Source organism: Bombus pyrosoma, linkage group LG3 (genome assembly GCF_014825855.1).
Source record: "Bombus pyrosoma isolate SC7728 linkage group LG3, ASM1482585v1, whole genome shotgun sequence".
Lineage (NCBI taxonomy): Eukaryota > Metazoa > Arthropoda > Insecta > Hymenoptera > Apidae > Bombus > Bombus pyrosoma.
Window position 1 is genome coordinate 11,134,509 of NC_057772.1, and position 288,358 is coordinate 11,422,866.

General features: G+C 37.5%; 4 protein-coding genes and 1 long non-coding RNA gene across 16 annotated transcripts in view; 2 read left to right on the forward strand and 3 right to left on the reverse strand.

Annotated features, from left to right (window-relative positions):
• Positions 1 to 20,101, forward strand: part of LOC122565799 (ras-related protein Rab-37) — a 150,762-nt gene extending 130,661 nt beyond the window's left edge. For 3 of the 5 annotated variants that reach the window (XM_043722150.1, XM_043722152.1, XM_043722151.1), the window contains exons 5-9: positions 12,466 to 12,576; positions 12,742 to 12,850; positions 15,894 to 16,004; positions 17,689 to 17,830; positions 18,507 to 20,101. In XM_043722150.1, coding sequence (XP_043578085.1) covers positions 12,466 to 12,576; positions 12,742 to 12,850; positions 15,894 to 16,004; positions 17,689 to 17,830; positions 18,507 to 18,624 — 591 coding nt within the window. In that variant the 3' untranslated portion in view covers positions 18,625 to 20,101. Of the gene's footprint in view, positions 1 to 9,913; positions 10,449 to 12,465; positions 12,577 to 12,741; positions 12,851 to 15,893; positions 16,005 to 17,688; positions 17,831 to 18,506 lie in introns of those variants that run through there. The other 2 variants (XM_043722154.1, XM_043722153.1) reach the window with 2 other exon arrangements.
• Positions 20,102 to 20,426: 325 nt separating this feature from the next.
• Positions 20,427 to 30,201, forward strand: LOC122565613 (zinc finger protein 62 homolog). Its single transcript, XM_043721738.1, has 4 exons — positions 20,427 to 20,682; positions 21,015 to 21,161; positions 21,245 to 21,334; positions 21,404 to 30,201. Exons 1-4 carry the CDS (start codon positions 20,539 to 20,541, stop codon positions 24,740 to 24,742), a joined length of 3,720 nt encoding a protein of 1,239 aa, XP_043577673.1. The 5' UTR covers positions 20,427 to 20,538; the 3' UTR covers positions 24,743 to 30,201.
• An 18,356-nt stretch (positions 30,202 to 48,557) lies between these two features.
• On the reverse strand, positions 48,558 to 165,949 carry LOC122566160 (protein Tob1-like). 5 transcript variants are annotated; one of them, XM_043723001.1, is made up of 5 exons: positions 165,357 to 165,949; positions 137,872 to 137,920; positions 104,099 to 104,256; positions 57,498 to 58,439; positions 48,558 to 57,243 (listed from the first exon to the last, which is right to left on the reverse strand). In XM_043723001.1, exons 4-5 carry the CDS (start codon positions 58,226 to 58,228, stop codon positions 56,613 to 56,615), a joined length of 1,362 nt encoding a protein of 453 aa, XP_043578936.1. In that variant the 5' UTR covers positions 58,229 to 58,439; positions 104,099 to 104,256; positions 137,872 to 137,920; positions 165,357 to 165,949; the 3' UTR covers positions 48,558 to 56,612. The 5 variants fall into 5 exon arrangements, with proteins under 5 accessions (XP_043578936.1, XP_043578937.1, XP_043578938.1 ...); XM_043723002.1 differs by lacking the exon at positions 165,357 to 165,949 and adding an exon at positions 165,201 to 165,312; XM_043723003.1 differs by lacking the exon at positions 104,099 to 104,256 and having other exon boundaries at positions 165,357 to 165,558.
• A 773-nt stretch (positions 165,950 to 166,722) lies between these two features.
• LOC122566161 lies at positions 166,723 to 194,144 on the reverse strand. Of its 2 annotated transcripts, XM_043723006.1 has the most exons (3): positions 193,834 to 194,144; positions 168,991 to 169,281; positions 166,723 to 168,902 (listed from the first exon to the last, which is right to left on the reverse strand). In XM_043723006.1, exons 1-3 carry the CDS (start codon positions 193,882 to 193,884, stop codon positions 168,864 to 168,866), a joined length of 381 nt encoding a protein of 126 aa, XP_043578941.1. In that variant the 5' UTR covers positions 193,885 to 194,144; the 3' UTR covers positions 166,723 to 168,863. The 2 variants fall into 2 exon arrangements, with proteins under 2 accessions (XP_043578941.1, XP_043578940.1); XM_043723005.1 differs by having other exon boundaries at positions 166,723 to 169,281.
• Positions 194,145 to 269,708: 75,564 nt separating this feature from the next.
• On the reverse strand, positions 269,709 to 275,429 carry LOC122565964. 3 transcript variants are annotated; one of them, XR_006316354.1, is made up of 4 exons: positions 275,101 to 275,429; positions 274,905 to 275,003; positions 274,315 to 274,761; positions 269,709 to 270,609 (listed from the first exon to the last, which is right to left on the reverse strand). It is a non-coding gene; the product is annotated as an uncharacterized LOC122565964 (long non-coding RNA). The 3 variants fall into 3 exon arrangements; XR_006316353.1 differs by having other exon boundaries at positions 269,709 to 274,241; XR_006316351.1 differs by having other exon boundaries at positions 269,709 to 274,761; positions 275,101 to 275,413.
• Between the last annotated feature and the right edge of the window lie 12,929 nt (positions 275,430 to 288,358).

Genomic DNA, 288,358 nt, shown 5'->3' on the forward strand with positions numbered 1-288,358 from the left:
GAAAGAAATTGTTAGAATCTGAAACTTCTGCGAATTCTTCTTGGATGTAATTTTACAAAATTACTAATTAATAATCACGAACAAACAAATTAGAACACGCGTTAAATTTGACATTATTTCTTCCCGATCATTTTTTTCACCATACTGACGATGTTTCGTACCATGTACAATGCCTGTTTATGCAATATTTCACTTGTTATTTGAAATATCACGGAACAGACGATGCGTCTCTAAAATTCAAAACTCGTTATATGAGTGAAGGAAAGGGGTGGTTACACACAATCCCGGAAATAGGTCGGTCCGCGGTCAGCCAGCAATCACCACGTTAATTACTATGTTAATTAGTGAACAGCATCAGAATGTTCTGTCAGTCAACGCCTCTTTGCTGACCTTACCAGGCTATTCCTTTCTCCTCTTCGAGCTACCAGGAAAACACATTAACCAGCCGTTTTCATCACCAACCAATACGCTTATAATATCCAATAGCACGTTGCCAAAAGGGCGTGATTAGTTTTCATAATGGCTGCTGGAACTTAACAAGCACTTTCTCATCTTCAACATCAAAAACATGAATCCGTAATATTTTGAGGGAGAAAGAAAAATGAGGGAAAAATGCGAGTGGAAAATTTCGAAAATCTCCTTCAGTTTTGACGAAAGAATTTACTCAACACGTACATAACATCTTTGTAATTTGATAAATATTGGAATTTTAGAGAAATTAATTAAAATACGGCAAATAGCTCGTTACCTCTCGAACAAATTTCACATACACTACCAGTTTAAATGTACCGGGAGACTCGTTTATTTCTCATAGAATGTAATTTAACTACGATATCACAAATAATATCCAATTGATAAATAATATTCATATTCTGTTTAGTATCTTTTTATTCCATTCTTTATTATTTTATCATTACGATGCATTACTAATTTGTCCAAAACCTTTTCCAAAATATAATTCACGAGATCATGGAAATGGATAAGTGCAGAATTAATATTATAAGACCTTCGTACAAATTATTTTACCGAAGCTCGGAAAATTTCTTCAGCACTTGAACGGAGACATTGAACACATGGAACACAGGCAAAGTATAATTATTGTAACTCAATTTGCAAATTACAAACACAGAGAAACTGAAAATTAATTTCAGAGCAAACACACGCAACTAAATTATCGAAGCAGCGTACCGTAGAAGATATAATCTCTTATATTTTTGTTATCTTCTTGAAAACCATACATTGGAGAATAAAAAATATTTATCTATTTGCTCGTACCTTTTTAATGTATTCGTGCACTGATCTCTAAATAGATCCTCGTTCGAAAGTCTTGGAAGAGTTATTATCATAATTGCCTCAGAATTGAAGCAAATCATGAACGGACTATGTTGCAACATTTTACTTAATTTGATACATTTTTGATAATTTTTATTTAATTTACTCTATACATTATTAATGTATTAACAACTTTACTAAAAGATGTATGTAATTTAAAATTCATAATCTGCATTAAACATCCTCCCTGTGTTAAAAATAGACGTCCTAAGATTCTTCAGTTGGACTATACATGCTAGTTATTAATTTTTACGTTAATTTATACATTTGATAAAGTTCATGAAGATATGAAAAAACTTGCAAAGTGTCGGAATACTTATGGACGGTAGTGTACGTCTGGAAAAAACAACCGACAACCCGTTCGAAAGTATGCCAGGCTTTATTAACCTCGTTAGGTTCGAAGCACGATGGTCGAATGATATTTCGTCGGCTAGCAGCTTGAAAACGCGGAATCAAAAGGAAGTAACAAGGGCGGAGTTCCTTTTGTGACAACAAGGTTACCTCTTCACCTTGCCTCCACTTCCTTCTTTTAATCTTCGTTTCGCAACTCTGACACTCTCCACGATTCTCTTCGCCTAAGTCTCTTTTTCTGGAGCGTGCCACAACTGTGGTTACGCTTCGAATGATCGACTGTAAATAGGAGGAAGAAAAAAGGAAATCGTTGCGCTCATGCTTGGATTTATGGCTCCTTTTTTCAAAGCTCCTGGAATTTTTCTCTCCGTTCTGCCGCGAGCTCCGCAACTTTTTATCCAGCGTATTATTTCTCGTATTAACTCGGTTCTGACAGCTTCGCGTGAAACAAATTGCCTTGATACAGGTTTCAAAGTAACTTGAAACAAGGTGGAAGACAGCAACTCGGAAGAAGATATTTTTCTCTTACGGAGGACTGAAAATTAGCAGGATAATCGCTTGTAAATGGACTGCTGATCTTTGCGCAAATTCGTGTTCTTGACAATTTAATTAAGAGAGTAAACCCTTGATAGAAGAGTAGATATTACGTACAAAGTATCGTAACAAGCACCAAAATCTGGATACTTTTCTACAATGTTTCATACTACGAGCATTTTGTGCATCGTGCAATTTCGAATTTTCAAATTTCTCACAAATGCATGAACATTCACGGTAACGCTAATTCCCTAACGTCTAATTTTTCGTTCCTATAATTATTTATATTATTTTGCGCCTCGTGTGTATTCTGTGCATTTTTGTATCTTCGAATTTTCCACAAATTCCACAATTTGATCATCACGCGAGCTATTCGAGGGACAAGAACTGTCTTTTAATATGACAAATTGTGCGAATAGTGAATTCGCTAGTCTAAATCTGACATTTGGAACAGTTCGAGTTACTTGATCCTTGGTCTTCTATCCTACGCATGTAAGAAAAAATCGAGCCCGTGCAGCCGGATGTCTTTATGTAATCGGGACAAAAACCTCTTGCGCAGGTGAAAGAAGGACGTTCAACTCAACCGATTTTGGTTGAGCCGCGTAATCCTTTCGACTACGAGCGATTTACACGTTCTTTTTGGCACGTGTACGTTCGTCTAGCAGATGTTAGATGGAAACTTTATTGGAAAATCAGAAATAATCGAATATAGAATAATTTTATACAGGTAAACAGAAAATTAATTTCATCCACGGAATATTCTTGCACAATTGTTTTCTGTACGAGCAGTACAGAGAAAGTTACACGTTCGTACAATTATCATTTAACTTTTATAACAATTAACGTATCAATTTATATTCCAGGAATTAAGTTTGCAATAACTTTGGAATATTTCACAACTTTATTAGCATATCGAAGGTAAAAGTTAAAACCAAATAGATGGACTACCTACAATATGGATTATCAGATTATCTCTTAATCGAACATCGCCAAATGGAAAATTAACGTTAGTTAAAATGTTACTCACAATTTAAATTCTCTCTAGTTTAAATATTCTTTATTTTAAATTTAAACTCATATGAATTTCATACATGTTTTTACCTACGTAAATTAAACTTCGACCTGACTAACTGAAAATATTATACTAATTAAATGACTACACTTTATACTGACTTATTAAACACAAAAATATTGAATTGGTTATCGCTGGAAACTATTTAAAGCTACACATATCCGAAATATAGGTAAAAAATCGGAGCAATAAAACCTAGTTGAAGCTGACCAAAAAATAGATTCCACAATTCAAAAGAAACAAATCCTTTACTCCATCGCTACGATCTATCAAATTCAATGTATTTAATTTTCTAATTTATCATTTTTGAACAACTAGCACGCGATTTCTCGTGGTCATAAACGTCCAACAGCTGCGACATCGTCGTTAACAACGTCACGTGCGAGCTTCGTCACGGATTCGTCGAATTGATTAATTGCAAACCAGCCGCATATCTGTAAGGATTCATCGTGTGCTTTTAAGTGCAACACCGTGATACCTCTGTTTGTCCAATGTTCTAAGCGTCCGATGCATCCGATGTGTCCGATGCATCCGATGCATTAATTAATTACGCATCCCCGAATTAACGATCGATCGAACGTACGGGCCCGATCAATAATTAATCTCGCGTACAGGTGTGCGTGCTGGTATTCGACGTCTCCGTCAGTTCAGATAGCTGCAGTAATAACAGACAATAAGACAATACAAAACGAGTGACATCGTCGAATGGCATTGCCGTGTGTGTTATTTGAAAGATGAAATCTCGTTTTGTTTCCGTCATTTTCTTGTTTCCTGTCGGTGTAATTTGAATCTTTCGAAATAGAATACGACGATTATAGGCAGTCTCTTCTAAATAAGAATACATATTTCTGATTTTCTTTACTTTGGTTTAGATTTAAAATTACCTTTAACAAATGAAACGATTTTGATCACTGCGTGAATTCGATAGTAATAGTTCGCATTATCGAATATGGATTGGATGTTGTCCAACAAAGTTTATTTCAATTCGTTCTCTCTTCAAAATTAAATAACGATTTACGAACGTCAGTGGAAATCGGAAGAAGAAAACAGAGAAGATGTCTTTGAAAGACGATCTAAATGAATGTGGAAAAGGCAACGAATTTGAAAAAAGAACGAAGTTAAAGAATACCAATCTAAGTTCTCCTCGTCTATTTTCTAAATTTCGCAACAATATTTTGCCTCACATGGTTAGAATGTAGAATCTCCCTCGTAAAATTTGGCGAACACTCGACGCTTAATGCTCGTCATATAAAGCTCCGAAGCTTCCTAAAAATCCCTAAGACAAAAATACCTAAAACTGAACGTCAAATTAATCCATAAAACCGACGAGAACTAAACTGAAGATAAATACGCACTAAGCTAAACGATTCGTTTAATTATTCGGCTTTAATTATTAGTCGTGCGGTGCCGGCGAAAAATCTACATTTTTACCACGTCACGCAAAACCTTCGTTCGAAATATTACCGCACGCGAAGATCTCAGATGGCTTAGATAACAAGCGCAGAGGAATCTGAACACACGATATTCCGCGCTGACACCGGAACGAGGGGTGAAAATAAAGCTGGCTTGGAGAAGAGAGAGGCTGAAACATCGGCAGTGACATGGAAAAAGGACTTCTTCGGAGGTAACCGATGCGAAAGAAGGAAATCGCTGGCGTGTGACGCGATGACGCAACGGGGACAGGTCATCCGTGTCTGGACAGAAGATAATGTCCGAGCGCAAAGCCAAGGGCGCTTGCACAATAGCCAGAATCCACGGAGAAACGAGACCGTGTTACCATCGATGAAAACGCCTATGAAACACGCTCTCCTTCCTCGACTTTACATTCCATTAAAACAACCGCCGTTCTTAAAATGGTAAAAACGTGGAACCGAAATCATCATTGCGAGAGAGAAGAGTCTCTTTAGATTTGTGTACTATAAAAACGATATAAAAACGGGGGAAACGATTGAATCGTAATTATGGATTTAATACGAAGCAATGGATCGTACCTGTCGTTTGTCAGTTTGGTCAAATCGATCTAATCGCTTGTAACGATCATGGGAGAAATCTCGTTTGGTTTGTGTTCTACGAAAGCGGGAAGAAAGTGATCGAAATCGTAAAACTTCTTGATTTAATGCAACAATTTTGCAGATCGTACGTGAATTTCGTTAAGTTGATGTAACCGTTTATGACAATTACATGGGAAGAGTCTTTGAGACTGTTGTTTTATAAGACGAATAAATCGTAAAATTTCTTGATTTAATGTAAAAATCTCGGAGTTATTGTACGTATGAATTTGGTTAAATCGGTCTATTCATCTACGACGATTATAAGAAAAATCTGGTTTGATTTGTGTCCTATGAAAACGATATGAAAGCGGCGATTAAATCGTAAAATCACTTGATTCAATGCAAAAATGGTGGAGTTTGTATGTGGACCGTGTCCATTGTGATTTAAGTTGATCTCGTATGGGTGTAAATCTGATACATTTAGAAAGATTGCAATGAAGACATAAAATTTCATAAAGATTTAAAGGCACTGTGCAATTGAAATTAAAATACTAATTGTCGGTAATAAGAACTTAATTATTGGTAACGGTTGGTCGCTGATAACGAAGACTTTTAATCAGAGAAAGTGTATTATCCAGATGAAATGCAGGTGTTAATGAATGATTAGTACTTGGCAACGGTTATTCAGGACACATTTTCATTAAGGAGATTACGATTGCGCGTCTTGATTGAATACCGTTGTATCTAGATTTTGCAATTAGCGAATTGCAACAACGAAATGGAGACCTTGGTAAATGGAAATGTCGAAGAAAGGATCGATAGATTTAAAAATAGAAGGAATCTATATAAAAAGACTACTAAAGATCCAATAGAAGACCTTTGAAAAACTGTCGACATTCAAGTTGTCGAAAACCTTCAAAGCTATGCTAAGAATATCTCGAAAAATCAATTGAAAGATAACTCGCAATAATAAAAAAGAACAAACAAACAATATTCTTCGAATATGGAAAAGATCTAAAAATGGTAAAACTTCACGGTGGATTTTACTCTTTTGGCAATTTCAATGACTCTTTGTATTTCCTTGATACAAGTTTAGTCGTTCGAAGTATTAGCGTTAATTTACTATTTTTATTAATTATAACTGTCGAAACGAACGAATAGTATTAAAGAGAAATAATTCTATTAGGAATGGCAAAATGAAATTATCTTGCAATTGTTCTTCTCAAAGTATAATAGACCCGTCTATTGTAGCTTAATTATAAAATATTCTTGAAATTTTGATTTCATTAGGTGCTCGTGTAATGGAATGCTTCTGCTGCTTCCAACTCTTCGGGTCGTACAAAGCAAAGTGTAGGAAAGGGCGCCACCAGTCGGGTAGAGTCCGCCGGCAACAGGGCCTGTTCCGTTGTAACCTGCAGGGTTTTTTTGACGCTAGGTACGGCGTGGGTGGGCCCAAAGCGGTAGGCTGGACCAGCCAGCCTCGTATCTGCATCAGGATTCGGTTTTTGTAACGAAATCGCCCCGGGAATCCCCGACAGACTCGACTTCTAACTCGTTAATTCCATTGATCTTCGTTTAATTTCAAATTTCCAATCGAATGGTTTTCTTTCTTAATCGCATTTTGTGCAACAAACGAGGGCAAACAAATAAATATAAGATTGTTATTTACTACGAGATAGATTTAACTTACCCCCATTAGTTCCAATTTGAAGAACTAAAAACAAGATTATCTTGAACCTGTCACTGTCGCAATTATTTTCATCGATTAATGGAAAGGAAAACTTGGAAAAGTTGAGCACAAGAATCAAAAATGAAACTTGAAGCGGCTGTAGAAAAACAATAACGAACAATAATCGACGAAAAGCTGCAACATCCTCCCTTTCGCAATTCTTTTTTCCCCGGCACCACCGGTAATCAATCTTTAACTACCGTGATTGGGTCGAACCGAACATCAAACAGAAAAAGAGCGGCGTTCGAAGCGGTACAATTTCAACTTCCCTTTCAATCTTCCACGCCCAACGAAACGGGACGTAATAGGAACGCGTTTCAACAGCGTCGTTTCATGAACGCACGTCGAAAAATATCAAGGGAGGGAACCAGCCTGTGGTAATTCGACGAAATCGTGGATATTCGAGACGGAACTACTTTTAACATCGACACCATCAAGCTAGTCAAAATGATCGAGTTACGATTTTTAGTGGGAGTGGGAAACGAGAAATTTTACTGCGAGTTCGTTAAATTATTTCGATGCATCGCGAATTTTATTGAATATTTATGAGAAGTATTATTCTTTAGTTAATTAATAATATTATAAAAACATGTTTCCCGATGTATTCAAGGCATAACACGTTAAAATTTAATATTATACAGTTCTACCGATGACAAATATAATAGATCTATCATTTAGTTAATTAATAATTTATTACAGTATACGAAAGTGCAGTACTGTGACCAAAGGGTTGAGATGGTAACACGGCGGATACAAAATTAGCCAAAACATCCAGCCAGTTACTAGGAAAATCCAATAAAATAAGGAACGCAATGAGACTGGCAATCAACCTAAGTATCAAGTAGATTTGTCAAAATCTAATTTAATTCGCGATCGTCTCTTCCCAGTGCCAATATTCGCGTCGATTATCCGCGCCACTAACCGTACCCCAATTAGCCATTGAAACAAAACACCCAAAAGTCGGAATCTACTCTGCTAAATATTAAGGAGTGGTCGTTAAATTTGAACGATATAACGATGGGGATCGATGTTTCGCGGATTAATTGAAACACCCGGACGCTGTTTATGTAAGCGGACGCGTAACGCGCGAGTGCTGAAATCGACATAGGTGTCGACCCGTTATATAATCCATCGCGTAACAAGCCAAGCAATTACGAAGCTTTCAAGTTGCCGCGAATTATGCCCGTCCGTCGTTCCATGTACGGGTTGTTGATGGAACCAGCCCGTTTTCCCGGGTTTATCGATTATCCGGCCTCGAACGAGGAACAATGATCCTCCGACACGCGATGCCAACCTTCATTTTCCCGTTGCTTCAATCGTGGCACGTCTTCGACGTTGAAAAGTTACACGATAGACACTAACAGACAGCTTTAATGAATATATTATTATACATGTTACACGAAACATTTTGCAATTTTGTTAATATTGATACGAGAGTCGAGCATTATCAAATCATTTCAAATCGGAAAATATAATACAATACAAATATTATTTCACGGCGATTACAAAAATATTTAAACAGTCGGTTTAGTATAGATAAAGCAAAATTTTCTGATTTTTCTTTTTTTTTAGTAAATTTAACCAATTGGTGTATCGATACATATGGCAGTGTAGATTTTGCATCTGTGAAATGCTTGTTGTACATGTTATACGTTTATTCGATATTCATGGCGAAAAGCGTGTTTCGAATATTCTGCTATTCGAATATCTGTATACATAGATTGATTGCTGCTTGTTCTGTCGAGTCCTGGCCAGATTACAAGATCCTGGTAATTCGTGCGATTGTAGATACATTTATTAGGTTGCAAGCTTTCAATGGGATATTGATTAGCAAACCATGCAGAATATCTGTTTACAATGTAATCTGACATCTTCTACTGTGTGTGCAACGCTGTACTGCACTGTTTCGAAACTTCAAACGTAAAGCCTCTTCATTACATATGACAATATAGATATAGCAAATGTAGGCAATGGGATTGATATACCCAATCGGAAACATTACACAAGGATCATCGTAAACTACTTTATTCGTATTCGTTTCAAGTAATCTATTAGATCAAACCGTTGAAACTTGTCCTCTCGAACCATGTACAATATAAAAGCCATTCTTCCGAAATCTTTAAAAAGCAGACACAGCAATAGTATTCATCCCCTAATTTATAATTATATCCATAACCAGAAACGTTAAATGAACGAATCCCTGAAATTGAACCTGAACTAAACCTTCCTGAACCAAACCTCCCAAACTTTCTTTCTTGAGTTATGTCTGAGAGTCATACTTTTTGAATTGCACCATGTCTGAAGGTAATCCTTCTTGAACTGAATTATGTCTAAAAGTCATTCTTCCTGAATCTTTCTCCGAAAAAGCAGACTTAGCAACATCCGCTAGGTTCTTCTAAGGCCATAGGTGAGCGATAGAGATAAAGCGCCGAAGCATTAACATTGGCATTAACAGTGTTGCAGTTGCTGCACAGTCTATTTTATTCAAATTTATAAGTTGTATCTGTTTCGTGCTGCTTTGGCGCTCTATCGCTTACCACTCTTCATGTGCTCACAGCCTAATCTCTAACCATGTTCATATATAACTTGAAATATTACATGGATCAACCCCCACAAACTTTATGCATTAGCATCTGCCAGTCCATTAGACCAAGAAAAAAAATTTATCCAATAAGATACGTTCTTTCTAAACTCAACCATTCCCAAAAACCTTGAATCATCCCTGAAAAAGCAGCCTCATCAATAGTACTCATGAGGTTCCTTTAATCCAGGTGTCTCTTAAGAACCGCGCACAGCGTACGGCCAGCTCTCGCGAGCCTAGCGCGTCACTGATCGGCCTGTCGATCCAATCGGTCGCGCAGCTCTTCTCGCTGAGCGGACTTTCACTCAGCGTTCGTTGATCAGCGGCGGCCGAACGAGCGGGCAAAGCGGAAGGCAGAAGAGACGCAAGGTGAAACATCGTCCCCTGTGTCCCTCTTCGTCTCTGGTCCCGGGTTGACTGACCTCGATAACGAAAGACAGGAGATAGGCCGCGATCCGCGCGAAGTGAAGGAAGGAGCGAGTCGACGACGACGACGACAACCACGACGACGACGAGCGCGACGAGGAGTGGCCGAGAAGAAGAAGAGCAAATTGGTGCTCCCGGTAGCAGGGGCCCATAAACACCATGGAGGAGAAGTTGCGTAGCGTGACGAAACGCGCCAGCAGACACGGTCCGCGTGGAACGGGCCCAGTTGCTTCCGATTGGTCGACCAGCTCTGGGTCCGCTGGTGGAGCCAGGGGCCCGGCCCCAGCTACTCCTTCCACCTTTCAGGCTGGCGGTTCTACGTTCAACCGGCCCCAGGAGACGACGGGTTCGACCAAGCGGCAGTCCTCGCGCGACAGCATCGGCTCGACCGGCCAACAGGCCCCACCCGAACACGGCGACCTCCTTTTCAAGGTCCTGCCCTCTCTCCTGATACTATAGCGAACCGGTTCTTATACGAGAAAGAGACAATCGATGGAACAGGGTTGCCTTTTGCGGTCCGATCGAACTTGAGCATGGACGCTTTAGGCTGTTGACGGTTTAGAGTCTTTAGATCTTAGGGCTTAGGCTATGACTGTAGTGGATGCGTATTTTGAAGGTGCGCTTTAGCGTGTTTAGACCAAGCAAACGATCGCTGGCTTTTGTAAAATTTAGTAAAATGAAAGTGCAAGCGAACATTTGTTTGCCGTTTGGCGATTGCTCGCCGAATCAAAAATCAAACATCCAAGTGCCTTAAAAATGCTGCGAGAATGTTCGATTGCTGCAAATTAGTTTACGAACAATTGTCAGAATTTGTCAGAGGGCCAATTGGCCAAAGTGAATTTTAGGTCCACTGCAATCATAGCCTTATGAGGGAGGAATTTCAGATCCACGCAATATATGTATAATTTATTACAATGTTATAAATACATAGCTTTCATGGACAGAGAGTTATCGTACACGTTAAAACACGGTCTTTGGTGTCGCAAAATTGAATTTTGTTAGTAGTGTTTGAAATTATGAAGTGTTGCTTAAGAAGGCCGAAAAACTAAAATTAATTGATGCATTGTTATCTTCATTTAAGTACTATTGCAAACTTGCTCTCTTACAAAATCGTAGAATCTAGAATACATATACGTAATAATAAATAATAAATCCAATATTGTATCGGGATGTAAAAATTACAAGCTGACGGAAATACCTTACAAAAAGACTGTTTAATTGTCTTACTTAATTAATATACTTCTATAGAGAATTGGCGCGACTCGGAGACTTTGATAATTTACAACGTTCCAATTTACAAACGGTCTTTCAATTAGTTTTCGATCAATAATAAAGCAATAATCAAATTTCTCCGTTTCCAAGCGCATCAACAAGCTATGGAAAGACTAAAAACCACAGTAATTCGATCAGCAAAAACGAACTTTTCCAATCAGAGTTGTGCCTCTAACTTCAACATTCAGAATAGAACTTTTCGCTTTCGTTATCCTTTTAGCAGCATAATTTTCCGAAAGAGCAATCTCCTAATTTCAACCTTACAATTTCAATTTCTCTTTAAAAGGAAATTTAATTTCAGAATTACTTTGACAGCGGCCAGTAGCCATGTTCTAAAATTCATCACGAACCAACCCTATTTCTAATGCTTGTTCGTGGCTACCACTAATTTTACCACTTCTTATCACGTGACCTTTTACACGCTAATTGAGGCATAACGCAAATAGTACACATTTTTCCAGCGTAATTTACGACTGATAGGGAACGATGATTTGCGGTTATTAATCTCCGTTAGACGGTTCATCGGTATGTTCAGAATACTTTGCGTTCGGTTCAATCGCAGATCAATCTCAATCTGTCGACCATGATATCGCTGGAATCTAGTTAATTACACATTTCTGCGTTTACTGAGTTTTCTACAAATAAGATAACTATGTGAATGCGTTTGGACACGGACTCGTTGCGTGATACACTTTGATCTGATTAACTGGTTTTCGTTAAGTAGAATAAAAGTTTCATTGGAATTACTAATTAAAAATACCTTTTTTTTATCTTCTGCTATATTTCCGTTTATCCTAAAGAAATAAATATGAATATGATATTTAAAATTGATTGAGAGGATTAGGTAAACTATTTCGTTCGTCTTTGGCGATTAGGTAAACTATTTCGCTCGTCGTGTTTTCTTTTCTATTACAGAATATCAGTGCTAAACGTATAAATCGTGGAATGTTTACCCGTGAACTCAATTAAACGTATTGCAAAGAAGTTTTATTTCCAATTTTTTCTGTAATAAATCTTTTCTATTTTTTTTTTTTTTCAAATAGATTTTTATATAATTCTAGGTTTTAAAAGTACGACTGCTGTGCTTTTAAATATTTTAAACGTAGAATAGCTTTCGAATATTTTGCAAAGAGTTTCCTTCTAGGACATTTTCACAGAAAATTTTCACGTAACGTAGGTGATGCTACTTGGTGACAGTGGTGTCGGGAAAACCTGCCTCCTAACACGATTTAGAGATGGCAGATTCCTGTCTGGCAACTATATCACCACCGTGGGCATTGATTTTAGGGTGAGATATTCTAAATTCTTCCTAGAAATGCCACAAACAGAAATGAATTCATTTTAAAATACGAAGAAACAATTTACTAAGAAAAACCAAGTGACCGTTAGAATGTTAATATAGGTGAGAGAATCATTTATCAAATGAAATATATAAATGCTTTCTGTGTTTCAGAATAAAGTAGTCGTCGTCGACGATACGTCTATCAAGCTTCAAATATGGGACACGGCCGGGCAAGAAAGATTTCGAAGCGTGACGCATGCTTATTACAGAGACGCTCATGGTAATTATACCCTTATCGCAGATTTATACACGAAGTTGATAAAGTTGTTGATTATTTATCGTAAGAAAAGTAAAAATGGTCTGCGAACCTCATTGGATAATGAAATTTTCAAGGACAAATATATGAACATTGTAATATATAGGTAGGAAAATTTACCAAATGTCCAGCTGGACAAATTGTAAAGTACAAATTAAATAATAAAAAAGAAAATATTGTAATATTATACAAATTTCTAAAGAAATAGGAACTAAAGTGTGATAGTTTAATTACTTGGTCGACTTATCTTAAATTTTGTATAATTAATTTTAACATATATTATTCGTTACATATAAAATCCTCTAATTTATATATTACTTACACTCTCTAATTGTAATTAGGATCATCTTAAGTAATATATATTATAAAACCAGACTAAATGTTTGAAATGTTAAATTTAGTGTGCGGAAGAGCAGCTTTCTTGCAATTTCATCCGAAATATAGTTAAAACAACGAAAATTAAGTAAAGATCTGTTTATATATTTTACTTTTAATATTTTATACGTCTTTTTACGCGTTATACACGTTCTATACGTTTCATTTATACACCTTTAAATTTCTCATAAATGCATAAACGTGCGCAGTCCATTAATATGTATTTTCTTCGTCTGTATATAGCTTCTAATTGCAGCTAAAAAAAAGACAGCTAAAAAAATGTTTGTGACACAATTACATATGTTAAAGGACACGTTTCAAATAATTCATGATAGAGAAGTTTTCGTTGCCAGCGTGCAATCAGCCTTCCATTTACAAACAGCATCGCATCCAGTAATCATGACACAAGGCGATAGCATAATTAGGTACTAGTTGGACAGACTTGTTTGAGACAAGAATAAAGGACAATAACTGACAATTGATCGCAAGGCATAAATTAGCAGTTTCTCTGCTGTGTTTATGATTTCATTACAATAATAATGCTTGGCGGGTGTCTCTATTGAAACTTCAATTTTAACTACGTGTGCCATGAGAATGATTCTAATCAAATATTACCAATCAAATTTAATTATATTCCTGTATTAGTTTACTAAAAAGTAATTTCGTTAGAGTTAATTCTAGAATAAGTTTATAATGATATCATGAATATTTATCAGTATAACGTTTCTAGTAAATTTACATTAATTTTCTCACTCTAGAAAAAAAAAAAAAAAAAAGAAAGAAAAAATAAATAGCTGACTTATTTCTCTCGATGAATTGTCGCCAATTGCCAGGTTTGTGCTAAACCAACGACCGCTGAGAAAAAGAACGTGTCCCAGATAATCGAAATGCTGATGAAGTTTTTCACGTAACCGGCTAAGTAGAAGGCCAAAACGCTGAGAACTCTGAACTGACTGGATATTATGTAAATTGCGTTATACAATGTGACATTACATATAACTGCATTCCAAGTATGTGGAAATATGGTTTCTTTACTGGAAAATACGAGACGAAAGTCCGCCTCTGATTTCTCTGTAAAACGTTCTGTTTCAATTTAACAAGTACTTATAACTCTGCTCGCTACTCTATCATCCTGTTCGCAAGTCTTTTACGACGTCTCTTATTTTTAATAAAACTTTCATGATCTAAAAATGATAAAAAATACAGATTATTCTGTAAGCACCAATAACATTTTAACAACAAACTATTTCACTATCGGTCAAGTAAAACGAAGTTCGATGAACGCGTTTTCGAGCAATAACGGTTTAGCGGGTATAGTGGTGTTAAAACAGGCCATGAAACGTTTCAAAATTCAAGGAGAGCCTTAATTTTGGGGAGCTACTTTAAGCGAATTCGAGGGTAAAGGAGCGGAGGAGGAAACGCGTTGTCCGCCGTCGGGGGTCGACCATTGTTTGCATGGAGAAACCCTCTTTCAGCAGTGGCGCGACAATAGTCGGACGTTTCAAAGGCGTGGATAACAATTACGCCTCGGAGACACTTCGACAATAGTGTCTCCATCGTCAGATATTACTGGAACGGCCAAGCTTTACTCCTGTGAACTTTAACCCACCGTGGTATACTGGTGAGAAAACAAGCTTTCGAATGGAAAAACACTTCCACTTCTTGCGTAAATAATTGATGAAAATTCAAAGTAGGACGAGCACGAATGAAAAGTATTTATTTATTGATTTATCTACTGGTTAATAGAACGGGTATAAACCCGATATATACATACAATTATATATAAGTAAAAAAATAAACAAAAATAGAAAGGACAGGAAGAAGAACAGCAACGGCTAAAATTATAAAATTAAAAAATTAAATATAAATGGAATTACAAAAAATCCGCGGTTAAAACATAATCTAAACAGTACGTATAGCTGTGTATAAAGATTCCTCGAAACAATTAGCAGAGCTACAAAAAAGGAATTAATTATATCCGTAAGCGTATTGGCTAGTTTTAGTATTCGATTAATTGGATACGCTCGAACCATATTTAATTTTTACGGTAGCATCTCGAAATGTGTGAGTTTGTTTGAAAAGTTTTTGAAGGAGCGTACAAATAAATAAGCTGTGATAATTGGGGATATATGAAATCGAGTGCTGTAGCAAAATTGTAATTCTTTAGTAAAATTATCTTAATAAATATTTTAAATGCCAATACGCAAGAAGAAGAGACGAACGTTCGAAAGGATATTTTTCTGAAAAAAAATCATATCGAACAAAGCATGTATATCGCATATAACAAAGCAACCGTTTCAGAAACTTCCAACCGAATAATATTCCCAGAGACACTCTCAAGTACAAAGGCGCACTTCATTTTCTTGCGCATAAAAACACACTTCATTTTCTCGCATCTCAATTTGCCAGGCCGTGAAAACGTCGTTTGACACAACGCGATGTTTATAAAAGAACGACGAAACAGACGCGTGTAAATTTCTCTGACCAATGAAAAAGGGGAGAACAAACGAGCTGTAGCATTTTACGGACACGTAATAACATGGACAGCGTCACGTGGAAACTTTTGTTTCCGCGTGTGTCTATCAATTACTAGGATCACGGCCGGTTGCACAACGATCATTATTGGTTTCAGCTCTTTTATTGCTGTACGACGTGACGAACAAGACGAGTTACGACAACATCAGAGCCTGGCTGAGCGAAATCCGGGAACACGCGAACGAGGACGTGGTCATCATGCTGTTGGGTGAGTTTCGATTATTATTTGACGATCACAGTACAAAACTTCGTAAATCAAATCCTTCGTTTTTTTTTTAGCGAAGCACAACTTTAAAATTCAATGCACTGTCAAATAATCTTGTCTTATTAACCCTCTGTAAGCAAGCATGTTTTCATACTATCCAACAAGCTTGTTTAACAACAACAACAACCTTGTTTGTTTGTTTTTTATGTCCACATCCGCATACGATCCCACTAAGTTATTATGTTTGCTTTAAAATTGAAAAAGAAAGGATGGATAAATTTTATCGTCATTAAACCTGACTTTAGAAGTCATTAAACCTGACCTTATAAATCATTAAACCTGACCCGATAAAGAGAGCATATTTTTAGATATAACGAATTATTCTTCTTTTCAACTGTGCCATATTTACCATGCTATCTTTTAGTTGTTATAACTATCCTTTTAGCAAATGCATAACATAAAAAAAGAAGGAAAATCAACAAAAATTAAAATGAACATGTCTCTTATCTAGTCTTTATTTGCATTCGTCTAAAGAGACTAAGGAAGGAAAACAGAGGAAAGGAAAAGAGCCGTGATTGCTTTCTTTGTCGTCTCGTTTGCGAGAAAGTTGCCAAGATGATCGATACGTTAGCTGGTTTTTGCATAGTTTCGACGGGTTTCTTACTTTCGTAGAAAGTCGAGAAAGACGTTCTAGGAAGAGCAGAGCGTTGGTTGAGAGAATCGTTAAAATCAAGAACTGTTCGCTAGCTTGATTGGATGATTGGTTAGCCGTGTCTTGACAGATGATCAATATCTAAATATAAATATCATAAGTCGTAAAACATTGAATGAAAGAATGTCAAATATTTATAACAATTTTTAATAAATTTCAATTCTTCCTTTTTAGAATTCTAAATAGTTATTCAATTTTTATGAATGGAATATTCGACTTAAGACCACTTATATTGAAATAGTTCGGTCGAGGATATTTTAGTATTGAGTAAGGAGATTTATGGCTACGTAATTATTTGCCGTAATCTTGGTGTGGGCAAGCAGGTACCTATCTCTATATTTGCTTTAACACTTTTTGCTTCCTACTGAAAACACCACGAAACCGCTTAGTTTTAGATATAAATAATTTTATATTTTTGAATAGTACTTTTAGTACTAATCAGCAGTAGTAGCTGAGATACTTTCGAAATTTTGTATTAAAATTGATGTACTTGTTAATAATAACTGCAACAGTTTGGTTCTCTATATAAGAGTTAAATAACGTTTGAATGATCTGTTTGGTAGCTTTTCATGAACTTTATCACAAGAGAATAAAACTAGCTCTATACCTCTATAAGTAACATGTATTCTAACTATGGATCTGAAACTTCTAATTGAAACGACAGCTCCAAGAAGTGATTCACGAGAAAGCACCGATTACCAGCTTATTTTTCTAAAATAAGATAAATAGAACATGATAGATTTTATAGTCAGATCAGGACATCGACTTCGCAGCAAATGATATGTTTAATAGCGTGCAGATTTACTTTTAACGACAAGTAAAAATAAATCTAGACTAGACATAGATAAAATCACTTTCAATGTCAACTTATTAATTCCATTCTATCATTCTAGCTCACGTTAAACAAACATTTCCACTTATTAAACATTATGTTTACTTCACCAAAGTCTAATAAATTAAAACAAATAATTTTAGGCAACAAGTCTGACTGTGGACCGGAACGAGTAGTGAAGAAAGAACACGGAGAACGATTGGCGCAAGAGTACAAAGTTCCCTTTATGGAAACCTCAGCTAAAACTGGCCTGAACGTCGAATTGGCCTTCTTGGCCGTTGCTAGGTATTTCCATTAATCATCACCAACCTATCATCTGTCAATCTTAAACAGATTAAATTTTAAGGCAGCACTGTACAAATACCAAGGTGTAATGCAGACGAACGTTTTAGTGATGCAATCATAACACGATTAAGCATATTGCAAACAAATTCGGACCTGATTCTAACCTATATAACATGAGTTCAAACACTTTAGTACAACTTTACTGTAATATTCCGAGTTCCGAGTATTTCCGGTTCCGAGCTCAGTAAAGCCTAGTCTACACTGACAGATAATTGTATACAGTAGTCTACAACCTACATATATTTTTCTGCGGATTTTTCCCTGGAAAATGTATACGAATTGACTGCGGACAATTATCTGCCAGTGTAAACTAGGCTTTCACTATGATCCAAGTAACGCTACAATATACTTTGCAAATACCAAAAGATCACCATTTCTTATGAATACTAGATAAATCCCATAAAGTGAAACTTATTGGAATTGATTTAGATTCGTGGAAATATATTGAAATTCATCCCGTCTCTACGTGCAATCCTCATGAGTGTTCAATCCTACTATTGCATTAGAAGCATGAACGTTGCGAAATCGCAACAAAGTCAAGTGACTGGTTTTCATCAGACTTAAGCAGCTGGGGAACACTTGATAAGATAAAAAGCCAAGTTCTATTTGATTTCAGAGACTTGAAGGCGAGGAAAAGCAACGACCCGGATGACACAAAATTCAACGTACAAGACTACGTCCGTCAGCAGTCGCAACGGAATTCCTGCTTCAATTCCAGTTGCCTGACTACCTGAATTGCGCAGTAATCCTGCGCACACACCTCTCTGCGATAGATTTAGACGAATGGTGGAACATGGACCGGAACTGGTTGGCCATAAAAATGGCGCGAAACTATCGTGGGCGTTCAACAATTCGTCCCTTATGATTCATAACAAATAATCATTGAAACGTTACCTCGTTGCAGATGTCATTCGTAAAACGAGACGAATTTTTGTAACATTGCACAATTCGTTCACGAGAGCTTGTTGTTCGAACGAATTGACTCTCAAACGAGATCGAGCAAAATTGAAAGAAATCGAAAGAAAACGCACTAATGAGATCGAAAATAGAATTTTTTATTTTTACTGAAAAGAGATTCCAAGAAATGTCGAAACAACGTTTCTGTTCCACCAGAAGAGTACCTTTATCGAGGCATAAACGAAAAAAATGTAGATGGATAGAAAGCTGATATTTTTCAAAGAGACCGAATAGGAAACTCTTGTTAACGATACGTGTATAGAAATTTATTTATCGATGGTTAATCCTATACTGTACATTAATGTGAATAGCTGATTCGGGACAAAGGTCCGCGAGATACATAGATTTAGGGAATCTCTTGATGGTTCTAATTTGTGCACTGTATATGATCGTTGCGGTATTAATAGAAGGAGGGGGAAGAAAGAGAAAAAAAAATATTTAAAATGAAATTGTATTCAAAACGTGGTATCGATAAATTAATGAGATGTTCACGTGGAAGCTCACCATGTACCAAGTAGATTTGCGGTTTTAGAGTGGCCGTCGTGTAGAAGAGCTTTTCGAAATATGCCATAGCTGCCATATATACAACACGTTTTAGAAAAGAACGCTCAATAATTTTTTGTTCGAAAGCGTATTCTCGTAGTTTTCAGGTATGAGTGATTGAAGCTTTTCAATCGATGCTACATGTGTATGTAGAGACATATTCATAAGTCTTTTAATCTTTACAATCATTTAGATTGATGAAACTCTTTAGAAAATTTTGCATAATTGTATTTTGTTTTCAAACTTTATCCTGTATCTATTCGTTTTGCAATTAAATAAAGCTCGTGTGTGTATAATCGTGTAGTTTGTGATAACGGTTGCATTAGTTACGTGACCATATCTGATTTCTAACCTTTTGTATGTAATAGTCCTATATACGACAGGATATTTTCGATCAGCCCAATTTGTATTGTGAATTTTTGGATTTTATACACTGTATTACTTTTATAACCGCATGATGATAATTTGCTACTGAGACTTCGAAATTGAAAAAAAAAAAAAAAAATGTTAAAATATTTGATTTCGTTAATTCGCGGTTACCGAGTGATTCGTTGCGAATGATAAAGGTAAATGAAACGAAATGTAACCGTGTACGTTACCTGTAGTATATGTACAATGTATCTTATCAGCGTGTACAAACGACAAACAGTTACATGTCAAGTGTATATTAACAAATAATATATATAAAATAAACGACCACTCGACCAACTATATAACCATTGCTTTGTAATTTACCACTACTGCCCTTGTTTTCCTATTTTAGTAACGTCATCATTTTTGTAAAAACTTTTGGAACCATTTGACATCATACATTCGTTATCCAGATCAAAATATTTGGTTTTTATCACTGAATATACATTCCACATATTTGTCACTACATATTGTCACGCGAAACGTGATAATATTCGGCCGATAAATAAATATCGCGTTAAAAAGCAGCGTGCTTTTACCTAGCGCGCGCTCGTTGTCTAATTTTTCCTTTGAACGCCAGGAACGTATCGAAATGGACCGCTCGGGCTCAGTTTCAAATGTCGACGTACAAACAAAACGCTGCGTCCCTAACCTGCTTCTGAGGAGCACGCATTATTGGCAGGCAGAACACCTGCCTGATATTCAGTGAAGAAGAGCCACGAACATCTACGTCCACGATGGACGAGGTGGTGGAGTTGCAGAATATGGAAGATGTGTGTAGACTCTGCCTGTCCACCGATGAGCCAAAATTGTCGGTGTTCGAAACAGGAGACTCTCCGGTGTCCATAGCCAGCAAGATACATGGTTGTCTATCGATTCAGGTGCGTGCGTAAAATATTATTATTTAATACTTTTGTGTCCGTCATCTTCCTGAATGTTTATTTCTCTTCGTATACTCTTATACGCTTCGCGTTTTGTTACTGCGTTGAAACGAGTACATTGAGGTTAGGTCTATACGGATCATGTTTGAGATGGGATCATTGGCAATGGTGATTATGGGTATTTCATTGATGTTTATTCTTATTGGTAAAGGTTAGATAGACGAATATCAAATGAAACGTGTTTCCATAGTAATATTATCTTTAGAGAAACCTAACTTTTGTTCAAAGTTTGGTACATACTTATATCTTTATTGGGTTTATGTACTTTCTAGATTTTAATAACGGATAGATTATCAACGAAAATATGTGCACAATGTATTAAAAATGTGAATGAGTGGCATAATTACAAGGAAACATGTTTGCGTTCACAAGACAAGTTGCATCGGTGGTTGGAGCAACATATGCAACCAAATCCAGTGGTAAATATATGTGTTCTATTAATTTTGTGAGTATAATATAATATATGAACTTGTAAACAATGTATTATTGTCATGTGTCATAGGTTGTAACTATTAAGAATGAACCTGTTGATTTGGACTTTTGTGAGGACAATGTCGAGGTTATTTCTGAATCTACAAATGATTCGGATTTGGTAAGTATGATATGCATCAAAACAAACTGTCAAAAAATAAAAGTACATTAAAATTGGTTTATTTTGTAGGAGGCCACTAATCTTGAAGAAAATAATCCTTTAGAAAATAATGATCAAGATCAGCAATTACCTGATGATGAAGTAGCTTTAGAAAAAGATCAACCAGCCTTAACGAAAGATATGGATATTTGTATAAAATCTGAATCACAAGATGATTATGACACAGATTGTACTATAGAAATTGAATCTGTTACTGGTAGTGAACTTGTTTTGAATCCCCTTTCAAGCTCAGAGGATAGGATTATGGAAGCTGATTCCACTCAGAAATCCAATGCATCCACATCAGCAAGCAAGAAAAAAGTTAGAAGAGGCCCACACACCCATTTTAGGGGTGCACGTGTTTTTAAACAGAAATGTGTACATTGTCAAATTAATTTGCATTCTAAGTATTCTTATGCAAAGCATATGGAAAGATTTCATAGTGACAAACAAAATGGTAGTGTTAATCAATTGGAATTGGATGATGAGGAAGAGCTTGTTGAAGATTTGGAAGATGAATTAATGAGCATGGAGAAGGATGCTCCATTGACACAAGTGCAGCAAAATATTATAAGTCAATTGAAGACATATTCATGTTACTCTTGTGAACAAAGTTTTAGCGATCGTAGAAGTACTCTTTTCCACATTCGTCAGCACATGCCCGATCTAAGACCGCACACGTGTATCGCGTGTTTGACGGAGTTTCCAGATCGATCAATGTATAAAGTACATTGTAGAGCATCGTTCGAGTGTGCAATGAAGATTGCTCTTGTTATACCCAAACAAGGCTTAGAGAAATGCTTTACGTGTAATATGTGTTTACGTTCTCTGCCGGACAGAAAGCAGCTGCTTACTCATCTATCGAAACATTCAGATAAACAGTACGAGGAACTGGTATCTCCAACACGATCTCCTCCTAAATTAAAACCAGTAACTCCTCTGCCATCTTTGAGACAGGAGTCACCGAAAAAATCGTTCAAAGGAAATCGTCCTCTGAACATACCCAACCCTTACAAAAATGGTGATCCTGCGCACAATCATGTATGCGACCTGTGTGGTATGATTTACAGGTACAAACCAAACATGCTGAAGCATAGAGACTTGTGTCAACGTTTATCACCCGACGTCAGAACATCCTATAGATGTGTCCATTGTGGCATGACATATTTGGTGTTCAAAAAGTTTCATTCTCATCTAACGCTGGACCACAAAAAGAGTGATTTCATATGTGCTGAATGCGGCAGCAAATTAAAATCTCCTAGTGATTATCTGGAACATCACCAAGAGCACTATAATGATCTTAACAAGGAAGGACCTTCTGAATTGAAAAACGATAAAGTAAAGGCTACGCAGAACATTTCAAAGCCCATCAAGGATTGGGATACGTTTGAAGCTGAAGTGAATGCTGGTAAACTATCAGACAGTAATCAGTATAGCTGTGCCCTTTGTAATTTGGAATTCACTACTAGATCTGAACTAATGGAACACAGGAATCTTCATCTGAAAGTGAAAATTTATTCTTGTGTCATTTGTCGTAGTATGTTCAGCAGCGCAGGTGCTTTGGAAATTCACATGAAAGATCATGGTATAGAAGATCCGAATGAAAGAAATGCAAACATCTCTTGTGTGGAGTATGGTACGGTACAAGAAGATTCACAGGACTCAAATTCAGTAAATGTCAGCGCCACCTCGGATCCTGGCGATAAAAAGAACGAGTGCGACCTGTGCGGCAAGGTATTCTCGAATAGCGCTAATCTTAAGAGGCATATCAGAAATATTCACAATGTTATCAGAGGCAACGTCATCTGCGCCCATTGTCGACGAACGTTCAAGAGTAAAGAGTCGCATGACCGACACTTAGCAACTGATCACCCAAAGATTACGAAGTCCATACATCAGTGTTCTAAATGTCGAAAGACTTTCTTCTTCAGAGCTAACCTAAATCTTCACTTCGAAACTGCCCACGCTCAGGAATTAGGTGGTCACGAATGCGACATTTGCGGTAAGATGTTCATGGAAGAATCATCTTTAAAGATACACAGGAGCTGGCACAATCGAGCAAACTCTAGATTGAGTTTACGATTTATGAAGAAAGATGTCCAAAAGCCATTGAGTCAAACTAAGCAAGAGGAATCTTTCAATTCCAGTATGACCCGACCAGCTAGAGCACGAAAATCTTACCCAAATTTACCTCCAACAAAGCCAAATGGTAATTTCCAATGCCAAGTTTGCAGTGACAAGTTCAACGATGTAACAGAATTGAGGACACACTTATGGGATGTGCACTGTGCTCGCAATAAAGCTGAGAAGAGCTTTTCAGGTGACGAATTTCAATGTGAGCTTTGCACAAATGTTTTCCCTGACAAGGAGACATTAGACATGCATACGCAATGGCACAAAGCTCAACCCATTCTTGATGATGTAAAGAAATCTGATCACATTTGTGACATTTGTGGGAAACTATACAGCTCTAAAAAGATACTGTCGAGACATAAGAAGCTTCACAAATCCACAGTCGTAGCTGTTACAAAGCTACAGTCAGCTGGCAAAAACTTAGCAAGTAGTCCACTTGTATGCACTCTCTGTCACAAGGTGTTCAATAGTACTCGGTCGCTTCATCGTCATAGGCTCAACCTACATGCTAACATATTTAACCAACAATCCGAACATGTATACAACAACGCGAGAAGACTATCTCAAGAAGAGTCGAGATCTAAGAAAATAAAATTAGAAGAAGAGGATAAAAAAGCACCTCTCCCCATGGATGCCATGAGCGCGGGCAGGAAGTCAGTTATGTGCCACGTCTGTAGAAAGTTCTTTGCAAACATGAGCGTATTGTACAAGCACAAACAATTGGTGCACAATAAGACTCACATGAATCTGTTACAGAATCTAGCCAAGTCATATAATATCGAATGTATACCATTACCCAGCAATGATGGTAAAGTCCTTTGCAACATTTGCTATAAAAAGTTTTCTGGTGTGTCGAATCTGCGCCAGCATTTTACCATAAAACATAAAAATGCTCCTCCCAAATTTGCTTGTTCTGTAGACGGTTGCAAGCTCACGTTCCCAACGCCGACAATCGTAAAGAACCATGAATTGTCGCATAACAGCATTATCTACAGTTGCACCTTATGCGACAGACACGTATTCAACAAGACAGCAATGTCAGATCACTTGCTGACGACACACAACACTATCTACAATGCTGAGAACAGCAAGAACTTCCACAGAGAGATGGATTTGACCAAATATGTGGTGGAGGGTGCAGTAGACGCGACTTGTCCTCAATGCAAGATCAAGTATCCCAACAATAGGGCTATGAAGATTCACTACTTCAAGTTCCACGATGGTACAAACCAGTAGAATCGTGTATTTTTTCATGTCTGAAATAATTTGCAAAAATACCAACGAAATGTATAGGTGGTTAAGAAGAATCGAATGTGACAAGTACTTGGTCCTACGGGCGGAGAAACTCTTCGAGTTGACTAAATGCTGCCTTACACACATTTTTTTACCAAATCCTCGATTCACAACTAATTGTCTGATACATTGATGATAACGTTCATAAGAGTTCAAAGGGCACGTAATATCTCCTGACGTTCTTTTATTTCAGAGTAGATGGTTGAAATATACTTTGGCTGGTTTTGTTTCTCTTTGGCTATCACAGGAGATGACCTGTTCCTTAATCAGGATCAGGGCATATTAGCCTGATCTTTCATGAGCTTTGTAAATAAAGCACTACATATTATTGTAGAAGAATGAAGATACTACACGCGAGAAAGAGAGAGGGAGAGAGAGAGAGTCTTTATATTTCTTCATTTAATGTTATTCCCTGAGTTACAGTTTTCAGGTCTATTTCTGTATTGATCGCAATGTTAGTTATTTTCCGCTGAGCGCTAATCACTCAAAAGACATCGCGAAAATAAAAATAGCACTTATTGACACGTGTTGAATCAACTGGTCAGACTTCGTAGAAAATTAAGCGATCGACGTGTCTAGAAGATAATTGAGCTTGATTGATTGGAACTCTCGATGAATCTATTACTGAATATTTGAAGAAATTTTTTGGTTCGTTGAGGTATAACTTTATTTGTGGAATTGGAACGTGTCAACCTGAATGTGTTTGTATTCAGGAAAGAATGAAACATACTGCGAGACCTCTATTGTACGAGGTACATTTACAACAATATATCTTATCTTTTTTCTGTCTTATTTTTCTTTTTGTTATGGAACAACAGCTATTCTTTCCATTGCAATTTGGCTGAACGCGTTCACTTCACTAGTGGAAAACAGTGCGTCCCTAAATGTTGGACTCTAATGTAAATGAAGGATTGACATTTTCTAACGGTGCGGTTACATATAGGAGGGTATGATGAACGGTGAAGAGATATGATCGACAAACGAGGTTCAGTTTTTGCACATTAATTTATCAGAAGTGCTGTTTTCTGAATGCTAAAATGGAAAGCGATTTTTAAAATGTTGTTCTAGATTTTATTATTAATACGCATACTTGTATTGTATAAGCTGTAGCGTTTTTGCATATAGTGAACAAATAAAGGGAGAAGTAATAAGCACAGATCCTCGATTTTCCAAGAATCACTTGACGTTGTTCTTGTTCATCGACTAACGTCGCAAGGATAGTATTGTACAAGTTCTTAGATCGTTATTTTCTGTTTTTAAACTGTTCATAATAATTAGGCGATCATGTTTGTGAGCAATTTACCTCGTGTCTGTGATGATAGTTCTCGTGATGGCCATCAGAGGGCTACCATCGCTCATGATCCTATAAGTTTTTAACCTCTAGTTCTTCCATATGGATTATCGATCAGTTAGATTTACAGATGAAATATCTTACATTATCGAATGACCAAAGCCTTTATCAATATGTGTCTCTAGGAGTTGTTATATCGGTTAGGTATATCCTTATATATGGTTAGCCAAAACCTTTGTCTGATGGTACTGTCGATGGCAGCCATCTTAAAGAGCAGACCTAAAGAGGAAGAGTCTGAACGGACAATGACCAAACGTGGACAGCTCGATCGGTTAGAACAGACAACTCGCGGATGAGAACAATCCGATTTAGAATCATGGTTCAGCAATTTGATTCTTCTATTTGTACTAAAACGGGAGAGGGATTTGACTCCTTGGACTGATTTTAGATCAGACTGATATAGATCTTCTGTTCTAGCGTATTCACGACACGTGTTCATTAAGTAGCTCCTTTGATAAGATCATCAGTAAATATAGGAGATGTACATAATGATTTGTCTGGTTTACTAAACTCTTTGATTGTTGGTTAAGTTATATTCGAAGTCTTGGTTAGTGATAAGGCTATCTGAGCAGGCAAACTTTGTAATTGTTCTGAGCAGTATCTACACGCGTGGATAGGTGCTAAATGTGAATTTTATCTTTAACCGTTTTGTAATTAGAGAAACTAAATGAGGGAAATTGAAGTGCTATTCGGAGAAATCTGCAGGTTCAACCATTCCATCTACGTTAAGTTTCTTACAGCAGATGTTTGAGACGATGATTACACTCTCGTAGTTATCGTTCTACTCTAACTACAATAGTTCCGAACTTCTCAGACGTAATTGTAATATTCGTAATCATTTATCGGTAATGAAGATACATAGAAGCTATATTTCTGTACATTGAATGTTTTTATATAGTGTCTTTTTATGTGCATTTTGAAAAGAAAAGACTGAGAAAATAGGAATGTTTTATCGAATATTCTTAAACGATTCAGGTTTTAGAGATGCCGCAACGTGCTGAAAAATATTTCTCCTTTTAATTACGATTGCACGAAACATATTTCATTAGCTGAAAGAGATGAGACAATATGAACATTTTAATGCCTAACTGATAATAATGTGAAAATCTGAAATATTATATACATGTATATATGCGGATACATACATGTTGTATTTTAACTTCTTGCAGATGATTATGAATAAATAAATGTATGTATATTACATTAGTATAGTTAGCTCTCTTGCTTTCTCTATTTCTTTGTCTTTCATATCTTTTCTTCTCTATTTTTAATAATGAAATGTTAAGCGAGAAACTTCTACGAAGCACGTAGTTACGTATTAAATTTAAGAATTTTTAAGAAATCAGATCTCACAAGTACAAGATGAAAATATTATTTCTTCTCTGGAAAGGAATATTTTCGAAATTACTTTGGATGAAAAATCGAAAATTTTCAAATGGTCTTTTAGTTATAAGATGCAGTATATAGCAACGATAAAATGTGAAGATGAAAGATATTGAATCAAAATTGCATCTGTCTCGAGGTTGGAGGTGCCTTGTTGTTTGTCCTATTTTCACGTTCACGTTCGCGAACTTGCCCCGACACGATCATAACGTTATCAATGATCGTTGACAATGGTACCAGCCGTAGAACTATATTTTACTTGCAATGTTTCGCGTCCAGCGGCACTTATAGTATCCTAGACGAGCGAATAGCCGCTAAATTACACACCATGTGGATCGAGTATGTTATGTGCGTTCCTTATGTGGCTTTGAACGCAGCCATCCACGTCGAAAGAAGCTATGCACGTGTGGACACTGAATGCACATGTGCAACCAGTGCCTTTAAATTGTTGCAAGACTTTTTGCACAGACCACCTGCACGTACAATGTACATTTTGAAAGAGGATGCGTTGATTGAATGTCTTACATGTTCGAAACTGGGATTGCTATTTGTATGAAATCAGACCGACATGGATAACAGACATTATCCAAAACGTTTTAGTTTTACAATAATGCTCTTCTTCCAAAATATCAGGCAATGGTAAAATGATATTTTTCTTTAAAATATCATAGATGTAAAATTACAAAGATATTTAATTACAGCTTTAAATCTAGATCCATCATATTTAATGGTACCAATAGTGTTTAACTTTGGAAGAAGCGCAGGAACTTTATTTAACCAATATTTTTTATACGTCGTTATGTATACTTTTATGTCAATATCAAAGTTAATGTTAGGCGAAGTAAAAGAACAGAGATGTCTTAGTATCTCAGTATCTAACCAAGATCAATTTTAACTATTTGGATGCGTTCTTTTAATTAGTAAAGTAATTTGTACTAGATTGGAATATCGAACCCTAGGAGCGTAAAATTAATACGTATTGCATATCAAATTAAGTGTGTTACGCCATATGACGCGATATTGATTACTCCAAAAGAACACATGTCGAATGTCATAATCTCTTCATCTCTAGCCGATTCGAAGGTTTACATTGTTTAGGTATGTACATAAGAACTTGTTACTTTACTCATAGCGTGGAGTATTTTTGAGATATTAAATGCGTTAATGAAACTAATTGCGCTAAATGAAAATTCGACGATTTTATTATTTATCTTGGTCGGTTTTTGTGACGAAATTTCCTGCGTCGCGGCTGAATGAGAAATTAGGTCGCTAAGTAGAAATGAATGACATCGAAGCAGACTAGAAGGTCACGTGGGCTGCTCCATTTCAGTGTTGCAACATAATCACGCACACGTTTCGAGCCTAAACATACACGAGTTGTTTAATAGTCTCACGATGGCGTAAGACACGTGTTAGATACGTAGCGCAGATTAGACCAAAGATTTTTGTTAATTATTTTTGCTTTTACAGTTGTTGTTTCTTGGAAATCTTTAGAACTGAAGCATTTAAGCAGAGTTTCATATTCGATCTTTTAGAAGCAATCCTACGTCTTCTTTTATCATTTTAAACTTTATTCTTTGTGATAGACCAGCTTGGAGTCGTTTGTTTAAGTTATAAAACTGATTTCCTTATCAAGTGTTGTATAAATACTGTATTAATTCTATAGAAATTAAAAGAGTTTCAGATTCGCGTTTAAATAAAATCTTCTTCATTCTTTTTTTTCTGAAATAAACGGAATTTTGTCATTATAAACTTTGCGTTAGTCTTTAACAAACGTTAGAGTTCGAACGAATTGCGATCAGATTTTGTACAGAAAAATTATACGCGTGATTATAACTTTATAGTTATAACTTTTTGTTTGATGATAAATCGTGTCGCCAAGTGTCCTTTACTTTGACTGCGTTGTTCACAGTGACGCTATACACGGCTGACTTAGATTTTTTAATCAAAGACACTGGTATCTGTAACGCTGTTAATTATTCAGTGCGCGAAAGTTAGGTCACCGGGTGTTTATCGATTAGATTTTTAACTAGCTCGCTCGTCGTATACACGTCAAGTTTCTAATCGCGTTCTAACGTGTCTCGTCCATCGCGCTATAGGGATTATAGTTTCCTTTTTAGTGGATCTACCTACTGAAGTAAATACATATTTTCCTGTAAATATTGGAATGACCGCTTTTCCGTTAAAAGTGGCTTTCATATATATATATATATATATATGAAATATTGAAATTTTCTATGTATTTTGCAAAGACGAAACTTTCTTTCTTTCTTATGCTTAAAGTAATTGGAGAGTGCTCGTAGAAAACTGTGTAAATACAAAAATTGAAAGATTCTGATTTTTCAATGCGAAATGTTCTACATAGCAATAAGAATACCGTGATATGGAATTAAAGTGCAATTTACCTTCCTGAATAATTATTAATAATGTGTTTTCTACAAGCACTCTTCAATTGTGTATAACATTTATCTATAAAATACTATTATTTCATAATACGTTGTGGTGTTATAAAATAAGTTAATGTATCGCAATGTGTATGTGCGTGTATTGGTTGTATGCATGAACGTTTATACATATGTACGATACATTTAGTGGATATCAATAATCTTCCTTGTAACAGCTGTGAGTCTGAAATACAAATAAACATTCTATTCTCTATTTTAATCTATAACAGCTCGTTGTTAGTTTATTTAGTATAAAATAATTAATTATTTGCCAGAAGATCTCTCCCTTTCGCAATAATAGTATCCTTTTAAATAAGAATTGTAGGAATTAATCTTCCTTTGACATCGACAGGAATATCTTAAACGTGAAAATTTATTCCGCGCATTTAAATTTATCCATTTGCGTTCTGATCGTTTCAAATAACAGCTCGGTATTTTAAACGACGAGTAGAAATGCAGAAGACCGTGTACAGGAAAGGAAACGAAAATTGCTTCACGTCGACCCACGGTCCCATGTCGAAAAGGTTAGAAAGGAGGGAATTTTTAACCTTGGTTAAAAAGTATTGCCACACCCAGCGTATTCTCCAAACTTGATTCCAACTAATTTTTACTCATTTCGTTCTCTACAACTTGGTTCGCATGATCACGTGTTTCAATACAATCGAAGAAACAGAAAACATGTTGCACAACGTGAATTCATCGAATTCAAACCGCTATAATATCTCTTTTCACGATTGAATTCGACATTCCATACAATTGCAGAAAATATCGCGCGCTGTTTTAACAATCATAAATAATTCATTTCGTTTGATCCATAGATAAAATTGCACTTTGTTTTAGTTTACTTTACAGGGGGCATTTTGTTCAATTCATTGTACAAATTATCATCAGTCATTATAATAAACGAGTGTTTGATTCCAAGAGATATACTTGCGTCGGACATGTGTTTGACTACTATGCAAATTGTACAAATTTCTTCATCGACATTTTGCACGTACACATACGTACCCGCATTTTTATAAGCAAAAATTATTATAAAAATTAACGCAGATATCTGACAGAATAAGAAAAGAAGTGGAACGCCAAAGTCTTGCCTATGAAGAACCTTGAAGAGAAGGTTGTAGAACTATTATCATCCTGTTCAGGCAACAAAAGATTGTCGAGGTATTATATATATATATATATGTATAGTTAGTTATAGGAACTTGGAATTCAATGAACCACGTTCCATGCAGATATTGAATTGGACTGACTCACGACTGGAACGCAGGCGTCCCATAAAAGGCTGAAGTTCCAACACACTGATTTGATCGTGATAATGTTGCAGACGAGGCATTGACACGCATTGGTTTGTCCGAACAATTTGACCTTGACCGTATCACGATGGAAACGCCTCTATAAATCTGATCTATCAAAGTTGTAAGTGCGACTAAACTCCATGGTATCGTGTCTACCCTACTTTTGTATCCTCGTACGAATCAATTATAAACATTCTTTCAGTAGTTTGGGTCAATTATGCGATTCGACTATTTAATAAGAGGAAGATTTTATAAGAATTGATTCTGTTTCTTGATTGTGCTTCGTTTAATTGGCATCCAGCTTATGTAACATGTGACACTATGTATATATACTGGCGGTCATAAGTATTAGGGCATCTACTGATATTCACTGTAAATTAAATTTTCTAATTAATCTACTATCGACTATAGTAGTGTAATCTGAAATGTTATATCGTTACCAGTTAAATGTAACCAGTAAGCTTTAACACTTGTGGCTGACAAATTATTCATCTTGCACTGCAACAAATTTTCCGTTGCTAGATGAGATCTACGAAAGATTATTTAAAAATGTGAAAAGGACAAAGTTCTTTAAGAGCCATTTGTCATTCATCAATTCAAACACGCCTAATATTAAAAATCTGAAATTAAAACTTTCATTTTGCCTCGCAATCCTTTTCCCAGGAAACTTCTCAATTACAAAGAACAAGATTCAATACGATCCATACTAGATATCATTTCCCAATGAAAATTAAAAATTTGTAAAAAAAAAAAGAGAAATTACCAAAAGCCCAGTTACGTACTTTGAAACCGTACTGTAACGACTTTCTACGGTTCTTTCCACTAGTTTCATTCAAATCCCCTTCCTTTCTTCTCCAAAAGCCTCGAGACAGAGCAAAATAGCGTGAACCAACCTCTACAACTACCATATCCTTGATTCCGAACCGTAGATCCTAAATAACGAGTAATTATTCAGTGACCATGATTCGACACCGGATGACAAACGGACGTTGAAATTGCGATCGAAGGCGTTCCTTGACGCCAGTTCGATCGAAATCGAGATCAAACGCGCGTTCCTCGATTCGGGAAACGTTGACCGCTCGTTCACCGCGATTACGTCACCGTCGATCGTATCCAGCCGAGGCTGAATGGAAACGGGGCGTCACTCGATCGATGATCCATCGATCAATGTCACACTTTGACACGGATCTACCGTGACTGGACCGACACGAAGCGTTCGTTTGTTGGCTAGCCTTAACCGTTGCCTGTGGTACAATGCTCGGTACTTTACTCGGTAAGATGGTGTAGCTGCGCTGTTCGAGACTGCTCGATTAATTAGGCACCCTCGAGTGACACGCCGTTGCCTCGCCGTTTAATTAATCGATCACGAATGTCCTGCACCCTCGTGGATCGGCAACTGCGACCCTTAGAGAATTAGGGAACGATGGCGACTGCTGGGGGAAAAATTAGATTGGAAGTGTCTGGAGATTGGTTTGGTAGCTTGGAGAAGTTATGATGGCAATGGAATATTTGGAAATTGTTTGGGAAATTGTGGGACAGCACAAGCGCAATACGATATATCGAACAGAAACGTCTTTAACTAATAATTTTAGGTTTTAAACTTTCAGGATGATTAGACGAGCATATCTATCGGATGATCATATCTGACACTCTTTGGGTTTTGATCGTGTTCTTATTAGCGCGCTTCGTTTCAACGTTTGCAGTGAACGCTGCAGTTCATTTGTTCAAGACAGAGCCGAAGAGAGGATGATGATCGATAAGTGCCAAATTAGGCAGTTGAAATTCTAACAAGACATCATACATTGCATACTTTGTCGTTGATGATTTATTGAAAAGCTGTCATCTGAAGAGGAAGAGGATGAGATGTAACAACAATACATTTGATATATAACATCTTGTTTTAGAAATAAGTAGTAACAAACGTATTCCATATGATATTTGCATCGTGACATCTTACCTCAATTTGTTTCGTGTTACCGTTATCAATTCACAATTTGAGCAATATATTTCTGCATACTATATATATCAAGGCTATCCTTTACAAAATAGCGTTTGAATTTCTGCATTCCACGCTTTCAGTTTCAAGTTATCATCGTCCGAAGTCACGAAGCTCCAAGCTTCACCTTTCAGGACACTGTCAGTTCATCTACATTTTTTACGACTTTCCCATCGCACTTGCCAAAAGTGATTGCGCTCTTATGGTACCTTAGAATCTATCGAATCTATAGGATTCATATCTATAGAATTGTTGAGAATTTTGGATCTTTGAAGCCGAAATAATGTTATGGGAACACAAAATTTACACTCTTAATTAATGTTTGAATAGTTATACATTTATTTAATGGACGATCTCTATTATATTTATCGATACATATCTGCACGCGTCTCAGCACTTTCTTCTTTACCTGACTGTTAACTGACGACCCTTCCAGATGCTTCTAACGACTGACCAGTTTACGGTCATCTGTTTTTGAGACACTGCGCACACAAATGCTCCCATACACTAATATTCGCATACAAGTATTCTTACTGCACGTTTAACCTAGTCCAGCACAGAAAATTATACATATCTCAAGAAGAATATAAAAATATAGGAATCTATAGATATAGAATTAGATCTATGGGAGTATGACAGCATATTAAAATTTTAGATGCCTGAACGAGCATATAAATTTGCTACTTTTCGATCGCCCTTCTTCCATCAAGACAAAAAATGAGCAATTTAATTGAAATTTCGCGAAACTCAAAGTATCACAAGTATGTCATCTTCAATTACCACTGTTATTATCAATTCGCCACTACGACACTTTCTCACTATTGCAAAGAGGCTCGATCCGAACGAAACTCGATTATCCTCGGCATGCAAAGAAAGCTGCTCCAAATCAGCTTTTCTCCATGGTAATTACAATGTGATTCGTCCTCGAAGCAAATCGAGTTAGCGTCTCTGCCGAGACATGCGAATCACCTCCACTCGTAGATTTTCTGACACTCGATAATGCGATCGGCAATTATAACACACCCGGTAAACCTGGTCACGGTCGACACAGCTTCTAATCGAATTATCTTCGTTCCAGCTTGGAAATCGATCGTAATATATATATATATATCGCTTCCTCAACTATTTTCTGTCGAGCTGACATTGAGCCGCGAGCAACGGATGGAAGAGCGTTCTCGATTTCCTTCGGACGTAGCTGTACACTACATTCCTATTCTATTGCGAGGCGTTTCCTTCCCCGAAGGAAATGAATAGGCGGATTTGTTATTCATGACGTGTCGTTGATCTTGTTGGCACGGTATTTAGAATACCAGCTATTTCTTGAGATCAGTATTGGTAATAATAGGTTTATCATATTACTCAATTTTATGAGCAAACGAGAAAGTTTGGAGCTGTCGTGTGAAGCTTGTTGCTCTGTATGTAATATGTGTTAGGTCAATGCATATGAAATGTCGCTTTCTTCTAACAAAATTTTAATCGAACATAGATTTTTCAAAATGACAAACGCGTAATTGAATCTTAATCGAATTTTTATATCACCCTTCTAATTCATGTAGGTTCTCTAGAACATGACACGTTTAATCAGAGTAATTTCCACATTATTCGATCTAGCATAATCTTCCAATGACAGAATAGTTTTATTATCTCAGGTGAATAAGAATTATCGGTTTCAAAATAAGACATTTTTGTTAGATTCTTTTAAAATAATCTACACGTACTAAGAGTTAAACGTTTGTTGGAATGAAACTGTTACAGTCTCTTTTAAAAATATTTAACATATTAGCATTTAGAAAGTTCAGTTACACGCACATAGCTGCATGTTGTTTGTCAAGTCATTCGAATTTTGTCAACATCGTGCACAATTCAATTGTCGCTTCTTCGATTGTCGATTTTTCTAACAAACGGGCAAGAAGATAAAAAGTGAACCATTAAAACGGCTCACGTTGAGCCAGTTTCGTGTCTGTTGATCGACACTTCAACGACCTCGCTCTCAATGCATCACCGCGTGATGCACATGCACTTCAGTCTCCTGGCAATTGCATGATCATTTCCCATTGGTCGTTGCGGCGTACTCGATTTATGGTGTACTATTATTCCCGTTGATCGTTTCTATTGACGACCTGTTCTTTTATTTTTACGCTACATTATTCTGACATTTTTCTCACAAAAATAACACTCTCGCTTTTTTCTGCACACCGAAGATTATTCATGGACGTCATTCTCAAAATATTCGTCGAATTTTTCAAAACGACTCTTCTGCTTTATAGATTATAAATAGAACGAGCCTGAAGCCTCGAGTTATTCAAAATTGTTCGACGTTTCTTTAAAAGCTCATACGTGGTGAATTTTTAAGGCAAGTATGGTAAATCGATATAGTTGATGAAAATATCGAGCACGTGTGGCCTACGTCTCGCGTTCGCTTTTCGAAATCGTTAATCCACCGGTCGAAAACGATCGAAGGGGCTGTAAAGCGAGACGCTGCACCTAATATCATTTTACGACATCTACGTGCCACTGATTTCTGTAACGTTTCGCAACATAGTGTTTATGAAGTAGGTAAATTTGTGATTGCAGCTAACGCCTACAGTTGCTGGCGAAAGTATTCCTATACTTACCGTAAAAAACTTCTACAAACTCTTTTGTACGTATCGTACGAAATATTTTGATATTTCATTAGCACCATAATGAAACGCGACTGCCACGATTACATATATTGAACATGTATTGAACTCAAATCTGAAAATATATATAGAAGTTGCAACATGTTTGCTGCAAACTTGTATTCAGTCAAACGCTAATATACTTGCAGTGTGAGTGTCACCTTAAAGGTAGCGCTGCTGAATACCGAGACTTAGTGATAATTAGCTGTTTAGATATTCTTGTAATCTCTGCAAAATATTATATCGATGGTCCACTGCATAAATACTGTGTGTCCACTCTTAGCATCTAAGGAAAAAACAGTTTTAAAAATTAAAGGATAATTTAAAATGAAGCTCGACTTTGAGTTACAATTAAAGTGTGAAAGTTACCTTAAAGGTAGTGCCGCTGAATACCGAGTCTTATCGATATTGTGTGATAATTAGCTATTTAGATATTCTTGTAATCTCTGCAAAATATTATATCGATGGTCCACTGCATAAATACTGTGTGTCCACTTTTATTGTTCAGAGAAAGAACAGTTTTAAAAATTAAAGGATAATTGAAAATGAAGCTTGACTTTAAGTTATAATTAAATTTGAACTAAACTTTATAATAAAACTTTGTGTATCGTACTTATCTTTGCTATTGTATTTATCAATGCTGTCATAAAATTGATTGTAAACTGTGCACCGATCTCTTTAAGGATGGATTTAGATGGATCATAATCCTTAAGAATATCTTACACCAGATACGATAAACATTTCTGACAAATTTAGATTTATTTAATTAAATTTAGATTGAATGTGATTTTTATATAACATAAAGAAATAGTCAACAACTGTTTATTGCATACGAAAGCATAAATTTCACAAAGAGTGGACATACAGTATTTGCAGAGTAAGCCATCGATATATTCTGATATAATCGACATTTCTGACAAATTTAGATTTATTTAATTAAATTTAGATTGAATGTGATTTTTATATAACATAAAGAAATAGTCAACAACTATTTGTTGTATACGAAAGCATAAATTTCACAAAGAGTGGACATACAGTATTTGCAGAGTAAGCCATCGATATATTCTGATATAATCGACATTTCTGACAAATTTAGATTTATTTAATTAAATTTAGATTGAATGTGATTTTTATATAACATAAAGAAATAGTCAACAACTATTTGTTGCATACGAAAGCATAAATTTCACAAAGAGTGNGACATACAGTATTTGCAGAGTAAGCCATTGATATATTCTGATATAATCGACATTTCTGACAAATTTAGATTTATTTAATTAAATTTAGATTGAATGTGATTTTTATATAACATAAAGAAATAGTTAACAACTGTTTGTTACATACGAAAGCATAAATTTCACAAAGAGTGGACACACAGTATTTGCAGAGTAAGCCATCGATATATTCGTTCCGAATATCCTGCGGCTTCTATATACATTTTTAGAATCGTTTCAAATCTTATAAATACGATCATCATGGTTGGGTGTCATCACAACGTTAACGAAATTTTGAAATGTTTCGCTTGACACACGTAATATATTCATAAAAGTATCGGCAAGCGTACGAATACTTGCGACCCATCAACCATTCATCTGATCCAGAAAAATTATTTGAATTGAACTATGACAGAGATCCTTGAGAAGCTTTCTAAACATCGAAGAAAGGAAAAAATGCGGCAAAGAAGACAATCTTGAAGATTATTCTCGACGTACCAAACTTTGAGGGCATCCGCAAACCGGTCACAAGAATCCAATTGCGACGGAATCGGATTTACGTAACGCGGCGATCACGCGAAACCATATACGCGGCCATCGACGAGTAGCAGCGTTCGCTCGTTCGCATCTGGTCGGTTCTCCAATTTCAAGGCCGTGCGTACGCGTTACATAAAAGAGTTTACTCGATGCAGAGGCCGCAGAATCTCGGAGGACGCGAATTGTTCGAGAATCGCGACACTCGATCCAACGAGGCGAGGCTGTCGTTCGCGTTACGAACAGGCGGCAACGCGAGGACCATTTGAAAAGCTTACGAATTACAAACTTACAGATTAACATTATCGTAGATCGATATTAACTTAACTTAGCTTATGTTACGTGTAGATTAATATTAATGTAACAGTAGTGATATATCATTTTTGTACCAATTCTATTTCACGATTTGTTTTATAATTACTGAGAATGTAGGATACAGGATGCTAAACAGAAAAATCAATTTAGGTGTATATGTAATTGAAATATTTAAAATAAAGGAGCAATTACGCACAGTGGCGGGTAAAAGAAAGTTTATAAAATAAGAAGTATAAAAAGGCATGATTTTACAAAATGCATTTATATCTAACGATTTTGAAAATGTACCGCCTACTTGTGTGTTGACTGTGATCTTTAAATTCACACAATTGCATTGTATTTCATTTAATATGCCTTAATATATCGAGATTGATCAAAGAAGTATACAACAACTGACTGTGTATTTTGTATTTGCTTCGTAAAATATGTTTCCTTAACCCCTTCCCGTGCCATTTAGTACGACGAAACTCGGGCCCAAGCGGTGGACATCGACGCGCGTTAAACAGGCTGATGCTCGTAAACAGTCGCAACACGAACCGAAATGTAGATGTATCTGGTCGCGAGTCAGACTCGTGATATTCATGTTTGGGCCAAAATCTTCATCGCGAGTCTGACTCGCAATTTTGCGTCATATTGAATATTTAATGTATATATTGTAACTCGAATATTTAACTAGTCGTATTGCACGCATTATCTGGTCGCGAAATTTTCAAATCGCCCTCGTAAATCGATGACTGTATCGTTGGCACACGACACTACTTATTATCATTATCGGTGCTGTTATGCACGTCGATATGTTGCTTAATTTACGGCAGAACGTATTCGGATCTTGTAAAACGCTGAATAATTTCTACGGTTTCTTTGTATTTTTACCATTCGGCAGTGAGCTTTTATAGTTTTGTGACAAATGCAGATTCGTGAAATTCGAAACATATCAAGAGAATTGTAGGGGATGGTGTCGATATATGTCATGCAGGATATAGTAAGAAATTTATCTGCTGTTATTATATAACAGCGCTTTATAAGACAGTTAATTATAAAGAAGGGTGGCATATAGAGACTAACGTGCACGAAATCGAAACTTGGTAAGTTTGTAAGAAGAAAAAGTTAGGCTGGAAAAAAATAGACTGAAAAATTGAAACTTAACTAAAAGTTCCAACGAAAATATTCGGACACTAGCATAACTTTGACTCCTATGTTATATCCTATGTTATATGTAATGTTGTTTTTTAAACCAACATTACCAAGGCTGGATTGGTCGTGCTGGAACAATAGCTTGGCCACCACTGACTTAACTCCGCTTGACTTTTATTTATGGAGCCATATTAAATCAATTGTCTATTCTGAAGAAATCGCAAGTTGCGAGCAATTGAAAGAAAAGATTATTGTAGCCTTTCATACTTTAAAACAATCAAATAAGTTAGAAAGTGTTCATAGAAATTTAATTAGAAGAGCAGAACTATGTGTTCGGCAGAATGGGCAACATTTTCAGCAATTTTTGTAGTAATAAACTTTATGATTACTTCATATTATTTCATTATGTATTCCTAACCTTCCGTTACGGCAAAAACAAACTTAAACTGCCATAATATTCACCGAGACAACGATCTACAGTGAGATCCGTTATAACGTGTGCACGTTAAGTGCACGTTAATAAAGTGCACACGTATCGAGCGAAAATTCAAAGTCGATTTTCTCGAAAACAAAGCCTCAAACGAAAAATTTTTATTCTTTATTTTCGGCTTCTTTTTTCGCGTAGAATCACCCCCTTTCCGTTTGTATCACCAGTTACAAACCACCCTGTATATCTGAAATAAATATAGATAAAATAACAAAGATGTTTCGCAGTATATTGAAATATAGTATTAGGTCGTCCGAAAAGTTTCTTTCGTTTTATAGGGAAGTAATGGACGCACAACATTTTCCGTTTTATATTATTTTATCGAATTACGTATGATCCATTTTGTTCTATCAAGATAAAAATTACAACGCTCTACAGATTAGGTTTCATGTTTGTATAAAGATGCGTTGTTGTAAAAGTCTGTAAAAGAAAGACACTTTTCGGACAACCTAATATGTAGATGTCAGGAAGTAAGTAACTGTTGATTTAAAACAAACCGTTGTTTAAATATGGAAAAAAATATTGTTTTTTATATCGATGGATTTATACTGATCTTTATACACCAAAAAATCTAAAATGGTGACTTCTTTTCTAAAAGTTTAATATTTTGTCCGATGATTTAATATTTTGTTCCGTAACACGTTTAACTGTTCGTCATCTTTTTACCGTCGTTTTTCTATTGTTATATTTTACTAATTTTACGGTCCAGTTCCTAAACATTAGTTTACGTTTCTACTTCTGCAAACAACCCGTTGTTTCAGTTTGATAAATTAAATTTATAACGTATCGGAGTGTTCTCGCAAATTCTAAATTTATTTTTCTTCGGTTCTATTCTTTTACTGTCAGTTCGAATATTTTCGAAACACGAAGATTCACTTTATTACGTTTCTTTTAATATCAAAACAACGATTCGTTTTCAGTCAAAAGTTCCTTACTTTCTGACATCTATGTACTATACTCCAGTATACTACAAAACACCCTTGCTATTTTATATGTATTTATTTCAGATATAGAAGATAGAAGTCAAAGTTACGTTAGCGTGCGAATATTTTCGAGACCGACCGTATACGTATTTCCTAAATAAAGCTCGTAATATTAACATTTATTTTCGACCTCCATTCGAATACACCTCCGTGATGCCAAAGAGACGTTAAATACGCCTCAGCAAGCATAACGTCACTGAATTAACAAATAAAACGAAACGTCCATTTTCATGAAATACCAGACGATCTAAATAATTTTCCTCTTGTTAGCATTTAATAAATAATTCAACAGGAAGGCAAAGTAACGGAGATAAATCATTCTCTCGCATTGAAAAAGAGTGAAAGCCAAAACAAAACGGAATCGCTGCCATTAATAAACCATAGCGAGGTATCGAAGTGAAAAGGAAAAAAGAAAGGCATATCGATCGACCAACGAAATCGAACGCGTTTCATCTCGATACGATGGAAAATAAATATTTTTTCCTGCCCGTTTCCACGCGTTTCGTATGAAATTCCACCTTTCACAGCCAGACAGCAACGAGTAAACAGCGAACGGAAAATATTTCGACGAACGTACATATATCACGGTCGAACGGTCGTGTTCTAACGAAATATCATTTTGCAAACGTATCACACGGCGATCTTCGCTGAATTAATGCGACAAGTATGCCAGCTCGCGACCGTACGATATCGCATCGCGAGAATTTCAAAACGGATGCAAATAAATTTCTCGATACGTTTTCCGCTGGCTCTGATCGAAACGCCAACGATTCGTTCGTCAGATAATCGTCGTATTCGCAATTTTGTCCATTGTGAAAACGATAATTTCTAGGACGACGACGAGAAACTGCGATGAATTTAAAGCTTGGAAAACGTAGGAGGCAGTTCGAGGAGGAGTTGCAAAATCATAGGAATTTTATCGAAGTGTAGAACACATTGTAGATGAAACGTTGAAGTCTTAGTTTTCGTCTCATTTTTAAGGGCTGTTGCATGTTTGGTTTCTTGATTAGATTCTGATCGAAGCCGTTTTAAAAATAATGATTTTATCGCTCAACTACTTCCTTCCTCGAATCGGTAAATTTCAATAATGACAAAGAAACAAAAATGATAGCTGTGTCTTAATCAGTATGTGATAGTTTTAATCAAAGTTTTAAGGGAGGATTAAGACATTAACCATCTATCGATTAAAACGAGTCAAAGAATTTAACTAATATGTGAACACTCGGAGAATTCGAAGTTTACAATTTAAATTTCGATTGTAAATTTGGAACCTTTACGAAAGTTTCAAGCTCCAAAGGTTTCGAATTTGAGCCTGAAATTAGCTTCAGTTTTGCATTTAAACACTATCTCGACTCTCTTCAAGTTACTTAAGTTCAGGTTACATAAATGAATTATTTATTTTCGACCGCCCACTCCAATCATCCCGAGCAATTGGATTATATTTAAATTAACCATTCCGGCTCCGAATATCATATTCGATTCGGTTAGTGAATCAGCATTTTTCTACCAATTGAAAATAAAAAAACATCGCTCATCTTTTTATTCAGCAGCTTTTTTATTGTTTTAATTATAAAGAAGTAACAAAGAATAATAATTTCATGATATTACCATACTTTCTCTCTCTTCGTCGTTCGCGCTCGCACACTCTCCCTTACACGCTCTCTCTACGAGCTCTCTCTCGCTCTCTCCCTTTCATTCTTCCACGCTTTCTCTCTCTCGCTGTCTCTATGTATTTATATCAATATTATTTTAATAGATATACTCATTCACGTATTGAATATCGTGGCAAATATATAGATAAAGGTTTCATCTAACGTTCACACGTCGCGGATTAGCGACCGTGCAACAGAGACGCGTCTCTATCTCCTCCCTTCCATTTCCAATCGTCAAACCCGCAACCCCAAGGACTTCACTTTGCGCAAAATTTCTCTGACCTTCGATCCTTAACACGTTTGGCTATGCGCCAGGTCAACGCGTATTTTTAAGTTATACGAGCAAATGAGAATAAAAATGAATTATCTAGTGGAATAATCATGAACAAATGCACAAAAATCCACAGTCCACCAATGTAGTCCACGTGCTGTAATACTAAAACAAAGGAATTTTCAAACAGTGGAATTAGTAAGTAAGTAACAATATCGCGGCCCAGTAATGAACGTTTCGATAAACATTTTACACTTCTCTTTTGCTTAACAGTCTCTTTTTAAACAATTCATTCTTCTCATCTCTCTTTCCAACTGAAAACGGATAAACAGAAAAAGAAAAGACAGCTGTTGTTAAGGAAATACGGGGAAGGCAGACAACCGGAAGTCCGTTGATTCGCGGGTTTAAGATTGATGGTCGCGTGTCGAAGGAGGCGCTGCACGGAAGTGTCCGTCCCAGTCAAGAAATTTCCTCTTGACTCGTCGCGACACTTCGAACGGACCTAATGACTGGGTATTCGTCGCGACTTAACCATACATCGATTCGCGGAGACGAGTCGCTGGGTCTCGAAGGAAACCGGAAATCGGACCGGAGAACAGGATCTGCCCGGTCGTTTCTTCAAGGTTCGATTCATTTTTTCCTATCACTTTTCTTTGTCTCTTCGACAAGCATTTTCTATTCAACTCTTGAATTTAATTTCGTTATTCGGTTATTAATTCAAGATTCGTTTCATTCCTCCCTTGCCCATTCAATAGAAATATGAAAATAGCTTCTTAACCTTGAACGTTGCGAAAATTTCGTCAGTTTTGTTTGCTTATTTCTTTTTTTTTCTTTTTGCTAGGGAACTTCTTCTTTGTTCTCCTTCTTCTTTTTCGAGGAAGATGCTTTTGGACTGTTCATTTGCAACGATTCGGAACATGTTGATGGAGATGGACGAAACTCGCAACGAGATAACAAAAGAATTTTCCCAAACTTCCTCTAAACTTTCAAGGTCCGCAAGGCTTTCGTGTCGCTTGGATCGCTAGGTAGTTGGAGGATACTGATACTGTGTCGAGGTGTGTATAAAATTTCTATAAAAGTCGAGGAAAACTAGTCAAATCTATTCTGCGTTGTTGTATCAAAATCAATATCAACGAATAATGTCCTTCCAACTGGTATTTAAAGCGTCCTCATACATATATTTCACGATCCTCTCGTCGAATCGGATACTAAAGTCGTACAGATCCTGCCATTGAAAATTCCTAGCTTCTTTTTTTCACCCATTCCCTGCTATTTACATTGATCGTAAATCGAAATTAAATTCGACGAGAATTAATTCATCAATTCGGTTCCATTCGATGAGAAGCAAACCTCACCGAAATTTGGTTATTTTCTCTTTTTTTTAAAAAAATATAAGAAGAACTTTAAATTTCTGCTATCATATAGAATCGACTCCTGCAATTTTCAAGCTCGGTTTTAGAGAAACAAGCGCGTTCTGCAAGACGTACGATGATAAAACACGTGCCTCGGTTTCCCCAGAACAGAGGACGAGGCTACGTTTACGTAAATCCATCGAACGCATTATCTTCTCCAAAAATGTCGATCAAAACTAGAAGACACTACCAACGAATTGGCTTCGGTCAATCGTTCGATGATCATTTGCGTACGTTCCCGTGGTTTTGCTTCGTTCTAGAAAGCTCGTAATGCTTCAACTAATTATCTCAAAATATACTTTACTAAAATCTTACATTTTCTCGTCTTTGTCTCTCAAGAATAGAAAACTGGCTTGGCTTCTTCTTTTCTTCATAGAACGTAATGCTTTTATTCGAAAAACCATTGAGCTAAAGATCGATCTTAAAGCGTGTTACAGCAAAGTACGATCATCTTTCGTTATCGTTCATCGATTTTTCAAACGAATATTAGGAACAAACATCGGCTTAATTCGCGAGAAAAAACGCACACTCGATTATCAAGCGATACGTCGACTCGAAGCACGTCGTTGTCATAGATCGTTTTGAACACGTGACTGACCGGAAGCACTGTTGAAATCCCCTGGCTCGTTCCGGTTTCCGACGACAATCGTGCGCGTTCGCTCGCTCAACTAATAGAAACTCGACAACATTGAACTATATCGAGAATTATCGCCTAGACTACAAAATTCCAACAACTAATTGGGCGCCTCCTATCGAAGAAACTAATGTGTACTAATACCAGGCGCCCTCCCCTTGACCTCACCGACGCCATCCTGGATCTTCTCCCTTCGATCGTTTTTTTTTTTTTTTTTTTTTTAATAATAAAGAGATCTGCCACGAAACTGCCCCCTCTCGATCGGGTTAATTGTCTATTTATTCCTGGGCAGAGTACCAATTGTTTCTGCCGTCCATTCCAATCGATAATTAAAATATTGCCGACTGAACCTCTTTCTATTAAACTTTATAAAACAGTAACAAACTTTAACTAAATAATATTTTAATATTCTATCGGAGTCAATAACTGAAACGTCCTCGAGCGAATATTCTTACATTGAATATGGTAAAATAGTGGAATATGGAATATCATGAAATCTTATTGAAAATCTAAAAGGAATTTCAGCAAAGTGGATCTAATATCAAATTTACAAGTTTCTGCACGAAGTTCGCTTTTCCTAAAATTCACATAAAAATCTGTAGTGTCGCTGTTTTACTGAGAAAAATAGATTCATAAATCAAGTCAGCAATGGTTTTTATAACGAAACTGTATCCAGCGATTCTAAAGGTTCAGAGATATTTTATTTTATTCCAAAACTAAGGTTCACCAGAGGATTGGACTCTGCCCAAAATTGGCGAGAGAGAGAGAGAGAGAGAGAGAAAGAGAGAGAGAGAGTCGCGGCACGAGTTGCAATTCAAATCGATTAATGGAGGTCCGAGCGACATGGGCGGGGATTCGATCCAGGAAGCGAGATTGATCGGCACCACCCTCGTCCGCCGTATTTGCACGAGAAACTATATGTAAGAAAGAACACTCTCTCGCGAAAAACGAAAAGTTTCCTCCATTACCGCATGCACGCTCGCATATACGCTCATGCAGGCAAACAATCAGGAAACGTTCTCTCTTATTCTTTCCGCCATTTCCTCTTCGCCTTATTAAACTCATTCGCTCGTTCTTGTACGCGTGAAACGAAATTTTCTTGAAACTTTTCCCGGCGGATCTCCGCAGCCAAATACAAGAAAAGCCACTGAACGATAGAGACACGAAACAACATCGCGAAATTAACAGCGCACCTTCGATCGTTCGAATCGATAAATAATGACACACGTTGATCGATCTACATTGATCGAGGAGGGTGATCGTTTGCTTGCGAAAAGTCGCCATTTGTAATGTAATGTATAATTATTAGCGACTTTTAAACGCGTGTGAAGCTCGATCGAAGCTTTCGTAAAAGAATCTGCGATCTAATTTCTCGTTTTTTTTTTTTCTAGGATTCCATGAACATCGAGCTTGCCCGGAATCGACGGTGTATCTTTTTTTCTATAAAATTATAAAACATCTGGATCCGTTTTCATCATTTTCCCGCTCGTTTCTCCTCCTCGATCCTTTGCTGATTTTCTTTCGAAGCGTTCACCACCCTCGACCGGTGTTCGCGCTCCACGAATTCGTGTCTCGGCCGGAAGCTCATGTCGCTTCCGTTCGCCAAGCGGCTCTAGCGCACAATATTCTTAATTAATAAAATGAACAGCACGTCGCTGCTACTAAATACGACTAAACTGGTTGTTGCGAGGTTTCCACTGCTGTCGCATAAGTCGTTCTCTTTGGAAGCGATCGCGCTACGTCTTTCTCGTTTCTTTGCTAATTTCTTAAAAATGTTTTCTCCTTTTCTTCTGTTTTAAAGAAAAGAAACACGTGACTGCGCGCCGGTGTTTCGATGGACGTGCGACAAAAGAGTGGCATTTATACGGAAACAAGGTCGACGAATACGGTACAATATCTAAAAAATTGATAGCAGTAGAGTAGCAATAATATTAATAAGAATAATCATTTTTATATAAGAGTAATAAGAATAACGAGATAATAGTAGTAGTAATAGTAGTAATAAACAAAGCATTTGACAAGCTGCAGAATACAATACAAAGGTACAAATAATAGGGAACAAAAATCCATTATCATTATTCTCGGGACATTGGTCGTGTCACGAAATTAACATAAACAATATGTATTTTGTGAAATTGTGTGTATGTCTGTGTGTCTGTGTTCACGAACAGGCTGCATACAGGCGCATTGTATCAACGCACGCGTCTTTTACGCTTTTTCTCTTAATTTTTTAAACGAACAGCATCTTTCTTGGCGCCCCTCTCGATCAACGAAAGGACGATTTTTCCTACTTTTTTTTTAAATCAACGATCGATTTAAATATCGTCAGTGTTTTATCAATGCGTCACGAGCTTTTTCGTATTCTTTCTCTCTTTTACACATATTCTCTCTCTCTCTCTCTCTCTCTCTTTCTCTCTCACGCTTTCACCGTGTTCCCTACATGACACTCTCCCATTTCGTTTACTTTCCAAACATTTCAAGCAATCACTCAGAATTTTATTCCCTTTTCCTTTCCACCTGTTCTTCCACTCGTCCTTTCTCTCTTTCTCTTCGTACGCACAAACACTGTTCCGCTTTTTGTGTCGTATGCTTCGATATTTATATATATGTATATATATATATATATAAAAATACAAAAAATAATTTACAAAATGATATTATAAGTATATTACACGCGAGTTTCATTTTTGTCTCACACTTGTTTATTTTTTGGTTTTCTCTTTCTACCTTCGTTCGCTCACGTCCCTAGATTTCAGCCGGTGTGTTACTTGTCGATAGTTCGTGTCTTCTATGCGTATGTGTACGTGTGTGTACGTGTATGTATGTATATGTAATGTGTACTTTCATCCCTCTCTCCTTTTCTCCTGTATTTCGTTCCGAAATTCGCTAACTTTTTCTCTCTTCCTTCTGAAAGAACGGCTCGAAAACGCTCGAAAAATTTCAAGAAACGCTTCTGTCAATTTGTTCTCTCTCACTCTTCCATTTCGCCCTTCTCAACCTGATGTTTAATTCAGAACAAGCAACACGCCGAAAACTCTGATTCTCTCTTCTTCTCTTCCTCTCTCTCTCTCTCTCTCTCCCTCTCTTATATCTCGTTCCCATTTTTTTTTCTTAGATTTTTCGTTTTTTATTTTGCTCTTTTGGTTTGTCTCCTCGTTAAACAAAATATAATGTAGCAGTGTATGTATATGTATATAATATATATATGTATATATAATCGATATTTTCTCATATAAGTATGTATAATGCTCTATACATATATATTTATACTTTTATATATATGCACGTGTCCTCTATTTGTATACATATATATATCTACATATATATATATGTATATATATATGTATTTGTATATTAATAACGCATTTGTGGGATTCGTAAAGAGATATAGAAAACAAATCCGTTACAACAGAATAAATTACCGTAGTTATATCAAACCACTGTATTATTAACAAAAATATATATATATGTATATATATATAGCAGTATGTAATATATTATTTGGAGGAGCGAAGCACGCTGGTATAATCAAATATATCATACAAAAAAAGGACAAAAAGAAACAACAATAACAAACTATCAAAAAGAAGAAAAAAAAGATTAAAATAAACGGTAAAAGAACAAAAAGAAAAAAGAAAGTGATTCGTGAAAAGAGTCACCTTAAAAACTAAGAATATTCGCGGACGTCGCTGATCGTTTCGCGAAATCGTTGAACAACATCATTGTTCCAACAAACGACCATTGTCAACGATCAGCATCGTGCGCGCGATCGATAGATCCACCATAGATAGATCCTTAAATCGATACAACGGTAAGAAAAAAAGTGTTCGTGTATATAAATATATATATAGATACATACGTACATATATTTAAATGTATATATGTATATGTATACATATTTATAGCTTATATAATGCACACGTAGTAAAGGTAAAACGGTTTTCGTACAAAAATAAAGGAACAAAATCTAAAGCCAACAGAAAATACATCTCGATTACAATAATTCTATATATAATCAATATTAATAATAATAATAATAATAATAGTAATAAAAAAAGGATAAGAAGTAGTATAAAGGAAACAGCGGTAGCGGTTGAAAAAGGTACCTATATACAGATATACATATATAGGCGCACAGTGTCTCGCTGTTTGTCTCGCTTGCAGACATCCTCATGCTCTCCCACTTGCACCATTTATTCTTTCTCTCTGTTTCTCTATCTCACACACGCATTCATTTTCATTCACATTCGTACGTACACGTATCATTAAATCGTCTCTCGTTCTTCCTTTCGATACGAGTGATAACAAGTGTAACACGTCCATAAAAAAGTGGTAAAACGACGATACGGTGGAAAGAACATAGGCGCGCACATATGTAAACCGCCAGCGAACAGAACGAAAAGGAAAACGCGTCGCGTTACGCAAGGGGTTGAGAAACAAGGGATCTGCACCTGAACCGAGAACCGAGAAATTTTCTCGCGCGGTCCTCAGCCACCGGAAATTTCGTTTCACCGCGTTGATCTTTCGCATACTCTGGTTATGCGGTGCCTCGAACGATCGTCGATGCACCGTTCGCGACTAAATTCATCGAAAATTCACGCGATTCGCATCCTTTTATTCGCACACGACGCATACACATGTGTATTCTATCTTTCTCTCATTTCACGCTCTCATCTGCCATTATTCTCACACTATTATCTCTTCCTTCTTCTTGTTTCTTTTTTTTTTTCATTTTCTCCGGCCTCTCTGCCGCTTGTTTCATCCCTCTCTTGCTACGTACGAAACGATGAAGACTGGGGCCTGGGGTGGGGCTTCGGAGAAGGGGCATTTCGTAACAGTTACATTTAGGATGCACTTACACGAGTAACATAGTTGCTTGTTTTTTTGGTTTTTCTTTACCGTTTCGACACCGAGAGTGTGACTTGGGTGGGGTACAAAAAGGTTTCTTTCTTTCTCTCGTTCCTCGTAGATCTCTTTCTGCCCGGAGGGCGTAGCTTTAGAGTCAACATGGCGCGCCGCCCTCCGGTCCCGCAATCGAGGGCTGATCCGTCCATTTCCGGTTCTCCACGAACGTCCAAACGATATTTTCTTCTACATCGATCGAGTCTTGTTTCCATGTTTAGCTCTCGTGTTTGATAGGTATAGGTATGTTTTCGTTACCGGGTCAGTTGCGACCCCGTGCAGAACCGGTAGTCGACAGGCCAACCCTCTTCGCCACGCTGTAATCGAGGTACAGCTCTACGCGGTATGTGTGTGTATATATAATATATATATAATATATATAATATATAATTATATGTATATAGTTTACATTCAGCAAGTAGTTAAAGTATTGAAAAATATATATGTAATTAATTACAAATCTAATGATCATCCTCTTGTTAATTCATTACTTGGTAGAATAATCGATAGGTTTTTTTTTTGGGTCTTCCTTTGTGTTACTCTGTGTGCATGTGTGTGTGTGTAAGAGTGGGTCTGTGTTTCTGTGTATATGCTCGTGGGTGTATGTGTACGTGTGTGTACGTGTGTGTATGTGTGCATGTGCGTGTGCGCGTGTTGTAGCTTCGAGTGTGTCCGATACACAAAACGCATATTTAATATTGTTTTCTTCCATTCAGCTTTTCGTTTTGCTCTATTCTCGCTGTTTTAGCATGAAACGGCTTTCTCTTTTCAACTGTGCCTGGAGATCGTACCACGTTTGCTCACTTCCGCACTGACACGCGTGTGCTAGGCGCCACTGCTGTTCACATCGCTCTCTCTCGCTGTGTGTGTTATTATTCTCCTTTTGTTACTTTTTCCTTTTTCCCCTTTTTTATATTTAGCTTTCGACAGAGAAGAAAAGCCAGAACGAATCGATGATATACCGTTTCGAGTTGCTTTGAATTTTTTTCTGTTCCACTTTTTTCTATTTTTCTCTTTTTTTTTGAGTGATCCTTTTTTTTTTTTTAATTACGCGTGTCAGAGCCACGCACAATTTTCCTATTTTCTTTCTCTCCTTCTGTGTCTCCTCTAGCCAACCTTCCATCGCTTCTCCACTCTATAAATGTATGAATATATATTATATCTAATATTGCAGTGTTCGGTTATCGCTATGACATTAGTTACGTTACCACGATTACTTGTTTCTCCATTTACGGTTAAAAAGACAATATCAATCGCTATAGTTTATAGACACATGATACTTTAAAGAGACAGATTTACCGTTTGTTACGTCTCTCTCGCTCGCGCTCGCTCTCTCGCTCTCTCTCGTTACTTCGTGTTATTAATTAATAGTTTACTTTTTTTTATTCTTTTTCGTTTACTTCTTGTGTGTCGTGTACCCGAGTTGCTTCGAACGGTTATTCAGCTGTGTCCTGTGTGTGTACGTGTGTATGTTACGTGTCTGTATGTGTGTGCGTGTGTGTGTGTGTATGTACGTGTTTAACCTTAACCACTCGTCGTCATTATTTTTTTTTTCTTTTTTTTTGTTAACGAATACATCCATTACAGATTATGGAAAACTATGCATAATTTTTTTTTTTTGTTTCCTTGCTTACAAAGTGTTTCATTACAATCGTATTGTAATCGTATAATACTATATGTTTATCTTTTGTGTATCTCAATGTATGCTCTATATCAATATCCCGTTCTTTTCTCTGCCCTTCTCTTCCTCCTCCCTCTCTACTCATTTTCTTTCACATATCGCGCGTCACATTAACCGTTCCATCTCTCCATTCGTCCGCCGTTTCGATTCGATTCAGTATCTCTCTCTCTCTCTCTCTCTCTCTCTCTCTCTCTTTCTCACTCCCTTCCGATTCGTTCTTTTTCCCTTTTTTTTTTTTTGGTTTTACTAGAAGAGTATACATCGTGTACGTGTGTTTGATTCTTCGCTGAGCTGAGCCTCTCGTCTCAAGCCGAGATCCGCATTTGATTCGCAACTTATTGCAACGCTTGCTTCAACACCTTTCCTACCCTTTTAAATCCTTCTCGCCACTCCACTCTCTTTCTTTTGATCGTTGAAAAAGGATCGCGACGCCCCGAGACGCAAAGATCGACGACGAAAAAGCGCGACGAATTTGTCTCTCTGGGATCTCCTTTCTTCGGTCGAATCGAAGATATTCTCGCGGGTTTCATGGCGAACCCAATTCGTTCGATTACAAAGATTAGAAAAATAATCGGCGCGAGAAGCTCTCTGCGGCTATCTCTCCGCGTCTCGAGGCTAAATCGTCGATCCATCGATCTTCACGTTCCATCAAAGTTGTTTCTCTCCGCGGAAAACCAACGATCCACATAGTAATCGGACCTACAATTAGATCCGAATACGAAGATGACTTGCGTCTTCCGCAACGAACCAAACCTCGAAAATCGCGATTCTTCACTTCTCTTCCACCTCTTCACTCTTTCAATCGATTTCTCTCGCTCGTTCTCTCTTGCTCTCTCCAATCTCTCTCTCTTTAACAATAGCAGGTACTAGCATAGCTACCACAGTCGTACGTATCGTTAATAGTTACAATTAAGTTTAGATATTACTAAAGGGTACTGATCTCCCGCCTTATCCCCTCACGCCTCTGTTCCCCGCGCTTTCTCACCTCCTCCTTACCCTTGTTAGTTCCGCGGTTAAAAACTTGTTTTTAGCACCCCTCGCGTGGCCGGAAACCTGCCGACTCGCTCGCCGTTTCCATCTTTCGTTCGATATTTCTTCAAATCCCAAAATTTTCAATTGTTCCTAACGCGAAGCTTCAATTTAGCTTCGATCTTGCCATCGATCCTTTTTTGTACATCTTTCCTAGATCTTCTGAGCGACGTGTTACTAAGAAAGAACCACGACTCTTCGATGACACACGTTATCTATCGAAGAATTCTTCCTCTCTCGTGGGATATCTCGTGTGATTCTCGATGTAACACGCGACTCGATTGTTAAAGCATCGGATGAAGGTGAACGAAGACATCGATTCGTTTTTAGAGCCGGTCGATCGCTACGATATTCGGTCCAAGACGGAACGACCGCGGTACAGGAAGCTGCTGCTTGGCGTCGGTCATACAAAACTGGCTATATAAAAATTCGTACGAAAGAACGACGAAAGTTACGCCTAAAAATTATGCTACTTATACACTTACACGATACAAAGTCACGCTAAGGTTTCGAAACTAGTCTAAGAGAGGACTCGGTTGGACCGAGCTGATCGACCAACGCAAACGTCATCTATCCTCCATCGTTTTATGCTGTTAAGAAAAAAAAAAAGAAAGAAAAAAAAACAGCACACGAGCTAGTCGACAATCTCTGGCCGCGCGTATTCCGTACGTTTGTCCCACGACGACAAGATTAAACACTTTTTAATACTTTTAGCACCTAGTGCCCGGCCCGCGGCTCGCGACACCTCCGCCATCGTTGCTGTCGTGCTTTTTCTACGCTGCTCGACGGACGAGAACGACCATGACCCGATCTGACAAGCGATCGAATAAAAAGAAATTATGATTCACCAGGTTAATCTCGAACGCTGACTTTTGGCTCTGTAGTTTGCGGTCTTGCGTTAAGCTATTGGACATTTTTTGATACTTCTTCGCTAGACTTGTTTTATACTGTAGGATTTTAGGTGTCTTATCGATCAAATGATTTGATACTGTCGCTATCCGTCTTTAAATATTTCAGATCATTTATACAAGTGGAATGATGATTCGAGAGTACCATAAATATGGTTTTTATTGAGTAATCAACTTATCTTCTACTGGACGTTTTTAGTTATCTCAGATGGTTTGTAAGAGTAGAAGGTCGATTAATCAACTTGTCTTATACTGGACGCTTTTCGATATTTCAAATGGCTTGTAGAAATAGAGCAGTGAGTTCGAGATATTATTTGCTTCTTTAACATGGAATAATCGATTTGCCTTATACTGTGCGCTTTTACATATCTCAGGTTGGTTTGTAGTAAGTACTTCTACTTATTCATTATGCTGTTCAGCAAGCTAAAAGTATTATTAATTTTCTTTAAATCGAATAATCAATTTGCCTTCTACATTTAGATATCCAGAAACAGAATTGAAATAATTTCATACATGATCGATCTCTTAAAGATAAACGTATAAAACAGTCTAGCCACGCTTCCTCAATCGCTAGATTTTATCAACTTTTATCGGTAAACTTATTCGTCAAACAGACAATATAGCGATTTGAAAAGGTGCGAAATCTATCATACATCGATGAAAACAGTGACTATCCTAGAAAATTGAACTTGTCCCGTATAACGCTCATCGCAAAAAGTCCGCAAGCGTATGAACGCCGTGAGGTGTGTTCGGGGTCACGAGCACGGTCGTGGCACGGCCGTCGAGGACAGTAACAGTGGCCTTTAATAACGTAATCACCTAATTAATCTCGCGAACGCGAACCGGCTGGTTGCTCGCTGCTCCAACCCCTTCACCGCCGTGGCTTTGTTTCCCTTCCGATGCGTCCTTTGTCCTCGATCTTCCAACATCGTCAAACCGGAGGCGACTAACGGAAGTTCGAATAATCGTTTTGCCTCCGCCAGTAGGATCGATATAAGGTATATATATATCATATGAATCGAAGGAGAGCCAGATGCTCGATAGCGGTGGAATTAAGAAAGTTTACAGAAGTTTACAGACGTTTGCTGATGTATCGCGAAGTTTGCTCGCGATCGGATGCTGTTGTTCCGTTTCGAGAATCTCAGCGATGTCCGGTTGAACGTCATAGGTGCATAGGATGGGGGAGAGGACGTCACGTTGAAAGGAAATCGCGCCCGGAGAGATTAAACTCGGGACCGGAAGCGGTACGGTTTCATAAGCGGGGCAGCGACGCAACGCGGCCATATTCCCGTTCGTGCGAACACGCCGCCACTCTCTATCTCTTTTTCCCTTTCTACCTCTTCCGCTCTCTTCTCTCTCCTTTGCTTTTTTCACTTTTTTTTCTTCTCCTACGCTCTACTGCATTTATTATAAAAATAAAATGTAAAATCGTACCGAGGACGAGTTCTCCGAACGGTATTGGAACCGCGAGCACCATCTGCGTCTCGATCGAGAAAGAATCCCACGGCAGCCGTCTTCGCGTTCTTCGTCGTATTTTAAACCGCTTCTAACAACTTTCCTCTTCGTCTTCCTTTTGTCCTCCTTCTTTTCCCCTATTTGCTCGTTCGCGTATATTTTCTGTTCGATCGTTCTTCGGATCGAACAAGAGGAATAAACGGGAAATGCGTGTACGACTACGACCGGGGGTGTTCGTTCGTCGATGGTTCGACAGAGCGGATACAGGCCGTCCCTATACCGTTTCACGAAAACCCGCGAAGTGAGTGCATATTTTGAATATAATACATAGGCTCTACAGATATATTCAATATCAATTCTTCGACTATACCAGTGAAAAAATAAATTATTACACGTTGGTAATATCTGTGTGTACGTGTTGGTGAAGTCGTGCGCGATATTAAGTGTCCGCACACCCCGCCCTCCTGTGTCTTTTGCACGGACGCGTGATGCACGCGTGTGTGTATCCTGTGTCTCTGTGTAATATGTGTGTATGCGATCGTGAGTGTCGCCAGCACGCCATCAGCCAGGCGGGGCGTTCCGTGTGGTTGAATGTAGACGTTATGTGTTGTGTAAGTGTGTAGATCGCCAGGTAAAATGTTTCGGGATTGAGTGTGTCCATTGCGTGTGAATCTGGCCCGTGTGAAATTTTACGCACGCTGTTGCACTTCTGTTTCTGTGTGTGTGTGTGTGTGTGTGTGTCTCTTGGCTCTTTCGCTGTCCCAGGTATGGGCGCTTGGCGCATCGTTCGACATTTTATATTTTTCTCTTTCTTCTTCTCTACTTCTCTGAAACCCCGAACAAAAATCACGAATTAGTCTCTCTGTGTGATCTATATAGAGTTACGTGTACATTCTGTTCTCGACAATTTTATTTTTCCAGCTTGTTTCAAAATGGCCCGCCCAGTAGATTAAACGAGACACACAGGGAGCAGCCATTCATCGAACGGGCGCCCAGCGCCATCTCAATCGGGGTCCATGGTGTCCGTATTGTTGTTTTACAGTTACAGAATATTAGATACACGCGGTTTTCTATTACGTTAGTCGGTTGCAAAGTTCGCGTTCGCGAGTCCCATCGCTTCGAACAGTCCCTCCTCCTCTTCGTTCCTCCACCATTCCTCTCCTATGAACGTCTTGCACGCACGCCTCAGCACACAGGCGCACCGAATACGAATCCCTCTATACATGCTCTGTATAATCTCACTCTCACTCTCTCGCACGTTCTCTCTTTCCTCTTTCTCTCTTCCTTCCTCTCTTTCTCTCTCTCTCTCTCTCTCTCTTTTTCGCACACTCCCGCTTTCGTTCTCTCGTTCTCATTATCTCTCTATCACGCGAATAGTCTCGTCGTCTTGACCCGCGCGCGCGTCGACCCGGTGCCTCTTCTTCAGTGCTGATTGCGTCCTCTCTGCCGAAGGTATCTCTTTTCTTCCGCTCCCTGTCTCCCTGCCTTAATCTACACGTTGTTCATACATATACTATTGGCTGTCCATCGTACGAGAGAGTATCACTTAAGAATCCTCTCTCGGCCATCCGGAATAGGATCGAATGAGAAAACAGAAGTCGATGAGCTTTGGATGCTTCCTCGATGAAAAATTCATCACCGTCAGAGTATCACGACGAAGATGTTTAAGAGGACCGATCCGTTAAGGGTTTGGCTATGTAGAGGTAACATGGCGGCTTCCGGTTGGATGCTCCTTTTGCCAGACAGAGACAGAGTGGGAACTATTTAGTGGGTGAGCAGGAATCTCGACGGCATCGTCCGCTGCGTGCGCGAGAAGCCCTCCAATCAGATGGTGCAAGCGAAATCGGGTTTGTGTATGTGTGTTAGGGTTACGGAACCTAGACTCTGGACGACGTCTCGACGCATGAGGGAGAGACTGGAACGTTGTCATGATGACCAGGAACGGTTACAATCGATCAACCGGTCTCTCAGATGATCCTCCGACTGTCCTCCTGCCTGTCCGGCGAAGCAACAGAGGAGCAGGCGCGAATCGAGTCGCGCCAGTCGCTCGGTCCTCACTTGCGCGGGGTATTAGTTAGCTACGAGGAGATGCTGGTATTGGCTGGCCGGATACGGCGCCACGGAGCCGAGACCAAAGTTGTTCAGACCCTCGACAAGCGCTGTTTTATCCTGTTGCTGGCCAGAACCGTTCACGTTGCTGTTCGTCGCGGCTGAGCCAACCGGGCCGAGATTTCCGGCGCTCTGCGAGTTCCCATTGCTGCCTGCAGCGTTGCTGGTTCCGTTCACGCTGCCACCGTAGAACTGGTGGCCAGCGATCGTCGTTGGATCGAGGTAAGATGACGGGAAGTTCACGCCTGTGTATAGATCAGCGGAGAGGTAGCCACCGTGGCTGGACGAATCGAAGATGTTGCGGTGAGGAAATTGAGGATGATACGCGGCTGGACCGTGCTGGAAGAAATACGCGCTTGGATCTGCATGTTGTTGACCGGCACCAGTCACTAAGCTTCCTGGTGACAGGCTGCGACTCCGAGGAGAACTCTGCGACACTGGCAAGCCACCAGCACCAGCCTGCTGCTGTTGTTGCTGTTGTTGTTGCTGTTGTTGCTGCTGCTGTTGGTGCTGTTGGTGATGATGATGATGATGGATCTGTTGCTGCATGGCACGTTGCTTGATGTAATTCGAGAACTCGGTGGGGGACATTCTGAAAATATACGATTACACATAGTTCAGTTGTACGATCGGTAGGTTGGTTACGCGGTTGTGGCTAGGGTTCCTGTCGGGATGCTGATCTTTGGCTTGAACGATACACGGAGACACTGAGACTGTGACTGTGAATTCTCATCATACATGTCAAAATTTAAAGTTAAAAAGGGAGTCAAATAGAATGTCAAATTCACTTCAACATCCACAACATCCAACTCAATCCCCCAAAAAATACACCAGTAATCAACCAACCTGTTCGCCCGTTTGCTGCTGGTTTTCAGTTTGGTGCTACCGAACTTGGTCTGCGCGAATGTGGCGGTGGTGAATGTGAGCGGTGCGGTAGTTCGTGGGATGAAAGCCGGGACGGGACTAGGCGAACCCTTGAACGAGCTGGTGATAGGCGTCGGCGAAGGTGCCGACGAGGAACCGGACCCATGACCACTTTGTTGATTATTTGACGATCCATTGCTCGCATTGCTTCCGAGCGAGCTTGGGAAGGGCGACGTGGACTTGGGGCTGAGACTGAGCCCACCCAAGGAAGTGCCTACGGCTTCGATAGGCCTGAAGCACTGAGCCTCGGGATTGAAGGTCTTGGTAACTTCTCGATCGGCCGAGCTCTCGTCGTGTGGATCTCCGGTTTCAGAGTAGAGGATCTTCACCGCGTTCATTTCGCCAATTCGATAGCTCACCTCTCCGGGATCGACCCAGATGGCCAGCTCGGCTGGTAGGTTCTCCAGGATATCCTGAATAGGCACGCCGCTCTCCTTGGCTGCCCGTTCCAGAACCGGATCCACTGGGTCGCCAGTCTTCAGACATCTGAACGCGGATCCCTTGAACGGTTTCTCCGGGTACCAGTGACCCTTGAACTTGTCCTTCAGCGCCTTTTCCAGCTCCTCGCCGAAGATATTGACTCGCCTTCGCGGCAGCTTATTGTAGAGGTACGATATCACGAAGTTGAGCGCCACCTGCACCTCCATGTGCATCTTGCCCTTTGCTGGGAGAATCTTCGGGCTGTTGCTGGTACTCGCAGCCGCGGAATAGTACTCAGCACGTCCGCACGATCGGCCGTTTTGCCGCCGACGCCTCGCGACTCCTTGATGATGCGCCACTGGACGACAGCAACGTCGACAGTGGCGTTGAAGATTTAGATCTGGTGTTGGGTGATCGTTCGACGATTCTCTCGGATTCACGAGACTGTAAAGAGAAATGTTTCCTTTTTAAAAAATTGTCTATGTATCACAAGAAAAGAACTTTTGTATTATTAATTTCGACTTTAAGTTTTTAATTCTTTCAATCGACGGACAACTCGTTTTTCGACAGTGACAATGATGTTAAAAAATATTTGATAGTAATGGTTTGTAGAAAAGCTGAGACGCTAATTTCTAGAGACACGAGTTAACAAGTTCGCTGCAGGTAAAATATTTTTAGCAATGTTTTTTAACAATTTTTATAGTTCCGAAGCAGTCGATGATACGAGATAATTTACAGCAAAATTAATTAAAATTCTAGTAATTTCTCCCAGAAACAAAACATTTCGTTTCTTGCATAATAATTCAATACGTTTATCAATCTTATCAATCATGTCCTAAATTCTTGAGCTTGTTTCTAAACAAATATCCCAATAATTATTCATCGTACTGCGATCTATCATCTCTGACAGCATCGCAAACAATTCCAAAAGCGTAACAGCCTGTAACGAGCTTTCAGGAAGAAAAAGTAACGTATAAAAATTCACGACTCACGCACAAAGGAACTCTTTCTATCGAGCATTCGAGTGATTTTCAATAAGTGCAAAATCAAATTAAAAGAGTGCCGGGACGAGTATCTTCGAAAGGTGGTCGCTTTTACCACGGCTGGGCCTGGGTTATCGGCTCCTTTTCACGATCGCGCATTGATACGGAACGCCGCTTCCGGTTACTCGGCCCGCTCTTTCATCCTCTCAACAGAACGTCGAACGAGAGCCAATCGTTCCCGTATTCGCATAATGCCCTTCCAGGCTCTCTTCGCTTCGCGACAAAGCCCTCTTTTATCTGAATTCTCACCCTTTCTCGCTTTATCTGCTCGGTAATTTGGAACTCGTTTACGTGCCAAGAGAATCTTAATCATTGGCTTGGATAGAGTAAAAACGTCTTTCTCGTGAGTGATTTTGAAGAATTCTAACTAGTTTGATCGAAGACGATGATAAGTTAGAAATTCGCAGATGGTGTTGCAAAGATATTTATGCGTTTATGGGAAACTTGAAATGGGAAATTCACATAATGCATATATCTAAAATGAGAAAATATGTAAAATATCTAAACCGGTATCACTAGTTCCAATACTTGCCAATTGAAGCAAATCTTCACAAAATGAATTTCCAAGAGCTATCTAAGGGTAACGACACGAGTACGCGTACATTCCGCCAACTCAGCACCGATTCATTACCCTAAAACTTCGCCTTCGATTATCTTAGTTTTCCCCTGCCAACGTCTATCTACGACATTGAACGTATCCACCAAAAACCCATCCACTCGGCGAAGTTCCGTCTAGTCACCATCAGTTCCGTGTCTACATCCGACAAAAATGCTCGAGAACAGAGACACTCAGACAGCGTAACTTCCTCAAGATCCTCATTTCCGCTCGGGCTGTCAGGCTAAAAGTCGCCCGAGAAACTCGCCAAGACCCGAAGAAGAGGCAAACTGTCCCTTCGAGAGGCCGATTCGAAACGCGTCCACTCTCCTGCAACTCTCGTGAACGCTCGACATCGTATCGAGAGGAATATTCAGCTTGGCCGCCCGATTACCGTGAAACGAACGCCGATAAAAAGGGTTGTCCTTACTGCCGTGGCCGAGTGGCCATCTTCCATGGTAGCATCTCGTCGCAATTGCGGAAGTTGTTCTCTGAACCTGAACGACATCGAGAGGGAAAGCCTTTCCTTTTGCTGCCTGCCCTCTTTGTCCTCCTTTTCCCTCACTTCTAGCCACTTCCTGCGTTTCTTTCCCCTCTTTCCACCCTTTGTATCCATTCCGCTTCCTTTGTTTCCCGTTATAAGTCAGTCTGTTCTTTCTTCACTCTGCTCTTCACCGTTTCATCACGAGCATCGTCTAGGAGTCGCGCTCCTATTCGCTTCTTGAGAATCGCTGGACGACCATCGGGGATCTTCTACGGTATGTCTTTCGGGTCTGTCTCTAGAAACTCGATTCCGACACGCCGATGTTCCTCCTTCTTTCATGATATAAGGAAGAAGGGGAGAGAGCAAGCAGGAGTTTCTAAGGAATTCACTGGACCGCCAGCCATTTTGTTGCAGTGGACGACGGAACGTTCGTCGCATTGGTACTTTTACGTTTTCTCTTCTTTCTCGTTTTCTTTTTATTCTTCTTCAGCTCTTTTCGGATTCAGAATCGCGAAGCATAGGTATGATAGGTACTTTGCTTAGAAACTGATCGTAGAATTACAGTTCTCTTTTTTTTTTAATTAATCATGAAGCGGCACGTTACTCTCGTGAAAAACTGACATAACATATATTATTTTTATCCTGATCTTCGTACGTCTGTCGATCACCATGGAAACTTTTTCCAACGCACCGTACGCGTTCCTAAACGTAAAAGCGTTTCTCAACGTTGGAAAATCGAAATTTATAAGCGTAAATTCTTATTTGCCTCGATGTATTCGCTTAGTATATTACAGTAATATTACCAGGGAGTGTTTATGTCTATAAAATGTAATTTAAGGATGAAAGGATAAACTGATTTTTTTTTTACTTTGTTTCTACCCTCTCATAACAGCACCAGAGAGGTACAGGGGCGAATTTTGTCCCTTCTAGCCGAAACGCAGCTGCAGACAACGCGGGACCATGGGTATTTTTTCAATTACGCGACTACAGACCGTCTTTGTGGTTAGTGCGCGGCTAGTTCGCACTCCCTGTTTGCGGTCTAAGCGTGAAAAAATACCCAGCCACCGAGGGCGTTTTATCAGCGAATAAATAACCGGCGCTGTTTAAATTTTCCGCCGGAAGTCGCGAACACTCGCGTTGCGGCGAGGGGAATGAAAATGTTCAAGAGCAGACAAATTTCTTCATCTATCAAAGGCGAATTTCGCATTAACACGATATTCTATTTACAATCCCCTTTTTAGTCAATGCAATTTATTAAATTTTAGCTTTTAAAACTGTAAAAGGGAATTTCAATATCTTTGACTTATATCTTTTTTCGTCGTTGTTTTCCATCTACAATGGATGGACGATGTTAAAATTTCCAGCCAAATTGTAGTCGTATTTCAGCATAACTTGTAAATATATTAATAAAGTTTTTACCAAGTTTTTACAACATTATAATTTATATAATGCACTACATGCTATGTACTTGTACGGTAGATTTTTATTCCAGGAAATTTTTTGCTCCAACTACGTAATAAAATTACAGTTTGGCACAACTTTCCCTTGGTAATTATTATAATATACACCGTAAACCAGCAGGTTTTCAAAATAATTCTATTCGAGTATGAATTTCTGCGATAAATTGATATATGTATTTAATTTAATTGCTTCTAAGGAATAAGAAACGTGTATGCAATTTTCAAGTCTATATTCTGCTCTATAGAGGATTAATAGCGCGTGGATCAGTATGCGGACGAATCAAAGTTGAATAGGATGTGAATGAATTGAACACATACACTTCATTCTCGTTTGGCATTGACGTTACAATTTAGGGTTTGTGCAACCTTTACACACGACTACTTGCACAAATTAGCCGGCTTGATTTATGTAACTCGTTCACAATGCGCTGGACCATGTTTGTTTCCGTTCTCATGCACGTTACTTTTAATTTCCATCGATGCTTTCTTTCCATTCAACGTAACAAACAATCGTATAATTCCATCATAAATTTTTAGTTTGGAACTGAAATATATAAAACATTGAAATACTAAAAAAAAAAAAAAAAGAGAAACAAAGGCTTCGAAATGTTTCATCAATTTTCATGTAAATGTACAATTTTAGTTCCGATACTAAAAAATTTAATATACAAAAATATTAAATACCATCCACTTCAAAACACTATATCAATTTTCTTGCGCTACTATACGATATAATATCATTTTCTTTTAGTATATATACAAACAACCAAATAATTCCATAATAAACTGACTTTTCTTCCAAAACTAAAACACCGAAAGTATACAGATATTTGAAAGCATTACACTTTAAAGCATTACATCGATCTTTCTGATCTCCTAACTCGTTCAGCATTGACAACAAACCAAATACACAAACTTCCGTAATAATTCGTGACAATCTAATTTTTCTTCCAAAACTAAAACACCGAAAGTGCAAAAACATTCTAAAATCAGCCACTTGAAACAGCTACATCGCTCGTTACACCTCTGCGTTGTACAATTTCCAACTCTTTCTCACCATCAGCTCTCTTCCAGGCGAGCGCGCAACAAAATTACCAAAACCATCTCCGGCAAGTAGCCCCCATGTTTCTCGCGGCGCGTATCTTTCGAAACGCGACAGAGCTCATTCCTCAAGAGCCGTCGATACTTGCCAAGAAACGGAAGTGGAGTCTGAAACGCCTCTACCTATACACCTTCTCTCCCCTCTCGTTTCCAACCCCCACCGCGGCCGAGTCACCGTCCGAAGGGAAAATGTTTTCGTTTCAGCCAGCTCCTCTGGCAGCCAGTGGCTGGATATGTAGGTTAACCCCGCTGCACCCTTTCTGCCTTCAGTAGTACTACACGACGACAGGGTTGCCGGTGGTATTGATCCCGACCAGGGTTGCCGGAAGGTTCTCAAGTTAAAAATACACGGCCTTGCGAGTCGTTCGGCTACCAGGCGTTTTCGTGGACTCCCTTTCGCCGTTGGATATTTTTCTCCTTCCCCGATGGAGGTACAAGGGGTGAGAGAGGGCGCGTTGAAGGTTTGGGACGATTAAGGGTAGCCGATAATTATCACGGAGGCAAGATCGCGGTGGACCAAGTTCAGCCGACCTCGAACGCTTTACGACGCGGTCTCAACAACTATCAAACAACTGCACCACAGAGTAACTACTAATTAAGAGGCAAGGCACTTGGGTCCACCTCGACTGGCTGTAATTAAAAACGAATCGCGGTGACGAGCTACTGCGGACGTGTGAAACGTGATTTCTGAAAGCGACGTGGATAATTTTGCAGCCACTTTTGGAAGGAATTTGTGGATAGAGAAGAGGCTCGAAGAGCGTCGATGGTCTTTATGAAAAGGTTTAGGCGATGGTAAATGATTCTGGTTAGGTTTGGATTCGTCAACTATTTTTATAACAGAACAGATTTGTTGGTAGAGAACGGAGAAGTGAAAAGTGTTATGATGTTTGAGTATGTTAGAGGGGCGTTGATAGTCTCTGTCAGAGGATTTAGGTTATAGTAAATGATTTAGGTTAGGTTTGGATTCGATCCTAGAGTTATAAATATAGAGAATTTTCGAGACACTTTTAAAAGAGTTTTATATTTTCAGGAGAAAGAAGTCGGAAGAAGCAGGGTGGCGATGTTGGCGTATGTTGGATGACTTTCATAGCTTTTGTTAGTGGGTTTACGTGGTAGTAAATGATTTGGAAGAGGTTAGGATTTGGTCACGATACTACGAATACAAAAAATTTTCAAATCACTTCGTAATGAAAAGGTTGTACGTTTAGAATACGAGGAAAGGAAAAGAGGTTATGCTGCTTGTGTATGTTTCACGGCGTTGATAGCCTCTGTTATCGGATTTAGGTAGTAGCAAATTGTTTCTAAGAAAAGTTCGATGTACAGAAAGGTACGTAGAGTAAACGGAACGAAATGGAACTGGGCTAGATCGAAAGTAGGTTCGAACTAGGCCTGATGCGAACACGAGAGCTGCGAGAGTAAGTTGAAAATAAGATGCAAATAGGGTAGAAGTTGGCTGAAAGGCCCAAAGGGGACTCGAAGTGTGTCGTGTCGATTGGAATCGAAAGGAAGGTCGAAGTGGGCCAATGATGCCAATGATAATCAGAAAGTGTCTAAAAAATTGGGAGCGAGATTTTAATTATTTCTTCCGCGCGACGAGGGTACTCGTCGAACATTGGGACGAGTAGATCTTTTAATTCAAACAGATCTACGAATTGCTTGAAAAGAAGAAATAGCAATCCTTAATTTCCAAGTTTAAATAGAATTATTCCTTTAAGCCTTACATTTCGAACATTTAATATCGAATAATACTAAATATTTTGTATAATATATAAGCGATTATAATTATTATAATTATTGTCACAACGCGAGTAAATAGTTAATTATCTTCCAACAAACTATCTAACAAAACATCAACATTGAAGTCAAAAGCATCTCTATATTTTTTGGCAAGTGAAAAAGGAAAAGTTCGTCATTTTGATGATTTTATCTATATTAAGATAACATGCACAGTTTCTTCAAGTATCCTATCGTAATATTTAGACGCAAAGATATAACTATTACATCCCCAAGAATTTACTCTCGAGAGCTCTTGACTTCGCAGAAACAATTCAAACAAAACAGGTGTCGATTATTACACGCAACCCTATGGACGCGTTCCCCATCTGTCAACTAGTCGACTGCAGAAGCCACGTTGAAGGGTGACGTGATTCAAAGGACAGCCTTTTTTTCCGGCCTTCATGAAACCTTGGGGGATGAGAACTCCGGGGTTGGTTGCAGGTGCGCGTAAAGACCTACGAGTACGCCCTTTCCCGTCTGCTGAATGGAGGCCACGTGGCTCAAGGGGCACTGAATGTGGGCCAGAGAAGTGTTCTTCAGCAAACCAAGTCAATGGAGCACAGATCCATCTGATTTTATCACTCCTTTCCTTAGCTTGTTTCCCATATTTTTTTTTCGTTTCTCCGCCTTCTTACAACGTTACAGAGGGACGAATGCAAGAGACCAAGAAGTCTGACGATAATTATGTCACTTGATACGTCGCACGTTGAGTGCTCGCTTCGATCGAGAACTTGGTGGCGTCGTTTCGATGAACGACGCGTAATTGCGCATCCGTGCATGGGGGAACTGTGCTGAGCGCTCCACGTGGAGATTGCCAGCGATAGAATCGATTTTGGGAAGGCGAGGCTCCGTTTTTCGTTTTGCTTCGTTCGTTCATTTCTCCGCAGCATAACTGGCAGATATTTATGCAATGTTTTTTCCAATATATCGTTTGGAAATTGTGGTTATAATGAAATACGGAAGGTTGATTTTTGGTGATCTTTTATGTTGATGTTATTTAGCGGTTCAAAAGGAACATTTTCAAAGTACAAGGATCGTGTTAAAACCAAAGATACGAGTTCTATAGAAAACCATTTTTGGCAATTTTTTGATTATTCTTCCATATCAAATATATAGACGAGAAAATATTCAAGTTGCTATATTTGTTTAAAAGCAAAACTTTGCTTTCTTCGTTAAAGATGTTATTCGCGGAAGATATAAGTTTACAAGAACAGTGGAAATGAAATTGTTGACATAATTCTTCTTCCATCTATTGCGAGTAATTTGATTTGTAACTTGGAGAAGGATTTAATGAATATCTTAACTGTAATTATCACGAGATACTAACGATGACAATTCTTTCGCGCATTTTTTCCACCAACGCAGAGGGCACGGAAGGGAAGGTTACGAATTCCGAGGGAAAAGTATTCGTCGAATGAAGAGAGAAGTATGCAGCCGGGAAGCGGTGGAAAGTGGATTTAATTACAGCTCGACCTAAATAGGGTCAAGACACGGGTGCTCGACCCGACCTGGTCGCCCCTGCCTTCTGTAGCTCGAGTGGAAAGGTGTTTAAATTGCTTCCTCGTCAAACGAGGAAACTAACAGTTCTCGTAAAAATACTACCGTAGTTAAAGGCACAACCCGTGAAAAACTCGAACAGTCGTAATCAAATAATCAAATAATTTTTTAAACGAACATAGAAAATTGAATTTTGAAATTAGCTGGTGCGAAAGAATATCGAAGATCCAGGGAAACATCAACATCCTACTTTAAACTACTGTTACGATTAAAAAATTATTGCAATTCATAAATTCTACGATAAAACTGCCTAACTGTTATAAATTCCCTTTATTAGTAAAACTATGCACCTCACAAAGTTACCAAGAATTTAGAATCACCAATGAAATACTATCTACCAGTCACCAATTCACGAATCATCAAAATTCCTATCCAAATTTCCACTAACATCCGCAATTCGATTGAACTACACATTTCGTAAAGACACCAAGGATTTAGAATCACCGATGAAATGTTATATACTAATATCATAAATCGTGTAATAAAAATTCCCAATAAAAATCCCAACAGCATGCACAATCCAATAAAACTACGAGTCTCATAATGTCACGTAAAACGTTGAATTCTTCGCTGAATTAATCTCGACTGCATTCGCCTCATCTTGTTCCTCGTATCTCTGCAACAACCCCAAAATATCCCGAAACTATCCCCCTAAATCGTGGTGTATTTCACCACGAGGCGAACAACATGACACAACAAGTTAAAATTAGGTGCTGGAAGGAGATCCGACTCCTGCCCGAGTTGCTGCACACCAGTTTACGAAGTTACAGTTTGGCCTGTCGTCTTGCTACTCGTCTTTCGGAAAATTCAAGGCTGGCAACCTAATGACGGGATCTTCGAGGGTCGATTCATCGAGGCGAAGCTCGTTCGTGAAGGACAGTTGTTGAATAGAGAGACGACGTGGCATGTTCTCTCTCGGCTGCCACTGGCAACTCTCCGATTACTCTATTCTGACAATGAATAGATGGCGGACGGGAGGAAACCGTGCGGAATCGACGTTACGTAACGACCGGTTATACAACGAATCGCTGCGCTCACGTGTGCGAACCAGCCGTCATGGCGATATTTTAAAGGTCGTCCTGACGTCGCATAAACAAATCGCATCAGGTACATGCCGGTAGGCAAATATCGATTCGCGGACTCCGCTGCCACAACGACCTTATGCCACCCTTTGACGCATCCAGACGCCTGGTCTGCGCCACCCGATTTCGCCGCGGATCGATCGATCGCCTCTCGTATCTCGCATGTTCTTGCACTTTGCAAATTGATGGAATAAGCGAACGTTTTATCGCGTTTGTAGAAGAATCGTTTCATACAAATGTCCTGGCGATCGTGGTATTAGGCAAGAGAGCGATTCTATGTGAAAAAGTAAATTGGACATTGTTGTAGATATCACGTTTCTATCTGGTAACAGGCACAGACGTTTTCGATGGTGGTTTGTGTTATCATACGACAATTATTTCGTTTGATAGTCGCATAGGTTGATAGGCCGCTTACTTGACGTTTAACTTGCTGCTCAGTTCTAATTGTTGGGCACGTGGCTGGGCGTTTTTAAAGTTGAAACGTCCCAAGATTAATTGCCGTTTATTTGTTTTAATATGTTATCATTTACGTTAAAATTGTGTAACAAAATGGATTATGCCCAGACACGAATTGTTGACTTAAATAAAGCTTAAGGCATATTTTCCAGTTTAAAATAATACTGTGTGATTGTTGTATTTTAATATAAACTAAAGAAAAATATAAAATAAAATTGTTTCACATATAGACTGCAGATTTCTATGGGAATATTATTAAAAAAATAAAATACCGATAGAATATTGATTTACCTACTAAAAATAAGTATTATAGAAAGCACTATACTTTGGATATTTACATATCTTTCCATATTGTGCGCATTTTGTGGAATTTTACACTTTCAAATTTCCTATAAATGGATAGCAATCCGCAGGCTGTTCATACGTCAGTTTGTTTTCGAGGAAATCGCGTTTAAAAGTTTGTATTTGGATAGGAATGAATAAATAAAATGATTGATAAGATTAATTTGTGCTACATATAGAAAATTAATTGAATATGAAACGACAGATTCCTTTTAGTTTCCTTCTAGCCATTCCAGAATTGAAAAGACGTCACTTCGAGGAAAACAATAATCGGAATAGAAGAAATGATGAATATAAAGTAGAATATTAATCGAATGTAAAGCGTCAGATTACTTTGGTTTTTCTATTTTCCATAAAAGACGTTACTATGTAATAACAAATAATAGTCATAATATCGTGTTTGATACGATGTCGATAGTTGGTAAAACGTTTTTAATTTTCCTGTTTTCTTATGTTAAGAGGATTTACCGATCGAGTTACCAGAGGTTTGTTCAAGGAAATGAAACCTTTCAGCAAAGCTTCGTGCAATTACGGAACCTTGACATCTATCGATAAAATCTTTTGCGATAGTGGTTACCTTTCGAAGAATACTCTAAAGCGCCGAATACTATTTTCAGGATGAAGTTTCTTGCGTTCGTCTCGCCGAGGGAAATCTTTTTTGCTGTGCAAGCGCGATTCCTTTCAAATTCTTCGACAAATTTGTACGTAGATGCGAACGTCAACTCTGTTAGTTATTCCTTCTTAATAGAAACCTGTTTCTTCGGTAACAATAATAATAGGAAGAGATAATACTGTAGTTTGCTCTATGATTTTATGGCCGCAAAGCAATCGTCAAAGCAACTTTACGACCAACGGAATATTGTAGAATATGTAAAGCAATTTTTTGTACCTTTGTTTCTTTGCTACCTTAACGTGGAAAGTTTTTTTACTTTAGATACGAATTCTCACATTTGTTATCTTTCATTTCGTAAATAATTCTGTTTCTGTTATGTTTGCCGTGAATCCAACGAGAATTGACATAATTCTGCTTCAAAAGCACGACAAAGTAAGATAATACTAAAGTAAACGTAAATTCTCACACCCGTACTTACTTTGTGATTGTTTATTTTATTTCCAGTTCGAGTAGAATAAATTTCGAATAGAATAAATAGAAGAAAATTTACTTTGGAAGCAAGGATAATATTCAAGATATTATATATAAGATAAAAGAATATTGAAGTAGTCACGAATTTTCGTATTTGTTATTCTTTACGTTACGAATAATTCCATTTCTCTTACATTTTACTATATAATGCTATACTATATAATAAATAATAAATTATATACGCAATAATGTATAATAACGCTATATAATATAATACAACGATCAAAGACATATTAAAAACAAAAGTTCCTGTAAAAATGCAGCTATATCTGTACTTTCCATAATTTCTGTCTTATCCAACTAAGAGTACGCTTTGACGCATCACGATCAACATTCCTCGCGTCAACCCTGACATTAGATGAGAGACACGTGCGAAACGAGTCGCATGACGTGGTGGCGTGCCCCGACAATCTCGTTTTCAGTATTTCAGTCCACTTTTGGAAAACGAGTCGACGACTCCTTCGTCGGTTGCTGAATGCGCCACGTAATTAATAATTTCTGCGCGCGTGCCTCGACGACGCGACGCACGTGACAGCGTGTCGCGCGACCGAAAACTCGTCGACGTCCACATTTTTGCTCGTTAACGTTTACTTTATCAGCTTGTCCACGTTTATTATTACAATCACAAAGTCTTTCGATTCTGTCGCGTTAAATCGCTTTACCAATTTGGTAGCATATGTTCGAGTATGGTGAATAATATAAACTACCCAATTTGCAGAGTCGCTATACGAACCCTCTCGGAATTCATCGGCGCATTATTTGCCACATTGTAGCCGGATCGAGACTTGCTCAATCGTTACAATCGCGTCGCCCTTGAATTTTGATGAGTTCGAACTGAGGACGATGAACCGAGCGAAATGGTATCGATCATCGATGACGAAATCGTGGAATTATTCGCTATGGGTCCTGTTGTATTTAGGATTTATTATGGTGTAGGTGTATTTTAACTACTTTATGTACCGTTTTAATGTGAAGTATATTAAAGTGACAGGAAATTTTTCGTATACCTTAAATCGAAGCCATATAGAGCTTCTGGAAAAAATGTTACCTCTCAAACGAAATAATTTAACGAAATATGTATATCATATGTATATACGAAATGATCTTGTTATTGTAACATCTCAAATCAATGGCATTTGTTATTATCTCTCCCTGGTCGTCTCGATGTTATAAATAAATATAATAAATATTAATAAATTACCCTACAAAACACACGCTGTTAAACTACTTTTACAATTAGAACCCATAAGCTACATCATGAACATTCACATCATTGCAAAGTACAACATCAAGATTCTAAACTGTTGCTAACAGAAGAGAACTATAGCTCGATATACAATGAGAGAAAAAGGGAAAATTAGAGCTGAAACTAAACACTTCCTATTCCTGTAACCAGAACCCATAATTTAAATTCTACTCATCATCGTCACTCGGAGATGCTACAATGCTAAATACAACATATTTTCCATCAGCGAATAAATCACATAGATAGATAATGAAAGAGAAAGTTGCAGCCAAAGGCATACTTAATTCATAGAAAAGTTCCAACCCGCATATCAAAAATCCATGAACAATATCCCAGTCATGAGAATCCGAACCACTGCAAAATACATACTAAACGCAAAATCTGGCCAACAGAGAACAATATAGATATTCATATATATGTACAGAGAGAAAGCTGGAGCTTTGGAGCGGCGTTTCATCTCGCGCCTCCAATTAATCGTCAGTCGAGCTTTTCAGTCGGATCGATCGCGCGTGACCGAATTATCGGTTCCAAAAGGGAGGGAAAGAGAGAGAATGAGAGACACACAGAGAGAGAGAGAGAGAGAGAGAGAGGGAGGGAGGGAGGAAGAGAGAGAAAGAGAGGCAGGCGTCACTGCGCGTCTTCGATCGGATCTGTTCGCGGAGGCGTCGCGCTCGAATCATCTCGCTGCCGTTGGCTCGCGATAAATTACCGAGACTCTCCGCTTTTCCCTCTCTTTCTCCGCGCTGCCGAGCGACCGACCGAGCGACAGATCAATACGACACAGCCTCCGCAGACACGGTCGCTGCTGCTCCAGATAACAAGAGGCGAAAGAGAGACAGAGTAAGAGAAATAAAGTCACTGAGAACGCAAAAGAGAGAGAGAGAGACAAAGAGAAACAGAAGCTGCCCTATAAGCCTCTACTTAAATAGCGCCCTAAATCCAACAGGGAGGACGCCCTCTCGTGAGATACAGAGAGGGGCAGAGGGTGGAGAAAAGCCCTCGAAACGAAGGAACAGACCCGACCTGGGTCAATCCGTTCGACTTCGGCCTCTTCCGGAAATTACTGTGCCACCGATGCGATGGGGATTCCGTTTGCCGGATTGAATATCGACGAGCTGGAACGCGTTCCCTTTTTTCGCGAGAGCCTGGATTTTATACATAGTGTTTGCGCGGTGGAAAATGATCGCGTGGAGTTGGTGGAAAAATGGAGCTCGCATTCTTTGGGATTGGTTGGAGTTTACAGACGATATTAGATTGCGACTGAATATAATTTCGGTCTATGAGTTTTCGAAATCTTCTTCTCTTTTATCGTCATCTCATGCTTATCTTGCTATATCGTTTTAATCTGAATTTAATCGAGGATTTTCTATTATATTCTATATATGATCAACATTTCTTAATATTCAGATACGTAAAGGCAACTCTGCTAGAATTCACTGAGATATAGATAGATCGTTTAGGATTATGTATTTCATAATTATATAATTTAGTAATTTGGCGTTGGTCATTGATAATATCGGACATTTTCTCTTTCATGTATGATTTGAGTTGTTTGACGTTCGCATACATAAATCCCTGTTAGGATTCCGTGATCGTTCGGAATTAGGTATTTCGTACGTTACTATTTAATAAGCTGTTGTTAGTTATTGATAGTATAGGAAAGTTGGTTTTCCGTTTGAGACAAAATTAAGGTGTCTTTTTATTGGAAATATGTTATAATTTGTGCAATTATAATTCGTTTCTTCATTTGAATGATTAAGTAAGATGAACTTTCTCATGCAGCACACAGAGACTGTATAGCTATCTTCAACTGAGACTTTCTGGTTTAGATCAAGGAAGATCGATTTAACGTAGTGAAAAAGTTAAAAGAAACAGGGGTAGCCTTTAAGTATACAATCTATCAACCCAGACCTTCCAATTTAAACAATAAACTAATCTGATCCCGGAAGATAAAAGTAAACGCATAAAAACTGTTTAAAATTGGGCGGCGAAGCAGAATTATAAATACATTTTAATAATAACTGCTTTATTAAATGGAGGCTGAAACTTACGATATCCAACGCTGTATTAGTAATCAACATCTTTTTTCATTAAAAGAATGTTAACGTTCTTAAGCAAATATAAAATAGTCATAATATTGTGACATATTCGATTAATGATGAACCTACGCTTTCTAAAATCCAACGCATATGGATCGAAACGGTCAATATTCAGTTCTAGTTTTAAGCTCAATTATAATTTCAACAATCAAGTCCTTTCATCATTGAAAGAAATTAATCTTCGTAAAAAGATATCCGACAAAGAACCTATTTCTTTTACGCCGAATCCTACATATAATCTGAATTATTCAATTCCACAAAATAACCAACAAACTCAATCCAAAAAAAACCTGGCAATCACAAAACAACATCCTTCACGTTTAACGACCAATCAACGCTAGAACTGACTAAAATCCGGTGGAAAAAAAGCTTGTAGGAAAAACGAGTAAAAGGTCGAGTCCTTGAAAGATCATCGAGCCTCGTTGACGGACGCGGAAGCAAAAGTAACGACGACGCGATGGTCGCTCGATAATTTGGTCGTCTGCAGCGAACGTTTGAATCGGTGGCTGCAAACTTAATAGCTAAAAAGAGAGTATCGGTGCTTGGGCGAGGCAGAGAGGAATAAAGGAGGAAAGACGAAGAAGAAAGGCAAGGCCATTATCCCTGGAAAATACGGCTGGTTGTCATCTTCAGGACTCGGCTCCAGACGATCCAAGATTCGCCTGTTATTTCGTACTGTCCGCGCTTGCACGATTTCACGGACGATCCTAGATTTTCTAAACGATCGAAAAGGAACGACGATCCAACGATCGTGAAAGAGTTGCTTTCCCTACCTATTGATCTTTCGACACGTGGCGCGTTAAACTTTTCGCCGGTCGTCTGTTTTCTCTGTTCATCGACGAAATTCGCGCCGGTTTGCGCGCGTTTCTTGGTGCGGAACGATGAATCGAGGGTAATGAAAATGTTCTCGTCGGCGTGGATAAATATTGTGCCGATATTCGACAGATGAACGGGTCTATGGAGTTATTTATGGCAAGTTTGCGTTGCTGGAAAGGAATCGGCAATGAATTTATAAGAAGATGATCGATGAATTAAGAAATATTTAGAGGGCTGGTTTTCTTCCACATGATTGGTTTTGCAAAGTATTTAGAGAACTGGTTTTCCTTTTGATTTTAGTTTCGTGCTCTGATGATGGGGATTATAATTGGAAAATCTTTGTATCGCGAATTAGCTGATATCATTAAACTGTTGGCTTCTCAGTGGCTAAGAGAGCGTATCAATGTAACACAATTAAAAAGAGCAACAACCTATTCGGTTCAAAGATATAAACCTTCTAGCAACAGACGCCAGATTCATAAATTTTCTGGAAAAAATCTAGCGGTATATCTAGTATCTAAGATACGATAACCAATACTTTGAAAGAAATGGTACCCTTTAGTCTTCGGTAGTTTTAGCGTTCGAAGCACAGCTTACGAGGTTCTTCGATCGGTGCCTGATATTCTCTTCTTTCCGTTCCACGAAAATCAATTGTTTCGCCTCAATGTTATCTGACAATTATCGAGCGAACGGCGCCGTTTCTCAACTACTTCCTGCAATAACCAGGAACGATAAGGTGAAGCAATTCTCCCCGGGATTTCCCAAGTGTCCTGTCTCTGCACTGTTCTCCCGATTGCGGTCGCTCTGTTCCTCGTTTCGCGGGCCAGTTTCAAAGGATGATAATGCTCGCTGGCTTAATTGATAATATTTTAGGACAGGCCTCGTCTGCTGCGATGGAAAGATCGCTTCTCGTTATGCGGATTCGTGAAATTACGAAGAATATCGGAAAGGAAGGCGTATTAACCGATTAAATGAGTTAGACGAATTAACTCGTCGCTATTGCACTTTCAATCTCTTGCACGTAATGATATCTTTATTTAAGGATCCTTCAGTCTTTCATATATCGTTTTATCTTCATTCAAGATGAATCGCAGTAAAATTTCGTTTATCTGAACTCATATCGGATTTAATCGGCAGGATGGGCATCGGCTAAGATTTCGTTTCAATAAATCGAATTTTATGGTAAATCATATCGACAGCTGTAAAAAATATTTAGGACTCCATTACTTTTTTATCTGTTATTTCAATTTTGTTAATCTAATCGAAATGAATCTATCTTCGTTAAGTTTTAATTATGGAAGTTGGAGAGATGAACTGGTTAAGAAGTTAGAATTTTGAAATTTGGAAAGCAAATTTCCAGACATCGATTGTTATATCATTGTTTATAATACTGTTCAAAAAAATTTAAATTTTATTGTTAAATTAGATAAATTCTGTTCTTGAAATAAAATTGCTACCAAATATGATTTGATATGATAAATAGAAATTTAATGAAAAATCATTAAAATTTAAAAAAATGCTAACTGTTATAAGCTGCAAATGTAGGAACTTTCTATGAGAAATTATAAATTGATTATTTTGTTTGCTTACTCTTATAATCGTTTCTCGTTTACGAGAATAAAGCGTGAAAAGTTAATAATACTTATTTACATATAAAAACAAACAACACAACTACTATTAAAACTACAACGAGATACGATATAAAACGATTTTTTGATAGTAGAAAAAGATTCAAGGAATATATATTCGAGAAAAGAACATGTGTATACGTATTAAAAAAAAGAAAATACATTATTGATATTAATGGGAATCCAGTTTATGCTTTTAAATTGTGACCTTAACGCAGCCTTTCTAACATTATCCTTTACACTTTACGTCAATAGGTACACTCTTATTGATCCATGTTGATCATGGATGAGACAAAAACGTTTCATCTTTGTTAATTCTCAATTAGTCACCAACCGGTCTGAGAGAATGTCCGTTCACGGAATCTTGATTAAAGGCTTCCAGTCGCCGATTGACATCGCTTCGCGATCACTCAACTGAGATGTTGGATTTTTCTTTCGAGAAGCGTTCGAGGAAATATGGAAAAAAAGAGTTCTGTGAAATGTTTTCCATTTACGTTCCAGTAATTGAGAGAGGAATTTATTGGAATTTGTTTTGTGAAACCGATTAGAGAAAAAGAGGTCGGCTAGAAATAATTAATGAGTGTCTTCTCCAGGCTATAGTAAAAAGTTTTTAAACTCTTTGATCTATGTGGAAAGAGAGCAGAGAAGGAACAGAATGTTTCCATACCTGAAGGCATATAGGAAGAAAGAACGTTCAGTCTAACATTTTAATCTTCTTCCAGTTCAATTTCTTCATACTTCAAATGCTTCTGGAATACTTGCAAGATTAATTATTGGTAGACATGTACGTCAGAGAAACACTTGTTCATTATCGCATAACAGCAAGTTGCTATACAACGCGTCGATAAAAAGATTACAATACAAAGTTACAAGAAAAGAAACGGTATTTGTAGTATAAATTCTTGGAGAATAAATATCCACTGTGCTAAAAAGTATGAAATATTTCCCGAAAGATCATTTTTCTGATTGTACTTAACTTTATATAAAGGTAGACAATTCTTTGTGAATATCATAGAAAAATGAAATATAAACAAGAGTAGAATATTCTTCAGAAATATTTTACAAAATGGAAAGCAAGGGAATATTGTTCGTATGAATGTCGCAAGTGATTTCGGCTTATATCTCAAACAATCGTATGCCGAATTCCGAAAGAAATCAGTAAACGAGTTGTAGCTCGACGAAATTCCCGTGAACGTGATTTTCCACGGTTCGCGAGGTGAAATCTCGTTCACGACCGTTTCTCGCGATCCTACGCCGGAACGATCGACGAAAGCGTCGAACCGCGTCGTCTTAGCGGTGGAACGGCGCGTCTCGCAGGATTTTCGAGACGAGCTCGAAAGCAAAGGTAGCTCCTTGCCAGGGAACAGAGAAATTCTTCGTTCATCCGTGCGGAAACCGCGCGTTCACGGAAATCCTATCGCTGTTTGCTCTTCCGTATCGTGGTTTCGGATACTGCCGTTGTTTCGACAATCATCTCGAACGCATGCGTATCTCCGCGGTAAACGAGTCACACCTTTCTCATCGAACTCTGTCGAAACATTTTCATTTCGTCTGACTGGAGGAAAATTAAGAAGAAGTTGATAAATTATTTGAATTACTCGTGTTGCTTAAGAGAGAGAGAGAGAGAGAGAGATTCTGGATGAACCGTTTTGGAACATCGTTTGAGAATTAGAAATTATTCGCAGTAACATTAAAGTCATATGATTTTATTGAAGATTCAGTGGTTATCAAGAGAATTATTCAACAGATTTCCTTTTTCAAACAACATTATATTTTTATGTTTCTTTCATCTTCGGGAAACCTACATCCTCTGCACAGATCTACTAAAAAAAGTACAGAATTGCATTAATTTACAGTGTCTAAAAAAGCTTTAAAATCCACCTTCAAATTACTTAAAACCTGCAACATAATTCACTGGTAGACAGAAAAGAGTCCTCGTCGCTTTAAACGAGCAGCGACGACCAACCGCCAAAAACAAACCAATCGAAAGAAGACAGCGAAAGAAGGAGGGACAAAAAGAAAGAAAGAAAAGAGAAGAATAAAGAGTAAAAGGAGAAGCGCCCAGTGTAATTTCAATTACCACGTTAAAGGGAGCCGCAGAGTTCCTCTCAAGTAGCTGACACGGGTTGCATAAAAGAAAAGGCCGCCCCTAACGAGGCTTGGCCTGGACGATGAAAGCCGGTCAAAGGGTTGTTGGTGCGGGTCTGACAGTTTTCCGCAGGTTTTCCACGAAAACTGGCTGCTTTGATCGGTGTATCCAATCAAAGGAGGGAGTCCTTTTTGGATTGGCCGCGATTTCCATCGCGAAAAGCGGAAGGAAAAGGATGTGGGCGGGATGATCGATCGGAAGCCGCGCCCGCGGCACTCCAACGACCACCAGGGTCGATCGAGAAAACGAGAAAGGGCTTTTCTCTTCGCTGAAGACTCACGGAACTTTCCCGGGACAAACTTCTGCTAGATAGACCGAGAATGGAGGCGAAAAAGTGATTTGCGGACGAAAAAAGCGACGATTCTGTTCCACGTGGAACGCCCGAGGGTTAGTCGCGAGTTTTAGAACGCCTTCGAGGTAGATTCTTCGCGCACGCCACTCGGTATGCTCTCCAAACGGCTTTATTACGCTTCGGAAATCGATAACTGCCGCGCTGCGTACCGAATGTACGATTCGAAATCGGTGACCTTTCGGACCTGTGCATCAGAGGTTCTTAGTTAGGTTTGGAGGAATTTGCGAGAAAGGAAGCTCGATGGAATGATAAAGAGTTAGATTGTATTACGTGATAAACAGCCCAGGATGTTTATGCAAATTTGTTGAATTAACGAAGAAATAAGGAAGAATGCTGTAATTTTGATATTAAAGGTAAGAAATATTCTCCTATACTTTTAGGTAATTCTAGAATTTAGATATAAAAGTATTTACTATCGCTACTATAGATCCTCGATTTATTCTTTAGAAAACAAATTCTTTCTTCACCACCCTCACCAGACAGGGTGTTACGAGTTATCGAAAAAAATATAGGTTATCATTAAACGGAAACGAAAAGCTACGGAAATGGCAGAGAGATTCGGATATCTCACCGATACCTAGATCCTGAGCTCGTAAATCGAGATTTGTGGCTAGCAGGACGCAATAACTCTGACACCAGGCTGCACTAACCCCGATTACTTTCGTAGAAATATTTCAGCCGAAAGTTCATTGACTGAGGCTCTAAAAAACCGTTCAGGTCAGAGGAAAGAAATAACGAGGACCTTAACCTGTCACGAAATCGAAATTTTTTTAATTAAGAAACCTAAGGAAATAATTCGACTCACAGTATGCTTTCAACACCTCTATTGTTATTTATAGTAACGACAATTTCTGATCTCTACAATCTCACAGATATATAAGATATTCGATTATCGTTTTAATTATTATATCCTTGGCCTATTTGCTGTATCCATAATATGAAATAATATTAAAGAATATGAGTAATCATGAATCAGTAATCGAAAGGTTGTACACATCGTCGAGTTGTTAGAAAAGTGACACCTACGTGAAATTACCGATTTAAAAATATCTAGAAAAATTAAATTCAAAAATGAATTATATATTTCCTAGAAGAGTCAATTTTTTACTTAAAAAATTTAACGCATTTAACGAGAAGAATGTTACAAACCAAAAGCTATTTTAACATCGTTCTCGAGGCTAAGAAATATATATAAACAATATTTTATTAAAGGTAGTCAGAGCCCAGAGGCTATTACCTAAAGCGTAAAAACAGGAAATCTGTCCGTTACGAAAGTTCAAACGAATAATAATTACCTATTTTAAACTTTCTACAATATTTCAAGTCGATTTCCTAGAAAAGATCACCGTTTCTAACTATGTCATTCTTCTAGAGTCTGATTTTTCCAATTTCTGTTTAAAAGTTTATTCTTAGCGTGGTAGAGAAATAGTTAAAAAAATCGCTGCTAAATATTTTCGCTACTTTCGCTCGCTAAACCATAGGAAATACGCGAGTCTCTCCGCGGCACGATACTCCAGAGAAATAAACCGTCGACTACGGAGTTTTAACTCTAGATAAAAATGGAATAAGAAACAAGTAATAGTCGGGGAATTAATCCCGGACTCTCCAGCCAGCCAGCACAGGGAATGGCACACGAGTCGAACGCGAACGAGAACGGAAACGAAAAATAAAACGTTTCCAAGACACGGACCGATCGATAGCTTCTTCCCGTGCAACGAACGCAGCCCTGCATCGACGATAGTCGAAGCGAATACCGTAGCCAGCTTTTGACCTGTTCCATGTTCCTTCGCGATATACCGAACGTATTAAAATTTTCTATTGGCGAGGTGCGGCGCGGGTCTCGTTCCTTAAAAGCTTCCGCCATCCGTCGGTTATCCTCTTGTCGATGGGTGGCACATACCGGCAGTTTCCTGTCATAAAAACTGTCTGATCGTACGACGAATTTTTGCAGGCTGCGTTGTTGTGTCTCGAAGAGACTGCTTCCTGTTTAAGTTCACTAGTTGCTGTATAATTGCGACTGGATAATTTTGGACGATTTGATTTCGAGGATTCTAATTTCCGATAAATTGCCTCGGATTTTAACTCTTGGTTGTAACTTCGAATGTTATTATCGTTTAAAATATTTCATACGAAGTAATTTTGTAAGACGCGTGCTTCATTTATACAAACAGTGTAGCTTTAATAAAGATATCTGTTGGTAAATTCGTTTGCATTCAGATTTTGGACTTTGCCTGTTCCACGTAGCTTTGAATCCGCTACTGTAAGAAAATTAGCGCAAGGTAATTTCGTAACACGCGTGCTTGATTTATACGAACGATGTAGTTTTAATAAAAATACCTGTCGTAAAAATTGTTTCTTTCAAGACGCATTTTTAGGATAGTTTTTAGAATTCTACGGATCGACATGTACATATAAGTTGTATTATATGTATATGTCACTATAAACAAACATTTCATGAACGATGCGCCTATTAATAAGCGCCTTTGATACGATAATAGAAATGAAAGGTGACTCGTCAATCTCAATTCACCCCCTCACGAATTCCCTCTTCGAGGCATCCGCGACCAAATCGAACGTTCGATTCTAAGAAGGAGCGCCTCGAGTCGCGCAACCTTTTCCTAGCGTAACCACACAAGAGACGAGGCTCACCTAAAACGCGACGCGCTCACAAGACCTGTTTACGTAAGTGTGAATAAGACGTGCCGCATTCTAACGGTGATCTATTTACGTCCCTTGCTCTTCGAGATCCCAGCGCCCGCGGCTCGAACAGACCTAATTTTATATTCGGAGCAAAAACTCCGGCACCATTGCCAAGTGGAGCTCTAACAATCGCCACCACCGCGTTGCTCGCGGCCTCTTCTAATTCTTGTGTGTTAACGCCGGCTCCTCTAACCCGGATACCCGTCACTATATCGCGAATAATCGTACTAGGTTACGAGTAAAGCTTCTGTATCGTGTCGTTTAATGACAATTTTTACCATTACAGATGCGAACTTTTCTGCTTTTTTCGAAGTGAAGTGTATTGTTAATGTGCTTGGTGGTAGAAGATATTCTTTGGGCGACTGAGCTACTTCAGTTTGAATTAGACTCGAAGTGTTCGCAAAATTATATTTGGTCCGAGTGTTCTGTTCATTGTAGAGAATAAAATGTATTCATATTTTATCGGAAACGTCATTTTTTAATTAGCAAGTTATGTTTGTCCTTGCCCAACGCATTGCGATTGTGCTGATTATCTTCTTAATTTTAATTAAGAATATCTTCCTTTCTTTGGTTGCAAGCTTCTTACTCCAGTCTTCTATTTTACATTAGAATTCACATTAAATTCATTAAGTTCATTTTACATCCAGTTACATTCATTCAGGTGAAATCGTATCAAATAGTTCTGCGTAATTTTATTACCCGTATAAATGGAAAAATGAAATTCTCTTAAATGCCAGTATCATTTAAAATGCTTCGCAAGTATAATGCAAAAATAAGGTTAAAAATATAACAGCGTAACGAGCAAGTGAACAAAATAAATAGGTATTTCAACTTTTCTATGTGTAATTTTCGAACGAAAGTTTGCACGCATATTCAAATAGGATACTCGAGGCGATCCCGAGCGAACAATTTTAAATCAGAATATACGGAACTTTCGTGGAAAATGCCAGGACGGAAGTCACGAAAATCGCGGGCCGACTGCGCGGAAACCGTGGAAATAACAGAATTGTCGTTTTTCTATGGCTTCTGATCGCGCTTTCGGCCTTAAGCTTCCTTTCCCTTTTGTAACAGGATCGGTGAAACAAAAGAACGAGGGTAAAGTTTGGCGGTAGAGACAGGATTAATGCCCACCGCGAGGGAAGCTTTCGAAAGCTCCGGATCCGGAATGGAAACGGCGACAACGAGCTACCGGGGATTTACTCTGTGAAAGCAGAGGGAAATGGACGAACAACGAGCCCATCTGCTGATACAATTCCAATTGACCGTTGTTGTCTGCGTAAAAACATATTTGAAACATATAAATTTCCGCTCGTTAAATACAATCTCCTAATAAATTTATATTACAAAGTGTCTTTCGTGATCCAATGTTATTTCGATATCTGAAGAATTTAATTTAATCAGAAATATATCAGCGCAATTAAACATATTTTGAAAAGGAAATTTATATTATAAATGTTCGTTCTTAAAACGAATTTATAACATAAATTGCTTTTTGCGATCCGACGGTATTTTGATATTGGAGAAATTAATTTAATAGAAATATATTGGAAGAATTTACGTCCTACATCCTTTTACCTCGAATTTAATATATCTGTCGTTAAATGAACAAGAACTCAGTTGATTTATCGGCGTTCATCGATAACGTTATCGTCATCGATAGCTCCTGCCACGGCACTTGGCAAGACACAGCGGCTGTTACGCATCCAAATGCAATTATTTATCGGCCCGTGAAAATAGAATGCTCGCGGTCGTGCTATATATAATAGGTGCACGTAGCTGACAAATACGAGCCAGTAACACGAATTCGATGTAGCAATTAATAATGACGAACGAGCGTGCCGACCTCTTAGTCATCGTTCGAGTACCAGCTAATACCAACCAAGGGTCACCGTGTCGAAGCGACATAGAACTGCAATAACCGAGTAATTAACAGCCGAGGAGCCAGACATCGCATAAACATTAATCACTTCGACGTGGTATTTAAAATCTCACGCGCTAATAAACTAGAGTAGAATCTTGTAACTTCTGTAACAGGATAACCTAGCTACTAAATAATGAAATCAAAGTCAGGAACAAAATATTCTGTCCAATGGAAAATTGAATTAAATTATGGGAGTAAATGTTGGATGCAATATTTCTTGGGAATCGATTAACCTCGAGGAAATGAATTTTCCAGACCTTTACGACCTTGCATCGTCGAAACGATTTATAACTTGACCGATAATGTAATTTTACCAAAATTTGTCTTAAAGTTGGCAATAGTCGAATGGAGTTAAAAGATATTTACAAATTGATCACCTTTGAGAAAATAAAATTAATAAGAATATTTTGGAATTATTTATAAATTGGTCTATTACGTAATTTTATCAAAAGGTGTCTTAAAACCGATATAACCAATTTCCTATATTGTTACAGTCGATCTTATCGATCTATGCATTTAGATTTAGCCAGTTGTAAGTTTAAAGGAATCTTCTCTCGATCTCGCAATGTCCAAAGAAATGTAACGATGCTAATAAGATAGAAGTTGTGCACGTAGAAGTTTAAGCAAGAAGTTTCTTGCATGTTTCATTCTCGTGTCGTCGGTCAACACGGAAGTGAACCGAACCCTTGGATGTGCAAACACTGAGAAAGAGAGAGAGAGAGAGAAAGAAGGACGTGATGTACGCTATAAAACACAGCGAATTCTTGCTGGAGACGAGATACGTCGTGCATCTCTATGTATACGTCGATTAGCCACGGCAATAAAGCATTTTCATGACGCGACACGCTGTAAAATTTATCAGGCGGGATCTTAGTCGTAATAACGTCTCTTTGGCACGCCAATTAACCGGTGCAATAAATTGCTTTTTCCCTGTTCCTGCTGGCGAATGCGCACTTCAAATTGCGAGGGAGCTTCGGGGATGACCTACATTTTTCGAATAAATTAGAAAATCCATGCTGCACCAAGAATTCAAACGTTTCATCCGACTTCTGATGGCATTTGAATTATTTAATTATGCTGCTTGTTAAACTGATAGTCGACTAGATATCGTTATTGGATTAATAAGAGAGAGGTTACGTTCGAAAAACATTTCTTCAAGCAGTTGGGAAGAATACGAAACTATTGATTGAAGAATAAAAAGTTTGTTCTAGAATTTATAAAAGTCATAAAAATAATCTAGTTGACTAAATATTCTGTATACGATGACTAATATACTAATATACGATGACTAATTTCTCGCTAGTCATTCTATTTTATTTTCAAAGCATCGCGTTGATAGTACAATCTGGAATAATAAACATTTGCTAAAAATACGTTTCGAGTTATTGCCCCGTTTCCTCGTTAATGTCTATTTTCAGATGAAATATTTTGGACATTTTTAATGACGATCGAATACATTGGTATAATATTAGAAAAATGTCATTTTCAAATGGCGCGATTTATATCTCAAAAAAAAAATGATAATATCAACACTCCATGATGTCAGAGATCGAGATTTCTAGCTTCTGAATAATTCAATGAAATTAGAGAAACGAATTGAAAAAGAAAGAATGATCTTTTGTGCTTCCATTCAGAATCGAATTTTCCATGACATGCATTCCGAGATATCAGAAACGCGTGATGTCACGACGAGAAAGATTTTATGCCGCGAGATTAATGTTAACAGACAGCAAGACCGAGATCTATTCCGGTCGAGGCCGACTATGTTTAGAGAATTCGAGAACGTTTACCTAATATAGAGCTAAGTAATCGTCGTGCTATCGATTGCACGAATTTTGGCCAGACTTTCTGTAAGCTTAGGTTCTTTATTCCCTCGTAATTGCGGCGCGATTTACTTGGCAATCGACTTGCTTGGCCAGTGCTCAGGCTTTTAGGCGACCACAGCCGATGCAACGCACCCCTCGAACGACCCCGCGAAAAATAAATCTATAACATCCTCTAATCACATTTAAAAAATTGAATTGTAAAACGAGTGAAAACTGTTATACCTCTCCTAAACTTTATAACAAGCAAGACTATAAGAAATTCCAATAAGAAGTTTCCTATAGCACTGTCCCTCGCATCAGCCATATCTACACGCAAAAGAATTGCTGATTGATCTTAAAAAAGATTAAAAAGCTATTATAGCGTTATAATGTAAATCTTCGTGACCATTTGTCAATATTATAAGGAACTTCTAATATATAATTAAAATCGTTCTCAAGAGTGCCCCGATTGCAAACATCCAGTGCATCGGCACGTTTTTCCCAAAACCAAGAAATAAGGCAACGTGAAAGAAATTGCGCGATAACGATCGTTTTCTCATAACGCAGCGTTCGAGGAGAAAAAAGAAAGAAAAAGGAGGGCACTTATCGAGGTTGGATAATGTTTCCAAGTAACGCGGAATGTCACGTTGGAAAACGTCTTTCCTTGTTATCGCTGAGCGACGAATTTTTATCAAGCACAGCGCGATAACGTGCAACACTTTGCCAACGAAACTCGCTCGACACCGTAGTCTCTTCTGTAAAAACCGATCGCAAAATCGCTGCTCGCTTCGTTAATTAACGATCGTCAGACGCTGCGTGGCCGCGGTTTCAAGAGACTCGAGCACGCTCGTAAGCCGACCTTTGCAACGTTTGCAAAAATCCTGGCAGGAATTACGCTCGACCATATATCAGCGTGTCCAACGTGGAAAATAATTACGTGGCATGCAGCCACGTTGAACCGCGGTTGCTTCGTTCGAGGGTTACGCTTCGTGTTCGACGTTGAATGATCGATACGATCGGTTATCGCGACGTTACACACACGATGCTTGGGAATTTCTGACGAGAGAGATGAGAAACAGGATCATTTCACGAGCGATCCAGGATCTTCGACTCGTGGAAGAGTTCACTGACAGCCGATGGTTCATATTTAAGTTTTTTTATTAAGCTACCTTAAAAAGAGATTAATAAAGAGTACAAGTATTTCCATTTCATAGGTAACGAATATTGTTAATAAAAATTTATGACGCACGAAAGTAACCAAGAAAATGTTTCGTCATCGATAACTGTTATTGGTAATTAATGAAATGTTTCTTCATAGATAACGGCTATCGGTAGTAACATAAGACAATTTCTATCGCCGATATTGATCGCCAGTAACAAAAAAAAAAGAAAAAAAAATTTCAACGGTTATAATGATTGTTCGCAAACAGGATTGTCGAAACTAAAATATGAATTCTTGTACTATAACAATGGGAAATTTGGATTACAAGGTAATTTTCTATTGCTTGGTAAGATAGTAGGAAAAAGTACAACTTGTTAGATTCAAAGATATAAATAGACGATAAATCTATAAAATTCCATGAACAATCAAGGATATACTTAATATTACAACAATCGGTATTTATGAAATGCTCAATTCGATGGAAAAATTCATATTTAATCCCACGATCAAACAAAAGAACATTTAACATGGAACTGATTATCGAATTTTTAAATTCATCAGCATTGTTATTACGTTCTCTCGTTCTATGATCTTCAATTCTAATTGGGTTTATCCTAACCATCGTTATCTTAATAAGTATCAAATCGATACCTTTACATACATCCACATACAGTTATATAGATTTTACATACACGTGGCTTTGGAATGTTTGAAGAGAAAAATAAGAGGATTGTTTCATGAGAGATTCAAGACCTTCGATCAACGGAAGCGTGTTCGCTTATAGTCGAAGGTTCAACGATCGTCTATCGATCGAAGATCCTTGGCTTCGCGTGTTTGTTCTGCTTTGTTTGCCGGACGAGAACGCGGAATGCCTGAAACACGAGAGGTCTTCGCGTTGGCCCGTCCACGACATACGTTGGCCCGAGTTCGATAGAGTTCATCCAAGCTGGCGTTTTATGTGCTCGACGTTGATATCGAGTCGCATGATCTAGGTCAGCGGGTCGGGAATCGATAGATGGGACAGAGATGAGAACGAGGCCTAAATTAGAGCTCGAGGGAGTCGATAGGGTGGACTATCGTTCCTTTGGACTTTTACAACTCCTTGTGAATTGGAAGCTACCTGTGTCTCTATATTTTCAGAGCTTTGTTTCTGTAGGCTTATCATTGTGCCATTGTATCGTCTACAGGATGGTTCATTCATGTTATAGTAATTATTGGTTCTTCTTTTGTTATATCTAGAATGAGAATTTTTGTTTGTAATTTTTGCAATCCGCGAATTTTTACGTTCCAATTTCACTTTAATTTCAAGAAGAATTTCAAGTAAGAACTTCTAATGGTTCGAAATACAATACCAGTGCGACATTGAAATGAGAAATTATTCCTATCGATAATTAATCCATCGTATTTTTGTCAAACTTGAACAATATATTAAGAATAGAAAAACAAGGTAGCGCGTGGATCGAGAAAGGAACGCAGCAACGTTAATCTGTAATTTTTACTCTGATTTGGTTTTCGGTATGGCATGTACTTTGTGTTATACAGAGTTATGCGCGTAATTTGAGTTAAAGTATAGTAAATTTTGACTTTAGACTTTTCATGAAATTGCTATTGAAACTGAACTTTATTCCACTAGGAACTGTATTTCCTACATAATTGATGCACTTACATACACCTTTTCGTATGCAAATGCACTGATGCAATACGAACGTCATCCACGTGTAATTATTCGTAATAAATTATCAATTGCACAACGCGTGTCTGCAGAAAACAATTTGGCACACGTATTTGTACTTTAGATGTTAGCGAAAAACAGTTGCTGCAGTTACTCAATGATCTCAGATGTTCTAAAGCGGAACTATCAGCGTGACCAAAGTGTAATAGTTTCGTGCAAGACAATCAGGAAAAATTGTTTACACGCGTATTTCGTGAATTTTAGAGAAGATAAGGTTCGTGAGTAAGATTCGAAATTTACTATACGTTGCGTAGCACCGTGTAGTGACAGGAGATTAGCTTGAAAAATTGCACAGTGCTTACGAAATAACAGAAAGATTTGTAGTCACTAAGGTTTTGAAATATTTCTGTTATATCAAACGTTTTAACGAAATTTTGCGAAACAAAAAAGCTATTGAAGTTTTATGAAGATAAAAATTATTCTAAAAAAGAAAAGAGATTAGAAAAAGAAATAAATATGAAGGATAGAATTACTGAAAAGAGAAAGGAATAAAGAAATTGTTTTTCAAATGATTGGACCTTCAGAAATCAATTTTTCCCCATATTTTCATATTTAAAAATTATATTCTCGCCAAATAGCAATCTACAAGATATAAATAAAAATTCGGGGATTCCATAGCGAGGTTCAAAGTTAATCTGTCTGAAGCTCGATGGAAATCGTGCAGTTTTAAATATTACTGGCAGTCTGCGTGATAACGTCCAACGAGCAGAGAGGAGACAAGTTGCGACAGATGTCAATTTCCACGATGGCGTGAGTTTTGTCGATAACGACGCTAACAGGAACAACAATTATTCCGCTCCCTCGCTCCACATTTTTGTTCCCTTGTTTCAATTAATTCCTAGATGTGTATGAATTAAACACATCTGACAAACTTAATTCTCTTTAATAAAATATGAACGCGTCGCTTTTTAACAGAAACATATTACACGTTACGTAACGTTGCCTTACTACGGTTTTAATAAAATTTTAACGTTGCCAATGTATATCTAAGTATCAATTAACAAAGTTAAAAATAATATTCAATTGTTGTACAATGAAATTAAATTTTATAAATTTCGCCAATCATTTTATGATGCATTATAAATCACTAACTACAATAATTCATACTAGAAAGCAGATGCTATCCTTATATGAGAATATCTTCGAAGTTACTTGTGGTAAAGTATACCTAACGAGCAAATTTAACATCTCTCATCCAACATCAGGTTTTACGACTTCGAGGTTTATACTATAGAAATTGCAGTACTCTCCAGGATACTAAAACTTTTTCTCACAGTGATTCGTGATTGCTTCTAAAATTTTAATCCGCCCCGGTGGTGTTGAACGCGTCGCGATACCGTAAAAGGAGAGACAAGCTGGCCAAAAAAAATTAATTATCCCGCTGTACAGTGCTTCGTTTGCACGCTGAAAATGGAGTAAATAAAATGTTACTCATAAACGAGTAGCATTCTCCCTTCACTCACGGCACTAAGAACAATGAAACAAAAATTAATTTTTTAATTCCTCTGTATATGTATATAATCTATTCACGTTCGTAAATTCTGTTACCAACCATTACATAATTCCATAGTACAGTATCGTCCTAATATCACCATAAGTTACTCTACATATCACAACGAAACGCTATTCGAAACTCGTCTCCAAAAAGAAAAGAGAGAGAAGAACGATAATAAAGGAGAAGAAAAAAAAACAGGCAAAGAGTACTCGAGGAAGAAGGGAGTCGTTCGATCGTGGCATGTGAACTTTCGACGAAATCGCAACAGAAGGAACACGGCATGCTCAATCGAGGGAGATAACCCCCGCAGGTTAAGGGTTGCGATTCTCGATCGATGTTATCACGAAATTGGGATCGTGGGCGCACGATACCGTCTCCATGATAACGTTTCGCCGCCCCTCTTCCTCATTATGATATCAGTATGAGTTCGTCCTTCTCCGATGCGGCGGATCTCGGGCTACGTAATATCGCGCGACCACGTTCATCGCGATGGAGCTGTTACATCGCGATAACCGGTGCGTGCACGCGCGCAAAGTACTTCTGATAAGCGTACGCTCGACCGAATCGTTTCCATGAGCCCAACCAGATTGTGGATTACGTTCTCGCGTGGAAACACCACTGATATTTGGCAATTGAGTACTTTTTCATTTTCGGCTGGATTTCGAAAGATTATTTGATACGGATCCTGCTCCATGAGCATCGAGTCATTCTTGATACAAAGCATCTTTAATTTTAAAGGAGAACAAATTTTTGAAAATTTGTCTAACTTCGTAGAAGAGGGAAAATTCTCGTAGATTTTCTTCATTTTCTAGGGAACACAATCGTTTGCATTTTGTGGGAAGAAAAAGAGTCAAGGAAGCGAAGGTTCGTTTTCTTTCAAACTTAAAAGTATTTTTTCTAATAAGAAAAAAACTAATATTAAATTTTGGAAGAGTCACAGAAAGACTTTTGGTTATTCGATATATTGGGAATTTAAAGGTTTGAACATTACTCAGAATTTCGGCCTTTTCGTTGCTACATCGCGACTAATCGTCTTTTAAGTGGACCACAAATATATCGCGTTGAATTTAAATTCAACGAATATATGAAACTGAATATTTACAATTATTTAATCGTAATGAGATTACACCGAATATGTTATGCGAACAGACAATGTAATTTGTCGGAGTAGACCTTAATTTTATTAATGTGAATCGTAACAACAGCGTCAATTATGTAATAAACATCGAGTCGTTGTTAATTGTAGCATTGATTCGAATAAAGATAACAAGAAAATCGATACGTCAGTTATCGTACGAACGTAAACCAGAAAAGAAAGGAAAAATATTACGGACGTTATCAGCGTTAATAAATCGAGCAATTGTATTATATTCTCGTTTATCTACAAGCACGAGGTAGATGGAATAAAATATAGGTATTTTTATCCGTCGTGTTCAGAAGAAAATAAAAGTTGATTATCGCTAATACACAATGCATTCCAATAAAATTAATCGACGATATTTCGTCGAATACTACAGATAAGCAACGTAGTAAGAACAGAAATCTAATTTTACACGTTTCGAAAATATTACCAACAAGATACATATACATATGTATATTATACTTGAAGAAATTATCAAACTGTTGTTAATTATTATCACGTAAGATCGTCATAATCTTTTTGATAATTCTACGAGATTAATTTAACTTAAACGCAAAACTCGATAACGATGGACAGCTACTGTTCGCCGAAATTTTCTCTACTAGAAAATACGAATTTTTGTTCATCATCAAAGACTTCGTTATAAAATATTCGAGTAGCAGATTTAAGAAACTTTTTCGTACAGATTCGATTAAGACGCGAGTTTTGCATAACCTGAAAGTACGAAATTCAAAGCACTAAGAATACGTCGAAACGAAAAGAGCTCTAACTGATACGCATCAAATTCGTAAAACTCCAAAGTACTAGAGAAAACGACGTCAAGGACGCTAAGAAATCACTGAATCTCCAAGCCACGACTCTCAAAGTGCATCGCATACATTCCACTTATCCTAGGCGTAATCTCGGCACATTGTTCGCGTTTCATTACGGTTCCTTTACGACACTCGTTCCTTCGATCGCGACCATAAAACGACGCTTACGGAAAACAACGGATCTCGTCGCGTCGGTTTCCTGGAGTAGCGATACAGGTGCAAAAGTACGTTTCCTTTATGAAGTAGAAAATTAAATCGAAGCTGAAAGTGCGGAATTGAAAATTATAAACTATTCAACTATTTAACAAGAATAAGCTGTTTGTTTTACAATTGAGCTAACAGCTTTTAGATTTTCAGACTTTCGCTCAGACTCGATACAGAGTCAATGAAATATCGTTTATAGCAAACAGTTATTTTGAGGGATCTCAACAAATGGATTTTTGAAGAGGTATGAAAGTACTCTGAATCATCATTGAATGCGTCATAATAAAATTGTGAAAGACATATAGTCGAAAAAAGAAAAGGAATTCGAAAGCTATAGATTTCCATACTTTGGTTTCTTCAAATTTCTCAAATATTCCTCCTAGTATAATATCATTAAATGACCATGGTCTTGGTCCCATTAAATGGCTCACATTTAGAATTAGTCTTTACAGACATATGTCAAAATTGCAAATTTTTCTTTCAGCAATAAAAAAGGTTGACATAACCTTGTACTCATTGCGCCATTAAATTATGACATGCTATCACAGAAAATGGCAATTTTAAAGGTAATTTTTGTGGACACGTCGGTAGTAACGATTTCTCAAATGTGTCACTATTCTAGCAAACCGATGAAACAGACCTATTAACTTTTACGTCGTTTAACTTTAATGTCGCCTCCTATTATCTACGAGCAAATCAGACGGACGGTTCGCGGAGGATTACGTAGCGCTGCAATGATAATGCGAATCCACGAAATTCCATCAATAAATTTACCAACTGCGCAATTCGCCGCGTTTCCCGAGACCCGGTGATAATGCTCTTCGCGTTTAATATCCGTCCGCTTCCCTTTTTACGACCGTTTTAATTTCATCCTCGGCCGTAACTCGCTTCTGCTCCGCGAAACGAACGGCGCTCATTCAACTCGCAAGTTGCTATCGTGACGCGTGTCCTCAGTAAAAAGGTACGAACGATAAGATTCGACTGTTCTTGATAAAGTTTTTTGGTAAACCAATTGGGCAAAAGGAAGGGAGTGGGAACTATGTATGACGAAAGCTGATCGAACCGACGAGATATTCGAACGAATTGCGAAATTTTATGAAATAGCCGATGAAAATTCGATAAGACTGTATGTATTTTATTCTTGCGGAATTTTTAATCTCGAGATATTTGTTCAAAGTAGATGAGCAATTTTTGGAAGATTTTTGTGACTAATATTAGTGGAATTTGTAGATAGAATATAGAGATATATGATACAGTGGATTTTTATATCGCCAGCTGCCAAATCTGGCTATTATCTTGGCGAACTGACAAAACACTTTTCCAAAATGTCAACTGTGAAAGAGAATACCTATATAATGTCTACTATATAAAAGACGACTACCCTTTTTTCGTTGCTAAAAATACATTTGACTAAGGAATGTTCCATATATTCTTTAATTTTATTTTACAATGTTATATTTCCTACCAATATGTATTTTTTAAGATTTGCACGATAATATATTGTATATGTGTCCCTTCATCTGAAAACGCGCAAATATCTTGAGCATTATGAGCGATACGGAAAAATGTTCCGAACAAATGTTACGCGATGTACATGTCATACCAATATTTATTTGATATTGGAAAGCTCTATGAAGGCTATATTTTTGGACGAAAATTATATCTTTCACATGAACCACTATCGAGATATTAAATTTCAACTTTGATATGATCCGGCATTGGCGTCATCCAATGTACATCACGAGAAAATTGCTTTGACAAACTTTGTGCATCATAGTGGTTGTAAAAAGAGCCGATTGTGTGTATACGCATTGTGTGTGTACTAAATACTATCTATACTTAAAACAGTTAGTCGCTTCTTTTCTACGTATTTATCATAAAATAATATGACTTTTTATCCTTCTTCAGAATTAATATTTCGATAGTGCGGTTTATGCGAAAGATACAAGTAAAGCGTTTTTAAAATGTTCCAGTGTCGACTGCGAGAACACAGGAAAAGAAGATGTAGTCCCCATTTAAAAATATAAACGTGACATTTATAGAGCTTTTCAAAGTCATTGTTTGATAAATTAAATATCGGTACGACATGTCCTCCTAGACATCGTACAACATTTGTTCCAAACATTTTTGTTTTCGAGATATTTACATCACGAGATATTTCCCAGACAAATGGCACACGTCTTACGATATTTAATTCTGAAACCTAAAATCCCAATCTGAACAGTACTTGATCGAGTATATGAAAAAAAGGATGACTTGTACATTTATTAACAAAAATCTAGATCCTTAATACCAAAGCAAATATTTACTCTAGAAATTATTATATAAAATTTTCAAATAATTTCCAACTAGTTCCAAAGGAAATTTTAACTTTCTAGAAAGTTTTTTTCGGCTTTTACTCTGTCAGGTAGATTCACAAAATATTATGCCTCAAGGTGGCACACGAATTCCTAAAATAACACTCGTGCTCCGCAAAAATTCATGCCAACGAGAATCTTAACGCGTTTATGTGGAACGTAAATCCGTAATTATCGAAACTTTTTTAACGATCTTCTTTGTAAGTTGTCCAAGCCCGTGACGAGGCTGTCAGGGCAGCGAAAGGCTTCGTTTTAAACTCGACGCGAAGCACCTGGCTGGTTATAGTCGATAATGCTTATGCACGACTTGCTTCAACCACTTTGAACTTGGAGGGTCGTGTAAATCGCATGGAAAACGGGCTAGTAGGTCACCCTACTTTCGTCCGTTACATTCCACGATACACGTTAAACATACCGTAGAAATTTCCTTTGTTTATCCACTTTTACTTTTACATTTATAGCTGGCAGTTCGATGGCGCCGCTATCGTTTCGTTCGCGTTTACACTCGATATCTGGCGACGTTGATGATTCAGGATTTAATGGTACTCGCATGACATGTGTATATGAAATTTTTATTTTTAAAACGAATACTGGGAACGGGATCTTTTTCTTTCGACATCCCTGTAAGCTTATTTTTCGGGTATCTTATCGTATATATTTGCGAGGATAAACTTCGTGAAACATAAAGTTGATATGTACGGAGAGAGAGAGAGAGAGAGAGAGAGAGAGAGAGAGAGAGAGAGAGAGAGGATGTTACCTGATAACGTATTGTGTTGTAAATTCGAAGATCGATTACATCAGAAATTCTCACGTTCGTTAAGAACTCATTTAAATTTCATCTAAAATTCTAATTCCTCACTCGGCCGGCAAAAGATAATTCAACGTTCCGCTATAGTTAACAAAACGAGCGGAAACTATGTTAACATCTACTGACGAATTCAAATCGTTTCCAATAAAAAAGCTTCCATTTCGTGTGAATGTTACGTTTCATTGTTTGTATTCATAAAGCAGTTGGTTTATAAGAGTTGGTTTCGAACTTCAAGATCAGTGATTGTGGAGTTCAAAAATATATTTATGAGAACTTTGACATTTGAAAAAATCGAAGCTCATAAAAGTAGTACTGGAACCTTGAAAGATTAGAAACTATACCACGGATATATCACACTATACGACATGCACTATGTTCGCTACAATTCAATACCGTAAACAGAAATCTATCTTAAGCCTCTGATTAAAATGTTTAAAAAATATATCATGTATGTAATTATCGAAGTACTTATAAACATCTAAAACCTTACCGCGTCTAGCTCTAAGATTACATAATTAAATTTCGCATTGTTTAGTAGCACTTTCTTTAGTATGAGCGAACAAATTTGATATTACGAACATGAAATACAGAACCTGATAAAAAGAGGCTTCGTTGGAAAATAAGGGCAATATAAATAATACGCAAATGCTGTTTGTAGCCACTGTACTTGATCCCATTCTTAGTCAATAAACATTCGAACATGAACATTCTTACAATCTTATCGTTGTGGCATATGGTGAGACTTACCTGACCCACAAAGCTAAAAGCTCAGTACACCGATCAATCTCCATAAATGTTCCAATTCGAAATGCGACTAGCTTCCTAAATAGGCGGCTATAAACTTAATCGGACTGCATATTTACCAATATCGCTGGAAAGCGTTTCGTGTCGCATGAAAGCGAAAATAAAGACGCTCGTCACGTAACCACAACGAAAATGTTCCACTGTATGTATGTATACACGACGTACATATATATATGCAAGACCGTTTTAAGCACGAAACGTCGCGAAGTCTCATAATTTTGATCGCACGAGCTACGACGATAAAACAGGGCGAAATTGCCAAAGCAAACACATACAGTCGGTCGACATACGCGCGTACCACCTAGCTGAGGGTTAAAATTACGCTCTGACTACAGGTCAGGCTCGAGATTCGTTTGGCAACCCTGTCATTTTCCTCGAGAGCCCTTAACGAGTCCCGGCCCTACCTTCCTCTTCATCCCTGTCACCCTCGAAAAAAAGCAACCCCTCTTCTCGAGCCAAGGTGAAATAAAAGCTGTTACACTCGGTAACGAGCTCGGAACAAGCAATAACGTCGCATGGAAATTTATTACGGTAAACACAGACGCATCCCGAGGCCTCGTTGCTCATCGCGATCGCGCAGTAAAACGCGTTCGAAATAATTGCCCTGCTTGCCCCTTCGTACTTCTTTGCTCCCGCTGGGAAAAGACAAGAAGTACATTTCTCTTGAAAACCTTTTCAAACTCTTTCCATACAGATTTCCTCTTCAGGATTCATTTAGGTCTTTTTTCAGGTTTCATTACGTACTCTTTTCATACTATTTTTACAATTAAGGGATTTATTAGATTTGGATTGAATGGAAAGCTTATGTGTTTTCGGAATATTAGATAGAGTTGTATGACCACAGAATTGATATATTGTAATCAATAACGTATGACCCCTGTTACTATCTGCCAATATTCTAGATTGCATAGAAAGAATAATATAATAATAGCAATATAATCCTTTTCCCATTTCCAATATTCTAAATAATAAATCAACTAACGACCATAACTATTACAATATATTCTATATTAATCAACATTGTGTTCCTTAAAGTTCTACTTTTCCCAACTCAATACCGAAACGACAACCAAGCATTATCAATTTTTTAAACAATACATAATACAATTTATCTTTGTTACAATTCTACGCATAGTAAAATCGACATAACAGCCAACGATAAATCAATAAATCCAACTAACAGTCCCCCATAGCTCGACCTATCCACTGATTATCAACTGTCCCAAGTTTCAAGTAGAAAACTACCGCCACTGATCAGACCGAGAGTTACGCGACACCGTGGTACTTCTAGTTCTACCGAAGCACTTCATAACGCATTAAGAGGCAGTTTTCTTCGTTTCATAATCGATTACGTGAAGCAACGACGAACAGTTATGGTTCCGTTTTTGCAGGGAATATTTCGTGTTCGTAGGAGGCTCGAGAGGAAATGGGTCGACGAAGTCCGTGGAAGCTGTCGAATCTCAGGTATGCTCGAAATCGATCGTTAAAAGCGAGCTCAGACGATTTTTGCCAACAATACGAGCGGCCTATAAAACCACAGCAGATACCTCTCTCCCCCGCGTTTGGCTTCGTTATATTGGATTCTGCGAATCAATAAACCTCGCTTGCGTCACGACCATGCTGATCCTAATGCAACGAGCTTGCAACGCGTGTTTCAACGCTTCTGCACAGAACAGAGGAATCTTCGATTCGTTTGTTGATTGCACACGCTGTAAAGAATGCGTTGCCTTTATTCGTTTTTCACATAGAATACTCGTGGTTTATTATTTCAGGTATTAATTGTAATTCTTCCATCATCGTGCTTCTTTCTATCGAATTTGAGTATTGCGTTGAACAAAATATTTTTAAGTATATTCTGAAATGTTTCTAAGAGAATAGCCCTCATTGTGTATAAGTTGTTAATAACAGTAGCAATGTCACCCGTTAAAACGAATCATGATGCACGTGCAAATTAAGATAATACATATCGTACTTGTTACTAAACAGGGAACAAAATGTTTACTTATATTGGGAACAAAATAACTTTTATCGTATTATAGTTATGTTTAAAATGTATTAGTGTAGATAGTGTAACAGTGGCCAATGACGTATTAAATAAAAATGTGCAATTTTCGACCGTTTTACGTTTTAAACTTTGAGGAATTTCTTAGGAAATGTTTTTTTGGGGATTATTTATAATTATCCGGAAATTTTCATATTTCCCTTAACGATTTTCTTATTAGAAGAATCGATGAGAAAGCAACGCGTAAACATAACTTTCTATTTTTAAATCGCGTGTTGTTTCAGACGTTTGGTTGAATTTGTTCAGTCATCCCCGTCATAGGAATAATATTTGTTGATTTCGTGCGAAAACGTTCAAGTTTCCATGAAATAAACAGGCGTTTGTAAAAAAATTTGAACTGTTATCCCAACGATGAAGAGTTAAACGGTGATTACCGTGGCAAAAATTAAGTCTCTGCTCCTGTACGACATCAGGAAATTTCAACTGTGAACAAAGTTCACAACGAGCCACAGGCAATATTTAAGGACTGCAACCTTTCGTCGTGAGGAAGCAAAGCTGAGAAAAACGATATGTCAAACAGAGTTCACGGATGATCACTAAAAAGAGTACACTTGTTAAATGTCACTGCTTTCACCGTCAGCTTTATAATCATACTTGATGATCCGATGAATAATGACTTTCCTCTTACCATTTTCCCTACGTTACCTATAAAAAGATCACTACTCTTACTATATCATCTTAAGAATTAAAATTCTACAACTACACATCAATCTCTATCATCGTGTTCCTTGGAAATTACGTACACGTGTATCTATACTTTTTTTCATCTATATTTTTACATCCTGTTCTATATCTTATTCGTGTATTCTAATAATTTAGTGGCATATAAACGAATGAAAGGCGAAATTTAAACGGTCAAAAGGAATTTGCAGCTCTGCTATCGAATAATCTGGGTGTTTCCATTCCAGAAATTTACCAGGAATCTCACAAACAACAAAGCGCTACCTATCTCAATCGAAAAAAGAGTAACACAGAACACTGTAAATATCTTCCCGGGATTAAAGATCTAAAGTTTCTAAATCTTTACGTGTATTTACTTCCTCGATTTCCATTCTTTCCAAAATTCTCAGAAACTACTAACAATCACAGAATCTTTCAAAGAAACTCAAGAGATGTTTACGTAAGTACTTGGAATTTGTCATTCGTAATCCTTTCATGCAGCTAGTTTTGCCTAAAAGGGAGAGCAAAGTTACCCAAAACTGGTAGAATCTTCGAAACATATTTCCAGAGATGTTTACCTACGTCTAATTTCCTATTCAGAGTCCATTCACGTTTCGGTTTTTTTCATAAAAACGGAAACCAACGAGGCCTTCATGGACCAACCGAAAAAGCGATTTATTAGCAGAACGGCGTTACGCGTTCGGAATGGAACAACGACCAACAATGGCGCGTCTCGCATTGGGCTTTCAGCGCTATTCTTGGCCAACCCGGGAGGCGATCCTGAAGTTGATGGATCGGTTGGTGACGCGCGAAAAGCGATCGTGCTTCCGCGAACTTCGTTCTTCTTCGACGTTCAAAGCAAGACGTATCGCGGCTGGAAGGGAGTGATTGCCGGAACTCTTCGTGAATTAACAAATCCACGCTTGTAGATCAGATTAACGGCTCGAAAAGCTCGAGATTTCTCTTTTTTTTCTTGCTGGAACGTCGTGGAAAATCGCTTACTACTTCTTGTTTGATTTTATTAAACAGAGAATCGCAAGTTTCCAATTTTGACGTGCCGAAAAAAAGTATACCGTCGAATTGGATAAATTGTAGAAAAATCTCTTTTTCTTTCTCTATTTTCATCTTAGAATTTGAGATTATTTCAGTCGTGTTCTTCGAAAATTATTAATGAAAACGACAAGACATATAAATGATTATAAATTATTCATTTAGAATACACTAGAGATTTAATATCACGTTACTATTCTAGTCACGATGTATTGCATACATAAATCGTGTTAATTACAAACCATTAATTTTTTCCTTCTGAAATTTTCCTCATGAGATTTCCCTTCCGAGTTCCCCTTCGGCCTATGACGGATAAAAGAAATACATTTACATTGTATAACGTCCTTTTGCATATGTAGAAGTAGCATCGAAAAAAAAAAAAAAACAAAATAGGCAAGGTATAATATACAATAAGTAGGTACCTACATTATATTATAAATGCCTACGAATATTTTATATTATCATGTATTACATGACAGTATACTTTTCAAGTCGTATCACTTGTTTGAATTTAGCAAAGCAAAATTAAAAAGAACAATTTGAAACAGCCCCTAATTTCTACATTATTCGCGAAGTACAAATAATCTATTACATTCTATTATATCTATATACACCTAACTAACATTATAGAAAAACACATTACAACAGAAAATAACTTTACTCGTTTCTTCTATCCATCACATTATTTTCTTAAGACTTTTTCACTCCGTTCCTCGAAACAAAAAAAGGAAGAATGCAGGAATAATTATCAGACTTTCGTTTGTGGATTCAACATAGAAAATCAGTTTCCTCCTTACAGGGATCCAGGCTTTTTACATGGAGCAAGAAACGTGAGAAATTGCACCGGAGCGTGCAAATAGTAGTCGATTCTCAGCTTGGACTAAAAGCAGACGCTGATTTACAAGGTCAATAGCGTTTATCGCGTCTAGCAAAGTCTGTAAAACAAAGCGGAGGTCCGAGACCCTTTTAAGGGACGATAGACACGCTGTTTCTCACCCTATTTCGTTCAGAAGGGAATGCGAAAGAAGCGAGAGCGATGAAAATTCGACTTTTCTCTCACTCCGTAGTAAAATGTGTCTACACGCGTTGCTTGATGGCCTAGTAAAGGCCGAATGTGTCAGAAAAATTTATTTCGATCACGAGGGTGGATGAATTGTAGCGTCAGCGAGAACTCGTCTCGTTTTTCTCCCTTCTCTGCCTGTAGAATTTGTGTTCCACGTTTCCAGCTTTCTCCGCGTTCGTTTTTCCGCGAATTTTCCGATGAATATACATATATACACGCATGGCCTCTATAGTGCAAAAAGAGCTCGTCGAGATTGAATTCGCATTATAGTGGAGATCGGTCGAAAGCGTAAAATGCAATTTCCCTGAAAGTGCTTCATAAATGTTGCAATTTATTTCTGTTAATTGGTACGGGAATGAGAACGCGTGAATCAATGGGATAAAAGGGACTAAGGTTGAAATACTGAATCTCTAAATCTGGAACCTAACATTCCACAATTCAAGCCCTAATTCAATCGCTTCTATATTTTCTCAGAATCATGTCATATTCAAATCTCAAAATCTTATATATACATGCTTACAATAATATATTATATATACCTATATAAACTTCTACTTCGAACACCTAATCCATCAGTCATTCAAAAAATTGTCAAAGTAATACTATTGTACATATCGCGATTACAACAAAACGAATTAATTTTCAATAATCGCTGTTTCAACACTGTGGTAATGAAGAGACGACGAATCGTCACGTAATAATTGGCAGAGGACACTAATTCCGAGGACAAGCACGATTGATTTTATACTCAACTAAACTCATCTACGCTCCGTGTGCGCACCTGACCAATCTTCTTTTTTCATCATGGCGACGTTTAATCTCGTCTTTTCCCGTCGAAGAGAAACGTAGCTGCCGGAATTTATTGCCAGTACGAATTCTCAGCCTTCAATATCGGCATATTAATTTTCGGCTGGCGCACGAGAGACGTTCGATCGCTTCGTTAATTATTAGCCGATTTTTCACCGTCTCGAGGCTAACACCTGCAGAAATTTGTGCCGACATAACTGTAAGAGTTTTAGAAATATTGCGATAATCCACGCAAAATTCTCATTAGATAAATGGTTTACGCTAATTACACGTACTTAAGAATATGTCAAACGATCGATATTTCGTTCGACCTCGTCGTAGTCCTAGAACTTGTATGTTCCAATCTCGCTCTTCTCTCAATACATGGAAACACTTAACTTTTTAAAGAAAAACCTTATCGTAAAATTTAAAAGAGGTGGTCGCGCGTGTTAACAACGATGCTATCAGCAACGATAAGATTGAAAGTGCAAAATTCAAGTATCACGCAGTCATTGATTCTTTCAGAAACGAACTGCTTTTAACCTGCGAGAAAAATTATCTTTTTTGCGAATTATTAAGAAAGGCATAATGTAGTAAAATTTCAAACTAGTATTATCAAAGATCGATAGGTGTATTTACCGTTTAGTTGATGAATAATTTACTAGAGTACAATGATGCGTATATACAGTTAACAAGAAATAAACTTGATTTTTAACCTTTAACGAAAAGTTTTTCTCGAAAGGGTGACAACAATATTCGAGCGAGCTTTTGTTTTTTTTTGTGGATACAAACGAGAGAGAAGGAAGAGAGATAGAGATAGGGATGAGATGAGAGTTCCGGTGACCAGGTCTGACTAACATGTTTTTACGTGGACCTCGAAAGCTTTATTTGCCGAGCGAGATTTTCCAATTAAACCGTGATTAATCCGCGCGACGAATGCTTAGGGCCGAATGTTTACGGCTCAGGGGAAATAAGTTGCTGGTATACAGAGCGTGGAAAATCGATACACACAGTGAGGGCAGGGTGTAGCGGGTAGGGTTTGGGTGCAGAGGAATCGACGATAATCCGATTTCGATGGACGGCACGAGTTGGATAATTCGTTTGCCTCGTGCCACTCCAAATAGAGAAAGAGAGGTAGAGAAATAGAAAGAGAGGAGAAAGATGAGTGTGTTCTATCTTCGTCTCCATCCCGCTTTTCTGTATTTCTATCTCTGTTATCGATGGAACTATTGAATTCCGTTTTCCTCGACTCGCGTGACTCGAATCGCGAAAAAATTCTAACTGCGTAGAGAGGAAAAGCGTTTCGCGATCGTTCGAAATGACTTTACATTCCACGAAATAGTTCGAGGATAAAATTCTTCGATCGAATGGTTTCGTCGTTGCAATTTTTATTAGTTACTTCTTATTGGGTCTTCCGATTATCTTAACTTTGGGATTTACTTAGTCGCGATAGTTGGGAAAATAGAGAAATTGTGTTTGCGGGGAAACTGATATACGATCATAGGTATTGTATAAAAACATGATTCTAAAGGAGATATATGTAATGAATGATGTTAATCGATGGATAGAGTACTAGAATTACACATATATCAAAATGTAACATGTGGAACAGTGTTGCTAAATTAAAAACAGTCATTTGTATGTGCTATATAACATCGTCAAACTGGTTGCCTCGTTTGCATAATGTATAAAACATTTCGCAGCGTATTTTACGAGCGAATAAAGATGTTTAAGTGGATGATTCTTTAATTATTAAACAGTGTCTCCAAGAACTAGAAATTATTTTGCAATGTTTTCCTTGCGTAAAGAAAGAAGCGAAAGATCACCTATACCCAAACGATGTTATCACTCTCACAAACTTGATACATTCAATGCTTCATTCATGGATCATTCAAAGTAATAATTTCATTATATGAGAATAATATATTATACTAATAATAATACTAATAATACTAATAATAATACTAATAATACTAATAATAATAATGAGAATTATATATATCCTAATTTACAAATTATATTCTATGATTTAGTCATTTTGAGTATCAACCTTACAAATACAATGAGTAGTAAAAATTTAAGAAACGATTATAATGTACTTATAAATAACTGGATTATTACTGAAATTACACCTTCCATTATAATAATAAGAGTCTAATAGAAGCCATCACTTAAACGTAAACAAAAGCTTTCTGGTTTTACGTTTCATTATAATCCAACACGCAATTTCAATCAATTAATTCGTCAAACGCGAGTCTCTGACGCGATACGCCATCTCGTATAGCCAGCGGCGACCTTGCTATTATTGTCACACTATTTTCATAAGCAGCTCGGGCAAATCTGAGGTAAATAAATGCGTAAATACCTTTATATGGCATTTTGACCCATTAATTAATTAACGTACCTAATCTGCTAATTCGTTTGACACACACATACACACAGGATTCCTAAGCGCGAATGGAAATCGCCATTTCCGCAGTAGGAAAAGCATGTTCCAGACAGCGTTACGACCTCAACGTAATTTGTCGTAATAGGCATGTTTGTTTGATGTAATACCAAGAGACTGAGTCACTGCGATCGTTCCAGATCGCGAGCGACCTTGAAGAAAAGCGAAACGCCTCGCATCGACTGGCAACGAATACAATTTCTAGATCGATCCGTCAAACCAATGTTATTATTTACCTTTTAAACGAAGCTGCATTGCAACGGACGATTCGGGTTGTCCTCGCGATATTCTCACACCATAACTCTACTTTTAGAGTAGAAGCACAACTTTGGTATCTAGTCGATCGATAATCTTATTTGTCAATATACCAATAAACTAAATATCCTACTCTCCAGTGGCATATGAATGACATTTTTAAAACAATTTTACAGTCAGTTAGAGAAGTCTTAATGAATTCTTTGTACATGTATTATTTACCGAAAGAAATTAGAAACGTATTTTGCATCAGGATCATTAAAACTCACAAGCAGTGCCTTATTAAAATATTTGGACACTTACAGAAATCTTTTACTAATACATATTGTGCGTCTTATATAAAACATTTTTAAATTTCAGTAGCATTATGTATAATGCAACACGTTTATTACATTAATAAAATTTGAAACAAATGGAAAATATACGTACGTAAACATAGAAGAATATAACCATAGTATTTGAACGGTTAGTTATTTGTTATACTAGTAAATTAAAAAATATTTACTGAGATCGCTCTTAGCACTAATCATACACTGAAGACCGTTATGCATGTTGCACAGTACGTTTTAACTAAATATATATTTACAGCAAATATTTTGCAACTTTTATATACACTTCTAGATTCGTTTCAAATTTTGCAAATAGAATCATGATAGTCATGTCTCATTATAGTATTAATGAAACTTTCTATAGTTTCGTATGACGCATGTAATATATTCGTAAAAATTTTCTATGTTAATATTTTTTGTATTTCGAATATTTTCATGTGTCACTGTACGTATAGCCTATACGAGTTCCTTAAATATCAAATTGATCAACTCTTTCTTACTTCTTTAATTTCACTACATAAATACACGATTAATATACAGTTCTTGAGAAACAAATGGCTAATTTTCACAAGTTGAGATAAATTTGAAAAGCAATGTTTGCAAGTTCATCAATATGTCTTCCGAACGGCTCATGTAACATATAACAAAGTCTCTAAGTTCGATTAATATAAAATATGATTTTAGATTTTTAGAACTAACCTCCTAATTGAAGGAGTGTAGGCAGGCTTTTCTAAGACACTACACACCACTGTCACCTTTTTTATTAATTTAAGAAATAAAGACTGAAACGTAGATCGTAAAACCGAAACGAAACATACATATATTTTAGTGTCATCTTAAACGGTGATTGGTCAAAGTAGTTAGTTCGATATATCGAGCGTCGTGGTGGTTGCGATAATCGAAGGATCAAAGGCGCGATTACTGCGCCACAGACGCGGCAGAAATGCTCTTGAACCGTTACGAAGTGGAATCGTGCTCCGATCGCGTGACACATTACGGAATTCGCACCGTGACGGGTTCCGCGCATAAATTATCTGACCGTGTGACGCGTGTGTACACAGAGAGTGGAAAAAAGAAAAAAGAAGCAGAGTGGCGAGCTCACGCGAGCTACGGTTCCGTTTCGCGATCATGATCAAGAAACGTCTAGAGTTGTCTCGAATGAAGAAGAGTTCGATACTCACGTGTCTTTGTCGGGTCAGCGAACACTATTCTCGTCCCTCGAATGAAGCACGAAAGTACGAAATGACGTCAGTGGAAGATCACTAGTTCCGTAATACCCTCGGAATATCCTCCTCGTTGCGTATCCACAGTCCTCTTCTCACCGTGCTCCTGCGTTCTCCTACAAGGTACGATCACGAAATATTCCTTGCTGTCACACTGCTTTACAGATCGTGTAGCTCCAAAAGATAGAACAAGCTGTCACTCGCGCAATCGATTCTCACTTTTGGTGAAACGATGTTACGTTGGGAAATAAGGTTATGGTACACGACCGTTTCGTATCGCTACACGGGTTACGTATAAAAGTAAAAAAAAGAAAGACGCGGAGATTATGGGAAGAAAGGAAAACGATCGGAGCAGTGACGATGTTACCGTACTGCTTCCCCTTTCTTCACTATCTTTTCTATCGATATTCGGTCGTGTTACTCGCTGCAACGACGTTCGCGGTGTGTGTCGTGTCAGTTCTCGAACGCAGCACTGAGGAAAGAACTCGTCCTTTGCGCGCGCGCGTTACTGTACACGCGTATATCTATATACATATATGTATATAGAGACAGATATAGATATTATAGACAACACGCGTGTCCCTGTAATGTCCTTCGTTCCGTTTTTCTTTTCCTTCTTTTCTTCGATCAGAGCAGTTATCGTTCCGCGAATCCACACGAACAGTCACTCGCGAGTGCCGCTGCGAGACTGGAACGCGGGGAAACATGTGCGGCCTCTTACATACCGTTGTGGACGAAGGGGGGTCGGGGAGGGGAGTAGGGGGAGCCACCAACGAACGAGACGAGCAGTGGGGGACGATCCCACTCCTCGAACAACGAGTGGGGTAACTGGCAAGGACGCGAGACCTCGACATGTCGCGGTCGCTCGACGTACTACTTTTTTCCTAACACTCGTGCTTGCTTTCCTCCCGATCACATTGATAAGGGAAGTTATCAGGTGCCGCTCTCTTCTCGCGAGACCTGAAATTGGATGACCGAAAAAAAAAAGAAGGTTATCCCATTTGGGCCGCGTTTCTGATCTGTGTAAACGTATACGAAAATCATTGCAAACGCTAAAGATAGTAAAAGAAGTAAGGTGAGAGCTTGTTCCTTTTGGAGCTGGCTAACTATATTTAGAGCCCCGGTTTCTATCCGTTGTTGAAATTTATCGAGCAAAATAGTGTAATACCTGTGTATAATGTCTACTATTACATGAAAATGAGCTTTTTTGTTATCTGCTCGTAAATATAAATTATTAGCAATTTTTAATTAACGCCACTGCCTTTCGTACTTAAACCTTTTTGCAATCTCTTCATTATCCATGGATCTATTACACGAGCTCTAAACGAGGCTGGTTTACTTATCAGTCATTAACGATGCACGGGATCACGACAGATTTAAGAGGTTAATGTCATTTAAGCAATTTATTTTTACTAAACTCCTCGTGAAGATAAGGGACTTAAATCTTCCAAATTTCCTCACGTATATGAGATATTAAATATATCGCTCGGCCAAAGAGAGATGTTCACGAAGGAACACCTCGATCTCGGAGTATCATTTAATCGTGTCTAGATAGGAAGACCTTGATTCACTTACGCGTAAGCACGAACCGACAAACCGAACGTGCAGGAAGCCCGCTATCTAAAGACAATCGCGACAAATCGCAAGGTAGATTTGTATCGCAACTTCCGCGATGAGGTAAGACCGGCGAGACGTAATCGCGATTATAAAGTCGTGTCGGCCGTCGGCCATGGCTCGGGGAGGAATCCATTTTTCTCTCCGCGTAACGCAGAAGAGAAGTTTCCCCGGATGATTGCGATGCAAGTTACTGTAAATCGCTCATAAGGATTGGACAATCGCTTCTCGATTCGACACGTTCGCTTGCATGGTCATTGTTGCGAGCGTTTGAACTTTTATTCATTTTAGTTTTACACTTTATTACAATTATCTGATGGAATGTTCGATAGCAAGTAAATAGTATTTTGAATTAATTATCTGAAATCAGTATCCGTTGTTTGCGACAACTGCGTCGTCTTTCACGTATAGATGTTATTGAATTGATTAACGGTTCAGGTAGATTTAAGACAAGTGGAGTCTAATTTAGTCACAATACTCTGAAGATTACAATCGGTAGATCGTAAAGGTATTGAGGCGATAGATATTCGATATGTGGGTCAGAGAAGAATATTTGAAGTCAAAGCAACAGGTTACATAATGAATAAATTCAAGAAAGTAGTGGTAGAATAGGTTACATAAGTTTGCAATAAAAATATCAAAGTTGCATGTTAAGGTAGCGAAAAAGAAAGTGTGAGTTTCCAGAAACATTCATAAAACCGGTAGTTGGTAATATGTAACAGTAAAAGTAGCAAATCTCCTTCAGAAATAGGACACATAATTTGGTTACTCCATTGAATGAATCACACTTGACTCATAAAAATGGTGACTCCCCTACAACTGAGGATATTTGACTCATTCTTCAGAATCTTCTAGAAACTCTACTCTCCATTTAAATACTATATCGCATCACTTTTACCTCAAACTGTTTTACACAAATTGTGACAAATTATTGCAACAAAACGATACACAAAGATTCAACAGTGAAGTTGTACGTAATCCCGAAATCTGATAATTCACTTTCGCCAGTGCCAAATTTGAACATTCTGAACGACGAGAAGATATTTGCTACTCGCAACGTGTATTTATATCAAAAGCACAGCGTAACGTTTTTAAAGAATGCCCCCTTTGTATTTGCCATTCGTGGTATAGAATAAAATGTGTCACGCATACACGAACAGGGATGATAGAAGGAGCACGCACGAGCGCACCCTTCGTACAAGGCTCGGGCACGTGGAAAGTTCAACAGGAAGGAAACATCAGAAACGCACACCACACACACACCCTTCATCTCTCCATTTCACTTTTCCTTTCACGCGTGCCTTTTAAAGGTCCCATGGAAAGCAGCTCAGTAAATAAAGGCCAGGGCACATTGCACTGTTCGTCGACTCGTTTCTGCAGCGTTTAAGGACTCCCCATGGCTATCTGCGGCGTTATCTGCGGTTTCTACTGCCTTCTCGCCCTCCCATCAGCTAGACACCCCTTACGTCTTCCTCTTTCTTCTACCAGGTTACCCCTCAACCATCCTTTCCCAGTTCCGTGCTCCATTGAATTCGATTTAGTTTCTTCTCCGGCACTATCGATCGGTGCCGCATATTTGTTCTTTTTTCTTATCGTTTGTCCCGTTTCTCTTATCAATTTTTCTCTAGAAACTCGTTCTTCCACCCGGCGTACCGTTGACTGCGAAAGGCACCCCCGCTCGATCCAGTTACACCCTCGTTTGCACATCCGTACGGTCCTAGCCCCTGTTGACTTTCCTTTTAGCCGTATTTACGGATCCCTTACTTGTTTCTCCCGCTGCTCGATATAATTTTATTTGCAACCACTCTCACCGTGTTTGCGATCCCTGCCTTGCCAAGTATCTGGTGCGAATCACCGGTATCCTCCAAATCACTCTCCTTCCACGTTTCTTCCTTCGCTACAAGATTCGTTTCATTTGCTAGCGTTTGAAAGATCGAAAAGGTGAGAACCGTATTGGGGAGAATGCTTTTTCAGTTTCAATGTCAGAGCCAGTGTAGTAAAACACGGTTTATAATTTTGGGAATGGAGGATTCCATTTGTAGCTTTTCCGACAAATAATTCGTATATAGAGGGTAAGGTACTATATATGTTACGTATGTAGTATTGTTTGTTATTGAGATAAGTTATACGGACGCACTTCTCAATCAAAGTCATCGCCAAAATAATAATATTATTATGAACGAATCATTGATAGAGCTTGGCGGTGGCTTATCAAAAGCGATGCTCGTATAATCCATCAATTTTAGTTTAGAAAGAAAATAGTAGAGAGAAGATTTACACAAGCGATTAAAGTATCCAATTGTTAACATATCAGACGTGAATTTTAGTCTATCATCATTTTCCACTTGAAACAGTGATTTCAGAACGATTGACTTTTTCAGGTCCACTTGAAGAAATATTTTTCTTCATACATTTGTCCCTAATTACTTACTTTAACGTTTGATTGAATAGATCTCTTAAACATTAACCACAAAGATCCATTGTACAGAAATGGCCAAAGAAAAAGAGAGAAGAACAGAATTAGAAAATATATTAATCAGATATTCTGCCTTGTACCAGTTGCATATCTACTCACTGAAACTTGAATATCCCTGCCCTTTAATCACTAACCCCTGTATTAGGACATAATTCTCACCGATTTTCTCTTATGAGGTAAACCAGTGATTCAACCACCATCAAAATTGATCCACCATTCCCCAAGCGGACGTAGTTAAATATACGACAGCCTGGCTGTCTTTTATAGCTTCATATTTTAACCTTTCCCCGGGCATATTCCCCCTTCCCTGTGTGCCTTCCTTCCGGTTTCTACGGCAGTTCCACGCTCGGGACGCTCTCGCTCGGTTTTCCTTTCCTTTGTTGCATCAGTAAACAGGTTAGCCAATTTTTCTGACGCAGGAAGCAGGAACGTGAGAGAAGCACTGGTATAAGAATGTATAGCAGGAGGAGAGAAGGCGAGCAGTTGCTTTAGATGTGCAACATTTTACGTACTACACGCTCTAGCGTGCACCGGCGTACAATACACATGTACGTGTCGCGCATATTGTTCGAGCAGGTTTTTCGACCGAGATTAAGAGCGAGCATGTAGCTCGCGACTCTGTCCGGCCTAAGTATGCCAAGGATTACCGGTATGAACTTTTACGTTACAGCCCGCGAACGCAATAATCCGATAATACGTGCCGCGAGCAGGAAACCAACCGTGCCGTCTTACGCTGATACTACCCATGGTGATAGATTAACAGGGAGCAGTCCGAAAGTCACCTCAGAACTTGGCTTCCTGGTAACGGGAAATGTATAGTGTTTCAAGAATTATAGGCTCGTTTTTTTCTCAACTAATTCGACTTTGGAACAATTTTTGGGATTATCGGGTGTTTCGTCAAATTTTTGACCAGCCTACTGGTATTGTGGACGTAATGAAAGATTTTGGAGGATTATTTGAAATAATTTGATATTATTCGTTAGTATGCGGATAATTTAAGGAAATAAGAAAGAGATTCGTATATTTACTTTCTTATTATAAACTGCAACAATAGAAGCATTTTCAGCAAGGAGATATTCATACAATTTTATAAATATTCGTACGAATTTTAATTTACATCCGTGTAGAATATACATGTTTAGCAGGATGTTTGGAGGAAAATAACTTTAACAGTTTTGAATAAAATCCCTTCGGTTTGCCAATCAGTTGTGGTAAAATGATTGAATAACCAGATTAGTTGATTACGATTGTAAATGAATTAATTGAAAATAACATACATAATTGCATTAACATTTCCTACAGATGTAACTGCGGACCACCGGTTTGAGTAACGTATAGCATCGCGATACGATCTGAGCAAACATTAGCTGGTTGCGAGACGAGCAACGGAAAAGTTCGTTTCCTTGATGCAACCGCGTTGTGCGTGAAAGAAACGGAAATAATTCGTTCTCCGATTGCCACGATTATTTTCACCTTGAACACGTCCAGCAATTAATCTGCGAGCGTTACAAGCACTTAACTTGCGATTACGTAGAAATCGATCCACTGATGAATAAATACGAACGAGATAGCTATTAAGCATCATAATCAAGCAATAGTTTATCATAATTTCTTGAGGTTTCATATAATTGTAGAGCCTATCGTAGATGGGAGAATTAATAATGGAAGAATAAAAAAATGAATCCTTCGAATTATTTTCCATAGCCGCGATCTTAAAAAGTGAATTAAGGTGGAATGTTAATTAATAGATGTAATTTAATGACATAAGTTGATGGTAAATGACGAGTCAACTATTCTCATCACTCGTCGTAAGAAGGAGAGAAAATAATTAACGAATTAATTGACAATGTTGCAACTCGATAAAGAAGGAGGAAAGAGAGAGAAACAAAGAAGAGATAGAAAAAGACAAAAAGCAGGAAGAACAGTTGTACGCTTCCGCGTAACTAAGGAAATTAGAGGAAATTAATCGTTCGTAGACGTATGTTATCGTTCGCGTAAAAATTTATGCAACTTCAGTACGCCGGTAAATCGTGACTTGATTAATAGCCACCGATAACCGGGCCGATAATCGTGTTTGTCTTTTATACGAAGGCGCCAGGCTGCTAGCCAGTTTCTATTTTCCAGAGGTAAGCTTTTCGTGGTCACGGCCAACCAGTTGAAAACACTCGTATTAGTATTCGCTCGCTTGTTCGCTCGTTCGTCGTTATTTTGCGTAACAAGCTAACGTTCTTCCAGCACCGTTTTACGACTGACCTCGTGGCATGTGTATGAAGAGAATTGAACTATGTAGTGAGATATTGCGATCGAGCCGTAAAACTTCCTACCAAGCGATACGAATTCTATTTTCCATCTTAATTTCCGTTTTCTACATACGGTTATCTGGCTTAATCGAGATTAATGGACTTATCGAAGCAGTTCATTTATTATGTATTATAATTTCATTTTGTGAAATACGGTTACAGGAGAAATGATACAAAATTTTATGATAATCCGCGGTGATGATTTGTGACCATTTCTCCTTAGCAAAGTTTTATTTGCGAGGTTTTCTAGATTTATGAATGAAATATTTCTCGAAGAGAGATAAGATTTATCTTACGTTCTTTCAAAGAAATCAAAAATATTGGAAAATGTTTTGCAGAAGTCTCTTCATTCATTTACAATATCGTGCTGGATAGACTAATAAAAATGCAGAAATTTGGATATTATAAACGTATATGTATAATATTAAAATGCATATAATTAGACAATAAAATAGACAAACGAACTGGAATTATTTCTTCTTCGTATATATCAGATGTATTTTTAACTTAAAACGCGGTGTATTCATTGAACATTTAAATCCTAATAGTCGTCATAAATCTTTGTTCCAAAATACAATAATATCAGTTTACATAAAAACAATACACATTTTAGGAATGCAAATTGGTAAAACAAAATGCTGCTATTTATATGCTGGCCACTGTACATTCTAATTTTTGTTTCATTATTCTAACATACGAAAACTTAATATTAGAAATATACTTGCTTGTATTATCTGGTAATCTTTGAATAAATTTTCCCGATTTTCTCAATATTTTCAGAAGAACAGAGACGTCTTTTCTTAGTTCAAATTCATTCAAATCGACGTTACAACAATCGATATCGAGATTTGCCGTTCGAGCTGCGATCGTTTTCGCGAAGGACAAACAATTCCTGAATATCGCGATTCGTTCCGGGGAGTTGAGGAAAAATCCACGTTCCATTCACTCTGTTTCGTTGCCGAGGAATTTGATGAAACGTACGTGTTCTTCTCAGATCTTGGCGTGCTTGCGATAAAAATACGGTTTTGTGAAAATTCGTGGCAAGAAACGACGGGAAAGACATTCCGATCGAGCGAAGTCAAATATTTGCGCGAGATGTGCGCGAGCTCAAGCGAACGCGATAACGTGAGTTCGCGCGTGCGAACATCGTATTTCCACGTGTATGCATATTCATAGTTTGCCAGGAAACGAGAATAGTGACGACCGAACCTTATTTTATAAGCAATTATTTATTTCTTTCTTTTTTAATTTAAAGACGTCAGTATTATACGGAAGAAATCTCAATTCACTGCATCCAACTCACATAATAATAAGCACAAATAAATTTCGATAGACTTTACCTGTTCACAGTTCTCTTTCAAGTGCGATATTAACAGGATATTCCAATGTTTCTGATAATAGGAAATGTATTTAAATAAGATTTACACCAGTCAATCAATAATGTTATACCTTATATGCATATATATGTATGTGCATACATAATATCACGAAAATGTTCGAAAGCTTATGTAAATTTTCTGTGAATACATCGTGCGTACTATAAATATTTTGAAATTTTATTAGCTAGTTCCAAAAGCTTAATATTTTGAGTATATTTACAGATTTCATAAATATTAACCAACATCTTTTTAAAAATTTCTTCTTGACGTTTCGATCAAGTTTTTGAATCTTTCTTTGATTTCATGATAAGATTAGGTCTTTTAGTGAGTGTCACTATTGAGCCTCCATGGAACAATATCTATAATACCTTGTTTGTTTCTATGTTCACGTGTGATCAATATTGTTTGCCATCGCGTAAAAAAATCGATAGTGTTATTATAAAAGTAAACACCTCCACGAGGGAACGTTTCCACATGGTATTGCGGGTAAATTCTATCGAAGCACAAGTGTACAGCACAAACTCTAACATTGTTGATCGATACGCGTATCTTATCTGAGGAACTCGTTTTACTGTATCGATTCGAACGATCTAATTCGATTGACGTCTCTTCTATAGAATTTCCTATACATCGTCGAACAATGGCGTAATTGAAAACTGTATCTCGAATATCGTATCTCAGACTGACATTTTTTAATCATTTCTTTATTATTGAATATGTAGTGCTTAAATAAAAATGAAAAGGTGTAGGTACGTACAACATAGTGGAAATTAAAGCCACAAGGAAATTACTAATATGAACGATTTTATTCTATTACATATGTAAATTGGAATTTTCCAAATGATAAACTGTGATTTTTTGAAATTGAAAAGGCGTTTAAATTTTCCAAATGTGAAACTAAGATTCCAAGTTTAAACGAAATGGAATTAACTTTTCCAAATATAGATATGTAATTCCAAATTTCCATTCGATGGTGTAAGTTACGACGCACGCGTAGTATTCCAACAGCATGAATTTGTCGAAATGGAAACTTGAAACGACAGGAGTGAAAAAATTCTCGCGAATGCAGAATTCAGTCATTCGTCAGCCGTTCGGGCTTTTTCGCGGCGATAAGCGACGCGAAGACCACTGGCGATAGCGCAAAGCTTTTATCAGCGACCTACACAGGCCAGTCACGACCGTGAAATTGCACATCACGAACAAAGCCATAACGCGTGCGCGCCGCGTAGAAAAGTCCACCAGTTCCGGTTTTTCCCCGTTGAAAAATAATTTCCATTTTTCCCAGTTCCTTCATGGCCCCTGATTTCGCTTATCGATTGGGAAATACTGCACTATATATGTTGCGATTGCAACTAATTACGAATTCAACAAGCGAACGCCGACAAATACCCGTGAGCTATGTGCTGCTTATTTATCGAATTGCTATATAATTAATTATGATTTAAACGCTGCGCAACAAACACATGAATTGGTCATGACACGGAACACTGCGGATCAAACATGAATGTCGGTTCACATCACGAATATGACGTTCTAGCGTTGCACGCTATAATATTGGGACCAGATTTTGATTCGAACTTTCTATATGATTTTTGTCATTATGATTGTGTTAGGTAAGCTAAGTTAGATTTTCTGCAGTATCTTTTTTAAGGAATGAATGACTATTGTTTAAAATAATCACTCGAGTAAAATATCTGTCGGTTTCCTTGATCTGCCTAATATGCTACTCTTACGATTGCAAATCATGGTATGCACGTTGGTGGATTATGCACTGTTCTAGAAAAGCGTGTATCTACAATATACGATAATAAGCACTGCTTCTAATTATTAATGTGTGACTAATGTTTACTTTATGATAAAATACATACGAAATTTTCTATCACAAGTTCACAAGTCATTCTTAATACCTATGGTCAGAGATGTAATGGATGTTGATAGAAAAGGTTATGATCTTTGCTATTTACGCTGTTGATTTCATACCGCAATCGTAATATGACAAGATCGATTTTGGGAAATTTCATTGACAGTATCGAGCTAAATAAAAGCGTGACGTACTATGAGATACTATTGCCACACCAACAGCAACGTTATTTCTCGGTCATTCGACGAAGAATGAATCGTGACCTCATCCTCTCAAGACGAAGTAATTAGTCAATACTCTATTATTCAATTCGCTCGGGTTAATCCAAATGCGGGTTAATCGAGATGTTTACACAATGGGATTAATTAATCCTCGATGGAATTATAATTAACACGCACTACAAACACTGAAGTACTCTCGTTTAATGTCAAATTTACAGTTTAGCTTAGATGGCAAATCGACCCGACGAGATATTTACCAGAAGCTGAAAAAATACCAAGTAACGAAACGGAAGAAAAAGCCAAAGTTCATATACTGTCTTAAAAATCCATCAAAATCGCCCATTTGAACATTTTCTATATATAAAAGTTCACATAATTCAGTACCATCTAATCTTAACTACAACCCTGAAAACAAACCACAACATAGAAATGTCGATTCTTTCGAAATATTTCGCGTACGTGAAGAGCTATATTTGAAAATCCAGTTTTAAGTACAATACTCAAAAACAAACCGAAAGTAGAAATATCGATTCTTTTAAAAAGAAAAAAGAATTCTTTAAAATCTTACGGGAGGAAATTTATTCAGAAATTTTCCACTGACACCGAGTCCTACGGCCTTATATGATCCGACTTCGAGCAATGAAGCAGCAATTTTTCATTCGAAAGCCACCACGCGTCGCATCAAAACTAATATGACGCGGCCGACGACACGTGACTAGCCAGATTAATGATCGTACGACAGCCGGTTAACTCCGTTGCGTAATTCGGTGCGGAGCACGAGCCTACCATGCCGTGCACAGCCATTCACGAAGAAGTGGTTCTGGTTTAAGGTGGATCCGCAGCGAACCGAAGCGGTGGCAGTAGCGCGCGTATGTACGCCGGTGAACCGGTTCACTCGATTTCATTCATTTGCCGGATAATCGTTGTGTTCCTGTTTGCAGCTCAGGGACGTACCGACGCACGAGTGCACGCACTCAAGGTCTCGGGTTTCGTACTCGAGAGCCGAGCTTTCGCCTACCTCGTCTCGTACTGCAGCCGCTGTTTCTACTGCTGCAGCTGCTGGCTACTCTTTGCCGTTTCTCCGTTTCTACTTGCTGTTGCTAACACGGAAAGTGGTACGAGGCGTGTGAAAGTCAGACATGACGCGATGCTGTTCCGTTAGAGCGCACAGATCCGAAGAAACTGAAGAAGACATCTTTCTTCTTTCTAATGTTTTCGTGATTCCATTCGAATCATATAGAAAGCACTTAAAAGTCTAGCGAGTCGATTTTTGATAAATTTTTCAATTTTAGTATGTGGGCCCCTTTTCACGATTGCCACATTAGTAGAGTATTATTAATAATATTTTATGCAACTTTCTTATTAAAATTAGAAAATTAGAGAAAGTTTAGATATTATTAACTTGAGATGTATAAATAGGTTATGAATATGTATAGTCTAATTTTAGACTGAGAATGATTAAGCAAACATATATCTTTCTAGATACTGAGACGAAACTGAAATTAAACGGAATATTTCCTGAACGTAGTGCATGTTTCACGCTTAATGTTTTATATATTTTTGCGTCTATATCTAGTCTTGAACATTTTTGTATATTTACTTCGCATGGCAACATATTTATACGTCTCAAATAAATAACAAGTTTGTTCGTATAATAGTAATTGATAAACTGATTATGATAAACAGCTTCGAAACCAAGTAACAGTCCATAAGTCAGTTAATTTTTCTATTCGACTCAAAATTGTAGTATTATTTACACAGTAGAAATATATACTCTACAACTCATAATTTCTTAATTTATTAGTATCAGTGCTTAACGATTTATTTAAATAAGTTGATCATGCTAACTATTGTGTGATTCATGTGGATTTTAATAAAATATTTATTATGAATTAAAGATCTATTGCACATATTGGATATCAGTTTTATGTCACCGAATATTTTCTTCCATTTTCTTGAATTTTTGAATATAATACTGAAATAGTATATATATTATAGAACATATCATAATAAGCTGTAATAATAAACTACTGACAATGTACGTATAGGAAGCGATAAGTCCGCTCAGTTTTCTATTTTGGAAAGTATATACGCGTTAAACTGTTCATTATTGTTTTAATGTCGTACCGACTATCTTAGTTATTAGCGATAATTACCACTTGTTACAGACTGCCGTGGCACAACAGTTCAATTTAAATTTATGTAACTTCATAATTTATGTACTTACAATTCGTTATTCGATATTCAAATAAATATCAAATTAGAAATTATTATTTATAACGTTAATGCTTTGCACATAACATAATGAAATTAAAGCCGATGAAAAATAAAACACTAATTAAAGAATAATAATTGCTTATACTCTCGTAACCAACGAAGTTCGAAAGCAAATCAGAATTATAACAGAAATCGAAAATAACTCTACTTAGAGAAAGAAGCCAATTCTATTATCATCTTCTTCAAACTGATAACTTCCTGATTCAAACGAATCTTTCCCAACATCTTTATCTGCGTGTACCAATTTTTGGACGATTGTCAACATCATCTAGAAATACTCCCATTACAAATGGAAAGCTGCCTGTTATGAATGAACGTCATTTTGCTTCGTATCTTAGTTTCTGATCAATTACTTTAAATGAGGCCTCACTTGCTTTCGTCGAACTTTGTACAATTTCGATCGGATGATATGCTAAAATATTCTCTATCTTCAATATAGTCAGTTAAAAGAGTTACCAACGGTAAGAGTCCATCGCACACATCTACAAAACGCAAATTTGGATCTCGATTTCCGGGTCACGAAGCTTCATAAAGAAGCGATCACACGCGGCAATGTTGAAACCAGCAATCTCATTGAATACACATCACGATCTTGAGTTACGTGTTACTTTCATTAAAAGGACTACGATGTCAGGTGCATTGCCATTTCTAAGTATTTAAACAGCTGATGTACATAATTCGATCAGAAGATCGATAACTTTTGTTATACTTTCAAACTTAAGATTAAAGAACTTAAGAATTAAGAAAAGAAGATTAAGATCAAAATTAAGATTTCTCTACCATTAGTATTTTACCTCTTGCCATATGTGAAATCGAAAACTTTGTTAAATTTCACTGAAATACGAAATATATTTGCATAACTCTAATTCCATGTTATCTATAATGAATGACATTTCGTAAAATCTATATAAACACTTACAGTACGACTGAAAATACAGTATTCGATCGTTCTAAAATGTCAACATTGAACGGACACACTTAAAGTCACTTAACTCAGAAATACACTTAGCGCAGGATCAATGTTCATCCATCTATTACTTTTTTATTTATACTAATTAGTATTAATTACTGTTTTTGTCAATATCTATTAATTCTATGCTGTTCGTTTGAGATAGGATCAGAGGTTAAAATTAAATGAAAATGTTTCATTCTTGAAATGTATTTTATATCTATATTTGAAATGACTTGGAAGTGTCGAAGTACTTATGGGCGATAGCGTTATCCTGGGACAATAAATCGAACCTTTGAGAAAAGTCCGATGGAACGCAACTGCACGATAGATCAACAACGTGACGCTGCCACTGCAAATTTATCGGTGTCATAATCGATATTTTTACCGTTACATAAAACGCTTCCGAGGTTGTTTTCTTCGTGACACGGCTGTCATGCGTTACATAAATCTATCGTGGAAGGCTGTTCTCGTGCGTGGACTTCCTATTTCTCCGCTTTCTACGGCTCGCGGGCTAAAACCGCGCGAAAGAACACCCTCGGGAATGCGCGTCGTCGCGACGCTCTAACGCCATACAAAAAGCTGTTCGGAGCTAAGCCAAAAGAATGAGTATGTACCTATGGAATAATGGAACGCTGGAGGATGATGTGGATAGAAAATGTTATTTTAATCGGTGAAATGAAATATAATTTAATTGTTATAATTGTATTAAAATATTGTTATAAATGTATAAATGATTTCAATTTTAATATTGCTCGGATATTATTCATCGGTTAATATTAGAACTATCAAAGTAATCAAAGTGATCAATTCGTAATTCTGCATAGAAATTTTAGATGTAGGATTTATTTTAACGCATATGTAGCGATTTAAATTGATTTTTGTAAAGTATAACACATAGACAAGCTATTGTATTATATGTATATTATTCATGCACCTCTTATTTCAATCTCTCTTCTGTTAATTTAATTATAGCCTTTGATGATTTTAATGCTAAATTAAATTTCATCCTATCATGGATTTAATTATTATGATTTAGTATATTCGAGAGATCTTATTGCAAGATAATGTCATTCCCAGGAAATGGTACATTCTAGATACTCTGATAATTCTGATTGTAGACGGCTCATGTTTTATTTCGCTTGTAAGTCAATGTTAATTTTCTCTATTATACTTCCTCACCATTTTATTTCTTCCGTTTAATTTTATTACCGTGATAGTTCTTCAAGTATTGATTTCTCAACAGAACACCGCGCTACATAAAATCTATCCTGCTTTCTCTTCTCTAAATAAAAAAATCACGAATTAGTCATCGCATATGATCTCTGCGCGTAAAATTCGCAAGGAATTCTTATACCATAATCGACATTTTTTCCACCCCTTTACGTAAACGTCTTCTAAATTGTTTTCATAAAACACGAGAGCACTATGCATAATCGATGGTCGAAAAGTCGCGCTGGCGCTACATGCCGCTTCAGATATTCTTTTTCTTTAACAGTTCGTTTCGTAACAAATCGTACAAGCGTGAAATGGTATTTCGTATTGTAAACATGGCACACGTCAGAGAAACGATTATTTGCTACAAGGAAACATGTCGCGACCGCTTAACATGACGAATAACGTTCTTGCACGTTAAATGCATGAGACTTCCCCTTCGTTCGTTTTCTAGCATGGTCATGAATCGCTAATCTCTTCGATATTTCGTCCTCGTACGTAGAACTCAAAAGTCCACGATGCGACTATTGTGATGCAAATATGTTGAAAGCAGTTTGAGAAAAGTGTCATTCAAAATGAAATCTGACTTGCTAAATATTATCTTCGGATGAAAGATAAGAAATATATTTAGAAATTTCGCATTATAATCTGAATTATAAAATTTTCCTTAAAAGAAGAAGACCCATAAAAACGTATCCACACAAACAGTGAATAATCAATTTCTATGAATAAAAAGACCTTCGAGGCAGTGTTTGAGTTTTTAGAAACGACAGTTTCAGGTTTACCTAGCCGTTTCCAAGATTTAAAATTTCCAAACGAATCGAGTGGGTACACGAGTGAGCGTTCGTTTGCTCGACCATGATCATCATGAGACCTTCATTGCGGAACATTCGTTCTTCTTTGCCAATTAATCTTCTTTATTTCACTTTTAATGTATTCTGTATGATATGCAATATATATATATATTTTTTATTCCGTTCATCTAATGGTAATTTTAACGTGATCATTTACGTGACGTGGAACGTATTCAGGAAAGTCCTCTGTAAGATAATATACTACTCGCGAAAGTCGAAACGTACTAGACCCGTTTAAATTGCAAATGTCGAATTTCCTAGAACAGGACGCGATAAGTTTATCGACGATTGCGCATGGAAAGAAACAGAAATCAATTTGTTATTCTTCTCTTTCGTTTTTGTTGCCTCTTTACCTCCCTTGTGCGTGTCTTGTCGTCGCTGCCTTTACATTGCTAATTACATCACGGGAAACGGTATTTCTTTCTCATTAATATCTCCTCTACCTTCGGAGTTCCCCGGCTTTCAATGCACGGGAACGACGGACGTTCTCCGGCTCGTCTCATTTCCGTATTCGTTCGTTCGTTCGACGCTCGATTCTTCGAGGTAAAATGTTTGTCGATTTCTAAAAGCTAATTGACTCCGTTCTAAAGAAAGATTAATGCGTGACAGGAATGCGTTTTTAAACAGTTACTTCTAATCGTATTGCTGAAGAGGTTTTGTCTCACGTTGACTCTTATTTTGGTCACTAGAAATTTTAATTATCTATATAAACAATTATCGATATACTTATACTACTTACAGGATGTATGAATTTATTCGCTGAATATTTGGCAAAATTTTGCTAGTTCCATAGAATCGAAAGATATTTTGTTTTTGTTTATCTGAAACACGATGAACATGAATTTCGATTGGAAGAAATCTGATTGATATGCAGATTCGGAATTAACAGTTTCTAGTAATCAGCAGTTTCTCATTTTTATGATGTTTGTTCGGAATAATTTCGAAACAGAAATTCCAATTTAATACGTAGTACCATTAATAGATTATGGATGTTTGTGTAAATTTATATTTTTATAAACGTATCCAAAGATAAAGAACCTGAATAGCGATTTGTATACATTTTGTACATATTTACATCTTTAAATATTCTCTTCTACAAACACATAAACATCCACAATATAGTCGTTAGTCATCGGACACCAAGATCAATTAGCTTTCACCCAACCAACAAATGCAACCTTGTAAACTCCAGCGACATCCTTCTTCTCCTAACATCAGTGAGTTATTTCGTAGCATTACGAGTATTACTGGCGGGAATATCAGACGATGATTCGAAGAAACATGCCATACCTCGCCATCAGTCCACTGAACAACATGAATGTGTTTAAAAAAATATCGAATAGCATTCCAGGCGGGTGGACAGAAGCACATCGACAGGTATTTCTACATCGCGCGAGCAACAGTGTTGCAAAACCAGAATTCTTTCAATGTCCTCCGCTCGTTAGAGAATCGCAATTTACATAACACACGCATACCTCATGCTGTTCGACATACAGTACTGTGCAAAAGTTTTTGGCCACCGACTAAATGGAGCTACTCTTTTTCTATAAAGAAATATAAAGGCAACTGATATCACACTAAGTCTGTTGTTAGTATATTAATTAATTTCTGTCCAAGATAAGTTATGTCATATGTTGTGATTATATTTGGTAAACTTAAAACACTATTGACTATTTATCGAAATATTTCTGAAAAATTTTGTCAGACCCTGGAAACGTCATGAAGAAGTAACATCATAAAAAAGATATCTAAAGATTCGTTTCTGCGTAGCAAACTTTTCAAAAAGATAATCGTTGCCATTATGAGATTACTAAGGTAGATGAATTTTTACATAACTCAAGGAAAGTCAAAGAGTTTTGCGTAGTACTGTAGCTGCATGAGCACCGCCTATGAAAGAAGACCTTTTTATTTCACGCGATCTTGAACTTCTTGAAATGTCACTGACGCGGCGCACGAAATGCGCTCACGCTGATATCGAGGCTTTCGTAACTGGCTTACAATTATCGCGGAAAATGTGCATATCATTCCCTCGGTTATTTTCACGGCCATATTTACCACCGTCGATCGACAGTATTTGCCAAGTATTCGTGTCACCGGCGACCTTGTATGGCTTCCTCTTTACCAAACGGAACGATGAAATTAAATCTTTTTCGTGTACAAAGCTGGTGCGACGAACTTTGAACGTTACCAGAAGTAAAGGATCTTAGTTGAAAAAAAATGTACATTTATTTTAATTGGACCATCCATGTCATCTATTATTTGAATGTCGTAGATCCAGCTACCTTCACAGATTTTTAGGAAGAGATGTTCGTAATGATCACATGATGTTTTTAAACAAGAAAAAATTGGTTTTTCTCGATTAATTCCAGTGTGTCAGTCTTCTGAACATCCTTCACTTTGCACAAGTTCTCCGTCATCTCAGTCGTATTTCATACAAGTACGTTTGTACGTCACTGCTATGAAGAACCTAGAAATCACTACTCTTCTGTACTCCTTCACCGACGTGACATTAAACTCGAGAAATTATTAAATTTCCGAACGTTTGTCTGTCCGGCAATAATTCGAAGATTATCCTTTAATTATTCGATCTTTGCTTCGGTTAAAATACCACGAATCAATTCGATAAATCGTATATATGACGGATCATCGTGTAAAATGCAGTCATGTCGGCTGTATGACCCGCAATATTCTGTGTGTTGTCTGTTGTTTCCATCCCTAGGAATTACATAACGCGGCGATTGCGTGGCCGGGCCAAGTACAGCACAATGCCACGATGCGACGTTAAATGCAATGCCTACGTTGCAGCGTAGACGCGCGCTGCCTTGATAGCAGGCCACGCACGTGCGTGACAACCGTACACACTGCCACTGGGTCGTATTTCAAGTGAGATTCAGTCTTGTCATTCATTAACCATAAGATCAGACTCGAAATTTCCTCTCAAAGTCTATTTCTAATCTTAGAAGATTCCACTGCTCGCTCAGCAATTTGCCATGGAGAAGGTCAAGACCTTTTATCGACGGACTTTTGCCGAAGGTTAAAGAAAGCTGTTTATCGGCTTGATTAGTCAGCGTGGAAATCTGTAGTCGTAAATATTCGCAGACATTTGTACGCAATTATAATTACTCTACGTTCATCTTTTTTTTCATTATTTTTTTAAGAAAAATGAACATGAAATAATTTTTGTATTTTATTTGGTATATATATTATTTTCATATATTTGAATTTAGTCAAAGACACTTAAGCTCGTTCAAGAAGTTTAAGTTCGTTTAATTTTGGTAACTCATGGTAAAATATTTATGTTTATTAAACCAGCGTTTTATTTCGTCTTTTTCGTATACTTTGCACTAATTGATATATTTATTGATTTTTAGTTATACGAGTAATTTTTCTCTTTGTTTTATTGTTCGGAGCACAACGAGCGATGTCGCTTGTTTTGCAGTTGTTTACAAAGGGACATGGGCAGATGTTGATATGTTAAGTCACGATTTCGCCTTCCTTTTTGTAATTGTGTTATATAATTTTACTCTTCGTTTTCCGGTTGCGTGATGGTTAGGTAACAATCGGCTAATACTCCGAAACGATACGAACAACATTCGACAGAAGCGAACGACAATTAATTGCGTTTCCTTGTGTCACGCAAATTGCAATGTTCGTTTCGAATCTGCTCATTAAATCTCAGGAAATTTATACGCATACGTAACAGAGTTACGACTTTACAAAAAAGCTGATAGGAATATTTTGTAACTCTTGTATATATTTTCTTTTATCTGACCGGCATTGTAGTCGATCGATAAAGTGTTACACTTCGTATCACAGAAATGTTGCAAGCAAACCATGAATGGAACACGTTTTTGGTCCACTTATAAATATCTATCGCGATATGATGACGTTCTTTTTAACCATTTTTCGTTTTTTAAGGAAAGATTGACAAATATGCCATATAATTAATATATAATATACCTTAATAATTAATATATAATATACTTTATTTATTTTTTAACATATTCTTTAAAGAAATGGGTGTCTTAAAAAAGTCTTGTACAGTTTACTTTTAAAAAGAAAATAAATTACTCGTTGCTGGGAGGAAGGACATCCTGTTTGTCTTTTAACAAGGATATCATTACGTAAAATTGAAACAATAAAAACATTCGACATATTTACAGATGGTCAGGGTTTCAAAATGAATAAGCTTGTATTTCTTATGCAATACGGAAGATAAAGATTCTCGAAATCAGTCCATTAAATGTATTAAACAAGAACGACTACTTGATTTCGTCGAGTTATCTCTAACAAATTAAAAGAATACATGAAGTCTGAAAGCAAACTTTTGATCTATTTGTCAACGTATGACTAAATCTTGTTTCACTATTATATACTGTGAGATTTTATAATATTCAAAGGTCAATCTGTGTCAGTACGGTTCAGATAAAAGGTCAATCTCCGTTTCTGGTTTCGTGCGTTTAAGTCATGCTCGGAAGTTCAGAGGTATTCAAAATAAATCAGTCAGCGTGCAACGGAGCAGTAAACTATGCAGCAACAGTTATCGTAAACTTAAAACAATATTATACATACAGTGTCGACTACATAAATAGGGAAATACCAAATTCAATTTAATTCAGCTTACAATTTAATTAAAAATCTCCAACTCATTCTATATTCATATTACCTAGAAGTATAAAAATTATATTTTTAAACCTTACACCATAGAAAAAAATATTATTTATTCTTCCTGGATACTTTACAATTTGTCCATACAAGGACATTTGATAAATTGTCTATAAAAAAAAAATAGAAATAAAACTTTTCATAATATAATTAGTTGAATTTACACATGTAAGCCATTGTATAACACAAGATTAATTATCTGTTTCTATAAACGAAAGAGACATTTTCGGTGTTTAACTTTTTACAATGTCTGCTTTTTACATTTAAATAGTTTTCTCACTAAAGAATACCCGTGTAATAGAAGAAATATGTAAATGAATCTCAGTGCAAAGTATAATTCCATAATACTTTTTGCAAAGAATAATTTCTTCTCTTTCTTTTTGTTCTCCTTTTTTTCCTCCCAATATGAGATAATTTTCACTTAGCGCGTCTTCTCACGATATGAATAAATTAAACGAGGTGATCTGTCTTCGGCAACGAGACGAAGACTATAAATTACAAAAAAGATTTCGTTAATTATGACCTACCGAGTCATCCAATCATCGAGATTGCTTAACGAAATGATGGAAGCCTAACAAGACCGGCGGTCTGGTTATGACCGAACCTCGAACATCGAGGAGAGACACGCAAATGCGTCGTGGATAAAAAGTTTCCGTTGTTCGACGAGAGAAAAAAAAAAAAAAAAAAAACGTGGACTCTAATTGAATTCGTAATCATCGCTCGCGTTTGCGTCAGTTCCGTTAACGTGACCGTGGAATTGTACGTTTGCTCGCTGTTTTGACGTGATTCCTTTCGTCACGTGCTAGCGCCTGACCTCTTCGGAACCCAGGATGCTGGGTTAATGTGTTGCAAATTGAGTATAATATCCCAATTCTTCTATCACGTGAATACCTAACGTTCCGAGAAAATCATATATTATTATTAGCCTACGGACTTTTATACATTTATAGGGGATTTGAAAATGCAAAATTGCACAGAATGTACATGATATGGAAAAATATGTAAAATATTCAAATTATAGTGCTTTCTGTAATAGCTACCAGGAAAAGCAATGTTCCACCGAGGTGCTATTTTCTTAATTATATTGTCAAAAATATGAATTTGCACAAAAGTCGCGTTCCAATTATTACTACTATAACAAATAAAATCGGTATTAACTATAGCATTGTTATTTCCGACGCACACAAAACATTTTATCGAGCAAGCGATTCATTTAAGGAAAGCTTTATTGTTTTTTTATTTAAAAAAAAAAGCGAAATCAAGTAAAATATCTTTGCAAACTTTTCCATCCTTAATGATATTTCAAATATTTCGATTCGATGAAATTTTCATCTTTACTTTCTTTTACAACGCTAGTTTAAAGTTTGTTGAAGGTGCGAAACGAGTGTAACAAACAGTTACACATTCGATCGAGCGGTGAACTGTAGGAATGCGACTATCGATTGACACGTAGGTTATCAGAAAGCAACCCACGCTCGAAGAAGCGTACGATCGCAGCGAAACCTATTACACTGCTATTACGTAATATCAGCTGTGATTTTGAATAATTCAGAGATACCTATGTTAGAGTCGTTCTGTTTCGTTCGATGTTCCTTATTGAAACGCATTTTAATGAGAATTTATGGTTTATACCATCAAGACGTATTAAATAACGAATGATAGAAACTTTGGTCGTGCAATCTTTCAACTTTCAATATTCGACGTTGCAGTTAATAAATATTCAAGTGATTACGGCTTTAGACGATTTATCTAGTCAATATATTATAAATAATCTTTAGACACAATTAAGACTTGGTTGGGAACATTCAATTATAATTCGTTATAAATCGTCGGATTTTTTAATGACAGATTACACGGACATTTTACTTAAGTGCGATAATTAATACACAAAAAGAGAAATACGTTCTTTACAAGAAAATAAAAAAGAAATGTGTTGGGTATATTATAAAAATATTATGGAAAATCTCATTTCTTTCGTTACTATAAAATTTCTTCTAGCTTTTCTTAGAAAAAAGAAAAAGAAATATTACTGCAAATATAAAAGCGTTCAGGTACTTGTGTTCGAAGGTGTTTGGTTTAAAAGATGTCCTAACTTCAACTTTATAAAGCTTAACGTATGAAAGATAAAGAAAGGCACAAAGAAAAAATACGTGGCACTGTATAACAGCCTGTACATTCCTATTATTATCTCTTCCTCCTTTCGCTACCGACACGAATAACTTTGCAACAAAGTAAACATCGTGCTGCATAAGGGACGATTATATATTTTTAGCCTTTGTAACATATTCATTCACTGATAAATGTCGTGGAAGGCGAGATTCATGGAAACAAAGGATGAGATAATCGAGATCTATCATGGTTGACACCTCGACGATGGTCATAAATATTTCGATCCTCGATTAACGATCAATCACCCAGGCTTAACGCGTTTCTTAGAACAACGAGTTTAATTGTTCCGGGGAAAAATGGACTTTATTCGATGGTAGAGGAACAAAGTAACCGACGATTCGAGACGAGCAAAGGTTCGATCGCGATTATCGTTGTTAACGAATCGGAGGAACGCGATGTTGGAACAATGGAGGCATCGTTCGGCTTGTTTCTCTGTTTAACAAGGGGAAACTGTAAAATTCGACACGGTTTTGTTCAAACGAAGCCGTTCGTCTAGTTTCTAATCGATTTCTGTTCCCTGTGTTTTCCTCTTCAGCGACCGCCGATTGTCGGTATAATCCTGGTAATAATCGGTCGACGATTGATCGGAATCCGAACGATGAAACATTGAGCGCGACATACTCGCGTCAGCCCGAGCTCTTATTTTTAGTGGGTCAGTCGACACCAGTGAAACTGTTTTGGTCGATCAAATACGGACGACCGTTTCGTTTGCTTTGATTTTCCTACGAGCCGCTTCCAGTTTTCCAGTTCTCGACGTTTCGGCTTCTCATTGCCCTGAACCGTTTCTTCGTATCTGAATACGAGCAAGTAAAACGATAGGGTTGTGATATTAATTTCTGTTCGAGGAAATGACACTTTTATGGAAGTTTTCTAAAAAAGAGATTCGTAAAATTCGAGTTTAATATTTGTAATATTAAATTACTAATAATTAATATAATGTGAATAATCAATCTTTCAAATCATAACTGATCTTTGAAAAATCAAAATTCGAAAGACTAACGATTAGCATATCGAAAAATGAATAAACAGATATTTTCATTAAAATCGAAATAATATTTCAATAAATAATTTATCATTTTTCTGCGTTCTGTCGGAAAACACTCGGCAATATCGAGATATATTTTTAGTCAATCTCAATCCACAGTCGATAAAGAGAATGCGGAACGAGAAAGGGAATATAGGAAAAGAGAGCGGTAGATTCGATCGCTAAAATTAACTGGATATGATTTTTCGAGCCGTCAACGAGCATGGAATTGATTAGTGAATTCTTATTGAAAAGCAGTAATCGGGCTCGCTTCGTTATCATCGCGAAAAAACGATTTATTTCGCGCGCCAAATAGATTAAACTGCCGTGACTTCTCGTACCTCATAGTCACAGCCTCGTACGTTTTTCCTTGCCTATGTTTGCAAGGTTTCATCTTTCAATTGTGTGAACATTTATATTCGAATGGAAATTTTTCTCCTTGTATTCAATGTTATATCTACTGAATATTATACTCAAACTGAGAAATCGTCATTACGTAAAATAGTTTGACGGCAAGTGACAATCGTAAACGAAAAATGAACGACAAGTTATACAATAAATTTCCAGCCTGTTGCAGTAATCTTTCTCTAAGACGAGATGTCTTGTGGTTTTCTATAGTTTCCGGAAAATATGGAGTGTCTTAGACGTTATCTAACCTGAATTACGAGATAATTTAAAATTTACGATAAACGTATTAAACATTGGTAAGATGATATACAATATTTGTCAGAAGCTTCCAGTAGAAGTGTAATTTTATTACGTCGCTGAGATAAAAATCACAAATAACGCGCAAAATAATTGAGATACTTCAACAGAATTTCTTATATCCTTTTATATTTATAATCTTATATCCTTCTAGTATTTTATTAAATATTTCTAGTTTTATAGCGCCCAATTTATATCCCATCTATCTAATATTTATTATCGCTTTACAAACGACACATGGCAAATAATTGAAACAGTCTTCATAATCTATTAATCCTTGACGATCTGTTAACAACGAAGTTGAAACGATTATGAACGCTCGTCTCGATCGACGAGGTCAAATATCGCGAGAGGATCGATCGTCGAGACGTAACTGAACACGGTGCTTTGACCCGTAACAGTGTCTATAATCAGTCCGCCTCCTAATTTCCGATTATGGAAGGGTCCAGGAACTCGTGTTTCAGTAACCTTGAAACGTGGTGGGCCGACGATTATTTAACGCGACGACATAATCATCGTCGACGTAACGACAGCGTAATTTACAAGGTTACGTTATAACCTGTCCCCTCTGCCGTTCTATCCGCGTCCTTCAATTTCTTTTTCCGGGCGTCTAATAAATTCGATTGCACGACTGACACTTCGATGTTTTCATTTGATTAATCCGACAATAATCGTCTGCCGCGCGATAAACTCGTCCATGAGAGTTTTCCTCGTGTTGCTATCTTGAAAGATCGATGCTTCGATCGTTGGCAAGCTTCCGTTAGCTTCATTGTTGGATAAAAATAGCGATTCTAAATTGAGATGCAACAGTAGTAAAATATGAATTTTAATAAGTTAGAAAATGACTAAATCATAGTAATTTGTCAGTCAGATTTAAGTTTCAATGGAATGGAACATGAATTTATTAGTACAAATTGAATTTCTGATTTCATTATTGTTTATTACATATATTCTTCATCTAGGATAGACAATGTTTATCACCAAAGTGGCTATTATGGTAGAAAATTGTCGATAAAGTTTCACTTACGTAACTCCGAAGTAACAAATATTTTTGATGAGAAATGGTAAAGAGGAAAAAACGATAAATTCAACGACAAAAAGATGTGAAACAAAGAAAAATGTCAAATTTTATATGTATACTCTTAAGAAAATTTGACCGAAAATTTAATTAGAAACAGGTACTACTTTAATTCTACAGAATTGCAAATACAAACGAAATCAATTCCGAAAATTTGTCTCTCTGTAAAAACATGGCCGAAATACAAATTCGCGAGACCTGATTTCGTTCGTGCATACTCAATGCGTTAAAATTAGCAAATACATAAATATTAACACGAACACAGTAACCAATTATCGTCAACAGTCCAAAGTTATCGTATCTCGTTCTCCATCCGCGAAAACCAATTCGCAACAGCACCGCCTTTTTCCTTCTCGAAAGTTCAGACAAAATTGTTTTTTTTTTTTTTTTTTTAAACGGCATATTCTCTTTTTCCTCCGAAACCTTTAGTTCGTTTAAAGCAAATTCGTGCTAAAGATAAGAAGCACATTGTCCGCGTCTCGAGCGAAATATAACAGGCTGGCTCGTAAAAACTCGAGCGAACGACGCGACCATTTCGCGTCATTGGAAACGCTCAAGACCGCGAATAAACGTGCTGCGTTCAAAATATAGTAGTTTTTGGGGAAAAAAAGCAACATTCGACCGCTAAACGACGGCTAAGTCGTTTAAATACATATTTATGTATACACATACGTTAGATTGTATGTTATATATATACGTAGGTTACACATGTATATTGTGTATTTATATTGTATACATATCGTATATACATTGTAAAGGCTGGGTGTCAAACAAGAGCAGAGAAAAAAGAAGGCGAACGAGAGCTCGAGAACGGCCACTGCCAAAAAGTCGATGTGGCAATCGCCGTGTTCTTTCGTATCCGCTGCCAGCCCAGACCGCCCTGCCATCGTTTTAATTTAAGACACCCCTTCAAATGTCACGAATACACATTCCGTTCTGTGCCGTCTCGACGTCGAACTGAAAACACGCGGCGTTTTCCTCGTTTTTCGGCGAATCTCGGTCGATGAGTCACTTTCGGAACTTTTGGAAACAATATTATGCAAGATACCTTGAAACAGTACGATAAATAATATTTTGCTAACAATAGTTGTGTTAATATGCAGGAACGTAAACGTTATTGTGATTGGTTTTAATCATTAGTGATATTACGAGAAAATGTGAAATCGGACATTCCGTTGTTTTTCGTTTCTCTAGAGACGCGCATGTTATTTATAAGAGAAATAAAGCCGAAGAAGTTATAGTTTGGTAACATTTGATGGTTTCTTTAGCATTCGGTATGACGCTGCTTAGACTGGTTCTAGAAAGATGCAGAGAACGATCCCGATGTTTTACAGTTTTGTTATTCTCTTTCGATGTCATACTCGAACGTGCCTCCAAAAATAAGATCTAAACACTGCCACGTACTCGAGGATCAACAAGCATCTTTCTGTCCAGACAAAGCGTTCGCAAGCAAAAATGCTGAAACAAAGGCTGGAAAGTTTGGCATTCCTTTCTTTAAGCTTTGTCAACTTCTGTCATCTTCTGTCGGCCCCGCGCAATTCTTTCGAATGCTTAAAGTTAAGTTTATAATTTTTTATTACGCTCGACAATAAGAAAGAACATTTTTACCAAACGAATCGCCTTTCTTAGCAAAGAAATAATGGAATGGAATATTAATTTTTGAAATTTATATACCAATATTCGCAAACTTATTTTTCTTCACTTATCATTATTTTCGCGGATAACAAGAGAAGAAAAGAGAGGAAGAAAGAAAAGTATCGCATTATATGTAATTATAATATAGTTCATAGAAATGTATAATGTTTCCTTTACTCAAAAATCTTTAATTTAAGAAACTTGGCTGCAAAAGCGTGACAGAGTTGTCGATTGATTGTATCATGGTATTTTCGGACAGCAAAGGGTTTAATCGATTCTGAAATGATCCAATAAGTCGCTAAAGAATCTACGATGAACAGAACTAGGCGAGGGAACGCGGTTGCTCACTGTAAAGATAAACAGAGTATCAGTTTCTTGTTTACAGGGCGGACCAATAATTTTCTAAAAATAAAAGACCGTTCCACGACCAAGGCTGCGCTAACCGATTGATATATATACATACGTTCTCGCCGTTCTAATCAAGCTTCTACGAGCTTAACGAACGGAACGGAACAACGGATGTCTCTCTTCTATAATGCCAAGCCATTCAAGAAATCGACCTTGCGATCTATGCGCGAATTCCGCGCCAAGCCAGTTTAATCGTATTTGCGAGTCCCCTGTCGTGATTTCAAATGGAATGGAACGATGACATCCTAATGGTCGTGTATATAATAATGGTCACTGATGATTGAAACGTTCTAATCTAATGAAAAACTTTCCTTTCGGGTGTTTCTCAAATTTCTTAAATTTTAAGGAACATTTAACAGTTGACAGCTATGATGATCAACAGGGCTCTACTTTATTATAGATGTGTACTTTATACTAAATTTTTTACAATTATTAAAACGAGATAAATTTCATGGATTGAGAAATGTCCAACAATATGAATTGTTTAAATGACAGTGACTATTTCGTAAAAATTGAATTTTATAGTGCATTGTATGTCTTAATGTATCGCAGCTTTTAGGTCAAAATACATTCAAAATTCGTTCAACATTCGCATTCAACGTGTTAAAGAAATTTCATTATTCGAGTCATTATTAGAGTCATTATTCGAAGAAGGCTGTTAAATTGTACAATGGTTGCTATATGTTTTTTGATAGGAAACGGTAAATGGAATATGCTGAATTGGAAAAATTTCAGTCGGTAACTAACTTCTTTATTATACTTGTCTCGCGTCTAGACAGATTCGATGGCGAATTTCATAAAATTCCTATATATCTCGTAAATATGGTTCATATCTATGTATGGCGCACAAACGAGGCGATATGGTCGATGTTAGTGTTGAAAGAGAAGTTCGAAGTAGCATGACACGTATACGGCGTAAAAGAGTCGGATCGATCGAGGTTGTCTGCGGCAAGAAATATCTTGTCCTTTGAAGCGGAGTTCCTGTATCTTTTTGCAGTTAGGATACAAGTTTGTTTTATGTAACAGTAAAGGATTTTCTATCATTTGTCTATAATGGCAACAAAAAGGCAACGTGACAGGTATGATAGAAGAGATACTCTATAAGCTATATCTTGGAATTTTTAAATGCTGAACGACAATATCGCGAATAATATTCCGATAGTAGATGATAAATATGCCGCAAAGATCAGAAAAATCTACAATAAAGGTGACACTTTCACTTCATCCATTTATGGTAACAAAGAGCAACATTTAGAAAGTCGAAAGCACAAATTTATAACAACATTATCATTTATTCTCAAATACGTTTTACTCGTGCTAGAATTCATCCATCAAGCATATGAAAATTCCCAACATTTCTCCTGTTCTCAAACGAAACCGAGAAACAATAGTTGCGAGACGATCAGCGATCGGCTTGCTCAATAAGGAAACAAATTTTCAGAAATACCTACAGCCTGATTATAACAAATCTTCCTTCCGTAATCAGAATTCACCAAAATTTACAAAAATGCCCAATATTTCTCCTCTTCTCAAACGAAATCGAGAAACAGTAGTTAGGAGGCGACCAGAAATCGTCCTATTTAAAAAATGTATGCGAATTTGCATAAACATATCCACAGTCTAATTATAACAAATCTTCCTTCCTTCGATCAAAATTCATCGAAATTCATCGAGTTTACAAAAATTCCCAACGTTTCTCCTTTCCTCAAACGAAATGAAGAAGCGATAGTCGCGAGACGATTAACAATCGCCCTATTGCAGGCGTCGAGCCAATTAATCGTCATTCTGCCGCGGTATGCATCGAAGCCTGCGAGTTGGATAAAGCGATAGAAAGAAAGAGGAGAATAGCCGGTTTCCGCGCGGACTCGTAATAATGACGAAACGAGCCGGCTGCGCAGCCACGTCGACCCACATTTATAAATAGAGAAGGCCTCGTCTCCGTCGGGGTGACGGCGCGGTGTGTGTCACCCCAGGAATACCACGCTCGACCGAGTGACCGACCGCGTCGCTGTGAATGGGCCGTCGTCTCTGCGAAACGGGAAACGACCGGTTCCTCGCGTGAAAAACCGCTCGTAAACCGTTTTCACGCGCGTACTCCTAGCAACTTGTGAACTCTCCCAAGGGTAAGTTTTACGACGTGGGTAAAGACGATTAACGTCGATCATTTAGTAACAAATGGCAACACAAGCAAAAGCAACATGAATGCGTCTTACCGTAGCCTGTTGTTTACCGTTGGTCGTGGTCGTGAATAGAGACGATGATCATTTGAGTGGATAGCTGAGGTATCGTTTCAGAATGAGATCTGTATGGTTCTTTCGATGGAAGTTCTTAGTTAACACGTTGACTGTCAACCCACGTTACCAGATATTTTGAAGTGATTAAAAGAAGGTAAATTTCGTGGACTAAAAAATTGTCCACAATGTTAATAACTCAGATAGCAATGTTAAGAAAAGGGGTGAAGATATTTATTAAAATTGTATCTTCATACGATATTTTGGAAAAATTAAACTTTGTGTAGTATATTCCAACTTATTGCAGCTCCTAGGGTAAAATATCTATTTTTTTCTTTTTTCTTTTTGATGTGTTAAGATTATTCGAAGAGAATTGGGAGCGACGTTGGTCATTGATGAATAGAAGGCAAATATTTATGCAAATTTATATTTAAAATGTGTAACCTAGGTAAATAATCGTTTTATCTACTAAATATTATGACGAGGTCAATCTTATTCTCGTAGATTGGAAACTTTCTAATGTTTCTTTTATAATCTTGTAAAATCGAAACATATTTAAAATGTAAAGTTGTGATATCGACTAATACTACTAATTTTGTCGTGTTAAATGTCGTTGCAAAGAATTCACATAAAATTTCAGAAATTCAAAAGAAAGTGATTAAAACGTCATTCTGGGATATCAAAACGTTATTGCAACCGTTGACGTAATTTACTCTCCACGCGGAAAACGAGCTGCCGTTCCGCGGACAAGATACTTAACGCACCGTCTCGTTCACCGGACAACAAAGCTATTTATGCCACTTGCTCTGCGAATAGTCCGATTGGCCTGGCTCCAGATGGTATTTTTCACTTCCATCTAGAGGCCGCAACAGCAAAAATTCACGAGCGTGGTGAAACACATGAAAAGTTGTATTGGTACAGGAAAATCACCGTGGTGAGTCAAACGATGCTAATATTAGTATGGTTGGTTACGTGCAGTGTCGTTCATAGGTACAGCCTTACTACGTCGAGAAACAACTATTACAACCACATTAGAGCTTTAAACATAATTAAAAACGTATGTACATAAGAGCTACTAGACATTTAGTGCAAGTATACACAGACTGACGAAAGTATTCTAACACTTGCATGACACCTCTTACGCATGTACAGTGGCTCACGGAAATATTCCAAAACTCGTAGAAACTGCTTACCGAAACTGCATGTTGTACGAAACATTTTGAAATCTTATTAACACAGCAACCGAGACACGGCTACGGTTTATATTGGTAATATTGTATTGATAAAAATTTGAAACAAATCCGAAAATGTTTATAGATGTTATTAGGTATTTATTGGAAGCACATACTTTGCAAAAATCATTGGAGTATCTGAATAATTATCTATCTTTTGTTAGTTATCAATTATTTACTATATTGATAAGCCAGAATATTTAGCGAGACTATCTTTAGCACAAATTGTATGTTTAAGATCAGCATTCATGCTGTACGCTAATTTTACAAGTGTATATTTCCAATGAACGCTTTGCAACTCCTACACGTATTTCCGGATTGGTATAAAATTTTATTATTATAATAGCCATAGTCCTGTCTTGTACAATACAAACGAAGTTTCAAAAAATGTCATATATCGCACGTAATATATATTCGTAAAAATCGCCTATGGTAACTGTTCAAATACTTTCGCGAGTCACTGTATTATACATATGTATTGTATGAATTCTAATTCCAAGGCCTCGATGCCGGGACGAAACATCTCCGAGGTGCAGGTTACGCAACAAATAGATCGTTACTGTTGCTGTAAGTATGCAATAAATTTCCTCCAAATATACAATCAACAAAGTCCATTAAAAATTATTCGTTACAGCTCGATAGAAGGTTAAAAATAAATGAAATCCACAATCGACTGAGATCGATATTTGAACGACAGCAACGCGTGTAAAGATCCGTGGCACGATCGAAGCGTGTGCACGCCGCTTTTGTTGCACGCCTAATGCCGCGCGGTGTCTAATAATGTAGCAAGGCCGTTCTTCTCGCTGTACCATGAATGCCGGCTCGTTACGACACGTTCCGTTGCTCGAAACTCGAGGAACGTCGACAGACGGCCTAACGCGTCGTCGTGACGCGCCGATAAATCAGCTTCACGAGCTTTGTCAGGACGCGCGACCAAGCTGCCTCTCATTGTCTTTTATTACAAGCAGACCGAGGGAATATGAAAATTCTGAGGAACACGCGACGCGGCCGAAATCGCTGTGAAACACGGCCGCCGCGGAAACACGCGGAAGATGAACGTTGTTTGGCGCGCGGACACGTAATGTGCTGTGAGCTTACATTATGTGGCGCGTCGAGGTGCTTGAGGTTTGTGTATTTTGGGTTTGTCAAGCTTGTGGTAGTCTTTAGGAATGAGTTGCTGTTGACATGCATTTTTATTTAAATTTGAAATCGAATTGGAATTTTCCTTGGTCTCGTTCCAAGAGTTTTGGATCTATTTTGGCACAGGCAATTTTTGGCACTTAATTTGGACATTAAAATTTTTAATGGTATTAAAAGAAGTTATTAATAAACGGTTCAGGATTTGCATTGTTTGGATTTCTTGCGCTCGTAGAAGTTTTCTTTTTAAGAATGATTCGTTTGATTTAATTGAATGATTGATTCAATTAACATTAAGGATGATTGATTAAAATTTTTATTTGGATTTGAAAGCTTGAACTTGGAAATTTGACAACTTCGACTCGTATGTGAATTTGAATCTTCTTTAAAATTTGATTTAAAAAGTTTGAATTTCCTTCTAATTTGAATATCAACCTTTATTTCGCATGATGGAAGTTCGGTGACGTTGCCTTGTGTAAATTATTATTTGTTTCTGAAACTAAATTTGATGATACAGATTCATTTCGTATGAATTAATATTTTGGAACGATTTGGGAATACGATACATCAACTGCATTAAACGTTTGGGAATCATATTTCGACGCCCTTCCAATTAATCATTCATCGTCATCCATTCTATGGGACGATTCTGTATGTTCAGCTGTTTAATATTTAACAAGCGCTAAAATCCTCATGACTCATGGAACAATTCAACGACGATTCCTCCAATGTATTTGCTTATTTTTCCACACAAAATTCAAGAAAATGATGATGATTAATGGACCTGGCGTTCATTCAACGTAGTAAAGTAGTCGACTTTCATTGTTATTGTTTGTTACACTAATGCGTCTTAGCGTTAATATGTACAAAGAAACAGCGTTGAAAAGCCAGACTTTACGTAAACATTGGTTAAGTATAATACTGAATGCCATTGTCGTTCGCAAGCTGGCATATTTCAAAACCGTGCAATTAACTTGACAGTGGTCCAGAAATATCACTAAACACTACCAATCCGATCTCGTGAAAAATAAAACGCCGTTGCCAACAGTTTCCATACGAAACTTTCTTCATTGATTAATCGTCGACCTCCATTCGGCTGAATACCAAAAATCATCGAACTCAGAACGACATTTGCATTCCATCATTCTACGAAATATACATAAATTCACGTTAACCTATCACATTCGAGCGAGAATGACTCGAAATGTTATGAAAGCCTAGCTATTTTATCGATTACCATGTGATTCATTGCTTTGAATTGTACTTGCAGTTTTTTTCACACCATTCAGAAACATGTTCTCACGTAACGTGAACATTGAGTCACATTTCTTCAATTCAAGTTACTTTCGCATCGGAACAATTTGAATTCGAGTAACTTCAATTCGTATGGACACGAAGTTCAAATAACATATTCGAATTCAAGTTACTTTTATCACTTAATTGATTCTTAAAGGTTGCCATAGGTGAAATTTCACTTTCTACTTTTTTTTTTTTTTACTTTCTACTTTGTATCTAATATTGTATAATAGCAAAACATTTAATTGCATTTATTTTATTTCATTCACAAATAAGGTAAAATAACGCAGAACTTCACACATGATAATAGTATCAATGATTTCCTTTGATGATATCTATTAAGGACCATAGTGAGTTAGCGTATAACATAGCGTCTTATAACATTTCTATGTACAAGACATTTTACGTACTTTTGTCGGTAGTGCCATTTACTTGATTTTACCTTTTACTCGTTCTACTTGGTTTTATTTGCTAGATCCTTCAATTTTAGACTTGATGCTACGAAAAGGTTGAAAATCCTCGATGTAGGAAATTTTCATCGTCGTTAGAAACTATGAAACTGAACTTCTTCGCGGTAGTCCTCGATGGGTGGCCGTCTGACGATTTATTGGTTGGTTGGTTCGTTTGATAAATTGACTTTGATGAATTACTTTCTCGGCCTTCGAATATTTACCGAACGCATTATCGATGGGACGTGGATGAACGGAGGAAGGGCGCGCGTCACAGCCGGAATATTAAACTAAAGCGGCCGGAAGTGAGTCAACGTTATACGATATTACTCTACGCAATTATGATGTAACACGGGCCGAAATCGAAAATAGTTTCAGCTTTTTCTCTTCTCATTGAATTGACCCGAATGTTTCTCTTCTATGTCAGATTCCACGATTCTTTTCCGCTTCGTTACGTTAGCGAAACGTTTCCCGTGCATCGTTCGATAATTCAGCGATTTTTCAGTATTTTGCGATTGCTTAAACGGTACGACAAATAAAGTGAAAGCAGTGTTACCTTGCGTGGTTTTGCCGTGCTCGGTCACCGCCTCGAATCGTTGTACGATCTGCAAACAGAAGAAACGGAGTTTGTTAGGTCGATCGCTTTGTTCGCCGGGCAAGAACAGGTTAAGCCGTTTTCACGCAACTTTCGCGAAGATGCAAATGATAGCGATTTTTTTAACAATATATACGACCCAAGTTGATTTACCAAAATGAGTAAAAATAAGAAACACTTCTGTATAAAAAAAGGTAATGTCAATGACAGACAGTCAATGGATAGTTCAGATAAATTGGACATTTTTTAGAACCAGGTGAGAGAAGCTTTACAAAAGTGTGGAAGAGAATTAACATTGAAATTCTTGTTCGATCGTGCTGTTCAACGATGAGGAGATTTTATTAGCATATTTAAAATAAATTTTATTGTTCCGTCTTATAACTTACTGTGAGTTTCTTAAGCCTTTCTCACGAGGAAAATCACACAAGTGTTGGAGATATTACTTAATAAGATTACTCCTCTCTCAGTGCAGTACGAGAGAGGCTTAGTCAAGTTGTTCAATGTAGGATTATAAATCTCACGTCTTAAATTTCATCATACGTAATACCATTATTAATATTTATCGCCTATAAAATGTTGAAAGTATGTATTTTATATGCCTTATGTTATTACATCATCCAAGAATTAAGATTGACAAATCAACTAAAAATTCTTAAGAATGTTCAACATTAAAAATTTTTAAACGAGATACCGTTGACCATTTTAGTGGATAGCAAAAGGAAAAGAATTCAGAATGAGCTTACAGAATAATTTACTGAATAATTATTTTTTATCGTCGCGTCTTTTCTGACCCGTTTTCTGCTTGTTGTTCGAGTCAATACATTTTAATAATTACGTTGCATACAGAAGCATTAAAAACGTATAATTTCTAATACCATTTCACTGAAGCGTCTCTCGTACTACATTGTAAAAGAATTAATGTTCATAGACTATTACTTATTTCAGTAAAAGTATCTAAACGCAAATTGAATGTTGTGACCATAATTGAAACCGATTGAAACTCTATGAAAAGAAACGTTTCGATCGTATCGGCGATTTAATATCGCTACGTTCGAAGAATACTTTCACTGGATGCCACAATAGATAGAAAAATGACAATAGCGATCGTAGAAGCGCGAAATCTCGACACGGTTACAGGCGATCGACGACTCTTGTTTTACATTAAAAGAACCGCTAACCGATTTGTAACGATGGATCGGTAAATACACTACTAATTAACGTACGCTGTCATGTAAAACGACAATAGCTTTTTACAATGGTTTCTTCACTTTCACAATTCGTGTGATAACAAGCACGAACGACAAGCAAATAGTATTTCACCATGATTCATTTGGAAAGTAGAAACTGCATCAAACTATGTCGACCATAGTTGAACTTCGCGAACAAAAGTCAATGGTAAATATAATTTTAGAATTCTATTCTCCCTTATCCTTAATTTATCTTATTAATTTAATAAACATCAATTTTGTTTTAATGTTACTGTTACAGGACATACGAGGAAAGGTATAAGAATTACTGACAGTTTGAATTTTAAATCTTTTTGAGTAATATATTTAACAATATTAAATATTATGTAAATAGGAAATCATAGAAATTAAAAAGAAATTAATTAATTTGCCGTACCCGATCATCGTATAGTCCATTGCTTCTGAACGTTATACGACATTTGATTGAATTAACTGAAAGAAAAACGACGGATGTACGTAGTGACGCTGACCGTGAACTAACGAAGCCGGGCGTTACGCGTTATTACTCAAGTTCACGGGTCAAAGTTCGAACGACTATGCGTGAGTTTCGTGTATGTCGGTCATGAATGTTTATACCTATGTCGCTTGGCCACGGAACAATTGACCCCAATATATAGGTCGCTTTCCACTAATCATCGTATATTTCCCTCATATTACTTCCACAAATGTTGCTACGTCTATAAATACGAGCTATTAACTAAACTATTTATATTGAAATTTACTGTTGATCATTCTTCTAAAGATGGATTAATTTTAATAATACCATTGTGATCGATTCATGTTTATCGTGCTTGAAATTTTTCTTAACTGTTATGTATTATAAAATTCTATATGTGAATAAAATACAAGAAAGAAGGTAATTGCTTTCGTTTAGATTGTTTTAGAGAATTCATTAAACAATCTTCCTTGTTCACCTCAAGTCTTCATTATTGCGAGCTAACTCCTATGATTCTTCGATTCTCTTCAAACAAATTGCTTTCAAACAGCCGTGTTTCATTCGATTAATCCATCTACCTGCTATTGCAAAGTTGTAGACATAGACTAAATACGAAGAAAATGAATAATTTCCATCCGATAAATTCCAAATGCTCCCTGGATGCCTGTCTCGTGTGATTAAGCATTGTAATTAACCGCGCAATCTTCAAACGTTCAAGCTCTTTCGAAAAACCATCTCAACTTGATTAACCCTCGTATCGTTCCACAAATGAAAAAGCCTCCTGAACGTAAGAACCTAACCCGTATAAATGTGAAAATTGCATTACCTCTTCCTCGAACATTCAAACCACTTCCAAAAATATATCAAACCTAACTTAATACCTCTGCAACGCATCTCCGCTGAACAACCATACATACATTCACCATGCTACCAAGAATATTCATCAGGAAGAACGTTGGAAGGCGAGCCACTTCCATTCGTTGTCGCGAAAGCTCGCTAGACAAATGACTCAGCCAGACCGACCTGGTTCAATTTTTAAACCAGCTGAAAAAGCAATGGAGGGGGTGTAAGCGCGAAAAAATCGAGTGCAACGAATGCGTGCATCGACGTCGGGATGCGATCGCACGCGGCCGAGTATCAGAAATAGCCGGCGCGGTAATAAAAGTTCTCGGAAGACGTGCGAACTCGTCGGCTGTCACCAATTATGGAGTTGTATGAGACTCGATGCCGCGCACCGAAATATTGGAAGTAATTGCTGGGATCGTATTACGTGGAATGTAACATGCATGTGGATGTAAATCGTGGAACGGATCATGGTGGAGGATCGGCTGTTGAAAAGTATGTTTGGAGAGTTGGCAAGCTTAGAATACTAGGGTGCTTTGGGGCGAAACTGAGTTTGGAAGAATCCTCAGAACTTTATCATTCTGGATTTTCACCAAAACTATTCTGGAGGCAATTGTCTACTTTTGAGAAATGTGTAATGGAAATTTTAGAAAATATAATTAGGGGATATAGAGGTAAGAATATATATTAAAATTGAAACACGTATATCTTTTTTTGTATTAAAATTGCTTAGAGATCTGTCTGAATGATTTTTGCAAATTTCCAAAATTTTTTTCTTTCTTCTTCCGTTTCTGTTGAAATGTTTAATAAACAGCGGGCTGTATACTTTCGTTCGTTTATTTGAAAATACTTATTGTGTAAATGTAGAAATATTATTATTTACTGGAAAATAAGTGAAATTAATTAACACACCATTGTATTTCACAGTAAGCAGTTTCACAATAAGCACGTTAAGTCATTGTGTTTCTGACTTATATAAAGAGACCTTTGATAATGTACCTATTATTCTTTTACATTGTTTCATCTCGACGAAACAATACACTAACTACTTTATATACACTTCTCAATAATATCGCGTTTAAGCAACTTTCACAAATTATTTCACTCAGTGGGTTAACTAGAAATGAATTCTATTCCCTCTAACATCTTACGCTTTCCATCACTGCGGGAAACGTCGTAAGTAGTTTATAAATTTTACGTTCAATAAACCCAAGCGCGTATCAGAAATTTCATTTTCCGACGCGTACTCCGTAGGAAGCGGAGCTTTATTAAACGTCGATCGCGACGTCATTACGGTGAACGCGCGTTTTCGAGGTTTATTGGAAAATCGGTGCAGAGTCTTCGCCGAAACGACCGTTTATGCAGTGGAAGGCGGTCGTAACCGTTCGACGAAATCATTCGACGCACCATGACGTTCCAGAAGTCGGGATTTGAATAAGAAAAAGACAGGGAAAGTCGGCTCGCGGCACGATGACACCGAGCGTTCTCCATTGTTTCCATTGTCACTCAGACTCGACACAATCGTCGCTGGACGACAACAAAACGATCGAACAATGGGCAACGAGTCCAGCCACGACTTCCAAGTGAAATTCCATCGTGGCTCTCGTACTCGTTCCGAGGAAAGAGCTGATCGGCACGATAACGAGGGTTTCTCGTGAACCTGGCTGCTTTTGCATCATCGAACCAGCTTGACAATCCTCGTTTCGCCATTCAAGCTGCTTCGTTGATGAATCCATCATTCCTACGATTTCTCTTTTCGTCTTTGATATGTTAATCCTTTTCCGGTTGAAAGTGTCTTCCTAGTCTTTCTTAGTTTGAAGAATTCGATTTTTTAATTGGCTGTTCCTGCTTCTATTAACTACTAAAATCGATCGTTGGCGAATCACTTGATATTTTAGGTAGAGTTTTGTCATTCTCAGAGAAGCCTGCTTTGGATCAGGTACCTTCGTTGTTCGAAGAATTTGTTTCTTTCGTTGATCGTCTACGGACTTGTCAATTGTATGCTGCAGCATAACGGCTTATTAGCGATTTAGTTGAAATCTTTGAACTTTATACCTCTCGAAAAAGATTGGTTTCGATTAGATTCTTTTGCTGTTCGAAAGATTATTTTTAATCATAATAATAGGTTATCGACAATTGTTTGTATAATTTATGGAAGATATTGGTGAAAAATAGAAATTTACGTAAGAAAGAAACGCACGGAAATATTCAAGGAGCAGCGACAAAAATACAGGTCACGCAACGGGGGCTTCTTCGAAACTCCATTAGTCCACCCATGCGTCATCGTTCACGAGAATAAAACTGTTTACTCCAACCTATCTGCGAACCAAAATCACCGAAATTTCTTTCTTTACGATCTTCGACACTCAATCACACGAACTAGCCAAACTTGGAATGCCGCGGTATTTCCCTAAAGGAAGGAAAATTCCCAACTACTGTTCCATAAAATCGCGAAAGCTGCAGCGATAGCGTAATTTTCCTAGTCCATTGAATCGTTCGAACAGCCACCACTTAAGACGCTTTGGCATTCCTTATGGACTCTCGCCAGGATCTCGAAAGTTCCAAGACAATCGGCTCGTTCGAAATACCTCGTTGTCCTCGAGAATGCCTAATTTCGAATAATAGCGTGAAGCGATTCGAAAGTTTCGAAGGGATCCGGTCGAACGACAACGAGGGAGAGAAGTCGACGTGATTTCGTCGCGATTCTTCGAAAAGGGGTGCGAAAGGGAGCGGCGGGAATCTCGGAGGGTGAGAAGAAACCGAGAGGTTGTGGTATTGATCGGTCGCCGGAAAACATTCCCTCTCGACGACCGACTTTTTTCCACGAGACGGAACAAGGAAAACAAGAAAACGGCCGGATAACGTGGCTCGATTTTTGCAAGCACGCTTCACAAAAAATCCACCGAAAAAAAAGAGGGTTGCTAACCTGTTAAGAGATGCCGCGTTATCCGCTTTACGAAAGATACTGCTATAATAGAGATAACGATTTAACAGTTATAGGCGTTCCAGCTACGTTTATATTCTCATCGTAACAACTACGCATTTAGAGAGTTTTCTTTTACCGTCCAAGCTTTCATCGATCGTCTGTGTCTACTTCAAATTTTTCCCCTGTAATATTTGAAGCCAGACACGTGACGTGCGAACAGAAAATTGGAGATATACAAGCAGAAGCATTGGAAACGAATTTTAATCTTCCGATAAGAATTTTAATTTTTTTGATCTATCTTTAATCGTACTTATAAATTCTATCATAATCCAATGATTATACACACACGTGTATATATATTAAGTAAAATTATCTAATCTAATCTGATTGTTCAATTTTAATCAAGATTCAGTCTGGCAGTTTAATCTTTGTCATTTTTAATAACAGTCTTATCCAAAGCGTAAATTTAAATGTAAAGTAAATGTAAAAATTCAATTGCTGCAGAGAAGGTGTTTCAAAGCTGCGGCTGTATTTTGCATACGATGTACGCAAACTTGCATGATGTGTAACGAAGGGATGCTGTACACACCCTTGACTCGATTAAATGACCCCTAACTCGTGGAATCTGTTTAAAGCTCCGCGTTACTGTGGATTTACGATACGTCAATCTCTATTAAAAGGCGTGCACAGGGAAGAGTTAAAGTTTCCCTCTCCATGAATAATTGTATCAAGCATCGAGCTACTGGGGTATAAAAGTCTTTAATCTCGACAATGGAGATGAGACTGTGTTTGTACATCGAGTGAAACCAATTTGTGTCTCGGACGTTGACAGAAACAAATATTAGAATATCAGGAAATTTTAAAAAACGGACGCTCTCAATCATTATGTCTTAATTTATTTTTTATTTTATTTGTCTCTTGGCCCACTTAATTTCTTATCTGTTCTGTTCATCTGTCCTTTAAAACTGCACAAATTCTGTTAATTGACAACAATCTAATGGAACTTTTAGTTTATCTTAATTCAATGTCTACTATCTAATTGTCTATGCTTCTTACCAAACTATACAAATTGTATTATCCACAACCCTTTCTGATTGGCAAGGATCATCATGAAATTATCAGTTCGCCTTAATTTAATTAATTTCTTTCATTTCGTTTATCTTCCCTTTTGAGTTATAATAATTCTATATTGACAATAATACGAGTTTCGGTTAGTTAAATTGGTTTTGATACATTGTATACTTTAATGTATTCTTGATCAAACCTCTACCACTTTTAATCAGATTATGAAACAAACATTTGCTTTTCTTCCTAAACTTGCTAACCACATTTTCCGTCTAAATGTCAAATTACAAAAGTTCTATTAACAGCCACTCCAGACCAACTAGTACAGAACTCTCGATTCATCCCCTAGGTCCACCATTTCCCAAATTTCAAATCTAAACAAAGTCAATCGCTCAATCCTCAAACACCCCGCACCAACACACCAATACAAGCGTAATAAACCCTCGCAAACCATCAGCGAACCCCATACCAAGGTACGATCCTTTTTCCACACAAGCTACAAAGGATGCTCGTATTTAGCCTATCGGAGCAAGGGGGTTGAATTCTCTCAAGGACACGTCAGTGACGTCGTGGAAAAGGAGGAGGGGTGCTATTTTAACAGGCGACCCTGGACGATCGATCGACTCGAATTAACGACGGCGTGTCGACCGATGTGACGGAACACAGAGAAGTATTTCGTGCTGCTTCCCATCCTTGGTGATTTGGCACCGCGCGGCCACGCGAGGTCGTCGAACTCGGGGCGTGACTGACTCCGCAAGAGGGTAACTTCAACCACCATGGCGAACTTCTACTTCGCGCGGCCGATTGATCGACCACCCGATGGGAGTGTGGGCCCCGTATCTCGAGGATTTATCTAGCGCGGACCCCCACTGAAATTTCCAACTTGAACTTCCCTGTTTTGCATCCAGAACGCGTGATTCCCACGATAACGTCGATCATTTTTTGTTAAGGTTTGAATTAGGCTCGTGGATGGAAAAATGGGCCTTAATGAGCGGTTTTAACGTCTTAAGCATCGAACAATGGAAGCGGTAAGTCATGCAAATGCAAGGAATGGAGATTTCGAATGGGGGAAAAAAACACATTTGTATTCGTTTCGATACTTATGGCATTTGTTCCTTGAATGTTGTGGACTTGTAGCGTTTATGTAGTTTATCATCTTAACTTCTTTATTTCTTCATATTTCTTGAAAATTAGCGTTTTCAGATATGTGAATTTCAATACAAACTGTGTTTCGGCATTGGAATTATATCTCGAGATAATTTGGATCATATTATGATAAGATAATTAAAAAATTTCAATTTTTTTGTATTTATATATATGGAATATATAAATACACCAAAAGTGAAGAAGAGTAAAAAATAAAAATATGGAACATACAGATGTATCATGCACAAGTTGCTCGTGGATGATATTTCATGGAATTTTCACTTTCTTTTGTTCCGTATACACATAATACGCGATCCCATAAAATCAAGCAAGTCTTTTAGAATCTAAGGTTCTGGGTACTTTAAAATAGAACTACACGCTCAAAGTCTTCTTCCAGAAATCAGTGTCACAAGCAATTCGAGAATCTTCGCGACATAATAACACTGTGTCATTCTATTTCGTACAACAGAGATAGTGAAAATGAGATCCATTTTTATCGATGTTTTTGTTCATATCGTTCATAAAATTATATTTTATGTCATCAAACGACATATTATTGAAATTAAAGTACTAAAAATATTTTTAGGGCAGAAACTTCCAAAATTCTCCAATTCTAACGATAAAGGAAATTAATGGAAAAAAGAATTAAAATTCCTAAAGAGAATCAGGAAGAGATAAAGTAAATATAAGATAATAGAAGATAAAAAGATAAAGTAAATATAAGATCGAAATCAAATAATTAAATTACCTTCGCTAATCATATCACGTACAGTCCTGTCCATAAATCGTACGCTTGCTTGTACTGAGCAAAATGATTGTTAGAGTGTACGCATGATCTTTTGGATTATTTACCGAACACTTGATGGAATTAAAATATGCAAGTTTTTATACCACCAAATAACCTGTATTATGAAATAAATTTAACACTTACGATAAATGTGCGGGTGATTATGAAAGTGGCCTAAATCAATAATGAAAAACAAAATAAATTTATCGCTCATTTTGCTTCGCGTTTATTTGCATTATAATAATCTGAAATCATCTTTGCTAAGTTCTTTTGTAAAAATTCAACTGCTGGAGCGAATTGGTTGCTGCACCGTTAAACAGAATTCAGTTCATACGTCAAACGCAATACTTTTAAATATCTCGAGATCAGGCCACTTTCATAATCACCGGCACAAATCTCAAAATAATGGACGAAGCACGTGAAAAAAATTTTTTGTACAAATATTTAATTCTAACAAAATCGTCTTGCACGAACTAGGCAAATGACTTATCAACGAAAGTGTATATTTTTCACTTTATTTTATATCTTCCGTATCGTTCGTCAAATTATCTGTAAACGATAAATAATAATTTTATTGTTGAACACTAACCTCTCTCGAAACAAAAACTTTCGAAACTTCTTCCCTGAACAATCGAAAAAGGAAAGGAAGAATAAAAGAGCTCAGAAGAAAAAGAAACGGCAGAAAGAAAAGAAGATACTTCGAATTTCTCTCGTATCCCGAGTTTCGCTCCATTACACGCGGCTAAGGATGCATCAAAGAGAGCCGCGACGCCCTAAAAGCTGGCGGATCTCGATTTCTGACCACTCTCGAATTCCCCGGAAGCCTTTGGAACCGCGCGGCCGGCGAGAACGCTTTCAACCCTCTCGCGCGAGCACGCGGAGCCACGCCAGCTCGGAAGGTGGTTTGTAACGTGGGCGGAAAAGCTCAGATCAATATCAAGCGCGAATTGGAACGTTACGTGGTGAAAATCGACCCGTGACCTAGTGTGGACCCGCCCGTAGGTGCCGCGCTACCGGTGGCGCCATCCGAAACATCATTTCTTCGCACAAAGCCTTATACATGTAAACACACGTACATATAAAAGCGAAATATTCGACGATCTACGTCTAGGTGGAATAATTCAATGGGTGCGCTCAACGTCTTAATTTCGTCGCAGAGTTTGTTGAAGTCTCCCATCACCGACGCTGCAATTTGGTTAATTCTCATCCAGAGTTCCTGGCACGCTTTTAATTCCCATGAAAGGGAATTCTCGTTAGCACATTCGTTATTGCTAAAATACAATTATCTATTCTTCGAACTGTAGTTTTCTTTCTTTTCTTTTTTTTTTTTCTTTTCTTCTTTTATCGGAGATGCATTTATTTTAAGTGACAGAAGAATGAAAATCTTTTACTGCTCTTTGACGGAGAAAGAGAGAGTAATTTATTTTAGCGAAGAAGAGGGGATAGTTTATTTTATTTGCGATAAATGGATGAGGTTGGCAATTAAAATGTGCTTGTAAGGTCTTTTTGCAGGAATTGTACATAAGTGGAAAAAGTACGGTGAATTTGAAGATTGAAATTGAGAATAGAACTGCGTGGGTTGGCTTTAGATCGTTTGTTAGTAGAATGAGTAAGTGTCTGGTCAGACGAAGGACGATGAGCGGGATCTGTGTGAATCGAGGAAGCGCGTAACGGAAACGATTGATGTGGGCGTTAATTGCGTGGATAGCAATTATAAGGAATTGGAAATAAAGGGGTTGCAGGTTTTATTGAAGGATAATATAAAGATATATGAAATTTTCCTTGATCTAGAAACTATATTAAGTCTGTGAAATATATGCAACATAGCTTTTGTTTTCTTATCGAATAGATAAGATAACGAAGATTATTGCTAGTTATGCAATACTCTCATTGTTTTCACGTTTCTTTCATGGAATTACTTGCTAATAATTTTTGCTTTCTGAGTCTTCCTGCACAATTATTTACGATCTAGTAATATTAGCCAATTGATCAATCTTATTGCACGAACAATATTATTACAATATTATAATGTTAAGAGTATGATGTATAGAGAAATAATTAAATTTAACTAATTCCAAGCATGGTAAATGTCAAAAGTCCACAGTTTTCACGTAACAAGAATGCATTTCTTGCATTTATTGACAGTATTTATTTCTAAAATCTATATTTACCATTTTATTTTCTCAATTCGTTAAAACCCCACACCTAATCATAAGACTATAAAATATAGGGATAGAACTGTCACAATTAATCAGCCATATTTTCTCCGCGTCCTAATCAATTTTATCGTCGTACTACCGTCCCAAATACCAGCTTCCTTTCCAGAACAAAAAGGTTCATCAGGGAAGGTCGTAACAATATAGTCTCATGCGCCAGTGTGTATCGCGTAATGGGTGGCAACTTACGCTCCAGCTCCTTATTTGCAGGAGGAAAGTTCCGCGTGCACATCAAGGCAACATATGCGATGCGGAGGAAGACGTGGAGGATTACTATTAGAATAGACCTAACATTAATTCCGCGTGCGGTAGATTAGGACACTCTCTAGGTTTCCCCTTCTACCGCTATTTTCCCTCGATTTCTCCGTTAAACACATGGATTATTTACCTTTTTCGGAGCCGCTTCTTCTGTTCTGCGTGCTTGTATCCGGCGTAGAATAATTTCGTTCATTTTATTTTCTCGGGCAATTATTATTCTCTTCTACAAAGCAATTATCATTCTTCTCTATTATTATCGTTTTCTACACTCTGCTATAGTGGTTCTTTGGATCTTTCTCGATCCAGTTTTCTTTTATTCGTTCAAGGTCTTCTAAATTTTATGCAGCATGGAATTATGTATTGTTTTTCCATTTTTGGTATGGTTGAGATTATTTGCGAAAGATTAAAATAAAAATTCCTTCTGTTTGTTTAAATATGAACCTTGAAACACAAAAATGGAAAGATTCAGAAAAGATTGATCTTAGAAGCATCAGAGTAATACAATGACCAATGACTAAAATTGGCCAAATTTTTATAAATTTGACACATTTTTGGATACTTGAGCAACCCTTTTTGTAAAATATATAGACGGAAGATTCTTTTTCTTCTTCGTGTAACTTTTATTTTCATTTGCTGAACGCAAGTTTTAGACCAGTTATTAGCAGTTCTAACGTTGGATATTTTTGCAAGTAACAGCATTTTTGCTAGAATCTCTTTCTAACCCTCGTAGGGCTTCGATTAATTCTATTTGGTTCGTGAAGTTATATAATTTGTTGCGTCGCACGTAGTTTGAATAACAATATGTGCGTTATATTAATACGTGTGTTATATTGTAACAACGACATTTGTATATTACGTACATATCGAAGATGTTAGGTTTTCGCTTGGATCGATCGATACTGCCGTGCAACTACGATATTTAAATTTTTCATACGTATTGCTTTTGAACCCCTCTGGAAATTGTAATTTGAAAGGTAGAAATGAGACACAAAGAAATATCAACGTGAATTAATGATATACGAAGACACCGTATAAGCTCATTAGCATACAAAATGTGACAGATGGGAATATCAATTGTACTTTCATTAGAACATTAATGATGCATGACCGTATCGCTTAAAGACGTATCATATTGCAATTAAGTATTCATCATGCATAAAATATTGATAGCAGCTAATCTGGAAATTATTCTCTTTGGAAAACTCTAATACCTTCGATTAAAATTCGAGCTAAGTAATAATCAATTCGAAATAGTCAAAAATAAATAAAAATAGTTAACATTTGTAACCATGAGTAATAATGGAATCATTAACAATCTCCATTCGCAGAAAAATGTTTGTGGTTTACGCAATAAGAAGCTTGTAGAGCAAAGAATACACTCAAAGTGGATTATACCGGTTGCGGCCAGACAACGCGTATCAAGTTCACTCGTTTGAAATGAAACTCGCATGGGCACACTTTCATTCGAGCGTACTCAAGGAAGACTAAACACAGCAAAAACACGGCAACTTTTTAAACAATTGCTTATACAATGGATAACACATGTACGAAGGGCTATGGCAAAAACCAGGAAGAAAACAAGGGGTCAGACTTAACGAAGATTAGGGAAATGCGTGGAACTTTTTCTCATTTCATTCTTATTTCTTACGTAGTATAGTAATTCTTTCCAATGATAAAAACTGTGTACTGAATCGTAATAATTTTTCGAAATTTACGTTGATAGAAAACAGGTGTGAAATAGTGCAGAAAAAACTGGAAGGAAACAAGGCGCTCTGCGTGGATAAAGGTAATTATCACTCACATAAGCGGGACCATCGAAACAGCTACTTGTTCGTAAAAAAAAGCTGTGAAATAGAAAAAATGGAAGAAACCAAAAAGATTTGTATGAACATTGAAAAAAGAAAAGAATACGCAGACACGCGTTATGCATAAAAATAAAAAATACGAAAAACAATGCTGTAATTGTAAGTTTTTTGAACAGCGGATATTCATGAAACTCTTGAAATATGTTCGCAAGTCGCTATGTATTCTTCAACTTCGCTTTTTGTCTTTTTCAAGTCAACGCCTCGTTCCAATTTTCACCAATCCCTTGACCGACTTTCACTCGAATGCTCGAAAAGGACGCTTTCTGCCTACAAACCACACTGCCTTATCGTCGACTACCATCGATTTCCTCATCGGGACGAAAGGAAAGATGAAAATCATCGTTGCCTGGAAATCGAATGAATTTCTCAACCACGTCTTCCGGATTCCATTGTGCTATTGAAACACTGTCATTGACGTAACTATAGCTGGGTCAAGGTTCACAGGTTCCATTATCGATCTTACTGTATTTCTAATGAACGCTGTTCTGTCACCGTGTTCTGTCTCGAGCAGTGGCGACACGTGTGTAATTACTAAAAATAAATGGTTTTCAACGAAACGGCGCTTCTTCGAAACGAACTAGTTGAAATCGTTTAATTGTAATTCCACTAATGAGGTAATTAAGGAAGCTCGTTTTTCATTTAGTAGGACATGAAATCCAAAAATCCAATAATAACGTCACGACTGGCGAATCGATCAATTTTTAATGAAACAATATTACATAGGAATTATTGCATAGAGCAATCGAGTTAGCTCTTCCAGATGAAAGTCTATTACGATTATACCGAAGAATTGATCGAATGAAGCCAATTTATTTCGTGCGTTATATTTCCTCGACAACTCTCTATATATGCTTAAGGTTATGATCGTAATACGACGCATGCCAACGATTGTATTTGAAATATTGCACGCTGAAATAAATGATTTAATTTTGCAAATTAACCATTCAGTCACGAACGACGTTGAAGTCGCCTTCTATTAGACGTATTCTGCTAATTTCGTCAGGCCACGCCATTTGTATGTTGCAAGTTAATACAAGAAAGAATATTTCCCTCTTCTTCCTTTATTTTCATTTTTTTTTTCCTTGCTGCATTGAAAGTCTCCTAATGATAAATCTATACAAGATACGTATTTTGCTCGCGAGCTAGTACAGAAAAATATGACAATCGCTCGCGACTCGAGACTTAGGTAACGTAAATTCATCCAAGACCAATCTTTACGAAACTCATAATTCCTCGCCTGCCGCATACTTTAAACGATCGAACAGCGAATTTTGGCAGGCGCAGCCCATACAAAATCTATAAAACAGAGCGAAACGTTTGCGGAGTGACTCTCGATTTCTCGGTAGAACCGGTCGAGTTTCGAGAAAACGTTCTCGATGCGGCTGGAAAGGGGGCGTAACCTCTTCGAAGATTTACTTCCGACGGCAGGGTATACGCATTACCTGGATGCAATTTATTGCCAGCAAGCACACACATACGTGCAACTCCATTGAATAATAGCGCATTATCCGCGTGTTGCGGTCGTGTACGCTCGCGCGCACACGGAGGCCATACTAATTCCTTGTATAAATAAAGGACTTATCTGCGACCTGCACTCGTTCTCTAGACGTTATGATATACTAACCTCATTAGCATGAGGCGCAGCGAAGAAGTATGGCTTCAATAACGGCGACGCTGCCTGAGGATCGATGATGCGGTTGAAAGCAACTCTTCGTGTATTAGATTCTTTTGAACGATCGATTGTCAGTGTTTCTGGTATAAGAGGCGAGTAATTTAGCTACTCGATTGTTTGTCGACGATTGAAGCAAGTTTGGTCGTAGATTTGATACTGATGTCAATTGATCTTACGGTTATTTGGAAAATATCGAAGATTAATACAATTTAGAGTAGAACTTAGACGTGGGAAGCACTTTTGTATTATTAACATCAGATTAACGGTTTTTTATCTTTTGTTTTATTAATTTGTTGAGAGTTTGGTGACTATAGGATAGCTGTAAGTTTTGGGAATGGTATTCGTTGAACGTAGTTCTAGTCAATTCTTTAATGTAATTGTTGCGCTTTTGCCGTAATCTAAAAATGCTGTAGAAGATAAAGTATGACAGAAATACGATTTCTCTCGCAAGATATTTATCTTTTAAAATAAGCAACTTTCTTGATTATCATCGTTATCTACTTTTTCTATAAGCTGCTTTATTATAAGCTGCTAAATTAAGTCTAATTTATTCTTCGCTAATAGATACATAGAATGTTTAAAAACAAGTGTATGGAATTTTAGGAGTATTCAATAGTTAGAGTATTCAGTAAGAGGATAGAGGAAATTTAATCGGCGTTGAATCTAGGATCAGTATTCTTTCAAACGATAATAGGTACACTGGTTCGCAAATAAAAATATCTAAGAAACAAAAGTTTCATCACAATTAATGATTATCGCTGTATCGTAATCAGTATGAACGAAAGCTTTCTTTCTCCATTTAGTAAAGGTGTTCGATTAACGTATCTTCCACCTGTTGTAATATAATGTTTTCCCTGTACATGTTTCATCTACAAACAACTACGTACGTGTATTACAAATATAGCACATTATTCATTATAGAAGAATGAATGAAACTCATTAAATATTTCTACAAAGACGTATGAAATTAAATTTCACACTGAAAGTAGAGATTCTAAAATCTGTACTGATCGAACTATTTTATATACTTCTCAGTAAATAATATAAATTCTTAAAAATCTATATCGCATATTATCACCACAATTCTTCATGAACGCACAATTCATCCTTCTAATAGAAGTCATCTTGTCGATCATCGTGTCAGTTGCCCTATCCGGTTTCCGGCAAGATACTTGCAATATTCCCAATCCAATTCAGTCAAATACGAGTCCCGTTAAAGTGTCGAATCGACATGAAAATTCACGATCCTGTGACACGCGTGTAATTAATAATCGTGTGTCATTCCAGCCTCAAATTACACCAGCTGCATCTGTCACCGTGTGTTATCGGTACCGTTACCTTTTTCCTGCTATCGCTCATTAATACCGCTATTACCGCGTTGTATCGACCTATTATCGTATATCTACTGTTCGTTCCGTTATCCCTGTGAACGCCAATTCTTTTCTTTGTTCGACTTTCGAGCTGGAAATTATCACGTACAAATAAGAGAACACAATAGTTTAGAGGTGTGATACGTTAACGGTGTAATAATATTACCGACGTGTAAACCATTTAAAATGTAATTTGAGATTCGCGAAAGGTTCCAACGAATAACGAAGAACTATTGGGTGGCAACTAAATGACTGCGGATTTTGTCATTACCATTTAATGGCAAAATCCGCAATCACTTAGTTGCCAACCCAATGGTCACCGAAACCATCATACAGCTAAAACAGTTTAGAAATATAGCGTTTACGCTACAATTGTATAATTATATGAATTATCGTTTATTTTATAATTATAATTGTGCAACGAAGCGTTTCCAAATTGTCGTGTACTTTGTGATTCCGCAATATAAAAATGCGATTCATTTGTCTCGTACCCCTTTGAATCGGATGGACACAACGATAAATCATAAAGCATAGTATGTGCGATCCAACAGTTCGAGTTTTATTGCAAACGCTTAATCGTTAAAGAACGAGAAAGTGCACATTATGCTAATAAAGAACAGGCTTCGGAAATTTCCAAAAAATCGGATAGCGGAAAGGGAAACGTGGAGCATATGGTGCACGCGACCGATGCAAAATATGTATAGGCTATAAATTCGCGCGGATATCAGTGTGATCGTGGCCAAAAATTATGGCTTGCCGGAAAACGCGATGGATGATGCCGAAACGAAAACGAAGCGCACCGGCGTGCATCGACCAATCGCTGCGGTCTTGTGTAAGTCGTGCGACCACTGATTGGAACGGGCGTGGGTGTATCGAATCGATTAGACCGGCGATCGATTATCGCGTGAACCACTCCGCGCGCGTCCCGGAAACTCTCCACTATTGCTCCACTTTCCACGTTGTCCGTGATTCCTTCCTCTCTTCTCTTCTCCCCATTTTCCGTACATTAGATATTCCTTTTATTAGTCGCTGGTTAACTTTTGACAATTTCTGCACCGATTATTAACTCGTAAGGGTGGAGTCTATCAGACTTCAATAACTTTTACTTTCGTGGTAATTTAATAAATATCGATCGTAAAGCGTTGTGTGTATCAATATCTAATAATCGATAGATGTACGTATAATTTAATAGTGTTTAAATAATGTAATACGTGTAACATAGAATACTTCTTTATTTTTTAATCACATATTTGTAGATTTCTGAACATATTACCAATACGACGAAGTGATCAGCCATACCAGTTACAGATCGACTCTAATTGGCTCGCAATCAATGAGATAAAACCTAAGTAAGATTGATATAGAACACGCAACGAAGATTTGCAAAAGTTATTTGCTACCATTAGAGGGAAAAAATCAATTGAGAGTTAGACATTCGCGTGCTGAATTCTTTGATTTAAAGCTTAGAAAGCCTCGTCGAAAAGATTTTAAATAAAGTAGAGAAGAAATTCGGAAAATTCTAAATGTGTCATGTGGGATCTAAGAACGCGAAATATTATCACATGAAAACTCATCGGCTATAAAACGTACATATATACAAGGTGAGATATTAATCGTTTATAATTCACGAGATCCTTCAAACGAAATAAGAATACTGAAAGTTTCCACAGCTTCTAAATATCTTCTCGGACTAATTGCTTTTCTGTAAATATTCTAATACTTGTCAGTGTATTCATGTACTTTTGCATCTTTAAATTGCTTTTAGTGGAACAAGAGATTCAACCAGATACCAGATAAAGTTCATTGTTTGTGCATGGAAAGTTTACCGCCACAGAGTCTAGACAGGAAATTTTCGAGCCTTGAACAGGTGAACAATTAGCGTTCTTCGTTTTTTATACACCTATAATACACGTTATGTGTACATAATATTCTCTGTTATCGACTGTTAATTGGTCTTTAACCAGTTGCTTGGAAGTATTCTTTCCAATTATTCCCCGACGCGTTTGAGCAACTCATTAACATGTCTTCAGTCAACTTCAGGAATTACCTGTTTTAATACATTAACCGAGTGATTCGTTGTTGCATGAAGCAGTTACGCGAGAATATTGCAAACAATGAACAGACGTCATATTCCAATTAAAAGAAACTTACGTCAAGGGTATAATGAAATGACAAAATGAATTATCTTAGTAAACAATTATCATTTTTTTTATCACGAAATCGAGTATACCGAAATAGCAGGACGTTCGAATAACACATGCAGCCCAGAAAAATCCAACAGCCGAAAATCAAACACGCCAAATCAAACGTGAAATAAATTCAACATTGATATCTCTGTGATAAATCACTCGACTCCAATCTGTGATTATACGTAGTAATTATCAATGCTAGCAGATATTCTCGGTAAATTTAATTACAATATTTGTACGAGTTGAAATTATCTGCGTTGAAGAGCCTCGAACAATAAAAACGATCCTAACAGCGACAATGAAAGAAATGTAATTGAAGATTTATTCGGAATAATGCAGCAGACTGATTTCTCTGATGGATACGCTCTTTGCTATTTACATACTCGTATTTTTCTTCCCTGCTCTTTCATCGAAAATATGAGATTGCACGAGTGATGGCCGAACGAATAACGGTACCGAACTCTCCGGCACGTTTGCATTATGTAACCATGTTTTAAAAGCCAGTCGAGGAGGTAATTAACCACTGTTTGCCGTGCAATTATAGGAAACGAGGTGTTTTCGATCCATTGCCGCGTACTTGAACGCGCGGAGAGCTATCGTTGTCGGACGAATGGGGAAGCATTACGAATTCATGGTGAAAAATACAGCGCACCGCGCTCTGTAATTGAGCAAACCGGAGATCAACTTTTCGAAAAATGTCAGAGACGTATTAATGGTAGCGTTATTTATTTAACGAACACCGTCCAGACAAATTGAAGTGGATTATTTATTATCTTGCGAAATTATACACCAGAGGATGAAATTTTCACTTTTAAGAGTATTTATCGCTTTTTTGTCGGTGAATTGATTTTGCTTGTTACATAAAATAGCTGCAGTAGAATTGCGAAACTTTCAATTTACATATAAAAATTGATGCAATTGCGTTGCATAATTTATTTGGTAAAATGGTAAAGATACTGGGATGATCCATAAGCTCGTGCATTTTCTTCATATATTTCCTTCTACTATTTTTTAGAGCGAATAAAGTTATTCGTTTTATATGTTAATGCCATGTCGGTCTTGGTTTCTTGGTGTCGTATATCTCGTTCGATTAATTCATTGTATTTCACCGTTGTTTGCTCAGAAAGGAATATGGAAAAATTGAAAAATCGTATACTTCTGCTTCACTACTGGAGGCAGAACTTCAAAGCAGGAGCGACGAAGAAAATATCATATTTTTCCTCGTATAAATCAAATAACTTTAGTTGTTCGACGAAATAATACAAAGGAGTATATTTAAAAATCGTACGAGCTTATGCATCACCTTGGTAATAACCAATTTGGGAAATTATTTGCAACATCATTTTTCTCCACTCGTCAAAACAAACTTTATGGATCAAGTCAGTGTCAAATGGATGTCAAACGTGTTTGAAGACAAGTATGCGTAAATTAGGACGTTGACTGGGAAAAGAACGAGCGATTAGTTGCTATCCTGATTCACAAACGAGCGAGACGAGGGGTAAAGTGTAGTGCAGGTCACTTATGATAATACCTATTCCGGTAATGCACACCGATGTGGGCAACCTTGAAGAGATAAATTTCGCGATAAGCCCGATAATTAACGCCACTAATGGCTATTATTATCTCGGTTCTAAGGGAAAAACGTTAGAGGAACGCGTGCAAATTTTAGGTGGAACGTGTTAATCGCAGCACCTCCGTTGCACGACTTTTGCGACTGTTTCCTCAACGATAATAATATCCGAAATAACAGGATTGCGAAATTGGATCTGCCCGCGACCGTGAGAAGAGAAACGCGTGATCTGCAAAGATACGTCTTTTCGCTTTCTCTTTTTCATTTTATGTTCTTTATAAATACAAATACAGATGATTATTCGAATTTTGGAAATAAAATATACTAACAAAAATAGATTCTATAGTACATGTTGGCATTTATTGTTAGAATAGTTTAGTAACGAAAAGCATGCTACTGACTTCTGTCTATGAACGATGTTATTTTCTAACAATAAGTGAAATTTAATTCGTATTTAAAATATTTAGTTATTCAATTAGAATTTAAATGACAGACTTAGTATTTAGATATTTGAAGAGCTATTTAAATTTATTTAGAAATTATTAAGGGAGGGTTTGTGCAATATCAGTTTGGATTTTGAAATATTTTTTTAGATAAATATAAATGTTTGTTCTTATAATAATAATAATAATAATATCGGCGAAGAATATTGAAAAAGTTTCTGCTTTGTGGTATTAGGTTTTTTGAAACACAGAACTGTAATTCAGTTATGCTATTGATTATAGTGTGATTAAAAGAAGCTTTTATTTTCCTCCCTATGTTATTTTCCATTGCACTCAATTACAATTACAATTTCATCATTCATAATTGAAATATTGTTCAACGATTTACTTGTATCTGATAACTTGTTTCGCTGTATATTTCGATAACTGATAAGGAAACGATACTGATTGATTTCCTGCTTACATCATTTTTATGTCATCTACCTTTACACATGGATTTTATCAATCTTTATAATACCTAGAAAAGAACCTCACAATCTGTCACATAGAATTTTCTAAACTATTCTGTCCTACAACGTTAACTAGTAAACTAATAAAAGCTTCAATATGCACAACTTCTCAATTATCGAGCCCATAAATTCTAATAAATTAATTGTCGATTCTACCAAAGCGTTAAATATTATTCCAAACACAAATTTAATAAAAAATTCATACTTAAATGAATTAGGAATACGAACGAATACAACGTTGATTTTAGCAAACTTTTAAATATTACCCCAAACACAAATCGAAAATTTACAAATGAAAAAATCTCGTTAAATTAAAAACGTGAAAGATGGAGTTTAGATATATCAAAATCCCCTTAATATCGCAGATCGTATATTGCAAATAGATTTATCAAAGTACGACCTCGAATCAAAGCTCGAACCGTTAATTACCTGGCAATGACGCATTACGAGAGATAACAAGTATTATAAAATGTCAGGCAATTGCTAACACAAAGCAGTTTTTATGCAGCAACTTTCTTGTTGATTATCACACGGTTCATAATTATCGCGACAGAAGAGCAACGCGTTAGATGACGCAGATGGTATTCGATTTACTGACGACCAAGTTTAAGAGCAACGCAGTAATGACGCTGCGATAATGTATCAGTAATATCTGTAATATTACGTAACCTGTGCATGGTTGAAGACGCAACAAGCGTTAAATGTGTTTGTTGCTTTTCGACGCGTGTCATCCTTGCTCGAAGGAGAAACAGTTGCTGTACAAATGACGACTACTGTTAGCTTATCAAGAACCTCAGTAAAGAAATCATAGATCTAAAGCCTGAAGTTCTTTCCTCCTTTCGATCATTTACTATCCAATTGTATCTTCTTTATATCATTAAACAATTTTTCCAGTTTGATAGGAAAATATTATGTGAAAGAATTGATGTTCATATATCTGAGTTTTACGTTTCTATTTTATTGTGAAGATTCTTAATACATTAAGAATTTTGTCATTTTTCTTAGTGTATTCATTTGATAATATCTTTTACGTTAGTAAGCGTAGATTAATAATTGTATACTATTCGTTTGATAGGTACATTAATATTTGCAATCTTTTTATTTTAATTTTATGCTATTTTAAATGTTTGTTTGCTTGTTGAAACAAAAGTGGCACTGAATCATAAAAATTCGAGTATCTTCGTCAGGGTACACGTACGTGAATTAAATATAGAAGTAGCAAGTTTTATGCTAAATTTTGTTTTTTTGCGTTACGTTTATGGTTTTTGCGTAATTTACGAATGTTCGTAATTTATTTCTATTTCTGAATAATATTCTGATATATATGTATATTTCCGTGTATCGTGCAGTTAATATTTCATGCACAACTTGTGTAATAAATCATCACGAATGCAATGAAATCGGGAGAAAAACATAGAATTTTGTTGCATCTTTAAGTGAAGATGAGGGAAGTAACTGAAAGTGAGTTGTAATATTAAGGAAACACGAAAGGCTTTGTCAGTAATTATGCTGATAATGAGAGAACCGATTTCAAAGTCATTTTGATACCACTTGTCACCTATCTACGCAATTAGCTTTGAAATTAAACACGTTTGGCCTTGCTACGCTTAAATGTCATTTCGTCGTCGATTTCTTCGCAATCACCAATTATCTAAAAGTAACATGCTGGAACATTAAAATTCTTAACGCAGCAGTTTATGAAAGAGGACATAGGAAGGCACTGATTTTCAGAAAAAGCCGCAACTAAATGCGCTCAGGAGCATTTAAGAGAAGAAAAATAGATCTCTCATTTATCACAAAATCCTCTTATCGAACAATTCGTCTGCGATTACACGCAGAAGCTAAAGCTTCTAAAACTCTAAAACGCTAACCTGTGTAACATGGCTGATGGATTCGTTTCAGAATCACGAGACATCGTCGCGAAAATCAAAAACGACATTTCTGGAAGCGATGCGTCGCGATGTAATTCACGGAACGTAATTGGTCGAGGCGGGTTCAAACGTTTGCGCAGCGACATTCCGTGGCTTTTGGTATGCAAAAATCAGGCAGCGAGAACCGTACAAAAGCTGCAGCTCGTGGCGATAGACAGACATAGAGAGAGAGAGAGAGAGAGAGAGAAAGAGAGAGAGAAAGAGAAATAAAAAAATATAGAAGAGCAAAGAGGCTCGGCGGCGAATTGAAATCACGCTGCGGCAACAACGAGCTTTCGGGCAGCGCGGCGTTTCCGCGCAAAAATCCAATGGTTGAATCGCGTAATTATCCCGAAGACGATTAACGACGACGTCGCGACGCCTCCCTTTTGTTCGAGACCCACCAACCGCCGCCAACTTTCTTCTGTTTTATTCGGTACAGGTAATTAATTGCTAGTGGTTATTAATTAATTTCGCGGCATTGTGCGTCCGCTATGATTCACGAGATGTTTGAAACCTCTAATTGATTTTCATGGGAATTTATTTTTTCAATTTTGGATTTTTTTCGTTGTGGAGTATTAAGAGGTAAAAATTCTTATTCAATACATTTTATACATATTTATATGAATCTTATGATATTTACATGACGATATTTATGATTATATGGGAATGTTAGTTACTAAATCGCTCGCTTTATCAGTGATATTGAATGTTAATTGATATTTATCGATAATTAATTCTACGGAGAAAGATATTTATGTATATTAATAATTGACGAATTTTTATTCCTATATGTCCAAATAATGGATATCTATAAATTTATAAAAAGGTACTCGAGCACGTATTTTTTGATAAATTTAATCTCTTCTGATGATCCATAATTTTTAACTTAATTAATCTGTCTCTTACAAAATTACCATCATCGTTATCGTTATCTTGATCATTACACGTTACATAAATTATACGCACACCACTTTTAAACGTATGTATATATATATATATATATCTACTTCAATTTAATCAAATTTCATACTATCTTTTACAACATAGCATCATGATCAGAGTGCTTGAAACGACCGAGCTTCCAAAACAAGGCAAGCATTTAAATGCTGCACGTGGACGTGTCAAAAATAGCGTGCCGTATTCCTGCCCTGATAACGTAATAACTCAGCGAGTAATAAACAGAAAATTACGGAAATTAAGTGGTTGCCACGGTTACTAATGCCCCGAGAAGAATTCTGCATTTTCAAGGAACAATCTTCCGCCATTTCTTCGTCCCTACGGACCAAACATCTACAGAAAAGGACAGAAAGAAATATCCAGCATTTATAATTGAAAAAATTACTGATATTACTAGAAATTCTACACCACGTACACATTACTATTAAGGCGAGGAAAACGTTTGTTCATTACATTATTCTTGAACATTCAAGACATTTTAACGCATTTCCCCACTTTCTATGTAATTCAACTAAGATTATTTTAATTGTTAGAACGTATACCAGAAAACGGCGATGTATTGAATTATTTGTTAATAAGATTCAATTGATGGTATCTTTTAACGATCAGTGGGAAACAACAAATCGTCCTTTATACACTCTTGGTTTTCGTGGTCGTTCAATTACTACTTCCTTAGATCTGCATAAAACTTCTTAAACAGAGAAAGAATTACAGATTCGCTTTACTTACGCATCGTCCCTGAAGACCTGGATTTCGCCACTTGTAAAACCCAAAACAATTCACTCAAACGATATATTCATGACATATCCACTATCCTAAATAAAACCAGCATCAGGACTACAAAAGATCCAGCCAAAGACATTGAACTTTTCGCGACCTATCAATGTCTTATTCGAAAAGAACGCTGCTGACATTTGTGGACCTTCGTCACAATACTCGTAAGAACAACCCTAACCCAAGCGTCAAGTATCAACAATTTTCATCGCTCATTGTTTCAGTTTCGAATTACACGCTTCGTTAAGCGCGTAGCTGCGGAAACTAGCAACGGAGATAACACGCGAGATGCACCGTAAAAGCATTCAGCCACAAATCCCAAAGGATGAATAATTAACACGAACGGTAAATTCGACTCTTGGACCTCTGCGGAGTCCTTTCACAAAAAAATCCTACGGACAAACTTCCTGGTCCTTTCACAAACGCAATCAAAGAAAATGGCAGAATACACGCGAGGCGTTTTGCAAACTTAATTGGCGGTCCACGGCCGCAGATCCATGTCGGTAGATTGCATTCTGCTGCCGAAAGATGCAAACGTAGATCGACTTTCCTTTCCGTTTCGCAACGGGGGCTGGCTGTGCTGGCTTGGCTCGATTCGGCTATCGATTTGACCGATCGCGATATCGATTCGCAAGGATTCCGCGGACCCTACCGTTGCGAAATCGACCGCGCAGCTGCTGATATATTTAAGCGAGACTGTCTATTGGTAAACGAACCGGAATCTGGGCCAGTTACAACACCTGTCGCAGCGTAGTCCACGCTGAATCGTTGTCGTTTAGCTCCTATGCCAAATTTCGCGTCGTAAACACGACCACGAAATGTTCTTAAACGAGAAGCAGGATTCTGCTTGAGTTCTGAGACACGGTCGCGTACTAATAAATGGTCGTCGAGGGATGAGATCAACGATAACACAATTAGCGTTGAAAGCCAACGAGTTTGGCTTGAATCCGGTGATGGATGATTACGATACTTAGCCGCGCGCATTGTGCTAGGTTCATCTGAGGATCCGCTCCGTTGCCGATTGTTTCGTAAGTCGGTGGAGAAGGGTTCTACTAAGTGGGTATTTTGAAACCATTTGTTTCTGGGGTATAGGAGTTGTGGTAAAGCGAATTTGCGAATAAAAAGGTTATAGTAGAAGGTTATAGCATAAATAGAATTTTGTTTTTGTTTAACGTAATATAATTTAGAGAGGATTTTTAAATAGATTTAGATCCCTACGGATTTGTGGGGAATCCATCCTCAGGCGTTATAAGATTCATAATCAGAGAATTGTGTCAAATTGACAAACGGCCTCAGTAAAGATGTGATGCAGCGTAATGGTATCAAAGTGCACGTTTGATCGAAGATATTTATTTCCTAATACACAAACTCTTAAACTATCCATTCTGTGTTTCACGGATCGGAGATATATGTACGAAAAAGAGAAAAACACGGGCTCATGCATATATAACTGTCGTGCAACGTGATACATACGTACGTACCCCTTTTATCAATAACGTTACGTGGCATACATTGATTTAAGGCTGTACGGTTATGCTGGCACCGAGAAACGGTTTACTCGCGAACAATGTAAACTGCAGACGATACAAATTACAGCTGTCAACGAAGCCACTCGTGGAGCACAAATGACGAACCGATCTTCACGCCTACTCGACTGTAAGTCAATATTTACGAACCGTTTAATGTGAAAGGGCGAGGCGTGTACGAGGATGGGAAATCCCCCTTGCTTTTATTGCCCTCTAACGCTGAATGGTTTCGTAGATAAATAATCGTTCTTGACAGATCTCCCTAATATTTTATATGATTTTCATCAAGTACTTACTTAAATCTCCAGACAGTGGAATTTTTCTACGTATTTACTGCTACTGGCGCATATGGATCGCTGATTCAATTATTTCATTGTTATAACGACACAACTGCTGCATTTTGGTTTTTGTGTATGATCATGAAATAACGTAGGGAAGCAAGCAAAGCACTGAACAGCGCGTTGCAAAAGATATTGTTATCTAAGATAGAAACATTTCTGAGGAAACGAGAATACAAAGAATTCGAGTAGACTTTGAATAGCAGCGAATGTGTTCGACGAACAAGTATAGACAACTTGGAATTGTATTCTATGAGATGAAACATCAACTTCCCCTACTTCAATTCCTATTAAATGACAATGATACACTAATTTGCATTTTGACAATATGAAAACTGAATAATTTTATTGTGAATAAAATTTTAAAAATATTCCAATTGTCACGTGTGCATGGAAAAGTATTCAAACATCATGTCAGCTATATGTGCGTATCATATGCATAGTTCAAGACATCATTAGACAAATCGCTTTATTGAAAATATGCGAGTTACCAATTTGTATTTTGCAGTTTGATAGTATTTAGAACATGCTTTTTCCGACTTCTAATCACATAAATTTCACGCGACCGTCTAACGAAGATGAATGAAAAAAATGGGAACCAAATAATCTATGGCTTACATGGAATAAATCGATCAAAACACGAAAACAAAACTATTATAAATTGCGTCTGAAATAGACAAAACAAAATTCCATCTGATCCAAAATTTCGTTCTGATCCATGACAATGCGTCCAAAACAAAAGAACAACGGAACCATGAGATCCACTATGTGTAATCAAACTCGATTCGTCGTTTATCCACACTAATTACATTTTCACTAGGTTTTCCTCGAACAATCCCTGGTTCTGGAGCTCGAAGCGGCCTCGAACGACCGCTTCCGGTTTCACTACGTGTTCACCCCCAATGCTTACGCAACGATCTCTTTCAACGTGTACTCGCGGGAGAAGCGTGCAACTCACGTCTTTAAAGAGGCACACTCACTCGCCACGGTTGGTTATCCTCAAACGTCCAAGCTTTACAAAAAACAGCGAGACACCACCGCAAATTTGGCTCACAAATTGGAAACCGACATTGAAGGAACAACAAACACTTTCGAACTTCCACGACGCGATACATTATACATGATCGTACACAAATCGAAAATATTTGGGCCTAACCGTCTGAAACTTCAATTTGAAACTCGGTTCCTTCGATTTCTCAGCAGAGAAATCTCACGTTGCAAGGAACTCGCCTATGCCTACCTGTCTGTGTCGTGCTAGATTCTTCCCCTGCTCCGATCGCCTAAATCAGCCAAGCACACAAACACACGTACGTGCACACAGTGTGATACGTATGTATGCACGGGTATGTAGCGTGACGAGCGTACGTCGTACACGTGCGCGCGTTCGGATACACACCTGCACGTGTTACTCCTCGATGATGAAGGCCGAGGTACGGACGACTAACCGGAAGGACCGTTTGCACCTGGCCACACCGTGTATCTCTCCAGTGCGTCCCGTATCCTTTTTCACTTAAGAGCCGCGATCGCGCGTGTCCGATTAAACGTGACAAGCGATTGCCTTGGTCTTCGCACTGCTCGAACACCCGCGTCGGAGTTTTCCTTCTTATATCCTTCCTTTACGATCTTCTGTCGGTCGGTGGTCCGTGTGCGCGCAAAGGTGCGTGTGCCGGCGGATGATATGTGCACGGACTTCGTATACGTTCGCGTGTGCGTGTATGTTGCTGGGTCACCTGTGTATATCTCTCCCTCTCTTTCTCTGCCTCTACGTATATATACACATATACGTAAGTTTAATGTGTGTGTATATATATATATATGTATACAGGGTGCGCGCGTGTGTAGACGACGACGTGCCGCCGCGACTACAGGTCTGTCAGATCGGACGCGCGTCGACGCTGATTACGGCGAGAACGTGATACAACAAGCGAGGAACGGTAACACACAGCTCGGTGTACCAGAGGAGACTGCCGGGTCCCCCACGGTTTCGCCAAGTGCTGGCCGCTATAGTGGAAAGATATATAGCGTACTCGCAGCGTGTGTATACGCTCCGCGCTGCTGGATTCTCAACGCGGATAAGGTGGAGGGGTTGATCGTGACGGTCGGGGAGTACGACGGTTTGGTGGAAGGAGAGAGATCCATTCGAGGGGGAGGGAGAGCGCGAACGAGTTAGAGCAGCGTGGAGCGAAGCACGGAGGGGTTTGGGGGGAAGGCGCACGCTCTAGGCGCTATGACGTAACTCGAGTCATCCTGGATGTACGTGCAGCGGGTGGAGGGGAGACGGCGGGGAAACAACGGTGGCGCTGAGAAGAAGTGGGGAGCGCACCATGGAGGGGTGAGAGTGCAAGGGCGCGGTAGTGGGGAGCAGTAAACGGAAGGAGGGGAGGATGGCGGTCATTAGTGCTACTGGGACACGGAAGCGAATCCTCGCTACCCTCCCCGCCTCACCGTGCGGCCCGTTTCGCGACCCGGCACCAGTAACCACCCACTCTTTTCTATTTTCCTCTCGGTCACTCTGTCGGTTCTCTCGCACTCCCTGTATGTATTTTCCACGCTCGTTCTTCTCTTTCTTCCCTCCCGTGTCTCTCTCCGCTTCGTCTTCCACCGCGCTCCGTTCCGCTCTTGCTCGCCTCTCCCTCCTTGCCGTGCGACGCCTCGCGCGTCCGTGTATTATCTATATAACGCGAGCGGCCCGGGGGTGCGCCTGCACTCTGCAGCTGCATACAACCCCCTTTTGCAGATCTCTGTGCCAACTACGAGAGAGTACATCCACGAGCACGAACACGATTAGGCCGCGCTCGCGACCTCGTCCTTGCCAGCCAGCCAAGATCGGGGCCGTTACGTTGCCTCGTGTCCGTCTGCTCGTTTCTCCTAGTTCGCTTGCTCGCTCGCTCGCTCGCTCGCTCGCCGCGCGCGGTTTCTTTGAAACGATACGCTTCCGCGGCATGGAATGCGTTGACCCTTTCGTGGTCCACGGCTTTGTGGCCGGGCTCGCTTCGTCGACGATTCCGGCGGGTCACGCTCCACAACCAACCGCTTAACGGACGTGCGGCCTGTTGTAAGCCGATGATGCATAATGTATCGTGAGTCAATGAATTAGGCAAATTATTTCGTATATGAGATTTTTGGAAATTCCGTTTTGTGGGACGAGATCGTTTTTATATTTTAATAGATTCGATAAATTAGAAGAAGTAAGTCATTTAACGTTTTCGTACATAGCTTTGAATTTTCTTCCAATTAAATAAGTCGACGTGATCCAAGAATCCCATTAATGAACATTGTAATGATTTTTAGATTATATCGTCTTACTTAATTGTGCCATAGATCATTTAGAAGCCATAACACCAAAGCTCCATCTATTAAACCGAAATAGAAAAATTAGCGGCGACCGATTGATACGGTGGCCGATAATCGTTCGGTAGCTAGATTTCCATAAGCAGATGCAAAGCAGTCGCGGATACTTCCGTGGGAGGCGAAGATCGATAGGAAGCCGGTCGTCGTGGGATTTAAAGGCCCGTAATTGATTTCCTGCCGGTGGTCGCTGGAATTCCAGGCTGCACGCGCCCTTTACCCTTTCAACGGTGCTCAGGGTTCAGCCTACGCGTGCCTGGGCGTGGCGAGGAATCCTTGCGGCTGAAATCCCGCGGAAGATGCCTGTCGAAGGTCAAACGACGTCCGTCCGTTCGTCTATTCTCACTGTGAAAGACAATCGCGTTTGAAAGTGCGCCAATGGCAGCCGAATGAACACCCAGCAATATTGATCAGCTGAACTGGTGTACTGAACTTTGACATTTGATAGAGCCCGGCGAAAGCGGTTGCATGTACTCCGCTAGAGCGTTGGCAGTTTCGTTTTGTACGGAGATTTAGATCGTAGTGATGGAGACGCAAGGGTTGTTCTTTAACCATGCGAAGGTCGAGGTTGATCCCACTGATACATACGAAATATTGTAATAAATATTTTTGAATGACCTCGTAAAACTTGCTAATGAAGAGCAGCTGGTGTATGATACATCTTTATGTGCTCATTTCTCGAGGCTAGGCATAATACAAGTACTATACTTCTAAGTTATGAATATAGCGGATCTTCTGTTAATTTTGTTATTAGATCGAAGGTCGCATTAAAAGTATCAACAATAATTTTCCTTGTTTCGGCAGAGTTTTGTGACAAAATATTCTAAGGCAACCGCAGTCTCAGTTAACTCCTTTGTTTACGTTCTTCGTGTCTATGGTAGATTTACTGATTCCACAGTCTCGTATAGTTCTACCGTTTAGAAGCCATACTAATTAAGATTATACATAGAATGAATAGTAGAGGAACGACAGAAGAATAGAGGAATAGTAGAGGAGGATGACACTACGTTACGAGTACTTTTTAATATTTTAGATGCATTTTTCTAATGTATTTTCCAAATGTGTCAATATGTACTCTACTTTTGATATTTTACACATTTTTGCATTCGTGCACATCCTTGTACAATTTTATATATTAACACTTGTCATACATAAACATCCACAATATAATCGTATCCCAGCAAACTGTCGCCAGCTTAAACTGCAAACTCTAAGCTCTGCCAATAACTTAGAACATGGTTCGATGGTAAACAGTGTTCTCAGTGAGATTCTGTACCACGGAAGATGGCCAAGTTCCGGAGTCATAAAACGTAATTGGTAATAAAGGCGGAAGCAGTTAACAACGATGGATTCTCGGTTGATCGAAGACAGAGATTCTCGCTGTTTTTGGCGACAAAGTTTCCGGATGGAATAACCGTTAAGCCGAGTCGAACTAGGGAGAAACGTGGATGGTTTTGGGTCAAGGCTGCGATACTGTCACCCTCGTACGCCTTTGTTCATCCTTCTCAAGGTGATCCCCGTCGTTCGCTGAATCAGGTTGATTCTGGGTTTCCGTCTATTGGCAGATGACGTCCAACCGTCGCCGTCTGTAATTCTATAATTAGGCTCGCGCGTTAATTAGAGAACGTCGAACGAACGCAGCGAAAGTGGGCTGTCCACTTGTGCTTTAGCTCCAAGTTTACCTGCCTTTGCTGATAGGCGAAGTTTCGTTGCTCAACGGGAGAACGTTGCTTTCTACTCGTTTGATCGATCGACCAACGTAGAGTGGACTTGGTTTCTGATTTAGCGGCTTTGTCGGTAAACCAAGATGTGATGAAGATTGAGAAGGGCATTGCTTGATACTCCGTTGAATTAGCCGATGCTATCACGTTACGAAAAATTCGTCTGCTTGTGTACTTATTTTCTTCTAGATAAATTCGAGTGAAATTATTATTGATATGTTTCTTGGAAGTTCCAGATGTCAGGTTTTGAATCTATAAAAATTTACTTGTCTTTTATTTATTGGTCTTTAACCTACTGCTATGAATATTCGACATATAAACAATATATATAGGTAAATGTACAACATAATTAAAGCATAAAGAGAAACCAAGTAATGCAAAGTAACACTACATGCAGTATGCAGCGGAATAACATGTACAAGTGGCACATGTAGCGATTCTTTCTTCTACACGAACGTGAAGCGATTATTTACGAAAAAAAAGACGAGAAAAAAGTATAGGATAAAATCTTTTTATTTCCGATTTAATTTTCGAGAATATCGAATTTGAAAATTTATCAAATACGCTGGAATGTGGCTAATTCTGGATTGAACAGAAGTAAATAATCGAAAATGTAGGATAAAGTTTATTCATAAGACGCTCTGTCTACGAGAAGAATAAATCTGAAATTTTTCCTATACACGTGTATTAGACAAATTTTTGACCAAATATGGTCACACACTGTTTTCTCAAAAATGAAACTTCAAACGGAAAAATTTCTTTTCACATTTTCCATTTATTTTTACATCTAGGATAACCTTTTATTGATTGTTTACTCATATCCAGTCGATAATTAGCCAAGTTTAAGCATACTTGACAAGTTTTAAAATTTGATTTTCTTGAAAACGAAGAATTATACGAAGAAATTTTATTCTACATCTTCTTACTTTTTCCATAAAGGATCGCCTTATACTCTCTCGTTCATGTTATTCAGGCACATCCTGTATAATTACCGAGCTGTAATAGAGTACGATAAAAATATGACATACATATAGGAAGGAGTTACTAGGAATTATACATAGTAGGAATCTATAATCATAACATCTGATATTAAAATATTAAAATTGAGAAATCTTTAGAAAATATAATTGATCAGTGTTTGTACCCAAATGAAAATCAATATTAATTTTGTCAGAAACATTTGCATACTTTTAGTAGATATTTGTAAAAGCAATCTAATATCATTATTCTCTATGTACTACTCTTTAAATCTACCAATTATCTTCTATTTTCAATGTTTGTAACAAGCACACTTTTCAGTTTTAGGTGAGAATTTACGAATTTACAAAAACATTCAACTCTTCTGGTAAAGTGTACAACTTGAGATTTTCTAAGCTGTAAGTCAAACATTCGTACTTTCCTAGTGAGGAAGAAATAATTCTTAACACAATACTTCCAGGGCATGTTACCTTTCATTTATATATTCATAATAATTAGAGTTTCATAATAAATCTCTTTTCAAATTACAAATTTTCTAGAATTTCCTTCACAGGAAAATGTTACTATTCAAAGATACGCTTTATATTCTTCCTTATTATGCGACATTTGAAATGGAACAAGGCTTAAATCGATTGCCAAAATCATTTTAATCTGATTCTCATTGGAAAACATTGGTGCATTGAATTTTCGAAGAGGAGTTCTGAAAATATCATATGGTCTACGATAGTTCGCGTAGTATTTGTTATAAGCAACGCATGTCGCAGCGGCGTGCGACACTTGCGTGACATCGGTGTGCATGTTCACGAATACGCGAAGAGAGCGTCGCCGATGGAACGTGCAATTTAATTGAAACAAGCTCTGTTCATATGCATACGATTAACGTTGGTCGGCGTGCGTGCCTCTCGCGAGCTATTCGCGTGAATAACGGAACGACTAGAAACGGTGCGGTTAACGTGCGTGAAAATTCACGGTGTTCCTTGTACGCTGTTGATTGTTGATTGTATGCTAAACAGCCCGTTGCTTGTGATTTGCTAGACTGTTGGTTACCGCGATGGAAAAAGCTTGTCGGTTTAGAATATCACATGTGTTACGTTCCAACGCGAGTGTGAAGTAATTTAAGCGGGAATTTCTTGAACCATTCCTTTGTTGAACTTTTGTCTCGTGTGATAAATAGCAGTTGCATTCACGATCAAGTTCAATTTCTAGCATAATTTCAGAGTGAAATTGAAGTATGGATTGTTTGGTAGAATATAGCGTAGTATGTATACATAGAACTAACATTCCACTGAATAATGTATGATACTGTTTATTTTGCTGACCTTTCAATATCAGGTATCTTCACCTTTAACTTTTAACTTTTCACATCTAAACTATGCATTTTTTTAAGTAGTTTTAAGGTATTCAATTGTCCGTTATTAGAATATAAATGATAATGGATCTATGTTATTATTCGACGAATGAATGCATGCAAGTATAATAATTTTCACCTGTTTTTCATCGATACACGAAATACTGGTTTGTATAATAACGTAATACTGTTTCTATCGACTACTTCCTGATACTGCTTTCCAATTCTATCTTGTTGCATTTAATATGCAACTAGGAGCAGTATTTATCTAAATTCCATATTTAATTATTTGGCAGATATGCATAATAACTCTCCCTCAAATATACAGCAGAATTTAATGATTCTTAATAATGCAACGCGACGATATAAACCATCCGAATAAATTAACAGTAATAAAATGAAAGATTATTAAATATGGGTAATGCGTTTCATATTTTAAACTGTCCTATTTGTTATTTTAATTTGAAAAATTATAGTATTTAGTCACTGAAAAGCTGATTTAAAAAAATGTATATATTAGAAGAGATGCAGGATAAGCGGTTAAAGACGATCATATCCAGCCACTTTTGTATACTATGTGATATGTGATGACCTTCAATTATTCTGCAATTAATGGACTGATAGTAATTCCTTTTACATTTAGGGGAGCTTTTTTTTATCAATATCCTCTCTTTTTTCTTGCATCTTCTCTCATTTCTTTCATCTTGCAATAAATCCATTATATACTTTATTAAAACAAAATTAAAATGAAGTACGGAAATCTATATGTTCTATGCGATTAAAATTATTATAAAGGACGCTACTATAAAGAACGCTATGAGCTTAGAAAATTGAAATTAAAATTATTACAAAAGAGAATACCATTAGACTATGATGCTTCCTTTATTAATTTACTAAATATCTAAATCCCTAAATGGGAGGGGGGGCTAATAATGAAAAATGAGTCGAACTCTGATGAACTAATATGTAGCTCAACATTTTTTCAAACAGGAAAATTACTTCAAACGAGAAATAAATAATTTGCATTATCGATGGTTCGCAAACTACTAAGACGTCCGTTGAATATTAATCGCCTGCGAATAAACTTCTTATCGCGGACGTCGTGTATTCAATACCTGACCGCGTGTAAATCGTTCGGTCAGACGGGTCCAGGTTAATCTCGAAATTTCCTCTCAGCGAACTTGATCGATCAACGGTGCGGAACACGTGTACTGGGAATTTCGGCCATGCAATTATTCTGGGGAAAAGTGCGACCTTGCGAGCAGCACCGTTCGCGATAATGCATGGTCGCTTTTCGGTTGACCCATATCCAGTTTCCGTAGGTTTCGTTGAAAAGGGAGTTTCTATTGCGTTAACTTTACTCCACGGATCACGAGGAAAAAGAAAAAATCGGCCTTGTACTGTTGGTGAAGGAGCATTTTCAACGAAGTGTCGTAGTATCAGGTTACTGGTAATTTAGAGAAGTTTCAAACTGGAAACTTTGGAGTGTATTAAGCAATAAATTTTAATAAATTTGAAGGAAATTTAATTTAGTAAGACTTATTGTTAGTGAGTTTCGCTGCATCACTTCTTGTTCTTCCCTCATCTTCCTTTGCTGTTAATTCTGTTGCGTTTCTTGAATTGTTCTGTTTCAATCTTAATCTCGTGTTAACAAATGAAATGACATTTTCATATCGATAAGAATTTCATTTTCAAACTTAAGTGCATTTAATATATCTATTGCACTTGTGCATTTAGTATGTTAATAACAATTTTATTTCTAAACTTAAGAAATTTTTTACTAATAGGGAGATACAGTTAAGCTGACAAAAAGGAAGAACGCAACAATGTTAAATTAACATAATGATAAAAAGTTCTTCTACTGAAAATAGAAATAAATATTAAGAAAGTGAATATTTGTATATTTGGCTATAAGATTGTTTGTATCGTTCATAAATAAGAATTTTTACATTTATAGTAGTGTGTTTCGTTGACATAAAGAATAGATGAGAGTTAAGTACGGTTCATGATATTGAAACAAAATATTAACTGTAGTTGGAGATACGAGCTTTACATAAGAGAGACATACAATGGGTTTTGTTTCATTAACATAGCATATAGTTGCGTAAATTCTGAGAATTAGGGTGAGAAATTGGGTTTCATTCTCGTTACGTACCAATGCTACCTCGAATGATCGTAATCCCTTTTGAAAGCTCGTGTGCATGTACATCGAAGTATCAAAGTTAGTTACATAGGTTCGTAGAACTAGGAAAGTGTAATGAGAAACTGTAGTTTATAATAAAACCATCTTCTGTTGAATTAATATTTGTTTTTATTATATTAATACGTAGTTAATTGCGCCAGCATTATCTGAATTTGTTGCAATTAAACATCCCCGTAGCAAGCAAGCGAATTTGAAAATTCTTGTGGTTTCGGTAAGTCAAAGAGACATCGACGCGTTGTCTGTCCTTTTTTGAAATATCTTTACACATTAAAATAACACATTAATACTAGGCAGTATATTTTTTAACATCTCTTAACATAAAAGGAGCAATATATTCTTTCAAAGTTCTCAATAATATATTTCAAAAAAATTAGACAGAAGAAAATGTAAAATCTCGTGCAAGCGTGACATGCTCCACATAAATTCCAAAGCTATTTCTCCTGTCCAAACAGTCTCCATCGTTCCGATCATCCCATTGCTCTCCGCCTTTTCAACCCTCCAGACCAAACACTATTTCCATATTATGCCACCTCCTTTCCTCTGGTTCTCAGTCGTTCACTTCTCCCCTTCGACGTTTCACGCTTGTTTCATTACCCAGTTGAAGCCAACTCATCTAAACTGAAAACCCAGAGCCCGAGATCAAATAATCGAAAGCTCCTTATCTCCTTTACCAAACGGTTCACCGTGACCAGGCGAAATTGGCGTGCACACAGGCGAAACACAACCACGCGTCCAGCATGCTGGCACACGATCCCAGCAGGCAGATATAAGCTGCCTCTCGAGCCGCATGCTTCCGGAGCCAGCACCCATCCCTTGCTGCTCGATTTCCTGACCCCTTGTTTCCCTCTGCAGTTTAGGATCCGTCGTGGATCCTCTACGGGGCCACGATAAGCGTCCAGAGTTTCGAAACTCATCCCGGTCACGGCGAAGAATGCACATTCGAAAGCAATCGTATTGGCGTTCGTCGATGTGCATCCTCCTCCCTCCGGACGATTATGCGGGTTCGGCCACTAGATGGAAAATAAACGTACTCGGCAAGTTCCTGCTTACTTTCAACTCTCCTCGCTGTTTCTTCCTGATTCTCCATCGTATTATTTTTTTCTTGAACATTCTTCCCTTTGAGTTGCATCGTAGTTCGAAGGAAATAGATTTAGCGGTTTGTGATTCGGATCTGTTATATTTTGAATTTTGTAAATTAGGTTAATTCGTAGTTGATATTGTCGGTTTATAGATGATCGTTACACTGTGGATTATTATAATTTTATAGTGGCGGATAGAAGATAATTAAAAATCGACGCGCTTTTTGCCATTTTCATAACAATTGTGTATTCTGTTCGATATATTATATTTATTCGTTGCTCATGCTTAAAATAAATCCATTTTGTAAAATTATCGCCTCATTTTACGAGCTTTCTTTTGTCTGCCATTGTTCGCGAGATGTGTAAGATGCAAAAACGTTTTTCAGTTTGATCATCGTTGTGGTAGACACGTGTTTGACCAAACTGGTGTTCCGGCGAACGAAACACGACGAATAGTTTGATGACTGCAGCGCATATATTCACAAAAATCTATATTCAGATTTGATTACATTGACGTATTGAGCTCGTCAGAACGTCAATTCGCCCGAATATGTAATCGATGTAACCTTAGAAATTAGAGTTATCGAGGTTCAACAGTACTGTCTTTAAGAAATTGAAAATGTGATTGATCGGTTAATTCGTTTTCGTCGATTAAAATTTGATAAATTCGCTTTGGCCAACAATCGATAATAATTTTCTATTCGATCGCGATTTACGTTCCCTTTTTGTATTACGCGCATGATAATCGAGGTCAAAGCGCGTGTCAGGTCCACGTTTCAAGGTATCCAGGAACAGTGCAGCGTATCCAGCTGGGATTTCCAGGACGTCGACGAGCTGAAATGCAGATCCGTCCGTTGTTGCAAAATAATTCGCTTTTCCGTGTCGGTGAAATTGAAGCTTGTTTGAAGCCAACCGAGTTTACGTTGTTAAGGTGTCATATCTTTGATGAATAGTTTGTCACGTTTATCACTAGTGTATAAAATCTGATATTTGATAAAAGAGATATGGAAATACCATTTTTAAATAGTCGGGAGATTTTATACTATACAAATTTTTCCGATTGTGTGTTAGATTGGATTATAATTGTATTGTTTGCGCTGCTTTGAAGTATTTATGAGGTGTAAAGTTATTTTCTCTTTCTTTATTCTAAAATGTAGGTTAAAACAATTTTTATGTCTGTTAATTCTGTGGAATGAACGTTCCTGTGGCAATTTATTTTTGATTTACTTACGAATGAATAGAGCTTAAAATCGGACAATCATAACTTCGATGAATTGTCACGTTTGTCACGAATAGATAGAATCTAGTTGGTGAAGAAATTATTTTCAAAACCAGTAACGTCTATGTTACACGACAAAGTATCTCTTTTATCTTCGAAAGTGGGTTAATCTTGTGTGACATGTTCTAATTTTTTAAATTACGACCTAGTTCTCTTTCGGAAAGAAACTTCACAGCTTGTTTTCACAGAAATTAAAAAAAGAAAAAAAGAAAAAGAGCGAGAAAACGGAAAGATTAAAAATTACAAAATAAGAGAAGCCAATAAGATCTCCCAATTTAAATTCCACATAAGATGTCCTTCTTTCATATCGGTGAATTATGATCACCAAGAACAAAAAAGCTTTTTCAGATTATAAATCGCCAGAAAGAGTGTATTGGGCAAAGACCAATATCATCGAGCATAGCGAGTGGCACATGATCGTATGTTGGTCGTTGTACACGCGTACATACTAACGAGATATTTCATAACGGCAGATTAGCGGGTTCCATAGTCCCCGTGGCGGCAATTAATCCCGAGGCTACGAGCGGGTGCAGCCGCGAGCACGAACAATTTACTGTGCCCCCGAAATTAATTTCACTCGTTCGACGTCGACGCTTCGTAGAAATCGCTTTGTGGCCTTTTTCCCTTCTCCGAATTCGAGATTGAAAACCACATTTTTTGCTTTTGCCATTCGAATTCGGATCCACCTTCCGTTCAATGGTACACGATATCGGCGGCGCGTGCTTCTTTTAGTAGACAGGAAATAAACGTGGACGTATAAATTTCGTTCGTCTGAAATTCTGGTCAAACAATTTTTCGTACGCGCGAATGAAACTCGAAATTAAGTTTCAATTTCACTAAAGCGATTTTCATTCTCTTTGGTTTTGACTTCTGTTCGACACTGATGGTTTTTGCCGAACGTCGGTTCTAAAATTTGTGTCAGTTCTAAGATAATAGTAAAGTATTATGTCGTTCTGGTAATTTCTTTCGTAGCTCATATGTATTTGTCGCGTATATTATTTAACATCACATTATATATCATCATAAAATTTAGAATGAAAATATAATGTTAAAGTTGTCTAACGAATGCATAGGAACCATGTAAGAGCCAAATAATATCAACTCTATCAATAATAATTATTCGGTTTATGAAAGATTAAATACAAATCATATCCGTATTAGTATAATTAAAATTAAGAACTTTACCGAAAGTGGATCAGTTTGACTTTTGAGTGGTTCGTAGTGAAACCTCGTAGTAAAATTGAAAAATGTTGGTATGATAATATCGTAAAAAGATAACAGAGAAAATATGATAAAAGTCACAAGGATAAAAATGTTTTGACGACAAAAATTCATGAAAATAAAAAATCAGGCTCAGATAAAACGATATTTCATTTTCACATGTTTTCTCGCTCAATTTTAAATTAATCCCACATCAAGCACGATTAATTCGCAACAACATTTTATTCAGATTCCCGCTGGAATTCCATCGTCTATCCTTACACACCTCAGCTAGAATCGACTCGTTATTTTAATCCGTGAATGACGTCAAAACCGTCGACCATTGTTCGATACTCATTCGGAGCGAACGGCAATTTTATTCAAATTGGTGCAAATCGTTCCCGTGGAAACATGACACACGTCAGATCATAAAATGTCGCCGTGTTCGCGACCCCTTCGACTTCAACCCTTTTCCCTCCTGTCACATTTAATTATCCCGGCCATTTACGTAACCCAATTCCCCAGTAAATTATTGCGGGGCCACCTGTTAAATCACGCATACGGGAATGCTTAATTGTGTCTTCACCGCGGTGAATAAATCAGGCGATTAAAAGAACGAGAAAACGAGCTGAAGAACAGGGAATCATGAGTAGCTCGTCCTCTGCGAAGTCCTGGAATTTATTTGGATCGCAAAATACGTTCTAGATTTTATTATTGGATTATATCACCAGAGAAGAAGTTTCGTGAAAATTCTTTAATTTCTTCAATCTCTAGACCTTCTTCGAAACGATTTTTATTGCAAAGTGAGGTATCAAATATATAAAAAAGTAAAAGTATAGACTACGTCATGTCGTTTTCTGTAAGTTACAATTACCGTTTCAGTGGTGGTTTTACTTTTTCTTTATTTAATATACTGATATATCAGACTAAAACTCGATCAAAGCTATTATTATACAGAATAATATAATATTCTATTGCCTGTAACTTGGTTATATAAACTGAATGTAGTATATGAACAAATGCAGTAACATACAGTAATGTAATAGATTGGATAAATATCATTGGATCGAGGCTATTATCATACAAAATAATATAACTTTCTGCCACTTGGTTAAACAGAATACATACGAATTGAATTGTAGAAGGTACGTGAAACAAATATGATCCTTAACGAGATACCTTCATTTATGGGGCTTCTTTTCAAAACGTATACGCGTCTAACAACAGTATTCTTTGCTGAGTACGCTGATCAGAGAGCACAGCCTCTGTTCTTTAGAGTAGCAGAGATTGTTTCGTACGGAATGTTCTCTTTGTTCAGGAAAAGTGGAGCGTCGTGTTCTGTGGATCAGCAAAGATTCGTGATTTTGCTACGGGCATGTTGTTCAACTTTGTGGTTTCTCGAGCGTCATCATTTCTGAAATTCGGGGCATCTCGTTCCATGAGCCTTTCAGTTCTTCTACGTACACCTTCCATAAATCATCCTTGTTATGAAATTCATTGAGAAAAATAGAACGCTTTGTTCGTTTCTTAGTATTTTTCGAATTCTTTAACACTGAAACTACCTAAATCTGGGAAATCCTTAGGAATTTATTGAAACCTTCGATATTATTATTTGGTTTATAACTTTGGGTTAAGAAGCATTCGTAAATTCTGATAAATAATAGAATTTTTCTTGTTTCCTTCTTTCTGCTCTACACCTGTTTCTCAATTATTGACTTATTTATGTATACGTGCATATGTATATATTTATTATATTTTTGTAAATATTTTGGCATTCGTGTTGCTACTTTTTGCATGAAATTTGTTTTTCTCTGATTTCGCTCTTTATAAATGATTTTTCAAGTCATCAAGTCACACGATGGTCTCATATAAGCCAGTTTAGTTCTCTTTTCAATTTTGTCTAAATTACATCTAATTCGTGAAATAATATTTTTCAATCTCTTGACATGAAATTTTCACCTCGTCGATAGTTTATTGTTAATATACTATTATTTATTATTGGAGATTTATATCTGCAGTCACGTAGGTTTCATTTATACGCGGTATACAGATTACACGAATTTATATTTAAACATGAGCAGAGACAGATTACCCTATATTTCAAACAAGCTATAATTGGCAACCAGGAAACCAAAATTCGTCGAGCCTCCTTCGGCCAGATTTAATCCAGGAATTGCCGTTTCCGTAGCCACATCAAACGGACTCGTTCCCGCGTAGCAAACCCATTTAATTAATGAATTAATTATCGCGAACCGGTGTAGTAACGACCATTAGTCCGTGACTCAAAGCTTCTCAATTATTTACGTCATTTTCATACAACGATTGTTAAGACGTCGAGCATACACTTAACAATATTTCATTACAAAATTTCCCCAACCGATGTTCAACGTGACTGAGACAATATTCCTATCATGAATATGAAATATGTATATTTTATGAATATCGTTAAAATTCCTCATTATTAATTTGAGGAAAAGAACTAAGTTTTAATTTTAAATCTGAATCGATATCACAGATAAAAATTCACCTAATCCACCATCTGCATACTGGGTCGTTTTCAAACAGTAATTTTAAGTAATTTCTTATTCTTCCCAAATTTTTGGTTGAATTTTGCTTCGCTTAAAAAGACCGAGGTAGCACGTTACAATAAAAACTATCGGATGATATTCTAGAAACTTGGAAGAGTATTCGAGAATTTTTGGGGATTTTAAACCCCAGAAGCCTAAGAAAGAACTGCATAGTCTTAAACGACCAAGTATGCAGAAAACGCCAGTAAAAATAAGTTTGCAATTAGGAGGTGAAATTAAAAATTATAGTATATGGTTTACACTGTATTATTTTATTACTTAAATTTTCTACTTATCGATCTTCTATTAATAAATGGGTATTTTAATTGGCATATAATTGGCACGATCGCTGATATTTCAAATATTAATATACGCAACGAATGATAAAATTGTAATACATTGAAAGTATTTAAATTTGTAAATTATTGCAGAATATTATTATAGAAATATTCCAGTTTCTCATAATTCGATTCCCGCTACTCTTTCTCAAAAATTTAATCAGAATTTCATCACCTATTCCATGACTAATTTCAAATAATATCCACCGTTGCTGTATTGTATCTGCATGAAATACTTTAACATCGAAATCAGGTTACAAAGCTTCATTAGCCAGTAGATGCGATTAATCGTTTCCACGCTTCTGCATTCCTTTATCTCCGGAATAAATAATTTCTCGCACGGCAGATGAACCGTGCGATCGGAAAGTAATAAAAGGGAACTTCCCAGATGCTAATTACTTGGAAATCGTTAGGCGACGAAGGGACCGACGGCGTTGCATCGCTTAAAGTCCCTCGGAACTTTATTATATTAGGATGAATCGGCGAACCGTGAGATAGTTAAGTAAAGTAGAGTTTAATGTGCTGAAAGGTTTAAACGGCGGCGAAGTGTGGACGGTGAGCTAGTGCTTCTTTCGACCCGAATAACGATTCCATAGTCCACGTTCTCTATTATTAAATCGTTGGATAAAGGAATCCTGTTCTCTGCAATCGGCCAAGCACGCCGATGTTCCAACAAAGGGGACGCAAAATTCAATAATAAAACGAATTCTGTGAAATTTTCTTGATCACTTGTGATAAAAGAAGCGAACACACGCACGCATTTTCGCATATTTATTTCTTAGTAACTATTGCTTCTTTAGAATTCTGAGAATGTTTTAACAACTTTCATTCCTAAAGGATTAACCTCGTACGTTAGATAGAATATTACGGCAAGCACATAAACGATATATCGAGTAAAATATTCACTGCTCCACTGATATTTGCGATAATTGCACGTAAGTGGCTATAGTGAATTGAATAGATAGATATAACCTAAATTAAATTGTAACAGTATCGTACGTTAAAATAAAATTTCAAGTCGTGGATGGCAAGTCGAGGGACAAAATAATCCTCCTTGTTCACTTATTTCGCTCTTTTGCTGGTAACAATCGCAGTAACTCCGCGAGTAAAAACAGAATAAATTCCAGAAACTTCATGTATCGAATAATTTCCCAATTCACAATCCTATCTCACGGGCCCCTATTCCACGGGATTCTTCAATTATTCATGACAAAAGGTCTGAACAACAGTCAGCCTGCAACCTAAATAATGCATTAACAAAGAGGCCGAAGAAAAGATGGAGCAACAATCAATTTTCAATGAAAATCACACCGCTCCTTATCCGTCTGAAACAAGTGTAAGCCCGGTCCTGGCGACAGGTCGCTTTGTTTATCGCAAGAGCCGACGCACCAGACCATTTCAGCTTATCCACCCCCTCGTTGTCCCAACCCCCCGACCGTTCCGGACGCAGCGTTCGCGAACAAACGATACTCTTTCTGCCTGGCGGGACACGGCACATTCGTGAGTATGAAAAAGAATTGCCACCCCCCCCCCGCCCTCACCGTGCTACCCTCGTCCAACGGTAACAAGAGCTTAATCTCTGCAGCTTTTCTCCCTTCCCGAAAGCTACGATGGAGACTCGGCGTTTGTACGCGCACACTGTAGCGGACGATTCACGCAACCGACGTCGGATTATACTCCTTTTTCAGTCGAAGATAGGGAGGAGAGAGGCAGGGGGAGGAGGAATCGGGAACAGAGAGCGGGCTGAATGGTTTAGCGAAGTTTAACGCTTCGCGGTATCACTATTTTCTTCAATTTTTCGTCGTCTTTCTCCAACTCTTTCACAGTGAATCGGTAAAAAGGTATTTTTTGAACTTTTCGCTTAGGTCTTGTTTGTTTTTCGTTACCATAGCTCAGACTTAAGCGAGTGGCTCGCAATTTCAATGGGAGAGTAGTTTTCAAGTTGTTTCGATAGCCTCGAGGGTTTTCGAAGATCTTTGAAGATATTTGACTTTCTCTTTTGGCATTGCAGCGCGGAGCTTTGAGTTTGGAACTCAATGTATTCAAAACAACGACATACGTGAAATTGTTATAATGAATGCTGCAGTTTCACTACTAATTCCTTTAGTGCCGATCGTTATCAACCTTAACGAGAACTATAGACTTTTCGAAACCTAGAAGCAAAAATTTCTATTATACCAGTAATAAAAGATGGGACCAACGAGTTATCAATTTAAATCGTTTTTTAGGAATTTTATTGGGAATAACAAATATTTCTGACGACTCCAAACAAGAACTATATTCACAATAATATTCCCAAAACCCGGAAACAAATATTAACCAGTTCTAATCGTCCTTTAAGAACTTTCATTGACAATCTCTGTAATAAACGTTGCATTTGTAACCGCTAGAAAATTATACAATTTTAGAAAATACGATTCTTACAGTGAATAATTCCAATTTCACGCGTGATTATCAGAGTTTCCATACGATGGCCCCATAAAGCTGCGAAAGTCAAAATCATATTTTCTTCCTTCCCCATCAACTCGCCATCTCTTTTACGCGAGATCGCATCCCTCTGGAATCCCTACCTAAGACCTTCATTCGTCAAAAGAAAAAGCTTCAGAAAGAGGCCCGTCGAAGGTTGCCGATGTGATCGTGAAAAGAACACGCGGACGTGAATCGACGAGCAGGATCTTCTCCTTTCGGATATTATTAATCCATGCCAGCAGCGGGTTCAACCCTTTCGCAGAAAGGATTATCCCGGTAATGCAGCTTCTTCCGTTGGTCCGTCACGGTTCTTCTCCGCCGTTTCTTTCCAGTTGGATCTTGCTCGGAGGGATGATGAAAACGCCCCGTTGAGTTGCCGCTGCGCGCACCCCCTAACAACGACGATGAGGGAGGGCTGAGAAGGGGATATAGGGGTGGCGTTCGCGTGATACGTAGAAAGCACGCTCGCCTACTACCACGAATTAGGTCACGAGCCAGCTGCGGGGCACGCGGAGAAAAATACCAACGGGCTACGAGAATGACGAGGGATGGCGGGGGTGGCGTACATCGATCGCGATTGTCCCACGAGCTCGACTTTTGCCAGGTCGCCGGCGAGGGTGGTAGTAAACAAGCGTGGAGACGACCTGCCTTTGTTAAAGAGAAGGACTCGTTACTTCTCGTTCTCCATTCCCTCTGTTTTTATTCTTTTCTCGTTTTGTTTCTTTTCGCCTTTTTTATTTTGATGTTGTTCCGATTCGTTTTGTTACAGTCGTCCGTGCTTTCGAATAGGTATAAGGATATTTTCTTTGAGTTAGGAAAACGATTGCCGCAGAAGTTTGTATGGAGGGTTGTTTGTGGTTCGCTTGCTGTGTATGGTAGTTTTCTAGAATTGTTACACGGCGAATGGAAAATTATACGTTTCGGACTTGTACGTTTTAGACTTATACGTTTGAGGTTTTGCTACTGAGAGTCAGGAAGTTGTGTTAGGTAAGCAAGTTATTATTATTTATAACGTATAATAGAGAGGAATATATACATAATAATTATTTGAAATGTTAGTATTTAATAGTGTACTGTGATATATTCTATATTGTACTTCGTGGTATTGTGTTTTAATATCGCGAGCGGTATTGTTACTCGTATTTCTGGCACTCGATACTATGTTAAATTAATTAATGCTGTATTTTCAATGGCCGCAACGTTGTTACTCGTACTATAGTATTCTGTATACCGTTTACTTACTGCGCTGGTATTGTATTTTTAACGCTGAGAACACTATTCTAAATTCCAGTATTTGCGTTTTACCGCTTTGTTTGACGAAGTTATTAGATTTTTGGTAAAAAGAACAGGCGTGACGATAGTGCAACGTTTTCCGTGATACATTTTCGTTTTTATCAGTTTTTAACAGAGTCGACGCAGTTTGCCTGCCAGGTGATAAATATAAAAGTAGGATAAACTCGGCCTTTGTTTCGCCTCGTTTTATCATTTTTTAATCGCGTCGCGATATCTTTCACGAGTGCGCCGATGAAACCAAATAGCTATTTGCTTTTCATTATATTCTTATGGCAATTTTGTACGTCGTAAATATGCCAATAAAAGTGGGTGGTCCTTTTTGTGACGCGCATTTTATTTACCTGCCGTTCATAGTCTTTTTATATTTACTGATAAGAGTGGCCATTCGCCAGCCATTCGCTAAAATGGAACATAAACGCCCACCTATACAAGCAATCACAGATGACATTCATATATTTTTTTTATGCTTTTTAGGATCGTTTGCTTCCCCCGTGTTGTGATTCAAGTGACCTTTTCGTTTCGAGTGTCGAATTTGTACTAATCCCCCAGGTATAGTACGCTGTTCGAGTTAAATTAGTTGAGCACTCCGTTGAAGATGTACTCTCGAGGTTACAAAGCGTGCTATAATTAACGTTAAATGTTTCAGCTGCCGCTAAATTTGTTTAAATGTCAATCGTTTCTGACATTACTCCTTATAAAACCAACGATATAAACAAATGGATGGTTTTATCTTTGGAATCATCTGCAACGCAGCCTCGTCGTTTGAATTTCATAGCAACATGTTGCCTGATTCATTGTGAGTTTTCATTTCAATTTCACGTTAAAGTCTTCTCCAAATCATTCAAAGTCTTTTTACTTGCCGAAATGAGAACGAGTTTGAATCGTAAACGTAGGAGATTAATATAAAATAAATACAAGTTGCATTTTAGAATGTCGAACAGATCTCTGCCCCAATTTTATTTCTTTAATTGTGCTTATGAGAGTATGAATTCGCGTAAACATATTTATTCTCCCTCTATTACAGTACTCTATTTAATACACTTTTCATCGCTTTATCCCAACACATCCTATTTTAAACCATTCAACCAATGATTGAAATGTAAAGTAAAATTCGCATCCAGCTCAAAGCTTCTTCCACCAAATCGATTCCGGCCTCGATTATTCGAAGATCATCCGAAAATTCGATGTTTTTCGAGCCGGATTCAGGTCAAGAGAAGCATTTCCCCGAAGCATGTTCGCGTGACGATAAAGCAAACGAAAAATTCGCTCGGCCAATCGAGTTCAGAATGAAAGGCGATGCAACGGATTCAGAGAAACTTCTGCAAGATTGTGTGACTTCCTTGCAACGCGTATGTGTGTCGATTCAGAGTGAGTTGGTCTGGTCGTGATTTCGTGGTAGTAACGCTCGTAAAAGGTCTCGACGAATCGGCCGGAATCCGAGCTTTCGAATCTTCGTCCTTTACGAAGTCATAATATCGACGTTGCGTTGGAACGAGCAGGAATATCGATTCTCTATGCTGAATGGATCATTTCTCCCGAGGGAAGATGGTGCAATTTGCGTCACGAGACCCGGAGCACGTTTATTTTGCGTGTTCCCGCTAGAGCAGCTTTATGGTCGCGTATCACTTAATTTAGAGACGAGCTGACGGAAGAGAATCGTCTCGATAGTCTTGGCATAGGCGTAAGCGGGTTGAGAAGCCACGTCGGCTCTGAACGGGGGATGAACTAATAAAAGTCGACAAGAAGAATTTCACCTGGAATGAGAACGTTATGTTAAACGCTTTCATTTATCTCCGGCTGGCTACCGAGTAAGGCAGAAGGTGGAAGAATTTTTCTTCCTATTTTTTTGCAGGTTACTTTATGGAGGAGCAGTTGGTGCTGCTTGTATTCTTCGCTATGGCGCTGGAAGTAATTACTTCGAGTACCCTGTAACGAATAACAGTGATAACTATTTGAAATTTATTTGTTTCGAATAACGAATAATAGCGTAGGGCAAAGGAATGAAATTGGCCATATGCCAGTAATACGTGGGTCTGTTCCAAATTAGTCATAATCTGCTATTATTGCTTTAAAAATTTGAAGTTATAAACTTTTCTGGCTCGCCAAGAGACGAACGATGAAATAACGAAGAAGTTGTGCGAATGTGTTGTATGAATTATGAGAAGGTAATTTATCTGGTATTTTATTAAGACACAAAACGTCTACTAAAATAGCAAACGTTTTACAAAATTCCGTGAAAAAAATGGTAAATGCGACGAAAATTGTTGTAATTTAAACATCATAGAAATATCATAGTGATCTTTAAGAAGAGCTTAAATTATTATTCTTAAACGTTCATTGAAAGCAAGCAGATCTGGGAGAGAGAGCATAAAGCAGTTGGTAATTAAACGTATTTTCCCTGCATATCTTTTTAACGCAATGGTAAAGATGAACAAAGATATTTCACGATTATTAAGCTTTAGAATTGCTCAATGTTCGCAAAAACTATATCTTTTTAGTTTATTCTTAAATCTACCCTTTTATATTGCACGTAACTGTGAACACGATGAAATCTTCGCAAGATTATCTATTTATGTGATCTTTAAATACTGTCAGTTACGCATCAATCTCCTTCGCAATCAAATTCGTAACAGTTCCATTAGCATTTTCATATGGAATGATAGACGACTGTCAACGCTGGAGACCTCGATGAGTATTGAAAGAAATCACGCGACACGCGACAGAAACGAACGCAAGCAGCATTCGAACAAGAACGTGGAGGTAAACCGTGAACTAAGTCAGAACGCTACGTGTGCAACGAAACGTAAGTAGACTACAATAGATTGCTAGATTGATCTAGAAACTCCGTAACGCTGAAAACGCAGGCACCGTGAGCGTGTGTGAAAGGAGCTGACGGAAGACGTGAACGAGGGCGAAAGGAAAGGTGGCTGAAAGGCGAATGAAAAGTATAAAATGCGACAAAGGCGGCAATGTTGGAGCAGCTCATCAGCGTTCGCCCAGAGAACGAAATATTTTTGTCTTTGTCGAGATGCTGCTTATTTAAAGTCAGCCTTCCTTTACAATTGCAGCGTAAAAAAAGGAAACAGAAATTTCGCTCGTTCCCAGGCGTATCTTTAACGTATAAGCATTGTAATACGTGTTTTTGTTTTAACGACTCTTAGTTCTTGTAGTAGGTGCTTTGCCTTTTCTTTCACTCCCATATTGAAATATCGCGCTCGAGAGATTTCGAGGCCGGAAGTTGATGTTTCGGTGAAAAGTGTTCTAACCTTGCTATGGCAGTGGTAATAATTAGGCAATTTTTTAAACGAATCACCAGATGTTAAATTATAATTGTTATAACATCGTGTCTTAGTTATAATGCATATAATTCTAACTTAAATTCGACTTTATAGAAACATTTGAAATTGACATTATCTAAACAATTGTTTCGTCGTACGTACTTTTGCTGGTTAAAATCTGGATTAATAGAAGCATTTCGTGACGCGATCTTGAAAATGAGACATACGAGTTTAATGTAAATTAGTACGTACGTATCTACGAATCTGTATCTACGGATCAGACGAAAGGTAATTAGAGCATATTTCTTGCCCTTGCATCATCTAGTGAGATGAGCTAACTTTCTAACGATGTACAATATCAAACACCTAATCATCACTCATGCTCTCAATTTTTGCAATCATTCATCCATTCACCCTTAACGATCTTACCAAACTGAAAAATCTATACCTTCTAATTCATTCAATGAATTATCGCATCTATTATGAAGCTCATATACCAATAGCTACATTCAAATCTGTCTATCATTCGTTCATTCACCCATTCGTGTTTATCAGACAATACTCAAAAATCCAACTTACTCGACGCTCCAATAACTACAACACTTGCATGTCAATAGCTGTATGCACACATCTGTAATCAAATATGTTCATACACCAGAGAATTCTCATATTCTAACAACATTGCAGATCATCTTATAACATTGACATATCAATAACAATATCCAAACGTGCTTTACTCGCCAGCTTACGAATTGGAAGAGGGGATAACCAGGCAAAAGGCCAATATCGTCGTTCTTATTACCTTAAAGAAACTCGTAGGCTGCTCTTCGAGAGGAGGAGCGACACGCTGCCGTAGTTTCGCATTTACGATTATTATAATGGCGACCGGTGGGCTCCATTACCAGGATAGCCAGGCGCGTTCCTGGTCTCCACCATTAGGCCCCTTCTTCTTCTTCCTCTGCGTTTTCTCGCCCAGTCCGCGTCCGCTTTCTTTTCTCTAGAAACGATCCCTGTAATAAACCGGCCACGCTGAAACGCCGCTATAAGCGGCCCTCCTAATATCGCGGTGACTTTGCCAGATGGTATTAATAACGTGCCTTTAGTATTCATGGCTTTAGCTCCCCCTTTTCAGCCGCTGGATAATCGTTGAACCCCTCCAGAATGCTCTTTTCCAGGCGGACTTTGTCTTCGGTTCTACCATCAAGACGTTTTCTTTCCACCAGACAATGATCTGGATTTGTTCCTCGTGGATGATTCGCGGACCCCTGGTTTTGATTTTAGTGGTTCGTTGTAAGGGTTGTACGATAAGGATTTTTGGGGTGGATGGCGATTAAGACTTTATTATGGAGATGATTTTTGAAGAAAGCTGCGTGGATTGGGGTGAACGATACACGACCGTTTTTCCATTGTTAGATGTAATTAGGGTCGTTGAAAAATGGATCTTTGACCATATTTGTTGGATGAATTGTGATTTAGGACGTGTTTGAAGAATTTTTAACTTGAGTGGAAAGTTTCCATTTCTTCAGGAATATTCCAATGGAACGTGGTATAAGTGGAACGCTTGATTAATATAATTTTCCACGTTTGTGTAACTCTAACACTAAGAACATGTGCATGTTTTGTACAAAATTAATCGATAAAATGATACTATGTGATGAATTATCCGTAAAATTCCTATAAAATTTATCAGTTTGAAGTGTCTATGAAGATTATAGGGGATATTAAGCTTCAATAGCAGTATCGATATGAAATTGTTAAATGTTATTGGCCACCGTAATAAATTGTCCAATATATGTACATATTAAATATTCTAATATTATGCCTTATAACGAGATGAAATATTTTGCTAATTATTATTTTATATCGCATGTATTGGGATTGCACGTGACAACTGTAACGACGTTAGGTGTGAAACAATAATGTCAACCATACTATCAAATTTGCAAAATATTAAACGATGTAATATTACTGGCTTAATTACGCTGCCTCCAATAATATTTAATCTTGATCAATAATATTGCATAATATTGTGCAATTATACGTATTGCTCGGCAATGAATATTTTTTCGTCGCTTCATTTAAAATGAAAATTGATAATAATGCAATATGCATATGTAATTTATACAGTGTAAAACTAACGGACATGACGTTTTTCTAATTTCTTTAAATCTTGTTATTATAAACGCAACCAAAGCAATGAAATTTAAATAGAAGTTTATCTTACCTATCAAACACGTAATAAATACTTTATTTTGGATATTTTACTTATTCTTGCACATTTATATTGCTATATATGTATATTTATTTATATTGCATGCATTTTTGCAACTTCAAATCATTCATAAATGCATAGAAATTCGCAGTCTAGTTATTAAGAACTTTTCCATGATTCGCAGTTTCATTTATGAAAATAATCTTCCATTTGTTATAATATAACATTTTAAATACATCGCCAATCTCCACTAGAATACAATCAGAATCATCCAACATGTACTTTTTTAATAAATTTATTTTTCCATTACTTTTCCATCAAACGCAGGCGAATTTCCAGCGAAGCCACCCCCTTCTGTCCGTATCGCGTCGCGTAAAACAGAACGAAACCAAATAAAAGAAATGGCAACAAACCAAACACGGGTAAAAAAAAAAAAAACAAAGCAAGGGAGAAAAAGGAAATTCGTACAATTTTTCACAAGAGAGATCGAACGAATACACCAAGGGGGGCGGGCGCGATACCGGTCGGTTGTCGATTGGATTCAACAATCGAGGCGATCGCATCGCTGCCCGAAAGTAAATAAACGCGCGATAAAACGAGCGCGTGTATCGCCAGCGAATAATGTTATCGGTGATCGTGCAGCGGCCGCGTTTGAACGAGTCGCCTGTAGATTAATTGGCAAACTTCCGGTATGGCGCTTCCAACCCGCGGCACCAAGTGCGACCGGTTTAGTTATGCGCATAACGGATGCACACCGGCGCAGTTTCTGCGTGCAAATGAAGCGGCGACTATTCGACCACCCACGCTCGTTCGTTCGAATAAAATATGGAAAATTCCGCCCTCGTTATCCTACACCACTATTCCAGATTTCTTTCTTCGTACTGGGTTTCATTTTATCGATTATTCGTCCGTTGTTGCTTGTCAGTAGGATTAATGGTTTTAATTTATTCCAGTTTTTCGCACTGTTTGAGGATGAGAGAGCAGAAGAAATCCTGAGGTGGCGAGCATTGTAGTTTGAAGTTTTTGCAGACAGAAGCTTTTGTTAGAGTTAAGGAAGTTTTGTTAGGTTCTAGATATTGCTGACGATCTATACGCATAATTTTCTTTGCTTCTAAAATAAGACAGTCGCTATACATATGATTATATGAATATAACGTTTTATTTTAATTTGGATAGTAGGAATCAAGCTGGTGTAATTTTACTATTTAATATCAGTGCGGTAATGCAATAATACAGTTGCTGGTAAGCGTTATGAGTAATAAGATGAATATGTCATTTCTAATAACAGTTAATAATAGCAAATAATACTGAAATATTTCTTTGGGGTAGTTTCGACGGAGTTTGGTAATCGACATTAGACTTGAAAGATTTGTTTGTGTTAATTATATGAAAAACGATGATCGTTCATAATGTGACGCAGAAGTCAAGCTATATATAAATCCTTGTGAAACTCATTCGCATTCTGTAAACATTCCGCCTAAAAATACGAAAGGCTTCGTCCTTGGCAGCTCTTTAAAACATGCGAGTGAAAGTGTCTAACCTTGGTCAAGGAGACGATCCGTTTGAATTGACCGTCGAGCAATCTTCCTGCCTGCAAGCCTTTCCTCTCCGCGGGGTGAAAGTTAAAATTCCAAAGGGCTGGAAATTACCGTCTCAACGGAGATGAATATTTCACGTCGCGTTAGATTACATTCGGCTTGAGGGGTTAAATCCCGAGTCGAAGGGCATAGCGGTTCGTATTTTCCCGCTGTGGTACGATGGTCGACGACGACCTTGCCACCCTTCCGAAATACGTTTAAAAATCGGCTGCTCGACAGTTCCAGAAGAGAAGAGCCAGCTTTACGCTGTGCTCGAATCGATAAATGGGCTTGCATCCTCGCCCCTTGTCCTTCCATCCTTTCGTTCCCCTCGTTTCTACCACCTCCGGACACCCTTAAGAGCCAGAACGTGAGATGACGGTTAAAGGTCAAGGCCGGGCTATTTCCTGCACGACCGAACCTCGAATCTGTCGGGCTACGAAGGTTCGCCGAGAAAACGGGGGATGAAACTGCGTGGGCACGTGGGACACTCTACTGAAAACGTCCTGATGGACGAAGTCGTTCGTGTGATATCGATCGGTTTGGAAAATCCCTTTGAGGCATTTTTTCTTTCTGATGCGTTTGGGGAATAAAGGAAAATACGTGATATTTTTTGTTGTTTGTTATTTTTGCTGATACGATTGGGAGTTGGTATGGTTTCTAGTCTGGTAGGTTTAGTGGAGTTAATGGGTGTTCGGGGAATGATACCGAAATTGACGAATGCTGGATTGGTTTATATTTAGTTGTTGGTCGTGTATTTTTTAAGGGTATTGTTAAAAATTAATGCGTTTTTAGATTATTATTTATAGTGGATATCGTAATGGGGTGGATTCGCAATTTGGTTGTCATATGAAACTGATGGATGTTGAATTTCATTTGATCCTGTAATTTCTATATATATTTCCAGATTGATTTTGAATTTAACTAATATGACAATCGTGCCTCTTTATAGCACTGATGAAATTTCAAAATGTTTCATATGGATAATACACACAATATGGACATAAATATTTTCCATACTAATCGTGCGAATACTTTTCTAAACCAGTGTACGTGAAACTTTGAAAATACTCTAAAATGATATTTAGACTTCAAGCATTTGAGAAAGTCAGCAGCAGGAATAAAAAATGGTAGCTGCGAGTTTAAGCGAGAAAATAAACAACCGCAAGTGTTTCGAAATCCAAGGCGTGCGAGTTCAAAGAACCGCGAAAGAAATCACGGACCGGAAGCGGCTTCCGTGGAAGTTCGCAGACGTCAGGAGAGGGCAACGTGAGTTAGAGCCGGCAAATGCAAAGTTATGGCTTGCAGAACACTTTAAACAGTCGTAAAATATGAGACTGCGACGAGCGTCGCTCAACCCATGCAGCGAATCCTCAACGCCACCCTTCAGCCCCCTGTTCTACATCCAACAGGGGCATTTCTGCAGCGAGAAAAGTAGAGGAAGACGCCAAGGAGGCACAAGGGAAGAAAATGCCGCGGCTGTTGAGCATCCCGCGGGCTCGTTTGTATCGCGAGAGCAAAATGTCGCCAGCAACTTCGTTTGAACACCTTGTTTGCGAAAGACACGTCGCGCAGGGTTGCAGTTCGCGATTGATCGTGCCAAAATTACTTCTTTCGATTATATCTAGCGATGAATGTTTTAATTTTTCTCTTTTTTATTCTTAGGTCTTTTTCATCTATCGTTCTTGTCTCGAATGTTAATGACAGTATATTGAACGAATGGTTAGTATAAAATGATAAATAAATGGTAGAGCTGGTTCGAATCGATGAAGACAATATAAGAAAGTTCTACCGTAAGTCTATTAACAATAAGTTTCTTGTCTCTCGACCATGTTTGTTCTTGTTACAAGTAGTTCTTTTTTTAAGGTTCTTATTACGAAAGTAAGTTATTTAACTTATTAAGAAAGTAGTTTTAGTAAAGGGTGAGACTGATGGTAGGATTTCTTAATAACTGAACAAAAAGTATTTTTAAATATAAACTATACAGGTTTCTTCATCTTTTTATTATTAATATCTTTATTCGGAGGTAGGGTATATTAGAAATATAATTTAGGAATAATGAATGTCGAATGCACATGAACAGAAATAGAGTTACGTGATCGCTGGTCTTCTCGTTGGAAAGTCGTGTTTTTGTAAAGCAGACAACGAAGTCCGCTTTCTTTCGTAGCAGAAAGCACACGGCAGGATTCGTTCAATTTATCCTCATTCATAATTCAACGATCCGAGACGCGATCCTTGCGAGGCGTTTACTTAACGAAAGGAAGGAGCTACGCGATACCCGGTATTTTGTGATTCCAGCCTTTTTATTTGAGATTCATTTACGATGATTGGGGAATGAAATTCCAGGAAAGTTGGAATCAATTTCATCGATATTGTGTTATATTTCAAAATTTTTCGTTTGATTTTTTAAAGGTTCCTCAGGAACTTTAAAGTTTATTTATCTTTCGACGGCACTTCGTTAGAAGCTTCAGTATTAAAAATTTTATCGCGACAATCTGAAGACAATCGTAGGATTTATTAATGAAATATGTAATCTTCTTTTTTATTTTCGTACATTTTGAAACGAACATATTTTAAACTATATATCGATAAAATAGATAATATGTACCTCGTTAAGTTATTTGGGATTGTGATTTATTCGGGAATTACACCACAGTGCAGTTTACAAAGCGCGCTATCCCCGTGATAGAATAGATAAAATAGATGATGCAATAAATACTAACTACGTAATTTTCCGCATCAATTAATTTAAGCATAATACAGAAATTTGACACGGCTGTGTCAACCAACGAACCAAAACTTCAATCAAATTTCCAATTACCACACACAACTATTTACCACTTAATCACCCCCATTAAATCCTCCAACAACAATAGAATTTACAACCACCTACTGAAACAACCGCAGACTCTATCTTCGCAAAACCACATCAATCAAAATGCACAACCCATTAACACCCAGCCAAAAATAGTTCGATGCTCACCTCTATATCCAATCTCGTTTCCGCCGTACCTTCAACGTAACTCATTATCATCTCCCAATTTTCTACTCTTTGTTGCACACTTTCTTTCAGTAACAAAACACTGTGCAAGTTGGCTGAACAACATTCTTTAACCTTACGTCGCCAGTGTCCCGTTTCAGAAACCTTCGGTCGTAAACAAAAATTTCACATCGGGGACAGGATGGGAAGCCTGTGTGCAACACAGTATCCACCCTGTGACTCGTTTTTCTACCTTTCCGCATCAAACGCCCTTTTTTAACGTGGATTTAACGAGGCGGCCAGTTCCGGTTATCTTTACCCGGAGCCCCCGGGATGCCTTTAAAACCGGCAAGATGGCTGACGATACGTAGCGAGTGCACGCCCACGTGATCCTGCAGCCACCACTACCGCTTTTTCATCCCCTTTCCAGCGGCTAGCTGCGTCAGCCTCGTTGCACGGATCGACAACGAGGGGCAAGAAGTGGCCAGCTTTGCATAAGAGGGAAAACACTGGCGCCACTTTCTCGCCTTCCCTCTGCCTCACCCCTCTCCTCCAACCCCCGATGCATCGCCGACGTGACTTCGTTTAATGGCAAAACGATGTACCCTTGGATTGATTTCGAGACAAGATTGCGATTTTTCGAACGGGGATGTTCGTTCTTGCGGATGATGGTTGGTAATGAGGTAGATTCGGTAAATTCTGAGGTGAGTTTGGAATCGGGTGATCGTAGGGGTAGGTGGGTTGTAGCGGTCAGTTAGGGGTGTTCTGTTGTGGCAAAGGGGTTGGAGCTGTGGCTCAGCGTATGGGAGAGTGTTGTGTTTATGGCATTGATACATTGCTCTGTTTTAATGACTCGTTTCTTGATGGATTGAGGCTTTGAGGGTGAATTTGTTTGGATGATTTCTTGTGGAAATAAGTGGTACGAGCGGTGAATATTTAATAGATCATAGAAAGTTTGAAGTTACGTATAATTCAGAAATTAATAATAGTATCAATTATCGTCCAATGTCATCTTGTTGCAGCATGGAAAATTGATCAGTTTTTAATTAATTAATTCAGGTTTCTTTTTCGGACGAGTAACAATTGTCTCAAACAGAACATTTAAATATTTGGCAAAAATGTAGAACAAATAATTCTCTTCCGAATAAAATGCAGAACTTTGCGAATAATCTAAGAATCAAACGTCCCTAAATCATCTTCTCGAAATTGTCGACCTTTTAACAAAATGCCTCGTAATAATCCTTCGGGAAATAGACTTCGAATAATATCAGGACTCTGAAATCCGTTTGAATTCATCCGATACAATTCAATTCGTCCTCTGTTCAAAAATCGTTCGGTCGAGAAGCGACCTACTTTCGGCAGACAATGAAATGGTCCTGAAACAACCCTCTTCGGGAGAACGAATCACATCTGCGACCACAAAGACCTCAAACGAGAGTATCCCAAGCTGTAAGATTCTGTCGTGAATCAATAATTCTGCTAGTAAACGGTAACGAGCCATTAAGAGGTTGGTTCGCGAAAGGCAGCGACGTTAATGACCCGTAAATAAATCCGTCGAGCCACTGTCACGGCCATAAGGGCGGCAATGACGGGGATCCAAATGAAATTAAGGCTTGGCCAAAGGGTTGGTGAGTTCTGAGTCGATTTTAATCATTTCATTGTCACGATACGAATATACATTTTCGTTTCGAAATATTTTATATTCGAAGCGAGGAGGATTCTTCATCATTATTTTTATTATTAAGAAAAAGAAGAAAATTGTTTATCAATCTTTAAAAATCTGACTAACAGAAGGGTTGTTCAAATAATAAATCAACCGGATATAACAAATATTACTTCGACATGTATTCTGAAAAATTCTGGAATCTTCTTTTATCGCTCTGATCGAGAATAAATGTCCCTATCAATGTAAAAGTTAGGCAATCTTTGTTGATATATTTTTAATAAGTAAACTTTGAACGCAAATTAACTATTTCTTGTATACTGAAAGAAAATATCAAATTTAATTTCCAGTCCTTTACGACGCACACGCACACACAAAACTTCAAAAGATTCATAAATTCATCCCTAAAAACTCAGGACCTCGGAAATTCGATTCTCCTTGGCCCTTCATCAAGAGGAAAAAATTTAATTCAATTTGAAAAAAAAAAAAAAAAAAATACAAAATATCTAAACGATGAACCTCTCATTGATAATCATGAAATAAAGATAATGTTCATCGGTAAAGAGAAATTAATAATTCTATTTAAGCAAACACACACAGAATGTTAAAACGAAAGGGTTTGAAAGGGTTGATCGCGTGCGTTCTGGAACGGTGTCAGTGGTTTCATTGTCGCGGCGTAGCGCTATCTCTCATAACCGGCTTGTTCTTAGGGGTTTTCTCGTGGAGCTGGTCTATTGTCGACGACGATGCCGCGTCGACGTAGCTGCGCCGTTATTGACGAGGCGCTGTGACCTGTATTCGGTAACTGCGCGTCCCGACGCTCCTCGTCCCGGCACTCGTCTCTCTCCGACACTCGTTCGACAAAGACGACCAGCTGCGACCGGTTACGAGCGTCGGGATTACGACGGACGATTCGATTGAGCGGCCTTGAACGGACCGCGACTCACCAACCCATGTACACCACTTCTTCAGCGGCTCTGAGATTGATTCTTCTAATACGCATACTACCAATACAAAATACTACACTGACCCATGATAGCATTGGAACATATTCATAAATATATTGTTATAGTTAGAGACACCTTTTACGAGTAAATTATGTACGTTGTATGAAACATTTTGATATTTCATTAGCATCTTATAAAACGCGATTATCATAGTTACATCGATAAAGTTTGAAACAGTCTGAAAATGTATATAGAATTTTCGAAATATTTAATACAAACATAGCTATATTTCATACAGATTACAAAAGTATTGAAATTGTTAATTATTCGTTATATTAATAAATCTCGATACTCGCTGGGGCCGTAATATATTTGATACATCATATTTAACACATGTTATGTAATATTTAACATTTATTTCATGCTTAAAGTGACTATTCGCGCTGTATCCCAATTCTGTTTTCTTATATATACATTTGCGATAAATATCTAGCAAATTTAGAAATTCAATTTGAGTCCAGTGACTAATAAAATCGTAAGTTCGAAGTGAAATGTCTTTCACTCTAAAACGCACAAGTTTGTATCTCTGGAGCAAACGTCACGATTATACAGCTCTGAAAAAGCACATGGGACGATTAACGGCAGAATGTAAAGAACCGCGTAAGCAGTTAAAAATCGCTAACCCTTGTGTTTTAGCGTGCAAACAACCCTTCGTCCAGGGGTTGTACTTCCAAGCACTCAACGTGTATCTATAGTACACAGTCCTCTGCGAAACTCTGGTAAACGTTGTCCAACGTCTCTCGAAATCCTTTGTTAAAGAAAAGGCAAACACCTTTCCCTTAGAAAATACGAACTTCGTTTCTTGAAGAGGCTTTCTTCGAGAATTATTCAGCGGAAAATGTAGGCCGAAGTGAAGCATAGTTCCTGTAATACGAATTTCTTAACAGGTAATCAAAGTTGATGCATTTTTAAACGAGCCATCGTGGCTATATAGTATTTTATCGAATACAAAATTCATGCAGGGCTGTCGATCTTTGGGTTTGATTAACTCTTAAACTAGCGGTGTGTTTAGACCGATCCCTGCTCCTATTATCTGAAACTCCTTATCCTTAGGAATGTGCAAATTATTTAGGAAATTTGATCTATTTTATTGTTCCATTTTGTGGCTAAGAAATAATAGAAGATCTCTTACTTTGTTATTTTAGATCTTCAAAGAAGGATTTAATCAAAGGAGGAGAAGATAAAAGATGATAGCAATGATATAACAAAATTAATCTGTTGATTCGTGAGCATTTCCAGAACAATTTCACTTTCGTTTGTACATTTGCTACGATTAAAATCTTCATATTTCTTCATTCAGTGTTCTGAAAGAATTCTTTTATACGTCAAAAAATATTAAAATACATATTTAATGCTAACATATCAATTCTATTTATAAAAATGCTTAGAAAAACTGTTTCCTTTATATTGAAAATCTAACCATAGCCATATTCATTATTCATGTATAAAAATCAATTATTATTGTCGTTCTAATACCATCCATTGTAGCTGTAGAAAATAGAATATGCCTTGATACAAACTTTGATACTTAGAGACCATCCCTTGGTATTATTTTACATGTTAAATAATACAATAAGATTCGCACCCCTGAAGATTGCTCATAAAGGCAACTCTCTATAGACAATCCTCCCATAAAATTCACCCTTTAACAACGAAATCATCCTAAAAGCGTCCTTACCCAAACCCAACATGAAACTTCACTCCCTGAAAATATCAACAAGGAAAACCAACCTTCTACCCTTCTTCCTCTAGTAGTTATCTTTAAATTTTTCGATCCACGCCTCAGGATACAGAAGGTTTGTTCACCCTGCCGTTAATAAAACGTGTTTTATCGCAAAACCGGTTATCTGCTGGTCTTACAGGACGAATTCCCTGCGACGTGCTTTCATGGGGAGGAGGGTGGCACTGTCCCAGTTGGAAACGGAGTTACGATATATCCCGGTCACAATGCCGGTCTCCTGGAAAGTGGGGTTATTTGTCGAGGCACGAAAGCCTGCGGAAATAGTTTCCGCGTGGTTCAGACGTATTGATCTTCGCGTTTTCCGTAGCTTTTCTTTTTTCTCTTTCCCACGTTCGCTTCCGCGCGTCACATTCTTCGCGGCCGTCGCGTTTCCTGCCATTTTACTTTCCGATAGATCGTCGCGTACGAGAAGTTGGAAAAGAAGAAGTAGAAGAAGGAAAAGAAGAAGAAGAAGAAGAAGGAAAAGAAAAAGGTAGAGAATCGAATTTCGTTGCGAGAAAGTTGGCGAGAAGGATGGAGAAAAATAGAGGGACAGGTCGTTTAAGCTATGTAAATGGAAAAATGGCGGGGCAAATCGCTTAAGCTATGCAAATGGAAAAATAGAAGAGCGAGTCGGTCGTTTTGTTAAAAGGCGGCGGGTTCTTTACGCGAGAAACCGGGGGAGAAAAGCCGGAAAGTCGCAACCGTGCGTTTGTTCCTATGTCTTTTTTTTCTCCTTAATTCTTTAGCTCTGTTTAATTCTGAGTTTTGTCGTCATCATCCCTTCCTAGGATCGACTTTTTCCTCAGTAAAAGACTATCTGATCGAATTTCATCTTGTGTGATGCATACAGAGTAGGAATATGTAGACAAATTTCAGTTAGACTTAAGTTGATGTTTAGGGTTGGTTGCAATATCGGTTTGTCCCTGTTTAATTCTGTTTGAGTCCAACTTTGGTGGCCACTATCTATTCGTGCAATCAATTTTTGGAGTTTTTCTCACTTGCGAAATGGTTTTATTAAATAAATTTGTTACTCATGATATATATATATATATATAATGAACAGAAGAATTTGAATTTTTACATAAACGTTTAAAATATTTAAAATGCATTAGTACGCTAATTCGCTCTTCTTTAGTTTCATTTCATCCCTAGTACCATGATCACTTATTATTATCTGTTTGGTCAAAATCGCATATATTTTTGTTAAATTTGGTCCTACAAGTCGAATAGAAATTTTCTTACAAACTAAATTGTCGTTCCAAACTGATTAGAAGGTCAGTTTATTAAGTTCAAGGCTTGGAACACGTAGAATTAATTCTGAGCTGACGTATACTAAGTATAAGACGGATTTATTCCATAGTTGAAACTTAGTAACGTGTATTTAATATAAATTGGAGATAGGTTTGAGGTCTGTATACCCAAGATATCTAATGCGAGTCTAATTTCAGTTTAACCCAGATCCAGCGGAACGATGTTCGAACTTTTGCAAGTATCATCGAACGAGTTGATGGTGTTTCTAAAGTTATCGCGAAAGGGTAGCGTCGTCAGAATGGATGAAACATCGATATCGCGTTTCAAAGTCGGATAGGGGAATTATAGAACGACGTGTTTCCGTAACAAATTTCCTAATGTTTTCTTATCTAAAATTTCTCACAGCGATGGAAAGCGTTTCAACTGTTGGAAGAAAGCTCATGCTCTCGTTAGGATAAATATTTGCACTTTCCAAGTTTGTACTTTCGATTGCATACTATTTCGTTGGAGAGAATGTTCGCTCTTTACGAACGAAATAAGTTTCAACATTGAATTAAACAATTTTTATACATATGGTTGTATCGATTGTTGTTTTTGAATTTTTTTATATTTTTTTTCTATCAATATATGTTATATGCCCATCCATATATCGAATCCAAATTTGGATACAATTAAACTTTAATCCAAGATATCTTTATATAAAAATCCTCCCTGTCTAAAATACAAGAATCAAATTTTTCCAATAATTTAATTGTCATTTGATAATATTTCTACATATATTTCTTAACGCAGATATGCTACCAACTTTGAAACCAAGTTCGTCATCACCAATGGAACAAAGCTTAGGTTCAATTTAATTTTCATTATATTTGGCTTTCTGAAAAAACCAAAGTTTTTATCGCTCTGCTAATAAAATTACAAGAGACTGGACTGTGCTCAAACTTCGTTGTGACGAAGTTTGCATGTTTCTGTCGAAAGAAACGGAAAGTGTAGTTACGGCGCGGGAATGCCATTTTTGCTCGTTATTTAAGTCCAAACTCGCCGCTTTTCCACCCCTTTTCGCCGACTATATTTATCTTTTCTCTGTTGAAATATCCAACGTGTTACGCTCTATTTAAGCGGAGATCCGCGTCCAGACGAGCGGAGCTTCGTGTAGCCGATTCGCTTGTGATAACCGTACGTGACTCGTGTGGCGTTTTTGCTAAACCACGCAAAGTCAGCTAGAAGGATCAGACAGGTAGTAAAACCACGTTAAAGAATCACCGTGTACATTTTGTTAGAGGAAAGAGCAGTCGTAAAAGGATTTTCCGCAGGTTACCATTGAACCAAAAATGATCGAGGAATCGTTTATATGCGTAGATTATGAAATTTACAGATTTCGTTACAGTCTTTACTCCGTAAAATTTATAAAATTAATGTCGTCTGAAGAGATAGATTTATCTCTTAAAATATACGCGTATATTGACAGTTGTTTAACATCTTTACAAATTATTAACTATTATAATTATCAATTAATTAATAAACGTATTTGATTTGGACAAAGTTGCCCTGAAACTCTCCTTACTGAAAAAATATAACAAACACAAATTTCCTTCTAAAAACATCTTGGTCCTACAAGGATTAATCCAATTCCAAAAGTAATGAAATTTCTATTACTCGACAAACTCCCTACTCATAGACCTTGTGCTGGGAAACTACGAAAATCAGAAGAGCAGTCAATCCAAAGAACAAGGATATATTGTGCTTTGGCCCGAGGCATAGCACGTGGCTTGGATGAAACCGTGTGCTGGCAATATCGAACTGCAAGACTCGGGAGTTGTGGAAACCACGTTGGACTATTCCAAGACCATATAGCTCACAACTTCAAGATCCAGGAGTTGCAGAATTCATTCTGGATCACCTTAAACCTTGGGACTCCAAACACTAAATCCTATAGATCGTCAAATTCTAAAGTATCCAGTTAAATCCATAATATCATTAATTTAAAAAGCTGAGATCCTCCACGAAGAATTCCTACAACTGTTCTTTTTTACGAAGATGTATATGATCATGAGTCTAGAACGTTAAATGCAAGGTTTTGGCTGTGGCATTAGAAACATGGTGGCGGTTTGGAGTCTGATCTTTAGAGATCTCTTGTGGTCTGATCTTTAGAGTGATTGAATCGAAGGTCCTTGAGCATTTGAAAGATTAATGGAAGTCTTACGAAATTTGGTATCCTATACCCTGAGGTAATCCTCTATGGGTTTTGTAGTTCCAGTCAGGTTCACCGTATTGGATTTGGACGTTCTGTGGCTTTCGACTAATTTTACATGGGGCTCGTGAATTTGTGCTTGTCACACAGTTCGAGGATTTTGGAATTTGATACAATGCAAGATTATTCGGCGTGATTTCGATGTACTTAAAATATTTCGATAAACGAAAAGATTGTATAATAATTGAATGTTACATTCATGTGATTCTTTTCCCAAATACAGAGAATTTCAGAAATTCTCAAAATTTATATTGCTAACGAATGGCGATACTCCAATGTGATTGTGTTATTCTTGATCTTCGTTTTATTTCGAACCGTAGAGCCTGCTCGACTTCGATCGTATCAGGAATTCAGGGAACGAATTGAGGAAAGTATATAGACACAACAAGAATAAATGGACAAATAGTGGAAATAGGTGTCAATGAAATTAATAATAACTGTCACTTAAATTTTATCAATTCTATATCCTTATGATACACGTGTAGTTTACTTACGATTAATAAATAATTGAAATTAATATTTTGACATTTAACACTTTTAGGTAAACGGATTCTATTCAACTCCATTCTTACCTAATATTTTCACCTGTCTGCTTATTTTTTCCAAACTGTACATACTTCGTGAAAGAAACGTTTTCAGAACGCGAACATACAACTAGACTATCGATACTTTTATGAAAACTATAAAAGCGTAAAAATATATATAGAAAAATATACATAAAATATCCAAAATAAAATGCCCGTTAGAATATTCAGTAGGTGAAATGAAATAGAAATTTCACTTTTTCTAGCTGCATCCATAAAAATATAAAACTGCATAAAAATATGCAATCTACATACATAACGCCATATAACCACCATCTCCGACGACAATAAAGAAACTGGTGATGTAATTGACTAGTCGATAATCGAGGTGATCGTTACATGGCCGCTTATTACAGTAATCGCGAGGGTACCGCAACAACGTGCCGTTAGAGCAGATCCGGTATCGGGACGGCTGACGAGTGGAGTTTGCCGCTTAAATGGAAGTTGGCTTAAGTTCTTAGCCGATCCTTGCCACTGGATATCGGCAAGTTCGCCTCGAGGTTTCACTCGAGGCACGCCTGGCAAACGACTCCCGCGCGGATTAACGCGCGGGGACCTCTTAATCCGCCATCGAGATACTGGCAGCCTCTTCTCCTGCCGATTCCTCGCTCCTTTCGTCGCTGTTTGTTGGCTTGTAATTAAAACAACCCTTAAATAATCGACCGGCCGCGAACCGAGGTTATACACCGCGCTCCCTCGCCCTTCGTCGGTTTAGTAAACTCGACAGAACCGCGCTGAAAGTTTTGGAAACGATAAGGATGCTGGTTCGTCGACTTTCTTTTATCGACTTCGAAATTCTCTTTGGCATTTTTCTTCGGAGGTTTGTTGTTGTCTTGTTGTGCCGATGGCTTGATGTTTCTTATGCTGTTTCTAGAGAGGATTTTTACTGACGTTTGTTGGTGGTTTTTAGGTTTTATAAATGTGATAATTTAATGAAAATGAGCGTTTTAGAAATGTATCCATATATGTAGCCGAGTATACTTTTGTACAGAATATGTTTTTAGCGTTGTAAATGGTGAGGATGTTTATAGGAATTTGGCGATGGCTTGTGGCAATGTGGGAGATAAAGAATTTATATAATTGAGGTCGGAGATTTATAAAGATGATAATTTTACGATTACATCCGCATCGAATTAATCATAAATTAAAATGAAGCTTATCCGTTTCGATAATTGATTGCTTTATTGCATCAAAGGATACTTTGATATAATTTCATTCGATTAATTTAATTTAATATTTAATAGTTCAATTGCACTAGATTCAAACTTGTCAATCGATACCTAAATTCACTTGTAACCTGTTGACTTTCGTCCCGAGAATCGATAGAAGATAAATCTCATTCCCATCTCAGTTGCAGTTTCTTCTAATTAAATCCTAACGAATTTCCAGTTCAAAGAAGGAAGTCCCAAAAATCATCTGTAAAAACCATCTCTATCACGCAGGTTCGTTTGCTCAAGGCAAACGAAAGTAGCCAGCAGCTCTGACCAGAAAATTCCATTTGGGATTACTGAGTCAGTATGTTATCAGCTAAAAGAGCATAGAACAAAAACTGCTCTGTTCTAGTGCACAATTTTACCTTATCATTTCCCAATGTAGATTCACAGATTTTTGCATTTCAAAGTTTTATTTCAGATGAAGATAATATTCTTATTCGTGGCCACTTTCGTTCACAACTTCGAGTAGCTATCGTTGTTTCCTACATTTTCGTTAAAAAGAAACTCAATTTTTTACTAAATTCTTCCTCTTTCATTTAACATAATCACCAAGCTGCGGATTCATATTTTTGAAAATATTATTTAAAAAATAGGACCTTGGTAGAATATTCTCTACGAGATACTAAAGCATCATAGAAAGTACTATACCTTGATCACTTTATATATTTTATAATGTACATGCAAATTCTGCAATTTTACGCTTTCAAATTTTCAATAGTCGTATAAAAATCAGCAACCTAATAATAATAATTTCTGACTAAATTTGGATTATTTCATCTACAAAATTCTTCCAGCTTCGTTCGGTACAATTATTTCAAAAAATTCAACGTCATCCAACTATAATCCTACTTTCTAGAAAAATTAAGTATTCTATCACAGAGATAGGTTTTCCATCGATCCATACGAGAATTTACACCACTTCAATGCCACGACTAGGAAAAACGCGAGAATTGCTCGGACGAAGATCTAGTTGGACGCGAATTTCCAGCAATACAAGATCGAAGAGCTGTCGAACACGTGGCTGCAAACGAAGCGAGGCGCACAAGCGAATTCCGTGTCGCGTCGTCGCGTCGTCGGAAAGTTTATTCTCTTTGCCGAAGCGGACTTATTGCGAGCGAACTTGTCACCAGCTGCAGCTGCAATTCCTTTTCTCTTTCTCACTCGATCAGCCCTCTCTTTTTCCCGTGCCGCGTGAACGGTATTTGTTATAGTGTCGCGGCGGTCGCAAAAGTATTCCTACCTGATCACGTCCGGTAGAGTCTTCGACGAGTTTCCGGGAGAAGTTTAATTAAAATCAAAGTCACGTGAAACGACGTTCCGGAAAGAGGAAATACGATTTGACTGTCGACGAACAAAGAGATTTATCATGTCTGTTTCGTTGGGCGAAAGGAGAAAGAAGGTTACTACGTGATGTGTCGAGGATGTGACAACTCGAGGAAGGATTATTAAATTTGTTTGTCTTGCTTTCAGAAGTAAAGTCACGTTAAAGATAATGATATAATTTCAGTTTGCTGGAGATTTTTTTAACATTTGAAAAGTACTTCTTTAGTTTTGGTCGTTTTAGTATTACTTTTTAGTTCTTCTTGCTTTTGGTACTTCTTTCTTGTCGTTTGTTATTACTTTTATTTCCGTCGTCGTTTCTATCTCTGCAATATCAACGAATCCTCGTACTTTGCTATTTTCAAGAATACTTGTTGAATATAACGAATGATTAATCTATGTCGATTCGATATTTTATTTCGCTTAATTTCCTTGGATTTCAATATTTCATCCGTACTGTACGTTAATTTAATAAAAATACATCAACGCGCATACATTATTAATCAGGAAAATATAAGGGTATATTGAAATTCGAAATAGCTTTTAAAAGCTCATTGACTGTGAACTAGATAAAATTAAATATCAGATGCTATTTGGAGCGTAAAGTACGTTATGAATCAAACCTCGACATCTTTACATTTCCTTCAGGACCAACAACGAAAAGGAAAAATCGCAACTTCCATTTCAAGTTAAATACAAGAAGACATCTCGAACTGAACTTGTCCAATCGCCGCGGAACAATCGGGCCTCTGCGATGAAAAGGGGCGTTCGCCAGAGGGGTAATTAATTTTTAGCCACGTTCAAAGGCAATCTCGCTCACGCGAAACAGCTTATGGCGGCGAGGAGCCGTTTTCCGGCCGGGGCTCCGAGAAATTCATCATCGCCAATGCGGAATAGATTAATGTCGCCTCTCGCGGCTATAGCGAGGAAGGGAGTAGCTTTCATCCTCGTCAATGCTGGAAACTTCCAGGCTCTGCCACTCAGCAAGTTAGGACCAGGCCGCTAAATTACTTCGAATCGAGTTGCTCTCAAAGGGGTCCCCGCCTCTTCCTCTTCATCGTCCTTCTCCTTCGTCATACCTGACCTAACTGTCCTCCAGCCTGCGTCGTAATTCCACAGCCAGGGTTACCAACCGATCGAAATTGCGAGTCGCGATGCTTCTCGATTGAGTTAAACTGCGTAGCTTAAGAGGAGAGAAAAAAGCGGAGACAGGGATTAGAGAGATTGTTGATGAAGGAAATTGGAAGCTAAATTAGTTGCGAAGATTCAAGGTACGATCGAATACGATTGGTATCGAGGTTCAGAATTTCCAGAAGATATCTTAGAGTTGCGTTTAAGGTCTTTGCGATCTTATCCTGGGATTTTCCAGCTTTTCTTTTCTTCCTTTTACAACCTATATATGTTGGTTATAATATTCGAGATTCTTTTTGTTAGCGTTGTCCGAGATTGCTGGAAGATTCTGAGAGTTCGAACTCCGATTGAAATTCTTACAATGTTAGTCGAACGTTTCAATCCAAATGTGATTTCTCGACTTTGCACACCTGCGTAAATAACAAAGAAGAAACAAGGTACTCAAAGAAACACATAACAGGAATTAATCCACCGATCAATTGCTAAAGATCAATTATTAAAGCATCTTTAAAAAGCATAAATTTACATTCCAAACTGCAAAATATCAATCCACATTTTTCACCTCGTCGTTTTAATAAAATTCTTCCATCAACAATTTCGAAAGAATCTCATTCCTGGTTCTCGTTTTTCGTGTAGAAGCAGGTAGGAACGTAAAAAGAGGAACGAAAAGGGGATTCCTACAAGTTCTAAAAAGATCGCGCGATAACACTTGCCGAGGAAAGGAAACTCGTCGTCGTGAGAGCGATCGGAGCCCTCGTTCCCTATTCCAGTAGCACGATCGCTTCGCCAGTTATTTGAGACGTTGGTTTCGGCGTGTACCCGGCATGGAAACCACGTTGCAGGCATTACTTTCGTCCGGGACGTCGGTCGACCCTATTCTCGAAGCAGGCTCGCGTGCTCGCGCCGCATTGTTCGCGACTTTCTCGCCGATCCACCCGCGTTTTCCGAGTTCTTGCCGTGGCCGATATCGCGGTAGAAATTACGAGGCGTACGCGATGCGTCCGCTGCCTTTCTTCGCGACGAAGCCCGCTTTTCCGAAGTACTGAGCGATTTTTGTATCATTGAAACGGATTTCTTTTTGTACACCCTACTGATAAGTATTTAGAGATATTTATCTATGGTTTTTTTACTTTATTTTTATCCCGATAAAGTATACTTTCAATGATAAGGTATTAATAAAAATTGGCAGGATATATTTTTATCAACATATATAGGTATATCTCTTTATTTTAAGAAAGTTACCTTTGTTCGTTAAATATTATTTGACTCGGTACGTTATTTTATTCCCAACGTAAAGTAACGTATATCAGACAGTGTTGAAAATTTCAGGCTTGCAATTGAAATTGCTTAAGTTTGTAATTTATCGACGAGGCTAGGCTCTTTTGAGGTCGGATGATTCAGGGTGGAATAAATTCGCGGAGATTTGTAGGGGTAGAAGAATTGAATGGCTAGAAGTTTAATTAATTAGGAGGTCGGTGTTACTTTAGAAGGCTATTGGCGAGGAAATGGGGAAATCTGAAGATGATTTATTTCTTGAGAAGAATAATGTGTTTGAAATTACGATGCTCCCTTTTCTTCTCAAGAAATTCGGTCACACACCCAACTTTTATTTAATAAAGGCGTTACACCTCCGTTTTGATTTATCCAATATCAAATATTCTAATTCTCTTCTTTGTATATCACATCAATTAATATAGAATGAATTGATAAGGTGTAAATTCTTCAGAGAAATTAATAATTCGCTGATAAAACGGACAAGCCTGGAAAAATTCAAGTCTTTCTCCGGCTTGATCCTCACTGGTGTATTGCTGGCGAGTGGTTAGAGGCGTGCATAAACAGAGGGGCTGCATCGATCTGGCCCCGTCGGCCATATCCGGAACGGGGGCATAATTCAACAACGGCCACAAGGGAATCCCCGTGGCGAAACTTCGAAAATCCGTGCAACCAGTTCGCATGCGAATTGGCCGGCAAACGTCGACGTTAATCACCGTTCAGCTAGCCACGGATTAACGATATCCACCACTAACCCACATTCTTTATTTCCTCGCCTGTGTGACCGAAATATCTTTGCGGCAGAGTTTGTACGCGCCCCTAAAATTCGTGGCTGCGAGCTTAAGGAATTCCTCGCGGGTCGATGGCTTTCGAGATCCTGAGGATCGTCTTTGAAATTCTTTAGCGTAAGTGCCTCTTCGTTTAACACTTTGACAGCGCAACAAAATGTCAAATAATTCGAAATAAACGGTTGAAGATTATTAAAAAGAGATTTTATTAATCGATTATAAAATTGTATACTCTACAGTTAAGTGTCTTAACCTAAAAATACCAGTTGAGGGTTAAAGGATTTTGGAAGAAAATGAATTTTGCTTTCTAATCGCAGTATGAATATAATGAATATATTACTCATCCATTACTTCCGGAAGATTTCTTAATCTTCTTACGAGTATGTATAATTAGTATATATTTAATCTTCTAAAATTGAAATAATTAGCTTAGAGATTAAACTGTCGTCTGCAACCTTTCTAATGACGCCATCTGCATACTGGGTCGTTTATGACCATGCAGTTTTCCTTGGGTTTCTGTATTCCAAAAAATCTTGAAAAATTCTTGAATACTCTTCCGAGTTTCTACAATATCATGCTACGGTATTTAGTGCTACGTGTTACCGTAATTCTCTCAAGCGAAGCAAAATTGAAACAAAAATATGAGAAAAAATAAAAATTATTTACAATTATTGGTCGATGACGACCCAGTATTCAGATGGAGCGTTAATTTCAACCCATTATCAAGAATTTATGTAAACTCCCTGGAGAGTTCAAGGGCGATAAGGACTTTCTCTATTTCATGGACAGCGCGACTTTCTTTGTTTCACGGACAGACTGACTGTCTTTGTTTTACGGACAGCCATTTTGAGAAACGCTCATTTCCCAAGTGGATGGACATAGTAGACCATAGTAGAAAGAGTAATTGTTTAAAACATTGAAGATTGACGGAGAAAGATCGGTAGCGGAGGACGATTCTCGATTTTCAGGTAGACACTGCACAAAACTTGTTATTTATTTAATTATTACTGTTATTAATTGTTGTTAATTATTAATTGTTATTTACTCCTGTATTTCATTTAAGTATTTTCACAATAAACTCGATTTTCAGACTTCAGAATCGATCCTCTGAATTACCACGTGATAAACGATCTTACATTTATATTATTCCAATATTAATTCTTATCGACAAGATAAAATAAGATATTGACGTATTACAATCTAAGATAATTATCTTTCGTCTTAATTTAATATATATACGCTTCTTCCATTTCACTTGAAATATTAGTATTTTGAACATTTTTTCGAAATCATTAATAACAAAAGTTTCATAAACTATAAGATTTATAAGCCGATCAGTTCGCGCATAGATAAACGAAAACTAAACTCGTATAATCTCCGACGAACGAAGAGAATTATTGAGAAAAAAAGAGACAAGGGATAGCTTAATTAAAGAGAAAGCGATCGACGAAGACCACCTAACTCGACGTCGTTCCGTTTGCCACGTTGTTGCCTACCCCTTTTTTAATTATCACTCTTTATCTGCTGCGATTCTTCCGCTAGCTTTTCCAAGCCGTCGTAGCAGGCTACAAACACCAAATCTCCATTCTCAGTTTTCTCGACCTTATTCGCAGAGGATGATCCTCGCGAATAATAAATTGAATCTCGGTCTCATCCCTGGTTAGAGGGAGGAGAAGCGCACTTTCGGATGAATCTCTAACGAGCAGCCACTTCTGGAAACGAGGGAACGGGAGACGAACGGCTGAAAAGGTAGACGATTCACCGAGGAGCAAAAAGAACCGATGAAAAAATAGACAAATATCGATCGCTTTGTTACGGAATTTTTGAGCAAATAACACGGATAATTGTGGTACACCTGGAAGAGGGAATTTTAGAATTCAGTAGAATTGAATTAATATTCGATTGGCAATTAAGCACGAAGAAAAATAATCCATGTAGAACGTAGATGGTAGATTAACCGGAAGAAAAGCGAAAATTTATTGGCTTCGAAAGGACTTTTAACCTTTTACTTTGAAGTAATTTGGAAATTTGAAGAGAGGAGAATCTATTCCAAGTTTATACTTGTAACTCCATTTAAATGTATACGATTCTTCTCAAATTTATTTAATTCGTTCGAATTTATATGATTCTACGAGATGTTTCGTTATACCCGTATAGGCAACTATTTGTTATTAATTTATTTGAGCGTATTTTATATCGAAATGAGATTCATTCTAATATAGAAATATAATTTTCATAACGAAAATTGTTAACGTCGATTGATCTGTATGCTGTTATGAAAAATCTAATGCGACAGATTAATAGAAGAAGGAAGCAATAAATAAAGGTTGCAATATTATTATGGAAATTGTAGTCTCTTAAAGCACGGTATCTTAAAATATATAAAACTTTTCAAAGATGAAAAAAAAAAAAAAAAAAGAAAAGAAAAGGTACCGAGGGACAGAAGGAGATTTCGTTATATAGTACTACGAAGAAAGGTATAAAAGCTAGAAGGTGGAAAAGGCAATAACTATAGGGGGAACGAGATACGACAGGTTTCGATTTAAACTCGACCAGCCTTCGTTCGATTAAATTGTGAGTTCCATTCAGGCCGTTCTCGCGATGTATTTCTACTGTGGTCGATAGCGTGGCGTCGATTCGGGTTTCTGCCGATTAAGCGGAAGCTGCGGACCGCTCGATTTCGAGACTACGTTTCCGCCGCGTCGAACTTCTTGTGCGGCACCGTACTAACCGATAACCGTGCTCAGGGCAAATTAAATTTACGTCCACGTACCTATATCGGGGACACCCTTTGTCCGCAAAATTTGAATATAAAACCGTGCACGTAATTCGAACCCAGCGTCGCAGCACCTACGAAGATGGAGTTTGGTGTCTTGGCACAATTGTATTTGCCATTTGCGAATTGGAAACGAAGGGATACTTCTGAAAGGAAATTTCATTGCGATCTCAATATTGGAACGATCGCGTTACATGGTGAAATTTCTTTCAATAATCCTATTCGATTCTGATTCGAAGATGTGGTTTTTAGGTAGCTTAATCCTTCGATCACCGGAGCTCAGATTATAATGCAATATGAGAAATTTGCTAATATTTATCTCTATTTATATGAAATAACATGGTTTCGAAATAGGTACATGTGAAATATTTTCCTTTAGGATTTTGATAAAAAAATGTTACATTTTACCAAAAAACCGGAAAACATTTGAAAAATAAACGAGAATCAAACATGCAACGCTCAATTTGTTCGTATTGTAAGTAGGATAAATAGAAAGTAGAATCTGTTGGTGCTCGTGAAAATTGGAGGTCTGAGTTTGGAATTGTTTTTAGTACCATAGATCTACATTTTTTCAGAACGATGTCGTAGCATAAAAAATATATTAATCTGTCCTCGAGGTTAAATCTATATAATTGTAGAGCAATAATTATTGTTTTCAATTATTTATTCACTCTTACAGTTGAAAACATTTCTACGATTGTCAGATCCAACTAGTAATTTATTCACTAACTCACGTATCTCTTTATGAACCTACATTCCCGATTATCCTCTGTTTTTGCGGCAACAAAGCGTCAATTAAAATTCGAATTGTATGAGGAAAGCGTTCTATAGCGACGGGGAAGTATAATACATTTCTCCTTCGACGTTCGAATTAATGGCCGCCGACGGTGAGATTAGCAAACCGGATCGGAATAAAAACGCGCGGCGAACGGCGTCGAACTGCTCCCGACATTATTACGACGCCGCGCCGGTATAAATGAAATTTTCCAGCGAAGTAATTTCACAGAACGACGAATTCTTTTGATTAATGGCAAACCGTTGCTCTGCCGCGATTCTCGCGATCTCGCGAAGACCTCGCCACGTTCAGAAAGGACACGTACTTACTTTGTAGTTACGGACGCGGAAAAACTCATTGAGGAAATTTAATAGGTTTTCCGCCAGCAGGCCAAAGAACCGTTTTACGCGTTCTGCTGCTGGAACGTTTTGTTAACTGTACGATCGCGTGAAACGAAAGAAAATGAGTAATGATTTTCGTTCTCTTTATTTTTCGAGAATTCTTCGGTTCTTCCGTTTCAGTTCTTTCAATCATTTGCTTGACAAGATGATTTAAGCGAGCTTGAAAATTAAATGGGAATAGGTGAGATATACCAATTTTCAGATTAGTATAGTTTTTTGAAGGATATAATTGTTGACCGAACATTTTTGATCACTTTTTCCATTGCCTCAATGCTGAATCTCCTGCTAAATTTTGTTTTATTAATCTTTTCATGCTTCATGTTTTCTATGCGATATTGCATAAATTATTAACCAACAGCAGTAGCTAACGAAAATATTCAAACGCTTTTATATCATGTGTATTTATACGAAACTTTTTGAAATTTCATTAACACTGTACTATCGTAGTTATAATAGTAAAATTTGACACCAATCCGAAAATGTCTGTAAAAGTTACAAGACGTTCATCGCAAACATACACTTAGTGAAAGATTAGTGTACAGCATGAATAGCAGTCATAAATATACAATTAGTGAGAGAGATACAGAGACTACATATTTTTCCTTATGGATGTAATGAATAATCGATTGTTCAAATACTTTGCTGATTTTTATAAAGTTTATGTTTCCAATAATTATGCTGTAACTTCTGTATACATCTTCAGATCCGTTTCAAGTTTTACTATTATAATCACGATATATTTGTCTCGCTAGTGCACTGCTAACGAGATTTTAAAACGATTCAATAGTATTTTTGTTCTTAATTTTAATAAATTAAACTTAAATTTATTAATTTTAACAAATTTTAATAAACGTTGTATATGTAATATATACATAGCATATGTTCATAACAAGGTTCTAAGAATGTCCGAATACTTTCGCGAGTCATTGTGAGTAATAAACGTATTTCTCTTTGATAAAATTGACTCAAAATCTTAGTACATTATGCACGACGTACAAAAACACGAAAAGAAATATGTTTCTATTATTAAGAATTTTCGAAAACAAATTTAACGAATCGATTATTCGTCTTATCAAATTGATATAGACTTCGTAGAATCAAGGACTCGAGGGACAGACGTTCTCGCACGATCTTGCTGGATATGAATACGTACCGAACAGCGAATAGATAGGGATCCTTCTCGGAGGAATTTAATATTTCATGGCGGAAGATTTGAGCTAATTCGACAGAGAAAAGGACGTCGGGAATACAAATTATTCTTGCAGTCGCATTCGAGTTCCGTGAGACTGTTCGCGATAAGATGTTCTATAGGCTCGCGTCGAATTTTTCTTTCGAAGAGAAAAAAGAAGAAGCGCGGCGAGAAAGTTTCTCGTTGCCCTTGGCTGTGTCTTTCAGAAAATTAGAATCGTTCTCATCCGACCCGTGGAAGGTTACCCTGCGTTACGTATCTCTACCTCTCCGCGGCAATGAATAAATTTGCCTGAAAAAGTAACGAGCACAGTGAACCTGCGACACGATGCACCCTCCACTTTTCACCGAGAACACTCATCCCTGCGATTCGAGGCTGGAAATTGCAAGCAATTGCGGAACTCGTTGACGCACGACTCCGCTGATGGAATCTTCTCAAGGCGTGGGATATTGGCAGGAGTTTACTTAGAATCGGTAGTTGAAATTTAAATAGATAGATAGCGGTGCAATTACCATGGAATTAGATGATGTTAGAAATGTTACGGAGTTTTCTTCTAGTTTCCTGTGATCCTTGTTTAAATCGTTCGCAATAGAATGCTTTTTGGATAGCGGGGAAACTTTTCTTATTAAGTTATTAATGATAAAAATACTTTTTCAAACGTTTTCGTAAGTAAGACATTTCTCGTTTCATTTAATTATATTAGGTTTGTTTAATTCTTTCGAAATTAATAATTATATTAATAATTGACAATAAAAAAGGACATTCTTTTATACTTTTGTCAAAAATGTCATAAGAATTCGAATGTGTTCGTTGCCTAATTATTAACTAAAGGAAGCTAAAATTAAATGAATATTGATGTTGTCTCGAATTAATACGAGCCTTGCTATTTGGATTCACCAAATTCTAAAATAGGATTTTATAATTTATAACGAAGATTAAGATATGACGAATGAAAACTGAACGTTCATCGACTATGAAGTATCAGGAGTACCATCAATAATATCTTTCACCAAATCATCTACTACTAAATTTCAATTTCGTTTATGAATATGCCCAGAAGATTTATTGGAAACGCTACGAATTAGCTAAAATCAACACGTACTTGTCGATAACTCACCAGCCACTGATTACATGATTAACATATAGTACAAATATTTCCATATCGAATATATGTATAATTTTCAGTGTAAATCACGACAAGTGCCTTCATACTACCAGCAATCCCAAATGATATATTCACCCTCTGCTGCAGGTAAATCACCGATCCATCCATCATATAACAAATTATTTACATACTATCATCATACATGAAAATTTCCAACTAACCATTTACTCCTTTTCAATTCTACTTATCGTCGATCCCATCCCAAATGGGAGTCGAACTGTTAACCTATCAAGAGATGAAAGGTTGCATTCACGTGACATTTAATCTGCAACATCTTTCAAACAATTGGAATTTCAATCATTACTGAATTTTATTTCCCGCCACTAGATCACGGATTTTTGCAAATACATTTGCAAGAGACGTGGCATTTTTCGAAGTTAAAACACGCGCATTTTTTAATCTAACAGATCCTTTTCATTTTCGATAATGCGATATTACAATCCTTCTGTTTGACCATAAATTGGAATTAACTCAGGAAATCAATAAAAATCTACTTATCATGCGTTTCTTACGTGGTCTTCGTCTGTAAGCTACTTTATTTATATGCTTCAAGGATGTTTACGCAATTTTTAAGGATAATTACAACTGTTTGAACCAGACAGCTGGCTCTCCTGGTAGCCGCGAGCAACGAGAAGAGGCCAAGGTGTGACAGAGCGTGAACCAGTTGCCTTGGCGTTTCTTTCGTGCTCAAAGAGAGCCAATTACTTGCCGAACGATCCCGGAATCACACGGACAGACCAATGGATGGCGCTTCTGTTAGCCAGGGTCGGGTACTGCAATGCAGCTTTCACCCCCTCTTTCCTTCTCTTTCTCGCAACCAGCCAGCTGCTTCTCTCGTCACCCTTCGCGACACCCTCCTTTCCCGTTTCTCCTCTCTCACTGTCTCTCTTTTTCTCTTTATCTCTTTCTCTTTCATACACACGTCTCTCACCTCCTCGAGCTCGCACTTCCATTTTACGTGATTCGCCCTCTACGCCACGTCTATTTTCCCTTCGCTTTCGCGCACCGTTTTCCTCTTCAAATGTCACCTCGCGAACGATTAACTTTTGCGCTGCACCCACTCACCCCGTTCTCGCGTCTAGCCTACCCCCTTTTTCACGGCCGTTTGATTGGAGCCAGCTCTTGACCACCAAAGGGTGGTCCATTAACCACTCACACCGCTGGCCTTCCGTGTTACCTGTCGTTTTTCCCCATTTTTCCAGAGCTGACTTTTCTTTCGAACGTTCGTTGCCGGTTGTATCATGGTACGTGGAACGAAATATATAGAGAAAATTTTGTTAGGCTATTCGTGGCTTCTAACAATGCGCAGAAAATTTATTGCATGTAAAATGTATTAGACATATCAGTGGTGTTTTTCTAAATTGTTAAAATTTAAATTTTGTGGATAAATTTTGTTGCTATAAGTAGAGGCCAGAGTTTAGTATGTAGCTTGAAGTCGAAACTATTTATGTTTATGACATGAATTTTTCATGGAGACGAGAAACCAAAATGCTTTTCAAGGATACAACTGTTGTTTCGGATTATTCTTATCGACAATAGTATGCTTGTTTTTCATTATCATAAATACCGATGAAACGCAATATCGACACTAGGAATCTCCTCTAAACCATCAAGTCTAAATCGAAGCTCTGGCAGAGAGCAAACAATGCTATCCAATAGGTTCCAGCCTCATACATCGAAGTTCAATTTAACTTTGAAACTCGGAGCTTCCAAGTTTCTTCGATCATTTATCGAGAATTCACAATACCGCGACATCCGATAATAGGAACCTATGTATTTCGGAAATCTGTTCAACTTTAATTCCACTAAACTCAATTATCTTCCATACAGCGAATAAAAAATTCTATTACTTGAAGATAAAACGCTTAGTTATGGTTTCCAATTATTTCGAACAAAATTTATTATAATATTATTATATTACATATTATATATTATTACATTACACATGTACATAGTTAAAATAACGAACAAATTCTACTAAAATTAATAAATATATTCACACATCATTTGTTTGATTTAATCATATTATACTATGGATAAATTTCTTAAAATAAAATTTAACCACATGATCTATTAATTTCGTAGGAGAATGATGAATATTTCTTTTATTCGTTAACTTGCCACTAGTCTGTATAATAACTAGACTGGGTACCATTTTTGTACAATTCTGAGAAAATTAAAAATACAAAAATACGCAGAATGCACGTGATATGCAAAAACCTGGAAACATATAAAGTACGGCGGGTTTTAGAATATTTAATAAATAAATCACATTTTTATCTAGGTCCTTTGCTTGTACCCATGAATGTATAAATTTACATAAAACTCGGCGAAGTATAATAATGGAATTTATTCACTTTTATTAAAAATTACGCAGCACGTTTGAATACTTATAAACGTAGTTTGCGTATTCGACAGTATAAAGTCGGAGACGTATAAGGATTACGCAAGCGAGTTCATCGCGCAAATCGTCTTCCTCTGACATCCACTTTATTCATCGTCAAGCAGGGTTCACGTTTCGAGATGGTCTCTCACAGGGAAACGAAGCGCCGCCAATGAATGGCCAGTGACGAACGACCTCGTAAAGAAGATGGATCGAGACTGACAGGAATAGATACGCGGCCAATTATCTTCAGGCCGCTTCAGGTGCGCATCTCGCGAAAACAATGAATCAAACGACCTACTGTCGCCTAGTTATTTGCGTTTTACGAGGGTGTTGTTCATTCCCTCCTTATCAAATTCTACTTTCTTTAGAACACGCAAAAATTTCTGAAATTGGAAGTGTTACAATATATTTAACAATATGTTGGTAGTTCTAAAACATGTATTTATAAATATGCTGTGAATATTACAATTATTATCTGCAGAATGTTCTGCATACGAATTTGCATGACATTGCATTATGTATAATTAGCCATAAAAGTATCTAGCTGGGTTAAGTATTTAGTATAGTTTATTGGAATAAAACAGTGGAAAGAAATTCTGAAGGAAATGAATGTTTGACAAATATTTATCATCGCAGTGCTATTGCAATAAGTTGAAGATAAAGTACGGTGCAAAATGATATTTTAGGAACTATTGTTGAGTAGATAAAATAAAATCTTCATCGTAGAAGTAAGATTTCAGAGAAAATCCGAAATAGAAACTGGAATTGTGAAAGAAACTATCTCACAAGAGGTATAAATTCATCTATTCTTTGGGTCAGACAATACAAGTTTCTTTTACGTATACGTTTCAGCTAAGATTATAACAATTTTTAGACGATATTATTTAGTTAACTAATCAACGCTCAAATACCAAACAGAAACGAATACCGAAAGTTTCTAGCGACTATTACTATTACCGTTAATAACTAATTACTGTTACTGAATTAATTGTCAAAAATCAAAAAATGATCAAAATTCGATTAGAATAAACGAGTCATCTTCAAACAGAAATTTATCGATCTGTCTGCACTTTGAATTCCCATTTTCTCCATATCCATGATTCAAAAGTAAAAGATAAAACCAAGAGGAAGAGAAAAGGAGTAGAAGGGCTGTTCAATATTTTAAAAGACGACGCAGAAGAATGGCAGAGCGTGTTTATTGAAATCGCAGGATCAGCCAAACGCAGGGTATGAATTTTAAGCGGACGCGGGCGTTTTCTGCGTGTCACCTCGATCAGCCGCATCGTTCAATTACGCACGTCCATCGGAGGGGACGTTCGATCCGCATGGTCGACCGGTTTCCAATGTTGAAACTCCTATCCTGGCAGTCGCGATTTCGCGCCGCGATATATTTTTCAATACACGGTTAAGCGTGGCCGGGAACGTTCGAGAATCGTAGCAGCGAGTTTCAATATCTATCGCATGAACGTCTTTTATTCGAACCTGTTACGCCATTCATAAAAATTATTCCCTTTAGTTTGACGTTATTTGATTTATGCGTGATGCCTTCAAACGATACGATGTTTGAGATTAGATAACAGAGGCATACTTTATCACATAGATATTGATGTTTGTTTTAACGGTGTTTTCTGTGATATGCTAGAATTTGTAGAAAAATTCTTGATATAGCGAGTAAACTGAAAAGAGGAAGATAAGTAAGAAATTGATGTTGGGAAAGAGAGTGAAATTTCTTGAAAGTTCTAAATTAAAGAAATCGTAACAGCGCCAAGTCATTGTTCACACAATTAATTTCACATTAATTCTCTTAATTAGTTATCATCTTCGTAAATTTCTTATTAATTCCTCATTAACCTCTTAGGTACAGCTGAATTTTGAGCGCGTCTGTTTCTCTGTACGACAGAGTTTGACGCTAATTACGCGTAAACGATATAGCACTGCAATGTGTGACGGATAATGATGTTCTCTACGCAAGCACATTGGATTGAAGTTTCTTGATAATTAAATCATAATTTTTCTTAATGACACGATGCCTATACTTTAGCTTTAATAATGTACTTTAATAATTAATAATACAATTGAGTGTGATATATTTTAAAGTACGACGCATAGACCCACGTCACAAATTTCATACTCATAACGTGATAGTGTTTTTCAAGTTGCTCTTCGTTTTTTATTTTGAACAGATATTTTGAGGCTGAAGATTCTAAAAAATTAGAAGGATACGGATCGGCATGTTAAAAAGAGCATCTAATAATGGTATATTTATTTTAACGAAAAGCAACAATTGGTATCTGACACTGGCGTATCAACAACAAAGACTATATATTCTGCCTGTATATTGTTAATACTGTTATAAAACGTTGCGAGGATAAGAAAAGTGTGAAGCAAGACAAATGAAAAAGATCATGTAGTTCAAACGGTGAGCGAATGAGCAGCACAGTGAGCCACTATAGTGGCGCGTCGTAATATAAGGTGACATCCGCGAAAGCCACTATAGTGGTGCATCGTACCTAAGAGGTTAATCAGTCTTAAATTGATGCTTAGAATTATCTTACCAGTTTTATATACCATTAGCAGATTGCGAATTTTTCTGAATTTATAGAGATTCGAAAGTGAAAAATTCCACGAAATGCACGTAATATGAAAAGATATATAAAGTATCCAAAACATAGTGCCTCTTACGTATAATAGTCAGTGGGTAGACCTCTTAATTATACTGTGAAAAATATAAATTTGCATAAAAATTCGTAGTCATTAAAAAATCATTAGCTTAATTTATTCTAAGATATTGTAACACTATTATAAAGACAATTTCGTGTTATTCAATTCTTCTTGCATAAAAATTCTGCAATTCACTAACGCTTACTATGAGAGAATCTCGCGGTAGATCCCTCTAAATCTTCAAGGGTAACACACCCTCGAATCAGCAACAATGACAGGAGAATAAAATCGGCGCGACAGGGGTCTGTTACCGAAGAAATGGAACGATCGTCAAGGGTGTGCCTTAATATGAAGAGATCCATTTTAAATTCATCCACGTCACGATGATTACACCGATTCAAGGGTCTTCCCTTCGCCAATCGCATTTAGGCTATCGAACAGGGTGGATGTAGACTCCCTTTTGTCGTTCTATCTTATTAGTGTAACAAGTCACCGATCAATTGCTGTCTTCTGCTTGAAATTTCGCTTATTCGTCACGGATCGTTTTAGAAATTTCTTAAATATATCACTCCCCTTTTACTTATCCTTTGAGCCTGCTCACTATAATACTAGTATGTGTCATGTATTTTTATCGGAATTTCTGTAACATGGTTCTACGATGGACTGATTGATTATACGTTTGATTACACGAAAATGGATTTGGGGATATCAACACTACATCCTGTTATGAGAGCAAGAGATGATGTTTCAAAACGGAGAAACTGAACAAAGAATGAAGCTGCATATTCCTTTGTTTCTCTTCTTTTAAATAACTTATAGATATGTGTAGAATCGTTTGTTATTTCATTCTATGGTATTCTATTAGCTTTTTTATATTTCATAGCACGATATTAACAGAAACACGAGTATTTACACACACAACATACAGTTAAAGGATTAAGTGGCCGAACAAATTTTTAAACTGTTTAAAACTCTAATTTCTCTCAGTGATTAAGAAACTAATGAATTCTTCCAACGTCTACTCGTTCTTCCACTCTTTGTTGTTACAACATCACAAACGTTCTCGTGTTTCTCGAAAGAAACCATCTTGCATGTTCTCAGATTTCCGCGAGGTTCTCGATCCGATGTCCGGCAATGGCCATTATCATTCAAGCGGTTGTTTCTCGCGCGAAGATTAGCGAGAATTAATTTGGGAAAACAGCAAAGCACGATGACGCACACGTTAGACGACGAAGAAAGGAATTTTCTCATTTCCGTTCCGCATCACCAGTAACTCGACGAGTGTACGAGCTTCGACGCGACAGCCTTCGCGCGTAAATTTTTTGGTTTAACTGGCAGCGATTTTACGCGGTCGAACTTGAAGAAACCGTGTTTCAACGACGCGCCGGGATCAACGACCGCCATGACGAAATTTTCACGCGAGAAATCCACGAAAAACGTTACTTTCACTCGGTTTATCTTGATGAATTTTTGTCAAATTTTTCTTTAAAGACGTTTATCGAAACAGAATATCAACAGAACAGAATTTCCACGTGTAAGTAACAAACAAAAAGCGAGAATAACAAAGAGCTATAGTCGTCTTTGTATCCTGAAGAGTCTTAATATCTTTCGCGCTGTTGCACGTGTGTGACTGCACGTATCTGTATGCGTGTATCTATGTAACTATTATTATATTCCAACAATTTTCATAAATTTATGGTTTAAGATTATTTTAAGAAAGATTAGTGAAATTTTTATATCAGGTCATTATTGAAACAGTAGAAATTATTTTCATTGGAAAATAAAATTATTCACACGTTTTGAATTAATAAAGGAATACGAATGTTGGAAGAATTTTTAATGCGTTTGGGAGTTTTTGAACTATTTCGATAGACTTTTTGTTAATGCAAGCAGCAGTAACTTCGAAGATTACATGGAAATGAGAACCAGAAGAACAGGCGTAATCGTTTTCGAAATGAAGAACAAATCTCAGCGCGAACGAAATCCATTTTAATGAGAATGGCAGGTCCCTTGAATATTAACCTTTTAACTGGGACGTTCCTTAATCAGAAACTCCTTTGGATATAGAGTTGGAAATTGACGAAGGCAAATTAATTGTAGCTATTCTAATTTTAGTCCTTAGTAACATAAATGTGAGACGAAATGTTCTTAATTCAAATGAAATAATTAAGAGAAATCTTTGGATAAATAAATTATTATTTCATATTGTTGCCTTATTTTATCTAGTTATTACCACTGATTCTGAATTTTAATCGACATACATGGTACGTTCAGATCAGAAGAAACTTACTATCATCGTAATAATAAAAATGCATAATAAAAAAATAATTCAATTTTAATTTAAACCATTTTTCCTGTACATTACAAATATTTTTGTTTCTCTTCTTTGTTTATTTCATATTTTGTTACCTTTTTTTTCGTGGAGGAAACCTTCATAGGCGCCCCGCGCCCTCCGGGAAGAGAGCGCTGGGTAGTGCCGGATTCGTACCAGCTAAAACCTCCACGGTGATCGTCCAGACGATTGGTAGGAAAGCCCCGGGACCATCTATTTCGTATTGCTGCTGGGGCACTCCTTCGTCTTCTCCCTGATGGTGTAATCGGGAGTTCCCCTTGGTTGATTGGGCCGTTAGGAGGGACCACTCCCCCTAACACCAAGCTGCCTGGGCCGTCGTGCAAGTCCGAAGGGGAGGGCAGACCCTCTTCGACGCGACGGCACTGTCGATGGATGTTATCTTTTCACCCTTTCTCTCTCGGCGCGCTCGTTTGCGAGCATGACTTGCTCGCAGTGTTGTCCCCTCAGCATGGCTTCTACGATCGCCAAACTCTCCCCGATGTCGTAGGACACGGCGCGGTTCCTCCCACGCCAGGCAGAACTCCAGCGTGTGCTGTGTCGTGTCTTCCTCTTCCTCGCAGTGGTGGCACGTGTTAGTCACCTACCGCCGAATCCTTAGCAGGAACTCCCCGAACGCTCCGTGCCCGGTGAGCACCTGCGTCATCCTGTATGTCAGCGGGAGTCCGCCACGATCTCTCCAGGCCTCCCAGTTCGGTAAGACTGTTTCAACAGCCCGATGAGGCCGCACTGTATCCTCGGCGGCGAGCTGAATGCGCTACCGTTCCCAGGCCTCGAGCCTCGCCTCCCCCGGACGTCGTCGACCGACCGACCGGCAGAGGGCGTATCCCCGCCCAAGCACAGACCCCGCAGTTGATGGTACTACCGTCGGAGCGCTAGGGTCTGGAGCTCGAACGGAGGAGACGCCGCCGGAACAGTCGTCGACGCATATGATATCCTCCGGTATCCCCTTACAATCCTGATGGCGGTCATCCTATGAAGCCTCCTCAGCAAGAGTAAACTGCGTCGACTTTCCATCAGATCCTCTGCCCACACCGGAGCTCCATACAGGACCCAAGAACGGATGAGTCGCTCAGTCGGTGCACTCCGACTTCTGCCCCATCCATATTCGGTAGCAGTCCGCATAGAGCGTTGGCTGTCATCGTCACTTTGGGAACCAGGAGTTTAAAGTGCGGCCTGAACGTCCATTGACTGTCGATGGTGAGGCCCAAGTATTTCATCTGGGGTCCTACTTCAACCTCCTCGCCGCTTATGTCCAAACACAGGTCGGGCGGAGGAGTCGGGCGGAGGAGTCGGGCTGGGGACACCTTCAGGCCCAGCCTTCGTATAGCCCGTACCATGCAAGCGGCAGCAAGCTCTCCATGGCGCAACGTCTCGCGTCACCAGCGTCCTCCGGCCAAGACCAATGTGTCGTCCGCGTAACACACCATGCCTGAATCTGGGGGCATGGGGCATATATGAAAAAAATTATTATATATGATAATATTGTTTTTTTGTCTTTCCTCCCTCTCTTCTTCCATTGTGTCTGCTAGGTAAGCCTTACTGAAGAGTCCTCCTACTAGCAGATCTCGGTCGAAACACTACTCTTCCTCTCTTCTCCTTTTCCTTTATTTGTCGCCCTACATCATCCATATCCCCCTTTCTTTCTAAAAAGTTGTTTGTTTAATTACGAGGATGGTTGTAATTGCTATGTTCTTGCAGCACTTTTTCTTCTTTATATTCTCAAAGTCCCTTGGACGGCCTTTGGGAGACACATAGTAATTGTAGCCGCTTGGCTGTGTGTAACCCGGCTGGCTGATAGGTTCCCTGCTGCGGGTGTAAATGTCGCCGCTGCGGGGGGTGCTGCTGCTTTTTCTTCCATTTTTGATGCGTGCAAGAAAAATCGGACTCCAGTCGCCGGGATTCGAACCCGGGTCCTGAACGTTCGTAACCTGACGCGCTAACCACTGCCGTCGTCCGACATATTTTGTTACCTAGATCATACGTTATTTCATCTTATACGTTGTACTTCTAAAGGAACTAAACTCAGCTTATAAATCCAACAATTGTAACTCTATCATTCGAATTGAACAATTTCTTGGAACAATTCCAAAATCTCAGTGGAACATTTTTAAACAATCCCATTGCATATTTGCTGTGTTTTTCCGCATGGTATGTTGTAATAAACAAAACAAAAGATTGAATTGAGAGCGTCAGTCAACAAGCGAGCTCGACACGATATAACGAATGGAACCGCTGTCAAGAGCAAACGATCGAAAGTCCATATTTGTTTAAACAAATTCGACACGAGAGAAACGTATTTTCTCGAAACGTTTCCGGGCTTGACGTTCCATTTCTGCATGTTGCCGAAGCCACCAGTCGTTAATTATCTGTCCCGTTGCTGTGTCTCTCGCATCTTTTGATAGACGTAACCTGATTTCCATCGAAAAATCTAGCCTCGTGTCACGTTAGATGAAACCTAGTCAATAATTATATCCGTCGTGTGACAGAAAAGGGTCGTTCCTTTTCGAAGAACTCGCTACGACCAAGTTAATTACGTAGCAGAGCATGATCGGCTCTCGATCAGCAGAGCTTTTTAGAATTTTGGGAATTACAGGAGCGACCTCTTGATGTGACACATAATTAACTCCGTTTGAGCATATAGTTTCGTACTTTTTTCAGCGTTAGTCATATAACATTGATCATATTGATGTGATATTTGTCATATTTAATTTCAAGGCTGCAAAATTCAAGGCTAAGAAGTTTCTGATTAAGGAGGTATCCTGAATTAGAATGTTCTAAAACGGCGTTTTCTTTATGATCTTCTTCAGAAGGAAAAAAAGAAATGAAGTTATTGAATTTTGAGGTATGGTTTTATATATATTTAACGAATAGAAAAAATTTTTTTTAAAGTAAAAACAAAATTATAACAGATTTCTAAGCTTATTTCATGGGCGTCTTGTTGCTGCAGAGCGGGAGAAATCCATCTCGCACTTCTTGACTGGAACAGAAAACCAAAAAATGATTAAATTATTATATATTTTTCTTCTGGATGAACTAAACAACGGCAGAAAAATTTTATTTAAATAATTGTTATAGCAACTTAAAGTTTATTTTTTTTTAAAGAACACTTTTTTTTAAAGCCGCCAAAATTTTTAATTTCACATTTTTTTCTGTCATTGTTTAGTTTACCCAGAAGAAAAATATATAATAATTTAATCCTTTTTTGGCTTTTTGTTTCTGTCAAGAATTACGAGGTGGATCTTTCCCGCCGATTGAAGATTGCAGCGACAAGACGCCCATGAAATAGGCTTAGAAATCTGATATAATTTTGTTTTTACTTTAAAAAAAATTTGTTTCTGTTCGTTAAATATATATAAAACCATACCTCAAAATTCAATAACTTCATTTCATTCATTCCCTTCTAAAAAAAATCACAAAGAAGCGCTGTTTTAGAACATTCTAATTCAGGACACTCCCTTAAAATTTTTAGCTATTAAGGAATTAGCGTAGGAATGAAGATTAGATTAATTTCTATTGATCTTCTGATTAATAATATACAATACACGATGTAAATAATCTTGTAACATCTAAGTAAGTCAATGTTGTTACTGATTCTACTATGAGATAATAAATAGAAGCGTAGAAAATATTGATCAAAAGTTGCTCGGTCGAGACGCGAAAGAAGCGTTGAAAGTGCAAAACTCGCATTTTATCCTTCGTTTCGTAAAAGTTTGGCGTAGCAAGCATATATCAGAATAAAGAAGCAAGTGGTGGTCTGTAGCTAGCGAATAATTGTGTTCGAGATGCACCTCGCGAACAGTAGATAAAAAATCCTAAAAATCCTGCAGTTTTATTAGCCAAGTTCGAGACATCTTTCTTCAAAAGTATCGTTTTTTCCCGATATCCTACCCAAGAGAAATGAATTTAATCTTCAAGTTTTCCTCCCTCTTAAACTTCCAAGCCCCTGCAATTTGAATTAATTAATAGAATTAGTATTTTACATAAGAGTATAAAATTTTATACAGGATTAAAATGTTACATTACAATTTTCTTATACGTGTGTCGCACTAATTAGCGTCGCATAATTTTGTCAATTTTTATAGAATCTTTTTTAAATTTTATATCGTGTATGCATATTTGAAGATAATCACAAATTTATTATACATCTAAAAATGTATATATGTAAACTGGTTTACATTTTGTGAAAATTCATTTTCCACAGCGCTATAACCTTAAAAGCTTTTAACCCTTGACTGATATTCTTGGGTCATGGGTAACCACAATTTGGCTTGGAGTTAGGTTGGATTACTTAATTTTTATCTTCATCGAATTTCATTTAAAGTATACGAGGACTATTAATCAAATTTATCGTATAAAATATAGAATACCAGATAAGATCGGATATTCTGAAATTAAGGAACCTGTAGCCTTGTATGACATTCAATGAACTTTCAATTCTTCTAAAATACCAATTATTCTACAACTTCTTCTTTCTCTCTATGTTACTTCAAACTTAAGAAATGTTGCTATCCTCCTTAAAAGGATATGATAATATCTTCGTATAAGGATACTTGTTCTCCAAACCTTCAAAATCTCCCACTCAAAACTCCTATCGAAATCACCCACTACAATTATACATTACAAACCGAAATCTCTACTAAAATTGCAATTATTCTTTCGCTTATTTTTCTTCCCACACTATTTCAACCTCAACGAACCTTCTCACTCTTCGTCCAGACATAGATATTCGTTCTCCAAATGTTTTCAGAGCCACCACCTTAAAGTCCTATGAAACTCATCTGCTGCATTTATACATTGCAAGCTGCAACCAAAATCTCCACTAAAATTGCAATTATTCTATTCAACAACGTTCTAACAAACAACGTGCTTCCTCTGGACGTGCAACAGTACTTTCATATTAAGATAGGTCTTCGTTACACTTTCCAACTGTGCCATTTAAAATCCTATCAAAATCATAAAATCGAGAGAAAACTCTCGTTCGAAAAACAGAGGTTCGTCCTTCGATATCCATCATCTTGCGAGAAATCCGGGAAAAACACATCCCCGCATCAATAAGATCTCTCAATAAAGGATCTGGAATCTGCTGGTCGTCTGTTTTTTCTCGCTCGAAACTCGACGGTCTGGGGATGGGTAAAGCGAGGAGTCGAAGAAAACATTTCAACTCGGATTACCAGCTCGGTTATTCGTGTCCCTTTCTCCTCGTATCTTCTTCTTCTTCCTTTTTTCTCGTCGGACCAGTGGAACGGATCCGATCGGATAGTTTTTGGCAGAGGCGCGCTCCTACCCTCTGCTAGGATTACGCGAGAGAACTGATCGTTGATTAAAATCTCGAAAGAAGCGGAATTAAAGCTTTTCACAGGGGACACCGTTTAATCTCCTCTTCGCGGCGTTGCTTTTCGTTGTTCGGTCGGTTTCCACGAATCCCCGTTGCACCAACTGATCTCGACCGTTTCCGTTTCGTCACCCTGACCACCTGCACACCAACAGTTTGCCTCTTCAGCTAGCAATTCTCCAAGAAAACGACCCAACTCGGCGAACGGCTTTTCAAACTACACAACTTTTACATCCTGTCTTTCTCTTTCTTCATTTTCTTTTCCATTTATAGTTTGACGCTTTAGGTAATAGAACTGGTTTAGTGATGGATAAGACACGTGCTTTTTAGGGGTTGAAACCTTTGGATCTTTCACTCAGTTGCAGATCTAACTCTTATGATATTTCGTGACAGATTTCGAGTCGGTGGACAATAGTCTCAAGTATGAGATTTTATGATTGATTACAGCTGATGATGATGTATTTGGTGCATTATGCAAATGTGCGAACATAATGTGCCTATAGATTCTTGCTTATTACAAACACTACAATTACAAGCTTAAAACGATATTAAAAAATCAACTGTTTAATTTATATTAAATTTATTCTTTATTTAATAATATTGTCATTGAATAATAAGTGATTTGAATATTTGGCCTGAATCTAAGAGATATTTTATTTATGATGGTAAACATACATTGAAATAATAAGAACGTACATGGAAAGTAAATTTAGTGTTCATAAGTTAATGAAAAGATTGTCATAGAAAAGGAAAAAGATTATTAATGATAGATTATTAAAAAAGCGAATTATCTTTTTGGCGAGTAAAACTACGTTGACGCGAATTTCGCGTTTCGTAGAGTTTCAAAGTTGCACGTTTTCTGGTCCAGACATTTACTAACGAAGATAAATTATTCGTCGGCAAGCGGAGAGAAAGTGCGGGAATCGAGCAAATATAAGGAGGATTTGTAAACGAACGTCGTAAGGATTTTAGAGTTGCCGAAAACGCGAGACATACAAACGGAATCCTTCATTTTGTTGACCGGGAGTTGGCAGACGGATCTTTGGATAAAGGAGGGGAACGTCGAACAGAAATAATTAGGCAAACACCTATGTCTCACCGCTTTAATCAAACTTGATTTCAAATTTAACTTTACCAAATTGAACATTTCATTTTTTGCCTTATCTAAAGAAATATTAGGTTGTCCGAAAAGTGTCTTTCTTTTACAGAATCGTCCTTTACAACAACGCATCTTTATACAAACATGAAATCTAATCTGTCGAACGTTGTGATTTTTAGTTTGAAAGAACAAAATGGAACATACGGAATTTGGTAAAAGAATATAAAACGGAAAATGTTATGCATCCATTATTTCCTTATAAAACGAAAGAGAATGATATATCTATTTTTGGTCTCTTAAATCATAGACATCTAATACAATATCCAATGTTAATATGTTTTGCATTTGCAATAATTTTCTGCATTTTCTAATGCAATTAATTATTGAAGCAATCGAGAACACTTGTTGAGGGCAGTAAAATTTCATAAGCCAAATATCATAAATTTGTTTCCAACTGCCTTTTAAGAATAGCCGATATTCCACTATAATAAATTACTGCCATACGTATCTATTAACAATATTCTACCTATTATACTAAATATTGATACGTCATTAAATATACTGGTTATTATTAATTATTATTAATACATTAAATATGTACTAACTGGAATTATTATTAACGTAGTAATATTTCAAGAATATCCAACAATTCTCAGAAAGCAAAACTATATTTCACAATTTCTGTTACGTTTACTCATAACTCTGTACAAACAGTATCCACGTGAAATGATCCCGTCATAAAAACTTCAGTTCTTCACAGTCTATCCGCAATAACGAATGCAAAGAACAGAACATCAAGAACAGCCAAAAATCTCCATGTTTTTGGCCAGTATCCATGATAGCTGCATAGACTCCAGGCAGAGGAGGGTTCATGGAATAAAAACTCGTCGAACGAGTGAATAATTCGATCGGGAAAGCAGCACAAGAGCATCGTGTTCCGAGCTAACGAGATTTGTCCTGACGCGATTCCCAGGCGTGCCAGCGTAAAAGTGCAGCCGAATGCGTAATTCGAGGAATTGAATTCCGAATTAACAGTTGGCAAGGGCCAGGCAAATCCGTAGAAAATGAAATTCCATCCGGATCAACGAGAGTCGAGGCTCGAGCGTACGCAACGACTTTGACGAGAAAGAGGTTACTCAATCCTCGTCGTATCGATGGCGCATCGACGCCTTCAGGAAACTAGAACGAACAAAAATTAGACGTCGAACTTCGAGCAGAAGGGCTGAGATAAGTTTTCTACCTTCTTCCATGTTATCACCGGAAGTGAAGTGAACCACGTTTCAAAGAAAATACAGGTTTCATATGTTATATAGGATTACTTTGTTTGAATAGCCATAATTTGTTGATTTTGAAATTAGTGGACTTACGTTAGTCGTTGTTGGCTGAAGCTAAAATTCATTGTGTATAGACGCACCGCATACATCATTTAAAAGTTATCAATTTTTTAAAATTTTATTATGGGACAGTGAAATTACTTTGAGAATAAGAAAATGTTTCATTCACTCATTGATAACTAAGTCCCACGATCAGTAGGACATATCTTCAAGATATTAATGGTCATATATTCAACATATTCAAGAAGATATTTTCAACAAAACAATTCTGAATTAGTACTAATCCAAAGTAAAATATTCTACCTTCTTCCTTAATCCATACCTGCTTCAGTGAACTGTGTTCGATCGTTTCGCTGGCACCGGCAAACCAATTTATGCATCTGCATATTCCAACTTGTTTGATATAATCGATCGATATAATATCGATATAATTTCCGACCGTAGTCCAGTTCACGTATAACTCAGAACCACTTTACGCCACCAGCAGATGAAACAAAATTGTAAAACACCAACTACAAAATTCGCGCAATAAATCAACGAATTTCTTTCGTGCAATCGAAATCAATAAACGATCGCGGAAACAAAGATCATTCGATCGAATCGGTTGGACGGAATCAAGCAACCCTTGTCCAATCGAGAGATTCGACGGATACAGGAGTCATGTTGGAACGATACGAGCCGGCTACAAATTTCCACGGGTCGACCAATTTAAATATGCATGAGGGACACACGGAGGCAAAAAAAAGAAAAAAAAGAGAAAGCAGAGGGGAAACGAGATCGACAGGCAAGACGAGGGTGACTGGGTTGTTTCGCGGCCGACCTCGTTAACCCCTATAGAAGAGTGTCTCGTCGGAAGTGACGAAGGCAGACGAGTTGCAGGTGGCAACAGAGCTGCTCTCACGGATTATCGCGAAGGGTAATCAGCTTTTGCCAGCGAGACCAGGCACGTTGCCGGCCACGGGGATTTATTATTTAGCTTCACGTTCAAATGAGTAAATTAAACGTCCTAGAGGGCGGGATCACGTCGAAGAAACGCTTCGGATGGGACCTTTTTTTTATCTTGGTTAATGCCGATGGAAAGAATTTTTTAAGTTGTCTGGATGGTTCGTTGCTCGAACGTTGATGACTAGACTGCGGAATCTTATACATTTATAAGAAACTTGGAAGTGCAAAATTGCACAGAATTCATATAATACGAAGAAATGTGTAAAATATTCAAAGTATAGTGCTTCTTAAGATACATAATAGGTAAAACAACCTTTTATCGAGGTTCTACTTTTCTTTCTTACGTTCTCGAAAGTATGATAATTTGATATAATAATTTGCAGAAAAATTCGCAATCTATTAATAACGTTATTGATTTATAAGAAATTGAATTGGTCAGTATAATTTGACCAACTGACTTTTATGGCTGTTTTATCTTTAACCAATTTAAGATAACTAATGCGGTTAGGAAAACGTAAATTCATTTCTCTGTCATCATTTAACAAATTATTTGATTAATTATTTTTAAGCAGCGTTCATTTAAAATATGATTATACAGTTTTAACTTTTATGTATTATAACAACGAACATTGAAGTATACGAGTGGTGCAATAAATTATTTACTAAGTTCGTTACATTTACAATTTTCAAATATATTATAGAAACATTTAGTGGCCATAAAAAGAAGTATTATCTCGCTGAAATATCGATAAACAATCATAAATATCCTTAGAAAAACGACAATATATTCGAACGTAGAGCTTTCCTTGAACCAAAATCCACTTCTATCTTCATACATAAATCCATAGCAGCCGTAAATGCATTTGCATTCTCGTATCGTATGGCACATAAACCTCGGGCAGGATAGATACTAATTTTTATGACGTGTCAGTGGAATTTAACGATCGTCGTAAACAAAAATCATAAAATTCCGCGGAGGAAATGTAGAGACCTGCCGAGCATCAAGCATTTTTAACGACTCGACCATCATTTCTTATAACTATCTAAAATGTCTTCAACCGAATCATTATATAAATATATATAATAAAACAGATAAGAGAGAATGATTAAGCCTTTTATATAAGCATGATCTTCCTGAATAGGATAAAATATCTTGACGTTACGAATTTATAAGACGTTAAACAAGAAAAGTGATTTAACATAATCATCTTATAAACTCGAGACTTCGTCATTAACGTACATTAATATTCTGTAAATTTTTATCTAAATCACCTCTTCGTCTTCTTGCTACAGAACATACTAATCATATGGTGGACGATAAAATTTTATTTCAATAAAGATAGCTTTCCTATAGAGTGTACAAACTCTTTCGTAAATGATCGTAGGTATTCGATATTATTAAAATCATATAAATTTAATCGAATTAAAAAATACCAAATCATTGGCTCTTTTAGAATGGGATGGGAAAATGATGGGAAGAATCGAATGGAAGCTGCTGGTACGGCTGTGTATTGTCGTTGGTTGCTCACGAATCGCCTGTACAGGGCGATACATCCGTGAATTTCATTCGCGTAGCCTTTATCAGCGGGGCTTTATCGTGACAGGGACGGCAAATCGTCGATCGAATATGCAGTGGGAACACCGAGGAAATTGACATCGATGTCGTCTGACCTCATTTAGCTTGGAATCTGTCGGACGACGTCGATAAATTGCTACATGATCGTCGCGATAAATAATCGAATCGGGCGTTGGCTTGTCATTTCCGTGAGTCTGACGCGCCCGCATAATAACTTTCCGTTCTGATTAGTTTGACAATCGAATCAGACAGGAATGCCCGTCTTTGTGAGCTTGAATAAATCAGATTTATTTCGTGACGATCACTTCCGTCTTTTACCCCGTCGTAAAGATCCTTCTTCTCGTTATTCTATCGCTTCTTTTACATCAGGTTCGATTGGAAATGTTATGGACGATTTTATTTTGAAAATTTGACTATTACTCCGGCACTTGTTACTGCAAATGTAGAGAGATCACCGATGTAGTTAAAACTAAATTGCATTTGGATTATCATTGTATTATTGCCGTTGGTCTTTGGAGGCGGAACAGTCAGGTTTTACTGTCAATTACAATTCAATTTATTTTAGTTATTTTGGTATTCATTGCTGAGGATACAGGAAAATTATTTTTATTACTTTATTTTACGTTTTTACTTTCTAATTTTACGATCAAATCGTCATCCTTTATGGACCTTAGGATGTAGAGTCGCCAGTTTCTATTATGCAATTCAATTCTGGATGATTCGAATTAACGTCAAATATAAAATGAGAGGAATCACCGTAGTTGAGTGTGACCAGCGTGTTTCAATTACTGTGTTAAATTTGAAACGGAATCTCACATTTGAAAACAACGCGTCACCGAGCCTCTATTCGCAACAACAAAAATCGTGATAAAGTAACTCGTGACTAACACGAGATCGGTGCCCGCGAGCAATCGCGTGACCAAGAGACAGGTTAATTTAATTCTCCTACTCGCGACGCAGATTCAGCTCGTTTCTCAGAGCCACTAATCGGAAGTTACTTCTAGCAGCTGCACCGTTGTTCTTTCCACCAGAGAAAAACGAGCTTACGACTCGATACACGTGAAAATGTTCGCGCGTGGGAGTTCGAACGACATCGTATCGTTTGAAAAATATGCGATTCCCTCTGTCGTCGTCGCGCTATTGTTGTCCAAGTTGGCGCTAAGTTACGGAGGTCGTTGACGTTGAAGAGAAACGTCATCAGGGATGAGATTATTGAATATTCAGCGACGTAGCTTGAAATGTTGTTCTGAAATTATAAATTCTTGGTGGATATCCTTAACAAGGAAATGAAAATTTCCTTGGAAATAGAATGAGAGTTTGTGTTTTTCTTATACGAACTGAATTCCAAATTGAATTTGCAAGTGAAATGAAAATTTGCCATTTATTATATGAAACAATAATCGATTATATTTTTATTACATTCTAGATAACATTATTTCAAGAACATGCTGTTAACTTCTTATTTATGTCCTTTGTTTAAATTCCACATTACTCGCCGTATTGGCCTATAGTCATTTCAGCCAGTTGAATTGATCTGACGTTCATTATCTATACAATCTATTTAATTTTTTTTATTTAATTAATTTAATTTATTAGATTGTCCCAAAAATTTCTTTCATTTTACAAGGAAATAATAGCTGTTCCAATAGAAAAAGATACATAATTCAATAAAATAATATAAAACAAGAAACGTTGTGCATCTACTATCATTTCCTTATAAAACGAAAGAAACTTTTGGAATAACCTAATATAATTCGGATATAATATATTTTGGTATAATATTATTATAATATATTTCGGAATAAGTTATGTGATAAATTGAGAGTTCAAAAAGTGAAATCATTTTCAAAATTCAATGAATCAACGGACTACCATCCTCAGCCTATCCAAGATACACCTTCAGAAAAGCCTAGACCTCGAGATCTGGAAAAATCGGGAATCTTGTTTTAAATAAAATATATTTCCCTGAGACTGTATTAAAGTTCGATAAATCCACTATCTACAATTCTTCGAAACTTCTTAAATTCAACAATATAAAGTTCATGTCGAGAACCATCAAACCCTCAAGATATCCTCACTTACCACGCAAGTCGCTCCGAAAGGCGATAAAAGAACGCTTTAAACTCCGACCCTAATACCCATAACTACATTCACGGAAGTAGCGCGAACCTGTTTCCATTAGCATCAGATTAGCGCTAGACCTTTCGTTCTCGATGGGCAAAGGGCCGCCGCTGAAATATCACCACGATACGGAACGTCCTGCAGGATCTCTCGACCGCGGTCATAACTTTCAATTATCCTGGAACCGGGCCGAGCCTCCCGTCATCTCGATAACATCGTTTCTTGTCTGAATCTCCTTTCAGCCGGACAGCCGTTTCAGTCAGCTGCTCCAACGTGACTGGCCCCGTCCATCTTCAGATTTTTCATCCACCCAACAGCCGCTTGTATCTTCTTCTTTCAGTCTGCCCTTTCCTCCTCGAATTTATATGGCGAACGTGACACGAGGAAAACACGCTTGCTCGCGGCGAACAAAGACGAGTTTCATTCATATTACACGTCGCGGATTGCGAAACTACGCGGAAGAAGAGAAATTTCTGACGTGTCACGCGACCAATTACCCCTTCTACGATTAGTTGTGCCACTGATAACCCGTGCGCTTCTTACTCTTCGGAGTTGGTTCAGGTTTGAAGGCATTGTTTAGATCTTGGAACTTCGATTTTCCGATTACATCGTGCTTGCTCTCGGTTATCCTGATTGTTGGGGAGTAATTAAGGGGAGGAGACGGTTGAAGTTGCTGGAAGAAGTTTGGAAGAACTTTTGGATTCTTGGTTGTCCTGTGATTACATTGAGCTTTTTTGTGTGTGTCTTGAAGAAAGTATTATACGTATTTATTGTTTATTGTCATAAAATTCAAAATCTTCTAGAAACTTCTCCACTTTCCTTTCTGAAACGGTACAAATGTCTGAAAATTTAATATAAATGGTCACACGTCTATCGTAAATCTCTATCAAAATTCCTATCAAAATGCACTCTAACTATTATATTCAATCACAGATTATTACCATTTAATAATTGACGAATCTATGCCTTTAATTATCCCGTTAATCATATTCACAGGAATCTGACAAAAGACCATTTTTCCAAGATAAATTCCTCTCTAAGAAGAATAGAAAATAAACCATGAAATCGTATAGTTTTTTACTCTTTCGGTCTTTCCTCTCGAAAGAAGAAAATTATTTTTAAAAAAGAGTTTAGATTCCTATAGAAAAGATAAAGAAGGTTTCCAGCGGAGGTTGGTAGATTTCGTAAGAAGATCAAGTGATCGAGGTGAAGACGCGTGGGGTTCGCGCTTTAGATATCCTGGCCAATCGGTGGAAAGGCACAGGTGTGCACGCACCCGCTCGAATAATAAATCCTAATCGGATCACGGAAGCGCGGCGGTGCATCTTTGACTGTGAGTGGCAACTACGTCACCGGTTGCAGCTGCAACTGACGCCTCCGTTGTCGCCTCGAATTATTCACGAAATCGATGACTGTTCATGAACACAGATTCCGTCGAGGATCACGTGGATCCATGTTATCGATAAGGAAATTCAGCTACTACGTCAGAAGATATCTAACAAGCAGTACGTAGAAAGTAGCATTATAGTCTGACGAAAGTCTGACTGATAAAATTCTTACTCAAAGGTAGCTACTCCAAGTTCTTTCTTGAAACTTCAAAATCTAAAAATTATTCACCTTGTCACAAATATAATAATTACGAAAATTTATAGACATAAATCCATTCGTCCGTATTTCTTCTCCATCATGAGACGTTCTTCTTTAGCTAGAAATCTACTGTAATCTAAAAATTACACTCCACATGCTACTATCGTTACAGTAACATCAATCAAGAAAATTCAGCCACAAAAACCCTCTGCACCAATTACTACTCTTAAGACTAACCCAGACGAAAAACGAGCCTCAGACATCAGCAAGCCATCTACAATCCAAACACCCCAATTAGTTCCCCTTCGTGTACAATCAAACGACCCCATCTAATTAGAAACCTCTATCAGATAAGCCACGAAGCTCCCCTAAAAACCATAAGGATCTCGTTTCTGGTTTCGTAGCGTGTCTTAAATCTTCGCATATCTCCACTGTCGTATTTCGCGGTGGTGGTATGACACAAAGGAGTCACAGATCATGGAACCTCCCGACCGCGAGACGATCAAATTGACTGTTGGAAGCCGAGGAAACTGTGTCCCTCGCATTTACACGGCTTCCCTTTAAGGCGAACGTAGGAGGAACAGGCCAAGTCCGCAAGGTTCACGGAGTTATCCGGAGAATTCGGAACCGCGAAAGCCGAGATTGCTACCAGGATACTCCATCAGCGTTGAAGAGACTCTTGGTGCAAATTGATGTTTGCCGTGTCCGATCGAATATTGGCAAAATTATTCGACTACCACGGCGCTGGTTCCTTTGGTGCTCGCATCGAGTCGAGAGGACCTCTTGCCGGAAGCGAACAGCTTTTCTTTTTTCTTTGCTTCTTCGATTTCAGAGCCTGAAACTCTGCGACGTGTGAATTTCCCGCCTGTTGACGCGAGTTTAATTAGTCTGGACGATATTGTGTCGGGCCACTCGTCGAGTAATCGGAAAGCGTTCGATACCGTGGGGTGCTGACGACTTTCAGAGTTGCAACTTTCGTTTTGTTTCATTTTTCATGTATTGGGTTCTGTGCGAGCATGATTGGTTCTAGTAAAATATTCTTTCGATAATCGGAGGGATGGTAGCAATGTTGTAATGATAGTTAATAATTTTCCTATTTATTCTCTATTTATTCCTAATCTCTTCCCAGTTTAATTTTGTCTTTATCCATTGAAATTTTCTATTATTTTGATGACAAATCCCTTACATTGATATTTTTCCGCCGTAATGTCCTTATATTAAAATTTCTTTACGTTTGCAAATTTTCTTATCCTTCTGATGAAGTACGTATCAAAAATTGTATTAAAAATAATTTCAGTATCACGAGACTCGAATGAATCCCGAAGAAGGTTACCTATAATAATCCAGGAAAGATATAAAGAAAAGGGAAAGATATCCTGACAAAGTTAAAAAAATTTTTTTTATACTTCCAATTAATATATTTTACCCCAACTTGTTGCAATAAACTCATGTTAATCTCGCGATAAAGATCGCGTCTGACCCATCGGAGCTGAATGTAACAGTTCACGTGGCACTGTGCGGTGCATTAATTGCGTATAAATAAAATAAATCCTGTAATTATGACACGCGTTACGCGTTTGCGCTTACTATCGGTGGAAGATCGTCGAAGCACGGCAATTTGCCTGAGCCTGGTAGCATAGCGGATCCTGGAAGCCAGATACATCGCTACGAGACTAAACTCACACTAATTAACCCCTTTGGGTTCTTTGTGAATGAAGATCGTCGAACATAAGTGTCGAGATCCAGAGATTACGTGCGCATTTGTAGCAGGAGCTGTGTTTCAAGATCAAGTTGGTTCTAGCGTCAGTTAACTAAATTATGTCTTATCTGTCGACCATCGAGTCGGTCAATTGACAAGTGTAACGATCGCTGGTTTTCCTGTTTCTATTGCTCAAGTGTAAAGATACTGTAATTTTCTTTCTTAAAAATTGTTTATTAGCAACTGGCCATTCACTATCGCGCGAGAAGTAGATTATAGATGTTATAGGGCGGAAGTTGTTTTCATGGTGGTTGAATTAGTGCAGATAAATAGAAACGAACAGTACATTCTGCGGTAGTGATCAGGTACGCGATTAGTCTGAGGACGTAGAATTCTAAATATTTGTGTTTCTTTAAATGAAGCCTTTCAAGCGAGCGATAAAATTTGGTCGTCTTCCATACAGAAGATACATTTTTTGATAACAATTTCCATGTTCCAGTTGGTTAAAAACGTGTGCATTTTATAAAATATTTAAGCATCTGAAAATACTACTAGAAAGTTACTGCGTTTAGAAATCCCGTATGAGAATCTTTCATTGTTCTTGACGTAACTAAACAAATTTTGAGTCACGAATTGTCAAACTTGCAATTCGAGATTGACCAAGACCTTCGAAACCGACGACTGAAAAAAGATTCGTCTACAAAAAAGACGACGTAACTGGAGTTGAAGGTGGATAATTCGAGCTGGTATCAGATGATACAGAAGGCGACCACAAACTATGGAAATTTAACCACAGAAGAGACCGAATACTAATCTGTGCAACAGTTTGACTCTACTTGCTCTTAAGATCAATTTCTTTCTTTTCTTTCTAAGCGAAGGCTTTCAACGAGGATCGTATTGTGTACCTCATTCTGCAAACAGACTCGTGGCGAATTGTACGATCGAGAATTAATAGATTCTTCTTTTATGCTTTGTATTATATTTTCTATTTTTAAACTTCTCAAAATTAAAGAACCACTTAGATCTATAAATAACTTCGTAGATATAATCAATTGAAATAATCATCTGAATGAATAACTCGAAGATATTCCAAGAGTTGATCGTTGCATTATTATTTGATAAAAATCGAAGGAGTATGATAAAATAAACTACGAAATAATACAAATAACGCTATTTTCGTATAATTCTATTTCATTAATAATTCATTATGCTTGGCAAAATCTTTATAACCTGAAATGCTTCTTTAAATGCATAATTGTTCATACATAAGCAAACATCGATGAAAGTATTTCAGGTGGTCGTTTACCTTTGTACGAGTGGAAGATACCGGAAGCAGTTCTAGGGTTGTTATCCAACCGTCGACGTATTTTTCCCCCGTTTGCGAGCAACCAATCGCGGAAAAACGCGTGTTCCGACAAAAGAGCCGCGATCTTTTTCCCATTGTACGAGGCTCCATCTTTACGCCTTTTCCTCTTTCTTAGTTTCCTTTCGTGACGATTTAATGAGCTTGAGACACGAAGACGCCGCAGGCATCTCGCGATTTGTAAGGGTTCACTGGGAAACGATGCCGAACAAATCCTGTTACGAGACGCATTTTCCTTTCTTCCTGCAACATGTACTTAAATATTTTTTTATTGACACGTCAAATCGATCCAAACGTCGGCAACACGCTGAAAGGTTTCGGTAGCTCGTGATCGTATCAGCTGAATCTACAAATTCGTATTTCTGTCTCTAACGAATGAGCAAAAATACAATTGAGGACATATAATCATTTTGTATGATCACTTAGCATTTTAGTATGGAAAAGTTATTATGTTACAAACGCTGTTTCTTTTTTTTTCAATTTATCTTGGAACTGATCGTTATCTGTGTCATCCCTTTGCAATGAACCATCTTGTGGAAGTAAATCGTTTGTTTCTTGAAAACACTGAGTATTGAACATGTGTAGTTAGTAAACGAAGAAATTAATAAAAGGTAGAAGTGATAAGTTTGGTTCCTGAGAGATTTATACGCAAAACGATACTAAAAGAACCGACCAAAAGTCCCACGATTACATGGAATCACTTTAGGGTGGTAAAGAAAATTCTTTTCACCAGAACAGAATCGAATATTCTGAAATTAGTGACGAGCAGACAACCGCGTCTATAATCGGGCGTTTCGCCACTTTCGTTTCCGGGGCCACCCTTTGTCTTCGCCATTTCTCTGCGTTGGCTGAACGAAACACCAGCGCGGAACACGCGCCTGCCCACTTGCATCGCGCTTTCATCCTCGCCGAGGATTTATTTGTTTGAAAGAATCGATCCTTTTCACGCAGCTCGCTCGCCTGAGAACCTCCTCTCGTCGAGCAGCTTTCACGTTGATTCTTTCTCATCCCCGTTGCTGTGGCTCTTGGTTTCGCGTGTTTCAAGCACCACTAATTCAACCGCGGCAAACGTATCACAAACGAACTCCTTCCACGAGCGGAAAAAATTGCGTAAGGACGCGACGCTCGAACATCATCTCGCGTTGACTGACGGTAATAAATTGCTCGACTCTCTCGATTCATCTGTCCGATCAGTTCCGTTGAAGTTCTGCAAGATCTTTAGCTTTTGTTCATTGGGAAAATGTTATTTTAATAACGATGATACTTGTCCTCTTTTTCATATTTTCGATTGCTCAGGCAGCTGGTGGAGTACATTTAGTTTCGAAAGAAGAGATGGTAGCTTTTGAAAGGGTGTTTGTTGTAATAACTAGATTCCCTATGAATTTAAGCAGCGTTGCTCTGTCAGCTATAGATCTTCACTGTCAACCGCATTTATTTTTTATAATTATGATGCACTTTTTGAGAAAATCGCATTGAATTCATTATCGTTATCCAGTTTTTACCATATTATCTTGATTTATTTCGTGCGTTAGTGTATTATATGAATTTTTTTATTTATTTCCTGACTGTCCCGTGCAGTTACAGAAATCGAGATTATAATCATCTTCTGACCATTAACTTTCACTGGATCATTAAGCTCAGAAATTGCCGGTCTTTTCAGCGCATTTGGAAATCGTTTCGTTTCGATAGGACGCTATCAAACGCCAAGAATCATTTGTCTCACGCGTAAGTAGCGATTGAATTAAAAAAAGAAAAGAAAAACTGAAGTCACGTAAACGTGACTGCGGCTGACAATAGATGGCTGAGCGAAATCACGTTTACGTGACAGCGGTCGTCAAGGCGTTAAAATTGCATTAAGTATCCTATTCAATTGGATGAACTCAAGTGGCAGTAAACTCGGGTTCCTGTAGTCTCAGTTAAAAACTTCTGCTGTCGTTTCCTTCTACGATTTAGAACCCTACATAAAAATAAGATTCATCAATTTGAAGCGATCACTGAATAAATATAACTACGAAAATTACGTAGATAATATTGTTGAAAGGTTATACTTCCTTATTAAACCATGACGCTGGATATTTATGTCAATAATTAATTGTGATCACGAGGTTGAAGTATCTTGCAAGGCATTTTACACAGGTTATATAATTTTCGATATCTCTGCGAGAAATAAATTGCAGTAAATAACACCAGTGATATACAATATCGTGTACAATACCGATGTTTACGGGAAACGAAAAGTTTCGCTTTCCAGGCAAACATACAGTACAAATACCGTAGAAAATATTTTCTTCCCGAAGAAAATACCTAGCGGTTTCCAATGTTGGAAACTCCTTTCAGGATAGTGTTCAAGATAAACATTTCACAATCTGCATAATAAAGCCTTTGTCTTACTTTCGAGAAATTCAAGAAGCATAACGCGCCTCACATTTCTTTCCACTTTTTCGCTGACAGTGATTTCCAAAAATATCGGTATATTTGTAAAAGCTTCTCGTAATTATGTATACTGTGCGAATTACGCGTATTGTATGAAATATTTCGAAATTCACACTTTAATGAGATCAGGCTATTATCATTGTATTGGTAGAGATTGAAAGAAACCTGGAAAAAATACGTGCAAGCAGCAAGGTATTTAATGCAAGTAGATATTTCACAAAAATTACAAGAATATTCAATGGAGCTGCATTTAATGTTTAAAATCGTTGTTCATGCTCTACTACTTTCTTTCTGATTACGTATTTCCAGTGTAAATATCTTGTAAGCTTGCATACATTTCCAAACTGGTTTCTTATTTTGCAAATATATTCATGACAACGGTGTTTCATTACAGCGATAATGAAATTTCAAAATGTTTTATTTAAATACGTTCGTGAGCCACTGTTCATTTAAAATTCGAAGATCTTCTTCTCCCTTGATAACATAGCAAGCAAGAAACGAATTCGAAGCCAGATCAAGATATATTGCGGTCTAATTACGGGTTTTCGCGTATCTTATAATTAAAATCCTCATACCGTGACTCGCCAAACGCCAGGGTGTCACTGTTTCGTCGACAAATAATTACGTTACGGGCGCCTTCTCCTGCTCGACACCATGATTTTAATGCTGATCATCTCTGCGATGCCGTACGGTATCTCAATTACGATAAACCAATTTCCATCACTGGTATATCATTAATTGGAAATAAAAAGATATTAAATTCACGTATCAACTTCGATCGTTCCAATTATTCAAATCGTTCGTATTAAATTCTCAACTATGCTATTAAACATCCAAATTCCATGCAAACGTTTAGAATGAAACCAATGTATCAGAGATGATATCCAAAGAGGTTAAAATTCATCGTAAAACACAACTTTTGTTGGAAAAAGATCGCCCGTAGATAAAGAATTATCGCGGCAAAGGAAAAATCGAAAATTTCATCGTGGCCGTTGTTTCCGCGACTCAATTAGACAAACGATCGTTCCGCAGCCTTTTTTCATCCTCTTCCGGGCGCTCGGTTCTTTTAATTTTCGGTGTGGTCTCTCTGGTCAGTCGCGGAACTCGCCTCTATTCGCGGCCCCATTGTGCTCCAGGGAACAATTAATGTTCCACGCTTGCGGGAATCGTTAACGCGATTCACAAAGAGCGCGTTCGCATGCGACTGCGTGCGGACACGATCAATTCTCTCTCCGCGAAAGGGACAATGCCCCGAAAACATAATTAATCGGCCAACAATTTTGGTCCTGTCCTTGGGAACGTTGCTTCCTTCCCTCTGGTTCGCGCCGTTGCTTGAAAAGAAATCCATTTGATTTATTTCACGCGAAGAAGAAAGAATCAATTTATTAGTTTAATATGATATTTGCTATTGGGTATTCATGAAGGTTTTTCGACTAATGTCTATAAAATATAAATTTATACAGTACCCTGACTAAGTGTTTGGACACTTCAAAAGTGTTGCGAATATATAAAGTATACTTGAAATAATGCTTCTTTCGCCTCTTATTTTGTCTCTGGTAGCCATAAACAATTAATAAATATAGACAAAGACGATAGCTGATATCGATTGGTATAAATAAAAATGCTTTGTTCTACGGACCTAAGTTAAGTGACTTTAAGTGTATCTGATCAAGATTGTTGACATGTTACAATGATTGGAATGATAATTTCCAGCTACGTTTTAAAAGTTTATATATAGATTTTACGAAGTGTCAGCTAGTTGTTAGAGATAAATATAGAAATTGATCGATGCAGGTATATTCTATGTTTCAGTTTCAATTTAGCAGAACATCTGATTTCACTTAAGGCAGGAAATAGAAAATCGACAATAGAGGAATATTTTGCTACATATCATAATGTCGAAAATACAATAAAAGTATAAATGCTTCGATTGAATTGCACCAAACGCGCAAACACTTATGCACGGTAGCGTATGTACGAAACTTTCCATTTTTATTATTTAAATATTCTGAAGCCTGCCTTTTTGTATTTTTAAAATAATTATTTTTCTAAATTATATTTCTGTCTTTCCAATTAACCGACCACAATGACGGGAAAACTCGGTATAAATGAAATTAATTCTCCGCAATACTGTAACAAATACTACGTATCCATGTTTTATACAGTTTACTCCGTTACTGTGTTCTATTATTGTACCATTACCCTGCAAACAAATCATTCCATCTGTAACAATTTCTCGTTCTGCCATAGAAATGAACCACTGAAACCAATTAAAATTTCTTTTCCTATAAACCAAGAAACGTCTGATCGTAAGAAGTCAAGAGCGACACGAGTATTTTGTCAGGCAGCTGGTTACCAGTTTCCCTATTCCCACTGACGACGTGTTGTACGCGAGGAACGCTCGTCAGGAAAATACGAACGATCGCGTGATTCCGTCCCGTTTGCATTAATGATGCGAACGATACGGTCGAAGAAACGAGCGTGTGGTTTCCTCGTATATTTCCCTGCAAGCTCTGCCATGGCGAATTGAAACCGCGAAACATTACCATCCTCTATGACGTTTCCCGAAACTCTTCAAATGAAATAGAGAAACTTACTTAAAAATGATTTTGCAAATCTATAGACCGTTTCAGTCTGACGCTACGTTAACAAGTGTAAATCGTTCAATAATATGTGCTGACACACGCACAGGTTCCTTAGTTCCTATGTATAGCCACGCTTTGGTACATTGTTGATAACTGACAGATGACAGATATTGATAGACATTAAACTGACAGGAGAAAGAGACGTTTAAAGATGTGGCAGAAAACTTCTATAATTTTCATGCAACATGCAAAATGAATCCGCAACGACATTTTCTTTCCTGTATGAAGGGATAGACGTCGACCTGTCAGGAAAAATTAAGAAAACATTTGAGGAGTAACGAAAGAGAGGAAATGCAAATGAACGGACCTAAGCGACAGTGCACGTTGGTGTCGAGTGACGCAACCCGACGCCATGGCCGACAGTTGGTTGACCGACGGGTGAAAGGTGCTCGTTTCTGTCCTATTCATGAGAAACGATCGCCGTTAGATTGTTATTAAAACAATCGTCGTTATTTATCAAGAGTGGGATCCTTGGATCGCAAGGCGAACTCTCGGGGGAATGGGTTTCTAGCATTATGAAATCTTCTTATGAAAGTTACAGATGGTTCGAACGATTACTCTGAGAAGGAAAGATTAATATAATTAAGTTTGAAGGATGAGACACGAGACATTTCATGAGCTGTTTTAAGAGGTTTCAGAATTCACGTAGTATGAAGCAAAAAATAAAATTCATTTTAAATGTTATTTACCGATATGAAAATTAACAGTGACAAGTACTCGTGATAGTGCTTGAATTTTTAGACGATTTTTATGAATATATTATACTTATTAGCTATATACAACTTTTTATGATCTCACCAGCATTGTACCGAGACACGGTTATTTCATTATATCGGTACAGCCTGAAGCAAGTTTAAAAATGCATATTGAAATCAGAAGATATTTATTACAAACGTACATGCTGTACGTTCGCATAATCATTTTTTATGAAGTATATTTTTGTAGTAAATATCTTGTAACACTCCATTGTAACTTATACATTTCTACATTGCTTTCAAATTTCACTAATATAATCATGACAGCCGCATCTCATTATACTTGCAATGAGATTTCCAATTTTATTTTATTTTACATAATTTATCATAAAAAATTTGCGCTGTAAACATTCAAATATCCTTTCATGAGCCGCAATATGTATATTTATTTTCTGCCAGTTGTCCGAAAGAAAGAGTTTGTGAATTATATAAAATTCTCAGATTCGAAGAAAAAATTCCTAATCGAAATAGAAAACCACGAACGTACCACAAACGAGACAATTATTTGCTTACGATCATAAGAAGTAATAGCGATTCGTTTGGAATTCGCGTTTCAATGATCTGTAATTGTTTAAAGCGCAGGCTTTCCTTCGTGCGGCAATCCGCACGTTTCGAAACGAAAGGGACGACAATTGCATTCCGCGGCGTCCATCCAATTGATGGGACGATTCGTTCCTCGTTTGTCGTTTGCCGACTCGCGAAAAAATGCTGGCAAACGAACTCTCGTTCTCGTACCGTTGCGTCCGTTGTTCACGTCCGACTGCTCGTCGTTGTCTATTCGCGAAACAGATTGCATGAAACAATGATTCCCGACAGAAGTACGGAGAAATTCATACGAATTCAATATTTCTTTCATCTTCCTTGGGGAATTTAGAAATTTGAATGGTGTTCTAATTGAAACATTTCTGCGCGTGGAAATTACACAGTTCCTCTTAAATCTTATTTCTTTTAATTCGATTGAATCGAATTCCTTATTAAATTCAAGTTCAGAGAATTCAGTCTAATTGAATTAATTATGGTATAATCACATTTTGCATATGTCTAATCGTGGTACCTCATTGTTCTTAGTTCAATTGTATTTCATATTCAGAAATTCAAATCTGTATCAATGGTCTACGATAATTGCAACAATTTTAATGTTGACAGTATTCGAACCTAATGTATAATTTCATTTAATTCATTAAAGGTTAATGCTATGGTTATGGCATTTATGATAATAACATTTTATTCGCAAATCTTTTCAGTCAATTTACATTGTCAAACTCTACTTCTTAACATTGTGATAATGAGAAGGACTTCCAAGGATTTGTTCAATTTTTTTCTTCTTTCACATAGATCTTATAATCTTACAAATTACGAAGAAACTGAAATACCTATTTATGGTACTATGATAAACTATGTTGCCCCGTGTCATTAAAATTGTCCATCACTGAATCGTATAGTACGCTTCTTTAAACTATCTATTACTTTAATACATTTATTAAATTATTAATTATTAGTGTAATATTATTTCAACACGATGTCTAACAATATATATTAATTTATTCACGCTTTAACATTATTCGATAATATCATGCTTTCTGCTCTACTTCAATGATTAGTCCTTAATGCATTAAACATTTTTGTTTAGTATCATTCTGACACAATAATTTATTTACATTTTCACATTATTCAGTAATGCCATGGTTCATGCTTTGCTTCAATGCTTCGTTCTTAACGTATTAAACATCTTACAAAATCTAAAGAAAATACTAGAAACGCGAGACGTAATAGCACCCTGGTGCATCCAATTTCTTCCTCGCAATAGACCTCCGTACAGAACCTTCAATTGTCGATTTCTGAAAAGAGCCATCAACGCGAAACGGCCTCATAAATAACTGAAATTACCAGCCACCTCGACAATTAACATCACCGACGTTCATTCGGCCAGCGTGTAATCCTCTTAATCGGGCAGCTTAGAACGCGAAACGTTTAGCTATAGTAACGCGGCTGCCGTCGTGGAGCGATTAAGCGGGCCGGTGTGTCTGGTCGCGAATCGATTCCCACGCCGTTCTTTCCGTGCCGCGATTAGGTTTCCCGAGGAGCAAGATCGAATTTAGCGGTAAGGCTCGGCTGTTAAGAAATAAATTGCGAAACTGCAATGGGAAACGTTGCAGTAACATCTGGAAATGGATAGAGGAAACGGGCGACTTTGTTTCAACTCGCAGTTTGTCAATTATTAATTACGAAATATCCCCTTCAGTTATTCACTGGATCAGCGCTGAGCAATTTCACTGTACCGCGATCTTTGTTTGTATTTTATAAACTTCACTGTTGCAATTGACAGAGGAAAGAAAGAAAATGTGCTAAATAATTAGAATTAGAAAATATTAAAAACATTTGAAATAGCTAAGAAACTGGTCGAAGCCACATTAAATATAGAAATCTCATTAATCGAGTTCGTCAACTGGGTAATTATTATTCAGCTTCTGGAATGTTAAACATTTGTGGTGTATCCTAATGCTAAAATTAAATGGCGTAACTGAATAACGAGTAAATTAGTTTTGGATAGGCCTCTTTAAGATATTGAGAAAAGTGTAAATTAGGTGGTTCTTATGATTGTAGTTACATCATAGAAGATGAAAATTCTGGCAAATATTGTTCGCTAACTCCATAAAAAATGTACCTACATATCCTATTATATACCAATATAACTTGTTTGATAACTATATATATGCAAGAAACAAAAAGGAAATTGAATATGTAAGAAAATAAGTAATAATTTAATTAAGTCCATGCAGGAACATAGAAATAAATAAATTCCTCAAAATAACAAAAAACGATGAGCACAAATGATACGTAAATCAGAGGAATAAAAATACAATTCCGACTGACGAAAAGTATCTCTAAAGTAATTCTCTCCGCTTGGCAACCCACTCACAAAATCCTCGAAATGACAATAAAACGTGACGCAATTTTCAAAAAGATCAACCCCAAGAAAGCTATACCCCATCGCTATACAATCTTCTAACAACATTTCCTGGGCAGATGCCGTCAAAACGATGATATACATTCGGAGCTGTAAGTGAAACAGACGAGCATCGCACGCTGGAACCTAAACGCAGCCAATGTTTTCGAACATCACAGCCCGAAGGTAATTTGGAAAAGGATGCCTTTGCTCGGTTTCATCGGATGAAACGCGATAGAAGGGAAAAATAGGAAGTGGTACGAGCGCAGGAAATTCGAGAAATCCCGCGCAATATCGAGCTCGGTGTATGCCGGCCCGGGCAATTTTTCCGCGGGACGTATTCGAAATCTCGAAATCCTATCAAACTGGATCATCTCCCTACGCGGAACGTTCGAATTGCAGCCGACCGTATCAACCAACGATAAGCCAGCGTTTCCCTGATTACCATAATTCCAGAAATAGCGGCGTCGTTTCACCGAGCGCGTAATATCGTTCCACGCTAACATCGCGTTATGCCTTCGCAACGGAATACGTGTGTACACACTTTGGTCCGCGAGTCTGCGACCAAGTTTTAGAAATGAATATCTGAAAAACCGTGGAAACGTGGAAGGTGGGTTAGATACTAGGTGAAAGAACCGGTTACGATTTGTTTGCGTGCTGATTCGATTCTACGATGGGTTCAGGGGTCAACTGTGAGTAAGAGGATTTCCCGAAAATAGAATTTTCATATTTCGCGATTGAATATACTTACGGGATGCGTATTATTGCGTATTATATAAGATGGAAATCGCAGGTTAGATGATGTTCTTGAAGTTTTTAATGTCAAAGTTTCCATGTTTGGCCGCTATAGTCGGCTGTGTTCCTAGGGTTTTGCGCGATAAAATACTTTCCAGATCGAAGTTTTAATACTTAATATCCTATTATACATTTCCGTCGACAGTTATCATGAATACTAAAATTATCTGTTAAATCTTTCGTGTATGCTGCTTTAGAGTTTCGTGCAAGATCTCATTTGTGAAATTTCGCCGCTATTTATCTCGTTTGTGTAGATTGTTGCAGCAATAATAATCCACGTTAAAATGAAAAATCTTCAAATATTCTAAAGCATTCGACTTTGCATCGATGATAGGAACTTTAATGCGTGTAAAGTATCTAATTTCAAAGAATTGCCATTTTACCAAATCCATTATTTACTATCTAAATGATAGATTTTTTCTGAAAAAGAGAAATTTGATCATTGTACAAAGCTATTTTATTTCGTATTGCTCTTCTGCTGACTTCGAAGGAACTCGTGCAGTCTATCGATAAACGTATCCAGGACGAAGCTTTATCAGAAATCTCGTAGGCCATTTTCCATATGCGGGAAAGGAATCTTCGCATCCGCGTCGCGAGATGGAATCCATTCATCGATACCAGAATAGCACTGACGAGAATGGATATTTCATCGTATCTCCCGGCATCTTTTATCTCGAGGAAAAAGAGATGAAGAGACGAGATGGCGTTTTTTTGGATCAGGCCGCGTAGAAGAAGAAGAATTTCTTCACTAGAGTCGCGTACGACTTTACGTCACACTGGTAGCGTCGTAACCGAGCATAAATCAACCGCCACCACCCACGCCATTATCTCTTTTCCTTTCTCTGTTCGCTCGTGGCCATGAAAAACGCGCCAGTTTTGCGCGAAAATTGGACATTTCGGTCTCAAAATTGAAAGAAAGTATAATAAACGAACTGAGGATTTTTTTGCATCTATGGCAGATTTGACAGTGAACAAATTTACAGAATACATACGCATAATGCATATAATACATATAATATATAATAATAATATAATGCATATAATAATTATAATACATGTAAGCAGACAAAATATCGAAAATGAAATACTCATTATAATATTTAAAAAACGGGAAAAATATCTTTCTTATTAGTAAACCGATTTTTGTTTTCATCGTTACAGTATAACGATAACTGTAATACATTTACAGTTGTCATTCCGACGTGATTTATCAATTTGCCATTTTACTTATATATCTAGTAACTATATACGCTTAAACGTTAATATAAATATAAATATATATGAAAAATTCAATTTGAATATGATAAATAAATTGTTGTACCCTCGACTTATTAATTAACACCATCGTTATCTTGAACAGCAACGAGTCCAACGTTTGATCTTACCATAAAAAGTAGTAGAAAATATAAAACAAAAATACGTAAAATTCAGTAGAAAGCAGGATATCTCGTTTGGGTGAAGAAGGTTTACGAGCGCTGCAAGAGGGTTAAAAGTATCAGGATGGCAGATGGCGGATATCCCAGATGCCGAAGTTGCTGACCCGGAAGTTGGAACCGGGCCAACGACGGAAGTCCATCCGTGGTTGCGAGCCGCGTATGGAATCGCAGTTATTTACCAGGCAAGAGGAAAGAATCGCGTACGAAGTCCGCATTAACGTCGAGAGTTCTAACCGTATTCTCGTGTAGCATCGACCAACTCACCGAGAACAGTCTACAGACGGCAACCTTCACTTTTTTATTCTCGATTTCCGCCGGCGAAATTTCATTCGCGTTACTGGAAATAGCCTGGATTAACGAACTGTGAAAACACACCGTTTTCTAACGTGTTCTAACGAGACGGCAGCCATTATGCCGGTGTTCCAACATACTCCGTGCATCTTCGCAGAACGTTTTAATGTTCTACAGGAATTTCTAATATTCTTAAGAAGAAGAACGATGGTGAAGACAAATGAAAGGTGAATTTCGTGAGCTTAAGATGTAGATTGGTTCGAGGTCCGAATTCCATGGATAAAGATCTTTGGTATTTTTGTTTCATATTTGGATGGAGGAAAATTAAGTTAGAAGAAAATATATTTTTATTATTGATTCATAAAATTTGTAAATATTGTAGGCGTGGAAACCTCACTCAAGGACCCGTGTCGGTCATCGGTGTTCACGGCTGACCGAACGCCGATAATCGAAACATTTTCATCGAACCGTTGATGATCGGCTTCACTCAGTCGCCGAGCAAACGTCAAGAGGTTCAGGTTCGAGACTTCGCCATATTAAATAGCTAAATAAATGAACGTGGCTCGTTTTATTTTTGAATCATTAGGCCCTCTCTTTGCGATATCTTAATTAGTTGTTTTGGAGTAAAATATTTGTGTTATGTGAAATTGCTAATGATATTTGGAAATGTTATATAAATACTTCAATCACAAATTCAATTAATTTGCAAAGATTTATTATTATTACATCACCTCTTAAAATATCTAATATCATGAGAAATAAATCTAGCAGATTCGAAGGAAATGTACGATCATATAGAGCTATAAATTATATTTCTATTAAATGAGAAACTAACTTAGTATGATCAGAAGAACCATACATATGTGCATAATATATTATACTTGTAAAACAAAATTACCAGCATACACCCAACTGATTGTAAAAAGCGAATGGAACGGACGACCATGTAAAAAGGTTTCTTTCCACGAAAATAAATAATGGAAGAAACCAAATAAAACAGAGACAAGACTAGAGAAGTACAATGGAATGTTTAACAATCCCTTCCTTTGATCCCTCGCTTCTCTGCCACCACGTGTAACTGGGTTAACGAGACAAGTCATTCACGATTCGGCCAGCAAATTGGATGGCACCGCTTTTGATGTCGCGACAACTCCATTGTGGTCATTTGCCAGCCCGACAACGGGAGATCCATGCGTCATAAAGTTATCAAACAAACGTGGGAGTCAATGTATTCGGCTATGGAGTTATGCTCGTCTCTATCTTCCTCCTCTCTATATGCGGAAACTTTCAGTTCGTCAAACTACCGGGAACAAAATCGGGAAAGCCAGCCGATGTTCGTTTGCGGCAGTTACGATGCATTGCGTCTTTGCAATCTCCTGTTTGATGTCTATCGTTCTTTTTAACTCGCGTCTTTATACTTTCACTTTTCTTTGCTACGAAGTTTCCGCCGAGTCCCTTCGAGGCGTTTCACGGGAAAAATATTCTTAAAATACCACACCTTGTTGACTGGTTAATCGATATATTATCATGAATGGACTCTCTACCCACAGAGGATTTTTCCACTCTTCTATATAAAGTCCGTAAGCTGATTCAACTAATTTGGACTCATTAATTAATGTCATTTTAATGGGTAATAAAAAGGGAAACGAACATTTCAGAAGAAATTGAAAATTCTATCGTTACAAAAGCGAGTAGAATTTTACAAAATAAATGGAGCGACTTACACCAGATATTTCCACCGGAGTATCAAAAAATCCTTAAATATGAAATGTCAATTATTTTCCTGCTCGAAAGAATTCAGTAACACGTGTCGTTCGGAATTTGACGAAATTCGACGGTCAAAGCGAGGCCGTCCGATTAAATAAATTACGGTGTCGCGGCGTTCGTGGGAGAGACAGTCGGCTGCATAATCTGTCATTGTGTCAGACGCAGGGCATTTCCACGGTCGTCGAGTTGCATGCGTAGGTGTGCACGCGGTTGACGACAGGCTCGCTCGCGGCGGATAATGAGTGTCCGCGCGGGAACACGCGGGTCCGGAACCGCCATAACCCAATTTCATCGTGGCTCGACCCCCTCGATGTCGATTAAATAGATCCAGCAAAGGGAGCGTGGCTTGATCGACCGCTTTTGCCTTTCATTGGTGTTAGAATAGGCGTCGAAACATGGAAGAGTAAGCAAAATGGAGATCATGGGGGTTGCATTGTGCCGTTGGCTATTGTTATAGAGTTGTCTGACTCCGTGTGATAACCAGGCAGTTGTTTGATGTACTCAATTCGGGAAATTTGTTAGAAAAATTATTAAAAAACTGCGGATTTTTATACGTTTCTAAAAAGATTCGAACGCGTAGCAATGCATATATAAAAAAATATATATGTATGTATATGTCACGCACATATGTAAGCTATAGAGTATAGAAAATTAAGCCATGGTTACAGTGGATACGTGTTCAGTCGAACTGGCATGACATACTAATGAATGAAACATCTGAAGACTGTAATACGTAATTCATACAAATTTACATGCATGTTCGATGAACTTTGGCATACTGCGTTCATCGGAACACGAATTTGTTTGAATGCGCATTCATCGCAACCATAATCTAAGATATCCAAAGTATAGTGCTTATTATAATACTTGACAAATGGATTGGATTTTTCTACTTTCTTTCTTTCAATATGCTGATAGCCAGTCTCATTAAATAGGAAACACTCGGTTCCAATAAATTTTGTTACGCAAAATGTATAATTAAAAACGGATAATTACCAACGAAACACAGTCATGAAATACGATTCGACGTCAAACGGACGCCAATGATTAATAACCTTGTTCTTCTTTCTGGATAATCGTGCGTGAGGAAAGCGCGCGAATGCGATGCGTATTTAATACGCTTGTACGAGAGAGAAGTATCAACGATGGCGCGTTATATCGCCGGCACGGTGTGCCATTTAACCGGTTGTTTATAGTAGCTGTCGTCACATTTCGATGCAGTTACATCGCGAAAGTTACTGTGCACGCGCCGCATCCCATCGTTCGACGTAATTAGCAATGGTTCGTCATTAATCCTAGTCGTGCCATATTCGGCTCGCTGACGCAAATGCACGGCCGTTGCGCGAAAACATTCAGCCCGGAATGAACGCGTGTCGGAACAATTGCGAGTAATACGCGGACAACGGTTGAACGGACAAAATTAGTTAGACGCTGTGAATTTGTGAATTTCGTCCGTCTTAATTGGACGAAACTGAGTTATGCTTTTTTTACAGTTGTAGATGATATTTTTAAATACGTTAGTTTCGCGCATGTTAAATTGCCGCTGAATAAATTACAGGAAAAAGCGCTTGATTTTTTCCTGGGAATTGGGAACTTTCGTTCATGAAGTTCGAGCGTGGGACTTTTTTCTAAGACATTGCATTTCGCAATGTTCTTTCAATCATTATTATTATTTCAATGCTCTTTCGAATCGTCGAATCATTTCCTGTTTCTTTATTTTCGTCTGAATTATCTTCTTTTAATTACCATCGAACCATTTTAAACTGCAATATCCAAAACCAACATCCAAATAATCACATTCGAAACTACTCCATCGACACCCAATTCACTCGCGAACGTGTATGATCGAATTGTTGGATTCTAGCCAAAATCTGTTGAACGTTCTTCGATTCCTGAGACCTATAAAATTCTACCTGAAATTATAGCCTGTTAATTGTGCTGCATTGCTAATAAGCTCCTCTGTTGAAGTATTAAACATATATATATATGTCGGATTATCGTTAGAATTGAGGGCGCGTAACAATTCTTCATTTGAATTAGCCATCGTTTTGTACAACAAAGATTATAATTACAGGTATAAATATGATTTTTTACAAAGTTTGACGAATAACCGTGGTGTTTAGACACGCGAGATGCTATTGACAATGTTCTTGGGTTCGATAACGAATCCACGGGGTCAACGGGGTAACTCTTTACTAAACGTAGAATACTTTGAAGCACAAAATACGTTTGCTGGGACGCTCGGTATATACTGCTCGATATGTAACTTCCCAAGGCGATCGCACGAATAACAGACTGATGAAAATTTTCCTCTCTTTATGATTGCGTTCGTTTGTTATATACTGATTGGAAGCATCGAGGAAGTTCCAATCGCCGTTGCTAGGCAGTTTCTGTCTGGAGTTTGATTATTAATACGACGTGTGTCCCATTATATTGACACACCCGAGGCAAAATCACACGTGGCTAGGCCCGTTCCCGAGGCCGTATGCCGCTACAATCACATTTCTAGGGAGAACCATACAACCACTCCACACCTCCGTCAGGCAAAACATCCATCCTATGACCGTGGCTACGTTCGGCGACCAGTTGTGTCACCTCGAGCCCAATCCCACTATCACAAATCTCGAACAAATACAATCTGATTGAATGACAACAATTGCTTAATTACGGCTATGATAGAATCTAGGTTAAAGTATTAGAGGATTTCCCAAAATTTTAGAGGAAAGGCTCCGGTGTCCTTTTATCTCCGACAGAGATAAGCTGAAAAGAAGCTCAAACCAATCTTTGAACATCGTTTTGTACATTCACGAGTCAGACACTTGTCAGAAAAAAACAGAAAAACTGGAAAGAAATCAAGGGGGAGGGAGTGGTAAGTGGTTGTCGAGCAGCAATGAAATATCACCGATATACTTTGGCCAATAATCGCGGGGACAGAAACGATCTATAGCCGTTTCGACGTTGATTTATCGCTGCGTAACCAATATATATATATACCTACATTTATACCGACTGTATTTCTTTCAACGTCACGTTTCGATGGTACCCCGATGGTTTTTCCCGGGGTATATCGACTCCCCATGGAACTCGATGGCTCGGCCTCTCGTTCTGATTAGCTCGATCGCGTGCAACAAGCTTAGACAAACACCACGAGGAACGTTTTAGCGGATGGACGCGATAACATTTACGTAACCCCATTTCGTTATGATGATTTATCCCCGAGAGGCGAACTTGTCGATGCTCGTTGTTGATTTACAGCGCAACGATCGAGGAACGTGATTATGCTTGATATAGAAAATTGCTGATCTCCTGATTTAACTGTGGTTTCAACTATTTTTATTTACTCCTGTTCGATATTTTCCCGCTTAAATGTCTCTGGTTTACCCTTATGCGTTTTACGAAACGCTTCTTTTTATCGATACAACGGTTTTTGTTTTTCTTTTTTTTTTTTTTCAAATTCGTTGGATTCAACCGAGTGTCAGATGATTTTAGGTTTTAAAGTGGATAGAGGAAATTCTTGCACCAACCTTATCGAACGGGTTAGTACTTCTATTTAAAATCGTTTTAAATATTCTAAGTAGTCAGGTTTAGTTTGTTTCTGGCTCGAGACGTGTCTGACTTCGTGAACTGCAATTAAAGAGATCTGGTTCACGAAGCATCATCGAGTCTTACATCTTTAACGAACACACTTATTTCTTGCAGTTCCATAAAATGTTCTTCTTTGATTATTCAGTTATTATTAAATTACAGTCAGTTCTATCTAAAACCAGGATATCATTCTAGAGTATTCTATCATAGGAAAGTAGCAATGACATGAAATTTTTCCTTGTTCTTCTCACTTTTTACTCTATTTATAGAAATGACGACATTTTCTACAGCGTTCTTCCTACTTTTACTAAAGAATCGCGTTTCTATTTTATAACTCACAAATCTAGCGAATCAATCGAGGTAGATCAAGGTCAGAGCATAGAATAATCCTTGAAATCGATTTTCGTCGATCTTTTCGTCGATCTTTTCGTCGATCGTACGCACACCTGAGAAGTTGCAGTGAGAAAATGCGCGATGACTAGCGCGGGACAAGTGGAACGATCGTCATTAGTAGTCACGTTATTATCGTGCTGGCACACCGACGTGCCTCTCTAATCAACCCTGTAGCAAGTTAGTTACTACGTTACTTCGTCGAACTCTGTAATCAACGTCACCATCCGTAGCTATCATTAGGCAAGCACCGTCTAAAACTATTAATTGCAGGATTCCTCGAAAACCAGCTTCAAGTTACCGCAGTTACGGCTCGATAACAATTTCTTGGCAATTCTCTCAAGTTCTTCGATCATCAACGAATCATATATCTTTCATCTAGTTACTTTCCATTAGATTGGTTAGGAAATTTTCTTGCCTTCTGTCCTTTGATAAGGACAATATTGAATCGATGTATTTTAATTAATTAGTTTTTTTTTACGTATTATTCGTTGTTACCATGAATATATCAAAATATATAAAAATAAAATTATGAAAATTATCTTATTAAATAGTCTCGATTAATAATGCGGTAGAAAATGTGTAGTAATGGATTGAATATTATAGGATGTTACAGGATATTATAGGATGATTAATTTATTCTTTCTTAGTGGAAATTTCGAAAGTAAAGTTGCGAGCAAAAATTGATCGTTTAACATAGACAAATTAATTTAAGGAATTTGTGCCATGGCGAAGAATCATATGAATATTCGTGCATAAATTTCCATTTTCCCCCGTCTAAGTATAATTATAGAATTCTTCAGAGTCGAAAGTTCACAGACGTTTGACTTCTTTAACGTCCAGATAAATGTAGTGTATGGTCGTCCAAGAATTCCACTTTATAACATTGACACGTTGCACGCTGATTATCGCTAGTTTACACGTGGGAATCCACGTAGCAGCAGACGCCGTTAGATCCCGGGAAAGGATAAACCCTAGATGCTTTATTAAAACCAAGACCTGTCAAAGGTGACTGTAAAAATGTCTATAAAATACTTCTAATACGTCGTTAAAAGGCGACGTTAATCGCTGTAATATTCTTTATAAGGCAAACTTATCATACTGTAATTTAGAATGCAGTCACGTCAGACTTTCTAACACTGAATTTATGAATTAATCTAAAAACGCAGAATTGGCGCGTAAAAGGATACTCAAATGACAGAAAGTGTCAAAAAGGTACCGTTCTTTAACAACGTTCCTTATTTCTGTTTCACACGAATGCTTCATCCCCTTTCCCGTTCATCGTGAAGCGAAACATCGTTTCACGGCATACTTTTCACGGTAAATCCAGATAAACTCGTTTAACTGCATTTCACAGGCAGGCGAGGGAACTTTCGGTAACTGCTTTACGTACTTTCGAAAAGAAGCGTTGCCGGTTGAATCACGTTGGGGAATCGGGATCTCGTTTAATGCCCGACGAACAAAATAGAACGTCGTCGAAGTAGTTTCGGGTGTTGTCGCCGGATGGTGCAATGGTGCATGTAATTTCCCATAGAGATTAACATGCAAAACTACGAGCCAGGCAACTAGCCGTCGCCTAGATAAGCAGATACATACATTAAAATGCTAATTATTTCGGGCTCGTGTCGGAAGCCCGACGATAAAAGTAACAAATGCCACCCCTGCCACCGACCACCCGACCCTCATTAGAACGCGGATGATGTTCTGTTTTGCTTACGTGGGCCTCTTCTATCGTGTTGCTCTCCCCTTACCCTTCTACGATCGCCGTGTGTATTTTTAAAGTCCAGCAAACAGGAAATCGATTGTCGTCTCGATAATTTATTCGTTCAATTTTCGATTACTCGCAGAAGTTTAAGAAGCAACGATTATTTTTGATTCGATTGATCGTATTTTTCTACTGATAGTGGGTAATTTGTATCGTGAAGAAAACACATCCCACAGATCGTTTATATAAATTTGGAGTAATTTGTGTAGTCCTTTTACTGTTCTTCTTGATAATTTAATACTCGTTCGTTCACCTGTGGAGAAAATCAAATTTTGTATTTAGCTTATCAATTTTTTAAATGTTCAAATATTTCTTAATTGATGAACTTTTTCGTTGGAAATAAAATGATAGAAAACAGTGAACGTAAAGACAAATTGGTATACAAAATAGTATAAATATCTTCCATCTTTGTTTAATCAATTCGGAAAAGACTCTTTATTTGTCGAAGAAAAGTTTGTTTTATGAGATTCTCTAGTACGAGAGAATTAATCATGTCGTAAATTTTGATATTAATTTTAGGTCAATTTCTTCGAAACTTCTCACGATCTTGATTCAATTGTGTATAATTACATATTTAGTCGTTTAATAAATGATCGTTTAATCGTGCAGAATTATACATTTCAAAAGTATGTTTATTATAATGAATAATTCATACCGATCGCCGGCTGAAATTGTTTAGTATTTTATCGGAGCGTTTGTACGGGGCAAATATAAATTTACGCGTGTCTAAAATATGCACGAATACGTGCCAGAAACAGCTTCCCAAATTATTATTACTGTTGGCACGTTGCATAACAATCATCGCAATCTTCGTGAATTCTCCCTGCAATTACGTTTCATACAATTTACCGCCTCCGTCATTCGGCGTCGCGTTTATTTATCCTTTTTGTTGCTTGTGCCTAATTATTTCTACGGAAGGATTTATAGTCGAAATGCTCATTGAACCGAATAATTCTGAGCTCATCGACCGGATGAGTTTGAGAAACCGAGTTGAGTGTAAGCTGAATTTTCACTGGTAAGATATTGTCTATCAATATGAATTAGATATGAAGTATCGATATGAAGTAAAAACTTCTCTGAAAATTTCATCAAATAATAAAGGACAGAATCAGTATAAAAATTAAGGCTATTAAAATTTTTCTATCGTACAGACGTATCTCTATACGTCGATAAATTTTCTATTTCTTAGTGGGTATTTGTCAATGAATTTAGATAAGTGTCGAAAATAATAATTGCTGTCTAAAATAAAAATATTAGTCTTATACATAGCAATTAGGTGACTTTTAGAAGGAGAACCTTCTTTATGTTCAAAATATATATGTTAAAATGAAACATCAATTCATATATGAGCATAAAATGGAAGATTTAGAATTAAAATTAAAACTTCTAGATGTTCTTGCAAAACATATGCATACTCTAAAATTTCGTCCACAATCTGAAAGAAACACATGGAATTTTCAAGTTACAAAATGTGCGATAGCCAACAGTATACACAAAATTTGGCCACGACTGAATTCGTTTCGACTCGTTTGGATTAGTTAGTTAGTCTCTTGACTTCGTTGCAAGGTTGGATAAACGGCTCTTTGTAGATTCTTACGTAAATCTCGCGTCACACGGACGCGTAATTACGCGCTGATAACAAGCGTTAACGAGCCGCGGAATTTTCACGACGACCATTTCAATTCAGGCCCACGTGCTAATCGCGAGCGTTAATAAGGTCTGCGCGCATCTCCCGTTAGATTATCCTCCTCTCTTCTGCTGCCAAATGTCTCTGCTATGTCCATCGACCAAATGACGCCTTTAATTACTCTTGATTAATACAGCCCGTGAACAATCGGAAATCAATTGAAACTTTTCAGCTTTGGTCGAGGAAAAAGGTTTCTCGGTCAACAATTTCTTTTCCTCCTCTACCACTTTTAATTTCCATTATGAAGAGCTAGCATCATCATCTTCGGCATTATAAATAATTTAAAAAATACAGAAACGATTTTCTTGAAAGTCATAATGTATCTACGAATGAACCGATCAATCTCCCTTCTTAACGTCAGTATTAAATAGATTCTACTTAATATTCATGAGTTGCATAAAACTGCAACCATAGAAACCATTGAAATATCAGAAACCGTTCTTCAATATTCCTTTTCCTTCTGCTCCATGCGTTATATCCAGTATAAGGAATCAGCATCATCATCTTCATTGTCATTATAAATAATTCAAGAAATATAGGAATCCTAACCCCAATCTTTTAAAGAAAATATATATAATAAATAGAACATTTATGAATGTACCGATCAAACTCTTTCCTTAATATTTCCTCACAAGGAGAGCCGGAAAGATCATAAAGCTGTGACCACACCGTCCTCGCAATTTTATTTCTCCTGCATTACTTTTTATCCCCATCGTGGAGAACCAGCATCATCATCTTCGTCATCGTCGAGCAAGCAAGTCGACCGTGGTTTGTTCACGACGAACGGTACCGCGAATGAACGCGGGCCAGGTGGACTACGAGTCCTTTCAGAACGTTCACTCTCGATTACTGAATGGAACGACGGGGAACCCGGTGTGTACGTAGATTAACGAACCGTGGTCGACCGCCTTCCGCCTGGTGAGGCCGGTTAAGAACCTGTTTGCGTGCGCCCGGGCCGATAGCTTCTTTCAGTGGGGGCCAACGACGAGCAACATCGTGAAAGATGGGACGGCGCATTAATTCAAGCCAAACATAATTACCCGTGTAAACGGCTGCAGAACCGTAACGCACCATAAATACGCCCACTGCCTGTAAATATGTTGGTTACCAACTCTGTATCCATCTCTGTGATGTCTCTTTCTATCTTTATCCTCATCTTCTTTTTCTTCCTTTCTTCTTCTTCTTCTTCTTCTTTCTTCAGTTATGATTCACGTTTTCATCTGTTTCCTTTCTACGGGAAGTAATCCTATCTTCGATGAGTATACCGCGCCTAGGAAACGTCAAAGAGATTAAAGCGATGGATCGGACTGCTCGTTAAGATGGCTTGCACGTGTTGTGACGGAATTTGTGCCACGTTTGTGCAAAATAGGTATTTATTAGGAGAGGCGCTTTTTGATGTGATGGAAGCATTTGTGTTTTGAGCGACTAAAGGCTCTGCAATATGGTTGCTGGTCTTCTTAAGGAGAAAGTATGATAACATGAAAATCTGTAGCAACGACTTGTGAAATTTGACGAGTTACGGTATTAATAAATGTTCTCGCACCACGTGTCTAATAAGACAAAGAAACTTGCAAGTCGTTTAACTTACAAGTCAGTTGATTGTTATATTTGACATTTCTAAGTTACACGCGACGACAGTCATAAGTTACAACTAACTGTTTCTTTATAATATTGCAACGATATTAACAACAATAAATAATTGCAAACAAGTAGTGTGACTAAAATTAATAATTTAAATCTAGAGAAATAGAAAAAGGGAAATATTCAATTTGAAGAAAAGTTAAATAATTTTTGTAAGTTGACCAACACGTTAAATTAAGTTGTATAGGTATTCGTTCTATAAAGCAACCAACTCAGTACGTTTACAACAGAAAAGGAAAATAAAATAATACAGACATGATGTGACTGTCGAAGTCAGATTCTCCTCATTACATTGTGGCGTAATTGTTCTGGCGTTTTAAACGTCTATCGAGAGCAACAATGGCGGAAACGCAACAACGGCGAGGACGGTAGGCAATTATCGCATCGGGTGCAAACTCGTTAGTGGGCTTTGAAGCTGGCCGTTATGTTTTCGCGGAAGTAGAGACATATTTGCGGCGATAACAAATTCCATAGTTGAGAAGAACTCGTTTGCGGTCACGACGAAGCTTCTATTTTGAAATTTCGTAACAGCAAGTTTCCGTGTATGAAAAAATTTGTTCTCTATAATTCAAAATACTCGAAGTTATTTTGCATTCAGTGCAAAATATGTTTACTGCGTATATTGGCATATTCGGAGAAAAATATAGAGAAGATCACGTTCATTAGTCAATCCTTTTATCAGTTCGTTTTACATTAAGCAATTTTGAATTCGTTAGCTACAATGAAGCTGTTACGTCGCTATGACTGTTCATTTGGTAAAAGTTATACCTCAAAGAATAATTTTACCAATTCAAATGCAAATATTTATACACGAATTGTAGCTGCAGAAATAAAAAATCCGCGCATATGAAATCTCAATTTGCTGAATCAAATCCTGTATTATCTACGATCCTGCAATTCAAATAAAAAAATATGATTCACCTGATAAATTAATAAACCATTTGGAAGATAATATATCAGGGAAAACTAAATACACGAAATATCATTCATCGCAATTATTAAATCCTCACATACACAAAATCAATCATAGAACTGAATATCAAAAAATCTAAACTCGGTTGCTGACAAACCTCTGGCAGTCGTTTGGCAAAAGCAAACCGCGTCGAAAAAATTCAAAAAGGATGGGAGTCAAAGCTGCAACTGTGCGCCAAAAGAGAATCGAAAACGAGGATGTAGCAGTGTGGCGAGTTTGAAAAGGGAAAAATGAGTGAAAAGGGGGAAAAAGAAGGAAGAAGAAGTGGCAGTTCTGTTGCTCTCGCAAATATTTGCACGACGGCGACATCGAATAAAAAATTGAGCTAAGGTTCGCGCGCTAATTCGCGAATACGCGCCACAAATGTCACGAAAAACAACCTGTCAGCATGATCCTACTGATCGCGCGTTACTTACGTTTTTCTTTGCATGGCCGCGAATTGCGCGCGACCAGAATTATCGCGAGCGAGTAAGTACTTACACCTTACTTATACTTACACTCTTAGCACGATGCGTTAACACGCTTTAATTTCCCTCACTCATCCTTCAAAGAAATTGGCGAGCTGTTAGCTACGACTGCGCCAAAATATGCCATTTGCGCGAAGTGTAGCAGAATATGAATTTCGTTCAGGGATTCCTAAGTGCTTTACTTTAAATTTAAGTCTTGGAATTCTTGTATTAGGTTGGCGCGTATGAAATTTTGTTTCTATGGAATGTGAAGATTGATATTTAATTTTTATAAACGACGATGGCTATTATGTCACTTAACGGCGTATAGTAATAATGTAACAAATATTGCGTTTAAGAGTAACATTGTTTATGATATCCTTCGTAGAGTCGAAATAAGGGCTGTTACTGGCGAAACACGTAGTGCACAGTTCACCCCTCATAAAGGCTAACGTGTCAATGAAACAATGATTTGTGAGGGAATATAGTACAATATTAGGTTCAAATATCAAACTATGACGTACGACTTCTAAAACTTCGTATGTTTCGCAGCTACAAATATTAATAAATATGCCTTCAAACACTTTTTTGAAATTATAGTGATATATCTGTTGCAAGATATCTGCATCTAAAATTCGACGTTTAATCGAATATTCCACATACCATTACGCAAACACAAATTCCAATTAGAGGCAGAAACGGACCTCCAATTTTGTCTAACTTTCTAGCCACCTGAAGCGTGAAAACAGTTATAAAACGTAACCACACCTATCAGCACTTTGCCGAATCGATTCTCTGCGAAATGCAAACGCCGAACACATTCCCGTGGAATAATCGAACGTTTATTCGATTTCCATTTCCCAGCACCGGCGAAGGCAAGAACAAACAGATGTTTGAGTAGGCAAGGTTCAAAGTTTCCCAGGTAATCGCGAGCATCCCTTGCGTACCGACATGAACACTTGATCCCGCTCAACCTCGTTTCATAAAATTTTCAGAAACGAGAATCTCTCCCTCGATTGCACGCGGTCGAGTCACGCGTTTACGTTGACCGAGCTTGGAAATTGAATTGAAATCTCAAGCTTCGCTCGAACCTTCTGGTTCAAGCTGCATGGCTTCCCACCTCTGTATTTTGTTTTACCCCCGCTGGTAATATCCCTCGACCATTCTCCGACCGTTTGATATCGCATTTCCAACAACCTGAAAGCTCTTCTCCTCTTCTTTCCAACTGTCTACCTTCTTCTTCCGTTCCTGTCGCCTCCTCTTTGTCCTCCTCGCCTTCCTTTCGCGTGCGTCTTCTACAGGGTGCCATAAAAGAAGTGTTACCTTTCTGTTTCATCATTTTTTTTCTGTTGATATTATAGCAACTTCGTGATAGCAGTCATATAGTGTGAACCATCCAATTTTATCGTGGAACGTTTGACGTCGCAACAGCGTGTTACGGTAGCAAAATGTTATTATCAAAATCGACCGTTGGAACTATTCCTTCGTCTGATTTAACGGATCCGGTCTTTTGTCTCCGAGGTTGTTTAAAAACGAAACGTTTCTGTAAACAAGTCAACCACGGTTGATCAGTCGAATGGTAATATTCGCCACGAAAGTTGAACAAATACAATGCAAATTATTTACAGTAACAGACTAAAGAAAGTTTCGATATAACTGACACAAGAAATACGATAATCGTACAAAATAGAATTTTATTCGAAATGAGAAGCGAATAGATATCGCATAGCACATACTCCACAATAGATGACTACAAGCAATATGATGAAAAATATATAAAATTTGCCAGTATATCTATGTACGCAAATAAATTAAATTAAAACATTCTTTTGCTCGTTGCTGTATACTACATGAGTGGTTCAGAATCACAGTGATGTAACTTCCATTATTGATTGCTCGAGAGAAGTAAGCTTTTATGAAATGTTGAATATTGGCAATGTAAACGTATATCATCTCTTCTAGTGCAATAAAAATAGTACATATGCAGACAATTCATTTTCGTCATACTGATACTTCAGGATTGTCTCGAACACGTATGCTGTATGGTTTTGTTTTTATAGTAATAAAATTGTAGATACATCGCTATTAATCTGAGTGATACACATGTTAACAAACCTATACGTACATCTACACTGCTTCGTTAAAAATTGATTTATAAACGAAATACTAATACTTCCTTTATGACACCCTGTATTACACTCGCCAGATTGGTTTCTGGACTACGCTCTGTCTCGTTGAACAAGCTAAAAGCGCAGAGAAGAGAGTATGTACAAGACGAGAGTATTAAAGAGAGAAAAGGATAAAAGGTGGTGGATTGTGGTAGACAAGGGGTGAGAAGTAAGGGAACGCGCTTGTTTCTTTACCTTTCGCGCGAATTCAATTTCCAAGACGTCTTTGGTTAATTGCAATTGCACCTGCGGGCCTGGCGACGAGTCTCGAAACGGTTCTCCAACTTCTTCCGGAAAACTCCGCTTGGTTTTACGCGCCTTCGGGGCTCCCTTCGTGCTCGTCGCCGCTTTGATTTACGTAGCGGGAAATCGCGGGTTAATTTCGTCCCGTGTTTTGCGAACGGGACCTCTCGTTCCGTTACCGAGATTTATTGGCTCGTCGTGTACGTGTTCCGACTTTCGTTTTCCTTACAGGGTTGGAGGGGGGCAAGCGTGTTGGTCGTCTGGTTTGCTGGTTAAAGAAACTTTAACTTTGAGAATCACTTCTCATTAGTTTTATGTGGGAGTTTGTAGTTTTTGAACGGCAATATGTTAATCAGAAGCAATCTGACTAATTTCGAGCACACGACTGAAATATTAAATGGACAAAGTGTTGCTACTTTGATATAGAATGCATTTAATAAGGTTTAACTCTATCTGTTTTACTCAGCAAATACATCAGTCTCATTATGATTTATTGTGGTATTTATGAAACTTTTCAAACGACATAGACAAGAATTTGAATATTCCGGGAGTTTAAATTACTCTTGCAAAAACTGTGTAAAGAAATTCATCGTTGAAAGGGGGAAACAATTTTTGGAGAAGAGTCGTCAAATTATAAATGGCAAAAAAATCCAATTCTATAAAGATTTAATGAACTTCCGCTACAAATCTTTCGTACGATCTGATATTTTTGAACTACCTATGAAGGAAGTAAACTTTTATAAGTACGGAGTATTAAGCAAAATTTCACGAGAGGCATTGAAGCTCGAGTATCGTCCTCGGGACAATGCGAAGCGTTTCGCGGAATTATTTCGCAACTTCGGTATCTTTCAGCACGCGTAACGCAAATGCCGTAATTAGACCAGCTAGCCTCAATTTTTATTATCGGCTGACTGTTGTCTGAAGTCCGGGACGCGCATGACTATGCTACAAATCGGCACGCCAGTATGCCAAGGTGAGCACACACGTTCTGTCATCGTATACACACATACGCCCGCAACTATTATCGAGCATAATATTTGCGCGATCGATAAAACGCGTCGATCAATGACCCTACTAATATTCCAGTATCGTTCGAGACGATCAATTTTTCATATAACAACACTGCATCTATTTATTGATATATAAAATAACAAAATTTATTTAATCCCTTAGAAACTTCTTTTCAAGAGATTTAAAAGTTATTTTTACATGATATATAACATATGAAAGTGGAACACATAAGAAAGTCTGTTAGAAGAGGATAAAAGGGAGTAAAATTCAGGAAAGAAAAGCAAGCTAGAAACGTATTTACTTCTTTCTCTTTATTCTTTCTCAAGTGCAAGTGGTACTTGTCGTAAATAAAAGGAATCTTCGTGGTCTCTTTGGGCGCACTGGATTTTCCGATTTTATCGTAGGAAGCAGCTTATTTTCTAAATGGCATCTGATTCAAAGGGAGTGCTGAATATATAACAAGATCGGAGAAAATATTTCGTAATGTTTATACATTATGTATCAAGAACTGAATACCAACTATATAATGGATTGCAGTATCGCCTTCACCGTCTCATTAAAGCCACTGTTGCTCCTCGATGCACAAACTCCGACCTACGCGATAATGATCCTCGAGAATCCCGTGAATCTTGTAATCCATCGTACAGATGTTTAAGTACCCTTGTTATTATTCAACTTTCTATTCCTGTCATTGCCAAAATTGTTACAATAGACGCATTGGTAAATAGAAAGTATTATATATGAACCTTAGACTATGTGTGAACATGATGTTTTCAACGTTCCTACGATGTTAGGTGCCATTTATGAGCCATAAAGTCGCGGCATTAAAGTATGCAATGTGCTTTACAAAAGGAAATTAATGAAACTTTCGCTACAAATATAAATTATGTACGTAATTAAAGTAGAATTTCATTCGAGTAAAATCATTGAAACATGCGGCTATTTATCGTAAATCTTTATAGTTTTCTCTTCTCGAGTCACAGAATTTTGACAGGTATTATACAACACTCACAAGTCAATTTGATTAACAGATATTTACATTTGTATTTGAGGAAAAAGAAGTAACTAATTAATGAATAGAAATAGAACATTTAAATTTTATGGATAATTTTAATTACTTCTTTTATAACTGGTAGTTTTGATAAAACTTAACGAGTCAGTGTATCAACAAATATTGATAGCAGTCACGTTCTTAGATAGAAGAAGAAATAAATAATAAAAGAAAATATTGTAAATAAGATTTAAACAATAATCTCGTGATCTAGATATTTTTTCTTTTACTTTTTTAAATTATCTTAATTAGCTGCAACAAAAGTGCCATAACTATCGTAATAATGATTTGTTCCTTTTTTATGAGAAGCTTATAGTATCGGAACAAGGCGAAGAGAAGTAGAACAAGGAGTTCTGTTATTTTTCCTTATTGGTGCTTTGTCTTTTTTAAATGAGTTCTGTCAACACGGTGTCAAGGTTCCGCGTTCCATTTTACAGACAGGACGCAAGCAATGGGAACGTGACGTTCTGTTACGACTACGATCAATTTGCACGACCTCGCCTCATACGTGATTCACCTGTTATCGAGTAGCTAGGATTCTTTCTCGATCGATAACTCACAGACAGTTCGAACAAATATGATCTCTCTCTTATAATATATGTGTACACATATACCTTCTACGGAAGTACCTTCGAACCTGTGTCTTCTTTCCTGACATTCTCTGTGATGATTATTTCTATGATTTCTATTTCAAGTTATCCATAAATTGAATCATTCACTGGATGATCTACAACGATGATCACAGATACTTGAAAAAGGTAATTTTCTTATCTTCTTTCCAAATATTTTCTGCGCTGTTATTTCTATAATTTCCATTTAAAAATTAAAGATTCACACAGGCCAAAAGCTAAAGAGTTAGATGATGTAAAGTACGCAAGATGCAGGAAATTAACTTTCGATTTATGAGAATTAGCTCCACTTTTTTTATTTATATATTTATAACAAATAAATAATTAGATTATCAGTTAGCCGAATCAAAAGGCGAATACTCGAAGGGAATAATATTCAATCAACGAGAAATTATATACGAGTTAAATTGAAATGAACAATGATGCTGCCTGTTATCTTGTGAAGCACGGATTCATTTGTTTGCGGCGTCTATTCTAGTACGAAATTTATTCGGTAATTTGTATGGTGTAATATATATTAGCTGTTGTATTCAAGTATTTGCCAGTGTATCCGTGCCTAAGCAATTATTCAACGTGGAACAACGTTGCAATCGTTCATGCGGATTCCTTTTCATTCGCGATACAGTGCACTTTGCGTGCCGACAATTCCTTGCATTCTACGGAACGGATCGATCGACACGAATGCATGTAAAGGTTTTGTTGTTCGACATTTTCTTCTTCCGAACAATCGTCGTTGTCGTAAATGTAAAGGTGATGCAAGCAAAAGGAATAAAGAGAATTCTTTTTCTTTTTTTCAAGAAACCTATTATTAAGCTGTATTGTCTGGACGTGAAATAATCTTAAGTAACGTTGTTGAGTTTTTCGTGGACTTTGAGTTTCGTCGTACGATCCCCTTCCTACTATCAATGTGAAAATTACTGTGAATGTTTTCATAGATTGATGAAGTGAAAGGAGTTAAATGATACTGTGCACGCACATTGGCTAGCGAAAGTATTCGTACCCCTTGTCGACACCCCTTATGGGCATGTTACGTGTGCTATACGAAACACTTGGAAATTTCATTAGTATCGATTATATATAGTAGTAACACGCCACTATCATGATTGTGCTGGGTAAAATTGGGTTATGTTGGGTAACGATTCTGAAAATGTATACACAAGTTGCAAAATATTTGATTCATAATTTCGCGTCTCATTATAATGATAGTGAAATATGAAAATGTTTTGTAGAATACTCACAATATGCACTTAAACATTTTCCATGGTAGGTGAACAAATACATTTGCGAGCCATCGTATCTTAATAGTATATTATACGTAAGAGCTCTATACATATATAGGAATTCTTAGGATTCGTGGAAAACACTATATAAAAAATGAAAACGATCACAGAATCTATGATGCTTGAGAATTGAAAAACTAATAAGCTAGAAAAAGGAACTCGTGAAATTATTTGATGGGTTCTTCTATTACTATGCAACGAAAATGTTAGAAATATCTCTGTAAACCTTCGCTAAATCGCGTGAAATCACCTTCCATTGTCCCGTCGAGCGCCTAACACTCTATCAAGACAAGACAAATAGCAAAAATGTAAGAAACAAGAAAGGAATAGGATCCGTCTAAAGGGGAATACCGCAAAACGGTTGCATAATATCCACTCAGGGTCGAGTATTTTATTTATGTGCGGTACCGACGTAATATCAGAGAAACATCACGATAGCTCGTTAAATTATTTAACATTACTTCTCCAATGCAACTGTCTCGTCTATTTTCGTATTTTTCTTTTTTCTTTCACCTTTTTACGGCGTGACACGAAGCTCAGGAGGAATCGTCTCGACGTTGGAGTCATGGGGGATTTCGATTAAGTAATTAATTTTTCCTCGGGCCTGGCAACGATTTTATAGTCGCTATTTTTATCAGGTAAGGTTAGGCAATTTCCGGATTTTATCTTCGTTAGATGCTTCCGCTTTCTACTCGACGTTTGTTTATAGCAGTGATGATGGTCGGTCGTTCATAGAAATGCGGATATTACAAGTGGATGCAATGGTTACAACATGCTTTTGCAGAATTCAACTGCATTTTAAAGTCCTTTTTTATAATTTTGCAATTTTACACAAAGAGAATAATTAGATAATTTTAGGTTTTAAGCTGCATATATTTAATTATATTTCATAATAATAATAAGTAGTATAAAATTTACTTTTAAAAATTCATTTATTTCATTATTAACACCAAAACTACCAAATTTGTCAAAATAACCGATGTCAGATTTTCTTCTCTTAGAATTACTGAAAACACAGATATTTTTCTAAAACTTTGCTAAAACCAATATCGATTTTCGATAGAAACATAATCATAACGATTTATGTATCGAATATTTAAATACATATTGCAGACAGACTAGTTCCAGTGTTAAATTTGTTACTGCATCGTAAGAGAATTTATTGGAATTGATAACTTGTGACTTGTGAACTTTCGCTGACAATATTAATGAGTTCAGGTATTATCTATGATCCTTACTTTTGCAAGTAGCTTTTTATTCTCGCCTGTACCAGCAAAAATTTGTATGCCTCTCGACTATTTTCGTGGCACTTTTAATTACCGTGACGTTTCGCGTGACTACACGACGAAACTCACGATGAAAAATAAAATACAGAAACTAGCCGAATTACTGATAGCCGCGGTAAGCCACATAACGAAACCTTGCAACAACCTCGCCTTGCGAGTTCGCTTCCGTGTTCGTCGCTTTCAATTTCCGGCGGCGAGGTTACGTTAATTGTCTCTGCAGAAAACTGGTCCACCGGGATTAAACGAAGCTCGTTTTCGTTGTGCGAAAAAATGGCTGATTGAATCCACCGTTCCAGTTACAGTTTTTTACTTTTCCTCACAGATTGACTCTAGCCACGATGAACTTTTTCTTTTTGTCCCCATGGTCTTGCTGCTCTTGTGTTAATTAAAAGTTTTCAAGGTGATGAGGTAGCGCATGCTTTAGAATTCCGTAAAAATTACTTTGTGCTCCTTTTTCGTTTAAACGTGACTTTGTTTGAAAAAGGTTTCAAACTCTTTGCAAAAGGAGCATACGTATAGCACGTTTGACAGAATTACTCATAACAGTTCAAGAGCGGTTGTCGAAGTGTTTGATTTAAAAACTGCTCGTCTATAGAAAGCGAAAAACGTAATTATTCTTATAGGGAAACTTTTGGATGAAATTTTAACCTTTTCCTGTGATCTTCATACAGGATGATGCGAGAAAGCTTCTAACCAGGTGGATCTTTCACTTTATATTACGAAAGCAGAAAAGAATTTTAAATAATATTATACAATTATACATGTAACAGTATTTGTGTATTATACTATTCGCTTTTATTTATCGTACCTTTGAAACTTATATTATTTAAAATTCCTTTACATGCTGCTTCACGAATATAAAGTTAACAATTTATTCTGATCGAAAAATCTTTCCACTCCACTGTACACGTACGTCTCATCGGGAATGAGAAAGTAAATTATCTCCAACAATAGTATAATAATTATGAATTCTTCACTATTTTCTTCATTATTTCATATTTGAAAGTTGAGTCTTAAATCTTAAATACCCTTTTTTTTCTTATTTATCTAATACCTGCCACAAAATACGGTCGTTTTCCTTTTAATTGATTCTGAAGACGATGGAAAAAATCTCAGCGAAAAAGGAACCTCTGCCATTCCAGCCAGAAATGGTCGTATCATCGTTTTCTCATGCGACCGACAACGTTACATTTGCCGCGAAGGAATTACAGAGTCGACTTTCGCCGCGATTACAAACGGATTCTTTGGGACGCGAGAGCGTTTTGTAACGGTGCACGCCGCGGAATGGATAAAACCCGCGTGTCGACTCGCGACGAGGTGTTGTCATCGTCGATGCAGAGAGAAGCCCGACGAGAGAGCCAACGACGACGGCCGTTGACAACTGCAATGATTGTTGTTCACAGCAGCGGCGATAATGCGGCGGGTGTGGTAACGTTGGCGAGAGCGAGTTGATTTCGCGAAAGCCGTTGAACTATTGGACCGACTCACTTGTCGCAATATCTCGCCGCTTCGTGAAATCTCATCCATCTTTCGCATCTACTTTCCAACCATCGTTCTCGATGACACTCTTTAGTACTTTGCCCAAAGCAGAAATCTTCTAACTTGACTTGTTCGTTCATCTTTTTCTTTGTGTTCTTTTTTTGGCATTTTCGAAATTTTTAATTCTTTATGCTTACAATATTCAAATATTAATCCTGTTACAGCCTTTCGGTTTATTCAAGACCGAAGAATATTTTTCAAACATTGACAAATATTTTCGCAGTTCAAACGAAACATGATAATATTGTTATTGGTATACTTGGCTCTCCTGATATCGATTTTATATCAAACATATTCTCGAAACATTACAGATACCTTTTGTTTGTTAAAATGAGAGAAAGATTGAAATATGAAAATCCAAGGATTGTAATGATTGAAGGAATGTGTAGTATTAACGAGGTGAAAATTATTAGAGCAACTTATGTATATTTTGGTATCAATTAAGTTCAACAATTTTTCGTATCCAGTCAATTTTCTATTAAATCTCGAACAAATAACTCAATATCTGAAATTCTTTGAAACCTTGTTCACAGCATCTTATAATAATTTTTCTTTTCCAAAAGCTACTGTAGAACATCCATTTTCTATTACTCTCGCATCTCTCGTCCTCGTTGCTCTGCATTTTGTATCGCTTTTTATTTAAACAAAACAACTAGGAGCAGCTGGCTTCTTTCATAAAAGGAGTACTTTGAATAAAGATCATGTTCATCGCTTTCCTACACGGGTGGTCCAAGGAATCCGGAAGCGAACCGACCATTTATCTTGCAAATTCTTTAGGGTAGGAAGGCGAGGGGTTGACGAACGAAGAACGTCATGTAACAAGCAATGCGTGGTAAATGGATTTGCTGAGGAAGCACTACGTGACATTGATAATTCGCCATGAAGAACGAAGCAGGGAACGCAACTGAGCAACGGGATTAAATGGCCAACCGAGTTCATCCGGATCGTTCGCCGAACGCTTCTATCGGTAGGTCGTGACGTTCGACGAACAAACGGGAAACGACGACGGCAAATCACTGTTATCAGTCATTAACAACGCCGTCAATAGAGCTATTTGTAACTGACTAGTCCCCATTGACTCGTATCTCGATCTTTTTTCAACCACGAACATACACGTTTGTAGCTCGAAGAAATTGCGTTCTATTCGCGTCATTTCTTAAATTGAATTACTATGATTCGTAATATGGACGGAACAAGATAGGAGGAAGTGGAATTATTAATTTGTTGATTTTTTTTAAAATAGTATTCTGTGGTTGATGTTAATTCTGATCGTAATTAAGTCGACACTTTTAAGATCGGCTAGGTTCGTCCAGATTCCTTGATGCTTTCAGAATTTATCCACCATATAGGAATTTGTAATTTGCTTCAGGTATGCGAATATATTTTCATGAAATAGAAAGTTTAAAGTTCGCGGAGTGACACAAGGATACAAAGTTCAAGGCTTTCATTTTGTTTGAAATCCCAGGAATTGGAGGAAAGTAAATGTATTTAATCGTGCCTATTATTAACAATCGCGTTATAAACGCTCAAACTGATCGCATATAAACGCTTAAACTGTCATAGAATCCTTTTGTACTCCGATTTAAATGCCAAATGAACGTAGAAATGAATCCGTGTGGAAAACTCACGACGTTAAAAATCATACCGCATACACGTCACGGTTCAACCTATATATCCCTTTACAGCATAAACCATGAAGCAACGATAAAGCGATTAACCGGCATCGCCAAGTGTCTGATTACAAACAGCCCTATGTCACTAAAAATTTCGTCACTGGAAAGCGATTCACCTGGCGAATCCAGTGTTGCAACGCGATAAAGTTATTACGAGCCGGGCACGATCGAGATTTACAATTCGGCGTTTTTCAGAGCACGCTGGAGGTGAAATTGCAGTCTGCATAATAGCCATGGTGCTGGTCGAGCCCGGTATGGCGACAACTCGTAAAATAATTTGACCTTTTCACTAGATTCGCCTCGATCAGTGTCAACGAAAGCGGAGTCCCACGACATCACCGTCGGAATGCGATGTCGACATTTTCATTAGCGGATGATTTTACCTTAATTCGACCCTTCAATCTGTCGATTCGTAAATCCACGATTTTCTCGTCGTTACGGGAGAACTGTCATCCTCCAATATTTATTTCTTCAAAATAATATGATTATACCGTGAATATTTGTACAAGTGCATATTGTTATCAGTTAGATTAGTGGAATTTTTAGAAATAATTATTTCAATACTTTATTGCTTTTTTATATGTTTCTGATTACTCTTAACACTTTTCAGAAATTATCATCTACCGCGTAATATGCAAATATTTTACCTCATCTTTCTCTATCTACTTTCTAAATCGATATAGAAATACCTTTTTCGAATATTTGTTATATTTTTCATTCCATAACGTTGCTTCAGGCTTGAATGATAAAGTCTAAAGAATTAGAGAAAATAATTCGACGATAAAAAAATAAAAGATTCCTTAATCTATAACTTTCTTCATTTTACAAGTATAAATCCTTTAATTTATATTATAAATCAAGATCCCCTATTTTGAAAATCCTCTACGACATTTTCGTACGTATATGTTTCTTATACAAATATCTTTTCCTTTTTCTTAACAAATATTTCTGTTCTAAAATTCAATCCTAAATGAATTTCCACCCAATTAGAATAAAATAAACTTCGCACCTAAAAGTAAATAGGTCTGTATTCGCAAACTTGATGGAGTATTAATAACGTTCTCCGAGTTATACGTTAATACCTGCATTGTTTGCCAGCGTTGGTCGCTATCAATAATGTCGTGCTAAGTCCACAGATACGTGAATATCGTTTAATATCGTTGTTGCAGTAAATAGCGTCACGCTGATACTGATGTTCCATCGCTTATTAGCCCTACGGACCGTTTGCTAATGTTTTTGGGCATTGATCTTGTTTGCGCGAATCGCAGGTGGCGATGCGCTATTTGATCGGAAAAGTGTACGCAAACAATGGATCGAGTATTGCTTGGTCGCGGAATTATCAGTCGATCTCGATGGAATCGGAATGGCGAGCTTGTGAAATGGATCGATGAGACAAGTTCTCGTTATTTCGTATTAGATTGCGTAATAAATTCATTTGTGCGAGATCGATGTAATCAGCAATATTATGTATCGTTTCGTTGCATTATCTTCAATTGATTAAGTGTTTATTTGATCGTTCCAAAGTCCTTCTGCGAAATATTTACGTATTTTATATTCTTTAAATTATTTAATAATCCGTAAAAAAGACATAAAGTAAATGTTACATTTGAGACAAATTAATGGAAGATAAAGTACCGAGTTTATTAAAAATTCATAGAATATAAAATTCTACCTTAAAAGTCGCGCCAACTCCCGGGTTTTCTTCGTAAGAAAATTGCAAATAGAACATTTTTCCTCTAATCGGGGACACTTCTCGCTCTGCAAGCAATTTCTTCACCAATAACAAAGAAATTCTTATTAAATTCATATTACAACATTAATAAGATAGACATTTTAGTCTATAGAGAACCATATCGAAATAAAATTACCTCGTCGTTGAACGATGTCTGAATTTTCCGCGAACGGTTACGCAACCCAGTCAAAATCGTTGCGGAGGCCGAAACGTCGCTTGAACTTTTCACAATCTGGCTGCTTGCTATTCACTCGGTGAAATACACGCAAACACCGTGCCCGCATCGTCGCATTATAATTCGCGCACGAACGACCGATGGATCCGCGCCCGTCCATCCCACTCATTAATATTCCGCATCACGAGCATACACACGTATTCGCGAGAGCAGATGCGCTTCACGCCAATTACGCCGCGCGTTATTGCCATCGTGTTTCGTTCTCGTTTCACGCGGGCCCGTTTAAGATGCGAACTTGCTGAACTCTTCGTCATTAAAATTAACAATATCGATAAAACGAGGAGTTACGTTATGCCCGATCGGGTGTATATGTAATTTGCAGATTGTAGTTATACAATATATTCCGTTTAAGAAATGTTTTTTTTTTAGAATTTCTAGTTGAATTTAATTTTCTAAAATGAGATGAATTTTATTTTCACAGTGTAGTGACTTAACAATTAATAACAGCAGTGAACTAGTAAGTGAACGTCTTTAAAAAATGAAGAATTTCTTCTAATTGAAACAGAAAATTCAAAATTCTGAGAAAATAAAGTCTTCTGCTGAAACAGAGTCCCCTTGCATAATAATTTGCCTTTATTTTCTTACCTTTCAAATCCTCTATTCGTTTCCTAAGTGTCTTTCTCTTTGCAACGATCTGTGTCCTTGTTTTCGTTCATCATCTTATTCATTATCTTACTAATTACCGTGTTCATTCATCTTACAACCTTCTTTTTATTTTGTAAGACTAACGTTCAGCTTTCGAACAATTTTTCCCTTTTGTAGAATTATAATGTCCTTTCGTATCGGCTATATTTTAAACTTACGTTTATCCTCTGTCGTATCTTTAAATCCCTCGTTTATCTCCAACCATTGTACCATTAACAGCAAGTAGCAGAGCAATAAAAATACCTTGGGGAAGAACTCGAAACAGTCAGAGTTTCGTTGCACACGCGTATCAAATGAACGAAATCATGAAACGACACGATGCGCAAACGTTCTTTTTGCAATCGTAAAATCCATAAAATGCCACATGATCCTTTGTACCGTGGAATCGTTGTTTCGCGATTCGTCTGAATCCTCTAGGATGAAATAACCAATTACCGTCAAGCTTCAAGCAACGATCCGACGCGAGCACGCTTCGCTCGCCACTTTATCACACGGCTTCTTCGCGAGTTAATAATCCACCGCGTGGAGCGAATAAAACGCTCCCGTGACAGCCCTTTAATCTTTGCCTTACCGCGTTCGACCCTTCGGACGCAATAATTCCGACGCGTCACGTCGACCGGGAATATCGCTTCGACAACCGCGAAACACCGCCCCCGTAAACTCTGCAAATTGTATTTTAATAGACACTGTTGCTCGGTAGGCTCATTGGATACGGGAGGCTGATTTATAAGCCAGGAATATTGCGTCGCCGAACGATTTCCCAGAGAATCATTCGCCCACGGTAATTTCGATGGCGAAGAAGAATTACTAGGTTCGTCTTTTATTGACTGTTGAATTTGTCTTTATAATGTTTCTTTTATAGCGATTACAGTGATATCTGGTTTAGTGGTTTAAAGGTGACATTTTGAAAGTTGGGATAGTCAGTTACAGGATTGACTGTCTTGTAATAAGTAATGTACGAGGTTGTCCGAGAGGTTTCTTTCGTTTCATAAGGTGATAATAGATGAACAACAATTTCTGTTTTATATTATCTTATTGAATTAGGTGTGATCCATTTCGTTCTATTTTAATTATTACGTTCGTGCATAATTCAATAAACTAATATAAAACAAAAAACATTGTGCGTCTGCTATTTCCTTATAAAACGAAAGAAACATTTCGGACAACCTAATTTTTGAGAAGCATTAATAGCTAGAATTATATTAATCTTGGGTTACGTTATGTTTATTTACACTGTGTTTCTTTATTTATTCTAAGTTACAATTAATTCTTTTACCGATTAGTTCAATGCTTTGATTACTATGAACGAGTCTTTTATGTATTTATTTATAGCCATGATTATCAGAATTTAGTCGTCATTCTAACAGATTGGACAAGAAATTTCGTTGGTTGCATAATTACAAGTTTCACTGTAACAAGTTACATCCTTTCATTGTACACTATCCATTCGCACGAACACATGTCTAGACGTTATTGCTTATAATATTCAATACAACAAATGTCACATCATCGATTAAGGAGATCGATCGGGTATCGGTTCCGTATAGTATAGATTAAATAACAAAGAAAGAATCTATAAAAAATTATCACATTTTGATCCAAAATATTTGTTACATAGTCCAAAATAAACAATTTTCCTTATGTAGAAAGAACAAACTTTTTACATTATTTAAAAAATTCGTTTTTTAAAAATTAATTTAAAAACTCTTTAAAGTAATCCGTTTTAAAAATTAATTTAAAAAATCTTTAAAGTAATTCGTTTTAAAAATTAATTTAAAAACTCTTTAAAGTAATTCGTTTTAAAAATTAATTTAAAAAATCTTTAAAGTAATCCGTTTTAAAAATTAATTTAGAAACTCTTTAAAATAATTCGTTTTAAAAATTAATTTAAAAAATCTTTAAAGTAATCCGTTTTAAAAATTAATTTAGAAACTCTTTAAAATAATTCGTTTTAAAAATTAATTTAAAAAATCTTTAAAGTAATCCGTTTTAAAAATTAATTTAGAAACTCTTTAAAGTAATTCGTTTTAAAAATTAATTTAAAAACTCTTTAAAGTAATCCGTTTTAAAAATTAATTTAAAAACTCTTTAAAGTAATTCATTTTAAAAATTAATTTAAAAACTCTTTAAAGTAATCCGTTTTAAAAATTAATTTAAAAACTCTTTAAAATAATTCGTTTTAAAAATTAATTTAAAAACTCTTTAAAGTAATTCGTTTTAAAAATTAGTACCTTACTATTTGATTGTTTGCGTTCGCTTTATTCACTACACTGTCTATCATCTCGGAGTTTGATTCATCATCTCATCAAATACTTTCTTTGAAACTATTTTTCTTCCTTGCCTCTTTTTATATACAACATTCTCACTCTATCCTTGACTGTTTCATAAATAATACAAAAATTTCGCTGAAAGTCGAACTCACACCTACCAATATTACATCACGCTGACAGTATTTCCTTAGTTTACGATAGCTCTTCACGTTTGTACGTTAGCCCAGTTGGCATTGGTTGAGGCGAAAGCAGGCCCATCGATCGAAGGTTTATCCGCTCGATTCACGAGTCGGTCATGGTTCGCGTTATCCGATGCCAAGTCGCTGGCCGATCGTCGCAAAGCGAAGCCTCGTTCCGGAATATCAGGCTTCCGAGTGACTCGTTGCCAGTCACAGAGCGACAATTCCTCTTAAGTCGATCGTCATCGAGCTTTTGGCAAGGCCGTTCGACGACGTGCCCTTGCCTTTTCGTCTCTCGTCGCCAAAAATAGCCGCAGAGACACGACAAACGCTATGCTCGCGCTATTTATCATCGCGTATAAATTTGGAAACGTCCGGGCCCTCCGTCGTAGGCTCGTAGGCTCGTTAGGGAAACGCGTCACTCTATTGCTTCATTGGTTACTGATGCTATCTTTTGGAAGAACGTTCCGAGTATTTTTTGGTTGATAAGCAAACGATTGTGAAAGGTTTCAGGTTACAAGAATTAGTTTCGTGGAATTCGTGGTGAATGGTATGCGGTAAATTGTGTGGATATCTGGCACTTGAGCTTACGGTGAAAAGTATTAAACCTTGTTTGAAAAATATGTATTTTGCATAGAAGGAATTTGGGGTTCGAATTTTTGGAAACTGGCTTAAGGTCTATTCTAATGCTGAGTATTGTTTAATATAAATTTTCTAGATAAGAGATATGTATCACTGTGGGTGGAATAGGAAAGTATTATGATTTCCTGTTTAATGAATATCTTGTATAAGTATAAGAAGTTTATGGTTTTGAGAAATTGTGTAAAGAACGTTTCATTGCTGAGTATTGTTTGATAGAAATTCTTTAAGTAAGGAATGTAAATCATTTTGTTTCGAATGAGTGTTTGAAAATTGGATTAAGAATATTCTACGTGTACACACTTCTTGATGACAATTTCCTAATAAAGAATTTCGATTACTTTGGTTTGACAATGTATGAGAGAAATGGTTACTTGAAAATACATTAACAAATGTACTTGTATTATAAGATTCACATAAAATGTTAAACTCCCAAGAAATCTATCCAACGACCTGACATCTTAAAGATTGATATTATTATTAGCTTTTGCAGAGGGCAGTTGGCGAAAGATTCAAATGTTATCTACGTTTTTTACACTTTTTACTTGAAAACGTTTGATACAAACGGTAATCGGTATATAATTTACGATTGTACGTTAATATCTTCGAACATCAAGGAGATACGAAGGTGTCTTCCATTCAGTTTGGGAACAACTGAAAGGATCGTTACGGTGGAATGCGACGTTGAACGTGTTTTGACGACGCATGGGATGTTGATGGGATTCGGAATGATTAATTGCCGTATTAATGGACGCGTTGAGAATTAATGAAGCTTTCGGAATCAATTTCCGCGCTCGTGGCAACGCGCTGAATACTGCCAATGGGATACGTTCAGTTTTGAGCTAAGTAGTACTCGTGCACCAACGTTTTATCCAAATTACTGCATTCAATCGTAGAACGTTCCGACCACGTTCGCGAACACTTCTATTTCATACGGGCGAACGAAAATGAAATAATAATGGTCCAAATTAAAAATCGTTCTTAAGAGTCTTTAAAAATAAAATTCAAAGATAAGAAGATTCGATAAAGTTTGAAAATTTGTACGACGTTAGCTAGATTTACAGAAATATCGTTTTATATCGCCGAAGGTAATAGTTCACGCAGATGAATGTTCAACTGTGTGGCACTGAATGCGACGCAAGAGATCAATAAACACTTAGGACTTCTGCCAAGTTTGTCACTTGTCAGTTTGGTACATGAAATCATCACCAGAATCAGAGATGAGATTCAGTCAGTGTGTACCCAATTTCAACCACAAACAAAGTATGTCAAATATCTAGGAATACATTTAGACACACGCCTTACATGGAAGTATCACATAAAATCAATAACAAACAGAATACGTGAAAAAATGAAGCAGATGTACTGGTTAATCAATAGAAAATCTAAATTAAGCATAATGAACAAACTAAATATATATAAAACAATAATCAAACCAATCTGGACATACGGAGTCTCACTATGGGGGATGGCAGCAATGAGTCACATAAATAAAATAGAAACAGAGCAAGCAAAAATCCTAAGGACAATAGTTAACGCTCCATGGTACGTCAGAAATGAAGATATACGAAAAGACTTAAAGATTCCAACAGTTAAAGAGGAAATCGCCAGATATGCAAAAAAGTATAAAGAAAGACTTGCAACACACCCAAATCANAAATAAAACAATAATAGAAAGAAGACTGAAGAAGAAGCATCCTGCAGACCTCACAATAGAACAATAAACAACCTGGAAGATGGAGTCCCGCTGGGGGTAACCATCCACATGCTATATTTCATCAAAACTTAAACTATAATATTTTACCAAATGTCCTAATGGACAAATTGTAAAATGATTTATTTAAAAATAAAAAAAAAAAAAAAATTTCAACCAAACTGAGACTTTGTAGTAAATACGTTACCTTTGAAGATACTTGACAACCACTAACAATATTAATAGATTAACAGGATACAGTTTATTGGTTATAAGCTCCACTTTTATCATTTTATAATCCTCTTATCAAAGATAATCACATGCCTTGTATGATAAGTTGCAGAATTCATTATAAAATTTAATTTCATTCCTTGCTAAACGTATTGCTATTATAAAATAGAATTTATGCATAATAGCTTGTAACTTGTGGCTCATAAAATTGTACTAATGACATTACTTCAGTTACGCAAGAGGGTCACAAAGGATCGCGGGTTCACCAAATTATTGTACAAAGACCTCACGAACTACTCGTACTTTCTGCTCTACACACCAATACGCCTGCAGCGTGCAAGAAATTATTTCCCGTTGGTCTGATTCTCGCAGAGGCGTGGTAATATCGCGGATCCGGCTGGTCCTTGCGATGAAACGCACGGAGACTCGCGCGACAAGAACCGTCCAGACGCCATTAAGCGCGCACAATCGTCGAATCCCTGGTCGTTATAGTAATTATTAGCGAGCGCGTGCATTCTCGCGACCACATTAGAGTGTGCAAAATCGCCGTTCCACGGCCGCAATGTGGCCGCCCATTCTCGCGCATGCATCTCCGTTACCATTTAATTGAATTAATCTTCCGAGACTGAGTACGGGAAACCGCTTCTGCATCGTCTTCTCTCGCACCGATTCTCTGCTAACGGTGCTCCATCACGTCGAAATTTTGCAATTTTCACGTGTTTCCATGTTGAAATGGTATAGTCCGTTTAGAGAAGGAATTAAAGCTTTTTTTCTGTTGATAGAATTTTGAGAGAAATTCCCAAGTCCCTTTAAACTTTGTTATAAATTCTAAAATAATTAATTGCAATACATTGTACCAATATATGGTAATCACAAAAGGTATTTGCATATCATGATATTTATTATGGCATTCGCGTATTGATTAATCAGATTCAAGTATAGCAAGTTTCGTGTTACATAGCAGTACTATCGTATAAATCATTCAACTTCATTTCGCTTGTATCAAACTGTTTCACTTAATATTGGTATTTAATTTCCTCGCCAGTTTCCATAAGATTCCATGAATTTTATGAATGATTCTACAAATTAGACTCAGGTTTTAGTCGCACTTTTCTATCGAGTACACTAAAAATATTTTCAAAAAGACGAATTAAGATATTACAGTGCTAACCATAAAGTTGTTCAATTTATTACGTTTCTGCAACTTCGTCCGACAATTCCTATTACATCTTAATCAATATTTTCTCGCACGGATCTACAATATTAATCGATGAACCCTCTCCCGATAGTAATCTATCGCGTTCCATACGAAATCATCGTGCGTCTTAATATCTACAAAGTCATATCCACTTTATTTTATTCCGCAGTATGATAAAAACTAATCGAAGTTGATGTCATTCGATGCAATCGCGCGATAACCAACATAATCTATAAATACCTGCAAGTCCTATATTCCAAATCAGATCGACCTATTTTCCATTTGAGCGCGACAATGCACGTCGATAAGAGCTTATGATTGTAATCTGTGCCGCCATCAAGGCCGGATTTCCACGTAAACAAATCAAGCTCTCGTACACTGTTTAATAGGACGTAATCGTCCCGATCGGATCATCGGCGTAATGAAAGTCTTTTTTCATTACGTAGAAGCGACGTCCTTTTATCTGGCTCCATCGTATCAGGATGAAGTGGCGGCCATCAAATCAAATTGCATTATCGATCGCGAAGGGGCTGGAATCGGTCAGTTTTATTAGGCGACGTCGTAAAGCTCCGAGGTACGCGAGACGTGAAACCATGCCAACCGGATGAGGACTAAGTTAATCGTCGAACCATTATAACCTGACACGCGAATAAGCATTTGCCAACAATATTAATGAACATGGTTCGCTCTGTTCTACCTCGATACGATCATTTGTCTTCCCTGTACCGTTGTTTAATTTAAAAAATGAACTACCTTTATATCGTTTATCTCTTTCGTATCAAACGGTATCAGTGGCTAAACGATACATTATCGAAACTATTAAATCACAATTCAAACACATCGTATCAATATATAATATATTCGCTAAAGATAAATTTTAAAGACCAAAGAGTGTATGTTCATTAATTTGATTTATTTATCTCATAATCAGATCTGTCTGAATTTTATTATGAATTATTGATAAAATAATTGATTCCCAGATATTGTATCGATATATTTTCTGAAAACGGAAAAGCTGCTCTTAAGATATTTTAATATCTTCTGTTACTTGAAACTAAATTCTCGAATCTTCGTGAACCGTATTCTTTAGCTGAAACAAATTTCTGCGATCGAAGCAGGATACACTTTGCTACAGTTCTTCATAAATTACGCATATCTATTAATAGGAATTATGAGAAATAAAACTGTCGCATTTCCGTAAAGGCTATTTATTTCGTGTCAAACAAGTCTTAGAGCCAAAACAAATAAAACAAATAAACTACGGAATTTTATTCCCTTTTATGTAAGACTCTTAAATTTAACTTACCTGAAACTTTACCTCTAACTCAGCTACTAACTTTACCTCAAACTTAATGAAGCCAAATTAAAATACTCGCTTAAAACGCGTCATAAACTACAGAAATCTATTTTGTACCACTTGAAATTAAATTCTCGAATCTCCGAGCAAGTTTCTAAAATCAACAATCCCCATTTCTGATTTCCACGGACCAAGAAAAGAGAAAGAAAGGGAGAGAGGGAAAAAATCCTGTGAAAAAGCGTAAGACCAAAGGAAAGCTATCGTTGACCAATTACCAGCGGGACGGTGTATCGGTGTAATTCTCGGCGGTTAGTGTATTTACCCTCAGCTTAAACTGCGATTTACAACATTTGGGTCCGGTCTCGGGGGCGAATCGATACAGCGACTTCGGTAATTGTGCCGATCGATTTCCCAGTGTTCACCGTTGGCTAAGCGCGCCTCTCCGTGTGCCGTAAGGAGCTTAACCGTCGAGCTAGTGTAACATTATCAAATTAATCCTTTCGGTAAGCGAGCGCCGCCGCAGAATTTCCGATTCTCGCTCGAAGCATCGTCGAACACAAACGGTTTGAGCCAACCGTGGCGAATAATTCTGGCCCCCGGCCAGTCCTGCATTGCCAAGGATCGCATTTTATATGCTCACTTTGCGCGTTTCTCGACGCAGCCTGTTATGAAGAGGCCGGAAATCGGTGCTTTGGCAAGTTTTGTTTGTTCGGTAAATTTGAGTAGCGCCGATTATGGGAAGAGTGTTTAGGATGCCCCCGTAATTTTTATTTTCGTCATATGGACCAAGATTTTATCGTTCCTAAACATTTGAGTACCTTTAAGGATAATTAGAATCATCACACAGAGCATCGATGAAGAGAGCGGTCGATTATTGGAATATCAATTAGTAGGACATTTTGGGCATGGAATTTGTAAGAATTTGTAAGGGCAGAAAGTGAACAAAGTCGTAAAATATCATCCAAATGTGTTTGTTTCAATTTGATAGCAATACTTGTTAGGAAGTTCGAAATAAACTATCTTATCTTGTATGAAAGGAAAATTATTCGGTTATTAAAAAATTTCTATTATTTGAATAGCTTGTATCATGATTAATTTGAATAATCAAGCTTCCTTTATACTGCCAGCTTCGATCCTACCAGCCATATATATTATTACTCGTTAGATTAACAAAAATGAAAAACGGAGAATGCTAATAAATTTTACTGTAAGTAAAATCTCTATCGTAATTCTGCAATAAAATAACTATAGAAACTAAGAGCAGTGAAAGAGATACAATCTGTACTAAATATGTCCCAATGTTTAAATTAATGCACAGCAAGTATCCTAATACTTGTGGCCTACAATATACTACTTATCTATGAAACTATTACCTACAAAATCGCTCAGTAACTGTCGATCAAAATTCAAAGAATCCTTCGTATTTATCACAACCTTTCAACATCATTGAACCCAGCACACCTATGTTTTCTTGCCGGATTATCATTTTTCACTATCGGGGACATGCAAGCAAACAGGGCTCGACCGATAACACGACGTTTGTCGACAAAGACAATAACAACGTTACGATTGACTATATTCACTCACGACGAAGAAACTCGTCCCCATTATTCTGTTCTAGATAAAAACTGACAACAACCGGAACAATAAGCGTTGTTTCCGGTGGAAAGTCGTGGGGGTCACTCGTGACCAAGTGGCAGAACATTATCGGTGATCTTCGTGTCACGACGGCCCCGGTTACTTATGAATCCTATGTTCGCGTGTGGCTTGAAGAATAGAACGAGGGGGAAAGCGAGCCGCCTTCTTCGACGAAGATGCGTTCGAACGATAGAAAATCGCCCGAGGCCTTCCAACAGTGCACAACGATGCTTCGTCGCCAGGGAATTGCATTACGAATGGACGACCTTTTGAATGTAATTGCTGGAAGAGCTTCGTCTTGTCAATGGCAGACGGGGTGATGTATGATCGTTTCTCAATGGCTCATTGTTGTAGTAAGATGGAATCGTATGGGCGTCATTTTGAAAGTCCTTAAATATTTATGGACGTACGTGGTGATATACAGACTTATAGTTTGTATAGAATAGCCCGTAGTCTTCGTATACTGAAATATATAGAATTGGATTATTAGTATAGCATACCGAAAAGTATAGAATTGCTTTATTAGTGTAGCCTACATTCTCTATAGATGCATTAAAAAACAGAGAATTGGATTATTAAAAAATTATTCTTCTACAGATGGTAATGAAAAATTAAAATGTTAATTGTTAAAAATTAATAGATATTTTGTTTTAGATAACTAGCGATCGTTGGATGTAAATTAGTTTCGTTAGTTACTTCGAGCAATAAGGTTGAAAAATTGTGTGAAGAAATTTGTAATATATAGTTTTATATCAAGTTTTATTTAATCGGTAAATCATAACCAGATAACAGATTTGTAAATTAAATCCAGTTCGATCAGAATTAATTCATCGGTCTTGTAATTTCCAGAGATGCAGAGAAATCGTTAGAAGATACTAATTCGTTCTGGCATCGATTAATTCAGGCGAACGATTAATCGTGGAGACCAACGTCGTCATGTCATAAACTACAGACGAGCAGAAATCGGCGTGGAAAGCGCACCCAGGAAACGATCCTGGTTGCGGCGCACGATCACGGTCGTCCAGCAGCGCAATTACTTAATGGACTATGAAAATCGATCCGCATCGGGGCTGCTTCGAAACACGCACTCACGGCAATAAAACCAACGGTTACTTGGCTTTCGACGTCTAGGGATGCGGATTGATTGCATTACGCGCAGTGTGATGATATCTGCCGTTATGAAGTACCAAGAAGTATAGAAACCTGTACAATGCGCTGTAAGTAAACAGTCTAAAAAATAGAAAATAGTAAAAAGATGCACGAGAAATACAAGAGTTCAAGCAATGTAAAAGAAGAAGAAGAAGTACAAAAATTAATAGAGAAACACAGTATCATAGGAGTTAGAACTGGTATGAAAAAAATTAAAGAGAACAGGGATTCAAAAAATCAAGAAAGAATATCAAAGAGATCTGTGTGTTTCGAATAATCGATCGAAAAAACAATAGAAAATAATACAAAGAAACGAAAAGCAGCAAACAAAATTAGAAAAGGACGGACAAAACATAAATAGAAGATAGAATACTGAAAAAGGAAAAAGGGAGAATCTGTTGAAGATAGGAAGAAATCAAAGGGGATCAGGAAAATAGGTTACACGAAAGGGGGCGGAACGAGGCAACGAGGAAGATTCTGAATGTTCGGACACGTGCAAACGCGAATAGACGTAGCGGGCATCGATCCATAATTCATGGTACGATTGTGTGGCGAATAATCAGCTAGCCGGGGCGGGGTCACGCGATGCATAAAATCCACGTGAAAAAGATGCGCATGCATCTCTATGGTTCCGTGAATTGTGAGCGTGGCTTGTGTACAACGTCGAGAGAAATGGAGGTAAACAATATCGTAACGGATATCGAGGGTCTCACGACGGAATTTCGCAGGAAATTGCCGAGAAGCCGGAAGAAATTGCGGTGAAATCACGAGTTCGGTCAAGAATCGGGAGACCGGTTTACCAACGTCGATTGCCCATGATACCCAAAAGGCAATCTGAGTTGCTTTACACGTTACCGATAGGGGATGTGTTGGTGGAAATATGCCGAATTTGTGCACGTGCTTTCCTCTTCGTCCGTTTTCAAAGCGATTTCAAAACTTCGCTTCGGGGCAATACTGCACGAGGTTTGGGAAATGATAGCACGAGGCATGTTAAATGGTACTTTAGAGACTCGCGGTTGGACATTTAGAGGAATGGATTTTGGACATTCGGACGACATTAAATGACTGATGTAATGACTCTTCTTTGACGAGTATCTGGAGGGATTGTATATAATATACGCAACTGAAAAGCTGTTTAAATTTTATAATTTGAGCAAGACACCTTTTGAGTAATAATTATTGGGTAAAAGGAAGTAAGAGATAATTGTTATTAGATTATTAACTAAGCTTTTACTTTATTCAATTTTTTAAGCTTCATTCATATCTCATCCCGTATTGGTTCACTTAATCACGCTGTGGCAACTGAAATATAATCTTGTACCCCATTTTGAATTAATCTTCCAAAACGATTAAATTATTTTATTCCAAAAGAAACTTCACAACGAATCATCCTCTCGCTTTACTCTCAAACATACCTTTTAAAAAACTACAAAGCAGCCTATGAGCGGAATTACTTTCCACGATATCCTAATCCTTCGGAAATCTTCCTCGTCGTCACTTTCTACAGTGGTATCCGCTTTAACAGCGAAGATCCGTGTACAGAGAAGGAGAGAGGAAGATACAGAGAAGACGAGTAGATGAAAAAGCGGGCCAGAGGCACGAAAAAGGCGTATCGAGGCCGTGGCACGGGTGTGCTGGGGCTGAATCTCCCGCTGGCCCGGCCCAGAATCCCAGAACAACGCGTTACCGACGTCCTGGGACATTTCCCGGATTTTTCAATCGATATTGCGACGAGTCCCGTGACGTCACGGGAGTAGCCGTGACGCCTACGTGGCGGCCACGCACGCGCGCTGTCTCACTGGGTTAATAGGTTAGGTTATCGATCAGCGAGACATCCGACAACACACAGACCACCCCTCGATTCAATTCGACCCACCCTTGGCACACCGACTGGCCCACCAACCCACCATCCCTTAACCATCCCTATGACCCAGCGTCCTACGCAGCTCCACCTTTCCCTTCCAACGTGGAAGGGCGAGTATTTCTTCCCTTTCGTCCGCTCGCGATGGCTTCTTCGATCGCCCCTTAGATTCTCTATGCACCCTTTGTTCGAATATTTATGTTACACAGGAATATTTGGACGTTGTACGTGCACGTAGTACGCTGGAGAGAAATTAGGGTATGACATTAGGGAATTGGGTTCTGGACTGAATTTTGTATCGTTCTGATGTTCTCTACGCACCCTTTGTTTGGAAATTTATGTAGGTTGGGTTGACTGTT

Bases quoted from the DNA above. Each gene is read 5' to 3' on its own strand.
- LOC122566160 (XM_043723001.1), bottom strand. From the start codon at position 58,228: ATGCACATGGAGGTGCAGGTGGCGCTCAACTTCGTGATATCGTACCTC. The intron at 57,244-57,497 runs GTTGGTTGATTA...GTATATTTTCAG, and splicing joins AGCAGCAAACGGGCGAACAG to AATGTCCCCCACCGAGTTCT.
- LOC122565613 (XM_043721738.1), top strand. From the start codon at position 20,539: ATGGACGAGGTGGTGGAGTTGCAGAATATGGAAGATGTGTGTAGACTC. The intron at 21,162-21,244 runs GTAAATATATGT...CATGTGTCATAG, and splicing joins ATATGCAACCAAATCCAGTG to GTTGTAACTATTAAGAATGA. The intron at 21,335-21,403 runs GTAAGTATGATA...TTTATTTTGTAG, and splicing joins CTACAAATGATTCGGATTTG to GAGGCCACTAATCTTGAAGA.
- LOC122566161 (XM_043723005.1), bottom strand. From the start codon at position 193,884: ATGATAATGAGTTACGTTGAAGGTACGGCGGAAACGAGATTGGATATA. The intron at 169,282-193,833 runs GTGAGCATCGAA...AAATTTTTATAG, and splicing joins AAACGAGATTGGATATAGAG to ATTCAAAACCTGACATCTGG.